The sequence below is a fragment of the Macrobrachium nipponense genome, chromosome 24 (assembly GCF_015104395.2).
Source record: "Macrobrachium nipponense isolate FS-2020 chromosome 24, ASM1510439v2, whole genome shotgun sequence".
In the NCBI taxonomy this organism is placed as follows: Eukaryota; Metazoa; Arthropoda; class Malacostraca; order Decapoda; family Palaemonidae; genus Macrobrachium; species Macrobrachium nipponense.
In genome coordinates this window covers 29784966-30054304 of record NC_061091.1, presented here as the reverse complement: position 1 = coordinate 30054304, position 269339 = coordinate 29784966, and the positions used below count along the sequence as shown (strand labels likewise).

Sequence of the window (269339 nt, the reverse complement as noted above, 5' to 3'; positions counted from 1 at the left end):
GAACAAACTTCAATAATAATAATATATGAAGGGAATGTATATGACTTAATATACAAAACCCGTAACCATTGTAAATAAGATGTATCCCTAGCATAAAAATAAGGGGATCACTCAAAGAGATCAATACATACAATCGATTGTGAGTGCCCCTAGCAAAAAAATAAGGGACACCCACCATATCACCATAAGAGCAGCTAAGACCCAAGGTAAACGTAGATGAACATGACAGGCATAGACGAACTGTTGGTGAGACAGGTAGAAAGGAGGACTGGATCTTCTACTAAAGATTAAGCAGAGTCGGGTAAACTATGTTACCCGCCGCAACTGCTTGAAATTTCAGAGCTTCCAAGGACTTTAAGTAATGACGCTTAAATACTGTCGGCGATTTCCATCCAGTATATTTTTTCAACTCATCGAAATTCATATGTTGGAAATAGTTAATTGAGGTGGCTACTGCCCTGACATCATGTGCTTTTGGGAAAGAGTCAGGATTGGCTTGCTTAATAAAGTACAGGATCTGCTGCCTGATGCCTTTAATAGATAAAGTACCACCTTTTTCTCTCTTAAAGAGAGGACCCGATGAGATGAGGAGGTCCTGGACAGAAAGGCTCGTAAGATCGATACTGGGCAAAGAGATATATTCTTGTGGAAGGGGTACCACCTTCGGCCCATCCGTTCCCACCTCATCAAAGGATCTTCATTCTTTGCTATAAACTACGTTCCGGAGAAAGTAGCACTTCCAGCTTCCCTGTGGGAAGAAATTTAATATGATCCCCCCCCCCCTGGATCTCTGGATATGCTGACAGTTCTGAAATTCTAGCTCCTGAGGCCAAGCTTAATAAAAATAGAGTTTTTCTTAAGAGCATTATAAATGAACAGTGTCATTATCAGTTTCAGAAGCCAGCTTTAGAACATCATTTAAGAACCATGATACTGACGTAGGCCTTACAGAAGGTCTAAGTCTAGCACAAGCCTTGGGAATAGACGAGAAGTAGGAGTCTGTCAAGTCTATGTTGAAACCAAATTGAAAATCTTTTTCAAGGCTGACTTGTTTGTCGTAATGGTGCTAGCTGCTAAGCCTTTTTCAAATAAAGATCTGAAAAAGGATATAGCTGAATTGATTGTCATGATTCTAATATCTGATTCTCTCAGGAAGGTTGCTAACTTTTTGGATGACAGAAGCGTCATACTGTCTCAAAGTTGAATCCCCTTTTTATCAGATTCCAAGAAGAGAATATTTTGAGGGTCAATATTCGCATCTCTTTTCGCTGCAACTTCATGAAATCCATAAAGTTAGGGTTTTGAGAATTCCTGAGGAAGCGAACAACAGTCTTCGTTTGCACTGGACTGGGAGAGCCTGGGACTGGGAATTCGAAGAGGGCGAAGACCCAGTTCCAGAATTAGAGGGTACCAATTGCTCTTCGGCCAGTCTGGGGCTACTAGAGCCCCTTGACTTGCCCTTGAATGTCCTGAGTTTGTTCAGTACCTTCATGAGAAGATTCACTGGAGGGAAGACACAAATCTTCTCCCAGTTGTTCCAGTCTAGGGCCAGGGCGTCCGTGGCATAGGCCAGAGGTCCAGGTTGGGGGCCACATAACATGGGAGTTTGTGGTTCGCTTGGGATGACGAGAGATCCACTTGTAGGCCTGGAACTCTCTGAAGAATCCATTGGAACGAACTGCTGTCCAGTGACCATTCCGACTCTAGAGGTACTGATCGGGATAGAGCATCTGCTATGACGTTTCTCACTCCAGCTATATGGGTGGAGGAGAGGTGCCAACTGAACTTGTCCGCCAGGGAGAAGATGGCTACCATGACATGATTTAGATGACGTGCTTTGGAGCCTCCCCTGTTTATACAATGGGACTACCACTGCGCTGTCTAAGACTAGCTTTATGTGAGAAGTACTTCGGCGGACGTAACCTTTTTAGAGTCAAGAACACTGCCATTGCTTCCAGTACGTTTATGTGGAACTGACGGAACTGAGTGACCAAGTTCCCTGAACTTTCTTGAACTGAGAATATCCTCCCCAACCGCTTAACGAAGCGTCTGTGTGGATGTGTAATCCCCGGAGGAGGAAACTGAAGGGCACTGATATCGATAAGTTCTTGACTTTTGCCCACGGGCGTAGTCGATTCCGTAGAATCTGAGGGACTGAGGATAATTTGTCCCTGGACCTGACATTTGCTCGTGAGCGCCAGATTCTGGTTAGGTCTTTCAGTTTGGCTTTCATCAAGATGTTTGTCACTGATGCAAACTGGAGTGAACCAGGATCCTTTCCTGGGTTCTTCTTGACGCAAGTTTGTGACTCAGAAATTGCTTTTACTGACTTCGCTATTTCTTTCCTCTTGGCTGATGGAATCGACAGAGTATGGGGAGGATAGATTCCATTGAATGCCCGTGCCACTGAAAGTTTGACTCTGGAGTGAGTCTTGACTTGGTCCTGTTTATCTTGAAGCCTAGATATTCCAGGAACTGAATCACTTTCAGTGTTGCTTTGTGGCATTCCTCGACTGTTGGAGCCCAGATTAACCAATCGTCGAGATACGCTACCTACCATAACCCCTTGCGATCTTAGTTTGTTGAACTACCCCACTTCCGCCAAACTTCGTGAAACCCCCAACGGGTGCTACGTTGAGCGGCCCGAAAGGAACTACCTTGAAGGAGAATGCCTGATCTCCTATCTTGAAGCCCAGATACGGACGGAAGTGCCTTGCAATAGGGATATGATAGTAAGCGTCTGTAAGATCGATAGAGGTGGTGACGGCCCCACGGGAAAGTAAGGTCCGTACCTGCGAGATCGTGAGCATCTTGAACTTGTCGCAGCGAATGGCTAAGTTTAAGCGTGACAATCTAAGATTACCCTTCTTTTTTGTGAGCCTTTCTTTGGAACGCTGAACAAGCGCTCTTGAAACTTTAACCTGTTGACTCTCGCTATAGCTCCTTTCTGAAGGAGGTCCTCCGCATACTCCGTCAATTCTTTGGATGGAAGTTGGCGGAAAGGTCTGGATGGGGGCGGTTTCGCTACCAACTCCAACCCAGGCCTTTTGACACAATGCTTTGCGCCCACTTGCTGAAATTCCACCGGTGGCGGAAGTGAAACAGCCTCCCTCCTACCTGAAAGTCCTCATTGGTGTTGGTAGCCTCCGCGGCCTCCCCTGAAATGCTTTTCTCTATTAAAGGACCCTCCCGATCCTCTCTGACGAAAGGATCGCTTACCTCTGCTCCCTTACCCGAGCGGTCATACTTCTGGGAAGCCTGGCCCTCGAAGACTTGATTGAAGGCTGGGGAGAGAGCGTAAGAGGTGGAGGGTTGAGGCTGGGGGGAAATGACATAGATAGGCTGCGATTGAGCCTTGGAGGTGAAGGTTGGGCTGCTTGCACCAACGGGACAGCTGGAACAGGCTGGGTAAAGTGTGGCTGTTTCTTTTGGTAAGGCTGGAAACGTCTGGGTTCTTCTGAGCCTTACCTCTGACAACTTGATCTTGGCGTCTCTTGGCCGTAAGGACCCCAACGACTCTTTAAGGCTTTGGTTTAAGCCTTGTAAGGCCTTCTGCCTGGACCTCCTTCACCATCGCATCTGGGAAGAGGTCTGCTCCCCAGATGTTCGATGCAAGCAACTTATTCGGTTCATGCCGAATCGTTGCTTCTTGGAGGACATGTTTCCTACAGTTTGTTCTAGCCGTGGCGAACTCGAACATATCAGACTGCACCGTTTGAGTCAGTGACTTTGGTGATCAGCTTAAAAAGTGGCTCAGAACCATAGGAAATGGTAGCCAGCCTCGGTCATGGCCATGGTATTGATAGACCTGGCCAACCTAGACTTGGCATCAATTCTGCCTGAATGAGGCTATCTGGAAGTCTAGGCAGCTTCTCACCAAACTGCTCCATAGCACAGTCTGGTTTGAGTTTGCCGCAGAAAAAGTGTTGGGCAGATCTTCCCACAACTCACCGGCTGAGGGAAGTAAAGGAGACGTAGGGTCCGCTTCTTTCAGCTGAGCGACGAATCCCCTTCTGGGCTGCTGGAATGGTAACCGTAGCAATCTTTGTCAAGAAAGGGAGCGGGGTACTCTCTTCCATTGTAAAGATTGTGAAAGGACTCTTAAACGGCTGTATTTTCGTGTTCGAACAGTCCATGTCCTCTAAACACCTGAGCCATTCTCTTTGAGCCTGGTCTCGTGAATAGAGGACTGTCTCTTTAGGTACCTTATCGTCTCGAGTCATGGCAGAGGTGGTGAGCCTGGCGTAGCCGATGAACGGAGGCTGAGGTCTTCCGGGGGGTAGAACTCGAAGTCTTCAATCCTCCGAGTTCCACATTCCGGGATAGAAATAAGCCCGTCCTGGAAGGGGCGTATGACGCTACTCTCCAAGGATTGTTCATACTGAACGGAGGTAGAGAGTTCATCGGAGGCAATTGCCGCTCCCCCTGTGCTGAAGGGTGGGGGAGAAGCTAGGCGGAGCTTTGGCTCAGTCCGGCGATAATGTTGTCCTGGGAGTTGATCCTATCGACAACCGGGAGAACATCTGTTCCATACTGGTTTTTAGAGACCCCACCAGATCGCCCACTTGTTGCAACAGGCCAGCGTTGGGATCCAAAGCCGGAGCTGCTGCGGAGTGGACGGGTGGCTCTGAACCGGAACCAAAGGTAGTGGAACGGTTGACTCCGCTGGAGTGTGTGATCTCTCCCTGGAGGATCTACTCCTAGAGGATTTGGAGCCGGACCCGGAAGCTTTAGACCTCTCTGCTCCGGGGTTTTTAGCCGGAGACTTACGAGATGATGATGACGCCGACGCCGTCTTTTTAGACGACGACGACGTCTTAGTCAAGGTTTTCACTGCTTGTCCTTTGACCTTAGGTCTAACGAAGCATCAGGAGAAGTATAAAGTTCTGTACCTGTAAAGCCTTGGAAGGATGGAGAGTTTGCAGGGGTAGAGAGTCCAGTGGCACCCAAGGGCATCCCTTGGGCGTCCAACATACTCACCTCGACCAACAGGTCGTCTACACTCCATGGGTTCAATGTTTAGATCTAACGTCGCGACTTCCGAGGAGATGTCCTGGCCTGGATCCGTCAACGAGGCAGCGAGCTGTTTGTTTGGAATAAACGCAATAGTCGGGGCCCCTCCGCTGGGTCACGTAGCCCGTTGACTTGCCTCCGGGAAGATCAGGACCGCCAACCTCTTCTCGAGAATGTAGGGCATACCCTTGGCGGCGTTCTTCCCAAAACCACCGACCCAGGCCCGCAGGGTTGCCAGTGCGGTGTCCTTCACAGCCGGAGCCTGGAAGAGAGGGTATTTATTAGTTTTTAAGATTAAACTTAAAACTAAAACTAAATGAAAAGCTTAAACATTGAAAAATTATAGGGGATGCGAAATCCCCTGTATTTTTATCTTAAGTTTAAGAAAGATTAGAATTTTTTAAAACTTAAGAACTCTAACGAAGTAGGGACTGGCTAACGGAGTTGGAAATACTTACCCCGTCTAAGAGCTGGCTCACCAGATCATAACGATGGTGCATGTCTCGTGATACCAGACTTGGAGGTCCCCGTGCGGAGTCGCGCATGGAGCATGGGACCGGCAAACTTCATGTCCACAGGGGTCTTGAAGCATGGCGGTGCATCCCGGATGCTCACAGTTGGTGGTCTGTAAGTGAAAAGACACATGAGCATCTTAAAGGCTATCACTTACAGGCTAAAGGACAGAAGAACTCCGCTGCATGCCGGAGCTCGGAAAAAAAATTTGAGCATAACCCCTCCCTTACCGCCTGAATAGGCTATAACCCCGGAGAGATCCGGTGAGGCAGACAAGGGAGGGGGGATGGTTTAAGGTAGCTTAAGATAAACTTACTTAGTTTAACATAACTAATTCTTAAACCTATAAAAATCGAACGTACCGGACTAAGTCCAGTGCGTGGCGGAGCGTGTCGCGACCTCAGCGCGACGGAGGGGTTAGTAGAGACCAACTGTATGCCTCAGTCCATCCTGCGGGGTGAACTAGCACCTTTCCACTTGGATGCCGGAGCTCCGGTAGAAAAGGAGCCCCAGTAAGGTGGGAAAGGGCGAGAGGGCATACAGACTCGCGCTAGCAACGGAGCGACGGAGAAGCGACGGAGGGGGGAAAGGCCAGTCCCCCCCCCCTAGCCATCCGGCCGGGACCGAGAAGCTGGAGAGGTCGAGTCCAGTCTGGGCTCTGTCCCGTCCCTCTACTCCCTCCGCCTGGGGGAGAGGGAGGCAGGCTCGGGTATGCGGAGCGAGCGTGGGCAGACCAACCCTCCCCCCGGCCCTATGGAAGAGCGGGAGGAGGGAAGATGGACTGGACAGGCGTCTGGCTGCTCCGTGATCACGTAGTGGACCACGGGGCGGTAAAACAACAAAACAATGAAACGATAAGGCCTAGAATACACAACCGGCTGATCAGAGAGAAGCTATAAGGAAGCAACCGAACTGAAGAGCGGTAGCGCATGGGCCCTATGGGCCATAACCTAGGGCTAGATGAAGCCAGACGGCCTACACTAACAAAAACATAATAAATTAAATAAAACATTGAAAGAAGAAAACAAAATAGTAGGAGAAAAAATCCAGGAGTGTACGACTAACCCGAAAGAAAGTCTACCACTCAAAGCTAGCCGTGGCCGATACTAAGAGCCGTGGCTAGGGTCTGGATAGAAGAAGCCTACGTAAGGTAAAAAGACATGCATGCATGACATAACCGCGTAGACTGTACCCTAAAACAAATAGGATGACTAAAAATAGAGCGTACTAAAGTAAGGAAGGTTCTGGGTATGGAAGACCAAGAACGAACCCGCCACGAGGCAGAACCATGCTGCCATGCTTCCGACCTAGAGTTCGTATTTATACCTAAAAAACGGCAAATACTGACTCAAGGACGGAAAAAACCAAATAGCAATAAACATTGAGTACTTAACTTAGCTGCTGCGATGGCTGCACGCTCCATGATGAGTAAATCCAAAAATAAGGGCACAAAAACACAGAGCAAAAAAGGGCACGTGTATACAGTGTGCGCTAACTGAAAAGGATGGCCACCAGAGGCGCAGCAGTCGGCAGCATGGGATGGAGTAGTAGTAGTTGCTGCCCACTCTGTGGGTCGGCTCCCCTCTTGTGGGGATTTTGTAGTGGGAGATTTCTATTGGCAAGCGGCTCGTGGTAGTGGTCTCACTCGCCATAGTGTTCATACCGACACCCTCTTGGAGGGTGAGCGAGTCAGTTGTACTGACCTTTTTCTTTATTTATTTATTCTCTGGTATGTGTTAGTACATTTACCCTAGAAATAATAGATTAAAGGATATTTCGCGCAGCGACACGAGCTGAGCCCAGAAATGCTGCATTTCAAAGGACAGAATCAAGGGAGGATTTAGGGTGTGCAGGGCCCTAGGCCAGGGGCCTTAGGGGACCCTCTCATTTATGGGCTAGCAATGAGAGCTCTTAGGGGGGTGGGGGAATAGGTTTCCTGTATTTATTTTCTAATTAAGCCCCTCTAGATGGTTATTATTATTAATTTTTATATATTTTTAAATAGTCTATAGTATATATTTTTTTTTGCTGAGGTGCGAGGCCCTCACAGGCGAGAGGCCCTAGGCCGTAGCCTGCTAAACCCCCCCCCCCCCCCCCCCACCCCCCCTCCTTTAACCAAAATCCGCCACTGGACAGAATGTCTATATAAAGATAACGATAATTATTATTATTCAGAAGATAATTCCTTATTTATGTGGAATAAGCCTATGAGAGCCATTGACATGAAATTCAAGCTTCCAAGGAACATGGTGCTAAGTGTGATTTCACTAGTTTTGAACATCAATTTTGCCTGCCCTTTTTTTTCTTCTTTTTGTAGTGACAGTAAATGACGTCGGCAATTTCTCAATTTTGTTGTTCATGTCTGTATTACAGGTTTAAAATAGCTTCATCCGTAATTTAATAAAACACAGAGAGAGAGAGAGAGAGAGAGAGAGAGAGAGAGAGAGAGAGAGAGAGAGAGAGAGAGAGAGAGACTGTTGCCTGGGTTAGGTTGTTGTTGTTACACTGACACATATCCATTAGCAAAAGCCAATAATAATTGTGTATTGAGAATAATGTTCATTTTAATAAAACCCTTGTTTTACTGTATCTAATCATATTACATGTATTATTACCATATTATCGAATTATAATACGAAGAGAGTGATCTGCAATTTGCATTCTAGTTTTGTTTACGTTCCTAAAATATCAGCTGATTTCATTTTACCAACATGATCAGTGTCTTTAGATGTCAAATGGAACTTAATTTACGAAAGAAAACTGGGTTTAAGAATTGCAGCTACTTTTTTTATAAATGTAATACGTATATTAAAAAAAAAGTCTACTTGTGTTTTTTGTACGTTTCAGACAGTTTTTTTGCCTGCCAAAACATTTTGCAGTTGCTCAAGTTCTTTTGCCTGCCAAAACATTTTCCAGTTGCTCAAGTTCTTTTGCCTGCCAAAACATTTTCCAGTTGCTCATTATTCGTAATTCCCAGACGTGCTTGACTTACGAGAGTTACAATGCTCATAATTCATAGTTCCCAGTCATGCTGGACTTTGAGCCTTGTTTACTAAGGGGCAATATTTTCTTGGTAGTATTTTGTAATCAAATTACGTAAAGGCTTTTGCGATATTGATAGTTATCCTTAATATCAGGATTCTTTCCAATTTAAAGGAATACATTTATGAGGATCTACTTCCAATGGGTATTACTCCGCCGATAATGATGTCACATTATAAAGCACAAAGCACCTAGAAAAGTGCCCCTATTTTACAAGGATATTTTATGAGAAAAAATTTAATGTCATAACACATACTGAAAGATATTTTAAAGTTATTTTGTATACAGTATTCCAGTAGACACTGTATGATGGTTTGTTTACATCTGTTTACGGCTGCTCACAGCCACTAGCTAATGACTCAACTTGGGAGATTTTTTTGAAGTTTATGATAACAGACATAATTTGGCTTATTTTTAATATTTTATTAATTTCCTGTAAGAATTAGACTTGATTTTCAATGTTTTATTATTAGCAGCAAATATTATGCCTACCGCTTACAGTACATACTACGCACCTAGCCTAGACTATGGCGCTCAGTCAACCATTGTGATATGGCCGAATTGGGCATACGTAGGGCAGTTATTTTACTACAGTATATATTTAAAAATGAAAAAAAGTGCATTAAATGGTATGTTATTTAACACTGAACTTATTTAATTGTAATTTATGTGTATTTATGGGTAATGTTTCGTATAAAAAGGGAAGGTTAGGGTAATAGCTAGTGGTCAAGAACAGCTTAATCCATTTTCAGTTATTTCTTATGGGGAAAAACTCATTCAGATCTCTTAACAAAATCGCATCTCGTCACTTCTTCTGGAACGAATTAACATCAAGGCCCGGGGCTCTACTGTATATATATACAGGCAGTCCGCTACTTATGACGGCTGTGGCTTACGACGTTCCGAGTTGTTCCGACACGGCATACAAACCTTCGGTCCTTTTACAATAGGAAGGTACTAGCGGCAGCTGGATAGGTCGTAAGCTTTCGAACAAGGGGTTCGGTAGTTAACTGCTTGTCCGACAGGCGCGCGCGCGCGACTGGGAGGTAAACAAATCACTTTTGCTTTCGGCCTCACAGCGAGTGGACGTGTGTGTTCGACGCTCTCTGCCCGCTTCTCGTCGTTTGCTTTCCTTGAGTATATGGTTGTGTTTGTGTATGAATCATCATTGTAAGTACAATCATTTCCTCTTTATTCATCCAATTGTGGTTTATTTGATCAATCATGGAATCTCCATGCCTCGCTACCCCCCGGAGATTGTGCCCGGGTACCGAAGGGCGTAAATGCGGTAAGTTCCGCTTGTTCCCTGAAATTGATCCACATATTTTGTGCGCTCGGTGTCGGGGACGCGAATGCACCCGAGCCGAGCCCTGGGAACCAGACCTCTGAGCCAGCTCAGCGTCAGGTTCACGGCACGGAGCGGAAGACTGGTGACAGCCGCTCACGTGACTCTCACCAGACCAGTCTCGCTCTCGCGGTCGAGCAGCTGGCTACCCGGGCGACGTGACGGTCCACTACCGGCCACGGGCTGAGGCTGGGAAGAGGTCCCCCCGTTCGCCGGCACCAGCCACGGCTGGTACCAGCGACGTGACGCGCCGTGAGGATACGCACCGGTCTCACCGTGACAGTGGAGCTCGCCGGTCGCCTGACCGTCACTCTCACAGAGAGCGATTGGGTACGGCGACCAGCACCAGCTCTTCTGACACACGAGACCGGGGCCGCTGTTCTCGGTCCAGCCACTTCTCCACAGCGAGACGGCTCGACCAGGCCTGCAGCTCGATCGCCACCGCGGGTTGACGATCGCCTGCAGTCTTCCAAGCCCACTGGTTCTGCCGGCGAGCGAGGAGGGAGCGTTAGGTCTGCCTCTCCCATACCTTCAACCTCCTCGGGTTACACCGGGAGGGGCGAGGTGTTGAGGAGTGATCGTGAGGGGTGCGCCCCTCAGGATCCCACCACGACGTCCTACGTACCAGGCACGGTTCTCGGACCGGCCAGGTCGTATGCACAAGTGGCTGGAGGAGACCGAGAGGGGTCTGTCGCTGTTCCCCCCCTCGAGGGGGGAGGGTCTCGGGAGATGCTCCTGTTCGAGGGACTGGATGGTCCTACTCCGCAGGATGCAGTCACTCCTGAGATTCAGAGGAACTTTGCCGAGGTAATTGCGCTGATTCGTCAGCACAACGACCTCGCGGAAGGATCGCCGCTCCCACCATCCGAGCCCACGTCCCGGCTCGAGTCGTTCTGGGGCCCGAAGAGGGAACCCAGACCGACGGTGGGTTTGCCGCGTTCTGAGCTTGCCGACTCAGTGCTGGACCAGGTAGAATCTCTTGTCTCCGGGCAAGACGGTTCTCTCAAGTCTGGCAGGTCGAGCAAGCTGCTTCCACCTCCTCTGCTGCGACAGCGGCGTTTTTACGTGCCATCTGAGGACCCGATGCCGCCCAAAACAGTGAACCCGGAGTTAGCCAGGCTGACTCCGGGTGTGTCTCTGCAGCAGCTCCTGTCCGAGAACCTATGGTTCTCGCAGCAAGAGGCACTCGGCCTGGAATCCACTGCCATGGCAGCTTTCCAGGCCGTCTCCTGGTTAGATCTGTGGTCCCTCACAGTATCTAAGGTCGCAGCCAACTCCGGGGGAATTTCTCCCGAAGATGACTCGGCCTTTAGGAGACTTTGCCAGTCTGGGGGAAGAGCCATCTCCTTCCTTGCCCACCAGACGGTGAACCTGTGGGCCAACCTGGTTCTCCGACGTAGGGACGCTGTCCTTACTCGAGTTTCCAGGGCGGCTGGGCGTGAAGCGGCATTGGGACTCCGCAACGGACCTTTACGGAGTTCCACGTCTCTCTTCCCAGGAGAGATGGTGGACGCTGCGGTGGACAGACGGCGCACTGACGACAGTGACCGTCTGGTTCACCAGGCAGTCTCGAAGGCTTCTGGGCAGCCTCGGACTGCGGCCAAGCCAAAGAGCTCGGCTAGCGCTTCCACGGTGGCTAAGACGGTAGTCGCGTCGAAGCCCCGGGGAAAGACTGTCTTCTTCGACTTCTACAAAGGGGAGCCGTAACCAGCCCTCCTCCCAGCCCTCCTTCTCCCGAGGAGGCTCTGGGAAGAAGTCGAAGAAAGGGGGGAAACGCTAGGGACGGCGTTCCCCCTCACCTGCTGCCGGAAGTGGGGGGGTGCCTGGCCAGCCATTGGGCAACTTGGCAGCGCTACCGGCGCCGCAGACCCATGGATGGTAGATTGTCCTTCGGGAGGGATATCTATTACCCTTCGAATCTCGGCCACCCCTCACCTCCAACCCGGTCCAACAGCAGTCGTACGTTCCAGGGTCATCGAAGGACGTAGCATTGAGACAGGAGATCAAGATCATGCTGAGCAAGAGAGCTGTAGAAATCGTCACGGATCAGTCACCGGGCTTTTACAGTCGACTCTTCCTGGTGGAAAAGTCTACGGGAGGCTGGCGCCCGGTGATAGATCTCTCTCCTCTGAACCGGTTTGTTCGCCAGACCCGGTTCACGATGGAGACGGCACGTTCCGTGCTCGACTCCATCAGGGAGAACGATTTCATGCTTTCAGTGGACTTGAAGGATGCGTATTTCCAAATACCCATTCATCAGTCCTCCAGAAAGTACCTCCGCTTCATCCTCGACGGGACGGTGTACCAGTTCAGGGCACTTTGCTTCGGTCTCTCAACCGCCCCACAGGCGTTCACGCGAGTGTTCACTCTGGTGTCTGCTTGGGCCCATTCGCACGGGATACGTCTGATGAGGTATCTCGACGATTGGTTAGTCCTGGCGAGCTCCCGCTCGCAGTTGCTACAGGACAGGGATCGACTGCTCGAGTTCTGTCGCGATCTGGGGATCGTTGTGAACTTCGAAAAGTCCGATCTCGAGCCCAAGCAGAGGATGAAGTACCTGGGTATGCTGATCGACACGGTAGCAGGGCGAGTCTTCCCCGCAGACTCGCGGATCAGCAGATTCAGGGAGGCAGCCAACCAGTTCCTGTCTCGGCAGGAACAGGTAGCTCAGCGATGGCAAGTCGTGATCGGAACAGACCTGTCGTCACTCGAGAAGTTAGTCCCTCACGGGCGTCTTCACCTGCGGTCTCTTCAGTGGAGACTAAAGGAGAGTTGGTCACAGGCGACGGATCCCCCAAGCTTTCCAGTGTCACTGACACCGGAGGTGAGGCAGGACCTAGCCTGGTGGCTGGACGACAGGAACCTCTTAAGAGGAGTGCCTCTGCGCACTCCCCCCCCGGACATGCAGCTGTTCTCAGACGCATCGACCGAGGGATGGGGCGCACACCTGGAGGAGTTGCTGACTTCAGGAGTGTGGGACGAGAACGACAAGCACCTTCACATCAATGTACTGGAACTCAAGGCGGCGTTTCTCGCTCTCCAAGAGTTCCAGGACCGCTTGATGGGACACTCAGTGGTGTTGATGTGCGACAACACCACGGTAGTGGCCTACGTCAACAAACGGGGGCCTAGTGTCTCTCCCGTTGTACCAGTTGACTCGGCAGGTGCACGAGTGGGCCGAGGCACACTCAATAGAGCTGTCGGCACGCTACATTCCAGGGAAGAGGAATGTAGTAGCAGACACGCTCAGCCGTCGGGATCAGGTGATAGGGACCGAGTGGTCTCTACACCAGGACGTGGCGGAAAGGCTCTTCGACCTGTGGGGGCGACCAGTTGTGGATCTGTTCGCCACCCGGCACAACAGAAAGCTTCAGGTTTTCTTCTCAGCCGTGCCGGACCCATGGGCAGCTGCAGAGGACGCTCTTCAACACCCGTGGGACAACCTCTTCGTCTATGCCTTTCCCCCGTTCAGCCTGATTCGCAAGGTGATCAGTCGAGCACTGGTCACCCCGAATCTCAGGATGATCCTGGTGGCTCCCAAATGGCCACAGGCCATTTGGTATCCGGACCTGCTGGCTCTTCTCGCAGGAGAACCGAGAGAGATTCCCCCTTGGCACAACCTTCTCGCCCAGCCACACGTCGAGCGGTACCACCGAGCAGTCCAGTCCCTACGACTTCACGGCTGGCTGTTATCCACCATCTCTTGCGAACGAGAGGCTTTTCTCGTAGCGCAGCAACAGAGATGGCTGGAAACGTCCGTCAGTCCTCTGCAGCTGTGTACCAGGGGAAGTGGGCCGTCTTCTGTGGTTGGTGTCGTAGACGGGGTTCTATCTCCTCTCAGAGCCACTCTTCAGGCAGGTAGCGGATTTCCTCGTGTTTCTTCGCCGAGAGAAGCTCCTCTCAGTCCCCACAGTCAAAGGATACAGAGCCCGCCCTGGCTCTCGTCCTGAAACTGAGGGGATTGGACATCTCGAACTCGTTCGAGATCTCCTTGCTTATGAGGAGCTTCGAAAGGTCTTGCCCACCCAGGGAACTCAGGCCCCCTGCATGGGATGTGACTCTCGTCCTTAGGAGTTTGACTCGAACACCATTCGAGCCACTCCGAGAGTCGTCAGACAGGGATCTGACCCTCAAGACCCTCTTCTTGCTGGCCCTGGCATCGGCGAAGAGAGTAGGGGAACTTCATGGTCTTTCCTATGATGTACGACACTCCAGGGGATGGGGATCTGTGACGCTCGATTTCGTCCCGAACTTCGTTGCGAAGACTCAGAAACCGTCGATCCCTGACGACAGGTTCGAGTCCTTCACGATTCCCTCCCTAATGGACTTCACCGATAATGATGCGGATGAGATGCTGCTTTGTCCTGTGAGGGCGCTACGGCACTATCTGAAGAAAACTCGACACCTCAGGCCTGAGTGTCGACGCCTCTTCGTTAGCACCGGGGCCCGGGTAACCAAGAAAGAAGTATCCAAGAACACTCTTTCATTCTGGCTGCGTGAGGTCATCAGGAGGGCGTATGAGGCTGATGGTAGTGACGACATCCGTACGTCCCGTCCAAGAGCTCACGAAGTCAGAAGTATTGGCCCCTCGTTGGCGTTTCGTAAGAACTTCTCCGTGGCGCAGGTCCTGAAGGCAGGGGTCTGGTCTAACCAGACTACCTTTACGTCCTTCTACCTTCGGGATATTGCCCACAGGTCCTTGGATACCTTTTCCTTGGGACCCGTGGTGGCTGCTCAACAAGTTGTGTAGCTAACCCAGACCCTCGCAGGCTGAAACAGCATCGAGTCCTGGTGTGACTGTGTGGATGGATGTGTGAGTGAGTGAGTGACTGGCTCCCTCTTCCCATCTTTTCCTCCTCCTCTACCTGTGGGCAGAGGGCCACGGTCGTCACTACGCTGGATGAGGACGAGATGCAGGTGAGCTATATGACAGAGCCCCATCCTATCCCTTTCACTAGGGATAGGAGCAGAATATCCACCACTTCCTCCTACAAGGGGGGGGAAGTGGATGCCTACAAGAGTCAAACCTATGACTTTATATTTGCTCCTGTACAGGAACAAGTTCTTACATTGCTGGTACGAAGAGATAAGCTTGCCTCTCTCTTAGTACTCGGTCCAGAGGTCTGACCATTGATCCTGCGGTGCACACCCCGATCAATCGGACAGAGGCTTGGATCCCTCCCTCGCTCTTACGACCAGGGAGACTTCCAAGGTTGGGCGAACACCAGTCTGTTCACAAAAGACTCAGATTCCTCCCACCAAGAAGTGAGTCTTCCTATTGTAAAAGGACCGAAGGTTTGTATGCCGTGTCGGAACAAATGACAATTTGTCCAAAATTGCATTTTTCCTAACTATACAAACCTGAGGTCCTTTTACACATAGCCCCACCTCATGCCACCCCTCACTCTGCAGTTTTTGCTTGGGCCAAAAGCAAAAGTGATTTGTTTACCTCCCAGTCGCGCGCGCGCGCCTGTCAGACAAGCAGTTAACTACCGAACCCCTTGTTCGAAAGCTTACGACCTATCCAGCTGCCGCTAGTACCTTCCTATTGTAAAAGGACCTCAGGTTTGTATAGTTAGGAAAAATGCAATTTTGGACAAATTGTCATTTTGCTACGCTTTTCAATTACATTCATCAGAAATTATTTCCAGGCCTACAACACATGATCTAGGGTTACATTGCCGATCCGACGGAAGAAATATGACTCTAAAAAGGCAAAATACTGTACATACTTGAGTAATAATCAACTGCATGTAATGTTCAACCCATTTTTATTGCATATATTAGGACTTTTGCGTATGTCCCTTATAATGTTGTGTTTTGATTCTGGCAGTAAACCTAGCCTATGTTAGCAGTTGCTACTGGAGCCTAGTCTTTGATTCTGACATCTAAACCTAAGAAGCTAAAAGCTTAGAATATGCCAATAGAATGTGTAAATAATCAGTATGTACCCATTTCAAATAATTATTAATTAACCGTTATTAACTAGATTAAACAAACACTAAAAAAAAAGGCTTCCAACCTTTTGTTTACATTCATGGTTTCATCAACACTATGAGTAGCCAACGATCACCAAGCAATATTTTTACCTAGCACACAGTATTGTAATCATAAATTTTCATTGTCTCTCTTCAACTACTGAAACTTCCAAACAGTATAATAACCATTCATTTCTATTCTTTATTGTATCTTTACTTAATTAATGGAGATAGCGACAGCTATAATGAAACATATAATGACATTGTAACAGAAGAATTCTAGAAAATATTTGCTGGCTTTGATGATAGCAGTCTTTGATGAATTTTATGATATTTAATTCACAATTTTTTTTTTTCATTTAATGTATTGCGTGACTTAAGTTTTTCATTTTACAGCATCCTTTTACCAATAGAATAAAAAAATACACGATTCTTTATGAATCGTGAATGAAGAAGTTATCAGCTGATGAAATACAAATGACGGCAGCTAGTAGATTTATTTATTAAACTCAGAAAGGATTTCATATCTTTTGGTTTCCAAAGGAAAACAGAATATGGAAAGTATTTTTTCATTTTTCAGGCAACAGTGGCTGCTTTTGCAGCCAGCGAGGGTCACGCCCATCCTCGAGTGGTAGAGCTGCCAAAAACTGATGAAGGATTGGGGTTTAATGTTATGGGAGGCCGGGAGCAGAATTCCCCAATCTACATTTCCAGGATCATTCCAGGTGGAGTAGCAGATCGCCACGGTGGTCTGAAGAGAGGAGATCAGCTTCTGTCAGTCAATGGTGTTGTGAGTATATGACGCAATCAGTGCATTTTTTTTATAAAGAAGGAGTTACTTATTCTCAGCTGCTTGTGCATTGTATGCATTGTTCAGGTTCCTTGCAGCGTCTCTCTGGCCCCTAGCTGTAACCCCTCTCATTCTTTTATTTGATCCTTTTTCCTATTCTCCTCTATCTGATTTTCTGCCCACTCCTAACAATTGTTTCATAGTACAACTGCAAAGTTTTCCTCCTGGTACATCTTAAAAACCTTTTTACTCTCAATTTCCCTTTCATCGCTAGATGGCCTTCCAAGGCTCAGTCCCTGTAATGGGGTACTGCTGTCGGTGCACCTCACACGGTGTACTGTAGGCATTATTTAAGGTTCTTTGTAGCATCTTTTTGGCCCCTTACTTCAACCCCTTTTATTTCTTTTACTTTTACCTCCATTTTTATTCTCTTTCTACCATCTTACTTTCCACCTTTATCTAACAGTTATTTGTTCCTACACAATATGCAAACCCTCAGTCCTTTACTATAGGAATTACTTAAGGCAAAGCCTGGACATGGCTGCTAAAATCTTAAAACAAGTCCGGTCTTTGGGAGTCTCTCCCGACTGAATGTAAACATTCCAATTTGCTTTCGGTTGTTGATGTGGATAGATGTGTTCATCACTGCTCTCTGCCAGACTGTTTCAGCTGATTCTTTTCAATCCCGGTGGAATTTTTCCCCATTGTTTTTTTCTTTGATATATGTGTATGTTTTGTTCTGTGTGTTTGTTGGTATATAATGTAAACCCAAGAATCACTATTGCTAAAGAATCCTGCCCCCATTAGGCAGTGCCCACAGTTGCAGGGTAGGAAATACAGTTAAATTTGTGCATCTCCTGACGTTGATCCCCATCCCCTTTGTTCATTTTGCCGAAAGCGTGATGTAATCTAGAAGATCATTGTGCAGTGTTGTGATTAGTCCCTTGCGTAGTGGGGGAAGTTTGCTGGGAGGAGAAGGTATCATAGGAAGACTCCTAAATCCATGGTCGGGGGTAAAATGCAACCCATGCTGTAATCACCACCACTACCCATACTTGTTTGCTTGCACCATCCGACCAATGTGTCCCCTACTGTGGTGATGAGGACTAGGGCACATCTGCCAACTCGTCACCTTCTGACTCCTGTAACCGCAGTGCCATCCCCCTTTGGGTTCTTGGTGGCACCTCTGCCCACCTGTGGTTACTGCTTCTCCTCTGTCACCCCTCATGGTGGCAGAGGTGACCCCGCCTGCTATTTCTGCTCTGGCTCATGGACCTGCTCTCGTTCCCATTCCTGGACCTGCTGAGTTGTCTACCGTCCCTTGGGGGTCTTTGACATCTTTCCTGAGGAACCTGACAAAGAAGAGATTGAAGAAGAAGAAGAGGCCTAGGAAGGTTTTGTCGTCTTTGTCTGCCGCCTCCTCACCTCCTTCTTCGAAGGCTTCCTGGCCTAAGAAGAGGAAGTTAGTTTCTCTTCCTTGTAAGAAGTCTTGCCGTGAGACTTCAAAGTGTCTGCTTCCCTCCCCTGGGAAGGAAGCAGTTGGTTCTCTGGTTGGCTCACCTGTTCCTTTGGGAGTGGGAACCATGATGCTGTCCCCAGGGTCTAGCATCTCAGGAGCCCCAGAGTTCGAGCCTAGCTTTGTTCTCTTGTCTCTGGTTCCAAGAGCACTGCTCATGGAACAAGGTCCGTGTTGGAGACTTGCTTGTGAGCTTCTTCGAATGTACAACCCCTCAAGGGGGGTTGTACATCCTCAGTCAATAATGGGGAGTCCTCTCCCACATCATGACAGTGGTGCAGGGCGAGAGAAGGGGCCGAGCCATAGCTGACCCACCTGCAAAAGTTAAGCCTGGCTCTGCATCATGTGCCAAGGTAAATGTCGCTGTCCTTTGGGACAAGACATCCAGAGAAACTAGGAGGGTCCTCTGCACGAAACCAAGACCCAATGCATGTTGCTGGTAATGAGATTGCTTAAGCATATTGCAGAAACACAAATTTTCTTCGGTAATCATTGGCTGGAATTCGTGCACGAATTTCCGTTTTGTTCATGAAACTTACCTGTCAGATATATATATAGCTGTATTTTCTGAAGTCTGACAGAATTTAAAAAACTTCCGACACACGCAGTGGTCGGCCAGGTGGTTAGTACTCATTCCCGCCGCTGGGAGGCGGGTATCAGGAACCATTCCCATTTTCTGTTCATAATTTTTCTGTCGCCGGTGCTGAAAACACCTGTTTTCAGTACCTCCGGCTTAGGATTTTGGAAACTTCATTGCCGCTAAGTATCCTAATTGTCTTTTAATTTATTTACTTGGATTTGTGGCTAGGCATACGCTATCTTAAATTGATTTGAATTTGATTCATTTTTGCATAAGATATCTGAATCTAGTTAGGCTAGTTTCAGAGGGTGTTGTCTGCAAAGATAGGGTGTGGCTACCGAAAGCTTCGGTAGATCCGCACTTGGTATGCACGAGGGGTATGGGTCTTGCTTCTTTCTTGAGATTTGTCATGTAAGGAGTGTGAGACTTTGTCTAATTCCGTAAGGAAGACGTAAATTCCGTAAGGAAAAAGTATGATTCGTATGTACGCAATTAATCAGTAAACATGTCTAATTCCGTAAGGAAAAAGTATGATTCGTATGTACGCAATTAATCAGTAAACAAAAGTCAGGGTAGTGAACCTGCTAACCTTCCTGTAGACTTTATTTTGCCTAACCCTATAGTATGGCCTACGGGTTATGAATATGTCTGCGAGAGGTGATCGCTCTCCTTCATTGTTGTGAAGAGTGCTACTTCTGTTATTGTTACTCCTAACCCTGTAATGTTGCCTTCGGGCCCTAAAACAGTGTCAGTAGAGGTTATTGCCCTTTCTCTTATACTCTTTCGATTCGTAACTTAGAATCGAAAGTGCTTGCTTTAGAGAGCAATAGTGAAGTGGCTAAGTGCAGTGACAGTGCCCCTTGTGTAGTGGAGGGTGCGTCAGATCGGCCTTATAACGCCTCTAGGTCTAGACCTCTGTCGGACTCCCAGGACCACAGGGAGAGGGCATGTCGAAAGCCGAAGGAGGGTTACGAGGAACCCCCACCGATCTGGCGTGCCTTCGGCAGTTTCTGATGAAAATCCCCAGACTGCCAAAGTGCGTGCACGTGCACGAATCCTGAAGGATTGCTTCTCGTCCTCCGAGGCGTCCTCCCCGCGCAAGGGTTGGAGCTCTCGGAAGGACTCGCGCCCTCTAAGAAGCTTTATAGAAGAGGACGCTTCACGTCCCCTCTCTCTCGTTTTGCGTTTCAGTGAGAAGTAAGAAGGCGAACGTCGCCTGATCACGTGTACGTCTTTCCACCGAGAAATATGAAAAAGAAGGCAGTTTCTCTCGCTTGTTTTGACGCCTGTCAGGAGCGTGGACGCCGAGCGCGCGCCAGCACACGCCAGGTTTGTCTCCTGGCTGAACGTTTCTGTTGAACTCTTCAAGCTCTTGTTTAAGATTTGAGCCTCAAGAATGTGAAGTAAGCAGTGCTTCGGAGGAAGCTTAAAGTGAACAGACAACTTTGTCTTCGAAACCCAGCAAGACCTCGGGTTTCGTGAATTCAAGAGGTCTCTGTCAATATTATATTGCTTTTCGCAAAGGTGGATGGAGTTAAGGAAAGCTCAAGGGAAGATCTCGTTTTCTCTACCGCAGTCAAGACTTGCGATAAGGCAGTTACGGGTTATGTAAAGGCTCGACGTCCTGCACGTCAGGACTCTCGGCAACGTTCAGTAGGATTCTTGCAAAGGCACTCATCAAAAGGACGCTCTTCAGGAAAGCGCAAGACAGGACTTCCTTTGCCATACTGCCAATAAATTTTAAGCTTTAGCAGGCATTAGTTGTGATACGGGAGAGGAAGCTGGTTGGAGAGTTTCTTCCTCTTCCCAGGATAATTTTGCAAGCTTTTTAGCCCATCTGAAAGGGTTTTTCAGATGATAGGTTTTGTTAGTTTCTAGTCGGGACTACGCTGCCGAATTGAACATCGTCGTTCTACCTGCCGTAAGCCCAGTCTCTTAACAGGATTCTTGCCCCTTCCTCATTTGAGACGGGAATAAAATGCTCGACTTCCTGGATTACGTTTTGTCAATTCAGTGACTTTCCCCCATTGACAATATACTATCGTTTTGTCAAGTAAGTGGGTATCCCCTCATTGACAGAATATCTCTTTGTCCCGTAAATGGGTTAGTTTCTCATTGACAACATCTCATTAACTTGATATTGCGTAAGCGAATAAGCTCTTATTGACAAGATTCGGAAGAGCTCTCATTCGTCATTCGCAGACTCGTACAAGAAATAGACTTGTAGACTACGTCAATGAACGCTTATGTCCAATAAAACATAAGAAGCTTGAGCTGTCTGCTTCGATTCTCTAAGTTTTGTTCATGAAACTTGCCTGTCAGATATGTATGTAGCTGTATTTCCGAATTCAGCTATATATATGTCTGCCAGGTAAGTATGAACAAACTTTATTGTGATATATCATATTTTGCCTTGCGTTATTTTACTACTGGTTGGTTCAAGTCATATACGCTTGCTGTAGTTACCTCTTCGGATGGCAACCGAGAGGTCTGTTGTCTATTATTTTAAGGACATTTAATCGTTACTCCCTGCAGCCTTCCAGGAGTTTCCGATTTATCTTTTACCGTTGTATGGTAGTGTTCTGACGACACAAACCCATCTATATATTTAGCGTTTTCTGTTTCGCTTAAATATACCAGCTTGAGAGTCTCTGCTCAAAAAATAACGGACCTATTTCTTCGTAGAATAGGGTAGCTGGCAACCCAGACATAAAGTTAAGAGACGACGTTCGTAAGCTGCTGGCTGCTGCTGTGTCTGTCCTCCAGTCCAACCGAGCCAGTAACAGATCGTGCGCTGTCATGCACGATAGGTTACGTCTCTCTCTCCTGCGGGATTGACTGACTAACCGTATCTCTGTGCTGGCGGTTACGTCTCTCCTGCGGGATTGACTGACTAACTGTATCTCTGTCCTACAATCACGGACTTTAGCCTAAGATTGAGGGGATTTCTTACGTGAATGAATAAAAGTTGCATTCGTTTTGCCTTACTATGTTCAACAGAGTTATCTCTTAATCCTTTCGGTGCTCGTTACCGCACGGTATAGAACTACGAGTCTACCGCAACATTACACTTTTATATGCTCTCCTGCTTAGGCAAAGCGCAGCCTTATTAGGGAAGTAAGCATACTCGGGGAGGGAATGGATGAGCTTGCTGGGGACCATTTCCTTCCTGAAGAAGTTTGTTTCCCCGAATAGACTGCAATTCAGACCTCCACAGTTTTTTTCCTACCGGGAAACTGAAATATTATTCAAAATCTAGGAATGATTCTGAACATCTCTCAGTGCGTCTATCACCTGAGGTGATAGAAAGAAGGTGCCGGACATCTGGATAGGGTTTCAGATGTCCTGGATCTTAATCTGAAAGAAGTAAAAGCAATTCGGTCGTCCCTCCAGTCCTCGAAACGAGTTTTTGGAACCAGTGGTCCAGATCAACTCTGATATTCCACAGCTCTCTCATATCTTAAGAAGTATCTTCTCTCGGTCCCTGTTCGAGTTTACGAGAAAGAGCCTATTATAACAACAGGCGTAGAATGTAACGATCCTCTAGAGGTTCGTTACAGGATTGCAAAAGTCCGTACAAATCGTCTCGATCGACGGCAGCAACCATTGACTTCCGAGTGGAATCTTTCTTTAGAAGTAAGTTGAGAGTTGTGGAGACTTTAGGGACGCCCTTTCATTCTTCTCTTCGATATGTTGAGGACGAAGAGAGCTTCTTCTTCTCTGCTCCCTTATTCTCGATCCGGGATCGGTACCATTAAACGCCATCCTATGATATTGAACGGGGATGGATGTTTAGTCTCTTTTCCCCTTTTTCAATCGCTTAGGAAATGTAATAAGAGGATTTATGACGTCACAGGGAGCGACAATGACGCTGATCGCCCCATGTTGGCCTTCAGGATCCTGGATTCACAGAGGTCACATCCTTCCTAGTTCACTTTCCAAGGACCTTTCCGAGAGAGTCGGTCTACTCTAACTCGAAAGGTACCTATAACCTCTCCGCTCTGAGTCTGACTACGTTCAGACTATCGAGATGTTGACAGGAATAAGATTACCGTCTTCCATTTCCGTCTGAAGAATGGGATAAGCTGGCAGTCACAACTATTAAAGAATACGCAAATATGTTGTTGACGGCTTTTGGGCTCAGAGATTTGCGTCTGTCAAACAACAAAGCCCTTCACGATCTTTGAGTTCTGTGGAATCTCGAAACTCGCTCACCATCTACTTTTTGTCTCACTTGTTTTCTCGGAGTCAGACACTCGTGCGAGATCAGGCGACATATAGTAGCCCTGAGTTTCTTGTTGACGAAGTCGGTTGCGTTTATACACCCCCGATGATCGTGTAACATGAGACCAGGTTGGACTGTCAGGCATTCTTCCTTCGGGACTGAATCGCCTTTTTGCTTCTCGCTCCTTTCTCCTGGCACCAGAAGCTCGAGTCAGGAGTTGATTCGCTGACGACGTTGGGTTGCGTTGATACACCCCTCAAGGTTTGCTTAGATTGAATCGCCCAGGCAGTGCAGACACTCATCCTTCAGCGAAGAATAGTGCCTTATGGTCTTCAGGGTACAGCCTTGCTGTCCTTGATTCGTCTGACTGGTCAACTGGTCGGTCACCTGACTTTAGTACAGACGGACTGACTGTGCATGTCCAGATCGAAGCTTTCAATATGGAACTTAGACGTAGTCTGAAGTTCTTGATGTCAAAGCATTCGAACCTCTCCTACCTGTTAACTTCTTGCATGTGATCAGGAAGGCCTTCTTCTAACCACCCTAGATACGACAAAGAGGATTAGTGAGATTTTAAGCCATCGTCACAAGTTTTGGCTTTAGAGAACACAAGGCGGTGTTCTCTCTAAGCCTTCCGTTGTGGCCTAAGAATGGAAACCCGTTTTGTCCTTGGGCCAGGAGCTTGGAAGCAAGGATGGCACAAGTTAGTGGGCAGGAGCCAGAGAGAGTCCTGTGCCCTGTCGGGTCTCTCAAATTTTATCTACATAAAATTCAAGAAAGTCGAAGTCATTCGGGCAATCTGCAGTGTTCCGAAAAAGACCAGACTTGCCCATATCGAAGAACACCCTGGCTTTAGTGTTAAGGAGTTCTTTCAAAACTGCTCCTTCATTGTGTTTGCACAAAGATTTTAAATCTTTTTATCTGAATGCTCACGAGGTGAGGGCGCGGCCTCGGAAGCATTTCAACAGAGCATGGCACTCAGCAACATCCTGAGTACCATGTTTTAGCGAAGCAACTCTGTGTTCACTTCACACTCCCTGCAAGATGTGAAGATGGCATATGAGATCTGCTGCTCGCTAGGGCCATACGTGTCTGCAGACACAATCTTGGGGGCAAGAAGTACCACTCATCCTATCCTGTAGAAAATGGTTAGGAAGAGCTCTTAATTTAGTTGTTGAGTCGCCGACAACGGCGACTTCTTAACTCTTAAGCCTTAGTTAACACACCTTAACTTTGGCTAGGTTGGTCAGGTGGTGATATTATATTTTATTATAATATTTATTATTTATTTTATATTTTATTTTACTTTCTTAGCCCTCATGGTATGGTCAATATGGTCTAGTCACATTGTGGTCACGCCCCCGTTGACAAATCATCTGGAGTGCACCAGCTTTATAGGTCTCTACCTCGCTGGCAACTCTAGTAAAGCAGAAGCAGACTTGGGTGACAGTAATCACGAAGTCAGCTATGCTAACAGGTGGAACCAAGATGTAAATCATCTGCACGCATTTGTTTCCCAAAATCCTTCTATTCTGTCCCTTCCCACCTCCAGCGGTGGGATTCAGCTATATATATATCTGACAGGTAAGTTTCATGAACAAAATGATATTGTTATGATACAATAAAGTTTGTTCATACTTACCTGGCAGATATATATAATCAAGTACCCACCCACCTCCCCTCAGGGGATAGTGGAAATAAAAATTATGAATAGAAAATGGGAATGGGTACTAACCACCTGGCCGACCACTGCGTGTGTCGGAAGATTTTTAAATTCTGTCGGACTTCAGAAAATACAGCTATATATATATCTGCCAGGTAAGTATGAACAAACTTTATTGTATCATAACAATATCATATTTGGGTCACATTATCATGGATGACCTAAAAGGTACGGCAGACATAGAACAAAGGCTCCTTAAACTTTGTGGAACTGGCAACATGATTGCAAGGAGGTTTGCCTTCAGCTAGTGAGACATGAAACTGCTGCTCTTCCGCTCGTATTGCTACAGTATCTATGGGTGTTCCCTCTTGATGAACTACTATAGCCAAGAAACCATAAGACATATTACTGTTGTGCACAATGACATTTTGAGACACCTCACAAACACTCCTCGTTGCCGTTCTGCCACACAAATGTTCACAGAAAACTTCCTGGGCAACTTAAAAATCATTGTATAGCAAACAATATTAAGTCTGATAACCTGAGTGAGAAACAGCAGCAATTTGGTCATACAAAATATCCTAAGCTGTGAGGCTAGATGATCTAAATTGTGGGAAAGACGGAGGAAATGAGGCATTTGTTCCCTAAATGACTTAATCTCTGTCTTTGGAAAGTGTCATCTACAGAATCTGTCATTATTATTATATTTCTATGGTTACTGTTATTACTGGTATTTTACTTTTTCATTATTACTATGAATACAGGCAGTTCCCGGTTATCGGTGGGGGTTCCATTCTCGGATGGGTGCTGATAAGCGAAAACTGCCATTAACTGAAGCTCGGCTATTTACGGCGCTTAATGGCACCATAACTCTATTATTGGCACCTTATGGCACCGATAACTGAAACTCAGCCTGTTGTGGCACCAATAACTGAAACTCAGCCCGTTGTGGCACCAATAACTGAAACTCTGCCTGTTATGGCACCATAAATTGCTTGTCAAGCGCCATAAAACGGGATTGCCATTAACTGAGTCTGCCAATAACCAAGGACTGCCTTTATTGTCAGTTTAGAGTTCTTCTACATTCAATTTTTGTATTTAGTAGCCATCTGGACTTGACTACTGTAACCACCTAAGGTCTCTAGCTGGAATTTAATTATATGTAATCTGTTCAATAAGTATTATAACTTTTAATGCTTTTTTTTTAACTATTCTCAATTTTATTACAGGCAGTCCCGGTTATTGGTGGGGTTCCATTCTTGGGTGTCCCGATAAGGGAAAACTGCCATTAACCGAAACTCAGCGATTAATGGCACCATAATGGCGCTTTTGGTGCCGATAACCAGTTATTGGTGCCATAAGCACCCTTATGGTATCATAAGACGCCTTATGGCGCCAATAACTGGAACTCGGCCCGTTATGGTGCCATAAATCACTGATTTTATGGTGCTAGACAAGCCCCATAAACCCGGATCGCCGATAACAGTCTGCTGATAACTGGGGACTGCGTGTACTGTTATTACCATTATGATTATGTGATCTTTTATACTGCTTCAGCAACTGTGTGGATATTGCTGATAATTTTTTATCGTGTTATCTCATATATCTAGATTGTGTATGTTACTGTCTGTACTTTGTATATTCCATGTTTAAGGCCTTGAGCTGAAAATGAAAATTTTTATTATAAATTTATTCATGGTATTACTACAAAGTATATTAAGTGTTGAGAACAAGTGTGTTCCAAAGATCTTACATGCTCAGAATGCCAAGGGATGGGTGAACAACAATGGAAAATTTCCAGTTTCATTCAGAGAAGTTGGATAAGGATAAGAAGAGGAAAGCAGCTCTTACCCAAGAGTAGATCTAGTCTAGAGACTATATTCCTTTCCTGGCAGAGGTAGAGGATAGCAATATTTCTTCTCCTCTTGTTGCCTCTGGTTTCTCCCATTCTTAGATCCCCAATGTCTTTACCACAGACTCCTTTACCAGGTTCCCATGCTTCTGATCCTAACATTATTCCCAGGTTTGAATCTAGGTTTGACAGGAAGTGTGAATTTCTAGCTTATTGTCATGGAGATAGCTTTAACTTTTAAGAGCTTTTGTTGATAAATGAAGAGTGACAATGCAGTGCAAAGTGTGAGTGATGTGCCCTTCTATTGAGCCTGTTGTACACTCCCAGGCTGCAACAGAGCACCATTGGAAAGGCATCTCAGACAGTGCTGTGCATGTGTTTTTGGACACAGACGTGTCTTCTCCAGACAAGAAGCGCCAGCAGCAGCAGTGTTGTTTCCTCGTGACCTCTGAAGAGTCATTCTGCAGTTGCTGACATCTCAGAGACCTCCACTTGTCAAGAGGCATAGGGAGTATATTTTTGGTCCCAAACCTTCTTGCAGCTTCACAGTCCCACTTTCTGATACTCCTTCAGTGCATTTTTGTCGCTCTTCATGGAACAGTCCAGAATCTCTCAGATATTTTCAATTGGCCAGTTTTAGTGCCAAAGTCGGGTGGGGTGAGTGAGTGTTGCGAGCTAGCGACCAGAGGGGAGGCGGGAGGGGTGAGAGTGCCTCTAGGGGAGCGCCTCGGGCCTCAGTCACCATCGATGCATGACGAGGGGAGGATGTATGGTGGGGGCTCCCGAGAAAACAGGCGCTAGAGTTCAAATGTCCTGAAGAAAGCTTGGCAAGGACACTAATATAATGCAACACAACACTATAGCACACTGTCACTCTAATCCTGCACTGCACAAGCATGTATCACTCTTGGAGACACTGTATCATTCTTGGAGACACTGTAGTAAACTGTCGTTGATATCTTGAGTCACTGTAAGGAATCCAATGTGCGAGACGAGAAGAAAGCGGCAATGGCGGTCGTCTTCTTGGAGTCCATAACGTGCGGTTACTCACTGCGCCATGTGTGGGATGCTGCCACATACATCCATGTGAGAAATGGAATGAAGGGGTGACAAATTAAATCCATAGGTTCTTTAAAATCTTGTAATGAAGATAAACAGACATAAAGACGACAGTAGCGGGAAGCAGGTCCGCGCTTGTCACTACAATGACCACTGGACAGTGACTGACTATGCATATGGCGGGAAATAAAGGCAGTGTTGACACATCTAATTACAATGTTGCCACGATGCATAATGAAATAGTGGTCTCACAGTATGTGCAATGGGAAATATACATGGAAACATAAATATAATTCTATAGAATAATACAAAGCAATGTACAAAATGTTCATAAACTGTACGTAATTAATATACAGCATAACATTAAATATCTATACAAGACCCTCTTCACAGGTGGACTCGCACCTCCAAGCACCAGTCACTGGCTAGGAGCTTGGCTCCAGCTATAACGCCACAGTATCCCGCTCTTCCTCATTTAGCACCAACTTCTGCTCACTTACTGCCAGTTGTGGGACACTTGGCGCCAGATGTGGAATGTTCGCTGCCAGTTTTGGAGCACTCGGCGCCACTGTCGCCTCTTCATTTGTCAGTTCAAGAGGGTCCAGTTGTTGCACTTCTCTGTCGTCAACTTCAAGACCTAATGGGAGTTTTAAGAAAGAAATTCTCTGTTTCCAGGAATGAAGAAGCTTCCATGTCACCTATTTCATCTGATGAAGAAGCCAAACAAGACTCAACCCATCTTCTCCTCATTGAGTCTAATTTATGTCTTTCTAGCCAATTTTCCAGATTTCTTTGAGCCTGCTCCTCCAAATTTTTTTTTGGGGGGAGGGGGGGGGTGGAGGGAATCCAGACCTTGGTCCAATCTTCATACCTGCCCTGGACCATAAGAAGACCTCTGTCAAGTCAAGCAAGTGAGTATTATGTCCTTTGCTCCCGTGTTGTAGTAAGGTTTCACCTCTTCTGGGAGGAGTGCAGCCGAAGAGGGGCAGAAACTTGGGTCATCCAAGTTTTGCAAAGGGGTTACGCCATCCCTTTAAAGACAATCCTTCCATGTCCAAGTCGCCAATCACCTAGGCAGTTTACTTGGTAGGATCTGAAGAGTTTTTGGCCCTTTCTCGAGAAGTTGAGTCCTTGATCCGAAAAAGGGTAATAGAAGAGGTAATAGACCATTTCATGGAAAGATTTTACAACACTCTTTGTAGTCCCCTAGTCATCACGAGGCTGGAGGCCTGTTTTGGGCTTCAGTGCCTTGAATCTTTTTGTTATGAAGACAGCCTTTCTTATGGAAACAAACTGCTCAGTCATGTCATCTCTCCACCAGGGCAACTGAATGGTCACCCTGGATTTGCAGGATGCATATTTTCATGTCTGTATCCATCCAGCATGTAGAAAGTTCCTTCAGTTTTATGTTTCAAGGCAAAGTTTTCCAGTTTTGGGATCTGTTCTTCATCCTATCCACAGGTCTTCACTCGGGTGATTTTGCAACTGAGCAAACGGCTTCACCTCCTTGGGATCAACATATCCCTTGTCTCGGATGACTGGCTTCTCTGCTACCCATAGAAGCAACCGTGTGCAGAGGACTTGAAGAAGACTCTTTGCTTAACTCAGCAGTAGGGCATTTTTATACATTCAACTTCCCTGCCAGATATATACTTAGCTATAGACTCCGTCGTCTCCGACAGAATTTCAAATTTCGCGGCACACGCTACCGGTAGGTCAGGTGATCTACCGCCCTGCCCTGGGTGGCAGGACTAGGAACCATTCCCGTTTTCTAATCAGAATTCTTCTGTCGCCCGGGCCATCAACATTGTTGTTGGTTCCTCTCGATTGGTTTTTCTTTTTTCACCGGCAATTGATCTTCTTGACCGACTTTTGGTGACGTATCTGGATTGTTGGATTGGCATACGCTTTTGTGGACTGTTTTGTGGACTTGATTTTGGATTTTTCTTTTAAAATGTCTGACTCTGGAATGGTTGTGAGACGTTGTGTGAATGTAGGCTGTAAGGTGAGGTTGCCGAAAGCTTCGGTAGACCCTCACACGGTATGCAAGGGTTGCAGGGAGTATGAATGTTCTTTTACTAATACTTGCAAGGAATGTGAGAATTTGAGTGAGAACGAATGGAAGAATCTAACTAATTATTTAAAAAAGTTAGAGAGAGAAAGAGTGAGGAAGGCTTCTTATAGAAGTTTGAGTAGTTCTAGATCTGAACTAATTCCTAGCTTGGGATCTTCCCCAAGGGTAAGTATTGCTACTTCTCCTTCCATTGCAGCCCCTTCACCGATTGCAGAACCTGTAGATTCAGCGAAAGAACTGGCGGATCTAAAAGCAGCCTTCAAGGTGATGGAAAACAAAATGGCTGCCATACAAGGTAAGGCTAGTGATATGAGTGTCCCCAGTGTAGTGGAGGGGGCATCTGGTCGGCTCAGCAACGCTCCTAGGTCTAGACCTCTTCCAAGCTCACATGCCCAGAGGAGAAGGAATGTCGAAAACCGAAAGGAGGTTGTGGAGAATCCCCACCGATCAGGTGTCCCTTCGGCGGTTTCTGTGACACCCCAGACTGCCAAGGATCGCTATTGTAAAAGCGTCCTGCGTGAGTGTTTTTCGTCGTCGGGATCTTCATCTCCGAGACGTGATTGGAGGGATTCTGATCGATCTCGGCCACTCAAGAGTAGCTGGAAGGCTCCGGATATTGATTCGAGCCCAGAAAACTTCCCTGAGGAGTCTCCTTCGGGAGTGAAGAAGGCAAGAAGAGCCATTCTTTCAACCAGAGTGAGAAGGAGGCAGGAGGTGGAGGCTATGGACTCCTCCCCTCCTCCTTCCCCTCCTCCCGAAGAGGATAAAGAGGAGGTTACGAAGAGATTCATGATGGCGATGCAAGAGCAGATCTCGTCTTTTGTAGGAGTTCTGTCAAAGGAACCTCCTAGAAGGAAAGACTCTTCCCTTCCGATCAAAAGATCCTCCAGGCGTATGGAGGTATCTGCCGCCAGGATCGATACTCCTACTCGAGGTGAGGTGTCCTGTACGAACCTGGATGAACCTTTCAGACGTCTGGCACCGGCCAGGAGTGAGGAGTCACCCAGGAGGCAGGAGCCAAGAGCCAGGAGTGAGGAGTCAACCAGGAGGCAGGAGCCAAGAGCCAGGAGTGTGGAGGCATCCAGGCAGGAGGCAGGAGCCAGGAGGCAAGAGCCAGGAGGCAAGAGGCAGGAGTCAGGAGTCAGGAGGCAGGAGCAGGAGCCAGGAGCCAAGAGGCAGGAGTCAGGAGGCAGGAGCCAGGAGTCCGGAGTCAGGAGGCAGGAGTCCGGAGGCAGGAGTCAGGAGCCAGGAGGCAGGAGTCAGGAGGCAGGAGTCAGGAGGCAAGAGTCAAGAGCCAGGAGGCAGGAGTCGGAGACTCGTTCCTGGAATTTATGACTCTTCTTCAAATATGAGTTCCTCTCCTTCAGATCGTAGGAGGTCTTGGAAGGACTCTCCCTCCAAACGTGAACTTTCTCCTTCTTCTGACCGAGGTTTAGAAGATTTGTCTGATGACGAACCGCCTGCAAATGAGGGACTCTCGACTTATAAGGTCTTAGCCTCATTATTGCTGCAAGAGTTTGGAGACTCTCTTAGTCCGGCGGCTCCTCCTTCTCCTCGTTCTCTCTTTTCGAGCTCGGCTACGGCAAAATCTTCGGCCTTTCTGAAAATGAAGCCTGCAATTTCAATGAAGAAGGCACTCCATTCTTTAGATTCTTGGATGGACAAGAAGAAGGAGTTAGGAAAGACGGTATTCTGCATGCCTCCTTCCAAACTACATGGAAAGAGAGGTATTTGGTATGGAACAGGAGAGACTATGGGTCTTTCTCTGCCCGCCTCTGCAGATGCGGACTTTTCCAATTTAGTGGAGGCCTCTAGACGTCACTCCTTAGGATCGGTCAGAGCGACGTGGAACACTTCGGAGTTGAACCACTTTCTAAAGGGACTTTTTGTCACTTTAGAGGTGTTCAACTTTCTGGATTGGTCACTCGGAGTTCTGGCCAACAAGTCTAAAGATCCGGAGTTTCTTAAGAACCCAGAGATTCTCCATAGCGTCCTGTCTTGCATGGACAAGGCAGTACAGGACGGTTCGGGAGAAGTGGCGTCCCTTTTTGGTGCTGGTCTCCTGAAAAAGAGATCAGTTTATGGATCCCTTTATCAAAAGGGGTTTCTCCGAGCCAGAGGAGCCTTTATTGTTCGCCCCTCTATCGGACCATCTGTTTCCTTCTCAGTTAGTGAAGGATATATCTCGCTCGCTAACTGAGAAGGCGACACAAGACCTACTAACACAAACGTCCAAGAAAGGACGCCCTGTAGTATCGGCGATTAAGAAGGACTCTCGTCCTCCTCAGCAGCCCTTTCGTGGAGGTACAGCGGCTCGTCCCCCTGCCAGAAAGAAGAGCTCTGACAAGAGAGGAAGGTCTTCCTTTAGGCCTTTCAAAAGATCCAAATGACTTGTTACTCCTCCAAGCACCAGTGGGAGCCAGACTCCTGAACTTTGCAGGAGTATGGGCAAAAAGGGGAGCCGACCCTTGGTCAGTGTCGGTCCTAAAGAAGGGATATGTAATCCCCTTCGAGAACAGCCCTCCCCTAACATCTACGCCTTCGGGCGGAAACTATCAGCGAGGTACAGAGACCCTGTAATGAGAAAAACTCTCCTACAAATGGTGGAACAAATGTGGGAAAAGGAGGCCATCGAACTTGTGCAGGATCCACACTCCCCAGGATTTTACAATCGCCTTTTTCTAGTACAAAAGGCATCGGGGGGGTGGAGACCAGTTCTGGACGTAAGCGCTCTGAATCGCTATGTTCAGAAAAAGAAGTTTCGCATGGAAACGTCCGCTTCAGTAATGTCGGCTCTTCGTCCAGGAGATTGGATGGTCTCTCTGGACTCGCAAGACGCATATTTCCACGTTCCAATTCACCATTTGTCAAAGAAATATCTTCGTTTTGTAATAGGAGACAAGATTTTTCAATTCAGGGCTCTGTGCTTCGGTCTGTCTACAGCTCCGCAAGTATTCACCAACCTGATGGCGAATGTGGCAAGATGGCTTCACCTAGAGGGAATAAACATCTCCCTTTACTTGGACGACTGGCTGATCAGGGCCAAGTCGGAGATTCAGTGCTTGGAGGACTTATCAGTAACAAGGAACATGATAGATTCGCTGGGATTGCTCGTCAACCTCGAGAAGTCACAGCTGATCCCCAGCCAGAACTTGGTCTATCTGGGGATTCAGATGGATTCTCGGGGTTTTCGAGTATATCCTTCGCGAGAAAGAATCACTCGAGGTTTGTCGAGAATCTCGAGCTTCTTAGAGAGAAAGAACAGTTCAGCGAGGGATTATCTGAGCCTTTTAGGGACCCTGTCCTCACTAGAAAAGTTCTTCTCTCTGGGGAGGCTTCACCTTCGCCCTCTTCAGTTTTTCCTGAAAGAGGTGTGGAGTTGGAAGACGGGACAACTCTCGGACATCTTCCAACTTCCACAAGAGGTAAGAGATCATTTGAAGTGGTGGATCCCTCCTCTTCAAAAGAACGAGGGCGTATCGCTTGCCCTGCGGAACCCAGACCAAGTGTTATATACCGACGCTTCGGAGTCGGGATGGGGAGCGACGCTAGGAGCAAGGGAGGTGTCAGGCACCTGGACAAAGGAACAGGTGTCCTGGCACATCAATTGCAAGGAACTAGTGGCCATACACCTAGCCTTAAAGTTCTTCGAAGAGATAGTCAGAGGCGGGGTGATACAGATAAACTCGGACAACACCACGGCTCTGGCTTACATACGCAAGCAAGGAGGCACGCACTCTTTCTCCCTCTATCAGTTAACAAGACACCTGTTAACCTGGACGGAAGAAAGAGGCATAACTCTCCTCACAAGGTTTGTTCAAGGGATCAAGAATGTGAGAGCGGACAGACTGAGCAGGAGGAATCAGGTCCTTCCCACAGAATGGACTCTACACGAAGAAGTGTGTCGAAGTCTTTGGTCCTTGTGGGGGAGACCTCACATAGACCTGTTTGCGACGTTCCTCTCCAAAAGAATAGAGATATTTTGCTCTCTAGTGGAAGATCCGAGAGCCTTCGCAATAGACGCGTTTTCTCCTGGATTGGTCGGGTGTGGACGCATACGCCTTTCCCCCGTTCAAGATCCTGGGGGAAGTGCTCAGGAAGTTCGTAGCTTCGAAGAGCACGAAGTTGACGCTAATAGCCCCATTTTGGCCGGCCCAGGAATGGTTCACGGAGGTATTGGAGTGGATAGTGGACTTCCCCAGATCGCTTCCAAACAGACCAGATCTACTCAGACAACCCCACTTCGAGAGGTTTCATCACAACCTCCCAGGTCTCGCTCTGACTGCCTTTCGACTATCGAAAGACTTGTCAGAGCGAGGGGCTTTTCTCGCAAGGCTGCGGGCTCTATCGCTAGAGCCCGCAGAGCTTCGACGAGAAGAGTATACCAATCAAAGTGGGGAAGTCTTTAGGAGGTGGTGTAAGGGTCAGAAGCTGTCCTCCTCCAGTACCTCTATAGTGAATATTGCCGATTTCCTCCTCTTTCTGAGAGAGGAATCACACCTGTCTCAACAATAAAGGGATACAGAAGCATGCTGTCTTCAGTATTTAGGAATCGAGGCCTAGACATTGCAAGCAACAAAGATCTACACGATCTAATTAGATCTTTTGAGACTTCAAAGGCAGCTACTCCTAGAACACCTAGTTGGAATCTGACGTGGTCCTGAAATTCCTTTCATCGGATAAATTCGAGCCTTTACATCTGGCTTCCTTCCGCGACGTCACTAGGAAATGCTTGTTCCTGGTGGCTCTCGCTACAGCCAAGAGGACGAGCGAATTGCACGCTCTGGATTCCATGGTGGGGTTCAAAGGAGATGCTGCCATCTGTTCTTTCCAGACAATGTTTCTGGCAAAGAACGAAAACCCGTCAAAACCGTGGCCCAGAAGTTTTGAGGTAAAAGGCCTATCTAACCTCGTAGGCAGAGAGATAGAGAGGTCTCTCTGTCCAGTGAGAGCTCTTAAATATTATTTAGAGAGGAAGAGACAGATGGGAGCTTGTCAACAAGGTCTTTGGTGTGCGGTGAAGAACCCCAAAAGACTCATGTCCAAGAACGCCTTGGCTTTCTTTGTGAGAAGCGTTATTACGGACGCTCACAAGAACTGCTCGGAGGAATCCTTCGGTCTTCTAAAGGTCAAGACCCATGAGGTGAGGGCAGTAGCAACGTCTTTGGCGTTCCAAAAGAATATGTCTCTAAAAAATATCATTGAGACTACATATTGGAGGTGCAATTCAGTGTTTGCATCTCATTATCTGAAGGATGTGAGAGTGACCTATGAGAAGTGCTTCTCGCTAGGTCCTTTTGTATCAGCAGATACAGTGCTGGGTCTTGGAGCAAAGACTGATCCTTAATTTTGTGTTTTTATCGTACATAAACCCTCTTGTCAGATATGTGCTTGGTTTTCTATTAGCAAGCTCACTGATGTCGCACGGGAGCATAGTGTCATTGCTGGTAGGGGATCAAGGGTATGTATGGCTAGTAGGGGAGTACAAAATTTTTTTTTTGTATATTTTGTAATTGAAAGTGTAATTTATGTTTCGAGTTTTTTGGTGTTTGTAAGGAGTTCGGGGGGGATAACTCCTTACAATCTTTAGAACTAACATGGATGTTAGGATCAGGTGATCGGGATCGGTTTTGTGCTCCTTGAACAAGGTGTATGTCATGTTAGTGGAATAGCACCCAATGACAAAGGCCTTTAGGAGGCTCTGCCGAGTAAGTGGATAAGACCCCATTGGCAGACCCACAAGAACTCTTAGCCATAGATCAATATCTCGCTGAGGCTCTTGAGGCTAAGCAGACTCCAAGGCAGTAGCCGCGAAGTCTTCAGCCTAATAAGGTAGGAACCAAGGTTTATTAATACCTACAACATATGTTGTTTACCTGTCTATTTCAGTAGTTAGCTGTCTCTTACCCACCACCAATGGGTGCTAATCAGCTAAGTATATATCTGGCAGGGAAGTTGAATGTATAAAAATGATATTGTCATGTTACAATAAAGTTTTATACATACTTACCTGACAGATATATACGATTAATGGCCCACCCAGCCTCCCCGCAGGAGACAGGTGGAAGAGAAGAATTCTGATTAGAAAACGGGAATGGTTCCTAGTCCTGCCACCCAGGGCAGGGCGGTAGATCACCTGACCTACCGGTAGCGTGTGCCGCGAAATTTGAAATTCTGTCGGAGACGACGGAGTCTATAGCTAAGTATATATCTGTCAGGTAAGTATGTATAAAACTTTATTGTAACATGACAATATCATTTTAATAAATGTTCAGAAGTTGCAATGACACCTCAATGGATTCTGTTTTCGGGAATAACACTGGACATTCAAGCTTTTCAGGTTTTTCTCTTACATAAAAGAGTCAAGCCTTGTCTCCAAACAGTTTGAGAGTTCCTCACCCTCTAGACCTGATGAGCTCTTCAGTGGATAAGCTTATTGGGGACCCTGGCCTCAGTGGAGCAGTTGTGAAATTGGGCAGACTTCACATGAGGCCCCTACAATATACAATATACGCATCTTGAGAGCGAACTGGTGTCAGAAGACCCAGTCAGTCTGTAGTCTTCTTGATAATGGCAAAAATAAAAGATCTCCATTGGTGGTCATCAGAAGAAAAACTGCAAGAAGGAATTTCTCTTCTTCCCCTGAACTCCAACCTAGAGTTTTATTCTGACACGTCAGACCTAGGTTTGGGAGCTCTGTTAGGAAATTGCAAAGTCTCGGGGAAGTAGACGTTGGAACAATGATCTCTTCACATCAATATCAAGGAATTGGTGGCAGTTTACTTGGGCCTTCAGGCTTTTACTCCACTAGTCTCGGGTAAAATAGTGGTGATATATACGACCAACACTACAACCCTGTCGCATGTACGGAAGCAAGGGGACACTCTTCTCTCTACGAGGTAGCCAGGAGCCACCACCTCCCGGGCAGAGTAGAATCAGGTAAAACTCTTTCCTCATTTCATGCAGGGGAAAATGGTTGACGAATTAAGTTGTTCCTGTCAATCTCTACTGACGGAATGGACCCTGGACTCCAAAGCGTGCCTTGACCTAAGGAATTTATGGGGCAAACCTTCCATAGATCGCTTCACTACATCTAGAAACAATTACCGATCTCTTCACTACATCAAGTAACAATTGCCTTCCTCTCTTTTGTGCCTTCCACTAGGGATTGTCCGCTTTGGTCCTGACAGGATTCAGACTGTCAGGAGCCTTGTCAGAGCAAAAGGATTTTTGCAGAAATATGCAGAAGCTATTGCTAGATGCAGATGAATGTCTACTAGCAAGCTCTATCAGTTGAAATAGACAATTTTCAGAAGCTGTTACAGCAAAAATCATATCTCTTCTGAGACAACTGTAAGTCAACCAGCAGACTTTTTACATTTTTTAATATGGTCTTCAAGCATAGAGGTCTAGATCTATCCTCCAACCTGGATATAAATGACCTTATTAGATCTTTTAAAACTTTTAGCTGGAAAAATCTGATATATGTAGTTGTTGCCTGGAACCTGGATGTGGTGTTGAAGTGGCTCTCGACCCCCTTTGAACTCTTACACTCAGCTTATTTCCAGAACCTCACAAGAAAGACTTATTTTAGTAACATTAGCCACAATGAAATACGTTAGTGAGATTCAAGTATGCTTTTAATCCCTGGCCTTGTTCATTCATTATCAAGAATTTAGTGGACATCCTCAGACCAAAGGAAGTGGAAGATTAGAGGGCCATCAGACAATCTTTGGTGTTCTGTGAGGGACCCTTCATGGTCGCTTTCTAAGAATGCTCTTCCTTTTTTCTTGAAACCTAATTACCAAAGCCCATTCTCAAGTTCAAGAGGACACATCCACTCCTAAGAGTTGAGGCGCTTGAAGTTCAAGCAGTCGCCTCTTCTTTAGCCTTTTGCTATAGTATGTCAGATTCGATTCTGTAATCTACTTTCTGGAAGTCCAAATTGATATTCGCCTTGTTATTTTTAGGTCGTCGAGACGACGTTTGAAAATTGTAGTACGGTAGGGCCTTCGTCCGTGACTGGCATAGTGTTAGGGGAGGCATAAGGGCTGACTGTCCCTCTACCATCTCCTTGCCTTGTATTAATTTGTTTGAGTGTTTTGGGAAGCATGGGGATGTACCCGGAGTATCCTCCAGTTCTTAATTTAGTGGTGAGGGTTGTGGTGATTTTTATCTAGTCTAGGTTACAGCATTGGTTTTTCTGGTCCACACCCAGGGCAAGGGGATATTTTACTCTCTTTTTCAGCCATTGGTGTACTTCCATGGCTATTAAATTCCCACAAATATAGAGGCGGTTCCTGGCTGAAACTGCCACACCTTCTACAGGTTAAATGAGTGCTAATCAGAGGCAGTAATCACCTGCAGCAGCAGCTCTTACCAGGTAACGTACAATGATCATTGTTACAATGCTAGCAATGTGTCTATTTCAGTCATTATCTTTCTTTTAATGTTTTGTAGTAGCTGTTGTCCATGATTCCCACCTCCTTTCAATGTGGAATCAGCTATGTAATTCTTGTAAGCCACTTATGTAAAAATGATATTTTTGTGATAAAATAAGGTTTTACATATACTTACCAAGCAATTACATAATTGGTGCCCACCCTCCCGCCCCACAGATGGACATGATGGCTCAAGTAAATTCGAGTTCTCTGCTATTTTGTACCTAATGATCCCAAAAGTGGGCAGATTCTGATCACCTACACAAGCGATGACATTGGCACAGCAAATTTTTTATTTTGGACTGCCAAGGTAGGAAGCTTTCAGCTATGTAATTGCTTAGTGAGTATATGTAAAACCTTTTTCATAAAAATATCATATTAAGGAATTCAAGATTACTTGACTAGTGATATCAAAGTTCTGTAACATGATTGTATAATTTGTCTTGCCTGGAACAAACCTATCATATAAATTATTTTTATATTTGTTGTAGAGTAAAATTTACATAGAGGCAGTCTCCGGTTATCGGGGGGGGGGTTCCGTTCCCGGGTGTGTGCCGATAAGGGAACCGAACCATTAACCGAAACTTTATGGAGCCATAATGGTGCTTATGGCGCCAGTAACCGGTTATTTGTGCCATAAGCACACTTATGGCGCCGATAAGTGGAACTCAGCCCGTTATAGTGCCATAAATCACAGATTTTATGGCGCTAATCAAGCACCATAAAATTGGATTGCCAATAACCGGGGACTGCCTGTATTTCAATGTGCAAGAAGTTTATGGAAGTACAATATAGTATGAATAACAGTGGGGAATGTGTATCACTGAATTAATGTTGAGGTTACACGATTAATGATAATATCAGAGTCCCATGGAAAAATAATCTCTTGTCTTGCATTACAGAGTGTTGAGGGAGAGAACCACGAGCGTGCTGTTGAACTACTGAAGGCTGCGAGTGGATCCGTGAAGCTGGTCGTTCGCTACACCCCAAGAGTTCTGGAGGAGATGGAAATGCGCTTCGACAAACAGCGGGCGTCACGTAGGCGAACTTCCCAGTTACAGTAGAGACCCCCTAGTGGAGGACTGGCGAGTGCTGGTGTCAGTCGTTCGAGAGATGGGGGAACAGGCAGACAGCTAGCCAGGTTGATGGTTGACAGTTGTAGAACTAGTCAAAAGTCACTGTTTTAGATTAGACACACTGTCTTGCCACTGGATTACCGATAGAATTGTCGTGAGGTTTGCCGTTTCTTTTTTAGATGGGAGTTTTTTTTCAGTGATCTGTGTTCTTTTGTCTGTCCCTCCTACCAGATCTGGTGTTCTAAAGATTACCACTACAGTTGTTTAAAATCATTGCTCATTGTAAATCCCGTCTCATTGATATTTGTCTGGTTAAATTTCATTCAGTATGCAGTATAATCTAGGAATACATTTCATTTCATTATTTGATTTTTCATCACGATCAGTAGTAAGTCTTCATTTGGTAGTTCATGAAACCTCTGCCTTTAATGGCTTCTTTGAAAGTTCTAAATTTTCTTTATGCTTAATAGATTATGGAATTAAGTATTGGTCAGTCTAGGTGGTAGAATACGGTTTTGTTTGTTTTTTATGTTATCTTGTCGCAGGCAAATATCCAAGATGAATGTGTAGTTGACCTGTTTGGTACATTATTAGCTATATCAATCTTTGGTTCCTTTTACATCATGAATGTTAAATAATTGGGGATGTACAATAATAGGTATCAACCTTCTTGAAATTTTAGTGGTTAGGGATGTGTGACTCAAGGGTTGAATGAAGTAACTCTTAGGTATTTTGCTTGTATTTTTCATGCCTTTGTGCAACATCAAGAAAATCATATTGCAATACACCCCCTGAACACCTGAACTAGCCCTGGTCACTTACCAGCCCGAACCATCATTTATTAAAAATTTACCAAATCTTTGGTTAAAATAAACGATCAGTGTTGCCAATCTCCTGGCAAACACCCTCGTTACCTAGTTACCAGCCCACCGCTAGTAGCCCTGCCTCACGGGCCGGTCACACCTGCCCTCTCACGTCAATCCACTTATCGTTCGCGGTGGAGTACAGATGTATCCACAGCGAACTCCTTTTTGGTCTTGCCCGCTTCATTTGCACCTTTGATTTGATTGAATTTGGTGACGAATTACGCATCCCTTTGGATTACGGTTGGATTGCTCTTAATACCTTGTCATTAGACATTGATTCTGCAAAGGAAGAAACAACACAGGCTACGACAACGACTACTGCATCCTCGGCCACGACATCACAGAAAACGACGAGCGGGAGTTCAACAACGTATCGTCTTTGCCAACAATGCAAGAAAAGGATGAGTACCCTATGACACGATAGTCATTCCTTATGCGTAAATTGTAGGCCTGTTCAATATAATGTAAAGACCAGATGTTTGGAATGTCAGGAGTGGTCTTTGGACCAGATGTTAGGGTATCTCAAACATAGGAAAGGTCTCGTATTAAGAAGTAACTGTAGGCAGGAAGAGACTAACGTAGATCAAGATAAAGACTTAGAGACAGTGCTCTTTAAGAGACTTGAGAGTACGCTGACATCGAGTATGACATCTGTTACCGATTTTATGTCAAGATTATGTGAGGATAGATCGAGCAATAGGGATACTGAAATTACTAATCGTTCTGTTCCAGCTCCCCTGCCTGTTCCAGAATCAGCCCTAACCGGTGCTGGGGGTTATGGGGATCCGCAAGCCCACGGGCAGGATCCGCCGTCCCCCCTGGCGCGGAGCAGGCAGTGTTGGCAGCAGATTCCCCTTCCCTCGATGACATCTCTGTTACCGATTTTTTTTTAGGTAAAGATTATGTGAGGATAGATCGAGCATAGGGATACTGAAATTACTAATCGTTCTTTTCCAGCTCCCCATGCCTGTTCCAGAATCAGCCCTAACCGGTGCTGGGGGTTATGGGGATCCGCAAGCCCACGGGCAGGATCCGCCGTCCCCCCTGGCGCGGAGCAGGCAGTGTTGGCAGCAGATTCCCCTTCCCTCGATGTGTAAGTTCAGGATGATAAAAACTTAGGTCAGATATAGACGAGTAGAGATAATAGGCTACATAGTGTTTAGTTTAGGAAGAGAAGTGCAGGCTTCTTCGGGTCGGTTTTCTATTAAAAGTAGTAGTTTTTAGAGGCACAGTGTCCTTAGAGCATCTTTAGGCTTTTCCTGCTTCGAGTTCCTTGCATCAGAAGCTTTTAGGCCAGGGTTGGTCTTTCAGATATGCTCCTCTGTCTTTAAGGTTACTTTCTCTACGTATACGATACGATAATTGTTAATATCAACTAATTCTCCGTTCAATGCATATTGACTTACGATATTCAGTATGAAGAGAAATCGAATAAAATTAACTACGGTTAGCCTAGTGTTCACGATGATATACGTATGCATATTCAGTAGCCTAGCCTAACCTAAAGTATTCGCTGTACAACTATCGGTAGTTATTTTTATTTTGGCTAACGCTGTAGGCTTAAGGCAATCTTGACTTCGGATAATTCAATACAGGTGTAATTAAAAACGAACGAGAATCCGATCTGAGGATAATTAATATGAATGTAAACTCGAACAGAATGAGATCGGATTCTGTCGACTAAAGCATTATAATTGTATTATGTGTATCATCCATATTGGCGTAGTATAAACACTAAACTCGGCAGTCATTCACGCTGGAATCAGCGGATGACGAATACGGGTTTGCGTCGCCGTATCCATCTCATTCTCTCCTGATTGACTAAAATGACTAACGTAACAACACTCTCACTTATGCCAAGTTTGTACAAACGTCTTAAAGGAGACGTGTCTTCAACTATGTTGACATTTAATATAGTCAATGAGGTATCTATCTTGGGGCATATAAACAGATGTCAGATATAAGGAATTTGTATGCATGACGTCCCTTCATACGTTTAACAAACTATTGCCGTCAGTATTTACATTGAGCTGATGTCAATTACAGTTACAAATTATTACCAGTCGTATTATCAAATTACAATGACAACTGAAATTTAATATTAGGCCTAATAAAGTTAATTTAATTGCCTTTATATATTATTTTATTACTTTTCAATTAAATTATAATTACACTAGCTTGTCGTCAAACAGCACTATTGTAAGGAGGTGTGGTTTAGACAGACAAGGATGCCGGCTAGTCTATTTTTTTTCTCCTTGGCTTCAGATTCAACCATATCACTTGGTCTCGGCTAATGTTTTTGTCCTTAGTTAGCATATTAATGAATATCTGGATACTTAACTTATGTAACGAAGTCATACTGTTCGTCTTACGATGTAATTTAAGACCAAAATTTGACTGATACGTCTCATCGGAAGCTAGTTTTTCCCTCGGGTTAGATGGCGTTAAATTTAGGATTCCGTTCGTTTTTCACTCGTTTTCATAGGTATTACGAACCTTACACTTTATATACGTTATTAATCCTTTGTCTGTGTGAAAACAACAGTAATGAGCTCTTTCATGCTATTAGTTTCTTTTACCACGGCTGCGTTGGAATTCATACATAAGCTCGGGACTTCTGTCCAGGTTGCTGATGAACGTAATTTTGCCTTATTAGCTTCAGCTGCATTTATAACATGAATACAGTAATTACCGTCCCACGCGGATGAATACAATAACGGATGTTGCTATCGGATTCGATTAGTGTCACACGCTGATCAATACAATAAAGTGATGTTGTTATAGGAGTTCGATCGCATTAGCAACAAGTTCTCGTTCTTCGGTTGTTCATAGCTGTACGGAGTTAAACGATTATTATCGTTAAGATAATACCCTTTTAACTTGCTGCAATTTGCGGAGGTGGAGATATTAGACGATCGTAATTTCTCTCTCTCTCTCTCTCTCTCTCTTCCCTGATTTTATCTCTCTCTCTCTCTTTTCCCTGATTTTATATTCTCTCTTTATCCTAGACGATTGTGTTTCTCTCTTCTCTCTCTCTCTCTCTCTCACTTTTCTGATTTCATATTCTCTCCATATTCTCTCATCCTATTTCCACGCTCTCCTAACACTGGACTCATTGTGCACAGAGGTTTTTCTTCCTTTCACACCTTTTCAAACTTTCTCAATTTCCCTTCAGCGCTGACTGACCTCATACGTCCCAATACTCGGCCTTTGGCCTAAATTCTATTTTTAAACCCAACAATCTTGCTGTCTGAGTTAGTATTAGAGTAGGGGAGCGATATTCGGAATAGTATAAGGTATTCATGATATGATATATCACAAGAGGATTTTAAGTATTAGGAAAGATAGGAAAGAACATGTCTGGGTCTATCTGAGGGTATTCTTCCAAGTGCCAACCAGGCAGAGTACAGACAGGCAGGTACAACACTACAAGAGAGGAACATCATACGATCGACGACACCGTTGTCTCCTCGTACATGAGAGGGCCTAAGGCACATGGGAGGTCTTCAGTTTCCCTCCATACATGAGAGGCCGAGAGCCACATGGGAGGTCTTCAGATTCCCTCCATACATGAGAGGCCGAGAGGCCACATGGGAGGTCTTCAGATCCCTCCAATACATGAGAGGCCGAGAGCCACATGGGAGGTCTTCAGTTTTTCCTCTACTCAGGTGAGGCACATAGCCAGCTGAGAGGAAAACAGGTTTGTATCCCTTCCGCACTCAATGAGTTTTGACCTTAGGGTAGAGGTGCAGGAGTTTTTCCCTCCACATATGGCAGGCCTAGAAGGCCACACATGGGAGATTAGCTTGGACGAGTGACAAATGAACTTGAGACTGACTCGCGTACTCAATTATATTGACTGACAACTAGTACAGTGGAGGGCCGGGCAGATTTGATTCCCACCTCCAAATTAATGTTGTTAATCGGGCTAGTTCAGGTGTTCAGGGGTGTATTGCAATATGAAGTTTTATTGTAAAACTAATATTGTAATACCTACCTGAACACCTGAATGATTCCCACCCTCCTCCCCTCTCATACAGAGTTATTGAGTTATGATTGACGTGAGAGGGCAGGTGTGACCGGCCCGTGAGGCAGGGCTACTAGCGGTGGGCTGGTAACTAGGTAACGAGGGTGTTTGCCAGGAGATTGGCAACACTGATCGTTTGTATTTTAACCAAAGATTTGGTAAATTTTTAATAAAATGATGGTTCGGGCCTGGTAAGTGACCAGGGCTAGTTCAGGTGTTCAGGTAGGTATTACAATATTAGTTTTACAATAAAAACTTCATTTTCTTAGGTTATACAGATTTGAAATAGATTTTAGACCAAGAGAAACTTTTTTGCTATGTTCAGAGTTTTAGGTGTAGCCACTTTAAAGGCCATTGAAAAATACAGACCTGTCATTTACACTAGCCCACAATGGTTTCTTTGTGAAACAAACACTTCATTCCTGTATCAAAAGAAGAAGATTGTATGCTGGCCGGATAAATGCAGTTTTACTTAAGCCCCCTTCCTTCATGAGGAGGTGCAGTGCATTATTACCCTAAAAACAATTTATCTTGTTGTTACTAGTGTATATTTATATTTTTATGCATATATTTATTTATCTCTAGCTTCTTTGATAACTGATCTCTTCTTTCTAGATTTCCTGTTATCTTCTGTAAATTCTTTCAAATGAACACTGTATTCTTTGGAAGCATGAATTTAAAAGTTGGTGGCCTGAGTAGTCTTGTTCCATATGAATAGGGGTTTGTCTTCTCAGCAATAATAAATAATAGTGAAATGCAATCATTATTTGGCAAAACTTATAGCAGTCAGAGATGGATTCTGGTTTTGAAAACTAAATGATTTCCTTACACATAAATGGGGACTATCTTACACATGAGAGAAATGCTGATGATTATTTACATGATTGGAGAATGCTAAGGTTGTGACATTAAAATTAAAAAAAAACATTATTTGATAACTAGAATTGCAGAACTTGTCATAAAAATTATAATTCTTGCATACTTGGGACTCAGGATCCAAAGCAGGGCCAAAGTATGATAGCTGTCATCAAGGACAGGAGATACCATGTAGCTGTCATCAAGGACAGGAGACGCCATGTAGCTGTCATCAAGGACAGGAGATGCCATGTAGCTGTCATCAAGGACAGGAGACACCATGTAGCTGTCATCAAGGACAGGAGACGACATGTTTAGGATTTGTAAAGAAGACTAGCATGGTCTAAATGTAAATGACAGGGTTGTTGTGAAACTACTGCATTACAATTTTTGTATAAGAAGTTTTAGTTTTTATTATTTTCAGGAGAAGAAGCATAGTTTAAAATTTGAAAACATCAAAACCTGATTGAAGAAAAGATAAGGGTTTACTAGCATACTGAATGGAGTCAGTTTTTTTATTTATTACCATAATCTTTAAACACCTCGAACAATTTCTCCTTCACCACTGAAATAATTTTGCTCTTTTTCTATTTAACTTTTGTCGGTGCACTATCGTGATCCATAGATTGTTTGGTCATGTATGCAGTCATCCAAAAACAGTTAAATTTTATTTTTCCACAGTTGAGTATTATTCATTTGAGAGGCCTTGGAATGTTCTGTGGGATAGCAAAGAAGGACTCGCAGATTCACATGAACCTATTAATTTGGCATTTAATATGGTTAAGCTAGAGGAATTGTATCTTACTTATGGGGTGCTTAAAGACAAAATTCCTTGATAAATTGGACTTAGATTTGACTTGTGTCCTGGTTAGACACCACTTATTTTAGTAAATTACAAATGGAAGAATTGAATTTCATGTGAAAGTAGCCAAAGTTCCTGATCCCAGGACATCGGTAGATGAGCAATTGAGAACAAAAGGGATGGCTTCTTTGAAGTTATATGGAACTTCACATTGAATTATGATATTTTTTGGACCCTTATGTTGCATTTTTTACAGCAGTTCACTAAGTTTTATAATGGAAGTAACACTAATATAGAAGCTATAGCAAGTTTGGAGACAATTTGCAGAAGCTTCAAAGGACTTTATTATTAAGATGCAGGAAACAATAAAGTAAAACTTTTTTCAAAGACTAAAGCTTGGTAGTTATTTATTTAATGTTAGAATGGACTTAGAGGCCATGGAAGTTATTTGAAATTCAGAGGAGAGGGTTAGGAATGGAGGGAATCATGGAGAATTATTCATAGGATTTTTTTATGATACTGAAGATGAGGATAGATTTAAACTTTCAGGGAGTTTTGCTCGATAGATTTTACTTGATGCAAAGTGGAAAAGGTAGTCTCTTGTTGAGTGTCTACTGCTAAGATGACAAAAGTATTCTGTTGTTGAGCATCTACTGCTAAGATAACAGTTGGCTTGGCTGGTGAGCACTACCACATTGATCCTATGGTTCCAGGCAGCTAAGAACTTCACTTTTGTTAAACCTGCTGACAACAGTCTGTATTCTTAGTCATAGCTGTTCTTATATCGAATTATTTTTAACTATGTATATCTAGTTATGCAAATAATTCCTGTTACAGTTTTTTCTTAATGAAAATTGAATCAAGTTCCTTATACAGAAATTGTCTCTGGCAGACTGGGTTTTTTACCACCTTGATTTGTCATATTTGCTAAGTAAACGTTTATTTATCAGATTTGACAACCAAACGAGAGTTAAGTATTTGAATGCAATGTCTGGTTAAACTAATTGATCATAATTATGATTTTCTGTTTAATATATTTGACTACTCATTTATGCATAAGGTTGTTTACTCATTTATGCATATTAATGGTTGTTTATCCTTCTTTCTGTTTTTCCCTGTAAGGGTTGGTGTCAGTGCATCTCGTATGGTGCACTTTAGGCATTACTTGAAGTTCTCTACAGCATCTCTTTGGTGCCTAGCTGCAGCCCCATTCATTCCTTTTACTGTACCCCATTCATATTCTCTTCCATCTTTCCACCCTTTCCTAACAGTTGTTTCATACTGCAACTGTGAGGTTTTCCTCCTGTTAAACCTTTAATAATTATAATGATAAAACCTTTTTACTCCGTTTCCCTCTCAGCACTGAATGGCCTCATCATAGATCCCAGCGCTTGGTCCTTGGCCTAAATTTTATATTCCATTCCCATTGCTTCCCAACTACACTCACTTCTTGCAACTGCAGCCCAGACTACATGAAAAGTGAGGATCTTATTGTCTGGGACCAAAGGATCCATGAGCACATATGATGCTGATATCCAGCTAGCAGATGATCTTCTACTTATTTTAATGCTGGTGTGAAGTGTCTGGTATTCATGAAGACCAAGAATATGGGTTAATGTGTATGATGGCTTTACTGTATTGGATAATTTCATTTTAATTTTCAAAATTGCATTATCCTCCACCTTAAATATTTATATGTTCAGACATAGAAAACAGTTCTGTAAATAGCCAACGTGTTGCAAAGTTCGGTAAAAATCTGGCCAGCTTAGTCGATTTCTTCCGAAAGTACTGTCAGTTAAGCGATCAATTAAAAACTTCCTTTTTGATTTATCATTTTAAGCCGAGGTAAAACTATGTTGTGTAATGCACTTGTGCATGCATGTGCTTGTAAGAGTAAGGTGTGACTAGCACTGCTTTTGCTTTGTGGAAATATTTTCACTCTACACTTGTTACGGTATGTTCTGTAAGTAAACCAAGATTTTTTTTATTTATGATGGGAGATTTGTATACAGTGTCTTTTAGATATAAATATTCTGCTCTTTGCTCAGGATTTGTACTGAAAAATTTTGTATTTTGAGGACTGATTAAAATTAAGAGTAGCTAATAATTAGGCTGTGCCCACATAACATAGACTGTCCTTAATGTACTTCATTTATCAATAACCAGATTTTTTCTTTATGGGGATTTTTGCCATCAGTGTACCTCACTCTGCACTGTAGGCATTACTCAAAGCTCTTTGCAGCATCCTTTCAGCCCCTAGCTGCAACCCCTTTCATCCCTTTTGCTTTACCTCTATTCATATTCTCTTTCTTCCATCTTACTTTTCACCCTCTGTTAACAATTTTTGCAGTACTATTTCAGTGCTGAATGACCTCATAGTTCCCAGCATATGACCTATGGCCTAAGTTTTATATCTATCAGATATCACAAGTATTAGATTCCACAAGCATTTCACATTGTCACTATTAGAAATACATAGTAACTCGTATGATTTGCTGTTGGGCACCACATTGTTGGTTTATTTTAGGATTTTCATAAAATTTCCTAATTATTCTTCATGCGTTTTAGGTTGTAATGCTAAGTTAATACCATAAGTAGTTTTTTGCTGATAACTGCTTAATGATGCTATGTCCCTATACTTACACAGGATTGTTTTATATGTAAACTAACCTGATGAATTCAGTTCCCGCATGGATTACTTGTACTTAACAGCTTATTAACTCGAGGAAACCACCCATGATCCAAGTTTAATTAACAAAGCAGAAAATTAATTTTCACTGATAATTTTTAGCAGGACAGACTTGCATTACATCATTAGGTAACAAGCATAGGTTCTCACACATTTCTATCATCAGCAGGTTGTCTTGTTTGAGTTGCTGTCTATTTTGTTTTCCTCATTCAAGATTTTTATTCTGATAAGTTCAATTTCTGTCCTGATTTGTGGCATAGACTTATTTGTTATGCATACAATATAAATTCCTGACATTACGGTTTATGTTAGTCCATGTACCTTATCTGCGTACATGGATCATGTGATGTGGAGGTGATGTTTAAGGGCCATCCTCAGCAATTATGAGGATATTTCTCCATGTACTGAGGACCTAATTGCTCTTGAGATGGTCTGCCAAAGCTTGTCAGTCCTTGACAGAGAGATGCTTTATGGTCATTTCTTAATGGTGACACATGTTGGCAGCATATAGAGAGTGCAGAAGAGACAGTTAAGAATGCACTTTTTTCTTTGTGCTTTTTTATTCTTTTGATCTCACTCACTCAGCCTAAATCAGGTAAAAGCTGTGTACTCTCTTAATCAACTCTGCTACTTGTGGTGGTTGGGAACCATGTTGGATGAAATAAGTCACACATTTTAAACTTTTCCTTGTTTGTGTTGTATCATTCATGCTTTTAACCAAGGGCTAAGTCCTAGGAGGAAGGCCCTGAAAACACTGGTTCACTGATGATTTTTTTATGGAATCTTGTGACACTACACAAAACAGTAAAGACATCATGATGTATAAAAATATGCTTGTGACACTACACAAAACAGTAAAGACATCATGATGTATAAAAATATGCTGTCTTGTAACCTAACAGGAAACTGGGTCAGTGACACTGACAGGTTACTAAAGATGTGGTTTCAGTCAGTGTTATGCAAACAAATGCCAGGCTTTTTGAAGCTTATTTATGAGTGTTCATTCTGAAGTAGTTCAGCCAGATCACCATGTTTTTTAGTCTAAAAGAATGTTACTAGAGCTCTGTTCTGTAATAGAGGAAGTCAGATCAAGGTGGAGTTAGTTGTTGAACAACTAGGTTTTTAGTATTTTGTTTTTGATATTTTATTTTATAAGCGACCAATGTAGGTGCGCAGCTCAGTTTCTGTCTGAAAACAGTCACTCTTTGGTAAGCTGCTTTGTTTCAGTCTAAAAAGATGGGCTCTATTTGTCATGCTGTTTTATTTTTCTACTGAAAGTGATTTTGAGGTGTATTTTCAGATTTCATAGTTGTTCTCTTGTTGAACAAAGGCAGTGTTCTTTTTCACGAATTGCCAACTCCAGTTTTTTTATTCCTGGTCTTGAATTCCTGTTATCATGAGCTGTTCATGACATGACAGTTTCTGATTGTTTTGTATTAGCCTGGTTAGTAAATCTAAGTTGATTACAGTCGACCTCCAAAAACTAACGTTAAATTGTTAATAAGCAACCAAAATACCGTTAATAAGCAACCAAAATACCGTTAATAAGCAACCAAAATACCGTATGAAACTGCAATTTCTCGCTAAATACCCGCCATGCCTCTTTTACTTAGATTAACCCTTTTTGTTTTAAAGAGAAAATTGCACTGAAGAGTTGTGTAAAATGTAGGTGAAAATAACAAAAGGAAATACATTATAAAACAACAGAACAACTTCATTTTCAAGTCATTATGAAAGCGTGTATGAAAAAAAATTTGTATTAATTTGTTTTAAAAAATTTAATTTTGTTCATGAAACTTACCTGTCAGATATATATATAGCTGTATTCTCTGAAGTCCGACAGAATTTCTAAAACTTACGACACACGTAGTGGGAGTTAGGGTGGTTAGTACCCATTCCCGCCGCTGGGAGGCGGGTATCAGGAACCATTCCCATTTTCTATCAGATTTCTTCTGTCGCCGGTGTCGTAAACACCTGTTTACACACCTCCGCCTCAGGATTTTGGAAAACTTTTCATATTGCTTGAGTATCCTCTTGACTTTTTGGTTTTTTGATTGGATCGATAGCTTGGCATACGTGATTTGGACTGTTATTGATTTTGGCTTAGATTTTTCCCTTAAAAATGTCTGGATGTAGTTCTGCTAGCGCCAGGGTGTGCTCGAAAGTGGAATGCAAGGTTAGGCTTCCAAAAGCCTTGGTTGATCCTCACACATTGTGTAAAGGGTGTAGGGGGCAAGAGTGTAGATTTGATTTGCGCTGTAATGAGTGTGAAAGCTTAGATGATTTGCAATGGAAGACGTATGAATCCTACGTTAAGAAGTTAGAACGTGATAGGATTAGGAGGTCTTCCTCCAGGAGTAAGTCGGGTAGCAGACAGGGTATTAATGTATCCCCTTCTAACCCTCCTTTAGAATTTGTGTCTCCTAACCCTGTAGTGTTGCCTTCGGGCCCTCAAGTGGTGTCTGCGGAGGGTAATGCCCTTTCGCTTATTCTAGATTCATTGAAGACGCTTGAATCTAAAGTGCTTGCCCTTGAAAACAGGCAAAATAAGTGCAGTGATAGTGCCCCTAGTGAAGTGGAGGGGGCGTCAGATCGGCCCTATAGCGCCTCTAGGCTGGTACCTCTGCCGGACTCCCAGGACTCAGGGAGAGGGCATGTCGAAGGCTGAAGGAGGGTTACGGGGAACCCCCACCGATCTGGCGTCCCTTCAGCAGTTCCTGTGGACGCTTCCCAGGCTGCTAAGGAGCGTGGCTCGAGCACGTATCCTTAATGGATTGTTTCTCGTCTTCCGACGCGTCCTCCCCAGCGCAAGGGGTGGGAATCTCGATCGGATTCGCGACCTCTGAAGAGGACTCTTCAAGAGCTGGACGCTTCACGTCATGCTATGTCTGAGTGGCATTCTTCTCCGGAAAGCGTAGCCTTTCCGCCCCAGAAGAAGTATAGGACGTCATCCGACGATGACGCCCTCGAGCGCCCCAGTCGCTCTAGAGCCAAGGCTGTTCTGGGAGAAGGAAGGAAGGCGTCCCCTCGCCCCTCTCCTTCTCGCAAGCGCAGCTCGTCTCCGCGTAAGGAGACATCTCAGACGGAGATCATCATTGCGATGCAGCGGCAACTGGACGCTTTACTGAAACAGAAGGAGACGGTCCCGCGTCGAAGGAAAGACGATAGACTGCCTATCAAGAGATCTAAGCAGTCTTCTCCAATGGCTCCTTTTTCGTCCCCGTCTTCTGATATTTCGCCCTCTAGACGTCGTTTTGCTCCCCAGGGTTCATCTAGAGGTGACGTTAGACGCCAAGTTAGAGAGAGTTCTCTGCATGCTCCTCTCCCTTCCCGTAGAGAGGACGCTCGGCGTTCCGACTTCGACGCTTCTGCTGACGACGATTTGCGTTCTGCACCTCTTCGACATGTCAGTGTTGACGCTCAACGTTATGTTAGTCGGGCAGTGGATCAAGTTTCTTTGCTGGACGTTCGGAAGGACGCTTCGCGGGACGGTAGAAGAGTCTCTTTGATGGACGCTCCGTTGGACTCTTCGCTGGACGCTCGGTTGGACGCTGATTTGGACGCTCGAGAGAACGCTACATTGGACGCTCAGATGGACGCTCGTAGACGTTCTAGTAAGACCTCTGTGGACGCGAATGTGGAAGTTCGCTGTCACTCGGATGTGGTTCCCGAGCCTTTGGCACGTTCGCCTCTAAAAGGTACTCCTGATCCTGTTACTGTTAAGGATCCGTTACCCTCGTCTTCTTTTCATCGTTCAGATAGGAGACTTGGAGCTAAAGGACTTCTGCCTCTTCCTTCGGACTTGCACTCAGGTAGGGAAGAAGGAGAACTTAGCGGTTCTTCGGAGGATGTTGATGATGATCAACCTGCTACGTCTGCCTCGTCAGATTATCAAGTTTTGGCACGACTACTTCGTGATTCGTTTGGCGATACTTTTCAGCCAGCTGCTCCTCCTTCTCCTCCTTCTCAGTTTTCGTCGTCGAAGACAAGTAAGTCTCCAGGTTTCGTGAAGATGAAGACGTCGTTATCTACGAAAAGAGCTTTCCGGAAGGTAAACGCCTGGATGGAGTCTAGGAAAGCAAAAGGAAGAACTACTTTCGCCCTGCCTCCGTCTAGACTTAGCGGTAAGGCAGGGATGTGGTATGAGACAGGCGAGGAATTAGGATTGAAGGTTCCTACGTCGGCTCAAGGTGATTTTGCCAGCGTGGTGGATGCCTCAAGGAGGGCCCTTTTAGCATCGGCTAAGGTTTCTTGGACGACTTCCGAACTGGACCATCTTTTGAAGGGACTATTTAGGTCCTTAGAAGTTTTCAACTTTTTAGACTGGTGTCTTGGAGCCTTAGACAACCAATCTCGTAAGCCAGACTCGATCAGCTTGGGGGAGCTGTCCAGTGTATTGTCATGCATGGACAAGGCCGTCAGGGATGGCTCAGAGGAGTTAGCCTCTCATTTTTCAGCAGGGGTTCTTAAGAAAAGGTCGCTTTATTGCAACTTCGCGGCTAAGTCTGTCTCTCCCGCTCAGAGGACAGAACTTTGTATGCTCCCTTCTCGAGTCATCTCTTCCCCCAAGCTATGGTGAAGGATCTGGCAGTGAGTCTGCAGGAGAAAGCCACACAAGACCTGTTGGCTCAGTCTTCGAGACGTCCGGCTGGCCCTTCAACATCGTCTGGAACGCAACAGTTTAGAAAGCAGAAGCCCTTTCGTGGAGGGACTTCCGCTAGATCGTCTCCTCGAGGAAGAAGCCTTCCTAGAGGTAGAGCCCCTTCCAAGTCTAGGGGTAAGAAGTGAGAGATCGTGCCTTCAGTCACCGGTAGGAGCCAGGCTGCAGTTGTTTGCAGAAGCCTGGAGAGTAAGAGAGGCAGACACCTGGTCTCTCGACGTCATAGAGAAGGGTTACAAGATCCCTTTCATAAAGCCGCCCCCCGACCCCGTTGTACTTCCTACTCCCAGGGACTTGTCCCCACGTATCCGCTAACAAAGCGAAAGATTCTTTTCGACCTGCTCGAGCAGATGCTCGAGAAAAGAGCAGTGGAACAGGTTTTAGACCTGGCAACGCCAGGATTTTACAACAGATTGTTTCTTGTACCGAAAAAATCGGGAGGGTGGCGGCCCGTCTTGGATGTAAGTCGTCTAAACCTCTTTATAGAGAAGCAGAGGTTCAAGATGGAGACACCTCAGTCAGTTCTGGGGGCCTTAAGACCTGGAGATTGGATGGTATCACTCGACCTCCAGGACGCCTACTTTCACGTCCGATACATCCCCAATCGATGAAGTACCTTCGGTTCGTATTGAAAGGGAAGGTCTTTCAATTCAGGGCTCTTTGTTTCGGACTGAGTACGGCCCCTTTTATCTTCACCATCTTAATGAAGAACGTGGCGAGGTGGCTCCATCTTTCCAACATCAGAATCTCGCTCTATCTAGACGACTGGCTCATACGAGCCTCCTCACAGACCCGGTTCCTGAAGGATTTGAAGACGACTCTGTCTTTAGCTGCGTCCCTGGGACTTCTGGTGAACTTCGAGAAGTCACATCTGACCCCAACACAGTCCATCGTGTATCTGGGGATTCAGATGGATTCAGTGGCTTTTCGGGCTTTTCCGTCCCAGGAACGTCAGCAACAAGGCATAGAAAAAGTGTCAGCCTTTCTAGGGAAAGATTCATGCTCGGTGAGGGAATGGATGAGTCTGCTGGGGACCATTTCCTCGCTGGAGAAGTTTGTTTCCCTGGGGAGGCTACACCTCCGACCTCTTCAGTTCTTTCTGTCGGACTGCTGGACAGAAAAGGACAACTTCGACATGAAGTTAAACATCTCGGAAGAGGTGAAGAACCATCTAAGATGGTGGCTCGATCCGTGGAAGCTGTCAGAGGGCGTATCCCTCAAGCTTCAGAACCCCGACCTAGTGTTGTTCTCCGACGCGTCATCCACGGGGTGGGGAGCAACTCTAGGGGGGGGAGGAAGTGTCAGGTACCTGGAGAGGGGAAGGTAGGTAACCTGGCATATCAACTTCAAAGAGCTGGCAGGGGTTCAATTAGCGCTCCAGTTCTTCCAGAACAAAGTCTCCCGTCGTGTGGTTCAGATCAACTCGGACAACACCACAGCCCTGGCATACTTGAAGAAACAAGGAGGAACACACTCTCGCTCCCTGTTTTCTCTAGCAAAAGAGATCCTGCTTTGGGCGAAGGAGAGAGAAGTCACAATATTGACAAGATTCATTGCCGGAGTCGAGAACGTCCGGGCAGATCTCCTCAGTCGACAAGGACAGTGATTGCCGACAGAGTGGACTCTCAATCAAGAAGTATGCCAGGAACTGTGGGGTCTTTGGGGATGCCCCTTAGTGGACATCTTCGCAACATCAAGGACGGCGAGACTTCCTCTGTATTGCTCCCCGGTTCTCGATCCGGGAGCAGTAGCAGTAGACGCCCTTCTATGGGATTGGACGGGCCTGGATCTCTACGCTTTTCCCCCCTTCAAGATCCTGGGGGAGGTGATGAGAAAATTTGCAGCATCGGAGGGGACGAGGTTGACCTTAATCGCCCCCTTTTGGCCCGCAGCGATCTGGTTCACAGAGGTGATGTTCTACCTAGTGGATTATCCGAGATCTCTTCCGTTAAGGAGAGATCTACTCAAACAGCCCCACTTCGAGAGGTACCACAAAAACCTCTCCGCTCTGAGTCTGACTGCGTTCAGACTATCCAAAAGTTGGCCAGAGCGAGAGGTTTTTCGAAATCAGTGGCTAAAGCTATCGCCACCGCGAGGAGACCATCATCAATCGCGGTTTACCAATCGAAGTGGGCAGCCTTTAGAAGTTGGTGTAAGAGAAAAGGAGTTTCCTCTACCACTACCTCTGTGAGCCAGATCGCCGACTTCTTGCTTTATCTGAAACAAGATCTAAAGTTGGCAGTGTCAACTATTAAAGGCTACAGAAGCGTTCTATCTGTAGTCTTTCGCCGTAGAGGTCTTGACCTCGCTAACAATAAGGATCTCCATGATCTATTGAGATCTTTCGAGACGACCAAGGTACCACTACCGAAGCTACCTTCGTGGAACCTGGATGTGGTCCTAAAATATTTGATGTCAAATCGTTTTGAACCTCTTTCATCTTCGTCTCTACGAGATTTGACGAAGAAAACTGTATTCCTAACTGCTCTGGCGACGGCGAAGAGAGTTAGCGAAATACAGGCTATCAGCAAACACGTCGGTTTCAAAGGGCATAATGCAGTCTGCTCTTTGAATATGTCGTTTCTGGCCAAAAACGAAAACCCTTCCAATCCGTGGCCTAGAACATTCGATATCAAGGGTATGGCAGAGATCATTGGTCAAGAGCCAGAAAGAGTCCTGTGTCCTGTTAGGGCTCTTAGAGAGTATATTCGTAGAACGAAGGATTGCCGAGGTTCTGCAGAGAACTTATGGTGTTCGGTCAAGAGACCAAACATGCCCATGTCCAAGAAGCACTGGCATTCTTTTAAGAAACACCATTAAAGAGGCGCACGCTTCTTGCAAAGACAGTGACTTGAAGATACTTAAAGTTAACGCGCACGAAGTAAGGGCTATTTCGACCTCAATAGCCTTCAGAAAAACATGGCTCTTAAAGACATTTTAAGTGCTACTTTTTGGAGGAGTAACTCAGTGTTCGCCTCGCACTACCTACGGGAGGTGAGAACGACCTATGAAAGCTGTTACTCTCTCGGACCATACGTCGCCGCAGACACTATTTTGGGGGCAGGAGGTAGCACTCATCCTTTCCCATAGAAAAGGGTAGGTGAGTTTTTTAATATTTGTATGTTTATGGTTGTAGGGTCGGCTGCCGAGTACAGTCGTCCCTTCCTTTAGCCTTTGGTATATGGGAGTTTGTTGTTAGGCTAACTTAGGTGGTGGTTTTTGCCTCGTTGCCCTCGGAAGTATGGTCATGGTCTAGTCACATTGTGGTCCCGTCCCCGTTGACAGATCATCTAGAGCGCACCAACTACATAGGTCACTACCTTGTTGGTAACTCTAGTGAAGCAGAAGCAGGCTTGGGTGACAGTAATCACGAAGTCAGCTATGCTAACAGGTAAGGAACCAAGATGTCAATCATATACATTTATATGTTTTCTAAAATCCTTTTTTCTGTCTCTCCCACCGCCAAAGGTGGGATTCAGCTATATATATATCTGACAGGTAAGTTTCATGAACAAAATGATATTGTTAAGATACAATAAAGTTTGTTCATACTTACCTGGCAGATATATATAATTTTAGTACCCACCCACCTCCCCTCAGGAGACAGTGGAGATAGAAATCTGATAGAAAATGGGAATGGTTCCTGATACCCGCCTCCCAGCGGCGGGAATGGGTACTAACCACCCTAACTCCCACTACGTGTGTCGTAAGTTTTAGAAATTCTGTCGGACTTCAGAGAATACAGCTATATATATATCTGCCAGGTAAGTATGAACAAACTTTATTGTATCTTAACAATATCATTTTTATGAGAAATATTTTTGTTTCCCAATTTGTGACAATTTAGATTTTGAAGAAAGGTTTTTAATGTTAACGTTTTCATATACTACTGTACAATATTGTGCTGCAAAATTTACATAAGTTGTTCATGGGTTGGGTTATAAGATTTTTGCCTTAGCAGCTAACCCATTTAATGCTTCTACTTCTACTACTGAATTTTTTTATGTTGTTTGTGTCAGCTTTGAGGAGAAATAGGAAGTTGGTTAATTGTATTATATGATAATCACATTGAGATTCAGCTGTTTAGAATTTGCAATTGCACAAATTGCTGGGCACATTGGAAACATGCTGTGATAATTGCAGTTATGAAATATATTACACTTTTTCTGATGTATTACATGTTGCTGCAGTTTTTAATTAAAAAGCACCTAGATTTTTTTTATCACTCGATGCTTCGTAACAATCAATACAAAAGAATTGTAACTTCTTGCTTTGCGCACTGCCAAAATGCCAATTTACATATATTGCACAAAGCTATACTTGAAGACTTATGGTCAAATTTATGAAATCATTTAGTAAATTATTGTACATGTCATTTTTAAGAGTAAAGTTCTTATTATTTAAAATTGTAATTAATGATACAAGCCTAAATTCCATGACTTGCTAAGCAAGCTTCTATTGGATAGAGAGTTGTACTTATTTGTGTAGTAACATTATAAAGTGTTCTGAAAACTTCTGTACTCTTGCATTGAAACATTTTTTTTACATGGGCTGTTCATGTGTATGTTTGTCTTCTCTTCGCAGGTGGGAACCAGTGGAACTAATCATCCTACGGAGGCAGGAATTTGCAAAGACACCAAAGATGTACCCTTCTTGTTGCTTCGTGATAGATGTCATTCCTCAGTGTGTGTAGCAAGGACCCTCTATTACTGACGATGTTTCACTCGATGTTCAAAGTTATGCAGAGAAATTTTGGTATTTATTATGTACCCTCTTGTAGATTATTCTATCATAGTATTGTCCTTTAGTTATAGTATCATATTTCTTTTCAGTTATTGTGTATGAGTACTTAAATTACTTTGCAAGACATAGGTGTACGTAGGAATTTAATTTTACGGGTGTATCAAAGTTATGAAGGTAATAGCAACACCTTAAATATGTTAATTACAAAATTGTTAACGTAACGCAACCTGAGTTTGGTTATAGATTATTTATAATTTTTAAGATACCAGCTTTCATAACTATGGTTTTTTTTTTCTTGGTGACAATCTTTCCATAAATAGGTGCCTAGTTATGGTAGTATTTATTCAGTTAGATGTGTTCTGTGTAAACATTCCTCTTCACTACCTATAGAATAATATTGTTTCCAAAGAAAGGGTTATATAGGTAAGATTTTAAACAAGTACATGTAAAGATTTCTTGATTATGAAGGAGTTTTCTATTCACATTCATCTTATTTTAGGATGAAAGGCAACTCTTATATTCAGTAACTTATAGTTTGTATCTGTTATTTATGAGTATTTTACCTGACCCTTGTGTTGAGAAACATTATTCAACTATCACAGACATGACTTCTCCCAGTTAAGTGTAAGACATTTGCCATATGTGCAGATTATTGTTGTTTCTCTGACTGTATTAATTAGGTAGATTTCGGTACCTTCTTGAAATTGAGTAGCTAATGTTTCAGAAGCCTATTGTGGTTTATACAGTAGCAATACATACAGGAACGAATCTTTAGAATCCTGAGCCAAGACCCCAAGTGAAAGTATGTGTTTGTTAACAAGCTTTCAAACTAGCAGTTGATTACGTTTCAGTACTTATGTTATACAATTTTTTTTTTATCAATTTGGAAAGTGTTTAGCAGATGAGAGTGAGGTACATGACCATATTATTTATGTAAATAAAAAAAATATGAAAAATGCAATTAGCACATAAGTCGGATAAAAATGCATATGTTTATTTTACTGGACCTATTGGAGAGGTGACAGAAAGAGTTTATAAAGAATTGCAACCAGCATTTTTTAGTTTGTTCCGGGTAATACATACTTTTTGTAATGAAAGAGGCACCAGACAAACTTGTATATAGTGGGGTTGGGTTTTTCGTAAGCCCCTCTAGTTTGTGCTTGATGCCGTGATATAGTATCCTTTTTTGGCCTTGCTGCTAAATCTGGTTAAGTCCAGTGTCTAGTCTAATAACCTTACTTGATTTAGAATTCTCGTCTTAAAAAGGCAGCTATAGTTAGAGGAGCAATAAATAAAATGGTGTAAACAGTGGGCGAGGGACATACTACCTTAAAATTAATTAGATTCAGTGATGTGGTTTATTTAGGCTATGCCATCATGGGATATGACATTAGAGCTTCAAACTAGTTTCACCATAACCTAACACTTAGTAACTGTCAATTTGGAGATCCACAAAATCAGATTTTTGAATGACATCACAGTAAAATGTGGAATAAAGGAAGAAAATCTAGACTAGTAACATTGCTGATAGTAGTAGTCAAGAAATGAAGATAGACTAGTCTACTGTTGGACCATAGCAAACAACAGTCACAAGCAAATGGTGCTAAGAGGAAGCAAATAGAAGAGCTTAAAGGACGAGCATAAACAACCACATGAAATTGGCTTCATAGCATGAGAAACTTTACAAACATTAGAGTTTAGGTCAAGTTAACTAAAGTTTGAGCTCTGGCGTATTACAGCTGTGGTATTGTTTTGACAGGTTTTATTAATGAATTGGGAGTTCATAAATTTTTGACATTGTGTTAATGTAACAAGTTGTACATTTCAGATGTTTACGTTACACATCACATAAATTTAGTCTTAATTTGGTAATGAATGTAGAATGGTAATAAAAAGGTAATTGTTTAAAATATTCTCTCTCATTTGGAAAACTTGCAAACTTGCAGTTTTTATGACGTCGGCAAGTACTGTACATTCAGTCAAGTAGAGGAAAAATTCTTGGTAAACCAGAATTCTGATGCTGGTTAAATGCTACGATATATAACAAGTGATGTTACAATAAAAAGAAGAGAGGGAGAGCTTTTAATGACTTGAATTTAATTGTACTTTTCTTGTTTCCTAAATGTGTTTTATAATGTAAGGGTTGAATAAAAACTTTATCATCAGTATTGCTTTTTATTTTATGCATGATTGTAATTGTATATGAATTGAGAAATAGGAGGGAATGTATCAGTGAAAAATAGCCATTTTTATCGTGGGCAAGATGGCGGGGAATAAAATTCTCTGTATTGAATGTACTGGATTGTGGTACCTAAGTCATTATTATTTTGGGTCAGCAAGCCTCGAGTCCTGTAGAGGGTAGTGTCATCAGTGCACCATAAGCAGAGTTCTTTGCAGTATTCCTTTATGGTAAACGGGACAACTACACTTTTTTGAACAAGCAGGGAAGCAGGATATTAGAACCTTTACTTCACCTACCTGTCATGATCTTCAAATCTTGACTCTTGTCCCAAGGAGGAACAAAGCAAGTTGCTGACAGCTTCAGCAAGATGGGTAAGTTCTTCCCTCAGAATTGTGAAGTGGCTTTAACATCAAGGTTTATATCATGTATATATATTGGTTCTTATTTGACATTGGCCATTTCTGTCTTCACAGTTTTTCTTCATAGGTTTCAGATATATTGCTCAAGTTGAAGCATTTTTATAGATATGGAATTAATGAAAAGAAAATTTACCTTAAACTTTAGTGTAATGGAAACTGGTTGTTCTATTTTTATTTTGAAACATTTTATTTATAATTTGGTGTCAAATAATTGATTTGAACATAATAGAAGAAAAAAAGATTAGCTCCTACACGATTACAAACCCTCGGTCCTTTACATAAGGAATTACTTTCGGAGTAGCTGGAATTATGGCCGTTAAATTCTTGAACAAGGTGGTTAGGCAGTAACTACCCAGCCTGCCCGGATGTAAACACACTACTTTGCTTTCGGCCATCTTCTGATGAAGACGTGTGTTTGTGAGCTCTTGCTGACTGGCCGTTGATCATTTTCCTAGTGGGATCTTTCTTTTTGTTTTTAAATAAATATGTATATACAGTGTTTGATATTAATATTAAATTATATTCAATTAATATGCAAACCCACTTTTTGCAATAGCCTTTATAGCCACCTTTCTACTTTGTGTTAAGAGTCGGTGGCAAAGGTATGCCAACATCTTTAATTATTTACATACTTTTGCCCTTTAACGTGAGGACAAAATATGTACTTGACATGAGGACGATACATGTATTTAACGTGAGTGATATTGATCCTCGAGATATGTATTCATCCGAATTTACGCTAACGCTTTGGGAATTACCGAGGGGAACTTCAGAGGTTTGTCCTTTGTTTTGCTTTTTCTGGTAATTTCTCTTCTCCTTCATCCTTTCACTTACTATCGGATGAAGGTAGAAGAGGGGGCGTGTGGTGTTGGTGTTTGGGGGATCTCCTCTCACTTCGGAGGGCGGTACCCTTGGATGCGAGAGGGGTATCCTTATTACTTTAAATCATTTTGTCTTTATTTTACAGACTAACAGTGGTGAAGTGGTGAATGTGTTTACAGCAGTATTGGTTGGATAGCTCTTCGTATTGGTTATCATAACCTTGGCAATGTACCTGTGACTCGTAGCATGTTGTGATACTGATCCTCGAGTGTGTGTACTGATCCCCTGCTCGTAATCATATTCATTTACCACTACTACCCTGGAGTTATGCCACTGGACGAAGCTTCGCCGCTACCCTGTGATGTTTAATATTCCTGATGGTAGAAGTCTCGCAGAATTTGGAGGGATCGAAGAGGAAGAGAGCTCATCAAGTGTCGTCATCCTCCTCTTCGAAATCATCATATTTCATCAGTCTCCACCCCTTCGACTCCTAAGGCTCTTTGCCGTAGAAGGAGAAGGTTATCTCCCCCCAAGAAGTCTTGTCACTGGACTTCTAAGGGTCTGTCTCCTCAATTGAGGAGGCGGTTGGGTCTTCCGCTGCCTCTCCCGTTCCCTAAGAAGCGGGAACCGTCACGCTGTCCCCAGGGTCTAGCGTGTTGGGAGCTGTGGAAGCGCAAACTTCGGTTCGCAATTCTGATGCTAGTCTTAGAGGTTCTGCCCCTAAGACTAGTTCTGTCAGGCAATTGTTCGCGAGTGCACATAATCTTCGGATTCGCTTGCATCCAGAGTTGTTGACGCTGAGTTCGCTCCCCGTCATGACTTGGGCACGGGGTGGAAGAAAGGAGCTTGTCGCTCAGATGACTTGCGCCTTGCCGGGGATTGCTCTCGTGGTGATTGCTCGGTTCCCAGGGTTGACATGACAGTCCCGTAGGACCGTCCACACAGAGATCGGTGGAGGCTCCATCCAATCCTCTTAAGAGGTTTCGGCCTCAACGAGGACTTGGATGAGTCAGGGGACGGTATCGGCTCTCTCCAGTCAGGTGAACGCTCAGCCCCACCTGACGACGGTCACGTTTGCGCGACGAACCGGTCTCGGTTGTGGCAGATGCTTCGCCTGCCATGCGAGAGTTTCGTAACCCTCCTCAGGGAAGCGTTCTTTCCACTGCTGCTCTGTCAGGTCCTCCCTCCCAGTTTGCGCTGGGGCCAGCTGCTTCAACAGCCGCCACAGCCCCGTCCTCGATGGGAGAACCTCCTGCCGTCCTGAGGAAGTTGGCGAAGAAGAAAAGGAAGGTGTCGTCGTTGTCTTCTTCGTCGCCTTCTGCCCCCCTATTCCCCTTCGACTTCCAAGGCCCCCTAGCCGAGTAAGAAGAGGGTGGCCTCACCCCACCTCAAGAAGTCTCGCACAGGGACTTCTAAGGGTCTGTCTCGCTCCAGTGAGATGGGTGGGTCTTCTGCTGGTCTTCCCGTTCCTCTGGGAATGGGGGCCCATCTCTCCTTCCTGAGGGAAGAAGACGGGGACCGTGGAGGTACCAGCCACCACTGGTACCTCCGCTCCCAGCTCAGCCGCTCGCTCGCTCGCGTCACCAAGTGAACGGTAGCCCAGCCAAGGTCCTGACGGCTGAGTATGCTCACTGTCAGGACCCAGGCATGGAGCGGAAGGATGGTAAGAGTCGCTTAGGTGACTCTTGCCAGACCGGCAATCGCTCGTTGCAGTGATCGTCCGGTACTCAGGGTTGATGTGACGGTCCCACAAGACTGTTCACATGGCGAGGCTGGGAAGAGGTCCCCACGGTCTCCAGGAACAGCTTCGGCTGCTTCTGAGACCGTGGCGAGTCGTGAGGACGGTGCTCGCTCTCAGTGTTAGTGGACGCTACCAGTCACCCGACCGTCGCTCCCATCGGGACCGGACGACTCGCATGGCTGGTAGCAGCTCCCCTGACGTACAAGACTGATGCTACCGTCCTCGTTACAGCGCTTCTCTGCAAGGAGACCGCTGGTCCAGACCTGCAGCTCGATCACCACCGCGGGTTGGCGATTGCCTGCAGTCCTCCCAGTCTACCGGTTCTGCTGGTAGGCAGGGTAGGAGTGTTAGGTCTCCCTCACCTATCCCTTCAACCTCCTTGGGCTACACTGGGAGGAGCAAGGCGAACAGGAGTGACCGTGAGGAGTGTGCTCCTTACGGTCTGGCCACGAAAGCCTATAAGCTTGGTTCAGTCTTGGGACCGAACAGATCATACGTTCAAGTGGTTGGAGGAGATCATGGGGGGGGGTTGGCGAGGACGATGACACTTTCCTAGTCACGCGGAATGACCATCACCACTGTTCACGTGACGGTCCCACTGGACCACGCTCGCAAAGACCAATGTGGGTTCCCCCTTTGGTCCTCTTGAGAGGTTTCAGCCTCGACAAGGGCTGGGATGCGTTGGAGGATGGTATCAGCTCCCTCCTGTCAGGTGCACTCTCAACCCCACCCAGACAACGGTCACGGTGACTGATCAGTCTCGGTGGCAGCAGACATTTCGCCTGCAGTATGAGTTTCATAACCCTCCTCGGGAAAAACTTTTTCTGCAGACGGTAACGTTTTCCTAGACTCTCGGAACGACCATCACCGCAGGTTGATGGCTGCCTGTGACTAGCTTCTCCGGCTGCTAGTTCTGCTGGCAAGGCGAGCGAGTGTGTCCAGTCTTCTTCCCCCATTCCCTCTCTTCCTATGGCTACACTGGGAGGGGCGAGGTGAATGGGAGAGATCCTGCAGAATACCCTCTGTAGGATTCACTGTCGGGGGACTGTATTCCTGGAGGGACCTTCGGGTCCTACCGGACGTACGTCCACGTCGTTTAGGAAGGATCTTGCCCATTTCTTCTGATTTCTACGGGAATCGAGGAGGACCACCACCCGATGAAAGTGATGAATTCGGGGGTTTCGCCAAGCGCTTAAAATTCTTCGGACGTTTTAGCACTCTCTGAGTAATTTTGTCTTCTATGATCTGCAAACACTTGGGCGAGACCATGGTCCAGAGTGGGTGAGATGAGAATTCCTGATAATTGTTACTACAATAATCTGGGATCTTGCCAAATGCTCGAATTCCATGGAATTTCTGGCATCTCAGAGTGTTTTGGTTTTCCTGTAATTTCCAAACACAGTGTCGAGACAGACATTCCCGGTAATTGTTATTACGAACTCGGGAGTCTTGCTAAGCCATTAAATTTCTGGAATTTCTAGCGTTCGAAGGAAGTGCTGCTGCTGAAGGAAGAGTGTCTCGGGAGGGGCTCGGCCTGGATGGACCTGACGATCTGTTGCCTCAGTACTCGGTCACCCCAGGATACAGAGAACAACAGGCAATAACAGTCAATCCTCCTCTCTTTTTTTTTCTCTTTACTTCTTGGTTATACTAGAATGAAACTAGGAAATAAGAGGAATTCGATGGAGTTTACTCCTCGGAATTCAAACCTGAGAGACTATGTTTTTGGTTCAATCCTAGGATCTTACCGAACATACGTCAATCCGTTCAGGATGGATAGCACTTTGAGTTTGAATGCCTCTCCAGTGCTGATGTTTTGGGAACATCCAGTTCGGCTTGAACTAGTCATCTTCGGTATCCTTTTATCACTGTAGAAGTCTCCCTTCGGGAAAACTTCACCTTCGCTCTCTTCATTAAAGAATGAAGGAGGTCTGCTTCCAGTCCTTATTCTTGTTCCTCGAATGAAAGAGAATTTAGGCTGGAGGTTGATGTACAGGAACCTACAAAATATACTACGTATATTTCTCTCGCAACATGCTTCTGTTATTAGTTGAATTGTCTGAGTAGTAGGCACATAACTGTAGTTAACTCTACGGGTATGTGACCGAGACAAATTGTATCTTCTCTTAATTGACCCACAACTCGGGACTGCCTTGCAGGCCTCCCAAGAGTTACTGGTTTTGATTTTGAGATACCAGTGGTATTGTTTACAAGCAGCACCACAGCATTTGCATTCTCTGAATAGGAGGGTTTTCTCCCCTCCCATTTCGGTTAAAATGCAAATGCTCAAGTGTATCTATTTTGCGCTCGATGGTTCTATCCGAACGCATTCCTTCATGGAATGGAATACGTACCTGGCAACTCAGGATGACAAGTTTAGCGAGAGCTAGCAGTGTACGGTGCTGCCAGCCAGTACGGCTTGCTCTCTCTGAGATATTTCGGTTGTAATTGTCTCTGTCGAGGATTGACTACCGATTCGAATCTCTGCCTGGCAATCACAGACTTAGGTCTCTGGTTGACTGGAATTCTCGCATACGTGTATGACCATCTCTCCTGCATCGCCTTTTGCCGTTGCAAGAATTTTCAGACAGAGATATCTCACTAGAGAAGTAAACAAAAATGAAATGACAGAAAAAAATAAGGAAAACAAAGAACAAGATAAAAGTATGGATGCAGAGATACTCATTGATACTACATATGAGGCAATAAAGCAGCATACCTACGAAGAAATAAATTACGATATGACAACAGAAAAGCAAATCCCGAAGAGGCTCTACCCAGATCTATACAATGACGGGAAAGAGGAAAAAATAGACAAGAAAGACAAAATCTGCAACCTTTTGAAAAGAGGGAATTGCAGATTTGGAGAAAGATGTTACTACAAACATCCTAAGATATGTCAAAACTATGAAATATATGGTAAATGTGCATACTTAGATGGATATGGGGATGAATGCAGAGATCTGCATCCAAAAATATGTAAAAACCTAAAAGAAGGAAAAGGATGTAAGTTCGACAAAAAATGCAAATATATGCACCCTGTAGCCATGAATCATAATCAAATAAATAACCAACCAAGTAATAAAATCCAAAATAAGAAAGAAACAAATAAAGAGAGAAATCAAGAATATCAGGTAAAAGAGAAAAAGCAAACCACCAATGAGATATGCAGAGGTGTAGCAAAAAATTTCAAAGCATCAGCTCCGAAATTCTACTCAAGAGATAATAACTGTATTTATTATGCAAGAGGATATTGCAGAAACGGAGAAAATTGCAGATTCAGACACAAAATGAATAATTATGATGAAGGAAGATCAAATATTATGGAAAAGTTGGATTTTTTAATGTCAGAATTTCTGGAAATGAAAAAAAGAACAACATACCAGAACAGGAAAGAGACATGGGAAAATCCTTATTACTACCAGTATTAAATGAAGGAGAAAACACGCAAACCATCATAGTGATGAATGCGCAGGGTTTAGTTACGAGTAACTCAAAAAGAAAAATAGAGTACTTAGAAGAACTAACCCAAAATGAAAAGAAAATAGATATAATGAATATAAGTGAAACCTGGTATTCCCAAGAGACTGGGAATGATGATCAAATAAAAGGGTTCCAAACTTATAGATCAGATAGAAAAAATAGGAATCAAGGGGGAACCGCAATATATGGGAAAGACAAAAAACAAGGAAAAATATATGAGAAATATAGTAGCTCAGAATGTGAACTAATAGCGGTAGAATTTGAATCTGAAAAATTGATGAACATAGTTCAATATTATTAGACCATCCTAATACTAAAGAGTTTGACTTAATAATTGAAAAATTGGATGATATATGTAGAAATCACAAGGACTGGACTATTCTCCTATCTGGTGACTTCAACTTTCCTTTCGTAGAATGGAAAGAACGAATAGGAGATTGTGGTTGTACTTATACATATAAAAAAGAGAGTAATAGTAGTGCAGAAGATAAGAGGCAATTTGAAAAGCTATTAGATATGCTACTAGAATACAACATTCAACAAATAAATCACCTGCCAACAAGAAAGGAAAATACTTTAGACCTAGTATTTGTGAACGAGATGAATTATGTTAAAGAAATAATAGTTTATAATGCGAGTATTTCAGACCATAATGTCATAGAATTAACAGTTCATTCCAAAGCAAGTGAAAATAGAGATAAGCAAGAAAGGAAAAAGTGGGAAGGATATGGAAAATACAACTTCTACAGTAAAAATATAAAATGGTCAGAAATTAATGAAGAATTAAACAAAGATTGGGATAACATTTTCGTAAGTGATGACATAAGGGTAAATACGGAGATATATATATATTGGAGAAAATAGTGGAAAAAATATATACCGAAGAAGAAAAGTAAACATCATTCATGCATACCAAGAGACAGAAGGATCTTGTTCCAGAAAATCAGAAAGTGGAAAAAAGGTCTTGCAAAAGAAAAAAATGCATGGAAAGTTATAGAACTAAAAAGTAAGATAGAAAATGCAGAACAAAAAGATTATACAATCAAAAGAAAATGAAAAACGGGACTTGGAAGAAAAAACCCTATTAAATATCAAGCAAAACCCCAAACTATTATACTCATATGCGAAGAAGATGAATAAAAGAAGAATAGAAATAGGCCCTCTGAGAATTGAAGGGAGATTAATAACGAATGAAAAAAAGGAAATTTGCAACATACTGGCAGAACGATATAAGAGAGAATTCACCCCTAGAATAGATAATGAAGATAATGATATAGAAGTAAGGGATGAAAATAGTGAATATTTAGCTGACATAGATATTAATGAAGCTGATATTGTGCAGGCTATTAATGAAATTAAAAATGGAGCTGCTGCAGGGCCTGATGGAATTCCTGCTATTTTGTTAAAGAAAGTAGTTCATTCTATCGCAAAGCCACTTGCAATATTATTAAGACAAAGTGTAGATACAGGCAAGATTTATGATGAGCACAAATTAAGCATATACTACCCCTACTTTCAAAAGTGGATCAAGACTAGAGGCAAGTAATTATAGGCCTGTGAGTCTAACATCACATATTATGAAAGTGTATGAAAGGGTAATGAAGAAAAATATTATGAAACATTTAATAAAAAATAATTTGTTTAATAAAGGACAACATGGTTTCGTACCCGGAAAAAGTACACAAACCCAACTGTTAGTCCACCGTGAGAACATATTCAAAAATATGAAAAGCGGAAATGAAACAGATGTGGTTTATTTAGACTTTGCAAAAGCTTTTGATAAAGTAGACCATAATATATTAGCGAAGAAAATTAGAAAACACAATATCGTGGATAAAGTAGGAAGATGGTTAAAAGAATTTTTACACAACAGAAAACAGATAGTTATTGCAAACGACGAGAAATCGGATGAAGCCAAGGTAATATCCGGTGTGCCGCAAGGTACGGTGTTAGCTGCAATACTGTTTGTTATTATGATTGAAGACATAGACAATAATGTTAAGGATTCGGTAGTGAGTAGTTTCGCAGATGACACAAGAATAAGTAGAGAAATTACTTGTGATGAAGATAGGAACGCTCTACAAAGAGACCTTAACAAAGTATATGATTGGGCAGAGGTAAATAGGATGGTATTTAACTCTGATAAATTTGAATCAATAAATTATGGAGACAGAGAAAGAAAGCTATATGCATATAAGGGACCTAATAATGAGACCATCACAAAGAAGGAAGCAGTTAAAGACCTTGGTGTGATGATGAATAGGAACATGTTATGCAATGATCAAATAGCAACTCTGTTGGCAAAATGTAAAGCAAAAATGGGAATGTTGTTACGGCACTTCAAAACAAGAAAAGCTGAACACATGATTATGCTTTATAAAACATATGTTCGTAGTCCACTTGAATATTGCAATATGATATGGTACCCACACTATCAAAAGGATATTGCACAAATAGAGAGTGTACAAAGGTCCTTTACAGCTAGAATAGAAGAAGTTAAGGACCTAGACTACTGGGAAAGACTACAATTCTTAAAATTATATAGTCTAGAAAGGAGAAGAGAGCGCTACATGATAATTCAGGCATGGAAACAGATAGAAGGAATAGCAGAAAATATCATGGAACTAAAAATATCAGAAAGAGCAAGCAGAGGTAGATTAATAGTGCCCAAAACTATACCAGGAAAAATAAGGAAAGCACACAGGACATTAATCCACTACGCACCAGCATCGATAATGCAGCGTCTATTCAATGCGTTGCCAGCTCATCTGAGGAATATATCAGGAGTGAGCGTAGATGTGTTTAAGAATAAGCTCGACAAATATCTAAACTGCATCCCAGACCATCCAAGATTGGAAGATGCAAAATATACCGGAAGATGTACTAGCAACTCTCTGGTAGACATTAGAGGTGCCTCACACTGAGGGACCTGGGGCAACCCGAACAAGATGTAAGGTCTGTAAGGTAAGATCATCTTTCTGTTTATTCTACAGATAATTCGTAAGGTGTTCAATTATTCTTTGTTTACCCCGAATTGTAAATGAATAATGGAAGACTGCCTGTTCCCCACCCTGCCAGCTTTGCTTCCAAGGTAAATTGAAATGTCCTCTGTCCTCCCTGATTCAGCCCACCAGAAGCAGTACTTCAGGCAGTACAATCCCTGTGTTTTCATTACTGAAAGACGCTCCGCTTTCATTGCAAACTGACTTTCGCACTGAACAGCAACGAAATAGTGGTTTAGCTTTTTCAGTCCTCTGTAAAACAACAGGGATGAAAGTTGTCTTCACTGGTTGGTGTCATTAACGGGACTTTTTCCATGTTCAGAATCTTGAGAGTTTACTTCTCATGATTCAACTGTAAAGACGTAGGTCCGCATTCACCTTAGTCATTCACTATCATATAATATTGTTTCTCCTTAGTTGAGATTCAACTACTATGAGAACTTCTGTCTTGCCATCAGGGATCTCGGTCTCTAGAAGGCAATTGATTATCGTCTGATGGGCGCATGCCTTGGAGAACCATCATCTCGTCTCCCAACATCGGTGGCGAACAAGATAGACGACTTGTATGGTTGTTCTCGGCATAACCCTTCAAAAGGCAGGTGTCATGTCGTGACTACGTCTTGGATGCACAATGGCTCACCGCTCACAGCTCGCCGCTCACTGAGTGCAGTCAGTCAGCAGCTGTTGAAGAGTCCTAGACCGTCTTTAGCAATGCTGTGGACTTTGTATTGGTTGATCCAGATCAGTCATTGCTTTGTCCTATTGGCGTGTTGCTGTACCCATAAAGGATCGACACCCACCATGGAGTGTCAGTGTCTTTATCCGCTGTGGACTGCCATTGCAGAAGTGTCCGATGACACATCTTTCTCCGAGTATACGAGACCATGAGAGACTTTTCTGCAGTTGGATAGTCCAGTGGATGGATACTTGTCATCACTCCGAAGTATATGTTGGACAGGAAGATAGATAAGGTCTCTGCGACCATATTTATCTTTTACTTCAGGCCTGCCCACAGGTCCATGGAACCTCATTTCCTTGGACCAGTGGTGGATACTTGCAGGTTGTGTGTGCTTACCCGGCTCCTTCAAGAGGGCAAGTTGCATCTCGTCTATGGTGTGCAGTTCTAGAGGTAAGAAGGATGCGAGAGTGACTGGCCTCTCCACCTTCCCCACCTCATCCTTCCACTCCTCTTCCTTCGGGTTGAGGATAGGACTCGAACTAACACTGGCTGGTCGGACGATTGATGCAGTAAGCTTACACATGGAGCTTCCTTTCTATGTTTCTTATCAGAATCATAGAAGAAATCCCGCTCCTTCCTCTAGCAAGGGGAGGAAGGAGACTTGCAAAAATGCAAACCTTTCCCAGAACTTTGCGTTAATGCCTCCGACTCTAATTCTTCACAGCCCATTTTCGGATGAGTTATGATTCCTCACTCATTTCAAAAAGGCCCAGAAGTCTGACTCTTGATCGTGCAGCTTCTATACTCCGATCAAGTTGTCAGGGGCAGGGCGCTCCTCGCTCTTACGACCAGGAGGAGTAGCCTAGGTGTGTAGAACTCCAGTCAGTTCTAGAGGCTCACTCATATTCCTCCCACCAATCAGTGAGTCTTCCTTATGTAAAGGACTGAGGGTTTGTATATCTTGTAGGAACAAATCACAGTTTTTGAAAGTAAATTGTATTTTTCCTAACTATGCAAACCTGAGGTCCTTTACATATATGCCCACCTCATGCCACCCCTCAATCTGAACCTGGGCTGAAAGGCAAAATGGAGTGTTTACATCTGGGCAGGCTGGCCTACCTGCCTGCCACATGGTAGTTACTGCCTAACCACCTTGTTCAAGAATTTAACAGCCATAATTCCACCTACGACGAAAGTAATTCCTTATGTAAAGGACCTCAGGTGTGTATAGTTAGGAAAAATACAATTTACTTTCAAAAATTGTGATTTTATGAGTAATTCAGTCCTATCCTTTTTACAGGGCATTTAGATACAACGTTGGGAAACTGAGGATTTAGTAAACTGAATCACAGAAATGTCATAAAATAGCTACCAAGTGCGACATGTTAACATTGTCTCTGGACAAAGAAAAAATGGCAGATATGATGCAGATGGCTCAAGATACAACTTTATCCATTATTAAGTGATTATTTATGATGTACGTACAGAGAACATAGGCAGCTACTTAGGTACACGTGATGAACAGTAGGTTACTGAGAAAAGTACTACATATCCATACTTCAAAAGAAAAATACATGTTTTTACGTATATAGCGGCCTTGAGAGAGGCTAGATACGTAAACGGAAGTAATTTAGGGATTTCAAGAGGGAATTGCTTTAACTTACCATAAGCTGAAAGTTATTATTAATTTCTTTAGAGGGAAGGTCGCCAGAAAACTCAGCTCGTTACTTAACAACTATTTATTTACTAAAAGGCCCGTGCTGGGCTGGAGAAAAGGTAAATGATGGCTCCATTGAGCTGTTATAGCTGGTTTTCATACACTTGGGGTTAATGCACACTTGCGGGCAGAGAGACGGCACGTGACTCATGGAATCTGGAAAAGAATCCCAGATTAAACAAGATAAAAGGAAAAATGACTTCTTGCTTTGATTAATTAATTCTCTAATACTGGGGAGAAGGAACTTTTAAGGTTCACTGAAGTATGCAATGACTCCATTGGTCTGGGACGATCACACAAGGGGAAGCATGCGGCCATGAGGCAGTGAGAGGGAGCAAAGGGATGAATTCCTTTTGTTGCTAGAAATTGAATTGGGAGAATGAGGATCAAAATTATAATAGGTGATAAGGGACTGGCAATATGTTGCTTCACAAGACGTACCTGGATGTCGTGTTCAGTGGCTCTTTGTAGAAAAGCATGGCCCCCTTTGTCTGAGGCCTGGGTCATCGGCGCGCCACTCACACCCTGGGTAGGCCTAACAGGAAGGCAGGTAATTTGACCTCTGTCCGAGATCACGTCTCACAGCCGACTGAGACAGAATTCAGTTGGGTTGCTTGGGGGTTGGAGGTCAGCTTAACCCCCCACGATCAAGGCAAATCCTGGAAAACAAGCATACAGCCAGCAGAGGGGTCACAGGAAAGAGAGCTTAAGGTATAGGTCTAAGAAGTACCAATCTGCCTACACCCTTCCCTTTTGAGATACGTCCCTACAGCTGATAAAAGACTCTTTTCCCCCAACTGGGGAACTTCCTATCTCTAGCTGGCGGGTTTTGGGTTTCCCGCGTTTACTAAAAATCAGCTGATATTCTAAAGAAATGGCTGCCGTTTTCCAAATCAAATTATTTAATTGATTGCGGGGTAGACGAACGATCTATAAACGTCACAATGTACATATCAGGTATTGTTATTGCAATTCTCTTATGTACAGAAAAATGATGTAAGGTCTGTAGAAGTGTTTACAATTTTCAGGTAATGGTTGTGGTGTACAGTGTTTGTTCCGATACGTAATACAAACCCTCGGTCCTTTAACAATAGGAAGGTAACTAGCGGCAGCTGGGACGGTCGTAAGCTTCGAACAAGGGGAGAACGGTAGTTAACTGCTTGTCCGATCGTGCGCGCGCCCGCGCGCCCGAGAGGTGAAGAATCACTTTTGCTTTCGGCCGCGGGTGTGAAGGACGTGTTCGTCATCGCTCTCTGCCCGCTTCATCGTCGTATGCTTTGTTTATATTGGGTTTTCTACTAATGGTTTGTTTGACTTGAAAATGAAACTGTAAGTACACTGTTTTCATTTTCATTACTTAATTATGAATCAACATGGAGCTATCGCCGTAGAGACGGCGATTTCCGCTCTTTTCATGAATTGAACCCTTGAATTGTGTCTCGGTGCCGAGGGCGGGCGCACTCGCGCCGAGTCATGTATTTTGGGCGAAAGTGTGTAATTGAAAGATGTAAGTACTCTTTTTCATTATATTTTTGCCCTGTGCGTTCGTTGCCGAGAGCTTGATTGCGCTCGGCAAGAGCCTCTTATTTTGTATGAATAGAATGCAATGAAAGTGGATTCGCAATGCAGTTTTCTTTTCATTTTCATTTATTAATTGCATCAAATGTAATTTTGGATCAGTTTCCGCTCTTACCCGGGAATTAATCCTTACGATTTATTGCTGTGAAAGTGAAAATAGCAAGTGCAGTATTGTTCATTTTCATATATATTTATGTTAGCATCATATTATTATGGATCAAGTTTCCGCTCTTACCGGGAATTGATTTTTCCCCCTTTAAGTTCTATGAAGTGAATCGCAAGTGCAGTATTCTGTTTCATTTTCATATTACTTTTCACTGCTGTGCGGGGTAGGGGAAGCGAAGGTCTGCCATGGAAGTCGTCGGAAAAGCTCTCCCGCGACTACCCTTGGTATCCGATTCTTCGTCTTCTTTCCTGCCCCCCCCCGCTCAGCTTCCTCGTATTTTGTTTTTGGGGTCTTCCTTCCGTTCGGGGTGGGGCATGTCTCCCCCCCCCCGTGCGTGAGGGAACCCCTCTTACTAATCTGTCTGTGCTACCGCAGGTGCTACATCCGTGGGAGACGACCTTGGACAGGTATGGGCCACTGCGGCTGCAGGGCGTGCCTAGCATCCACGATCTGCTGCAGCGTCTAGCGAGGTCTGGGGCGGTGACCTTGGAGTGGTCTCCACTACAACCTTCACGGCCGCTTATGCTGCTTCCCCCCGCTGGTCTACACTCCCCATGCTGTGTCGGTGACGCCGTCTGCCGCTTCTAGGCCGTCGCCGCCGTACCGAGGAGGGTATGCCGCCGCCCACCTGTGTTTTCTTCGTGTTGCCTGCCCCAGACTTCCGCTGTTCCAGCAGCTCGCCCCAACCCTGGACCGGCCGCCAGTACCACGCTGGCTGCCGATGATTCTACGAGGCGATGGCTGGGCCTGCCGTACCTGTCGCTGATGTGGTTCCCGCTACTGGCTTGGCTGTCCCTTCTGTGTTTACCGCTGCCGCTGTTCCTGCCGCTCCTGAGCTGGTTGCTGTTCCTGTCGCTCCTGGTTCCTGGCGCCTGTCCATGCTGGTCCTGCCCATGGTGTGTCTTCCCCAGTCCCAGGTCCTTCCGGACAGGTGCAGTCGGGCCGTGTTGCTTCGGCAATAGGCCCGACTCCGGCCTGGATGGAGGACCTGACGACTGTCCTGCGTGAGCTGACTAAGAAGAGGAAGGTGTCATCTTCGTCTTCGTCTGTTGCTGCCTCTTCCCCTTCGACTTCTAAGGCCCATAAGCCGAAGAAGAAGAAGGCTGCCTCCCCCCCCTAAGAAGTCGCCTTCGGGAACTTCTAAGGGCCCGTCCCACCTCGGTGGGACGGGGGGTCCTTCTGCTGGTCCTCCTGCTCCTTCGGGAGCGGGGCCCGTCTCCCCTTCCGTAAGGAAGAGATAGACGGGGACCAGAGGAGTATCGGTTAGCTCTGGTACTTCCTCGCCTGGTGCTAGCGGCGATGCCGCTACGCCAGGTTCCGGCTCGGTCTCTCGTTCGCGGGAGATCCCGAGTGTACTCTCTCCCTCGGGAGACCGTGCAGCCAAAGTTTCGGCGCCAGAGTTCGCTCGGCGCCAAGACCACGGCACGGAGCAGAAGGCTGGCGAGAACCGCTCAGGTGACTCTCGCCAGGCCAGCGGCCGCTCTCGCAGCGACCAGCTGGTAACCGGGTTTTGTTATTCCCCCTAAGAAGACTCCTTCGGGAACTTCGAAGGGCTCGTCACACTCCGGTGTGACGGGGGGGTTCTTCTGCTGGTCCTCCTGTTCCTTCGGGAACGGGGCCCGTCTCCCCTTCTGAGAAGAAGAAGAAGACGGGGACCAAGGGTGTGCTGGCTACCGCTGGTACACCCTCGCCTGGTCTTGGCAGCTCTGCTGCTAAGCCAGGTACCGGCTCGGTTTCTCGTCCGCGAGAAGTTCCGAGTGTACGATCTCCTTCGGGTGACCGTGCAGCCAAAGTTAAGACGCCTGAGTTCGCTCAGCGTCATGACCGAGGCACGGAGCAGAAGACTGTCGAGAGCCGCTCAGGTGACTCTCGCCAGGCCAGCGGCCGCTCTCGCAGCGACCAGCCGGTACCTCGGGAGCACGTGACGGTCTCTGACCGGCCACGGGTTGAGGCTGGGAAGAGGTCCCCCCAGGTCCCCTCGACCGACGGTACCAGCCTCGGCTGGTACCAGCGGTTTGACGTGCCGCGAGGACGCTCACCGGTCTCACGGCGAAAGCGAGCTCTGCAGGTCACCTGACCACCGCTCCCACAGGGACCGGGCGGATACGGTGACCAGCAGCAGCTCATCTGACGCACGGGACCAGGGTCGACGTGCTCAGTCGAGCCGCTCGCCACAGGTGAGCGGCACGGCCAGGCCTGCAGATCGATCCCCACCGCGGGTTGGTGATCGGCTGCAGCCCCCCACGTACGCTGGTCCTGCCAGCGAGCGGGGGGGAGCGTCAGGTCTGTCTCTCCACTACCTTCAACTTCCTCGGGCTACACCGGGAAGAGCGAGGTAGCTAGGAGGGATCGTGAGAGGTGCGCCGCTCACGATCCCGTCACGACGCCGCACGTGCCACGTGGTCTTAGGACCAACCAGGACGTACGCGCAAGTGATTGGAGGCGACCGTCAGGGGGGGAGGGGTAGCGTCAGTTCTGTCTCTCCGATACCTTCAACTTCCTCGGCATACGCCAGGAAGAGCGAGGTATATAGGAGTGATCGTGAGAGATGCGCCGCTCACGATCCCGTCACGACGCCGCACGTGCCAGGTTGGTCTTAGGACCAACCAGGACGTACGCGCAAGTGATTGGAGGCAACCGTCAGGGATCTGTTGCTGGTCCTTCTTCTGAAGGAGGAGGGTCCTGGGAGCTGCTCTTGTTGGAGGGACTGGACGGTCCTACTCCTCAAGACGCTGTAACTTCCGAGATTCAGAGTAACTTTACCCAGGTTATTGCACTGATTCGTCAGCACAACGACCTGGGGGAAGGATCGCCGCTCCCACCAGCAGAGCCCATGTCTCTGCTCGAGTCGTTTTGGGGCCCGAGAGGGAACCCAAACCGACGGTGGGTTTGCCGCGATCGGAGCTTGCCGATTCTGTCTTGAACCAGACAGAGTCTCTCGTCTCCGGACAAGAAGGCTCTCTCAGTTCTGGCCGGTCGATCAAGCTACTTCCACCTCCTCTACTGCGACAGCGGCGTTTCTACGTGTCTTCGGACACCGTATTTAAATACTCCTTCGGTCCTCCTGAGAGGTTTCGACCTCGACGAGGACTGGAATGAGTCGGAGGACGGTATCGGCTCTCTCCTGTCAGGTGTCGATCAGCCCCACCCAGACGACGTTCACAGTGGCGGCAGACCCTTACCTACAGTGAGAGTTCGTAACCCTCCTCGGGAAAACGTTTTCTCCTGACGATACGTTTTCCCAGACTCTGAGAGACCATCGCCGCAAGGCGATGGCTGCTCCTACTCTTCTCCAACTGCTAGTTCCACTGGGAAGGCGAGCGAGTATCCAATTCCTCCCCCATTCCCTCTCTCCTTACGGCTACGAGGGAAAGGGGAAGGATCCTACAGAGATTTCTCTGTAGGATCCCACGTTGGGGACTGCGCTACCAGGGGGGACCTTCGGGTCCTACCTGACGTAAGCCCCGGTCGTTGAGGAGGGATCCTGCCCATTCGTTTTCTACGGGAATCGAGAGGACCACCAGCCGATATCGTTTGACGAATTCGGTGGGGTTTCGCAGACTGCTTTATAATTCTAACGGAATTTGTCTAGCGCATTCAGAGTGTTAGAGTTTCTTACGATCTCCAAACACTTAGGCGAGACCACGGTCCAAAGTGAGCGAGACGAGAATCCCCGATATGTTACACGATAATGGGAACCTCTTGCCTATGCTCGAATTCCTGGAATTTCTAGCATTAGGAAGAAGACTGCTGCTGAAAGAAGACTATCTCACAGTAGGCGACCAACCTGGAATAGAGAAGAACGGACGGGAATATCCAGTTTGGCTTGAACTATCGTCTTAGTATTCTGTTCACCATTGAAGCTTTCCTTCGAGGAAGACTTCTTCACTCTCTTTGATAGAGACCGAAGGTGGTCGATCTCCAATCCTTATTTTGTTTTCTTGAAGGAAAGAATTTAGGATGGAGATCGTTGTTCAGAATCCTACAAATATACTACGTATATTAACCTCGCGACATGATTCTGCTAAGCAGTTGAATGGTCCGAGGGGTAGGCGCATATCCTGGTTATTCACGGATTGCGACTTAGACGAAAAGTATTCTAATTGAACTGCAACTCGGGTTGCCTGCAACCTCCCAGGAGTTTCCAGTTTCAATTTTATATACTTATGGTGTTGTCACAACAACACCATTTAAGCTTTTATATTTACCGAAATTCGTTTCGCATAAATATAATTGCTCGAGCATATCTTTTTATGCTCGGTGGTTCTAGCCGAACGCATTCCTTCGTGGAAAGGATTACTTGGCAACTCAGGATGACGAGTCAGTGACAGCTACTGCGTATTGAATTGCCCGAGGCATTTCAGTACCAGCTGCCGCTTTGAGATGGACGGTTGGTTATGTTTCTCACCTGCTTTGATTGAATACCAACCGTATCTCTGCCCAACAATCACGGACTTAAGTCTCTGATTAACGGGGATTCTCGCATACATGAATGACCATCTACTGCTGTGACGCTAGTATTCATCGTCTTCGGTATTGCGAGAATTTTAAACAGAGATATCTATTCGACTCTCATCTTTCTGTTTACCGCACGGTAACAGAATTCTGTAATAGTCTCTTGCTGCATCGTATCTCGATAATGCGAATGATTTTGCGGAATCTGAGTTTGTCCTCAAAATATCTTGTATTCGGAGGTGTGCAATTGTTCATTGTTCACCCCGGATTAGCAGATGTATTGAAAGACATCGCCTACTCCCACACCTGCCAGCTCTACTTCCAAACGTTCAGCCCATGAGAAGCAGTTCTTCAGGCGGCTCTCCCCTGTGTTTCATTACTGAAGAACGCCCCGCTTTCATTGCACAACGGACAGCAATGAAATGGCGGTTAGCGTTTTCAGTCATTTGTAAGCACAGGTTTAGAATCTTGAGATTCCTCTCGATTCAGCTGGAAGACGTAGGTTGCATTCATTGCCTACCTTCGTCTTCAACGTCACATAGTGTTGTTCTCCTTAAGCTGAGATTCAACGTCTATGAGATTTTCTTGCCATCAGGGACCTCGGTCTTTTGAAGGCAATTGACTTTCGCCTTTTGAGCTTATGCATTAAGAGAATCATCGCCGCGCCGTCCGGCATCGGTGACTAACAATATTTTATTTGTTTGGTCTCTCAGCATAACTCTTTAAAGGGCGAAGGTCACGTGACTTACCCGGATGCTTGGACAACTTGCCTCTACTGATTCCGAACCAGTCAGTCGGCAGCTGTCAGAGCGCCCGAGTCAGTTACGAACTATGCTGTGGACTTAGTTCGGTTGTTCCAGAGCAATCATTACTTCATCTTAATACTTGTCAGTATGAGTACTGTACATAACCAAAGTCGAGAAGAGGGATAGGTCATACGACTATTCCCTTCTTTTCGTCTTAGGTAACTGCATGACTTCTCTTGAGAAGTCAAGCACAAAGGGATGGGGATTTGTGACGCTCGATTTCGTACCGATCTTCGTAGCGAAGACTCAGAACCCTTCGGTAACAGACGATTGGTTCGAGTCCTTCACAATACCCTCCCTAATGGACTTCACCGCCTCCGATACGAAGGCTATGCTGCTTTGTCCTGTGAAGGCGCGACGGAGCTGTCTGAAGAAACTCGACACCCAGGATGAGTGTGGACGCCTCTTCATCATTCTCTCGCGTTCCGCAAGAACTTCTCCGTGGCGCAGGTAATGAAGGCAGGCGCCTGGTCCAACCGGACCGCATGCACCTCCTTCTACCTTCAGGATATTGCCCACAGTTCCTTGGATCTTTTTCCTTGGGAACCGTGGTGGTTGCTCAACACGTTGTGTAGTTAACCCAGACCCTCGCAGGCTGAACAGCATCGAGTCCTGGTGTGACCGTAAGATGGATGAGGAATGAGAGTGTGACTGGCTCCTCTTCCCATCTTTTTCTTTCCTCTACCTCGGGGTAGAGGGACACGGTCGTCACCCTGCTGGGTAAGGACGAGATGCAGGTGAGCTACTCAATAGAGCACCATCCTATCCCTTTCAGTAGGGATAGGAGTAAATATCCAACCACTTCCTCCCAACAAGGGGTGGGAGGAAGTGGATGCCAACTTGAGACAAACCCATCATTTTATGATTGTCTCTTGCAAACAGGAACAAGTTCTTGCTTGCTGGTACGAAGAGATACGCTTGCCTCTCTCTTAGTACTTGGCCCAGAGGTCTGACCATTGATCCTGCGGTGCACACCCCGATCAATCGGACAGAGGTTTGGATCCCTCCCTTGCTCTTTACGACCAGGGAGGCACTCCAGGGTTGGACGAACACCAGTCTGTTCACCAAAAAGACTCAGATTCCTCCCACCAAGAAGTGAGTCTTCCTATTGTTAAAGGACCGAGGGTTTGTATTACGTATCGGAACAAATGACAATTTGTCGAAAATTGCATTTTTCCTAACTATACAAACCTGAGGTCCTTTACATATAGTCCCACCTCATGCCACCCCTCACTCTGCAACTTTTTGCATGGGCCTAAAGCAAAAGTGATTCTTCACCTCTCGGGCGCGCGGGCGCGCGCACGATCGGACAAGCAGTTAACTACCGTTCTCCCCTTGTTCGAAGCTTACGACCGTCCCAGCTGCCGCTAGTTACCTTCCTATTGTTAAAGGACCTCAGGTTTGTATAGTTAGGAAAAATGCAATTTTCGACAAATTGTCATTTTTTGGTGGAAGCATTGTAAATGAAATATTGTATGAAGAGTGTGACTAACCGATGAAACACATGAGACTGTTAGAAGGGATGAATTTAAAGGACTGTTAGTCAAGGTAATTATATTTTGTTCCGATACGTAATACAAACCATCGGTCCTTTAACAATAGGAAGTAGCTAGTGGCAGCTGGAACGATCGTAAGCTTCGAACAAGGGGAGAACGGTAGTTAACTGCTTGTCCGACGCGCGACTGGGAGGTAAACTAATCACTTTTGCTTTCGGCCGCGGGTGTGAAGGACGTGTTCGTCATCGCTCTCTGCCCGCTTCATCGTCATATGCTTTGTTTATATTGTGTTTTCTACTAATGGTTTGTTTGACTTGAAAATGAAACTGTAAGTACACTGTTTTCATTTTCATTACTTAATTATGAACCAACATGGAGCTATCGCCGTGGAGGCGGCGATTTCCTCTCTTTTCATGAATTGAACCCTTGAATTGTGTCTCGGTGCCGAGGGCGGGCGCGCTCGCGCCGAGTCATGTATTTTGGGCGAAAGTGTGTAATTGAAAATGTAAGTACTCATTTCATTATATTTTTGCCCTGTGCGTTCATTGCCGAGAGCATGATTGCGCTCGGCACGAGCCTCTTTTTTTGTATGATAGATGCAATGAAAGTGGATTTGCAATTGCAGTATTCTTTTCATTTTCATTTATTTATTTGCATCAATTTTAATTTGGATCAATTTCCGCTCTTACCCGGGAATTGATCCTTGCGAATTATTTTCTGTGAAAGTGAAATCGCAAGTGCAGTATTCTGTTTCATTTTCATATATATTTTATGATAGCATCATATTATTATGGATCAAGTTTCCGCTCTTACCCGGGAATTGATCTTTTCCCCTTTAAGTTCTATGAAGTGAATCACAAGTGCAGTATTCTGTTTCATTTTCATATTACTTTTCACTGCTGTGCGGGGGTAGGGGAAGCGAAGGTCTGCCAGGAAGTCGTCGGAAGCTCTCCCGCGACTCCCTTGGTATCCGATTCTTCGTCTTCTTTCCTGCCCCCCACTCAGCTTCCTCGTTGTATTTTGTATTTGGGGTCTTCCTTGCGTTCGGGGAGGGGCATGTCTTCCCCCCGTGCGTGAGGGAACCCCTCTTACTAATCTATCTGTGCTACCGCAGGTGCTACATCCGTGGGAGACGACCTTGGACAGGTATGGACCACTGCAGCGGCAGGGCGTGCCTAGCATCCACGGGCTGCTGCAGCGTCTAGCGAGGTCTGGGACGGTCTCCACTACTACCTCCACGGCCGCTTATGCTGCTCCCCCCCGCCTGGTCTACACTCCCCATGCTGTGTCGGTGACGCCGTCTGCCGCTACTAGGGCCGGTTGCCGCCGTACCGAGGGGGGTATGCCGCCGCCGCCTGTGTTCTTCGTGTTGCCTGCCCCAGACTTCCGCTGTTCCAGCAGCTCGCCCCTGGACCGGCCGCCAGTACCCAGGTTCCCACTGGCTGCCGATGATTCTACGAGGCGATGGATGGGCCTGCCGTACCTGCCGCTGATGTGGTTCCCGCTGCTGGCTTGGCTGTCCCTTCTGGGTCTACCGCTGCCGCTGTTCCTGCCGCTCCTGAGCTGGTTGCTGTTCCTGTCGCTCCTGGTTCCTGAGCCTGTCCATGCTGGTCCTGCCCACGGTGTGTCTTCCCCAGTCCCAGGTCCTTCCGGACAGGTGCAGTCGGGCCATGTTGCTTCGGCAATAGCCCCGGCTCCGGCCTGGGTGGAGGAACTGACGACTGTCCTGCGTGAGCTGACGAGGAAGAGGAAGGTGTCATCTTCGTCTTCATCGTCTACTGCTGCCTCTTCCCCTTCGACTTCTAAGGCCCATAAGCCGAAGAAGAAGAAGGCTGCCTCCCCCCCTAAGAAGTCTCCTTCGGGAACTTCTAAGGGCCCGTCCCACCCTGGTGGGACGGGGGGTCCTTCTGCTGGTCCTCCTGCTCCTTCGGGAGCGAGGCCCGTCTCCCCTTCCGTAAGGAAGAGATAGACGGGGACCAGAGGAGTACCGGTTAGCACTGGTACTTCCTCGCCTGGTGCTAGCGGCGATGCCGCTACGCCAGGTTCCGGCTCGGTCTCTCGTTCGCGAGAGATCCAGAGTGTACGTTCTCCCTCGGGAGACCGTGCAGCCAAGTTTCGGCGCCAAGACGCGGCACGGAGCAGAAGGCTGGTGAGAGCCGCTCAGGTGACTCTCGCCTGGCCAGCGGCCGCTCTTGCAGCGACCAGCTGGTAACCCGGGTTTCCCCCCTAAGAAGGCTCCTTCGGGAACTTCTAAAGGCTCGTTCCACTCCTGTGGGACGGGGGGGTTCTTCTGCCGGTCCTCCTGCTCTTTCGGGAACAGGGCCCGTCTCCCCTTCCGCAAGGAAGAAGAAGACGGGGACCAGAGGCGTACCGACTACCACCGGTACTTCCTCGCCTGGTGTTTGCGGCGCTGCCGCTACGCCAGGTTCCGGCTCGGTCTCTCGTTCGCAAGAACTTCCGAGTATACGATCTCCCGCGGGAGAGCGTATAACCAAATTTTGGCGCCAGAGTTCGCTCGGCGCCAAGTACGTGGCACGGAGCAGAAGCTGGTGAGAGCCGCTCATGTGACTCTCGCCAGACCAGCGGCCGCTCTCGCAGCGACCAGCTGGTAACCCTGTTAGACGTGACTGTCTGACCAGCCACGAGCTGAGGCTGGGAAGAGGTTCCCCCCCCCCCCCCCCCCCCCACCCCCCCCCCCCACCCCCCCCCCCCCCCCCCCTCCCGATCGTTGGTGCCGGCCTCGGCTGGTACCAGCGGTATGACGCGCCGCGAGGACACGCACTGGTCTCACCACGACAGTGGTCTCTGCAGGTCTCCTGACCGCCGCTCCCACAGGGACCGGGCGGATAGGGGGACCAGCAGCAGCTCCTCTGCACACGAGATCGGGGCCGCTGTTCTCGGTCCAGCCGTTTCCCTGGGAAACGGCTCGACTAGGCCTGCAAGTTGGTGATCGCCTGCAGCCCTCCAAGCCCGCTGGTTCTACCAGCGAGCGAAAGAGGAGCGTCATGTCTTCCCCTCCCGTGACTGCAACTTCCTCGGTTTGCACCAGGAAGAGCAAGGCACAGCGGGGTGATCGTGAGGGGCATACCCCGCACGATCCCGTCACGACGCCGTAAGTACCAGGTACGATCTTCGGACCGACCAGGACGTACGCGCAAGTGGCAGGAGGAATGCGAGAGGGGTCTATCGCAGTTCCTCCTCCTTAAGGGGGAGGTTCTCGGAATGCTCTTGTTCGAGGGGCTTGACGGTCCTACTCTGCAAGATGCTATGACTTCCGAGATCCAGAGGAACTTTGTCGAGGTTATGGCGCTGATTCGTCAGCGCAACGACCTCGGGGAAGGATTGCCGCTCCCATCAGCAGAGCCCACGTCTCTGCTCGAGTAGTTTTGGGGCCCGAGAGGGAACCCAAACCGATGGTGGGTCTGCCGCGATCGGAGCTTGCCGATTCTGTCTTGAACCAGTCTCTCTCGTCTCCGGACAAGAAGGCTCTCTCAGTTCTGGCCGATCAAACAAGCTACTTCCACCTCCTCTACTGCGACAGCGGCGTTTCTACGTGTCTTCGGACACAGTATTTAAATACTCCTTCGGTCCTCCTGAGAGGTTTCGACCTCGACGAGGACTGGAATGAGTCGGAGGACGGTATCGGCTCTCTCCTGTCAGGTGTCGATCAGCCCCACCCAGACGACGTTCACAGTGGCGGCAGACCCTTACCTACAGTGAGAGTTAGTAACCCTCCTCGGGAAAACGTTTTCTCCTGACGATACGTTTTCCCAGACTCTGAGAGGCCATCACTGCAAGGCGATGGCTGCTCCTACTCTTCTCCAACTGCTAGTTCCACTGGGAAGGCGAGCGAGTATCCAATTCCTCCCCCATTCCCTCTTTCCTTACGGCTACAAGGGAAATGGGAGGGATCCTACAGAGATTTCTCTGTAGGATCCCACGTTCGGGACTGCGCTACCGGGGGACCTTCGGGTCCTACCTGACGTAAGTCCCGGTCGTTGAGGAGGGATCCTGCCCCATCCTCGATTTCTACGGGAATCGAGAGGACCACCAGCCGATATCGTTTGACGAATTCGGTGGGGGTTTCGGAGAGTGCTTAGAATTCTACGGAATTTCTAGCGCACTTAGAGTGTTCAAGTTTTTTACGATCTCCAAACACTTAGGCGAGACCACGGTCCAAAGTGAGCGTGACGAGAATTTCCGATAATTGTTACACGATAATCGGGAACCTCGCCTATGCTCGAATTCCTGGAATGTCTAGCATTGGGAAGAAGAATGCTGCTGAAGAAGAGTATCTCACAGTAGGGGACCAACCTGGAATAGAGAAGAACAGACGGGAACATCCAGTTTGGCTTGAACTATCGTCTTCGGTATTCTGTTCACCATTGAAGCTTTCCTTCGAGGAAGACTTCTCCTTCACTCTCTTTGATAGAGATCGAAGGTGGTCGATCTCCAATCCTTACTTTGTTTTCTTGAAGGAAAAGAATTTAGGATGGAGATCGTTGTTCAGAATCCTACAAATATGCTACGTATATTAACCTCGCTTCATGATTCTGCTAAGCAGTTGAATTGTCCGAGGGGTAGGCGCATATCCTAGTTACTCTACGGATTGCGACTTAGACGAGGAGTATTCTAATTGAACTGCAACTCGGGGTTGCCTGCAACCTCCCAGGAGTTTCCAGTTTCAATTTTATATACTTATGGGTTTGTCACGACAACACCATTTCAACTTTTATATTTACCGAAATTCGTTTCGCCTAAATATAATTGCTCGAGCATATCTTTTATGCTCGGTGGTTCTAGCCGAACGCATTCCTTCGTGGAATAATGGATTACCTGGCAACTCAGGATGACGAGTCAGCGAGAGCTCAGGCTCAGCTACTGCGTATTGAACTGCCTGATAGCAGCTCAATATCAGCTGGGCCTCCGAGATGCACGGTCAGTTATGTCTCTCTCTCCCCCTGCTTTGATTGACTACCGAACCGTATCTCTGCCCAACAATCATGGACTTAGGTCTCTGATTAACGGGGATTCTCGCAATAATGAAGGACCATCTACTGCTGTGACGCTCGATTCCATCGCCTTTGACATTGCGAGAATTTTCAACAGAGATATCTCTTGGACTCTTTCATCTTTCTGTTTACCGCACGGTAACAGAAGTATGTACTAGTCTCCCGCTGCATCGCACTGCGATAATGCGAATGATTTTGCAGACATCTGAGTTTGTCTTCAAAATATCTTGTATTCGTAGGTGTACAATTGTTCATTGTTCACCCCGAATTAACAGATGTGTCAGAAGACATCGCCTACTCTCCGACCTGACAGCTCTACTTCCAAATGTTCAGCCCATGAGAAGCAGTTCTTCTGGCGGCTCTCCCCTGTGTTTTCATTACTGAAGAACGCCCCGCTTTCATTGCAACTACGACTTCTCACCGGACAGCAATGAAATAGCGGTTAGCGTTTTCAGTCATTTGTAAGCACAGGTTATGAATCTTGAGAATCCTTCTCTCGATTCGTCTGTGAAGACGTAGGTTGCATTCAATGTCTACCTTCGTCTTCAACGGCACATAGTGTTGTTTCTCCTTAGCTGAGATTCAACAACTATGAGAATGTCTTGCCTTCAGGGACCTCGGTCTCTGGAAGGCAACTGACTTTCGCTTGTTGGGCACATGCCTTAAGAGAATCATCACCTCGCCGTCCGGCATTGGTGACAAACAAATACATTATTTGTTTGGTCTCTCGGCATAACCCTTTTAAAGGCAAAGGTCACGTGACTTACTCGGATGCTTGGACAACTTGCCTCACTTCCGATACCGAACCAGTCAGTTGGCAGCTGTCAGAGCGCCCGAGTCAGTTACGAACTACGCTGTGGGCTTAGTTCGGTTGTTACAGAGCAATCATTACTTCGTCTTAATAGCTTGTCACAGTACCCATACCATCGACACCCACCATGGAGTGTTGGTGTCCTATCCATTACCGAGAACTTCGCTGCATGGGGATAGGAGGATGCGAGACTCTTCGTGGCAAACGGACAGTCCAGTATGGGTACTGGACATCACCAAAGTCGAGAAGAGGGATAGGTCATGCGACTATTCCCTTCTTTTCCTCTGAGGAAACTGCATGACTTCTCCTGCGAAGTCAAGCATCCAGGGGATGGGGATCCGTGACGCTCGATTTCGTACCGAACTTCGTAGCAAAGACTCAGAACCCTTCGGTCCCTGACGATTGGTTCAAGTCGTTCACAATCCCCTCCCTAATGGACTTCACCGCCTTCGATGCGAAGGAAATGCTGCTTTGTCCACAAGAACTTCTCCGTGGCGCAGGTACTGAAGGCAGGGGTCTGGTCCAACCAGACCACATTCACCTCCTTCTACCTTCGGGATATTGCCCACAGGTCCTTGGATCTTTTTCCTTGGGACCCGTGGTGGCTGCTCAACACGTTGTGTAGCGAACCCAGACCCTCGCAGGCTGAACAGCATCGAGTCCTGGTGTGACCGTAAGAATGGATGAGTGAATGAGAGTGTGATTGGCTCCTCTTCCCATCTTTTTCGTGGGGGTAGACGAGATGCAGGTGAGCTACTCAACAGAGCCCCATCCTATCCCTTTCACTAGAGATAGGAGCATATATCCACCACTTCCTCCAACAAGGGGGAGGAAGTGGATGCCAGCTTGAGACAAACCCATACTTTATGTTGCCTCTTGCAAACAGGAACAAGTTCTTGCTTGCTGGTACAAAGAGATACGCCTGCCTCTCTCTTAGTACTCGGCCCAGAGGTCTGACCATTGATCCTGCGGTGCACACCCCGATCAATCGGACAGAGGCTTGGATCCCTCCCTCGCTCTTACGACCAGGGAGGCATTCCAGGGATGGACGAACACCAGTCTGTTCATCAAAAGACTCAGATTCCTCGCACCAAGAAGTGAGTCTTCCTATTGTTAAAGGACCGATGGTTTGTATTACGTATCGGAACAAATGACAATTTGTCGAAAATTGCATTTTTCCTAACTATACAAACCTGAGGTCCTTTACATATAGTCCCTCCTCATGCCACCCCTCACTCTGCGTATTTTGCATGGGCCAAAACCAAAAGTGATTTGTTTACCTCCCAGTTGCGCGGTGCGCGATTGTCGGACAAGCAGTTAACTACCGTTCTCCCCTTGTTCGAAGCTTACGACCGTTCCAGCTGCCACTAGCTACTTCCTATTGTTAAAGGACATCAGGTTTGTATAGTTAGGAAAAATGCAATTTTCGACAAATTGTCATATTTGAGTTGCATCTTTTTTCCAGTTTATTGAGAAGAAAAGGAAGGACTAATATGGTTTTTGATGTTTTAGAAAAGGGTAATTTTTCCCTGTTCCTTACTACAAACCCATGAACTTATAATTGTGGGAACTTTTGAGAGACAGTACTTCCAGTGTTGATAGTGAGAAACATTACTTATAGTATGTAGGCTGACCTGTAAAGGGAGCCTTGATACTATGCACCTATGGGACATATCACTAGAGGGCCTCTTTGTAGGTCTTGATGACAATCTCCTGACAAATACTATTTTCCAAGAACCATTGACCTGGGAGATGGATAGAGTGCTCTACATTCCTGGGTGGTCTAGAAGTTTATACCTTTCTTAGTTTCAACTTTATCAGACCTTTACTAATAAGTTAAAGATCACTTTGAGGCCGATAGTAAGAATCCTGTTGGATAGCGCCATTAGTGCACCTTGCCCGATGCTCAGACTGGTCTGATCTGTGCCTCAAATAATGTATTGAGCACTGTTCATACTTGGAACAAAACTTTGGTCTTAACAGTAGGATAAATCTGATGCCAGCTGGAAACCAGTCAGAAACAATGAAAAATTGTAATTGCAGGGAATCTGTGGCATTGGCATCCGATACATAGTTGAGGTGGAAGTGAGTCAGAGACTGCACAAGAATCTAGTGATGCATTAGTCTTTCTTCTACCGCCTTGGAGAGGAGACGTTCGCTTTGCTCTCCTTCCCAACCCAGTTTCTTTTTTTTTTTTTTTTTTTTTTTTTTTTTTTTTTTTTTTTTTTTTTTTTTTTTACCTAAGCCCATACAGTTGTTTCATATATGTACTATCTCGTATCCAGCCTAAGAAGTCCTGTGAGTATCAATGTATTTGTCCAGGCCTTCCAGGATTCCCATGTACACACTTCCCCTGGGACAGATGCAACTTGCGATAGATGTGTTTCCAAGCCTATTCCTACTACTTTGTCATCAGGTGTTTTATGTATAATGCTGCTTCATCTCTCTCTATGGGAGCATTTCCCCGTCAGGGAGAGAGGGGCCAGCTACATCTTGTTCCTACTGTCAGTTTTCTTCGGAACTCCAATTTATTGATTCTCTCTAGTTTGAAGTAACCATGGAGAATCTACAATGTCCTAGCCAGAGTTGATGCAGTTTCCTTTGCTTGAGAGAAGTCTGGAAGTTCGGGGACATGGTCCCAGCTCAGGCATTGTCGCCTTAATGCTAATGCTCTCACTTTCATGACTTAGCCACTTTAGTTCCAGATTTACACAGACATGTTTCCTCAAGAGATGGGTCGTCGTCTTTCTTTCATGGGTGTCTACCCTTCATGTACATGGGTGTGTTCCTTTGGAGATGATCATTGCCTTTCTACCTGGAGTCTCTCATTTGCCTTCAAGACATTCTTCTCTTTTTAAGTCTCATTCGCCTGCTAGGTCCAAGATTTCCTTGTCTGTTGTTCATGCCGGAGACGTGTTTTAGGTGATAGCCTTGATGATATTCACGTTTGCGGACGTGTTTCAACTGATGCCGAGATGCTCATTCCGGATGTGCTCCTTTCGCTATTCTTGTTCTCCTAAGAGTTCTTACTTTCGTTGTTTGCCTTCTAGTCAGTGGACGTGACTTGTCAAGGCACAGGTGTTGTTGTTCTCTTTCTCCCAGACAGTGTCACGTGTCACGTATCACGTGTCGTTTGTCATCGCACTTCCTTGTACATGACCTCACGGCCAGTGACGGACAAACTTATGTAACTTAAGACGGCCATAGATCACACCTGCTCCCCTATGTAATGCCTTTTGGTCGCGTAGATAACGTGGGGGTCTTCATCAGCCTTATACATACAAGGTGAGCCATCTGCTACTGTGATTGTGTCATTGAAGAGATTTCTCTCCACTCAGAATTTCTGTTTAGTATATAAAGATCTGGATATTTTTCAGAACAGGAAAATCTTTCTGCTTAGACTGGCAATGGGTTACAGGACTGACTTGTGATTAGTTCATCTGAAGGATGTGGACATCACTTTGCCCTGAAAATTCTCTTGTTCCGATACATAATACAAACCATCGGTCCTTTAACAATAGGAAGTAGCTAGCGGCAGCTGGAACGGTCGTAAGCTTCGAACAAGGGGAGAACGGTAGTTAACTGCTTGTCCGACAGCGCGACTGGGAGGTAAACAAATCACTTTTGCTTTCGGCCGCGGGTGTGAAGGACGTGTTCGTCATCGCTCTCTGCCTGCTTCATCGTCGTATGCTTTGTTTATATTGTGTTTTCTACTAATGGTTTGTTTGACTTGAAAATGAAACTGTAAGTACACTGTTTTCATTTTCATTACTTAATTATGAACCAACATGGAGCTATCGCCGTAGATGCGGCGATTTCCTCTCTTTTCATGAATTGAACCCTTGAATTATGTCTCGGTGCCAAGGGCGGGCGCGCTCGCGCCGAGTCATGTATTTTGGGCGAAAGTGTGTAATTGAAAAATGTAAGTACTTTTTTCATTATATTTTTGCCCTGTGCGTTCGTTACCGAGAGCGTGATTGCGCTCGGCACGAGCCTTTTATTTTGTATGATAAAATGCAATGAAAGTGGATTCGCAATACAGTATTCTTTTCATTTTCATTTATTTATTTGCATAATTTAATTTGGATCAATTTTCGCTCTTACCCGGGAATTGATCCTTACGATTATTTTCTGTGAAAGTGAAATCGCAAGTGCAGTATTCTGTTTCATTTTCATATATATTTTATGATAGCATCATATTATTTGGATCAAGTTTCCGTTCTTACCCGGGAATTGATCTTTTCCCCTTTAAGTTCTATGAAGTGAATCGCAAGGGCAGTATTCTGTTTCATTTTCATATTACTTTTCACTGCTGTGCGGGGGTAGGGGAAGCGAAGGTCTGCCAGGAAGTCGTCGGAAAGCTCTCCCGCGACTCCCTTGGTATCCGATTCTTCGTCTTCCTTCCTGCCCCCCGCTCAGCTTCTTCGTTGTATTTTGTATTTGGGGTCTCCTTGCGTTCGGGGTGGGACATGTCTTCCCCCCGTGCGTGAGGGAACCCCTCTTACTAATCTATCTATGCTACCGCAGGTGCTACATCCGTGGGAGACGACCTTGGACAGGTATGGACCACCGCGGTGGCAGGGCGTGCCTAGCATCCACGGGCTGCTGCAGCGTCTAGCGAGGTCTGGGGCGGTCTCCACTACTACCACGGCCGCTTATGCTGCTCCCCCCCCCCTCCTGGTCTACACTCCCCATGCTGTGTCGGTGACGCCGTCTGCCGCTACTAGGGCCGCCGCCGTACCGAGGGGGAGTTGCCGCCGCCGCCTGTTTTCTTCGTGTTGCCTGCCCCAGACTTCCGCTGTTCCAGCAGCTCGCCCCTGGACCGGCTGCCAGTACCCAGGTTCCGCTGGCTGCCGATGATTCTACGAGGCGATCGCTGGGCCTGCCGTACCTGCCGCTGATGTGATTCCCGCTGTTGGCTTGGCTGTCCCTTCTGGGTCTACCGCTGCCGCTGTTCCTGCCGCTCCTGAGCTGGTTGCTGTTCTTGTCGCTCCTGGTTCCTGAGCCTGTCCATGCTGGTCCTGCTCACGGTGTGTCTTCCCCAGTCCCAGGTCCTTCCGGACAGGTGCAGTCGGGCCGTGTTGCTTCGGCAATAGCCCCGGCTCCGGCCTGGATGGAGGACCTGACGACTGTCCTGCGTGAGCTGACGAGGAAGAGGAAGAAGAGGAAGGTGTCATCTTCGTCTTCATCGTCTGCTGCTGCCTCTTCCCCTTCGACTTCTAAGGCCCATAAGCCGAAGAAGAAGAAGGCTGCCTTCCCCCCTAAAAAGTCTCCTTCGGGAACTTCTAAGGGCCCGTCCCACCCCGGTGGGACGGGGGGTCCTTCTGCTGGTCCTCCTGCTCCTTCGGGAGCGGGGCCCGTCTCCCCTTCCGTAAGGAAGAGAGAGACGGGGACCAGAGGAGTATCGGTTAGCTCTGGTACTTCCTCGCCTGGTGCTAGCGGCGATGCCGCTACGCCAGGTTCCGGCTCGGTCTCTCGTTCGCGAGAGATCCCGAGTGTACGTTCTCCCTCGGGAGACCGTGCAGCCAAGTTTCGGCGCCAGAGTTCGCTCGGCGCCAAGACGCGGCACGGAGCAGAAGGCTGGTGAGAGCCGCTCAGGTGACTCTCGCCAGGCCAGCGGCCGCTCTTGTAGCGACCAGCTGGTAACCCGGGTTTTCCCCCCTAAGAAGGCTCCTTCGGGACCTTCTAAGGGCCCGTCTCACTCTTGCGATTTGAGGAGCTCTTCTGCTGGTCCTCCTGCTCCCTCGGGAACAGGGCCCGTCTCTTCTTCTACCAAGGAGAAGAAGACGGGGACCAGAGGAGTACCAGCTTCGGCTGGCACTTCCTCACCTGGTTCTAGCGGTTCTGCCGCTAAACCAGGATCCGCCTCGGCTTCTCGTTAGCGAGAAGTACCGAGTGGACGGTCTCCCGCGGGAGACCGTCCAGCCAAAGTCTTGATGCCCGAGCTCGCTCGCCGTCAAGACCGAAGCGCGGAGCAGAAGACTGGCGAGAGTCGTGCAGACGACTCTCGCCAGGCCAGTAGACGCTCTCGCAGCGACCAGCTGGCTGCTCGGGTTGACGTGACGGTCGCTGACCAGCCACGGGTTGAGGCGAGGAAGGTCACCTGACGCCGCTCCCATCGGGACCGGGCGGAGACGGTAACCAGCAACAGCTCGCCTGACGCTAGAGATCAGCGTCGACGTTCTCAGCCGAGCCTCTCGCCCCAGGCGAGCGGCAAGGCTAGGCCTGCTGCTCGATCGCCACCGCGGGTTGACAAGCACGCTGGTCCTGCCAGCGAGCTAGGGGGGAGCGTCAGGTCTGCCTCTCCTGTACCTTCAACCTCCTCGGGCTACACCGGGAGGAGCGAGGTACCTATGAGTGATCGCGAGAGGTGCGCCGCTCGCGATCCCGCTATGACGCCTTATGGACCAGGCACGGTTCTAGGACCGACCAGGACATACGCGCAAGTAGCTGGAGGCGACCGTCAGGGGTCTGCCGCTGTTCCTCCTTCTGAAGGAGGAGTATCTCGGGATCTGTTCTTGCTGGAGGGACTGGACGGTCCTACTCCGCAAGACGCGGTTACTCCCGAGATACAGAGGAATTTGCAGAAGTCATTAAGCTGATTCGTCAGCATAATGACCTTGCGGAAGGATTGCTGCTCCCACCAGCAGAGCCCACGTCTCTGCTCGAGTCGTTTTGGGGCCCGAGAGGGAACCCAAACCGACGGTGGGTCTGCCGCGATCGGGGCTTGCCGATTCTGTCTCGAACCAGAGTCTCTCGTCTCCGGACAAGAAGGCTCTCTCAGTTCTGGCCGATCAAACAAGCTACTTCCACCTCCTCTACTGCGACAGCGGCGTTTCTACATGTCTTCGGACACAGTATTTAAATACTCCTTCGGTCCTCCTGAGAGGTTTCGACCTCGACGAGGACTGGAATGAGTTGGAGGACGGTATCGGCTCTCTCCTGTCAGGTGTCGATCAGCCCCACCCAGACGACGTTCACAGTGGCGGCAGACCCTTACCTACAAAGAGAGTTCGTAACCCTCCGCGGGAAAACGTTTTCTCCTGACGATACGTTTTCCCAGACTCTGAGAGGCCATCGCCGCAAGGCGATGGCTGCTCCTACTCTTCTCCAACTGCTAGTTCCACTGGGAAGGCGAGCGAGTATCCAATTCCTCCCCCATTCCCTCTCTCCTTACGGCTACGAGGGAAAGGGGAGGGATCCTACAGAGATTTCTCTGTAGGATCCCACGTTCGGGACTGCGCTACCGGGGGGACCTTCGGGTCCTACCTGACGTAAGCCCCGGTCGTTGAGGAGGGATCCTGCCCCATTCTCGATTTCTACGGGAATCGAGAGGACCACCAGCCGATATCGTTTGACGAATTCGGTGGGGGTTTCGCAGACTGCTTAGAATTCTATGGAATTTCTAGCGCATTCAGAGTGTTCGAGTTTTTTACGATCTCCAAACACTTAGGTGAGACCACGGTCCAAAGTGAGCGAGACGAGAATCCCCGATATGTTACACGATAATCGGGAACCTCGCCTATGCTCGAATTCCTGGAATTTCTAGCATTGGGAAGAAGACTGCTGCTGAAAGAAACTATCTCACAGTAGGCGACCAACCTGGAATAGAGAAGATCGGACAGGAATATCCAGTTTGGCTTGAACTATCGTCTTAGTATTCTGTTCACCATTGAAGCTTTCCTTCGAGGAAGACTTCTCCTTCACTCTCTTTGATAGAGATCGAAGGTGGTCGATCTCCAATCCTTATTTTGTTTTCTTGAAGGAAAGAATTTAGGATGGAGATCGTTGTTCAGAATCCTACAAATATACTACGTATATTAACCTCGCGACATGATTCTACTAAGCAGTTGAATTGTCCGAGGGTAGGCGCATATCCTAGTTAATCTACGGATTGCGACTTAGAAGAGAAGTATTCTAATTGAACTGCAACTCGGGGTTGCCTGCAACCTCCCAGGAGTTTTCAGTTTCAATTTTATATACTTATGGTTTTGTCACGACAACACCATTTCAACTTTTATATTTACCGAAATTCGTTTCGCCTAAATATAATTGCTCGAGCATATCTTTTATGCTCGGTAGTTCTAGCCGAACGCATTCCTTCGTGGAATAATGGATTACCTGGCAACTCAGGATGACGAGTCAGCGAGAGCTCAGGCTCAGCTACTGCGTATTGAACTGCCTGATAGCAGCTCCGTATCAGCTGGGCCTCCGAGATGCACGGTCAGTTATGTCTCTCTCTCCCCTGCTTTGATTGACTACCGAACCGTATCTCTGCCCAACAATCATGGACTTAGGTCTCTGATTAACGGGGATTCTCGCAATAATGAAGGACCATCTACTGCTGTGACGCTAGATTCCATCGCCTTCGACATTGCGAGAATTTTCAACAGAGATATCTCTTGGACTCTTTCATCTTTCTGTTTACCGCACGGTAACAGAAGTCTGTACAAGTCTCCCGCTGCATCGCACTGCGATAATGCGAATGATTTTGCAGACATCTGAGTTTGTCTTCAAAATATCTCGTATTCGTAGGTGTACAATTGTTCATTGTTCAACCCGAATTACAAGATGTGTCAGAAGACATCGCCTACTCTCCGACCTGACAGCTCTACTTCCAAATGTTCAGCCCATGAGAAGCAGTTCTTCAGGCGGCTTTCTCCTGTGTTTTCATTACTGAAGAACGCCCCGCTTTCATTGCAACTACGACTTCTCACCGGACAGCAATGAAATAGCGGTTAGCGTTTTCAGTCATTTGTAAGCACAGGTTATGAATCTTGAGAATCCTTCTCTCGATTCGTCTGTGAAGACGTAGGTTGCATTCAATATCTACCTTCGTCTTCAACGGTACATAGTGTTGTTTCTCCTTAGCTGAGATTCAACAACCATGAGATGTTTTGCCTTCAGGGACCTCGGTCTCTAGAAGGCAATTGACTTTCGCCTGTTGGGCACATGCCTTAAGAGAATCATCACCTCGCTGTCCGGCATTGGTGACAAACAAATACATTACGTATTTGTTTGGTCTCTCGGCATAACCCTTTAAAGGCGAAGGTCACGTGACTTACTCGGATGCTTGGACAACTTGCCTCCTACCGAACGCAGTCAGTCGGCAGCTGTCACTGTCAGAGCGCCCGAGTCAGTTACGAACTACGCTGTTGACTTAGTTCGGTTGTTACAGAGCAATCATTACTTCGTTTTAATAGCTTGTCACAGTACCCATACCATCGACACCCACCATGGAGTGTCGGTGTCCTATCCACTACCGAGAACTTCGCTGCATGGGGATAGGAGGATGAAAGAGACTTCGTGGCAAACAGACAGACCAGTATGGGCACTGGACATCACCGAAGTAGAGAAGAGGGATAGGTCATGCGACTATTTCCTTCTTTTCCTCTGAGGAACTGCATGACTTCTCCTGCGAAGTCAAGCATCCAGGGGATGGGGATCCGTGACGCTCGATTTCGTACCGAAATTCGTAGCGAAGATTCAGAAACCTTTGGTCCCTGACGATTGGTTCGAGTCGTTCACAATCCCCTCCCTAATGGACTTCACCGCCTTCGATGCGAAGGAGATGCTGCCTTGTCCGCAAGAACTTCTCCGTGGCGCAGGTACTGAAGGCAGGGGTCTGGTCCAACCAGACCACATGCCCTTCCTTCTACCTTCGGGATATTGCCCACAGGGCCTTGGATCTTTTTCCTTGGGACCCGTGGTGGCTGCTCAACACGTTGTGTAGCGAACCCAGACCCTCGCAGGCTGAACAGCATCGAGTCCTGGTGTGACCGTAAGAATGGATGAGTGAATGAGAGTGTGACTGGCTCCTCTTCCCATCTTTTTCTTCCCCTCTACCTGTGGTTAGAGGGACAACGGTCATCACCCTGCTGATAAGGACAAGATGCAGGTGAGCTACTCAACAGAGCCCCATCCTATCCCTTTCACTAGATATGGAGCGTATATCCACCACTTCCTCCAACAAGGGGGAGGAAGTGGATGCCAGCTTGAGACAACCCATACTTTATGTTGCCTCTTGCAAACAGGAACAAGTTCTTGCTTGCTGGTACGAAGAGATACGCTTGCCTCTCTCTTAGTACTCGGCCCAGAGGTCTGACCATTGATCCTGCGGTGCACACCCCGATCAATCGGACAGAGGCTTGGATCCCTCCCTCGCTCTTACGACCAGGGAGGCATTCCAGGGATGGATGAACACCAGTCTGTTCATCAAAAGACTCAGATTCCTCCCACCAAGAAGTGAGTCTTCCTATTGTTAAAGGACCGATGGTTTGTATTACGTATCGGAACAAATGACAATTTGTCGAAAATTGCATTTTTCCTAACTATACAAACCTGAGGTCCTTTACATATAGTCCCTCCTCATGCCACCCCTCACTCTGCGTATTTTGCATGGGCCAAAAGCAAAAGTGATTTGTTTACCTCCCAGTTGCGCGGCGCGCGATTGTCGGACAAGCAGTTAACTACCGTTCTCCCCTTGTTCGAAGCTTACGACCGTTCCAGCTGCCGCTAGCTACTTCCTATTGTTAAAGGACCTCAGGTTTGTATAGTTAGGAAAAATGCAATTTTCGACAAATTGTCATTTTGTAGTTCAAGATCTTTGAGTGGTCTTGTTTGCCTAGGAAATTCGACCTCCTACGTGAGACCTTACTCTGGTACTGAGTAGTCTCACTCAACCTCCTTCGAGTCCATGCGTCAATAGTCTTACAGGAAACTGACTTTGGGAATAGTTTTCCTTCTGACCTAGCTCCCTTGGGATAGTTGAAGAGCTCCATGGTCAGTCTTATGACATAGACTCACAAGGGGCTGGGGTAAGTAGCTTTTGAATTTGCCCCAGAATTCGTGCCTAAGATCCAGAGTCCCACAGTTCACAATGGCAGAATTGCCTCCTTTTCCATTCCTTACAGTGTAGAATTTTGTTATCAGCAATCTTTAAAGAGTTTCTGCTTTGACCTGTCAAAGCACTGCAGTGTCATCTGGACTTGTCACTTAACCCTTTAACACCGACTGGACGTATTTTACGTCGACATACAAAAGTTTTTTTTTAAATTTGCGGAAAAATACTTATAGGCCTACCAGCCAAAAACTTTTAAATCATGCGCCTTGGGGGATACTGGGAGTTCACGGATCAAGGTGTTGTTTTGTTTACAATCGTTACGCAGGCGCGCAAGCGCGAATTTCTTTCTTGCCGCACTAAAAAGTATTGGTGACACATCTCAGAAATTATTTCGTCACTTTGACATAATTTTTGTACCATTTTAAATTAGCCGTTACATGGAGTATTATATATGAAAATGTGCGAATTTTTATTAAGAATTCAACAAAAAAATACTCATGATAGTAGCTTTTATCAGTTTTGAGATATTTTCATATAAATAACAATAAGTGCCAAAATTTCAACCTTCGGTCAACTTTGACTCTACCGAAAAGGTCGAAAAACGCAATTGTAAGCTAACACACTTATATTTTAGTAATATTCAATCATTTACCTTAATTTTGCAACAAATTGGAAGTCTCTACCACAATATTTCGATTTATGGTGAATTTATGAAAAAGCGTTTTCCTTACGTCCGTGCGGTAACTCTTCCAAAAAAAATCATACGTATGATTGTGGTAATGTTTGCTCCATTTTAAATTAGCTGTTACATAAAGTTTTATATTTGGAAATGTGTGCAATTTCATGCACAATACAACTAAAAACAACCCATGATTGTAGCTTTTATCAGTTTTGAAATATTTTCATATAAAAAATGATAAGTGACATTTTCAACCTTTGGTCAACTTTGACTCTACCAAAATGGTCAAAAAATGCAATTGTAAGCTAAAGCTCTTATATTCTAGTAATATTCAATCATTTACCTTAATTTTGCAACAAATTGGAAGTCTCTAACACAATATTTCGATTTATGGTGAATTTATGAAAAAAATAACATTTTCCTTACATCCACGCGGTAACTCTTCCGAAAAAATCATACGTGCGATTGTAGTAATGTTTGCACCATTTTAAATTAGCCGTTACATAAAGTTTTATGTATGAATATGTGCGCAATTTCATGTAGAATACATCTAAAAATAATTGAAGGTTGTAGCTTTTCTCATTTTCAAAATATTTGCATATAAATCACGATAAATAGAAAAAAAACCACGTTCGGTCAACTTTGACTCTACCGAAATGGTCGAAAAACGCAATTGTAAGCTAAAACTCTTACAGTCTAGTAATATTCAGTCATTTATCTTCATCTTGAAACAAATTCAAAGTCTCTAGCACAATATTTAGAATTATGGTGAATTTAAAAAAAAAACTTTCCTTCCCTCCGCGCACAGATTCTCCGCCGCAAATCTCCGAAATGCGAACGTCGCATTATCGGAATATTTGCTCCATTTCATATTAGGCATTTCATAGAGTATTATATATGAAAATGTGTGCAATTTCATGCAGAATAAAATAAAAAATATTTGAATGTTGAAGCTTTTCTAATTTCCTAAATAATTGCATATAAAAAATAAAATATACAAAAATTAGACATTTGGTCAAATTTAACTCGTCAGATATGGTCAAAAACTGCAATTTTAAGCTAATACTCTTACAGTATAGTAATATTCAATCATTTGTCTTCATTTTGAAACAAATTGGAAGTCTCTAGGACAATATTTAGATTTATGGTGAATTTTTGAAAAAAATATTTGTTTACGTCAGCACTTTACGAATTCATGCATCATTTTGTGATAATATTTTCTCTGTGTTGCTCTTATCGTTTTACAATGTGTTATATACCAAAATGATCGCAATTTAGTGTACATTACATCGAAAAAAAATAACTCGTTTCCTTTAACCGTTTTGCGCATAGCGCGATTTGAATACAATTATATATGAACTTTTGTTTTCGTGCTATCATATATCGCATTATTTATATATGATAACGATAATTTTTTTCATTTCTGATGGTTGTATGCTAAACTTCAGGCAATGACAAAAAAAAAGGAGCCAAAAATGAACTCTTAATCTTGAAAACTAAGCGCGCTGTGTTTTTTTGAAAAAAATATTTTTTCCGCTTCCGCGCTCACTCCGAGACCCCCTCGGCACATGGAAGACGATTTTTAATATACCCCTTCGGCGTTTAAGGGTTAAGAGGCCAGGTGTTGTAGGTGTCCCAGGTCAAGAAAAAGGTGTCCTACGATACCCTTTGTTTAACTACAAAAGGTGATTAGGGAACCCTACTCCTCATCGTCAAGTTCTATCACCAATAATGTGCATGCAGTATCCCATGACACCATAGGAATAGGTTCCTCCTGGGCATTTTAGAATAACTTGTCTGTTCATTGGATTTTGAATGCTGGTTCCTGACTGAATCAAACCACTTTCATTTTCTTCTACCTAAAGGATGTTGCCCACAGATCCTTGGAGACTTTTTCCTTGGGTCCAGTGGTGGCTGTTCAACAAGTGTAACTCATCCAGTGTCCCTGGCAGGACAGTTTGTATCTTGCCTAAGATGATTGTGTGGAGTAGGGAATGAGAGCAATGACTAACCTCGTTTCTTTCCCTTTACTCCTTTCTTCACACCTAAGACCAGTTTGAAGAATAGACACATCATACGCTGGAACTGGCTTGATGCTGGTGAGCGTTGCAGCCATACTGTTACAGCTCTTTTTATGTTCCATACACCATATAAATCTGCTTCTCAGTAGCTTCATCTCCTCTCTTCAGCAAAGGGAGTGAGGAGTGGTGACAAACCCATTTCTTGTGGCTAACGTGGTTTGTTGCTCAAACAGATATGCAGTGGAACCTCGGTTTTCATACGTAATACGTACTGGAACCTTCCACGAAAACTGAAACGTATGAAAACCGAAACAATAATTCCCATAAGGAATAATGTAAATAGAATTAATTTCTTCCAGACCCCCAAAATATTAACAAAAAATACATTTTACAGGGAATAAACAGTTTTAAACACAGAAAAGAATGAGAAATAAATATAAATGAATAATGAACATTTAACATCACTTACCTTTATGGAAGACTTCTTAGCGTATGGAAGACGGAGAGAATGGGAGAGGGAGGAGGAGAGGTTACTGTTTGGAAGGGGAATCCCCTTCCAGAAGGACTTCAGGTATCAGAACGCTTCCGGGGTTACTTCTCTACATCTTTTAGTGGCACTGTCTGATGTTACTTCCCCACTTCGTTTTTCACTGGCACTAGGACCAGCCAGAGAGTCACTGGACCCCTGTCAAATAAAAAAACTGTCCAGAGACATTTGTTTCTGACAAAGCATCTTCATTAAACATGTTAGCAACACGGATCAAGACGTCTTTGGGTGATGTTTCTCAACAAAATTTTGCACATCACTCCACTGTAAACATTTCTTTTATCACTGAAGTAGGCATAGTATCCCCTCTCTCTTCCTCCTCTGCTGCCTGTTGCTGTTCTTGCTGAAGGTCTTGTAGCTCCTCAGGGGTTAGCTCTTCCCTGTTGGCATCCACTAGCTCTTCCACGTCCTCGCCACTCACATCCAAGCCCATGGACTTCTTGAGGTAACACTCTGGCCACAATTTCCTCCATCCAGAGTTCATGGATCAGGAAGTCACTCCTTGCCAAAGCCTTGGCTAATAAGGCTTACGCAATTAAAAATGTTGAATTGATCCTTCCAGAACTTTCTTAAGTTCGAGATGATTTGCTGGTCCCAAGCCAAGAGGATGCGCAGGAGCATTGTCCATTACCAGGAGGCACTTGAGGGGTAATTGATTTTCTTGCAAATATTTTTTCACACTCCCCCACTGACTGTTTTTCGTTGATCCACACTAACAACAGCTTTTCAAAATCTTCCACTAGTTGTGATCTTTGCTTAGCGATGTGATCCCTTTCGCAACATCAGCTGCCTTTATTTCGTCTTTCTTAGCCAGGATAGAGCTGATTGTAGACACAAACTTGCCGTATATCCTAGCGAGATCAGCAACACGTCCCACTTCCGTACTTCGCTACAAGTTCTTTCTTATATTCAATTATATTCTTGACCTTTTTTACCGAAGGGGTGGCACTTGTTGTTTTCTTGAGCCCCATGATGACGCTTTGCAATGAGTTTATGGCAAAATCATTGCACGAAACACAAGGAATGTGCGGTGATGCGGGCTACTTTCGTCAAGATGCTTGTTGGATGAGAAACAAAGCTAGAATAGGTTACAGGAGAAAATGGGATGCTTTGTTTGGGCGCTTCATACGGGGCCTAGTCATGCACTGGCCCCCGGATGGAGCATTTCCTAGTGTACAAAAACTGAGGAACTGTACAATAACAGAAGTTTGTTCCGACACGGCATACAAACCTTCGGTCCTTTTACAATAGGAAGGTACTAGCGGCAGCTGGATAGGTCGTAAGCTTTCGAACAAGGGGTTCGGTAGTTAACTGCTTGTCCGACAGGCGCGCGCGCGCGACTGGGAGGTAAACAAATCACTTTTGCTTTCGGCCTGCTGGCGTGTGGACGTGTATCATCGCTCTCTGCCCGCTTCATCGTCGTTGCTTTCGCATGGTTGTGTTTTTCTTTTTCTATTTATCTAGTGAAACTGAATTGTAAGTACAATCATTTCATATTTATTTCCATTGAATTCAATTGTGAATTAAAGGATCTTGGTTTCTCCACGCCCTCCGTTTACCCGAGTGCCGGGACTGAAGGGCGTAAGTGAGGGAATTCATTTTCCCAGAAATGATCCTCGTATTGTGTATGCTCGGTGCCGAGGGCGGGAGAGCGCTCGCTCCGAGCGTATATTTTGGTTGGAAATGTGTAGATGAAAATCGTAAGTAAAGTGCTCTTTTCATTTATTTTTTTTGTTTTTTTTTGACCTGTATGCTCGTTGCCGAGCGAATGCGCTCGACACGAAAAACTTATTCTGTATGAAGTGGAATCGCAAGTACAGTATTCTTTTTCATTTTCATATATTTATTTTTGATTGTAGCAATACTCTTTTTGGATCAGTTTCCGAGCTTACCCGGAAATTGATCCTTTCCCCTTTTTATTTGAATGAAGTGAAATCGCAAGTGCAGTTCTTTTTCATTTTCATATTTTATTGAGATTGCATTGTTTACTTGGATCAATGTTTCCGCTATTGCCCGGGAATTGATCCTTCCCCTTTTTATTTGTATGAAGTGAAATCGCAAGCGCAGTATTCTTTTTCATTTTCATATATATTTTGATTGCATCAATTCATTATGGATCAAGGTTTCCATTCATAATCGGGAATGGATCCTTTTACCCTTGCGCTCGGTACCGAGGGCGCAAATGCGCTCGATCCGAGCCCTTATTCATTGTGAAGTGAATCGTAATGCAAGATTCTTTTTCATTTTATTCCTTTTATTATTGATTGCATCAATATTTATTTGGTTCAAGTTCCGCTCAGTCAGGGAATTGATCCTTATGCCCTTGCATTCGGGCCGAGGGCACGATTGCTCTCGGGCTCTTATATTATTGTTGGGTACATGGGTGCTGTGCGGGGGTGGGGAACGAGAACCCCCCCCCGCTCAGCTCCCACAGATGGCCCTTCCCCTTGGGGGGGGGGAGGTTATCGGCGTTCTTCTCCTCGCCCGATCCGTCGAGCGCGGGGGAGGGCGCTCGGTGCCGAGATGTACAATTGTATTCGGGGTCTTCCACTCATTCGGAGAGGGCTCACCCCCCCGCGCGAGGGGACTTCCCCCCCACTAATCGCTACTACTGTTATTTCCGCAGGTGCTACTGCCACGAGGGTGGACCTTGGTGAGGTATGGGCGTCCTTCCATTTGCAGGGCGTGCTAGTGTCCAGGGGCTGCGGTTCTATGTCTGGGCCTACTGCGGTCACCCATGGAGTGGTGACCACGCTCCAGGTGACGACGTCCCTCCTCACCTGGTGTACTCGCCTCACGTGGTAACAGTCTTGCCTACAGCGCTGTGAAGTGCCGTTCGCCGTACCGAGAGGCGGGGCGTAGCCGCCGCCGCTCGTGGTTGCCGCGCTGCAGCGACCACACTTCCGCTGCCCTAGAGCTCGCCCTGGACCTGCCGCCGGTACCAGGATGTTGCTGGCTGCTGCTCCACTTCCTGTGTTTCCGGTGCTGCCTGCCGTACCTGCCGATTCTGGGCTGACTGTCCATGCAGTTGCTGCGCTGGCTGTCCCTGCCGTTGCTGCGCTGGCTGTCCCTGCCGTTGCTGCGCTGGCTGTCCCTACCGATGCTGTGCTGGCTGTGCCTGCTGTTTCCTGAGATGCCCATACCTGCTGACGTCGTCCCTGTTCGTGGTGGTACTACCCCAGACTATGGTCTGTCTGTACAGGTGCGTCCGGGCCCTGTGGCTTCGGCTACAGCAGCCCCGGCTCCGCCCTGGAGGGCAGATCTTACGTCTGTCCTGAGGAAGCTGACGAAGAAGAGGAGGAAGGTGTCGTCGTCGTCGTCTTCATCTTCTTCATCGTCGTCGGCTGCCGCCTCTTCCCCTTCGACTTCTAAGGCTTCATAGCCGAGGAAGAAGAAGGTTGCCTCCTCCCTCCTAAGAAGTCTCCCTCGGGAGCTTCTCGGGACCCGTCTCACCTCGGTGGGACGGGAGGGTTCCTTCCGCTGGTCCTCCTGCTCCTTCGGGAGCGGGGCCCGTCTCTTCTTCCGCAAGGAAGAAGACTACGGGGACCAGAGGAGTACCGGCTAACACCGGTACTTCCTCGCCTGGTGTCAGTGGTTCTGCCACTGCATCAGGGTCCGTCTCGGCCTCTCGTTCGTGGGAGGTACCGAGTGTACGGTCGCCTACCAGCGACCGTGCAGCCAGGAACCAGACCTCGGAGCTCGCTCAGCGTCAGGTTCTCGGCACGGGGCGGAAGACTGGTGACAGCCGCTCACGCGACTCTCACCAGACCAGCTCTCGCTCTCGCGGCGACCAGCTGGCTACCCGGGGACGTGACGGTCCACGACCGGCCACGGGCTGAGGCTGGGAAGAGGTCCTCCCGTTCGCCGGTACCAGCCACGGCTGGAACCAGCGACGCGACGTGCCGTGAGGACAAGCACCGGTCTCACTGTGACAGTGGAGCCTGCAGGTCGCCTGACCGTCGCTCTCACAGAGAGCGATCGGGTACGGCAACCAGCACCAGCTCTTCTGACACTCGAGATCGGGGCCGCTGTGCTCAGTCCAGCCGTTCTCCACAGCGAGACGGTTCGACCAGGCCTGCAGCTCGATCGCCACCGCGGGTTGACGATCGCCTGCAGCCCTCCAAGCCTGCTGGTTCTGCCAGCGAGCGAGGAGGGAGCGTCAGGTCTGCCTCTCCCGTACCTTCAACCTCCTCGGGTTACACCGGGAGGAGCGAGGTATTGAGGAGTGATCGTGAGGGGTGCGCCCCTCATGATCCCACCACGACGCCCTACGTGCCAGGCACGGTTCTTGGACCGGCCAGGACGTATGCGCAAGTGGATGGAGAAGACCAAGAGGGCTGTCGCTGTTCCCCCTTCTTAGGAGGAAGGTTCTCGGAATATGCTCTTGTTCGAAGGGCTTAACGGTCCCACTCTGCAAGATGCTGTGACTTCGAGATCCAGAGGAACTTTGCCGAGGTTATGGCGCTGATTCGTCAGCACAACGACCTCGGGGAAGGATCGCCGCTCCCACCAGCAGAGCCCACGTCTCGGCTCGAGTCGTTTTGGGGCCCGAGAGGGAACCCAAACCGACGGTGGGTCTGCCGCGATCGGAGCTTGCCGACTGTGTTGAACCAGGTGTCTCGTCTCCGGACAAGAAGGCTCTCTCAGTTCTGGCCGGTCGAACAAGCTACTTCACCTCCTCTACTGCGACAGAGGCGTTTCTACGTGTCTTCGGACACCGTATTTGAATACCCCTTCCGGTCCTCCTGAGGTTTCGACCTCGACGAGGACTGGAATGAGTCGGAGGACGGTATCGGCTCTCTCCTGTCAGGTGTCGATCAGCCCCACCCAGGACGACGTTCACAGTGGCGGCAGACACTTACCTACAGTATGAGTTCGTAACCTCCTCGGGAAACGTTTTCTCCTGACGATACGTTTTCCCAGGCTCTGAGAGGCCATCGCCGTAAGGCGATGACTGCTCCTTTTCTTCTCCAACTGCTAGTTCCGCTGGGAAGGCGAGCCAGTATCCAATTCCTCCCCCATTCCCTCTCTCCTTACGGCTACGAGGGAAAGGGGAGGGATCCTACAGAGATTTCTCTGTAAGATCCCACGTTAGGGGCTGCGCTACCGGGGGGACCTTCGGGTCCTACCTGACGTAAGCCCCGGTCATTGAGGAGGGATCCTGCCCCTTTCTCGATTTCTACGGGAATCGAGAGGACCACCAGCCGATATCGTTTGACGAATTCGGTGGGGGGTTTCGCAGAGTGCTTAGAATTCTACGGAATTTCTAGCGCACTCAGAGTGTTCGAGTTTTTTACGATCTCCAAACACTTAGGCGAGACCACAGTCCAAAGTGAGCGAGAATCCCCGATAATTGTTACACGATAATCGGGAACCTCGCTTATGCTCGAATTCCTGTAATTTCTAGCATTTGGAAGAAGACTGCTGCGGAAAAGAAAGAGTATCTCACAAGTAGGCGATTAACCTGGAATAGAGAAGAACAGACGGGAACTTCCAGTTTGGCTTGAACTATCGTCTTCGGTATTCTGTTCACCATTGAAGCTTTCCTTTGGGAAAGACTTCTCCTTCACTCTCTTGACTAGAGAACGAAGGCGGTCGATCTCCAATCCTTATTCTCATTCCTCGAGAGGAAAAGAATTTAGGATGGAGGTCGTGGTACAGAACCTACAAATATACTACGTATATTACCCTCGCGACATGATTCTTTTAACAGTTGAATTGTCCGGGGGGTAGGCGCATACCGTAGTTAACTCTACGGTTTGTGACCGAGACGAATTGTATCTTAATTGAACTGCAACTCGGGGTTGCCTGCAACCTCCCAGCAGTTATCAGTTTCGATTTTAGATACTTGGTATTGTCATGACAACACCAAATCAGCTTTTGTATTTACCGAAATCCGTTTCGGTTAAATATAATTGCAGAGCGTATTCTTTATGCTCGATGGTTCTAGCCGAACGCATTCCTTCGTGGAATAATGGATTACCTGGCACTCAGGATGACGAGTCACCGAGAGCTACTGCGTATTGAACTGCCTGATAGCGGCTCAGTATCAGCTAGGTCTCGGAGATGAACGGTCGGTTACGTCTCTCTCTCCCCTGGTTTGATTGACTACCGAACCGTATCTCTGCCCAACAATCATGGACTTAGGTCTCTGATTAACGGGGATTCTCGCAATAATGAAGGACCATCTACTGCTGTGACGCTCGATTTCATCGCCTTCGACATTGCGAGAATTTTCAACAGAGATATCTCTTGGACTCTTTCATCTTTCTGTTTACCGCACGGTAACAGAGGTCTGTACTAGTCACCCGCTGCATCGCACCGCGATAATGCGAATGATTTTTGCAGACATCTGAGTTTGTCTTCAAAATATCTCGTATTCGTAGGTGTGCAATTATTCATGCTCGCCCCGAATTAACAGATATGTCAGAAGACATCGCCTACTCTCCGACCTGACAGCTCTACTTCCAAATGTTCAGCCCATGAGAAGCAGTTCTTCAGGCAGTATTTCCCTGTCTTCATTACTGAAAAGCGCTCCGCTTTTATTGCAACTACGATCCTCACCGGACAGCAATGAATAGCGGTTAGCGTTCTCAGTCTTTGTAGCACAGGTTCAGAATCTTGAGAATCCTTCTCTCGGTTCAGCTGTGAAGACGTAGGTTGCATTTTCTGTACACCTTCGTCTTCAACGACACATAGTGTTGTTTCTCCTTAGCCGAGAATCAACTATACTATGAGATATCTTGCCATCAGGGACCTCGGTCTCTAGAAGGCAATTGACTTTCGCCTGTTGGGCACATGCCTTAAGAGAGTCATCACCTTGCCTTCTGGCATCGGTGACGAACAAATTATTTGTTTAGTCTCTTGGCATAACCCTTTTAAGGCGAAGGTCACGTGACTTGCTCGGGTGCTTGGACAACTTGCCTCCTAACCGAACGCAGTCAGTCGGCAGCTGTCAGAGCGCCCAAGTCTGTTACGAACTTCGCTGTGGACTTAGTTCGGTTGTTCCATAACAGTCTTTTGGCTTCGTCCTAACGGCTTGTCACAGTACCCATACCATCGACACCCACCATTGAGTGTCGGTGTCCTATCCACTACCGAGAAGAACAACTTCGCTGCAGACGGATAGACCAGTATGGGTACAGGACATCACCGAAGTCGAGAAGAGGGATAGGTCATACGACCATTATCCCTTCTTTTCCTCTGAGGTAATTGCATGACTTTTCCTGCGAAGTCAAGCATCCAGGGGATGGGGATTCGTGACGCTCGATTTCGTACCGAATTCGTAGCGAAGACTCTGAACCCTTCGGTTCCTGACGATCGGTTAGAGTCCTTCACAATCCCCTCCCTAATGGACTTCACCGCCTTCGATGCGAAGGAGATGCTGCTTTGTCCTGTGAAAGCGCGACCGCGCTTTCTGAAGAAACTCGACATCCCAGGCTGAGTGTTGAAGACTCTTCGTCAGCACCAAGATGACCTAGAAGTACACTCCCTCGAGTTACACAAGAACTTCTCCGTGGCGCAGGTACTGAAGGCAGGGGTCTGGTACAACCAGACCACTGGCACCTCCTTCTACCTTTTGGATATTGCCCACAGGTCCTTGGATCGTTTTCCTTGGGACCCGTGGTGGCTGCTCAACACGTTGTGTAGCTAACCCAGACCCTAGCAGGCTGAACAGCATCGAGTCCTGGTGTGACTGTAAGAATAGATAAGTGAATGAGAGAGTGACTGGCTTCTCTTCCTATCTTTTTCTCCCCCTCTACCTGTGGGTGAGAGGGATACGGTCATCACCTTGCTGGATAAGGACGAGATGCCGGTGAGCTACTCGACAGAGCCCCATCCTATCCCTTTCACTAGGGATGGGAGCGAAATACCCCCACTTCCTCCTACAAGGGGGGGGAAGTGGATGCCAACAAGAGACAAACCATAACTTTATGTTGCCTCTTGCAAATAGGAACTTGTTCTTGTTTGCTGGTACGAAGAGATACGCTTGCCTCTCTCTTAGTACTTGGTCCAGAGGTCTGACCATTGATCCTGCGGTGCACACCCCGATCAATCGGACAGAGCTTGGATCCCTCCCTCGCTCTTACGACCAGGGAGGCATTCCAAGGTTGGGCGAACACCAGTCTGTTCACAAAAGACTCAGATTCCTCCCACCAAGAAGTGAGTCTTCCTATTGTAAAAGGACCGAAGGTTTGTATGCCGTGTCGGAACAAATGACAATTTGTCCAAAATTGCATTTTTCCTAACTATACAAACCTGAGGTCCTTTTACACATAGTCCCACCTCATGCCACCCCTCACTCTGCAGTTTTTGCTTGGGCCAAAAGCAAAAGTGATTTGTTTACCTCCCAGTCGCGCGCGCGCGCCTGTCGGACAAGCAGTTAACTACCGAACCCCTTGTTCGAAAGCTTACGACCTATCCAGCTGCCGCTAGTACCTTCCTATTGTAAAAGGACCTCAGGTTTGTATAGTTAGGAAAAATGCAATTTTGGACAAATTGTCATTTTTAGACAAAAAAGGCTACAAAAACCGGAACGTATGATATGGGAGGCATACGAAAACCAAAGTGGAACCTTGACATACGAAAGTCCCAACTTACAAAAAATTCAAGTTACGAAAGCAAAGACGAAGATTTTTTTGCCTCTGCATACGAAAATAATTCAGGTTATGAAAGGGTGTTACTGTAAAATCCCGAGATTCGCTCGGACCACCGAGAACAATTTTAAAACTCACGTGCCTCTAACTCTGTAGACTCGCCACCATCCTCCCACTCTCCCATTGGTTCCTGATGCTAGTCACCGCCGTAAGATCCTGCTCTCCTATTAGTCAGCATCTACCCCATCATGCGCTACGTTAAAGGCGTTGTTTGGCCACGTTGTCGTACCAGCGTTATCGTACGCACTTGGAATTCATTCGTTCACATATACGATTTCGTTTGTTAAGGTAAATTCGTGTTAGTGATTTCGCTATGTACTTTATCGTGTTGTGTGAGAACTTAATTAGTAACTTAATTACTTATGGTCATGGGTCCCAAGAAAGTTGCTGAAGTTCACAGAAAGAAGAGGATACTTTCTAAGGAAACAAAGATGGAGATAATCAAGAAGTATGAGGCTGGCATGCGGTTGAGTGTGATCGCTAAGGAATATGGCCGAAATCCATCGATGATAGACACCATCCTTAAGCAGAAGGAAGTCATCAAAGCAGCTACACCTTCCAAGGGTGTGACAATTTTGTCCAACAAGAGGAGCCACGTGCATGATGAGATGGAGAGGCTGCTTCTTGTATGGATAAAAGACAAAGAAATCGCTGGCGATACGATAACCGAGACAGCAATCTGCCACAAGGCCAGCGCTATTTTCGGCGATTTGATTGCCCAGGCCGAAGACGACGGAGAAGGGACATCGACGCCAACCCCAGACTTCAAGGCTTCTCGTGGGTGGTTTGAAAAATTCCGGAAACGGACTGGCATCCATTCGGTGATGCAGCATGGGGAGGCAGCCAGCTCGGACACGAAAGCGGCCGAAGCCTTTATTAAAATGTTCGACAAGATGACGATCAACAAAGGCTACAGTTTTCAGCAAGTCTTCAACTGTGACAAGACTGGCCTTTTTTTGGAAAAAAATGCCTTGTCGGACGTACATCACGGAAGAAGAGAAGAAGCTACCCGGGCATAAGCCTATGAAAGACAGGTTTACGCTCGCACTTTGTTCCAACGCCAGTGGGGATTGTAAGGTGAAGCCCCTACTTGTCTATCATTCAGAGACTCCTCGAGCCTTCGAGACTCACAAAGTGCTACAGGAGAAGCTTCCAGTGATGTGGAGGGCTAACGCGAAACCCTGGGTAACGAGAATTTTGTTCACCGAGTGGGTAAATCTGTGTTTCAGCCCGACAGTGAAGAAATTCTTGGAAGAGAAGTGCCTCCCTTTGAAATGTCTGCTGCTGTTGGACAATGCCCAGGCTCACCTTCCTTGCCTCGAGGAAAATATCCTAGCGGAGTATTCTTTCATCAAGGTTCTTTATCTTCCGCCTAACACCACCCCTCTCCTCCAGCCCATGGACCAGCAAGTGATATCGAACTTCAAGAAGCTGTATACGAAACATCTTTTCAAGAGATGTTTCAACATCACCGATACCACAGACCTCACCTTGTGTGAATTTTGGAAGGAGCATTTCGATATCGTGATATTCATCCAACTCATCGATCAAGCTTGGCAGGAGGTTTCGAGGCAAACCTTGAATTCTTTGTGGAGGAAACTCTGGCCTGATGCCGTATCAGCCAGAGACTGAGGAATTCGATGTGGACGAAGCTGATGCAGATATAGAAACAGTTGACGATCCTGAAACTGTTTCGCAACCAGATCTTGACGAGATTGTTGCACTCGGCAAGTCCATGGGGCTGGTCGTCGACGAGGACATCAATGACCTTCTCGAGGAGCACCAAGAGGAGCTTACAATGGATGACCTGAAGGAGTCAGAGGCCATGCAACATAACGTCGTTTAAGAAGAGTTCTCTAGCAGCGGCGAGGGGGAGGAGGAGGACCCTATGACAACAGCAGAAATTAAGGATGCTCTAGCTGCTTTTTATAAAGTGCAGTCATTTGTAGAAAAGAGACACCCCGAAAAGGCTTACACAGGTCGTATGCTGCGCAGTTCAGTGACGTTTGCCTGAGTCGTTTCAGGAACATTGTGAAAAGCAGGTAGAAGCAATCTTCCTTGGATAGTTATTTTTTAAAGAGGCCTTTAGTAGGAGTAAGCAAACAGGAAGATCCAAGTTGAAAGTGGTGATGAAATTGAAATTTTGTAAAAAACGTAAAGTATAAAAAAGTAAAAAAAATGTAAAAATCAAAAAAAGAAATTTAATTTTAAGTTTTTGTAATGTTAAGTGTTAATGTTTTCTGCCATTTGTTAATGTGTTTCGTAAAGTTTAGTGTTAATGTTTTCTTCCATTTTTTAATGTGTTTCATAAAGTTAAGTGTTCATGTTTTCTGCCATTTGTCCTCCTCTGTCACCCCTTTCAGAGATCGCCTCACTTGAAAGGTAAGGTTCCACATTTTACTACATATATGATGTAACATATGTACGCACAGTATTTCTTGTACCATGTACACTAATATACCCTTTATTTACAAGTATGTAGTACATATTAGTAGTACGTATATGTAGTTTAAATTAGGTATTGAATGGTCCAAATTGTTGTATTTCATTGTTTATTGGTCAATTTAGCTTTATTATAAAATTTACTGGAGTGTTTTTGTAGGGCTTGGAACGAATTAGGCAATTTAAATGTAAAATTTGTAGGCAATTTACATGTAAAATGTGGTTAAAGATACAAAAAAATCAGGTTACGAAGGCTGGTTCGGAACGGATTAATTTTGTATCTTGAGGCACTACTGTATAGTTCTTTTTGACTTTCATGTATGCAGTGAATCTGGACTTGTTTCATTGTATTGACTTTCATGTATGTAGTGAATCTAAACTTAAACATTGTATTTAAACCCAGTGGACTGTGTTTTAGAACTGTATATCTAACATCTCAGGATTGATGGTCCTCTTCTTTAGAATTATCATTTCTAAGAATGATCGGGTGTGCCGAACCTCCAATCGGTTCAGGCCTCACACCTCCCTCCAAGTGTGTCTATCCTACTGTTAAGACTTGTAATTAGGTTTGTTCTGTGTATGAACAAATTACAAATCTTTAGCTAATTTGTATTTTTCATAGCTAACAAACCTGAGGTCTCAACACTACTGCCCACCTCTAGCCACCCCCCGTTTCATCCTGGGTTGGAAAACTGACGTGTCACTGGATTCAAGCACAGTCTCTGACTCGCTTCTACCTCAACTACGTATCAGATGCCACTGATTCCTTGCATTTACAATTTTATGTTGTTTCTAATCGGTTGCCAGCTGGTGCCAAATATATCCTACTGTTAAGACCTCAGGTTTGTTTGCTATGAAAAATACAAATTAATTAAAAATTTGTCATTTTGTGGAGTGGCCTTGTGTCCTTTGTAGGAACACAATTCCTATTTTTCTTGTTTGCAAGTTGTAGACATAAAAAAATTTCACAACTTACAATGCTAATAACCTTACACTATGGACAAGTGAAGATAAAATGCTGCACTTCATAAATTGTAGATAAGCAATGCTAATGATGAATAGGTTTTTGTGGGTGAACAATCCCTCATGCATTAGTTTGATAAACTAAGCAGCAATCTGAAGACTGATCTTCAGCATTGATTATGTAAGCTGTAAGATATATCTTGTAACTATAATGAAATATAAAACTATAATGAAATATAAGCTTGACATTAATCTTTCATTATTTTGAGTAATATAAGCTTGACATTATTCTTTCATTATTTTGAGACAATCAACTGACTCATATTTTCTAACAAAAGGTTTGTATGTCAATGACCTTCACTGGCTGATTCCAACAATTTTTATTGATTTATTAAATTTTTTATCAAATTACAAACATTTTCTATTGATTTAGTACATATTTTACCAAATTACAAATATTTTCAAAGATAAATGGAACACATTAATAATTTGTCGTAGGATGATGTTTCTTTGCTTTTTTAACTTTATTCTTCAGAGAAGCAATGTCCACTTCAGAACTTCCCTTGGCATGTTGACCCAAATATTTTGGCTCTTCGGGTGGGATAAATGGCTTGGCTCTTTTCTCCTTGCGCCTGGCTCCAGGTTCATATTTCTCTTTGCCATCAAACTTCCTCTTCTTCCCTTTGCCCTTCTGGTCTTCGCAGACAAAGTATTTTCCCTCTGAAAGTGACTTGTCGAACTTTCTTTCAGTTGGTTCCGGTGGGAACGGAGTGTAAGGCTTCTTCTTCTCAAGATTCTTGGGCTTTTTACTTTGGACATTCCTGTGTGTTAACTTGGGCAAGAATCTGCTCCAGTCCTCTTTCTGTAAATTGAAAAATACAGCTTTAGCATCCCATACTACTAGACAAATTTCAATGGCATCAAGTTTAGGTCACTCTTAACAAACAAACCCCATTTTACTTAGCCCAATTTGCTTGCAGGCAAAGACAGAACATAATTAAACTGGCTGCTGCTACAGGGGAAACTAAATGCATGACACTTTAGAATTAGAAGGTTGAAAGGAGATTTTGGAGTGCTGTACACACAGGGCTATTCCCGTGTTGACAGCATGTCATGTCAGGTCTCAAAAGTCAGCTTGAGAGTAATGTAATACCATCCGGCAGACCCTCAGTGCACTCATCATCCAAAACAACTTAACACGACCTCCCTAAGAACGTCAGGTTTCTAATGAAAACAAATCTATGACTGATGGCTGAATCAGTAACTTTCATGTGTTTTAAGGAATTACAGTCTTTTATTTGTAAAACAAAAATAAATCACTAATGTAAAACATGTCAAGCTCTCAAGTCATATGTATGAGAAAACTTCTTGTGTTGGACAAAGAATTATTAGGTATTTTTCAGGTGTGAGAAAACACAACTGATCATGAAATTATCCCCTTTTTGTTCTAATGTTTGACACTACAATTCTGTTCATCCTAAGCTGGTGACCACAAAGATGATCGATCCCACAAGCTCTCCCAATGACAACGCTGCAGCTGCATCCATCCGCCTGCCCCATTTCACAAACCTGAAGCCTGGTTCTTTAGGGCACACACAATCTTTGGTCAAAACAGATCGCATCATCATCATAAAAAGCCCAACACTGTCCTCGAATTCCTAACCAATAATGTCTTCGAACAAATAGCAGTAGGTATCCAAGCCAGACACCACCGTTACATACAAGACTTTGAAGGCACAACAAAAGTCATCCTTCAGCATGCCCCCAGCCCTCAAAGCTAGAAAATTTGTAGATAATGTAGGAATGGTAACGGCTAGTAACAATCCCTGTAACAGACAGCAAACCAGAGACGATGCTGGACTTTGTGTGCGTAAACTCCTCCTGACAAAGTTGCCACATAAAAATGTCTGCAATTCCCAACGCATCCACCATGCCCCTCAAGAAATTTCTCAAAATGGTAAAAGGGGTTCATCTGGCCCAAACATCATCAGAGCCTACTCAACCACCTGTAACGGGAGCCACCACACAAACAGCCTCAAAGTGACAAAGAGACAGACAATGATCCAGATTTCCCTGCAGCTCCCAAAACTACAAGAGGGAAAACAAACCACTGCCAAATCAGAAAATAAAGCCCGACATGCGACATAAACAGAGGATCAAAATAAGAACTACAACCAAGGGAGCGAGGCTCGAAAATGTAAACAAGGTTGTATGCTTTAAAAAAACATCAGTATGGCCACAGCAGCCAAACTAACCATCAATGACAGCTAGACTGGTTGCCTCATAAGGGGGAACAAGTCTGCCTTTCGCTCTTCAGGAAAAGGCAAAAACACTTTACATGTTTCTATATCACCGATGAGATGTCTGAAACACAATTCCTCATCAAAATGGACACATGCAAGTCATTCGTCCCAGCTAACCCGAAAAGAACAGCTAAAACCGGCCCCCCACCACTCCATGTGTCTACCACCAACACCACCCCGCTAATAATTTATGGAACCAGAAGTATGAAAGTACCATTCATCACAGCAGACGTCACAGTTGCACTACTCAGAGCAGACTTCCTGAAGGCATACGACATGCTGGTAGATGTATCCAGACAACAGCTTATTCAGAGATGCCCTTTTAGCCTGCATCACTCCAAGGACAACAACAAACTCCACACTCCTACAAAACACTACATCAAACATCATATCGTCACCAATGGCCCCAGTACATGTACCCTTCAGACGACTGGCTCCAGACAACTAACTCATGCAAAACAAATAATCCACGATATGGAACAGGCAGGAATCTGCCAGAAAGCCTCTATCCCATGGGTATTTCCCCTCCACATGGTACCTAAAGCAGACAGTACAGTACATGGTGGCCCAGCAGTGATTACCAATACCTTAAGGTTAAAACAATACCAGACAGGTACCCCACCAAATATCACAGACAAAGCTAATCAGCTCAAAGGAGCAAAAATATTTAAAAAAATTTATCTTCTGAAGAGATACTACTAAATCCTGGTGGCAAAGGAGGCATAGAAAGAACAGCAATCTTCACTCCCTTTGAGATGTATACAGGCAGTCCCCAGTTATTGGCGGGGGTTCTGTTCTTGGCAAGGTGCTGATAAGGGAAAACTGCCATTAACTGAAACTCAGCGATTTATAGTGGTTAGATATGTTATGGCACCATAACTCTATTATCGGCACCTTATGGCGCCGATAACCGAAACTTGGCCTATTACCACCATAAAACCAGATCGCCATTAACCAAGTCTGCCAATAACCGGTGACTGCCTGTACTTTTAATTACAGCTGTTTTGGCCTTCAAAACGCTGCAGTACTTATCAATGGCTTATGAACAACATCCTCAGAGAGAATTACCCTGCTTCATCATTTATGTCAACGACATTCTTATCTTCAGCCCCAACTATAAACACCACATTAAGGACATAAAACAAGTCCTCAAGAAACAAAGAAAATGGACTAGTAGTCTTAACAAGATAAATGTGTGTGGGCAAAAAAACACAGTAGGTCCAAGCCGTTACAGAGTTCCCAAGGCCAAGAAACATTAAATCACTTGAATTCAAGAGTCTGGTGGCATGATCAATTATTATTACCATTGTTTTATACCCAACCTGGCTAAAATCATATCCTCTTTGTACAAATGTTTAAAAGGAAAACTCAAATCAATAGACTTATAATCAAGACATGGCTTTTCAAGTAGCCAAAAAAATCCCTTGGTTCAGCTGCAACACTAATATTTTCCCTCCCCCATAGGTCCCTTACACTGGCCACAGATGCAATTAACTCAGTGATATGCACGGTCCTCGAGCATGATACAGATGATGGCTGTCGCCCATTAGCATTCTTCAGCAAAGAAGCTATCTCCAGCAGAATAGAAATACTCTATGTTGGACAGAGAACTGCTGGCAGTCGACCGTGCCATCAGCTCTTGGTCCATGCCTTCACCAAAGAAAAAAAAATGGAGGAGATTGCTGGTCGGCCCAACAACTATAGGCAATCTCTGATTTTTTCTGCACCATCAGGTATCTGAAAGGTTCCTCCAACAATGTCGTAGATGCCCTTTCCAGAAATACCATTAATGCTGACAATATCAGGATATCATATCCCGAGATTGCAGCAGCCCAGAATGATGACACGGACCTATTGTGACTCTCATAGGGATTTCACAATAGGTGATGGAGAAACGACCACTGCATGTGAAACAGGTACCAGATGTCCTCACCCCAATCCATGGCAAGCCTTGAGGAGAAACGCTTAGTCTCACCCATGAGATGATATGATTGGGTTTGTGAAAGCAAAGCGGACAAGAAGTTACATTTTTTTTATTGAAAATACTGTCAAAGAACTAGAAAACTTAAAATTTAAGTGTTTTACAGATTATGTAATGGCTTTTAACAGTGATCATGCACTAGTAAGTATACTAGAAATAACTGGACAGAAAACTTAGTCTATCTATCAAAGTGCTGTGTCTTGGAATTGGCGGTCATTTGCCTCCACCTCTCTTGATCTCTAGCCACTTGTATTAGTTGATTTACAGTATAATCTCCATCCAAGTCTCCCACAAAGCTCTCCAAGTATTTTACTCTGTCTACCTCTCGCTCTCCTACCCTCTATCCTTCCAGTAAGGCACAAATGCTCTATCTTCTCACTTCTTATTATATGTCCAACAAAATTCATTTGTCTCTTGTCTCTTTGAAAACTTGTATTGGAATGAAAAGCTGCAGTTGAAATTAATGAAAAGCAGATTGAATAGTGAGTTGGAAGATCATCGATGAGACTAGGCTATGCAATGTCCATTTTATTTCATCTTTAACAGCAAAAAATGTGGGTGTTCAGTTTCAAAAACATTAGGTATGTTAACAATACAATACTGATGACCAAACTAAGCTGAAAAGCTGAACAGACTGTTACAAGGAGTAAAGGCAGCCAATGAGAAAAATTATGACTGATTCTTACAATGGTTGTCCTTGAGACTATCTGGTCCTTTGTACATAAAAATATTTCTGCTGCACTGAAAATAATCTAAAAATATTGACAGGCAGGTACTGAAGTGAACTTATACCTTATTAATAATTTGAAGTAAGAATTAATAATAATAAAATCTTTTACTCTATAGGTGCTTGAATCACCACTCGTCTATGTTCCAGTCATGAAAAAAGTACTGAAAAGCTAACTTTAACAGCAGGCAAGATCTTCAACACTAGATGGATCCCTTGTATCACTTGGTACTAGCATAATATGTCTACTGCTTGTACAGAACCTTGAGAGACTGGCTGGAAGATGATTGACTGAAATTGGAAAAACTGAGATATTTCTTTAGTTAGAAACTCATACATCACAAACATTAAGTATTCCACCAAATACACTATAGTTTAGTAGTGATAAGGGGTTTCCCACAACCACCTCCATAAAACAAAACATATTCATATTTAGTGAAGACAATTTACTGTTACAATTTATTACAATAATTATCTTTTACCAGGAAAGTCATATCAAAATTAAGTAACAGCATCTTCTTCCAAATGATACTAGTCATCAGCCCACAATCAGACTGTCCAACTTAAGAAACCTATATTTCAAAATGTTTATGGTAAAAGTATGGGTTTTCACCTCCGAAAACAAATACAACTTAGTAAAGATGTGAAACTAGTAGTGCAAGCAAATGAGGCACAACCATGAAGCTAATGTAACCAAGATGACAAAAGGCCCAAGTATGCACCACATATGGTTCTGTACGCTACTGTTTCATACCATTAACCTTTTAATCAATGAACTTCAGTACCTCTGGTGACTCCTGAAGACAGACTAAAAGAGGAGAGAAATACATAGTTTTGAAATACAGTAAATTAAAAACAGTATTTGTACTTACACTCAGCTGAGGATTTTTTGCCAGCTCTCTCTTAATCATTAAGCATTTCAGCAGATAGACGGGATGTATATTTTTCATTGTCTTTTTCACAACATCCATTACCTAGAATAAGAAAAATTAGTTTATAACACAATCTGCATTAAATTACAGTACAGATAAGACTTCAATTTCTTCTCGTATCTTTGTCAGTAATGTATGTGGTAGCATTATCAGATAATGAGAATTCTTTTTTGCCTCTGTTAAGTATGTGCATAATTATTTCCCATGGAAACAGACATCTATGAGAAATGCATCTAAATACGTATATGGAACTGAGAAATTTGACAGCAAGGCACATGTACTGCATATGGTGCTGCTGTTCAGCAAATCTGGTCACTCTCAGCAGAAAATTATTTTTTTAATTTTTGGCTTACATTTGCTACTCCATTATAGGGTCCTATGGCAGCTACGGTTGTTCCCTGGATGAGAATATAGCACTCTGTCAACAATTCGAGGGCCTTCAGAACAGTCCCGTTGGAACCAACAAGTCTCTGGCGACGTTTTGCAAATCTCTCCTTGTTGCGAACTATTCCTGATATCTAAAAAAAAGAACTTGCATTTAACAATATGAAAATTATTTTAAACTTCTTGTCATTATTAGTCATATATATATATTTTTTACTCTACACATTTATTATGGAGCAAGCAAAACCACATTACAGCAACAACTCAACTTATTTATCAATTACTGTATAATGATTATTTTTCCTCTATATGCTACCATTTTAATTGTGATACATTTTCAGCACTATCTCTTAAATTGAATGTGAAAAGAGCAGGATAGTTTAGGGTAAGAACTACTATGTGGAACTACTGTTAGCTTTATGATATCTATAAAATGTTGAAGAGCAGACTATAATATATGATCTTTGTTGCTCAAAAGACTGTGTTACTTATCAGAAAGGCAAGAAGACCCCCAAAGCATCTTGTAAGTTGAGGTGCTATCATAATTTAACCAGATCTTTAGTTATAAAAAAAATCATATTCTAACATAAATAGCAATAGCCTAGGTAGCATTACTTACCTGTGATAAATTTTCTCAAAATCTGATTAGCAAGATCATAAATATCACAATTTTTTTTAAAGTAAAATGTATTTTTCCTAACTTTACAAACCTGAGGTCCTTTAAATAGGAATTACTTTCGGCATAGCTGAAATACAGCCGTTAAATTCTTGAACAAGTTGGTTAGACAGGTGGGGAGACCTGCTTGTCTGGACATATACACTTCACTTTGCCTTTTGGCCCATGTTTCAGATTGGGGGTGGCATGAGGTGGGAAATTAGTGTAAAGGACATAAGGTTTGTATAGTTATGAAAAATAAATTTTTCTCAAAATCTGATTCCCAAGATCATAAATATAGCCGTTTTTTAAGGCATACAAACTTAAGGTCCTTCACAATAGGAATTACTTTTTGCGTAGCTGGAATACGGCCATTAAATTCTTGAACAAGGTGGTTAGGAGTACAGTAATACCTTGAGATACAAGCAGCCCAACATACGAATTTTTGGAGATAAGAGCTGCAACTCAGTCCATATTTTTGTCCAAGATACAAGCAGAATTCCGCAAAAATGATGCAAAAAACGAGTACAGTGCACAAGATCCGACTTGATTCTGTGGGTAACACGTGAGAATGAACGCGATGCTGTTTGCGCTGATGCTGGCGCGCTTTTTGTGTGCCCACATGGTGTCGAAGAAAGTGAGTATAAAGGAAAGTGGTGAGAAGAAGAGAATGATGTTGACAGAAGTAAAGCAAGAAATATTAGAAAAACATGAGAATGGTGTACGAGTGATTGAACTGGCAAGGCTGTACGACCACAGTACATCTACAATTTGTACCATCCTTAAACAAAAGGATGCCATTAAAAGTGCAACACCAGTGAAAGGAACTACAATTCTGTCCCAATTAAGGACAAATATCCATGAAGAAATGGAGAAACTTCTGCTGGTGTGGGTGAAAGAGAAGGAGCTGGCAGAAGATACAGTGACTGAGACTGTAACATGTGAAAAGGTGCATATTATTTACGCCAACTTGAAGAAAGTGCATTTCTTTTTTACTATGAATTTTTTTGGTTTCATTTCAAGTAAGGAAAGTGCAGTTTTAGTTTTATTTAAAGTAACGAAAATGCAATTTTCGTTTAAATTGTGTTAAGAGAGTGCTGTTTTACTTTACATGTCTCCAGTGCTTGTATCACTTCCTCCCTTCCTCCTCCTCCGCCATTCACCTCTTGTTAGCCGCACTCGTCTGTCTCCCAGGTAAGAATACAGTGATTATATATTGTATAATTGTTATGGGTATAGATAAGTGTGATTATATATTGTATAATTGTTATGGGTATTTTATGCATTGTTGAAATATGGTGGGTGTCCTATATATAGACAACATGTGGTAGATTCTAGAAGGTGTCTGTTGATGTATTTAAGTTGTGTTGTGACGTCATAGGCTGTGACGTCATAGACAAGATGGCGGCGGCGTCGGCAGGATGTAAACAATAACACGGGGGAGTAGAAAGCACGTGTTGGTGGTGTGTGGTTGGTAGGGGAGAGCTCTCTGTCTGGTAGGAGTTGTTTTTTGGGTCGTAAGTCTTGTGGTGCTGGTGTTTTAAGGTGATTTCTGGAGTGTACTGGAGTTGGAGAAAGCGTACAGGTGGGTAGATTATTCATTTTTATAGAGAAAGAAAGGAGTTAGGCTAGGCCAAAATTCAAACTGGTAGCAGAGCGTGGTTTGATCAAAGATGCCTGGATCCGACAGTGAACAAAGGGAGACTACTAGATGGAGAAGGGAATGTCCTAGGTTTTAGCGGATACAAGAATAATTACAAAGTATGGAAAGGTCAAGCCGAAGATTGGCTTATTGTTGTATGGAGAAGATACAAAATACCCGGCGATAGAAATGAGAATGAGCTTAAAAGGGAAAGCCCGAGAGCTAGTGGAAGCATTAGATTAAAGATAAACTTACTGGTACAGAGGGTCCAAAGTTAATCCTAGAGAAACTAGATAAAGCCTATCTAAAAGACTCGGTTAATGGAGAATTACGGTAGAATAAAAAGATACCTTCTAATAAAAGAGAATCTAGTGAAAATATGGCGGACTATTTAATTAGATACGAGAAGGCAGCATCTGAGTGTGAAAGAGCAATGGGGAAAAGGCGCGCTTGAAGGCGAAGTCAAGGGGTATCATGTAATAGAGCAAGCAAATCTCAACGGAAAATCAAAAACAAATGGTATTATCGGCTTGTGGGCAAGAAAGCTAGAGTACGGAACAGTGTCGCAAACAATGAAAAGACTATTGAGGGATTGAGGGACTAAAGAGGAACGGGAATGGTGGGGTTCGTCAGAAGGCAATGCCAGTTCTGGGAGAGGGAGGGAAACCAAAGATATCGGGGAAGATGGAACCGAGGAAGGGGTGGTAGAAATCCTATAAACAAAGAAGGGAAGGTAACAGTATGTGCAATATGCAGCTCAGAATGGCATTGGGGCTATTTAGGGATTGTCCTCAGAATTTTCATAATAGGAAGAAAAACTGAAACAAGACTAGAAGAAAATAAGGTAAAAACAGAAAATGGGACAGAAGAAGAAGAGGTTTATGTAGGAGAAGTTAATAAAATAGTGGAAGCATCATGGGAGGTGGTTGATGCAATTTTGGACACAGGGTGTAAATCACAGTTTGCGGGGAATTGTGACTAGCACGTATTGTCATGGATTTGAGTCAGGAAGAGTTGAGGAGAATGAGGACCACTAGGACAGAGTCTAATAAAGTGTTTAATTTTGGTGAGACATCTTATAAGTCCAGAGGAATAATAGAAATACTGTGATACTAAAAAACAGAAAGTTTTATTTGAAGACGGAAATTCTGCAAGGTGATTATACCCTGGCTGATAGGTAAGCAAACCATGAGTAAAATGGGTGTATGACCCTAAATTTGAAGAAAATTGTGTCATAGTAGAAGTATTAGGGGGAATGAAAGTAGAGTTAAGAGAAGACGAACAGGGTCATTTAAGAGTGCTATAAGGAGGAGGAAGGTAGAAGAATTATTACTGGAGGGTTGGAAGGGAAAGAATCCGAGGGAAATTAAGAACACAATGAAGAAATTACATTTACAGTTTGGTCATGGAAGTGGAGATAAAATATGGAAGCTAACAGAGGAAGCACAATGGAGTAATGGGTTAATCGAAAAAGAAAAAGAGGAAATAAGAAAGTTACTAACGGAAACTGATTAAAAAATTGTGAGGTTTGTAAAAAAATACAAAAGAAACCCCGCCAAACCGGTAGTAGGCTTTTCTTGGAGTAAAACGTTCAATGAAAGTCGGAGCGATGGATGTGGGAGAGATAGAAGAGAGAAAGTTCTTGGTAATAGTGGATATGGCAACGAGATATTGTCAGGCCTGTTGGATAAAAGATAAGAAACCAGAAACTATAATAAAGATACTTTTTGAGTGCTGGTTTGCTATATTTGGAGCACCCTCCAAAATATTGTCAGATAATGGGGGAGAATTTCAAAATGAAAAAGTAAGGAGGATGGCAGAAAAATGGAATATTAAAGTATTATCCAGCAGCATCAGAATCTCCGTGGAGCAACGGATTATGTGAAAAGACCGTAGGCATGATCAAGGGAAGTGTAAGGAAGATGATGGAGGAAGAGGAAGTAGATTGGTCCCTAGCTTTGAAATGGGTAGTGAGTGCTAGGAACTGTTTAATGAATAATGGAGGTTTCTCTCCCAACCAATTAGTATTTGGAAAAAACCCTTCACTGCTAACCTAATAGGAGAAGAAAGTTCTAGTCCTGCAAGCAGAGAAAAAGGGATGGAAAGAGGGTATGGTAAGGGACACACTGATGCAATGCAGGCCAGAGAAGCATTTATAAAAATGAGTCCTGTAATAAAATAAGAATAGCGCTACAAAAACATCAGAGAACATAAATTTGAAGAAGCAGTGGTAGGAGATGAGGTATTCTATAAAGAGGGAAAATGAAAATGATGGAGAGGACCTGCTCAGGAAAATAAGTGGGAGTATCGGGGAAAACAATAATAGTCAAACATGGGGGATTCTTTAAGAGAAGTAGCTAGGATACATGTGACAAGGATTCAACGACGATCACCAGATACAGAAGAGATATCGGCTAGAATAGATAAATCCCATGGGGTGAAAGGTAGGTCAGATGGCCCAAATGAAGGGAAAGTAGATTGGCTGGAAGGAGAGGAGATAATGGGTGAGAGAAGGAATGCAGACACAGAAGAGACTATAGAAAGAGAGGTGATAGAGGAAACAGTGGAAGATAACGGGCAAAGTGGGTCAATAGAAAGCGAGTTAATGGAAGAGATACCAAAATTCAAAAAGGGAAATAGAGTTAGGGCTATAAACAATGATACAGGACAAGTAGAAGAATGGACTATTTTAGGTCTTGCAGGAAAAAGATCAAGCCAAGCATGGGCTGATTCGTACAATATACGAGACTCACAGTCAGTGACAAAGGGTGGGTTAACTTGAGGGATTATAGTCAGGTAGAAAAAATTGAAGATGAAGAGGAGGTGTTGCTGGGATTTGAAAATAGAAGCATAATGGAAGCTAAAGAAAAAGAACTTCTAAGTTGGAGAGATAACCAGGTATATGAGGAGGTAAATGATGTTGGACAAAAAGCTATATCTACAAGATGGATAGTAACTGAAAAGATAAAAGGGGGGGAAAGGAGATGTAAAGCAAGATTGGTAGCTAGAGGGTTTGAAGAAGAAATGGCTGAGTGGGAAAAGGATGCTCCCACATGCAATGCTGAAATTTTAAAATTCTGTCTAACCATAATAAAGGTGAAAAATTGGAATTGTTATACATTGGATGTCAAACTGCATATTTACAAGGTGACGAGATACAAAGAGAAGTGGTACTTGAAGCCACCAAGGGAAGATGGTGGAGGGGATTATTGGGAAGTTTGAAGAAAACAGTCTATGGGCTCAAGGAATGCAGCAAAAGCCATGGTATTGGTAAAGTGGTGAAAGTAGTGCAAGGAGCTTCAAGGTGAGAGAAGTAGACTAGAACCTAATATATTCTTTTGGAAAAAGAACAATAAATTGGAAGGCATTTGTGTACACACGTAGAGATTTTTGCTACGGAGGAACTGAAGGATTCTTAAAGGAAACGATTGGGAGATTGAAAGGGAAATTGCAAGTAGGAGAACAAGAGAGTAAAAGGTTCAAGTATATAGGAGTAGTAATAGAGCAGAAGGAGAATAGATTTTCCCTTAATCAGTGGCAGTATATAAATTCCATAAGAGAACCAGAGGCTAGAGATATACGGGTAATAGAGTGCTAGAACAAAAAGAGTTAACAGAGTACAGATCAGTGGTAGGACAGCTCTGAACTTGGGTATCACTACACACGATGCCAGAAATATCATATGATATTAGCGAATTAAGTAAAGCATTTAAAGAAGGAACAACTCAGGATATGAAGAAACTTATTAAAATTGTGAGAAAAACTAAGAGCATGATGGGCGAAGTTACAATAAGTGAGAGGGAAGAAGAAAGGGTTTATTGGGAAGCCTATGCAGACGCTTCATTGGAAACATAGAAGATGGCATACTCAACTGGGTTATATTATTTCTTTGACAGATGGGAAGAGGAGAACGTCCCATATGGTGGAAGTCTAGGAAATCCAGGAGAGTGGCAAAATCCACCATTGAGGCTGAAGCCCTGAGTGTTGGGGAAGCTGTAGAAGGATTGATATATTTTCAAGCATTTGTGGGAAGAGGTAGTAGGAGGGAGAAATTTAGAAGCCTTGGTTAACACTGATGTTAAACACTAATGACCGCCATCAAATCGAGCCCACTTGGTGTAAGTATCAAGAGATTGAAAAATAGATATTGCTGCAATAAGGGAAACCATTGAATCCGGGGAAATAAAGGAGGTGAGATGGATAAAAGGAAAGGAGCAAGTGGCTGATGTATTAACTAAAGCAGGAGTTTCAGGGGAATGTATTAGAAATTATGTAGAGGGTAAAGAGTTGGAGGACGAAGGAAATTAAGAGGGGAATACTAGGTTAGGAAACAGTCGGAGGGGAGGGAGAAAGAGATAAGTGTGATTATATATTGTATAATTGTTATGGGTATAGATAAGTGTGATTATATATTGTATATTGTTAAATTGTATGGGTATTTTATGCATTGTTGAAATATGGTGGGTGTCCTATATATAGACAACATGTGGTAGATTCTAGAAGGTGTCTGTTGATGTATTTAAGTTGTGTTGTGCAGTCATAGGCTGTGACGTCATAGACAAGATGGCGGCGGCGTCGGCAGGATGTAAACATAACACGGGAGTAGAAAGCACGTGGTTGGTGTGTGTTGGTAGGGGAGAGCTCTCTGTCTGGTAGGAGTTGTTTTTTTTGGGTCGTAAGTCTTGTGTGCTGGTGTTTTAAGGTGATTTCTGGAGTGTACTGGAGTTGGAGAAAGCGTACAGGTGGGTAGATTATTCATTTTATAGAGAAAGAAAGGAGTTAGGCTAGGCCAAAATTCAAATACAGTACTACTAAATAACACCTTTTCTTTTATTTCATATATTTTGTTATGCATTGGTAAAGTATACATGTGTGTTTCTTAATTAAAAACATGTCTTTTTTTCATAATTTAGGATGGTTTGGGGATGTTTCATAGGGCTGGAATGGATTAAATCTCAGTATTTTTAGAAATAGGAGAAATTTGTTTTGACATACGAGTAAATTGACTTACGAGCTCGGTTACAGAACAAATTAAACTCATATCTCAAGGTATTACTGTAACAACCTTCCGGTAAGCGGGGAGACCCGCCTGCCTGGACATAAACATTCCACTTTGCCTTTCAGACCATGTTTCAGATTGAGGGGTGGCATGAGGTGGGCAATTAATGAAAAGGACCTCAGGTTTGTACAGCTAGAAAAAATACAATTAATTTTAAAAACTGCTATTTGTTTTGTTCTGACACAATATACAAACATTTGGTCTTTTACAGTAGGAAGACTCACTGTTTGAAGGGAGGAATCTGAGCAAGTCTCTAGAAATGACTGAAGTTCAGCACACCTGGGCAATTCCTCCTGGTCGAAAGAGCGAGGAAGAGTGCCCTGTCTCTGACGCATTGACTGGAGTATAAGAACTGCAAGATCAAAAGTTCAGACCTCCGGACCTTTTTGAAAAGAGCGAGGAATCGTAACTCATATGAAAGAGGCAGTGAAGAATACAGAGTTGTCAGCATCTCCTTCCTCCCGTTGCTAGAGGAAGGAGCAGGATTGCTTCTAGATTCTGATAAGAAAAGTAAAAAGGAAACGTGATGTCTAAGCTTACTGCATCAAACGCCCAACCAGCCAGTGTAAGTTTGAGTCCTATTCTCAACCCGAAGGAAGAGAAGTAGAAGGACGAGGAGGGGGAGGGAGGAGAGACCAGCCACTCTCACATCCTGCTTACCCCTAGAGCTGCACACCATAGGCGAGAGATGCAACTGGTCCTCTTGAAGCAACTGGGTAAGCAAACAACTTGTTGAGTATCCACAACAGATCCAAGAAAAATTTGTTCCATGGACCTGTGGACAACTATCAAAAGGAAGAAAGACAATGTGGTCCTCATGGGACTACATCTATCTTTCAGTCCAAAATATTCTTTGGAGTGTGATGAAAAGAACAAGCCACTGTCACTGTGAACTCTTGGGAAGAGTGTACAGGTGACGTAGCTATCTGCGGAAACAAATCTTGCGATCTTGCAGGACCAGAAGAAAGCCATGTCCTTAGACACTTCTCCATTGGCAAGACTGTAATGGAGAAAGGAAATTTGACATCCAATGAAGGGTGTCAAGTCTCCACAGGTCCTGCAACCCATCAATGATTGATCTGGATTAATAAATACAAAGTCCAAGGCTAGAGGATCATGAAGGATTTGACCTGTCAAAACAGATGCTGAATGATTCGACATCCGAGACAGAGTTGTGACATGAAAACCTGCCTTTTAAAAGATGATGTTGAAGACGATCCCTGTAACACCTCTATCCTCTTCGCCACTGCTAACGAGAGACGGGATGCAGTCTTGAAAAACAAAAACTCGGTCTGATGACTCGCAAGGGCTCACATGTCCCAAACAAGAGACAAACGCCGTCCAGAGAATTTCAACTGAGGAGAAACAATACTACTTATGTCAAAGACTAGAGAGAGTGTGTACGCACATCTTTCACAGTTGAATCGGAAAGAAGTTAACTTTCGTGTTTCTGACAGAGAAAGTCCCGTCAATGATGCCAACCAGAGAGGATGATTCTAATCCTTGAAATTTACAGAGGTCTGAAAGAGAACTTCAGCTATTTCATTGCTATTCAGCAAAAAGGTCTGTGCTTGCAATGAAGGCTGAATCTCTAGCTATGTAAAACACAGGTAAGTACCACCTGCCCGAACCGCTTCTTGACAATGCGGAGGTTGGTTAAGGTAATAAACTCTTCTCTTACCCTCAAAGTGGCACTGTCAGGGCAGGAGAAGTCTTCCAACATTTACTCCAATTCGGGGTGAACAACTAGTAGTTGAATGCTTTATGAATTAGGATACTAACTTACAGGTATGCGCCTATTACTCGGACAGTGCAAATGATAACAGACACGTGCAAATATACAAGTCTATTTGGAGGCTCCTGTTAATTGAGTGCCAGCCTAATTCTTCTTCATTTTAAGAGAGAAAAAAGAATAAGGACTTGAAACAGACCTTCTTCATTCTCTATTGAAGAGAGCAAAGGTAAAGCTGTCCCGAAGGGAGGCTTCTACAGCGATAATAGGACACCGAAGATGACTAGTTCATGTCGAACTGGCTGTTCCCACAACAGTTACACTGGAGAGGTGGCAGTCAAACTTCTCTGTGATATCTATCCTGAACAGATTGAACGTATGTTGAATTATGTTCGGTGAGATCCTAAGATCGAACCAGGAACATAGTCTATCGTATTCAAACTCTGGAGTAGACCATAGAGTTCCTTTTATTCTCTTGCTCATCCCTGTGTAACCCAGGATATAGAGGGAAAAAGAGAGGAGGATTGACTGTTCTTGCCCGCCCTTCTCAGAACTTGCGGTGATGATAGCAAAGCACAGATAAGGAAAAATGTATTCACCTCAGCAAAAAATGCTTCCTGAGGGGAGAGCAGAGGTTCTCACTCACCAAATGAAGCATTCCTTTCCTACAACTTGTTTGTTCGCGCAAACTCAAGCAATAGTTGAGTGGAGTTGAATGCTCCGAACTTTGGCGAGAACTTGCCATGTCTTGCTACACATCTGTCTTCTCCGTGATCCAACCTCACAAGGACTACACAGAGAACCTCCTCCTAATGACTTGTCCCGAGAACCAGCAACATCTACTTTGGCACCTGAAGAAGAGCCATTCCTGGCTTTAACAGGTGGGTTCGAGTCGCCAACGCAGCTTGGTCCCTTCTCTTGCCCTGCACCAGTCACGAAGGAGAGAAGACTCCCCATCACTGATTGTGGGTCTACGACCCCCTTTGGAGGTTGTACACTCGGAGACTCGCAAACGAGTACCCACACAGCTCTGGTTCCAGGAGCAGCACCCTTGGAACCAGGGACAGGAGAACGAACCTGGGGCTCCTGAGACATTAGACGCTGGGGGCAGGATCACGGTTCCCGCTCCCGAAGGAGCAGGTGAGCCGATGAGAAAGCCAACTGCTTCCCCCCATGGAAGTCTCGAGGAGAGGCTTCTTAGGGGGCGGAGAAGTTACCTTCCTCTTCTTAGGCTGGGAAGCCTTTGAAGAGGGAGGTGAGGAGGCGTCAGACAACAACGAAGACAAAGACAACGACCTCTTTCTGTAGAACTCAATAGTCTGACGAGATGACACCAGGAATGCAACACAGGAAAGGAGGATGCTATGCCATAGCAAGGAACCGCACTGGTCAAGAGAAGGGAGTTCATTCAGCGGAGCTGAGCACTTGACTGCAGAGCAGGTCTAGCCAAGCCAAGCTGAGTCAAGTGAGCTGAGCAGACCACCACCACATAATTATGAGTGGTAATCGTCAGCAAAGAACTATCACTTCTCAATTAACAGTTCTCCTTTGAGGCTGAAGCTCCAAGTAGAAGAATAAAGAGGGATTCTGTGTCAGCTGTCCTATGTTCAGAACCTAAGGTCCAAGAGGACAGGACTTGACCATTCCCCCACATGTACGTGCTCTGCATAAACCCAAACCAGACTGAAGAGCGAACTTCTCTGTACTGGTAAAGGCTTGTCTCGCTATCCAAGTGCTCGGCGAGTGCCAGAAATTCTTGATGAATTCCCTTGCTCAACGAGATTTGTGCATCTGGTAAGACAATCAGGCAAGCCTTGTCTCGCCCGCAAGACTTGCCCGGGTGCTTGGCAACATGATGAAGCCAAGCACTCAGTGAGACTCCCAAGTCTTATAAAACAAAAAAATGGGAGAGTCATGTCTCGCCCGAGTGCTCTTAAACAGATGAATTCAAGCACTTGAAAATTCCAGGAAGTCAAGCACTGAGGAAGCGCCAGCGAAACCAAGGAATCTAGGCGCTCAGCGAAACTCTTGATTCTTGTAATAACAAATATCGTGAAGAAGTCTCGCCCGGGTGTTTGGAAATCACAGAAAACCAAAACACTTGGAGAACACCAGAAATTCCAAGGAATTCAAGCGCTCGGTGTGACTCCTGAATTTCGTCAAAGGATCATCAGGAAGGGGTATAAACCCAGTCCTTTATGAGAACATTAAAGACTGGATCAAGAGTGCAATGCCACAGAATATGCACTTGAGGCTTCCAAAATGCAAGACCCCACAGGGGACTGCAAATTCGAATCCACCCAAAGGATAGAAAGAGTCAGGTGTTTGAACCCTCAAAATTGGAACACCAGGTGTCAAGACTGTGAGAAGTCTGTCATTGACAGAAAAACTTTCCTCAACGATGTGGGAGTATGTCCGGTGGGACCCTAAGGCCCCTCCAGGAACGTAGGCCTCTGACGCCAAATCCTGCTGAGAGCACTGCAGAATTCCTCCTATTCACCTCACCCACCCCAGTGTAAGCCAAGGAAGTAGAGAGAATAGGAGAGGAGGATTGGATGCTCTCATTCCTCCTCACAGCGGCACTGTCAAAAGGAATGAGTTGCGCCTTGTCACCAACAGTTGAACTGTACATACACTCAAGGGCCAATGTCACAGCATGCTAAGGAGTCACCGGTACAATTCCGAGGTTTAGGAGAGCCAACACGAAGAGATAGCCCACCATCTACTGCTGTAATCTACTATTGCTCACTGTTAGCCTGCAGAAAAAAGAAAATATGATTAAAAAGAAGGATACTACTCCTTTCGCACCAAAGGGCACTGTCCTCTGAAATGAGAGGGGACCCTAAACATCGATACCACATGGCCAACCCCCTTCCTTGTCCAATAAGCGAGCGAAGAGAACAAAGGAGGAGGAATACCAGGAGAGAAAAAGCATAGGGCGAACCTCCAAAGTTTCTTCCCGGTAATTTTCTCCTACAGCATATACTGTCACGCCTTTACGTTAAAAGTTCTTCCAAGCCTGATCATCTAAGTCCTGACATTTAGCCCAAGTTAAGTGTTTGCTACATTCCTGCTCCCTACACTTCAAGCACTTGGAGTGCAGATCATAACACAGCTTAGCCATTCTAGTTTTACAGCCTTCACTGCAAAACCTAACTGTTGACAAACTAGTCTGACATATTAATACTAGATCTTATTTAGCTAATTGAAAGCTAAAAAGCAGCTAACAAAAAACAACCACCAAAAGGGTACTTTACCAAATATGAAGATAAACCGCAACAGCAATGAAAAAACGACTGCAAGAACTATTGATGTTACTCCGTGGCCAGCAGAAAACAAATTGGTGACCGTTAGCTCAGCAGTACCAGACATTCCCAAAAGTGAGCAGGTCCCTTATCACATATACTACCATTGGCGGTCCAAATAATTTGAATTCTTGACTGCCAGGTAAGAAAGTTTACAGCTTTGTAATTGTTTGGTAAGTCACTTATGTGAAAAAGGAAATTGAGAGGAAAAAGGTTGGAAAGTTTTACAGGAGGAAAACCTTGTACTTACACTAGGAAATAACTGTAGAAGAGGGTGGTAGATGAAAGGCAACGGATATGAATGAAGGTACAGTAAAAGGAATGAAAGGGGTTGCAGCTACGAGTTGAAGGGACAGTGCAAAGAACCTTAAGTAAAGTCTACAGTTCACTGTATGAGGTCCAATAACGGCATTAACCCCCAGCGGGAATGAAGGAGAATTAGAACCAACCTTTCTGACCCCAGTGGAACACAAAATTACCTTTATCACTTCGTGAGTCATCCCTTCATCAAGAACTCTAATTGCATGCTCGAACGGTACTGATCTCTGCAAGAGCTGCATTATATCTCTGGCCTTAATTATCGCATAAGGGTCCCACGTCTTTCTTGTCGTCGTAACGGTCATAGTACCACCAACAAGATCCAGTTCTGCATTGATTCCTAATTCCTGGAAAAGAGATATTAAGCTTGAGTTAAATTTGTTAAGAGTAATGAGGTATAAACAGTAATTATATATGCTTAATAGCAATTCAAGTACTTAATGGTTTATAAACCAACTCCAAGAACATTTCATCCTTCACATCAGCTCAACTCAATTATTATTTTTATTATCACATATATATTATATATATATATATATTATATATATCTATATATATATATATATATATATATATATATATATATATATATATATATATATATATATATATATATATATATATATTATATATTTTCTTCTCTTTTTGGTCTATCACAGTCATCCTATTTGACTGGGTGGTTTTATAGTAAGGGGTTCCAGGTTGCATCCTGCCTCCTTAGGAATCTATCCTTTTTCTTACTATATGCACTGTTTCCAGGAGCACACTCTTCTGCATGAGTCTTGGAGCTACTTCAGCATCTAATTTTTCCAGGTTCCTTTTCAGGGATCTTAGGATCATGCCCAGTGTCCCTATTATTATGGATATAATTTCCCCTGGCATATCCCATATCCTTATTTCTATTTTCAGGTCTTAGTACTTTTCATTTTTGTCTCTTTCTTTTTCATCTACTCTAGTGTCCCATGGTATTGCGACATCAATGAGTGATACTTTCTTCTTGATTTTGCCAATCAATGTCACGTCTGGTCTATTCGCATGTATCACCCTATCTGTTCTGATACCATAGTCCCAGAGGATCTTTGCCTGATCGTTTTCTATCGCTCCCACAGATTCGTGCTTGTACCAATTACTACTGCAGGGTAGCCGGTGTTTCTTACATAGGCTCCAGTGGAGGGCTTTTGCTATTGAATCATGCCTCTTTTTGTACATATAGGTTTTGTGCAAGTGCCAGACATTCGCTTGCTATGTGGTTTATGGTCTCGTTTTTCACATTGCACTTCCTGCATACGGGTGAGATGTTATTTCCATCTATCGTTCTTTGGATATATCTGGTGCTTAGGGCCTGATTATTATTATTATTATTATTATTTTTTTTTTTTTTTTTTGTTTTTTTTTTTTTTTTTTTTTGTTTTTGCTCTATCACAGTCCTCCAATTCGACTGGGTGGTATTTATAGTGTGGGGGGTTCCGGGGTTGCATCCTGCCTCCTTAGAGTCCATCACTTTTCTTACTATGTGCCGTTTCTAGATCACACTCTTCTGCATGAGGCCCGAGCTACTTCAGCCTCTAGTTTTTCCAGATTCCTTTTCAGGGATCTTGGGATCGTGCCTAGTGCTCCTATGATTATGGGTACGATTTCCACTGGCATATCCCATATCCTTCTTATTTCTATTTTCAGATCTTGATACTTATCCATTTTTCCCTCTCTTTCTCTTCAACTCTGGTGTCCCATGGTATTGCGACATCAATGAGTGATACTTTCTTCTGACTTTGTCAATCAACGTCACGTCTGGTCTGTTTGCACGTATCACCCTATCCGTTCTGATACCATAGTCCCCAGAGGATCTTTGCCTGATCGTTTTCTATCACTCCTTCAGGTTGGTGCTCCCGTACCACTATTACTGCAAGGTAGCTGGTGTTTTCTTGGCACAGGCTCCAGTGGAGGGCCTTTTGTCCACTGAATCATGCCTCTTTTGTACTGGTTCTGTGCAAGTGCCGGGCATTCACTTGCTATGTGGTTTATGGTTTCATTTTTCGTATTGCACTTCTACATATGGGAGAGATGTTATTTCCGTCTATCATACTTTGAACATATCTGGTTCTTAGGGCCTGGTCTTGTGCCGCTGTTATCATTCCTTCAGTTTCCTTCTTTAGCTCTCCCCTCTGTAGCCAATTGCCAATTGTCATCGCTGGCTAGTTCTTTAGTCTGTCTCATGTATTGTCCGTGCATTGGTTTGTTGTGCCAGTCCTCTGTTCTTTCTGTCTTTCTCCTGTCTCTGTATATTTCTGGGTCTTCGTCTACTTTTATTAGTCCCTCTTCCCATGCACTCTTTAGCCACGGCTCGTCTTCACTGGTTTTCAGATATTGCCCAGCGCTCTGTTTTCGATGTTGACGCAGTCCTCTATACTTAGTAGTCCTCTCCCTCCTTCCTTTCGTGTTATGTATAGTCTGTCCGTATTTGCTCTTGGGTGTAGTGCTTTGTGTATTGTCATGTTTCCTGGTTTTCTGATCTATGCTGCGGAGTTCTGCCTTCGTCCATTCCACTATTCCTGCGCTGTATCTGATTACTGGCACTGCCCATGTGTTTATGGCTTTTATCATATTTCCTGGCGTTGAGTTTTGACTTGAGTATCGCCTTGATCTCTGCATATATTCTTTCCTGATCGTGTCCTTCATCTCTTGGTGTTTTATATCTCCTCCTTCTATTATTCCCAGGTATTTGTATCCTGTCTCATCTATGTGTTTGATGTTGCTCCCATCTGGTAGCTTTATCCCTTCAGTTCTCGTTACTTTGCCTTTTTGTATGTTGACTAAGGCGCATTTTTCTATTCCAAACTCCATCCTGATGTCCCCACCCCAGATACAATCCTTACAGTCTGGATTAGGGTATCTATTTCCTTGATGCTTTTACCATACAGCTTGATGTCGTCCATGAACATCAGATGGTTGATTTTGTTGCCTCTTTTCTTGAGTTGGTACCCGGCATCCATCTTCTGTAGTACTTTTGTCATGGGAATCATGGCTACTACGAAGAGTAGTGGGGACAGTGAGTCGCCCTGGAAGATCCCTCTCCTGATATTAACCTCTGCTAGTCTTATTCCTGAGCTTGTAAGTATTGTATTCCAGTTGCGCATTGTATTTTTGAGGAAGCTGATGGTATTTTCCTCTGCCCCATATATTTTCAGGCATTCTATTAGCCATGTGTGTGGTATCATGTCGAAGGCTTTCTTATAGTCTATCCATGCCATGCTTAGGTTGGTTTTCCTTCTTCTACTGTTCTTCATTACCATTTTGTCTATCAGGGAAGGCTGGTCTTTTGTGCCCCTACACTTCCTTCTGCAGCCTTTCTGTTGGTGGGGGATGGTGTTTGTCTCCTCTAGTAGTTGTATAGCCTTTCACTGATGATACCTGTTAGTAACTTCCACATTATTGGTAGGCAGGTGATAGGCCTGTAGTTACTGGCTATATTTCCCTTACTCTTGTCTTTTTGTACTAAGGATGTTCTTCCTGTGGTCATCCATTTGGGTGCTTGGTGATTTGAGATACAATGCTGGAGTTGTTCTGCTATTCGTGGGTGTAGGGCCTTGAAGTTTTTGAGCCAGTATCCATGGAGTTCATCGGGACCTGGGCTTTCCAGTTTGGCATTTTCTTTAGTTGGTGTCTGACTGTGTCTGTCGTGATGTCTGTGAAATCTTTGTTTTATTCTCCCTGTTTCTTCTTCCTTGACTTCCTGGAGCCATGTTGCATGTTTGTTGTGTGATACCGGATTGCTCCATATGTTTTCCCAGAGTCTCTTACTTGGTTCGGCTTCAGGAATTTCTGGGTTGCTGTCTTCCCCTCTTAGCTGGCTGTATAGTCTTTTCTGATTAGTTCCGAATAGTTTGTTCTGTTGGTATCCCTTATTCCTGTTCATGTACCGTTGGATCTTGTGTGCTTTGGCCTTAAGCCTCTGTTTTACATCTTCTATTGTGTTGTTTAGTCCCCTCTCTTGTACTTTGTATTTCTCGTTGAGTTCCTCCCTTGTTTTCTTGCTTCTTAGCCTTTTTCCTGCCATCTCTTTCAGTTTACTCAAGTTAGATCTCATCACCATGATTTGCTTTTCAGGCGCCTTTTCCAAGGAGGTTGCTGTTTTGGTTTCTGTTGGGTTGGTTGTGACGGTGGTGTTGGTGTTCGAATCCCCATCAGTTCTGCTACTAATCTTGCTCCTGCATATGTCAAGTTATTTGTTTCTGTGATACTGGTGGTGTGTATTATGCCCATTATTTCATTGACCTCACTTGTTTTCTCCCTTAATTTCTTGGTGTTGTAGGCTTTCATGGAGGGGATCTTTGTTCTCTCTGTATCTGGCTCCATCCAAGTGGTAAATTAATCCTTTTCTACCCATTCCGTCCTCTCTGTTACTTCGTCGGTGTGTTTCTTCGTGTGTCGTTGTTTGATACTCATCCTCCCTGTCGTCTTCTGTGGCATCGTCTCTCAGTTCGTCTTCGTGTAATTCGTTGTCGTATGACATTTCCCTTTTCCAGTTCTTCTCTTTCTGTTGGGGAGAGCCAGTTCTTTTTCTTTATGTTCCTTACTTGGTCTGCCAGCCTCTGCTCTGTTTGGGGGGTGTTATTCCTCTCATTCCAGATGTTGATCAATCTTCTTCTATATCCTCTCTCCGTCGGGTTGCTTCTGATGTAAGCATCTCCATATTTCCTTATTTTCTTCTCTTCTCTCCATTTCTTCCTTTTTGCCTCTGTAGCTCCAATCTCAGGCTGTTGCTTACTGTCGTTGTGGTGATCAGTTTGCTGGATGACGACCTCCAAGTACCTGACCGTCTTCCCCTACAATTGGGTTGAATACCTGGTTGCCGGACGAGGCTCCTCTGTTGCCAGAGGTTCCATTTACGTCGTTGTCGTTTATTCCTTCATTTCTTTCCATCATTGCCTGAGTTTTTGCTATTTTAACCCATAGCTGGACCCTACCCCTATCAGGGATAGCTACTCATTTACAGCTGAGTAGACTGAGGAAATTATGGTAAAGATCCTTTCCCAAGGAATCAACGCCGAGGAGAGCGGTCACCCATCCAACGACTGACCAGCCCCAATGTTGCTTAACTTGACTTAAGTCTATTGACGACCTAACCAACTCCTCCACGGCGCCACATTATTATTATTATTATTATTATTATTATTATTATTATTATTATTATTATTATTATTATTATTATTCAGTGTTCTTATGGAATAAGCTCACATGGACCACTGACTTGAAATTCAAGCTTCAAAAGAATATGTTCATCTGAAAGAAGTTGCAGACAGTAATAGGAAATACGTACAGAAAGAAGAGATATCAGTTATTAGAAAAGGAAATATAAATAACGGTAAATTAATAAATAAATAAATAGATACAAAAACAATAAGTGATTACAGAAAAAACTCAATATGGTATAAGACATACAAAATAATATACTTTATATGATACAAAAAATTTCCAACATTGTTAGTCAAGTTATCTCCCAATGGAATTTGAATTAAAATACATTTGCTTTACTCTTCCTGTCATTTGAACTTTCTGCTTACATAAAAGTGCTTCTTTGAGGTCTATAAGAACATCCAATGAAAGAACATGCAATATTCCCCACTAAAGACATCACTCACCAAAATGTAAAAAAATTACTTTAAAGTAAGTTTCCAACCATAACTCTAAACAGTTTAACACAGAAAAAAAAAAAAAAGAGTACAGTGTATTTTAATGTATACCAGCAATGGAATGGAATGTAAAATTAAGGTTAAAGGCCAAGCACTGGGGCCTATGAGGTCATTCACCCCTGAAAGAGTAAAAAGGTTTTAAAAAATACAAGAAATTCACTACCAAAGTTAAGATTAGTCATAAGAAATGGAATGCTATTGTTAAAGCACAATGAAAAATTCCAAGAACAAACTTGAGAGTGGTTTGTGCTGACAGACACTCAGAATAATTTTACGACAATTAAAGGACACTGTCTGGAAAATGAGCTGATCTATTGAAGGGTTTTCTTGCATTTTTTCACCAATTTACTTTACCTTAGGCAGACTCGGGCACTAGAACAGCATAATGTAGTTACTACTGTATATTCATTTACAGTTTGGAAATAATATTTTCATTAATATCAAATTTTTTGGAAGTTAAATGTATTTTTCCTAACTATACAAACCTGAGGTCCTTTGCGATAGGAATATGCTTACAGCAAACCTGGAACACGGCCATTAAAAATCTTCAACAAGGTGGTTAGGCAAACGAGATGCGGCCTTGAAAAACAAAACTCTGTCTGATGATTCTCACAAGGGCTCATGTGTCTTAAACATGAGTCAAAAGCGATCCAGAGGCCTGAGGTCCCTGCAGTGGCATGACAGAGAAGTTTCTCATCGGTAGTTGCAACCCAACTGAGGATAAACAATAGTACTACTTACGTGAAAGACTAGGGTGAATGTAGACCTATGCCTTTCACAACTGAATTGGAAAGAAGTTAATCTTCCTATTCTGACCAGAGAAAAAATCCTGTCAATGACACCAACCAGTGAAGACAGCTCTAATCCCTGAAATGTTACATAGGACTGAAAGAGAATTTCAGCTATTTCATTGCTGTTCGGGCAAGAAAGCCTGTGCTTGTAATGAAAGCTGGGAGTCTTTAGACGTGTAAACACTGAGATGTATGCCTGACGAACTGCTTCGTCACTGCGAAGGTTGGCTCAGGGAGGAACTCTATCAGGGTATGCAACAGGTGAAGTCTTCCGACATTCATTCCAATTTGGTGTGAACAACTATTAGTTGAACATTTTACAAATCAGGAAAATTTATATAGAAAACAAAATCTCCTGTATTTGTCTGAAAAATCATTCTGAATCATTGCAGTGGCCCATGAGTCAGTTGCAATGGACCAGAAGATTTACAGACTTCTGTTGATCTGTGGGGTAAACAGAAAGATGATAAAGAGTCTAACAAGACATATCTCTGATGATTCTCGCAATGGAATATACAGAGTACGAGATAGGAACCATAAGTGAGAATCAAAAGCCTTCCAGAGACTTTGTGTCTGTGATAGCTGGACAGAGGGGTTCAAACTAGCAGTTAACCCTCAACAGAGGAGAAACTATACTAAGACATATAATATCTCTGCGAGAAGGCAGTACTTGCACCTCACTCGACTCCGTAGGCTGAGTTGCTTGGTAGAGTTGCTTGATAGTACATTCCAGCTTCGAATACATTCGGCTTATAACAAACACTCAAGCACCTGCATGTTAACCGAAACAGGAGGGAATAAAACCCTCTTCTTCAGTGATAATGCAACCCCTGTGCTGTTGCTAAACAATACCACTGGATGTCTCAAAACCAAATCGGAAACTCTTGGGAGGCCTGAAAGGCTGTTCTGAGTTTTAGGTTAATTAAGATAAGGTACTTATCGTCTCGGTCACACACCAGAACTAATCTACGGGCATACACCAATTACTTGGACGGTGCAACTGATAACAGACATGTCACAAGGATAATATATGTTCAGGTATATTCATAGGCTCCTCTTGATTGAGTGTCAGCCTAATACTTTCCTCACTACAAAAGAGAAAAAGAATAAGGACTGGAAGCAGACTTCCTTCGGTCTCTAATGAAGAGAGCGAAGGTGAAGCTGTCCGAAGGGAGGCTTCTGCAGCAATAACAGGACACCAAAGACAAATAGTTTATACCAAACTGGTTGTTCCCAATGGGAACACTGAAGAGATAAAGTTTAACACTTCCTAGCAAAATCCATCCTGAACAGCTTGAGAGTATCTCCAGTGAGATCCTAAGACCGAACCAGGAATGTAAGCTCTCACAGCCAAACTCTGGGAAGAAGACTCTGTGGAGTTCATCTTATTCCCTCTCCCATCCCAGTGTAACCCAGGAAGTAGAGGGAATAGGAGAGGAGAATTGAATGTTTTCGCCCGCTCTTCTGTCAGAACCAGCAGAAGGGGGCAATAACGTGAGCGATCATCAACTTGCTGCGATGATAGCAATGGACAGGAAAACGTATTTGCCTCAGAAAAATATGATTCCTAAAGGGAGAGCAGCAATTCTCACTCACTAAAATGATATTGTTATGATACAATAAAGTTTGTTCATACTTACCTGGCAGATATATATATAGCTGTATTCTCCGAAGTCCGACAGAATTTCAAAACTCCCGGCAAACGCAGTGGGTCGGCCAGTGGTTAGTACCCATTCCCACCGCTGGGAGGCGGGTGTCAGGAACCATTCCATTTTCTATTCAGATTTTTAATGTCATTGTCCCCGAGGGGAGGCTGGGCGGGTACTTGATTATATATATCTGCCAGGTAAGTATGAACAAACTTTATTGTATCATAACAATATCATTTTGTTCATGACACTTACCTGTCAGATATATATATAGCTGATTCCCACCATTGGAGGTGGGGAGGGACAGAATAAAAGGATTTTGGGAAACATTTCACATGCAGATGATAGACATCTTGGTTCCTTACCTGTTAGCGTAGCTGACTTCGTGATTACTGTCACCCAAGTCTGCTTTTGCTTTACTAGAGTCTCCAGCAAGGACGTGACCTGTATAGCTGGTGAGATCTAGATGATCTGACAACGGGGGCGTGACCACAATGTGTCTAGACCATATTGACCATACTTTAAGGGCAGCGAAGCAAAGAAAAAACCACCACCTGACCTAGCCTAGCAAAGTTAGTCCCCAAAACTTTTAAGGCTAAAATAAAGGGAAGTCCGCCTCTAGCGGTCGACCCTACAACCAAAAAACCAACAACCATAAAATAAAAGCACACCTATCCAATTTTCTAAGGATAGGATTCGTGCCACTTCCCGTACCCGAAAACTGGGAATCTGCTGGATATTGTATGGTCCAAGCGAAAAGCAGTTCTCTATGTCACTTTCACATCCCTGAGGTAGTGTGAAGCGAACACAGAGTTGCTTCGCCAAAATGTAGTGCTCACAATATCGCTGAGCGCCATATTCTTCTGAAATGCCATCGAAGTTGCGACAGCTCTAACTTCATGAGCATTGACTTTCAGAATTTTCAAATCACTATCTGGGCAGGACGAATGGGCCTCCCTGATGGTGCTTCTCAAGAAGAACGCTAAGGCGTTCTTAGACATAGGTAAATCAGGTCTTTTCACAGAACACCAAAGATTGTCTGATTGACCTCTAATTTGTTTTGTTCTATCCAGATAGAATTTTAGAGCTCTGACAGGACACAGGACTCTTTCTGGCTCTCTGACCAACAATCCCTGTTAATCCCTTGATATCAAAGGTTTTTTAGCCCAGGGATTGGAAGGATTTTCGTTTTTTTTAGCTAAAAAGGAGGACTCAAGGAACAGACTGCATTGTGTCCCCTAAATCCAACATTTTTGCTAATTGCTTGAACCTCACTCACCCTCTTCGCAGTGGCTAGGGTGGTTAGAAAGAGGGCCTTCTTCGTTAAATCTTTCAGCGAAGCCTCGTGCAAAGGTTCAAAGGGACTCGCCATTAAAGATTTTAGAACTATGTCCCAAAGTTCCCACGAAGGTGTTTTAACCTGTGGAACCTTTGATGTTTGTTTCGAAGGATCTCAGAAGATCGTGAAGATCCCTATCATTCGTCAAATCTAGGCCTCTATGACGGAAGACTGTTGACAGCATACTCTTATATCCCCTAATTGTTGATACTGCCAACTTGTCTACATTCCTAAGATGTAACAGGAAATCGGCGATTTGGCTCACAGAGGTCTTGGAGGAGGAAATGCCCTCTTTCCTACACCATCTTCTAAAAACAGCCCACTTAGACTGGTAGACAGATTGAGAGGAAGCGTCTTCTCGCGGTGGCGATAGCTTTTGCCACCTCTCCTGAAACCCTCTCGCTCTTGCAGTTTCTTGATAGTCTGAATGCAGTCAGACTCAGAGCGAACGGGTTTTGGTGATATCTCTCGAAGTGGGGCTGTTTGAGAAGATCGGGTCTTACTGGTAGGATTCTTGGGAAGTCCACTAGTAGGGACATGACCTCTGTGAACCACTCGCTTGCTGGCCAGAATGGTGCGACCAGTGTCATCCTTGTTCCTTCCGACGCTGCTAACTTCCTTGTTACTTCTCCCAGAAGTTTGAACGGGGGAAAGGCGTATACATCCATCTCGTCCAGTCCCAAAGCATTGCGTCTACTGCTACTGCTTCCGGGTCGATGATCGGTGAACAGTAAAGAGGCAGTCTCTTCGTTTTCGAAGTCGCGAAGAGGTCCACTATTGGTCGTCCCCATAGTCTCCATAACTGTTGGCAGACTTCTATGTGCAGAGTCCATTCTGTTGAAATTAATTGATTTCGACGGCTTAAAATGTCTGCTCTGACATTCTGGACCCCTGAAACAAATCTTGTCAGGAGAGTTATGTTCCTCTCCTCTGACCATAACAGGATTTCTCTCGCTATCTTGTAGAGAGAACGAGTGTGTGTCCCCCCTGTTTCTTGATATAAGAAAGGGCCGTGGTGCTGTCCGCGTTGATCTGGACAACTCGGCCTATGACTCGTTCTTGAAAGGCTAGAAGTGCTAAGCGAATTGCCTCTAACTCCTTGAGGTTGATGTGCCAAGGCTTCTGTCTTTTCTCCAGAGGCCTGACACTTCCTCCTCCCAGAGTTGTTCCCAGCCTGTCATAGACGCGTCTGTAAATAACACAAGGTCGGGGCTCTGAAGACAGAGGGACACTCCTTTCGACATCTTGGTGGGATCGAGCCACCACTCTAGGTGTTTCTTGACCAACGGGGATATTCCAAATTCTCCTCTAAGTTTTGTCTGTCCTGCCAATTTTCTGTTAGAAAAAACTGTAGGGGCCTGAGATGTAGTCTCCCTAGAGAAACAAACTTCTCCAGCGAAGAAATGGTCCCCAGCAGACTCATCCATTCCTTCGCCGAGCATGTTTCCTTCTCCAGGAAGGCGGCTGACACTTTTTTCTAAGCCTTTCCGCTGACGTTCTAGCAACGGAAAAGCCCGAAAAGCCACTGAATCCATCTGAATCCCCAGATACACGATGGACTGTGTGGGGTCAGATGGGACTTCTCGTAATTGATCAGGAGGCCTAAAGATTTCGCCAACAGTAACGTAGTCTGAAGGTCCTCCAGACACTCTCGACGACGACCGTATGAGCCAGTCGTCCAGGTAAAGGGAGACTCGTATCTTCGAGGAGGTGAAGCCACTTTGCCACATTCCGCATGAGAAAAGTGAAAATCATGGGAGCTGTGCTCAGTCGAAGCATAGGAGCTCTGAACTGGAAGACCTGTCTAACTTAAAATGAACCTGAGAAAACTTCCTGGACTGGGGATGGATGGGGACATGGAAGTAAGCGTCTTGGAGATCTAATGACACCATCCAATCCCCTGGTCTCAAGGCCCCTAGGACCGATTGTGATGTTTCCATTTTGAAGCTTTCTTTCCTTCACGAAAAGGTTCAGACTGCTGACATCTAGGACAGGCCTCCATCCCCCAGACTGCTTCGGAACCAGGAATAACCTGTTGTAGAAGCCTGGGGAATCTGTCAAGAGCACTCGTTCTACAGCTCTTTTCTCGATCATTTGATCTAATAAATCCGAGTAGAATCTGTTGCTTCTGCGGCTGATAATCTGGTGACAGGTCTATAGCTTCATGCTCAACGAGGCATGGGAGAGAAGGGAATTTTTGTATCCCTTCTCTATAATCTTGAGGGGACCATGTTCCGTCCCCCTTGCTCTCCAAGCCTCTGCGAAGAGAGAAAGTCTCCTCCACCGGTGCCTGAAGGGCAAGGTTGTCACTTCTTTCCTCTTTGCTTTGGCGGGGGTTCTGCCTCTAGCAAAGCCCCTTCCTCGTGTAGCAGCTCTTGATGGTGCTTTGCCACGAAAGGCTTTAAAATTCTTCTTTGGTAACCTGAGGCCTACTCGAGAGTGATTTGTGTCGCAGGAAGTCTAGATGATTGCGACAGCAAATCCTGTGTTGCTTTCTCAGGTTCACAGATAAATCCTTTACCATGTTTTCAGGAAAAAGATGGGAAGAAAAGGGGGCAAGAATAATAACTCCGCTTTCTGCGTAGGGGAAACTGCTTTAGGCCGTAAACTGCAGAAAAAGCGCTCGTTTCTTTAATATTCCCGTAGTAAAGTGGGCAGCTAACTCATCCGAGCCACCCTTACTGCTTTGTCCATGCATGACAGGACGCTCGATAACTCTTCTAATGACATGATTCTGGCTCTTAGCTTGCAAACCTAAAGCTCCCCAAACACCAATCTAGGAAGTTGAATACTTCCAACGTCCTGTACAGTCCTTTTAGATGGTGATCTATTTCCGGCATAGTCCATGAAACCTTAGCCGAGGACAGGTAAGATCTTCTTGGTGCTTCGACCAGTTTGAGAGTCGCCTTGCGCAGACGACGGAAGTCTCAACCCTGTTTCTTCTCCGGTCTCATACCATATACCGGCTCTCCCGTTTAGCTTAGCTGGCGGAAGCGCAAAGGACGTCTTTCCTTTCGTCTTCCTTGATTCCATCCAATCATTCATCCTCTTCAACGCTCTTTTAGTAGAAAGTGAAGCAGCCATCCTAACAAAACCCGGAGCTTTTCTCGTCTTGGATGAGGATAGTTGCGATGGCGGCGAGAGAGGACTGGTGCTTGGAATTTTTCCGAAAACAATTCCTTCAGTAAGCGCGTTAACGTGCTATAATCGTAGACGCTTCTGAAGGCTCTTCCTCTTCTGCAAGATGCTTATCGTTAGAAGACTCTCCTTGATCTTGACGGTCCAAAGTTTCTTTCGCTAAACAAGAAGTGGTCTCCTTTGAGGCTCTGTTCGTAAGGGGGAGTTTCTATCCGCTGAAGGAATACGCCGAGACAATGCGCGAATGATCCGCCGTTGTCTTTGAAAACTTCAGACTCTCTTGTAAGCCTTGTCTTTCGAAGTCATTAAAGGCAAAGGTTCTTCAAAAGCCTCTTTGCGGGATTCCTGTCGATCTTCTCTCAGTTGAGTACGTTTCTCTTTCCGAGAATCCCGATAGTCGGGTGTCTATCGTCATCGCGAGCGCCCTTGCTAAGGGGAGCGAGACTTAGGACTCCACAGGAAGTCGTGCCAATGAAAGCTTCCGATCCCGCTGGACTCTAATGTCGCTACAAGACGCTTATCCATCAAAGAAGCGTCCTCAAAGCGTCCTGAAGCGGGACGTGCTCTAATGGACGTCGAGGCGTCTTTCAAACTTCGCTTAGGACGCTTAACCTGTATCGGGGCGTCCTCTCGAGCGTCCTGGTGAGTCTTACGATCTCTCTTAACGCGTTGCGAGTTCTCATATTCTAAAGCACGAGCCTTTCGTCGATATTCGTACAGTATTTCCCTTTCTTGAGGAGTAAGATCAGACACATAATCTAAACGTTGCTCTCTTTGAATCCTAGAGCCTTCTGGAACGTCCTGGATACTTTTGGCGTTGGTAGGCTCTCTTATGATAGAAGCGTCGAGTTGATGCAGAAGTCCGTCGAACGTCGACACGAGGCTTCTCTTGCTCGTTCTCAACCTCCTGACAAAAGCGAGGGCCGCTTTGTGCGACATCTAACGCTTTTGTCCCCCATCGCCACTTCTGGACACTCTCTCTCCGGAAACACTTGCGTGTTCTCGGTTGAGTCTGAAGGATCCCGAAGAAGACGACGCAGGAGAGGCTAAAGAGCGAGGGAGAAGCCGACAAAGGTTGTTTCGATCTTTTAACAGGAAGCCAAAGATCCATTTCTACGCCGATGAGGCTCCTCTTCTCCCCTTGCGAAGAAAGCCGACAATCGTTGACGCAATTGCCTACGAGTCTATTAGACGGTGAAGTTCCACGTTCCGGGAGAAGGACTCATCATATGCGAAGAAGGGAGCGAATTGGAGCCCTCTTCTTCCTTTGAACTCTAAGACGCTGATAGTTCTCAAAAGCGTCCTCATCAGAAGACGTCCTGCCTCTCTTCTTAGGCGTCAATTCTTCGAAGTGTTCGGGTGATGATGAAAGAACAGGACAAGAAGTAGGACGTGAAGCGTCCACTTCCTTAATACCTCTCCTAAGAGGACGAGAAAGACGCTGGGCCGCCTGTGCGACACCTAGTGTCAAACTCGTACTCCTCGTGAGAGGCCCTCTGAGAGTCCATCCCCGGTCAGGGGAGGACGCCTCAGAGGACGAAAAGCACTCCTTCAATATCCGTGCTCGATCACACGCTTCGGCAGCCTGGGAAGACGTCCACAGGATCTGCTGAAGGGACGCCAGACCGGTGGGAATTTCCCGTAGCCCTCCTTCGGTTTTCAACATGTCATTCCCTGAGTCCTGGGAGTCCGACAGAGGTCTATTCCTAGAGGCACTATGGGACCGATCTGACGCCCCCTCCACTACACTAGGGGCACTAATATTTTCCATACACTTACTTCACTGTGGTCTTCAATGCACTCACTTTCGATTCAGTGCACGAATCGACTCCATGATGGAAGAAAGGGCAATACCTTCCCGAAAGCAATAACTTCATTGCCCGAAGGCAAATACACAGGGTTAGATGTAACAACCTCTACAGGAAGGTTAGAATGCGAATTACTATCCTTACTCTTCACAGAAGCACTTCTGGAGGAAGATCTTCTGATTCTATCCCTTTCAAGCTTACGAACATACGAATCATAAGTCTTCCATTCATTTTCGGTCAACCTTTCACACTCTTTACACCTATCATTCATCAAACAAATATGATCTCTACATTTCGTGCATACTGTATGAGGATCCACCGAAGCTTTCGGTAGCCTCACCTTACACTCTAGCACAGTACACACTCTAAAACTAGTTGCAGAAGATCCAGACATATTAGAGAAATCCAAAACCAAATTCAAAGACAAACCACAATCGCGTATGCCACCAAGAGACAATCAAATACTCAAGTGAACAAAGAGTTTTCCAAAATCCTAGGCGGAGGTCTGTAAACAGTTGTTTACCGACCGGCGACAGAGAAAAATCTGAATAGAAAATGGGAATGGTTCCTGACACCCGCCTCCCAGCGGCGGGAATGGGTACTAACCACCTGGCCAACCACTGCGTTTGCCGGGAGTTTTGAAATTCTGTCGGACTTCGGAGAATACAGCTATATATATATCTGACAGGTAAGTGTCATGAACAAACAGCATTTTCATCCACCAACTGGTTTGTTCGCACAAACACAAGTGAGAGTTGAATGGAGTTTCGTGTGCCATTGGTTGGCGAGAATTTACAACGTCTTGCCACGCATTGTCTTCTCCAGGGTCAAAACCTCACAAAGAGGACTGCACAGAGAACCTCTTTTCCGACTTTGTATATCCTGTCTTGAAAGACAGATATCTAAAGAACTTATAACTAATGCTAGCAATGAAATGACTCACACCCTTCTCCTGTCCTGTGCCAGAATCTGGATGGTGAGCTGTCTCTCCGACACCGAATTTGGATGCACAAATCCCCACAGAGGCTTATACATTCAGAATGTCTCGAGAAAGAGCTCTCCCTGATGCAGTATTATACTCTGTTTTTTTCCATCTGTCCATCCGCCTGTGGTGGTTGCACATGGTAACACTGCGTCTCGGGCTTTAAATACCTACGCTATGTCTAAGTTTTAGGTAAATAAAAGGATATCTGTGTGTACATTTGCAACTGAAAAGTGCTTTAATAATTTACTATAGTATGTGAATTACACCGTTAACATTCGAAATAGGATGTTATTTAAAGCCCGGGACGCAGTGTTACCATGTACAAATACCACAGGCAGAGGGACAGATGGAAAAAAACACGGTTTAGTTCTAGAGATGGAATCTCTTGATCCAGTGGTAGGAAGGCGAACAAAGTCTACGCTCCTATAGCTTCCCGAAACACTACATCCAGGGGTAACTGTAACTAGTCCTAGCCCTGAAGGATTAGGATAGCCTATAGGAGAGCAAATTGCTACACACCCTTCGAAGTCCCACTGGTGGAGCTTCTTAAGGGCAGAGATTATACCTTCTTCTTAGACCAATTAAGAATAGGAGAAGGGGGGAAGAGGCAAAAGATGATGACCCCCCCCCCCTTTGGAACTTGAGTGTCTGACGAGATAACACCAGGACAGCACGCAGACATCGACACTGGCAAGGAGGGTGCTATGGCAAAGAACCGACCTGATCAAAAGCAGAGTTCGTTCGGCAGAGCCAAGCTCTCAACTCAGCCAACCCGGACAGGCCGAGCTGAGCAGATTACAACCACATAATTATGAGTGGTAATCATCAGCAAAGAACTATCTCGTCCTCCCAATTGACTATTCTCCTTCAAGGCTGAAGCCCCAATAAGAAGAATAAAAGAGGGATTCTGTCTGCTGTCCTACGTGTTCGGACCCTAAGGTCCAAGATACAAGGACAGGACTTGACAATGCACCAAGAAGGTGTTAGCATGCAGTTTCATGCTCTGCATAAGCCCAAACCAGACTGAAGAGCAAACTCTTCTGTACTGGTAGAGGCTCGTCTCGCTATACAAGCACACATAATAGTGAGTGCTCAGTGAGTGCCAGAATTCTTGATGAATTCATGCACTTGGTGAGATTCCTGATTCTCAAAAGGACGATCATTAGGAAAACTTGTCTCATCTGAGTGCTCAGATATTGCAAGAAACCAAGCACTTGGAAAGTGCGTTTCAGTAATTTCAAGGAATTCACACTTGGCGAGACTCCCGAGTCTAGCAAAAGCATCATTGGGAGTCTTCTCTCGCCCGAGTGCTCGGAAACAGATGAAACTCAGCACTCGACGAGCGCCTGAAAATTCCTAGCAAATCAAGCACTTGGCAAGACTCCCAACTCTCGTGACAATAATCATCGGCAATGCCTGTCTTGCTCGAGTGTTTGGAAATAACAGAAAACCAAACTCTCAAGAGTGCCACACATTCCAAGAAATTCAAGCTCTTAGGAAGACTCCAAAATCTTGTCAAGACGACCATTGGGAGAGATCCTTCTTCGACTTCTGTAAAAGTCAAGGAGGAACAGGCACAGAACCAGTCTTATATGCAAGCATTTAAGACTGGCTCAAGAGTGTGATTCAACAGAATACGCACTCAAGGCTTCTGAAACATGAGACCCCACAGGAGACTGCAAATTGGAATCCGCCCTTTTTAGCGGAAAAAGTCAGGGAGAACACTGTCTCCAGGTGTTCAAATCCTTAGAATCGGAACACCAGGTGGGAACCAGCCATGCATTGACAAGCACTCAAGGATTGCTAGCAGATATGCTAGGCAGGGAGGGGCGAAACTCATGAATACTTCGCCCATTCTTATCCTGTGCCTCAACTGGGACAGTTCGTCAATAGTTCTGGATGCTAGCATGTCGACAGAAGCGAAAGCACTTGGGACGACTCGCAAACGAGCGCCCGACATAATGCCTTTCTAGAGGTGAACCTCTAAGCAGGTGAAGGGAATGTAAGTCAAAGCCTAAACTTATGCAGCTCCCAAAACATAAGCCCAGGGGCAAGCAAACCGATTCCCGAACCCCTAGGTCAGAAAGAGCCGTCGAGAGAACCCATTGCCTCCTCGGTTTCCCTGCTTCTCCAGGTGTACGATTCCTCAGAATGGAAACACCAAGTGGGAATCAACCAAGCACTGACAAGCCCTCTAGGAATGCTCGACATGCTGGCAGAAAGGGATGATACACGCGAATATCTTGTCCCTTCTCTCGTCCTGTGCCTAAACTAAGACAGTGAGATGTCTCTCCGTCAACAGTTCTGGATGCTCGTGAATCAAAGAATGATGAACACTCGGAACAACTCGTGAACGAGCGCCCGACACAGAGAGGCGAACCTCTCAACAGGTGATGGGAATGCAAGCCAAAGCCTGCACTCCTGCTGCTCCGGAAATGCAAGTCCAGGGGTAAGTGAATCAGTTCCCATACCAGAAGGTTGGGAAGAGCCAATAAGAGATGCCATTGAGGAGGCAGCCCCTTGGGAAGAATGCTGCAGGAGGACTTCTTAGATTAGGAGAAATATCCTTCTTCTTCTTGGCCAGAGGAGGCCAGTCCGGATTCCAGGGCCTACTCGAGCTTCAGAAAAGGAAGGGAAGGGCAATAGAGGAGACATCCTTCCACAGGACTACTTCTACAGGATGAAGAACAGATATCATCAGAAGTAGAGTCAATAACCACAGGGCAGCTGCTGCTGTCCAGTGATAAAACTTCAGGATAATAGCCAGAATTTAAAATGATTTACAGCAGGGGAACCATACACACACTCGAGGGCCACAGCATGCCATTGTTTTGCAGGTACAGTCCCGAGGGTTAGGACAACCAACACGAAGAGATATCCAACCATCTACTGTTGTGATCAACTAAGGTCCTTTACAATAGTAATTAATTAGGGCGAAGCCTGGACAAAGCCGCTGAAATCTTAAAATGAGGCAGTTCGGCAGTTCGGTAGTTAACTACCGGTTCGGTCGTTGGGACTCTCCCACCTGAACGTGAGCATTCCAATCTGCTTCAGACTCAGGTAGCAGATTAAGGGGTGGCATGATGAGGCAGTCAGTGTAAAGGACCTCAGGTTAGTATAGTTAGGAAAAATACAATTTACTTTCAAAAATTGTGATTTGTTCCTTAACAATATAAACCCTCAGTCCGTTACAACAGGAAGACTTCCTGATTGGTGGGAGGAATCTGAGTATCTATGAACCAACTGGTATTCAGCCTACTTTAGATTTTCTTCCTGGTCGTAAGAGAAAGGAAGGAAATCCAGCCACTGACATCTGATCGGAGTTAGGAACTGCGAGATCAGAGTCAGTCTTCTGGGGTTACTCATAAGGAAGAAATATGCATCTCTCTTATGATAAAGCAAAGAACCATAGTGTCAGAGACAATAAGGCAAATACAAGTTATGGGCTTGTCTTATGCCAGAGCCCCTTCCCTGCCTTTTAAGAGAAGAGGATATTTGCTTCTCTGACCAGTCAAAGAAAATAGATAGATTACTCCAAGGAGTGTCTTACCTGTATCGGCCGCCCAGTCCAGCATGTAACGGTCCGTGTACTATCTGCCAGGAGGGAAAGAGTAGGATGAAAGAGATGAAAGGAGAGGCAGTCACTCTACAGTCACACTTATTCATCCTTATACAACAAGGCAAGATGCAACCTTGTCCAATTAGAGGAGCTGGGTAAGTTACACATCTTATTGAGGAGCTACCACTGGTCCCAAGGAAAAAAGTGTCCAAGGACCTGTGGGCAATATCCCAAAGGTTGTGAGAGGTGAAAGTGGCCTGGAGTGCCCAGACCCCTGCCATCAAAACCTGATGAACCAACAGGTTCTTAAAGAATGAGAGGGACAGGGCGATGCACCTGACCTTGTGAGCTCTTGGACGAAGTGTACCGGTGTCGTCTACGCCAGCAGCAGAGTATGCCTTCCTGATGGTCTCACAAAGCCAGAAAAATTGTGTTCTTAGACACCTCTTTCTTGGAACCTCCAGAGTGGATGAAGAGTGGTCTACACTCAGGCCAGAGGTGTCGAGTCTTCTTCAGATAGCACTGTAGTGCTATAACGGGGCAAAATAGTGTAATATTAGTGTAGGGAAAATAGGGTAGAAATAAAAAGAGAATAATAGAATAAGAGAAGAGAGTTGCATTAAGCAAAGGATGTGTTTGTCAGACTAGCGGCAATAACCCAAACAAATGGAGGTGTTTATCGGACTAGCGGCAATTAAAAAATGCATTTGGCTGCTCTACGATAAAGCTCCAGATTAACTTTTCACCTGCCAGTGGAAGCCAGACACTTCTGGCGACATCATTAATCATGCCCAGCAAAGGTGGTGTTGAAATTAATTACTGCCCAAAAGGGTGGTACAATAGGACGTCATCAGTAGCCACCAACCGATCAGGAATACCAGAAGGTGGTGGCTAAAAAGACTGCCTAATAAAAGGAGACATTTCTTTGGAGAAATGTTGACAGAAGGGGCCCGAAACAGAGAAGCCAGAGAGCATCCAGAGGGTGCAGTTCTGTGCCTTACCAGCTGTGGGTAACAAAGGCTTCATACATCGACACGTCGTCGTATTACTACACTTCGCCTCAAGAAGACTATAACAGAACCGTACAACCCTCAATACAAACTAAACTTGTATGTTCCAGAACTATATATATAATTTGTGTTAATGAAGTCAGGAAACAGCGCTGTGTCTTTCTAGCCTCCTGAGACATTTTTTAAGAGATTTACTACAAGAATCCAGAGTAGTAACTTCAATTTACAATTTATAAAAAGACCAAAGCAATAAAACTCAATACACTAGCATCTCGTCTGGATCACTACCAACGAAGTCACTCAGGGAGGGGATGGTAACACTTGAATCTGGAATCAGGGACTGAAGGATTCTGAGTCTTAGCTACGAAATCTGGGAGAAAATCGAGCATAACCGATCCCCATCCCCTTGAGTGTTCAACATCAAAAGAAAGACCATGAAGTTCTTCAACTCTCTTTGCAGATGCTTAGGGCTAGGCTAGCAGAAAAACGGTCTTGAGTGTCAGATCCCTGTCTGAGGACTCTTGAAGGGGCTTGTATGGTGCACAAGTCAGGCTCTGCAACACAAGAGTCACATCCCACTCAGGGGGCCTGAGATCCCTGGGTGGGCAAGACCTCTCAAAGCTCCTCATAAGTAACAATATCTCAAAAGAGGACGAGATATTCATACCTTTCAGCATTAAGACTAGGTCCAGCATGGCCCTATAGCCTTTTACAGCTGAAACTGAGAGGATCTTCTCTCGGCAAAGGATGACGAGGAAATCCATGACCTGCTGAAAAGTGGCTCTGACCGGAGAAATACCCCATCTATGACACCAACCACAGAAGACGGCCCACTTTCCCTGGTATACTACTGCAGAGGACTTTCTGAGGTATCCTGCCATCTCTGTTGCTGCTCAGCGAGAAAAGTCTCTTGCTTGCAAGAGATGGTGGATAACCTACAGCCGTGAAGACACAGGGAAGGCACTGCCTGATGGTACCATTCTACGTGCGATTGACACATCAAGTTGTGCCATGGGGGAATCTCTCTTGGTGCCTCAGAGAAAAGAGCCAAAGGTCGGGATACTAAAAGAGGCCATTTGGGTGCCACCAGAATCATCCGAAGATTCGAGGTGGTCAACACTGTTGATCACCATACAAAATGACTGGACATCCCCATAGGCTGAACAGCCTTTCTGCCATGTCCTGGTGAAGGGACCACTCAGTCCCTATCACTTGATTCTGGCAGCTGAGCTTGTCTGTCACCACATTCCCCTTGCCTGGAATGTATCTGGCTGACAGCTCTATTCGTGCATCTGCAAAGTCAACTGATGAAGCTCAAGAGAAGCGAGTACACCTTGCTTGTTGACACATGCCACTACTGTGGTACTGTAACTCATCAATACCACCAAATGTCCCATCACACGATCATAAAACTCTTGGAGAGGCAGGAAGGCTGCCTTGAGTTTCAGGATGTTGATCAAACTTCTCAAGATTTATCATGTTCCCTAGTTCCTGACAAAACTCAAGGAGTCGATCTCTGTCCTCTAGCAACTGCAAGTGAGAGAGACAAGACTGTTCACTTGGGTTAGCACACTGTCAGCCAAAGCTTAACACAGCAGCCCTATTGAAAGCTTCGGTTCCTTCTTAGGTCCTCGCAAGGATTCGAGACGAGAGGGGCAGTCACCTGATTAGGAGGCCATGGTCGCTTCCCCAAGACTGTTGTAGTGACGAATCAGCACTACGATCTCAGCAAAGGTCCTCTGTATTTCAGGGGTGTCTGAGTTTCTGGGCAAAGGGCCCTCCAGCTCTTCGAGAGACCGTCCTCTCAATCTACTCTTCCATAAGGGGAGAACCTCGCCAGACCTCCTGAATCCTTCCTCAATGACATAGGCATATGTCCGGTGGGATCCTAAAACCCCACCAAGAACACAGGCCCCTAAAGCCGAATCCTGCAAAGAGCACTCTACAGGATTCCTTCTATTCACCTCGCCCCTCCTAGTGTAGCTGTCAGAAGAAATAAACCATGCCCTGTCACCAACTCGCGATGATTGATGGCAGAGGCGTGGGTCTACGAGTGTGATTGCTTTGGTGAGACAACTTTCCCAAGGAGGGAGAGGTTCTCGGTGAGCTGTAGCAGTGACACTGGTAACACCTTCACAGCTACCAGTCTAGCAAGAACATGCAACATCCTCACAACACATCCCAGTCCTCTTCGAGGCTGAAACCTTGTGTGATGAGGACTGTGCAGGGGACCTCCTCCTAGCCTCTCTAGATGTCTCGTCCCAAAGGATAGCAACATCAACCCCGGCATCTGATGAAGAGCCAGGCTCTTGGCTTTCACAAGTGGGTTCGAGCAACAGCTCAGTCCCTTCTCTCGCCCTGCGCCACTGTCATGATGGGGGGAGGATTCCCCATCATTGGCTGTGGATGTGCGACCCCCCTTGAGGGGTTGTACATGCGAAGAATCTCGCAAGCGAGTCTGCAACACAGACCTTGTGCCATGAGCAGCACCCTTGGAACCAGGGACAGAAGAACGAACTTTGGTTCAAACTCCCGAGGCTCCAGAGACGCTAGACCCTGGGGACAGCATCACAGTTCCCACTCGCAAAGGAGTTGGTGAGCCAGCAAGAGAGCCAACTGCTTCCTTCCCGAGGGTAGGAGGCAGGCCCTTAGAAGTCTCAAGGAGAGACTTCTTAGGAAGAGGAGAAGCTACTTTCCTCTTCTTGGGTTGGGAAGCCTTCGAAGAGGGAGGCGGCAGACAATGATGACGAAGGTGAAGACAACAACACCTTCTTAGACCTCTTATTTGTCAGCCTCTGTAGGAAAGACGTCAAGGGCACCCAAGGGTTGGCAGACGACTCAGCAGGTCCAGGAACCAGAGAAGGGCCAGGTACAGGAGCAGGCATAGCTACAGCAGCGTGAACAGCAGGCAGTCACCTTTGCCAGCAAAAGGGCTGAAAGAGGATGAGCAGAAACCACATGTACAGGCAGAGGTGCCACCCTGAACAGAGAAGGGGGTTAAGTTAAGTATATTTTAGTTTAACCAGACCACTGAGCTGATTAACAGCTCTCTTAAGGCTGGCCCAAAGGATTAGATATTGTTAAGTGGCTAGGAACCAATTGATTACCTAGTAATGGTTCCTACAGCTTATTGTGGAATCTGAACCCATTAAATCAAGAAATCAGTTTCTAATCACCAGAAACAAATTCCCCTCATTCCCTGTTGGCACAGCGGGGAATCGAACTTGGGACTACCGAACTGGTAGGCGAGCACATAAACCACTCGTCCAACAAGGAACCCCAGGAGGGCGTGGTACTGCGGACACAGGAGCTGTAAGATGACAAGCTGGCAGATGTGCCTTAGTCCCCATCACCACAGCAGAAGACACATTGGTCGGATGGAGCGACCAGACTAGGTGGGGCAGCATGTAATAGCAAAGCTGAGTCACCGTAGGGGTAGTGGTGGTGACTACAGAGTGGATTGTGGCAATGCTGTCTCTGGTACTATTCAGGTGCGCCAGCAAACCTTGTGCAAAAGGTGGCCCAAACAGATCCAGCGAAGCCCACGACTGATCCAGACCTGACATCTCACCTGCAGAAGAAAGATTTCGGGTTAATGAGGGGGGTGATCCCTTCTCATTCCAAAGGTGTACCTTCGAAGCAAGAAGAGGCCCCCAGAGGAGAGTTGCCCCGGTCCATAGCCTCAGCTTCCCTTTTGGGAGAAGAAGCAGAAGCAGTGACTTCCACCAAAGAAGAAGCAATGAACAGAGGATGATTACCAGGAGAGAGGTAGGAAGACAAAAGGTTAGCTACCACGGGAGTGGTGGGGGGGGGTGTTACCACTGGTCACGGATTTAGGAATCTTCCTATGATACCTTCTCCTCCCAGCAAACTTCCCCCAGTGCACCATGGACCAACCACAACACTCCGCACAACGACTTTCCAGATTACACTTACACCCTTGACAAGATGAACAGAGGGCGTGAGAATCAACATCAAGAGAAGTACGTATCATACTGCACTTTTTACTCTGCACCCCCGAACACCAACTACTGGGGGTAGGATTCTTAAGCGACTGTGATTCTTGGGTTTGCATATTAATTCCACAAACACAGAATACAACACATATATCCAAAAGAGAACAACATGAAAAAATCCCACCGGGAATGAAAAGAAATCAACTGAAACAGTCAAGCAGAGAGCAGTGATGAACAGGTCTATCCACATCAATGGCCAAAAGCAAAATGGAATGTTTACATTCGGTCAGGAGAGACTCCCAACAACCGGACCAGTAGTTAACTACCAAACTGCCTTGTTTTAAGATTTCAGCAGCCATGTCCAGGCTTTGCCTTAAGTAATTCCCATTATATTATAATAATATAGGACCAAGGGTTTGTATATTGTGTAGGAACAAAACACGATTAATAACGGAGACTTCTCTCATACCAAAGGGCACTGCCCTCTGAAACAAGAAGAGATCCCCTAAAACCAACACCACACAAACTCCCATCCTCACCCAACAAGCAAGCGAAGAAGGTGAAGGGGAAGGAAGAATACCGCGAGAAAAAACAAAGGGCGAACCTCCGAAGTTTCCCCTGGTAATTTCTCTTAGAGTGTAAGCGTGAATGTCAAATATACATACTGTCATGCCCTTACTATTAAAGGGCGAGAGTAAGTGATAAGGGTGTACATACACCCTTGCTGCCGACCCCTATAAACACAAAAGGAAAGGCGGCTTGCAAGACTATCACAAAAAGTGGGTTTGAATATTAATTATTAATATCAAACACAGTATATTCAAAACATATTAAAACATAAAAGAATGATCCCACCGGGAAATCAAGATAAACGGCAGTCAGCAAGAGCTCATGAAACATATCTTCATCAGAAGTCAGCTGAAAGCAAAGTGGAACATTTAAATCCATGCAGGCAGGTCTCCCTGCCAACCGGAAAATAGTTACTGCGTAACCAACTCATTCAAGAGTTTTAAATGCCGTGTTCCAGCTTCGCCAAACCCATATTCCTATTGTAAAGGACCAAGAGTTTGTATATTGTGTAGAAACAATTGCACATTTCGGGCCATTGTGAAATAACAGATGTGATAAAACCAACCTGTTAACCAGTGATTTATCTTTTATCATACTAAAATAAGGTTATACTCACATCCATTTTCTTCTGCATAAGTGGCCAGCAGCTCTTCAAGTATTTTTCTCTGTATTTTGGGTACATAATTCGGAAAGACGTCTCCTCCGCCAGCGGATGCTTCATATCACCCTTCTTGAATTCTGGAACCTTCAGAGACCACGCATTGTCAACAACTTTTGGAAAGGCTTCTTCTTCTTCAGTGGGTTCCTCATCTTTCTTGTTCTTGGACATTTTGTACTGTATTATAATTCAGAATCTGAAACAGAAATATATCTAATTGTAAAACTATTATTCTTTCAGTCAAATATAAGAGTAAAACAATATACGTAAACAAATTCTTTTTATTATATACTGGGCTAAAATAGTATATAAAAGCAATCCAAGACATATGTCAATATAGATGAATTCTAGAACCTCCTGTTAACCTATCTTGATGCCGTGCCATGACATGGCCAAACAGTTTCACACCCCTTCGACTCCTAAAATGAATTCAAGCATAGGAAAACACCATGTGAGCAACTATTCTAAAGTTACTAAGAAAATTGTTTAAAACAAATTAAATAATAGTCATAAAGGCTATAAGCTCTAGACTGGGCTAACCGTGCACACAACACAAGGCTACCTGTAGGCAAATGACAACAATCATAGCAAAACAACTTCTGCGCATTAATGATATATATAGGCAGTCCCCAGTTATTGGCAGACTCAGTTAATGGTGATCTAGTTTTATAGGGCTTGTCTAGTGCCATAAAATTGGCGATTTATGGCACGTTAACAGACCAAGTTTCAGTTATTGTTGCCATAAGGGACCGATAATAGCATTATGGCGCCATAACTTACCTAATAGAAACACCATTAACTGGTTATCAGTACCATTAACCAAAACTTAGCACCATAAATTACCGAGTTTCGGTTAATGGCGGTTTTCACTTATCAGTACCCCACTGAGAACGGCATCCCCGCCGATAACCGGGGACTGCCTGTAAAAATTACATTTAACAAATCCAAGAATAGTTATATTGGCTACAGACTATACAATAGGCTAGCCTGGACTAACCCTACACCACCAGGCTAACTGTAGGCTATACCCTATAACTAAACTCACTGGACAGATTGGCGTTTATGAGTTACCGACATAAATTCCATGCATATTTGGCACAGAACTATTTAAATGAATTAAAATATGTATATTCAGTAAATTAAACAGACTACAAAAGGGTTTTGTTAGGTCTGATTTCCCATAGACTATGGTAGTCTAACCCAACTTAGGACCAGTCAAGTTCTTCGTCTTTCATGACATAGGCTAAATGATCGAGTAGCAACAGTTTGTCATTCCACCAGGCCGTGACAACTTCCAGAAAAACTACTTGAATGCGCTGCCATCACCATCAGTTAGAGTTGTGAACCTCTCTAAACAACACATCGTTACCTCTAAGCTCCTTTCAAAGTAAGTTTTTTCTCCTAAATTACGAAATAATGGCATATTTCCAATTAAACAGAGGTTAATGAAGATCTAGTCATGTGGAATGCTAACTTGCCAGGCATGACACTCTTGACATTTTTACTTAAAACTCCTTAAAAGTAGACGAGTGACGCCACCTCAATGTTTGCTGAGTTACTCGTGTAAACAAACAACCTATTTCCTGTGCTGATTATGCAAAAAATTTGTACCCATAAACACTAGTATAGTTTCCTTTACAACAATGGTAAACGTTGGTGGCCATCGGGACACATGCTTGAGAAACCATGTGAATTTTCAGGACGCCAGTGCACTAAATAATATTTAAAATTAGTTAAACACAAGAATAAGGTTATGAATTGCATATATGTATTATGTATTCATGATAATTCATTTGAAAATATTCATTGTTCTTGAAAAAGTAACAAGATTCCCAAGACAAATTTCAACGCTTTTGCTGTAAACATTAAGATGTACTTTTTTAGCTTTCGTATGGTTTTTTTTTATTTATTAACATATATTACATACAGTGTAATATATATTACATGCATAATGTAAGTTTTGTAAAAGATAATGGTGTTTTAAGTAATTATTTTGGATTTAAGACCTTCATTTCAATCATGTATTATGACATCATGAATTCTTGACTGCCCTACCAATGCTAGATAAATAGTAATACTGGCAACACTTATACAGTAATACCCCGGACTTATGCGAGGTTAGGTTCCAGACCCCCTCACGCAAAGGGAATTTTCAAGTAAGTTTGGCACGGTCTCTAAAAATGCTAATAAATGCATGCTTCTAGAGTCTGAACACTAAATATGACCCTAATCATGCTCCCTAAATATTAAGTTAACTTTAAAATGAAATTAAAGTTACTGTACAGTGGTCCCCCGGTATTCACGGGGGATGCGTACCAGAACCCCCACACGAATAGTTAGAACCGGCGAATAGTTGGAACCCTTATAAAAAAAATGCTTAAAATGGCCTGTTTTGTTAGTTAAAACTCAAGAAAAACGAACTAAAAAATTTTATACCTGGTTTTCTTAATACGTAGTTTTATCATAAAAAGTGCATTTTATGGTGAAATTGAAAAAAAAAAAAAACAGGAATTTGTGGATATTTCTAATAGAAATATACAACGAAAAGGTGAATTTCCCACGAATAATGGGGGGATATGTTCCAGAGAGAAATCTGCGAATGTGTGAGTCGGCGAATCCGGAGCACACAAATACAGGGGACCCACTGTAATTTCATTTCAAAGTTAGCTTAATACATTACCCTTACAAACGAAATAAATGATTGGTAAAAGTATAGGAAAGTGTGAAGATTACATACGTACAGCATTCCTCTCTTCTTTTCCCCTTCCAACCGACCAATCTATTTTTAGAAGTCTTCTCAATCACTTTTCAGAAATGATAGAAAAAATAATGAAAACAAAGAACAGGACAAAAATATCACTGCTGAGATACTCATAGATACAACATATGAGGCAATACAGCAGCATCCATATGAAGAAATAAATTACAACATGACAACACAAAATAAAATCCCAAAAAGGCTGTACCTAGATCTTCATACTGATGAGAAAGAGCAAGAAAAAAAGCAAAGAAAGACAGTCTGCACCCTTTGAAAAAGAGGGAATTGCAGATTCTGTGAAAGATATCACTACAAGCATCCCAAGGTATATCACAATTATGAGATTTATAACAAATGTGCATACCTGACGGCTATGAGGATGAATGCAGCGATCTACATCCAAATACGTATATGAAAAAACTTGAAAGAAGGAAAAGGATGTAAGCTCAACAAAAATTTAGATATATGCACCCTGTAGCCATGAATCAAATCAAATAAATATAATTAAAAAAAAATGAAGCAAATAAAGAAAGGAACAAAGAACATGAGGTGAAGGAAAAAAACAAGCCATCACCGCATTATGAAATGTCAGCATCGAGATTTCAAGCATCAGCACCCAGATACAGTGCAAGGAACAAGCACTGTAAATATGATGCCAGGGGATGGTGCAGATACGGAGATAAATGCAGATACACAAAATGAATAAATATGAAGATGGAAGATCAAATGTGTTGGAAAAGTTGGATTTTTTAATGTCAGAATTTCTGGAAATGAAGAAAAGAACACCATACCAGAACAGGAAAGAGACATGGGAAAATCCTTATTATTACCCATATTAAATGATGGGGATAACACGCAAACCAAAAATAGATATAATGAATATAAGTAAAACCTGGTATTCCCAAGAAACTGGTAATGATGATCAGATAAAGGGGTTCCAAACTTATAAATCTGCTAGAAAAAATAGGAATCAAGGGGGAGGCGCAATAACTGGGAGAGACATACTAAATCAAGGAAAAATATGCAAGAAATATAATAATTCAGAATATGAATTAATAGCAGTAGAATTTGAATCTGAAAAAATTAGTGAACATTGTAATATATAGACCCCTAATAGTACTAAAGAGTTTGACATAATAATAGAAAAATTGGATGGTATATGTAGAAATCACAAAGACTGGACTAAATATACTCCTATCCAGAGACTTTAACTTTCCTTTCGTAGATTGGAAAGAACGAATAAAAAAGAGAGTAATAGTAGTGCAGAAGATAAGAGGCAATTCAAAAAGCTATTAGATATGCTACTAGAATACAACATTCAACAAATAAATCACCTGTCAACAAGAAAGGATAATATTTTAGACCTAGTATTTGTGAAGGGGATGAAATATGTTAAAGAAATAATAGTGTACTATAATACGAGTATTTCAGACCATAATATCATAGAATTTACAGTCTATTCCAAAGCAAGTGAAAACAGCAATAAGCAAGAGATGAAAAAGTGGGAAGGATATGGAAAATACAGTTTCTATAGAAAGAATATAAAATGGTCAGAAATAAATGAAAAACTAAATAAAGACTGGGAACATATTCGTAAGTGATAATATACAGGTAAATACGGGTATATTATATAAAACATTAGAGAAAATAGTGGATAAGTACGTATATACCGAAGAAGAAAAGTAAACATCAGTCAGGCATACGAAGAGACAGAAGGATCTTGTTCCAGAAAATCAGAATGTGGAAAAAAGGTCTTGCAAAAGAAAAGAATGCATGGAATGTGATGGAACTAAAAAAATAAAAAGTAAGGCAGAAAATGCAGAAGAAATGATTATACAATCAAAAGAAAATGAAAAACGGGACTTAGAAGAAAAGACCCTAGAAAATATGCAGCAAAACTATTTTGCTCATATGCAAAAAAAGATGAATAAAAGAATAGAAATAGGCCCTCTAAAAAATGAAGGAAGATCAACAAATGATAAAAAAGGAAATATACAACATATCAGCAGAAAGATATAAGAGAGAATTTACCCCTACAATTGATAATGAAGATAATGATGCAGAAATTACTCACCCATAACAATTTTTCTTTTTTATGGATACCCTATTCGTTTCATATAACATTTACATTCATATATCTGATGTTATTCATTTACAAACATTTCAGTTTTTTAAATTACCATCCATATTTCAAGATGGCCTTTATGTTTCCTTTTGCATGATAACCTTTATTTTAGCTTTTGTTTAAAATTTGGTCCATGGACCAAAGCCCAGTAAACAACAACTCAACGGTTCGGAGTGAGAATATTTGAACTAAAAGTATTTGGAAAGAATGGAATAGGAAAAGGAAAAAAAAATGAAGAGTCGTCAACTTTGTCAACAGGAAATGATGAAGAATACTCAGCAGAGGACCTATAGGAGGCTTTATCATTGTGTCAGTAGAAGTTAGTAGGATTCTATTATTTTTATGTAAACTACATGTTTGTAAGCTGGTTTTTTCATATGAATCTGGGATTTTTTAGGCAGCTGATCTTGGGATTTCCTGAAAATCTCACTATCAGCCCTGCTAATTAATTGTTTCCGAGACATGATTAATAAATGCCCTAATTGCTAACTTCCTGTAAGCCTTGTGGCTAGCATGCACAGCGCAACATTACCTCTTGCCAGTACTACATAGTACCTACTTGTCAAGAATCTTTAAAATTATGGATAAGGCATGAAGTGCCATTCTGCCACCCCTTTAAACACTGCTAACATCCTGTAACCCTTGTGGCTAGCGTGCGCAGCGCAACATAACCTCTTGCCACCCCCTTAAACATTATGAACAAAGCCTAATATAAAAATATTATAAGATTTAGAGGAACATAATAATAATAACTATTCTTTAATGGTAATAATTTTCCATTTGCTATTTCCTGTAAGAACAGTATTTCTATCCATTTATATCTCACTTTGTTAACAGAAGAATGTGAGAGAGAGAAAGACAAAGAGATATGAACCTTCTCTAAGCAGACTGTGTAGCACCTTTATTGAAGTGTAAAGGCTGTATCACACACACACACAAACAGAGAGAGAGAGTTCTGAATGTGTGTTAGGGGCTGAGAGTCACTGTTCCTCCAGTTAGAGAAGGAGACTTTAGAGCATCTGGGAATTGTGTGCCAGACTGCAGGCAAGGCAGTGTGAGTGTTGTATTGACTGAGTCAAGAAAGGCATCAGTGCAGTGTAAAGAGAGAGAGAGAGAGAGAGAGAGAGAGAGAGAGAGAGAGAGAGAGAGAGAGAGAGAGAGAGAGAGAGCCTCATTACGGATTTTTCATTGAAAACATTGGTTGTTTGCATCCCCCATATGAAACGAAAAAATGAAGATGCATGTATTCACTGTTTAAGGTAAGTGCTTTTGTGATTTACTACTGTCATTGTTCAAACCTTATTCTTGGTGATTGTGGTGTTTTATATATATATTTTTTTAGTGTCGTTGAATTTAGTGTCGTTGAAATGCATATTTGGCCTGTGATGAGTGTTACCTTGGACAAAAGTTACTGCAAGTTGCTCTTTGCGGCTTTAGTGACGTCATTGTACCAATCTGTCCCCATTACAGTGCACCAATCACAGAGCTAGTCAAGTACGCAACCAACCTTGGTGGTAATTAAAAGTGATGTCATGCCTGCTTTTACCTTCAAAATTGATTTTTCCTACAGTTTTAGTGCTTTTTGATGTAGAGGTAGTCTTAAGTGATGAACTGTTATTTATGGCCAGGACTCTCTACTTAACCAATCACCCTGAGTACCCCATCTCCACTCAGCCGCTCCCTTTTGTGGAACATATTGTTCCCTCAGGGTTTGCGTATCCCTCGGGCTTTACCAGAACACAAACATGGCCACTTTATTTACGTTTGTTCTCCCACACCCAAAACCCCAAATTCCCTAAGTCCCCCTTCATTGTTGGGCAAAGATAATAAGTAAATAACAGTTGACAGCCCAAAGATAAGCACTAGGGTAAAGTATCGCAAGGCGTCCTGGCAACCACCTGTACAGTAGTGCAACCACTTTCCCATAAAATAACTTTAGCACTTCCAGTAACCTAAGTTAGACGTCAGTCATGAGCAAACGTCCGTGGAAGCAACACCTCAAGACCTCTACTTTCCTCTCGAAGTAAGTGTTTTCTCCCAAGTAAAAAATTAAGGCCATAATTTCTGACTAAACAGAGGTTAATGAAAGTCTAGCCATGTGCAGTGCTAAATTACCTCCATGATGCTTTACAAATTTTTATTTAAAACACCTAACATAGGGTAATGTATCGCTGTATAGGCACTTGCACAGACTAATGAGCCACTTTTTCACTCAATATTTAATTGGTGAAACAAAATGATATTGTTATGTTACAATAAAGTTTCATACATACTTACCTGGCAGATATATACATAGCTAAGACTCCGTCGTCCCCGACAGAAATTCAAATTTCGCGCCACTCGCTACAGGTAGGTCAGGTGATCTACCGGCCTGCCCTGGGCGGCAGGACTAGGAACCATCCCCGTTTTCTATCATATTTTCTCTCTTCCACCTGTCTCCTGCGGGGAGGCTGGGTGGGCCTTTAATTGTATATATCTGCCAGGTAAGTATGTATGAAACTTTATTGTAACATAACAATATCATTTTCATACAATCAACTTACCTGTCAGATATATACATAGCTGATTGGCACCCTTCGGTGGAGGGTAAGAGACAGCTACTATATGGAATAGACAGGTAAACAACATATGTTGTAGGTATAAATAAAACCTTGGTTCCTACCTGATAGGTGGTAGACTTCGTGGGTGTTTGCCCAGTAGTCTGCATCACCTCAAGAAACTTAGCGAGATATATGATCTATGGCCAAGAGTTCTTGTGGGTCTGCCGATGGGGTCTTACCCACTTACTCGGCAGAGCCTAAAAGGACTTTGTCAATGGGTGCTGATCCACTTATATGACAATACACCTTATGAAGGAGCACACAACCAATCCCGACCACCTGATCCTAACCATATGTTAGAACTAAGGATTGTTACGAGTTATCCCCGAACTCGTCACAACAACCGTAACTCAAAACCACTACGCACACATACATAATTTTCAAAAAAAATTATACTCAACTAATTGGATATGACAAGAATTCTCTTACTGAACAACATAGACGGCCGCCCGTGCTAGCCTAAGTCCTCCATTGTTCGGGAAGAGACTCTCGACCATATCCAAAAAGAAGAAAAGTATATACATTTAAGGATTGGTGTCGGCTCCCGTACCCAGAATCGTATCCGCCGATACGAAAGGACCTAGAGAAAAACACTTCTCATATGTCACACGCACGTCTTTCAAGTAATGAGATGCAAATACTGATTTGCATCTCCAAAATGTCGTATCTATGATGTTTTTAAGCGACATATTCTTATGAAACGAGAGAGACGTCGCTATAGCTCTCACTTCATGAGCTTTTACTCTCAACAGTTGTAACTGTTCGTCAGGACAGGCCTTATGAGCGTCTGTAATGACGTTTCTTACAAAGAATGCCAGCGCATTCTTGGACATCAGTCTTGTGGGGTCTTTTACGCGCACCAAAGACCTTGTCTAGAGCCTCCCATTTGATGCTTTCTCTGAAGGTAGAACTTCAGAGCTCTAACAGGGCATAGAGACCTCTCTGCTTCTCTGCCTACGAGACTCGACATGCCTTTTGACTTCGAATGACTTAGGCCAGGGATTCGTAGGATTCTCGTTTTTCGCTAAAAACAGGGTCTTAAACGAGCAAATCGCTGAGTCTCCCTTGAATCCTACTTTATCCTGCAGAGCATGCAATTCACTAATTCTCTTTGCCGTAGCTAAAGATAATAGGAATAGGCATTTTCGGGTAATGTCTCTAAACGATGCCCGATGAGGAGGTTCGAATCTTTCCGATGACAGATACTTTAGGACTACGTCTAGGTTCCAGTTCGGAGGTACTGGTTCCTTAGACTTTGAAGTCTCAAAAGACCTTATGAGATCGTGGAGATCTTTATTATCTGCCAGATCTAAACCTCTGTTCCTGAATACAGCCGAGAGCATACTTCTGTATCCCTTTATTGTGGATACGGCTAGATGAGATTTTACTCTCAGGAATAGCAGGAAATCAGCAATTTCCGCTATGAGGTAGTGGAGGAGGACAACTTCTTGGATCTACACCACCTTCTAAATACCTCCCACTTTGATTGGTATACTTTCGTAGTGGAGGTTCTGCGTGCTCTCGCGATCGCGCTTGCCACTTCGCGAGAAAAGCCTCTCGCTCTGACAAGTCTTTCGATAGTCGAGAGCGGGGAGGTTTTGGTGGTACCTCTTGAAGTGTGGTTGTCTGAGAAGATCCATCCTTCTTGGTAGGGATCTTGGAAAATCTACGATCCACTCTACCACCTCCGTGAACCATTCCTGGGCCGGCCAAAAGGGGGCTATTAACGTCATCCTCGTCTCTTTTGACGCCACAAACTTTCTCATTACTAACCCCAGGATTTTGAATGGGGGAAAAGCATATACGTCTACTCGAGACCAATTTAGCAGGAAGGCGTCTACCATAAGAGCTCTTGGATCTTCCACGACCGAGCAAAAAACTGGGAGCCTTTTTGAAATGAATGTTTGCGAAGAGATCCACATGAGGAGTTCCCCACAGAGACCAGAGATCGAGACACACTTCCTCGTGTAGTGTCCATTCTGTGTGAAGGACCTGGTCCTCCTGCTGAGCCTGTCCGCCCTCACATTCCTTACTCCCTGTACGAACCTTGTCAGCAGGGAGATGTTCCTGTGACGTTCCAAAGTAATAGGTCTCTCGTGAGCTCGTAAAGGAACGAGGAGTGCGTCCCTCCCTGTTTCCGAATGTAGGCAAGTGCGGTGGTGTTGTCCACGTTTACTTGCACTACCTTGTTTGACACCAGAGGTTCTAGGCTCTTCAAGGCCAGATGTACGGCGAAGAGCTCTTTGCAGTTTATGTGCCAAGACACCTGTGCTGGTTCCCAGGTGCCTGACACTTCCTCTGAGCCTAATGTCGCTCCCCAACCTCTCTCCGACGCGTCGGAGAACAACACTAGGTCTGGGTTCTGTGTTCTTAGAGAGATCCCTTTGTTCTCTTCCAGAGGGAGCAACCACCACTGTAGGTGTGACTTTATCTCCACTGGAATGGGAAAAACGTCCGACAGTTGACCGGTTTTCCAGCTCCAAGACCTCTTGAGGAAGAATTGAAGCGGACGTATATGAAGTCTTCCTAGAGGGAAGAATTGTTCTAGCGAGGAAAGCGTCCCCAGAAGGCTCAACCAATTCCCTCGCCGACGTTTGTTGCTTCTCTAAGAAGAGAGAGACTATCCGCAAACCTTTGCGATTCTCTCTTGCGAAGGAAAAACTCGAAAACCCCGAGAATCCATCCGAATCCCCAGATAGACTAGGTCTTGTCTGGGGGTCAGCTGAGACTTCTCGAGGTTCACAAGCAATCCCAACGCTTTGATTAAATCCAGAGTTAACTTTAGGTCCTCCAAGCACTGTCTCTCCGATCTGGCCCCCTGATGAGGCCAGTCGTCCAGATACATAGAGACATTCACTCCTTTGAGGTGAAGAAACCTCGCCACATTCTTCATCAGGCTTGTGAAGACCTGAGGAGCTGTGGACAGGCCGAAACACAAGGCTCTGAACTGAAAGATCCTTCCCCCCGTCATGAAACGGAGGTACTTCTTCGATGAAGGGTGGATCGGGACGTGAAAGTAGGCGTCCTGGAGATCTAAAGACACCATCCAATCTCCCTGTCGTAATGACGCCATGACTGAAGCAGAAGTCTCCATGGAGAACTTCTCCTTCTGAACAAATTTGTTCAGAGAGCTGACGTCCAGTACTGGTCTCCAGCCTCCCGAGGCTTTCGCTACCAGAAAAAGGCGATTGTAAAACCCCGGGGAGTGTTGATCCCGTACCAATTCTATCGCTCTCTTGTCCCACATTTGTTCCACCATCGATCGAAGAGTATCCCTCAGCACAGGATCCTTGTATTTGGCTGATAGTTAAGGGATTGACGTTAGGGGAGGAGTGTTCAGGAAAGGGATACGATATCCCCTCCTTAAGATCGCCAAAGATGACGCGTCTGCATTTATCAGTGTCCAGGCTTCCACAAAATCCCACCAGGGAGCCTGGGCACCTAATACTGGTGCTTGGAGGAGAGAATCTTCATTTTGCCTTCTTAAAGGGACGAAAAGCAGATCTACCTCTCTTCTCTGGAGCCTTCCTCCTTGTGGAAGGTCTGGAGGTCGGACCACCTCGAAAGGGCTGCACCGTTGTACTGGGTCCTTTCTTGTCCGATGCAGCAACAGGTTTCTTCTTTCTTGCTGACTGCGTCAACAGATCCTGAGTTGCCTTCTCAGTTAAAGAATGCGCAATGTCCTTTACTAACTGAGAAGGGAACAAAAAGTCAGATAGAGGCGCATATAGAAGTGCTGCTCTCTGAGCATGTGAGACTGCCTTTGTTAAGAAGGCGCCATATACAGTCCTTTTCTTTAAAAGACCTGCCCCAAACAAAGAGGAGATTTCAAAAGATCCATCCTGTACCGCCTTGTCAATACAAGACAATATGCATAACAGGGCTTCAGGTTCGATTCCTTCCGAATCATGGGCTTTCTTGGACATCACCCCAAGGGACCAATCTAAGAAGTTAAAAACTTCCAATACACGAAAGAGTCCCTTGAGGAGATGATCCAGTTCCGAAATTCCCCACGTAATCCGTGCAGAATTGAGACTTTGACGCCGTGAAGCGTCAACCAAAGTCGAAAAATCTGTTCGGTTGTAGAAGGGAGAGCAATACCCATATTCTCTCCCGTCTGATACCAAATGACTCTTTTCCCAGCTAATCTTGCTGGAGGCATGCAGAAGACTGTCTTCACTAAGTCTTTCTTAGACTTCATCCATGAGTCTAAGGAATGTAATGCTCTCTTCATCGATATGGTGGGTTTCATTTTGAGAAAAGACGAAGGCTTCTTCGTCTTAGCACTGGAAAAGAGCGAGCGCGGAGAAGGAGGAGCGGCAGGCGTCAACTCGTCTCCGTACTCCTCAAGAAGTAGGGTAGTCAACACCTTATAGTTAGACAGACCTTCTCTTCCACTATATTCGTCATCCGAGTTTTCCTCTAACTCGGTATCTACATGCGTCTCCGCTCTCCTTTCCGAACGTTCTTCTTCTTGAGGAGACAAACTCCTAATAGGAGAGGGGCTAAGGGAATGATAATCCTTCCTCTTTCCCGCTCTAATAGTCTTGGAAGGCGTCATAAGCTTCGGCTTCTCTAGAATTTTAGAAGCACGCTTCAAGCTTACATGACGCTTCCCGTTCGCCAAGCGTCATGGATGACGTCTTTTGCTGACGTCTCGATGACGCTTCGCGCTTGGAAGACGCTCCGCTCTCCAAAGGCGTCCTACTTGGCGTCATAATCTGGACGGAGGCGTCATCTGTTCTATGCTCCGTTTCCAATGACGCTTCGCGTCTAAAAGACGTCTTACGTCTCTCTGGCGTTACGAAACTCTCGTAAGCACCTGTTCTCGCTCTCGAACTATACGCTTCTGTAAGACGCTTAGCCGTTTCCCGTCTGTATGACGCTTCTCGTTGAACAGGTGAGAGAGGACGAGACTTCTTAATTGGAAGCGTCACGTCCCTTCCGACGTGGCGCTAAAACTCCCACTAGAGATGACAGTTGCTCTTGAACTGCATAATGATCTTTCTTGACGCTCTCCCACTCCTTGCATGACGTCTTTCGTCATCACTCGGGGGAGAGAAGGATTGTGGGTACTTCCGCGTACAACTTTGAGGTGACGCTGACGCCCCCTTCGCTTTCTTGCTAGAAGACGGAGCGTCATCTGAGAAACGCTCTGGACTAGAATCTATGTCAGGCTTCATATGACGCTTCAGCGGTCTCGACAAGTTCGATTCCTTCCACCCTCGTTTAGGTGAGGGAGAGGGAGAGGACGAGGAATGAGGGAAACACTCGCGAAAGGACGCTTTTTGTCTATAGCGCCCTTGAGCCGCCTGCCACGAAGCAGAGCTAGTGAAGGGACGTCTGACCGTTGGGGATTCAACCTCCTTAAGGCTTTCGACTTTCCTTCTCCTCTGGGCTTGTGTTGAGCTTGGAAGAGGTCTAGGCCTGGGAGCGTCGCAGGGACGATCAAACGCCCCCTCCACAACACTGGGCGAGAACTCACTTCACTGTAATGCTCACTTTCACTAGCCTTACCTTTGAAGTCGGCCATCTTGGACTTCATGTCTCTAATTGTAGCTTTCAGATTGGCGATTTCCGATGCCGAATCCGAAAAAGCACTCGAGAATGAGATACATAGGAGAATCTACATCAGTAGGATTAGAATTATCAGTGAAAGGCTCAATAGGCCTTGAACTCACACCTTTCAATCGTCTAATTCTATCCCTCTCTAACTTCTTCAAATAAGAAGTCAAAGTCTTCCACTCTTCTGCATTCAATCCCTCGCATTCCTTACAAGTATTAATAGCAGAACACTGAAACCCCCTACATTTACGGCATACAGTGTGAGGATCAACCGAAGCTTTCGGTATCCTCACCCTGCAGCCTACATTCACACACATTCTCACACTCACATTAGAATCAGACATACTGAGAAAAATCCAAAAGAGTTATTCCAAAAACAGTCCACTGTAGCGAATGCCAAAACACGATCCAAATACGTCACCAAAAAGCCGAAAAACGATGATCAAAGGATGAAAAATGAATCTAAGTCAGGAGGTAATAACAACAATGTTGATACCACCGGCGACAGAGAAAATATGATAGAAAACGGGGATGGTTCCTAGTCCTGCCGCCCAGGGCAGGCCGGTAGATCACCTGACCTACCTGTAGCGAGTGGCGCGAAATTTGAATTTCTGTCGGGGACGACGGAGTCTTAGCTATGTATATATCTGCCAGGTAAGTTGATTGTATGAAAATGACAATTCAATATTTAAGCATACCATTCAAAAGATTGAAGTTTTGTCAACAAAATGAGATATATGAAACTGCCATACATAATAAAATAAGCATGTGAGGTCTTTGTAAAATATGTTTTCAAGGCAGTTTTTTAATCCAATAAGGCGTGGTATCTCCTCACGGACCCCAGGCATACACTGGCGGACACGTCCTTCCCAGCCTTCCCAACGCTCATTTGAACAATTATTTGCGTATCTATGTAACGTTTATTGCTCTTACTCAATGTTGCAGTTGTAATCAGCATAATAAAACCAAATTTTTTTGCCTATATTAGTGAAAGTATGAGACGTCTTATTCCTGTGATCATGTTTTGAACTAAAATGCATTTTTACCTTGTCATCGGTGGTTTTATCCTTACTGCCATCACAAATGAAAGTCCACAGTGTTTATTTGATTGTAATTTACACATTTTGTTCTTAATTCACTAAAATTCAACTTAAAATACGTGAGTTTGTTCACGGCAGGAATAATTTTGTACATCTGACAGCCAGAATCCACGAGTCGACCAGACAACGGGTTAGTGAATTTCTTGTAACAAAAAAGGACTTTTTTGCAAGCACTTTTCATTTATTTAAGTCTATATTACTATTTTGACTTTAAAAAAATGATATTGTAATGATACAATTAAGTTTGTTCATACTTACCTGGCAGATATATATATAGCTGATAATTTCCGACGACCGACAGAATTTAAAACTTACGACACACGTAGTGGGAGTCAGGTGGTTAGTACCCATTCCCGCCGCTGGGAGGCGGGTATCAGGAACCATTCCCATTTTCTATTCATAATTTTTATTTCCACTGTCTCCTGAGGGGAGGTGGGCGGGTAATTAATTATATATATCTGCCAGGTAAGTATGAACAAACTTAATTGTATCATTACAATATCATTTTGTTCATGCAACTTACCTGTCAGATATATATATAGCTGAATCCCACCTTTGGTGGTGGGAGAGACAGAATAGAGGATTTAGGAAACACATATATGCAGATATTTGATACCTTGGTTCCTTACCTGTTAGCATAGCTGGCTTCGTGATTACTGCCACGCAAGTCTGCTTGTGCTACTAGAGTTGCCAGCAAGGTAGAGACCTATGAAGCTGGTGCACTCCAGATGATCTATCAACAGGGGCGAGACCACGACGTGACCTAGACCATGGGACCATACTAATGAGGGCAACGAGACAAAAAAAAATACCACCACCTGGCTTAGTTTACCAAAGGTATCCACTTAACTAAGCTAATGGAAGGGAGACCCGCCCCAGGCGGTCACCCCACAACCATAAAACACAAGTTAAAACCCCCCTAATCCCTAAAGGATAGGATGAGTGTTACCTCCTGCCCCCAAAACAGTGTCTGCAGCAATGTATGGTCCGAGGGAGAAGCAATTTTCGTATGTCACTTTCACCTCCCGCAGGTAGTGTGAAGCGAACACCGAATTGCTTCTCCAAAATGTGGCATTCAAAATATCTTTGAGCGCCATATTTTTGTGAAAAGCTACCGAAGTAGCAATAGCTCTCACCTCGTGAGCTTTCACTTTCAGAAGCTTCAAATCACTATCACTGCACTTATCATGAGCTTCTTTAATCGTACTTCTGATGAAGAACGCCAGTGCGTTTTTCGACATAGGAAGATCAGGCTTCCTCACTGAACACCACAAATTGTCAGACGAACCTCTGCAAGCTTTAGTTCTCTGCAGATAGAACTTTAGAGCCCTGACAGGACACAGGAATCTCTCACGTTCATTTCCCACTATTTCTGACAACCCTTTGATTTAAAGGCAAAGGTCCTCGGCCACGGGTTGGAAGGATTCTCGTTCTTTGCTAAGAACGCGGGACTTAAAGAACAAATCGCAGTTATTGTCTGAAAACCCATCTGCTTGCTAATGGCCTGGATTTCGCTAACCCTCTTCGCCGTCACCAGAGCGGTTAGGAAGATCGTTTTCTTCGTCAGATTCCTGATAGAAACTGAATGAAGCGGTTCGAAGTGATTCGACATCAAAAACTTGAGCACCACATCCAAGTTCCACGAGGGTACTTTAGGCTGGATGACCTTCTTAGTCTCGAAAGATCTAATGAGATCATGAATGTCTTTATTATTAGTCAAATCGAGTCCTCTGTGCCTGAAGACTACAGAAAGCATGCTCCTGTAGCCTTTAATAGTTGGAACAGCCAACTTCACTTCCTCTCTCAGATAAAGAAGGAAGTCAGCTATCTGGCTCACAGAGGTTGTGGTGGAGGAATGCCCTTCTTCCTGCACCAGGATCTGAAGACAGCCCACTTCGATTGGTACAGAGCGATTGAGGAGGGCCTCCTTGCGGTGGCAATCGCCTTCGCCACAGGTCTTGAAAAACCCCTCGCTCTGGCCAACTTCTTGATAGTCTGAACGCATTCAAGACTCAGAGCGGGGAGGTTTATTGGTGGTACCTCTCGAAGTGGGGCTGTCTGAGTAGATCTTTCCTTAAGGGCAGAGTCCCTCGGAAAGTCTACCATGAAGACATCACCTCTGTGAACCATTCGGCGTGCTGCCAAATGGGGCCGATGAGTGTCCATCCTCGCTCACTTCCGATGCCGCTACTTCCTCATCACTTCCCCGAGGATCTTGAGCGGGGTGAAAAGCGTATATGTCTAGACCCGACCAACTCCAAAGTAGGGCGTCTACTGCGACTGCTCCCGGGTCCAGAACTGGGGAGCAATAGAGCTGAAGTCTTTTCGTCCTGGAAGTTGCGAAGACATCACCTGCGGACAACCCCACAGGTCACCCACAGCGACTGGCAAACCTCTTGGTTAAGGGTCCACTCTGTCGGCAAAACTGTCCTCGTCGACTGAGAAGGTCCGCTCGAACATCTGTACTCCTGACACGAACCTTGTCAGGATAGTGACTTCTTGCGCTTTCGCCCATAAAAGGAGTTCCTTTGCGATGGCAAACAGGGAAGGCGAGTGAGTTCCCCCTTGATTTGTCTTAGGTATGCTGTGGTGTGTCCGAGTTGATCTGAATGACTTGCCGGATATTTCTTCCTGGAAGAACCTGAGCGCCAGGTAAATCGCTGACAGCTCTTTCAGATTGATGTGCCAGGGCACCTGTTCCCCTCTCCAGGTGCCCGACACTTCTTTCCCTCCCTAGTGTTCTGCTTCCCCAACCCGTGGACGACTCGTCGGAAAACAACACTAGGTCGGGGTTCCGAAGTTTGAGGGAGAGCCCTTCTGCGAGCTTCCGTGGATCTGACCACCAACTTAGGTGATCCTTCACCTCTCTCGTTAAAACACAAGATCGCCTCCAGATCTGTTTGTTCTTCCAACTGTGGGCTAGGAAGAATTGAAGAGGCTGAGGTGCAGCCTTCCCAGAGAAACAAAACTTCTCCAGTGAGGAAATGGTCCCCAGCAAACTCATCCATTCCCTCACCGAGCATGTTTCCTTCCCCAGAAAGGTCGCCACTTTTTCCAAGCATTGAAGTTGTCGCCCCTGGGACGGAAAAGCCCGAAAAGCCACTGAGTCCATCTGAATCCCCAGATAGACTAAAGATTGAGAAGGAGTCAAATGCGACTTTTCGAGGTTTACCAGAAGCCCCAAGGACTTCCCTAACGACATGGTCGTGTGCAGGTCCTCCAGACACCGGTCTCGCGATGAAGCTCGAATAAGCCAGTCGTCTAGGTAGAGAGAGATCCTTATATTCTCCAGATGAAGCAGCCTTGCCACGTTCTTCATCAGAATGGTGAAAACCATCGACGCTGTGGTCAGACCGAAGCAAAGTGCACCTGAATTGGAATACCTTCCCCTTCAGGACAAATCGCAGGTATTTCCTTGATTGGGGATGGATGGGGACGTGAAAATACGACGTCTTGGAGGTCTAGTGAGACCATCCAATCCCCCGGTCTCAAAGCTGACAGCACAGATTGAGGCGTCTCCATCTTGAATTTCTTCTTTATGACGAAGAGGTTTAGGCTGCTGACATCGAGGACGGGTCGCCACCCCCCCGAATGTTTCGGCACCAGAAACAGACGGTTGTAAAAGCCTGGAGATTCCAGGTCGAAGACCTGTTCCACCGCTTGCTTCTTGATCATTTGTTCCAGCAGATCGAAAAGCACTTTCTGTTTCTCTCCTCGATAAGAGGGAGACAAATCCTTTGGTGTTGAGGATAGCGGGGGTGACTTCAAGAACGGGATCCTGTAACCTTTCCTCACAACATCTAGCGACCAAGGGTTGGCATCTCTCTCTTCCCAGGCTTTCGCGAACAGAAGAAGCCTGGCTCCTACCGGCGTCTGAAGGACTTCCAAATCACTTCCTACTCTTTGACGGAGCAGGGGTTTTCCCTCTGGAAGAGCCTCTTCCTCGGGAGGCTGTTTTCGAGGAAGATCCAGCACGAAAGGGCTTCGGTTTCTTGGTAAACGAAACTCCAGAAGAGGAAGCAGCTGCTGGTCTTCTAGAAGACTGAGCCAGAAGATCTTGCGTTGCCTTCTCCTGAAGGCTCGATGCTATGTCCTTAACCATAGTCTGGGGGAAGAGATGGTCTGAAAACGGAGCAAAGAGCAAGTCTGCCTTTTGCGCTGGAGAGACGGATTTGGCTGTGAAGTTACAGAAGAGAGCTCTCTTCTTGAGAATCCCCGAGCTAAAGTGAGTAGCCAACTCCTCAGAACCATCCCTGACGGCCTTGTCCATACAAGAAAGTACACTGGACAGCTCCCCCAGACTAATAGTATCAGAACTCCTTGACCTGGCATCCAAAACTCCAAGACACCAGTCGAGAAAGTTGAAGACCTCTAGAGTCCTGAAGAGGCCTTTTAGATGGAAGTCGAACTCGTTATGGGTCCAAGTTGACTTTTGATGAAGACAGAAGGGCTCTTCTGGAGCGTCCACGATGCTCCCGAAATCACCCTGAGCAGAGGCTGGTAGTTTAACGCCTACGTCCTCTCCCGTCTCATACCACATGCCTCCTTTACCGCAGAGTCTTGATGGCGGTAAAGCCAAAGAGGACTTTCCTGACGCTTTCCTCTTCTCCATCCACTCATGGACTTTCCGGAACGCTTGCTTCGTGGAAAGCGACTTCTTCATTTTAACGAACCCCGATGCCTTCGATGCTTTAAAAGAAGAAAATTGAGAAGGGGGAGTACGAGGGGCTTCCGGTTGGAAAGTTTCTCCAAACTCCGACTGTAGAAGACGCATCAAAACTTTGATGTCCATTCGATGAGACAGGAGCTGGCTGCTGCTCTTCCTCTGCTTCGACTAAATTGTCGCTAACTCCTTCCTCAGAAACTGGAGAAGTAGGAGGAAACTCTGAAGAAAAATGACAAACAGGTAGGGTTCCTTCTTCCACCTGAACTTGCGTTGGTGAGGAACTGGCGTCCACCAGCGCGCGCTTGGCGTCCGAATCCACACGTTTGGCGCCGACAGGTGCGCGCTCGACATCTACTAAAACACGCCTGGCGTCCACTGGCGCACACCGAGCGTCCACTAGTGCACGCTTGGTGTCCCACTGGCGCGCGCGCCGAGCGGCCGCCAGCTGCGCGGCTACCGTCCACTGGTGCACGTTTATCAACAAACAGGTGCGCGTTTGGCGGCAACGGAAGCGCGCTCCACTTGCACAGAAGCGCGCTCAGCGTCCACCGCTCGCTTGCGAACATTCGAAGACTTGCGAGCGGGAGATATCTCATCCTGAGAGCGAGAAACGAACTTCTCACCTCCTCTAGAGAGCTGCTGGGGAGCAGAACGAACTCTAGAGGGAGACTCGAACGAAGAGAGAGGCGAGCGAGGAGAAAGAGAAGGTCTTGACTTCTTCACAGGAAGCTTCTCATCCTTTCTACGACGCGGGAAGAGACTCTCTAGAAGCAAGAACATCCTGAAGTTGCTGCTGCAGTGACTGAAGCATCCTGGTTGGTTGGCGAATCTTCCTGCTCCGGGGAGGGACTGATCCTGTGAGCAGGAGAGCGGCGAGGGGACGCCTCCCTCCTCCTCCCAGGTACGGCCTCCTCCCGAGCTCTACAGCGACTGTATCGCTCGCACGAACTACCCGGAATCCAAGGTCCGAAGACTCTCTACGCCTTTTCTGCGGCGGAAAAGCAGCGAACGCACTGTCAGGAGAAGATCGCAGATTCGGAGAACTAGGACGTGAAGCGTCAACAACACGCGCCGTCCTTTTCAGCGGACGGGAAGCACCGTGAGAACTCCACCCTTTACGTGGGGATGAAGCCTCCGATGACGAAAAAACACTCCTTGAGGAGACGTGCACGCTCCTGGCAGTCTGGGGATTTTCATCCAGTAACTGCCGAAGTCACGCCAGATCGGTGGGGGTTCCTTGTAACCCTCCTTCGGCTTTCGACATGCTCCCTCCCCAGGTCCTGGGAGTCAAGCAGAGGTCCAGGCCTAGAGGCGAAACGAGGGCCGATCTGACGCACCCTCCACTACACAAGGGGTATCACTGCACTTCTGCACATCACTTTTGCTCTCAAGAGCCAACACTTTCGATTCTAAATTTCGAATCGACTCCAAAATTAAGGACAAAGTATTACTCTCTACTGACACTGCTTCAGGGCCCGGAGGCAACACTACAGGGTTAGGAGCATTAACAGAAGGAGGGTTAACAGGAGAAATATTAATTTCTTGCACACCTGAAACACTCCTGGAGGAAGACCTCCTTAACCTATCCTTTTCAAGTTTCCTAAGATAGGTATCATACGCCTTCCACTCAGAATCTGTTAATCTTTCGCACTCCTTGCAACGGCTTTCATACACACATTCATGCTCCCTGCAACTCTTACATACCGTATGTGGGTCTACTGAAGCTTTCAGTAGCCTACCTCTACAATCAGTCCTAGAGCAAAATCTAGCGCTAACTGTACTAGACCCTGACATATTATCCAAGAGAAATCCAAACCAAAATCAAATCAATCCACTAATAGCGTGTGCCTAGCCACCGATCCAAGTCAATTAATCAAAAAAAGAACCAAAAGGGATACTCAAGTAGCAAAAAGTTTCCAAATCCAGACGGAGGTGCTGTAAACAGATGTTCACAACACCGGCGACAGAAAAATTATGAATAGAAAATGGGAATGGTTCCTGATACCCGCCTCCCAGTGGCGGGAATGGGTACTAACCACCTGACTCCCACTACGTGTGTCGTAAGTTTTAAATTCTGTCGGTCGTCGGAAATTATCAGCTATATATATATCTGACAGGTAAGTTGCATGAACAAAATGAAATTTACAAATGTATGGCTGAAATAATTTGTTTATAATTTTTAATAATTGTACAGCTGAAACAAATGTAATCTTTAATGCGTGCTAGGGATGCCAGTCATTGTTGCCAAAATCAACACTTTTAGTAACTGTTTCCATGAATTCAAGATGTCATAGTAATGCAATAATGATAAATTTGCTCTAATATTTATGTATATACAGTGGTACCTCGAGATACAAAATTAATCTGTTCCAAAGCGGCCTTCGTATCATGAGCTTTTCGTATCTTGGACCGCATTTTACATGTAAAATGGCTAATCCGTTCCAAGCCCTCCAAAAACACCCCAGTAAATTTCATAATAAAGCTAAATTGACCTATAAACAATGAAATACTACAACAATTTGGACCATTCAAATGTGGAAGCTTACCTTTCGAGTGAGGCTATTTCCGAAAGTGGCGACAGAGGAGGAGGACTAACGGCAGATACGTACGTACACTTAACTTTACGAAACACATAAAAAACATAAGGAAAACATAAACTAAACTTTACCAAACACATTAACAAAACTTTAACAGTTAACTTTACAAAAAGCTTAAAATAAAATAAAAAATTTTGTCTTTTTTTTTTTATTTTTACATTTTTTTTTTTACTTTTTATACTATACAGTAGTACCTCGAGATACGAAATTAATCCGTTCCAAGGCGCCCTTCGTATCATGAGGTTTTCGTATCTTGGACCACATTTTACATGTAAAATGACAATTTGTCCAAAATTGCATTTTTCCTAACTATACAAACCTGAGGTCCTTTTACAATAGGAAGGTACTAGCGGCAGCTGGATAGGTCGTAAGCTTTCGAACAAGGGGTTCGGTAGTTAACTGCTTGTCCGACAGGCGCGCGCGCGCGACTGGTAGGTAAACAAATCACTTTTGCTTTTGGCCCAAGCAAAAACTGCAGAGTGAGGGGTGGCATGAGGTGGGGCTATGTGTAAAAGGACCTCAGGGTTTGTATAGTTAGGAAAAATGCAATTTTGGACAAATTGTCATTTGTTCCGACACGGCATTACAACCTTCGGTCCTTTTACAATAGGAAGACTCACTTTCTTGGGTGGAATCTGAGTCTTTTGTGAACAGACTGGTGTTCGCCCAACCTTGGAAGCCTCCCTGGTCGTAAGAGCGAGGGAGGGATCCAAGCCTCTGCGTCCGATTGATCGGGGTGTGCACCGCAGGATCAATGGTCAGACCTCTGGACCAAGTACTAAGAGAGAGGCAAGCGTATCTCTTCGTACCAGCAAACAAGAACAAGTTCCTATTTGCAAGAGGCAACAACGTTATGGTTTGTCTCTTGTTGGCATCCACTTCCCCCCCCTTGTAGGAGGAAGTGGTGGATATTCGCTCCCATCCCTAGTGAAAGGGATAGGATGGGGCTGGTGTCGAGTAGCTCAACCGGCATCTCGTCCTTATCCAGCAATGGTGATGACCGTATCCCTCTACCCACAGGTAGAGGGGTAGAAAAGATAGGAAGAGAAGCCAGTCACTCTCTCATTCACTTATCTATTCTTACAGTACACAGGACTCGATGCTGTTCAGCCTGCTAGGGTCTGGGTTAGCTACACAACGTGTTGAGCAGCCACCACGGGTCCTAAGGAAAACGATCCAAGGACCTGTGGGCAATATCCAAAAGGTAGAAGGAGGTTGCCAGTGGTCTGGTTGTACCAGACCCCTGCCTTCAGCCTGCGCCACGGAGAAGTTCTTGTGTAACTCGAGGGAGTGACTTCTAGGTCATCTTGGTGCTGACGAAGAGTCTTCAACACTCCGCCTGGGATGTCGAGTTTCTTCAGAAAGTCGCGGTCGCGCTTTCACAGGACAAAGCAGCATCTCCTTCGCATCGAAGGCGGTGAAGTCCATTAGGGAGGGGACTGTGAAGGACTCTAACCGATCGTCAGGAACCGAAGGGTTCAGAGTCTTCGCTACGAATTCGGTACGAAATCGAGCGTCACGAATCCCCATCCCCTGGATGCTTGACTTCGCAGGCAAAGTCATGCAATTACCTCAGAGGAAAAGAAGGGAATTGTCGAATGACCTATCCCCCCTCTTCTCGACTTCGGTGATGTCCCTGTACCCATACTGGTCTATCCGTCTGCAGCGAAGTTGTTGTTCTCGGTAGTGGATAGGACACAAAGACACTCAATGTTGGGTGTCGATGGTATGGGTACTGTGACAAGCCGTTAGGACGAAGAAAAGATTGTTATGGAACAACCGAACTAAGTCCACAGCGAAGTTCGTAACAGACTTGGGCGCTCTGACAGCTGCCTACTGACTGCGTTCGGTAGGAGGCAAGTTGTCCAAGCACCCGAGCAAGTCACGTGACCTTCGCCTTAACAGGGTTTATGCCAAGAGACTAAACAAATAATTTTGTTCGTCACCGATGGGCCAGAAGCAAGGTGATGACTCTCTTAAGGCATGTGCCCAACAGGCGAAAGTCAATTGCCTTCTAGAGACCGAGGTCCTTGATGGCAAGATATCTCATAGTATAGTTGATTCTCGGGTAAGGAGAAACAACACTATGTGACGTTGAAGACGAAGGTGTACAGAAAATGCAACCTACGTCTTCACAGCTGAACCGAGAGTGCTTCTCATGGGCTGAACATTTGGAAGTAGAGCTGTCAGGTCGGAGAGTAGGCGATGTCTTCTGACATATCTGTTAATTCGGGGCGAGCAATGAAATTGCACACCTACGAATACGAGATATTTTGAAGACAAACTCAGATGTCTGCAAAAATCATTCGCATTATCGCAGTGCGATGCAGCGGTTGACTAGTACAGACTTCTGTTACCGTGCGGTAAACAGAAAGATGACAGAGTCCAAGAGATATCTCTGTTGAAAATTCTCGCAATGTCGAAGGCGATGAAATCGAGCGTCACAGCAGTAGATGGTCCTTCATTATTGCGAGAATCCCCGTTAATCAGAGACCTAAGTCCATGATTGTTGGGCAGAGATACGGTTCGGTAGTCAATCCAACCAGGGGAGAGAGAGACGTAACCGACCGTGCATCTCAGAGACCTAGCTGATACTGAGCCGCTATCAGGCAGTTCAATACGCAGTAGCTCTCGGTGACTCGTCATCCTGAGTTGCCAGGTAATCCATTATTCCACGAAGGAATGCGTTCGGCTAGAACCATCGAGCATAAAGAATACGCTCGAGCAATTATATTTAACCGAAACGGATTTCGGTAAATACAAAAGCTGATTTGGTGTTGTCATGACAATACCAAGTATCTAAAATCGAAACTGATAACTGCTGGGAGGTTGCAGGCAACCCCGAGTTGCAGTTCAATTAAGATACAATTCGTCTCGGTCACAAACCGTAGAGTTAACTACGGTATGCGCCTACCCCACGGACAATTCAACTGTTAAAGAATCATGTCGCGAGGGTAATATACGTAGTATATTTGTAGGTTCTGTACCACGACCTCCATCCTAAATTCTTTTCCCCTCGGGGAATGAGAATAAGGATTGGAGATCGACCGCCTTCGTTCTCTTATTCAAAAGAGTGAAGGAGAAGTCTTTCCAAAGGAAAGCTTCAATGGTGAACAGAATACCGAAGACGATAGTTTCAAGCCAAACTGGAAGTTCCCTGTCCGTTCTTCTCTATTCCAGGTTAAGCGCCTACTGTGAGATACTCTTCTTCAGCAGCGTCTTCTTCCAAAATGCTAGAAATTACAGGAATTCGAGCATAAGCGAGGTTCCCGATTATCGTGTAACAATTATCGGGGATTCTCGCTCACTTTGGACCGTGGTCTCGCCTGAGTGTTTGGAGATCGTAAAAAACTCGAACACTCTGAGTGCGCTAGAAATTCCGTAGAATTCTAAGCACTCTGCGAAACCCCCCACCGAATTCGTCAGACGATATCGGCTGGTGGTCCTCTCGATTTCCCGTAGAAATCGAGAAAGGGGCAGGATCCCTCCTCAATGACCGGGGCTTACGTCAGGTAGGTGGACCCGAAGGTCCCCCGGGTAGCGCAGCCCCTAACGTGGGATCTTACAGAGAAATCTCTGTAGGATCCCTCCCCTTTCCCTCGTAGCCGTAAGGAGAGAGGGAATGGGGGAGGAATTGGATACTGGCTCGCCTTCCCACGGATCTAGCAGTTGGAGAAGAAAAGGAGCAGCCATCGCCTTACGGCGATGGCCTCTCAGAGCCTGGGAAAACGTATCGTCAGGAGAAACGTTTTCCCTAGGAGGGTTACGAACTCATACTGTAGGTAAGTGTCTGCCGCCACGTGGAACGTCGTCTGGGTGGGGCTGATCGACACCTGACGTAGAGAGCCGATACCGCTCCGACTCATTCCAGTCCTCGTCGAGGTCGAAACCTCAGGAGGACCAAGAAGGGGTATTTAAATACGGTGTCCGAAGACACGTATAAACGCCTCTGTCGGCAGTAGAGGAGGTGAAGTAGCTTGTTCGACCGTCCAGAACTGAGAGAGCCTTCTTGTCCGGAGACGAGAGACTACCTGGTTTCAACACAGTCGGCAAGCTCCGATCGCGGCCGACCCCACCGTCGATTTGGGTTCCCTCTCGGGCCCCAAAACGACTCGAGCCGAGACGTGGCTCTGCTGGTGGGATCGGCGATCCTTCCCCGAGGTCATTGTGCTGACGAATCGCGCCGTAACCTCGGCAAAGTTCCTCTGGATCTCGGAAGTCACAGCATCTTGCAGAGTGGGGACCGTTAAGCCCTTCGAACAAGAGCATATTCCGAGAACCTTCCTCCTAAGTAGGGGAACAGCGACAGCCCTCTCGGTCTTCCCATTCCATCCACTTGCGCATACGCCCTGGCCGGTCCAGAACCGTGCCTGGCACGTAGGGCGTTGTGGTGGGATCATGAGGGGCGCACCCCTCACGATCACTCCTCAATACCTCGCTCCTCCCGGTGTAACCCGAGGTGGTTGAAGGTACGGGAGAGGCAGACCTGACGCTCCCTCGTTGCTCGCTGGCAGAACCAGCAGGCTTGGAGGGCTGCAGGCGATCGTCAACCCGCGGTGGCGATCGAGCTGCAGGCCTGGTCGAACCGTCTCGCTGTGGAGAACGGCTGGACTGAGCACAGCGGCCCCGATCTCGAGTCGTCAGAAGAGCTGGTGCTGGTTGCCGTACCCGATCGCTCTCTGTGAGAGCGACGGTCAGGCGACCTGCAGGCTCCACTGTCACAGTGAGACCGGTGCTTGTCCTCACGGCACGTCACGTCGCTGGTTTTCCAGCCGTGGCTGGCACCGGCGAACGGGAGGACCTCTTCCCAGCCTCAGCCCGTGGCCGGTCATGGACCGTCACGTCCCCGGGTAGCCAGCTGTTCGCCGCGAGAGCGAGAGCTGGTTCTGGTGAGAGTCGCGTGAGCGGCTGTCACAGTCTTCGCCCCGTGCCGTGAACCTGACGCTGAGCGGACTCAGAGGTCTGGTTCCTGGCTGCACGGTCGCTGGTAGGCGACCGTACACTCGGTACCTCCCGCGAACGAGAGGCCGAGACGGAGAGGACCCTGATGCAGTGGCAGCACCACTGACACCAGGCGAGGAAAGTACCGGTGTTAGCCGGTACCCCTCTGGTCCCCGTAGTCTTCTTCCTTGCGGAAGAAGAGACGGGCCCCGCTCCCGAAGGAGGCAGAGGACCAGCGGAAGGAACCCTCCCGGTCCCACCGAGGTGAGACGGGTCCCGAGAAAGCTCCCGAGGAAGCTCTTAGGATGGGAGGAGGCGACCTTCTTCTTCCTCGGCTGTAAAGCCTTAGAAGTCGAAGGGGAAGAGGCGGCGGCCGACGACGATGAAGAAGATGAAGACGACGACCACGACACCTTCCTCCTCTTCTTCGTCAGCTTTCCTCAGACAGACGTAAAAGTCTGCTATCCAGGGAGGAGCCGGGCTGCTGTAGCCGAAGCCACAGGGGCCCGGACGCACCTGTACAGACAGACCAAAGTCTGGGGTAGTACCACCACGAACAGGGACGACATCAGCAGGTATGGGCATCTCAGAACAGCAGGCACGGCCAGCACATCATCGGTAGGGACAGCCAGCGCAGCAACGGCAGGAACAGCCAGCGCAGCAACGGCAGGGACAGCCAGCGCAGCAACTGCATCCAGAATCGGCAGGTACGGCAGGCAGCACCGGAAACACAGGAAGTGGGAGCAGCAGCCAGCAACATCCTGGTACCGGCGGCAGGTCCAGGGGCGAGTTCTAGGGCACGAAGTGTGGTCGCTGCAGCGCGGGGGGCAAACCACGAGCGGGTCGGCGGCACGCCCCCCTCTCGGTACGCGAACGGCACTTCACAGCGGCTGTAGGCAAGACTGATACCACGTGAGGCGAGTACACCAGGTGAGGAGGGACGTCGTCACCTGGTTGCGTGGTCACCACTCCATGGGTGACCGCAGTAGGCCCAGACATAGAACCGCAGCCCCTGGACACCAGCACGCTCTGCAATTGGAAGGACGCCCATACCTCACCAAGGTCCACGCTCGTGGCAGTAGCACCTGCGGAAATAATAGTAGTAGCGATTAATTGTGGGGAAATCCCCTCGTGCGGGGTTGATCCCTCCCGAACGAGTGGAAGACCCCTAATACAATTGTACATCGGGCACCGAGCGCCCTCCCCCGCGCTCGACGGATCGGGCGAGGAGAGAAGAACGCCGATAACCTCCCCCCCCCCAAGGGGGAAGAGCCCATCTGTGGGTGAACTGAGCGGGGGGGGGTCTCGTTCCCCACCCACCCCCGCACAGTACCCATGTACGCAACAACAAAATAAGAGCCTTAGAGCAATCGTGCCATCGGCACGAATACAAGGCATAATGATCAATTCCTGACTGAGCGGAACTTTGAACCAAATAATATTAACGATGCAATCAATAATAAGGAACAAAAATGAAATGCATCTTGCAAACGATTCACTTCACAATGAATAAGGGCTCGGATCGAGCGCATTTGCGCCCTCGGTACCGAGCGCAAGGGTGAAAGGTTCCATTCCTTACCTTTATGGATCAAGGTTTCTGGAAACCTTGATCCATAATGAATTGATGCAATCAACAAATATATGAAAATGAAAAGACTACTGTGCTTGCGATTTCACTTCATACAAATAAAAAGGGGAAGGATCAATTCCCGTGAATAGCGGAACATTGATCCCAGTCAAACAAACTGCAATCTCAATAAAAAAAAAATGAAAATGAAAAAGAACTGCACTTGCGATTTCACTTCATTCAAAATAAAAAGGGGGAAGGATCAATCTCCGGGTAAGCTCGGAAACTGATCCAAAATGAGTATTGCTACAATAAAAAATAATATATGAAAATGAAAAAGAATACTGTACTTGCGATTCCACTTTCATACTGAATAAGTTTCCGTGCCGAGCGCATTCGTTCGGCAACGGGCATACAGGTCAAAAAAAATATAAATGAAAAGAGCACTTACTTACGATTTTCATCTACACATTTCCAACCCAATATACGCTCGGAGCGAGCGCTCCCGTCCCGCCCTCGGCACCGAGCATACACAATACGAGGATCATTCTGGGAAAATGAATTCCCGCAATTACCCGCCCTTCAGTTCCCCGGCCACCTCGGGTAATCGGAGGGCCTTTGTGAAGCCAAGATCCTTTAATTCACAATTGAATTCAATGAAATGATTGTACTTACAATTCAGTTTGTTCACTAGATACATAGAAAAAGAAAAACACAATCATGCGAAAGCAAAAAACGACGGATGAAGCAGGGTGGCAGAGAGCGATGATCACACGTCCACACGCCAGCAGGCCGAAAGCAAAGTGTGATTTGTTTACCTACCAGTCGCGCGCGCGCGCCTGTCGGACAAGCAGTTAACTACCGAACCCCTTGTTCGAAAGCTTACGACCTATCCAGCTGCCGCTAGTACCTTCCTATTGTAAAAGGACCGAAGGTTTGTATGCCGTCGGAACAAATGGCTAATCCGTTCCAAGCCCTCCAAAAACACAACAGTAAATTATATTTCTAGGCCTAAAACATGTTCTAGGGTTACGACGCCGATCCGACGGAAGAAATATGACTCCAAAAAGGCAAAATACTGTACATACTTGAGTAATATTCTACTGCAATGTAATATGCCTCAACCCCAGTTTTACTGCATATATTAGGACTTTAGCATATGTCCCTTAGCAATAAGCCTAGCCTATGTTAGCGGTTGCTACTGTAGCCTAGTCTATGATTCTGACATCTAAACCTAAGAGCTAAAAGCTAGAATATGCCAATAAAATGTATAAATCTCAGTCATGTACTCATTTCAAATAATTATTAATTAATCATTAACTATAATACACAAACAAACAAAAAATACCTTCCAATCGATTGTTTACATTCAGCTCTTACCCGTCTTACGAGTACCGAACGAACGCCAAGCAATCATTTTTCCTAGCACACAGTAAGCCATAAATTTTCATTAGTATCTCTCTTCAACTAATGAAACAACCAAACAGTATAATAACCATTCATTTCTATTCTTTATTCCATCTTTGCCTAATGGAGATACCGAGTTACTGACAGCTATAATGAAACATACATATACGTAACGTAATGTTAAAACAGAAGAAGAATTCTAAAAAATACGTATTTGTTGGCAGTCTGATTTATTTTATATTTTATGATATCTAATTCACAATTTTTTTTATTAAATGTATTGCAGTACTCATTTCAAATAATTATTAAGTAACCATTAACTATATTAAACAAAAAAAAAAAAGCTTCCAAACTTCTGTTTACATCCAGCACTTACAAGTATCGAACGATCGCCAAGCAATCACTTCACACAGTAAGCCATAAATTTTCATTATCTCTCTTCAACTACTGAAACTACCAAACAGTATAATAACCATTCATTTCTATTCTTTATTCTATCTTTACCTAATGTTTTTTTTTTATTAAATGTATTGCATGAATAAGTTTTTCAATTTACAGCATCCTTTTACCAATAGAATACTTAAAGTACAAGGGGTAGATGCTGACCAATAGGAGAGCAGGACCTTATGGGGTGATTAGCATCAGGAACCAATGGGAGAGCGGGAGGATGGTGGCGAGTTTACTCAGTAGGCGGCGCAGGAGTTTTAAAATTGTTCTCGGTGGTCTGGGCGAATCTCGGGACTTTACAGCAACAACCTTTCGTATCTTGAAAACTTTTCGTATGTAGAGCTGTAAAATGTTTCGTACTTGCTTTCGTATCTCGAGTTTTTCGTAAGTTGAGCCTTTCGTATGTCGAGGTACCACTGTGCGTTTTTTTTTTTTTTTTTTTTTTTTTTTTTTTTTTTTTTTTTTTTTTTTTTTTTTTTTTTTTTTGTTTTTTTTTTTTTTTTTTTTTTTTTTTTTTTTTTTTTTTTTTTTTTTTTTACAAAATTTCAACTTCTTCCACCACTTTCAACTTTATAATATTTTTTTGTATCACTTGGTTCTTCCTTTTTGCTTACTACAGCCTACTAAAGGCCTCTTTAAAAAATAACTATCCAAGGAAGATTGCTTCTGCCTACTTTTCACAATGTTCCTGAAACGACTCAGGCAAACGTCATCGAACTGTGCATGCATACGACCTGTGTATGCCTTTTTGGGGTGTCTCTTTTCTATAATTGACTGTACCTTATGAAAAGCAGATAGAGCATCCTTAATTTCTGCCGTTGTCATAGAGTCGTAGTCTTTCTCCTCTTGAACGAAGTTATGTTGCATGGCCTCCAACTCCTTCAGGTCATCCGTCGTAAGCTCCTCTTGGTGCTCCTCAAGAAGGTCACTGATATCGTCCTCGTCGACGACCAGCCCCATGGACTTGCTGAGTGCAACGATCTCGTCAAGATCTGGTTGCGAAACAGTTATAGGATCATCAACTGTTCCTGAACCTGCAGCACCAGCTTCGCCCACGTTGAATCCCTCGAAGTCTCGGGAGAATATGGCATCAGGCCAGAGTTTCCTCCACGAGGAATTCAAGGTTCGCCTCGAAACCTCCTGCCAAGCTTAGTCGATGAGTCGGATGCATATGATGATGTCGAAATGCTCCTTCCAAAATTCACACAAGGTGAGGTTTGTGGTATCGGTGATATTGAAACATCTCTTGAAAAGATGTTTACTACACAGCTTCTTGAAGTTCGTTATCACTTGCTGGTCCATGGGCTGGAGGAGAAGGGTGGTATTAGGCGGAAGATAAAGAACCTTGACGAAGGAATACTCCGCTAGGATATCTTCCTCAAGGCCAGGAGGGTGGGCAGGGGCATTGTCCAACACCAGCAGACATTTCAGAGGGAGGCGCTTCTCTTCCAAGAATTTCTTCACTGTCGGGCCGAAACACAGATTTACCCACTCCGTGAACAAAAGCCTCGTTACCCAGGCTTTCGCATTAGCCCTCCACATCACTGGAAGCTTCTCCTTAATCATTTTGTGGGCCTTGAAGGCTCGAGGAGTCTTGGAAAGATACACAAGTAGGGGCTTCACCTTGCAATCCCCACTGGCGTTCGAACAAAGTGCGAGCGTAAGCCTGTCTTTCATAGGCTTATGCCCGGGTAGCTTCTTCTCTTCCACCGTGATGTATATACGTCCGACGAGGCATTTTTTTCCAAAAAAGGCCAGTCTCACCACAGTTGAAGACTTGCTGAGAACTGTAGCCTTCCTTGATCATCATCTCATCGAACGTCTTTTTAAAGGCTTCGGCCGCTTTCGTGTCCGAGCTGGCCGCCTCCCCATGCCGCACCACCGAATGGATGCCAGTCCATTTACGCAATTTCTTGAACCACCCATGCAAAGCCTTGAAGTCTGGGGTTGGTGTTGATGTCCCTTCTCCTCCGTCGTCTTCGGCCTGGGCAATCAAATCGCCGAAAATAGCGCTGGCCTTGTGACAGATTTCAATTTCATCGTGCACGTGGGTCCTCTTGCTGGACAAAATAGTGACGCCCTTGGAAGGTGTAGCTGCTTTGATGACATCCTTCTGCTTAAGGATGGTGCCTATTGTTGACGAATCTGGTTACTTTTACAACAAATATTTTCAAATGAATTATCATAAATATATACGTAATAAACATTTGCAATTCATAACCTTATCCCGGTCTTTAACTGATTATTTAAACATTATCTACCACACTCTTCTTCTTTTTCCTACCGAACAAATGACATGTTTTCCCAGCCGGAGCCGATACACCTCGTCATTTAATTTTGTTGTGAATAAAGTGTCCCAGTGTCTATGGGAACAAGTGGTGTACGGACTTAGCACAGGAAATTGGAAATGGAAAGTTTATGGACACAAGTGACTCCGCAAAGACCGAGAAGGCGTCAATCTTCTACACGTAAGGTGATATAAGTAAAATTTCGAAAGCATCATGGAGGTAAGTTTGCACTGCGCATGGCTAGACTTTCATTAACTTCTGTTTAACTGGAAATTATGGCACTTTTTGTGACTTGAAAGATAACACTTACTTCGAGAGGAAAGAAAAAGTCTCGATCTGTTGTTTCCATGCTGGTTGGGTTATGACTGGTGTCTAACTCAGGATTCTGGAAGTGCTCAAGTTATTCTTTGGGAAAGTGTCCGTGCAGCGGTACATTGTCCGCCTGTCTGCACAGCAATGCATTACCCTATAGAAGATTGATGCCATCTCAATGTTTGCGGAGTCACTTGTGTTAACAAACTTCCCATTTCCTGCGCTAAATCCGCACACCACTTGTACTCATAGACGCTGATACACTTTCTTGACAACATTCTTATACGAAGAGGCGTTGCCTTGAACACATACGTATTTTATGAAGAGACTTCACATGGCTATTTTACTTCGTATGGCGGTTTCAAATATGGGGGAAACACCGCAGTGGAGCCATCATCATCACATGAATCAGCCTTAGTCACTCGATATTCAGTTGGTGAAACAAGAATACAATTACATCTTTAAGCATACCATTCAAAAGATTGAAGTTTCGTCAACATAATGTGATATATGAAAGTGCCACATGAACTAAAATAAGCATGTGAGCTCTTCGTAAAATATGTTTTCAAGGCAGTTTTGAAATCCAATATGGCGGCAACCACGTGAGGTGTCGTTCGTAAGCACAGCGAAGCCACCATCTTTCCCAGCCTTCCCAGCACTTATCTAAACAATGTTAGTGTATAGGTATATGTAACGTTAATTGATCTTACTCAAGATTGCAGTTGTAATCATCACAATAAAACAACATTTTGTTGCCTATATTAGTGAAAGTATGAAACTTCTTATTCCCAGGGTCATGGTTTCAACTGATATTCATTTTTGCCTTGTAATTGGTGGTTTTATCCTTACTACCAGCACAACTGAAATCCACAGTGCTGGTTCCTAAGCGCTCACTCCATAAACACAGTTACAGGCAGCACACGAGTACACGGTTTATGAGGTGCAAAGCTTTATGCCCTTAATCGTTTACTTTACTCACTATTTAGTTTAACTTTACTTTGTTACTTCAAAATGTTCATTTAATTCATGTCTATTATCCCTTTTTTGCAACCAAATTAACGATGAAAAATTACAGATATTTCCGATGTACATACGAGCAGACGACAGCAAAATGACTCAGCGTTGCCAATCTAGTGGAGTTTCACACATACTCCAATGTGTTTACAAACTGTTTCAATGAATGCTAGTTGTCATAGTAATGCAATAATGATAAAATTGCTCTAACATGTATATATAATACCAATAGATATGCTAATTTCACTTATTTCCCTGGTTTTGTGTAAGTCTTATACCCAGTTTGGAGGGTAAACACATACCAATTGGCAACACTGATAAACAATTGAAGAGCGCGAACAATGCCGTAGGTACCGTTTACAAGCAAAATTGTTGATATTTGAGTCAGGAATCTAGTTACTTTTTCAACACCGAATGTTTTCAAATTAATAATCATGAATATGTAAAAATATTTATGCAATTCATGACCTTATACTGCCGTTTAACTATTTATTTAAATAATTATCTCGTGCACGCTTCTTCTTCTTCTACCAAAAATCGTAGTTTTCTTAAAAAAGAAGTGGTTGGAAGTCGTCGTTTACGATTGTTGTGATGAAAGTGCCCCAGCGTCTATGGGTACAAGTGGCGTGTGAATTTAGCACAGGAAATGGGAAGTTTGTTGACACAAGCGACTCCGCAAACATCGAAATGGCGTCATTCTTCGAAATATTGGTAGTTGTAAGTGAATATTTTGAAAACGTCATGGAGGTAGTGTCCACTGCGTAGAGCCAGACTTTTCATTTCCCTCTGTTGAATCTTAAAATATGGCCTTAATTTCTAACTTTAGAGAAAATACTCCGAAAGGAGAGTAGAGGTCTCGAGCTCCGGCTCTCACCACCAACAACTCATGACTGATGACCATCTCCAGTGTCAGGACGTGTTAAAGTACTTTTTCGGAAGTGGTTTCAAACGCGGTGCAAAGTGGCTCAGCTAGTCCAATCGGTTGTTCCCCCTATATCTCATTTTGTTGACGAAACTTCAATCTTTTGAATGGTATGCTTAAATAGGGTAAAAAACCGCATGGTACAGGGGTGGACCATGTACGATCAATGTGTACAACCCCAAGAAAAGTACATTATAACGCGTCCTGACACCGGAGTAGAGGTCTTTAGCTCCATTTCTCACCAACAACAAGTCGCATCTGATGCCCATCTCCGATGTCAGGTCGCGTTATAATGTACTTTTTTTGGGGTTGTACACATTGATCATACATGGTCCACCCCTGTACCATGCAGTTTTTTACTCTATTCAATTCCATTGTTGTTTCAGCTATTCAATATAGTTAAAAAGTGGTATTTCTTCGGATCAATGGTCGCGAGTGGTATTTCTTCGGATCAATGGTCGCGCAGCGGTGTTTACCCTAGGTACTTCATCTTCATATAAGAAGGTAAAGAACAAAACTGTAGGAAAAATTAATTTCCACAGTAAAAGCAGATGCGCCATCATTACTTTGAAATACCGGTTTGCTTAAAGGTTTAATTTTGTTGCTGTTTCACCGATTAAATATCAAGTGAAAAGGTGAATTTAAAGCGACTGAATGTTTTGCTTCCTGGTTACTTACCCTAAAATCTAAATTTACATTACTGACATCTATTAAAATATATCATATAGATGGTAGATCTAGGGTACCTATCCGCGGCGGCCCAGACTATGGCAGTTGCGGTTTTTCTATGCAGTTTTACCTACTGAACAAAAATTTTAAGTAATATTTATTCGGACGACTGTAATTAACCCCCAGGGGCCAGTACTAAACACGGCGAGATACATTGAACGCCCCAGTGGTAGATGTCGTATCCGCGGTTACGTTTCTTGCAGGGTAATTCTAAAGAATACTTCTGCATGAACTGCAAGGAACGTAACCACAGATACGACATCCACTAGGGATTGGGGCGTCCTACGTATTTCGCAGTTTTTCGTTCTGGCCCCTGGGGGTTAATTACAGTCGTCCGAATAAATATTACTTTAAATTTTTGTTCAGTAAGTAAAATAACATAGGAAAACGTCAAATGCCATAGTCTAGGCCACCGCGGATTGCTTCTGTAGAAATACCCATATACTAGCTAGATCTATATTTACACAGATGAAATACTAGACTACAAATAGGCTACAGTTAAGTTAGGTCTGACGTCCTGTAGGGTTGGGTAGTCTGGCCTAACGTAGCCTGAAGCCCATTGGACAGATTTAGGCTAGGAGTTACTGACGTAAAATCTAAGACTAGAAGATATTATATATATATATATCTATCTAAACAGATTGAACAGAGTAACTTATGGTTAAGCTAGCTATACCTAGGTATCTGGAATCCCCGTAGGGTGCGGTATTCTAACCTAACGTAAGCATAGGCCTACTCCAGTTTTTCTATGGAATTACTATATTCAGACCTACCTGGTCTTATTTAAATCCCTTTTATGCATAGACTGGTCTTATATATTCACAATCATTAAATAAACTTTTAAAATATAAATTAAAATTTAAAATTATCGTCGACTTCTTTCCAGAACACGACTGAGGGCAACGCTGGAAGTATTAGTAGTAATTTCTGTCTTAATCCTTATGACGACACCTCCTTCTCGCTTTAGTTAGCATTCTTCTTCCTCGTTTTTTTTTTTTTTATTAGAGACTTTTCTGGTTTATTTTGATCTTACTGTGTTGTTAGATTTCTCGTGACTTAATTATTTCAGTTTCATTCGGTCATATAAGTATTATATACCTTTTCATAACGTTTTTGTAACATTTGTTTCAAAATAATATTAAACCGTCCATTGACATTTGAAGCTTTCATGTACTTTCATAGGATATGATAGACTGTGAAATCTAGATTTACTATTCTAATATGGTTTTATTCTTAAAATAACTTTCAATAAAATAAACTAACACATTTTACTGTCTCATTTGGCTGGGGAACGTTCGCTAAGCTTTATTCTATACTGAAGTTTATTAGAGTTTTAGTTTTATATCTGCGTTTGTCAATCATTTCTTCAAGGTTTGGCAATTCACCTTTCTTTCCTTCAACTGCCCTTCCTTATTCTTTCCCTTTTAAATGAGGCGGGAAGCAAAGATGGCAGATTGGTAGGGAAAAATACCGAATACTAGAGAAAGCAATTAAAAAGACTAAAAACACGAAAATTAAGGGAAATTTTGGCGTTGTTTGTATGGTGTTTTGTCGAAAAAACATCATTGTCAGTGTCAAACTACATTTTCAGTAGAGTAACTTAGAAACGGAGTTTATAGACTCCTGTTGTTAATTAATTATAAACTCAAAGAAACATGCTAATACGTAACTTTAAAACATTACATAAACAGAACAGTAATATTTAATAGAGAAACACCTTCACAAGATGCATGATCTAGTGTCAAGTTATTTATGATACTGCTTTTTAATTATGATACTCTCGGGAACTAATGAAATACGGTGTTAACTTTAAGAGCAAAAAAAAAAAAAAAAAAGACAAAAAAGTGTTTTGTTGGGGCATACACACAAAGCGCTATATGAAACAAAGCAGGAAAGGATAGGAGCAGATGCTGGTAGGACAGCACACAAACACACTATACAATTATATATATATTATTTATAATATAATTATAATATATAGATATATTATAATATATATATTAATTATATTTATATAATATACTTAAGAATGGTTGTTGTGAGTGGTAAGGTACAAGGTAGTAGGTAGGTATGGACATCTAGAAACCATGTATATTATATATAATGTGTGTGAGTGTAGGTAGGTAGTAGGTATGTATGAATTTATGAATGTATACTATACTATATGTATGCATGTGTGCAGCTTCACCATTACAGGGAAACAAAAGTAAAAAGGAAAGAAAAAAATCCACATCTGTTCAGTGGCGTTACCCAACAACAAAGCGTCAGGTCTCCTAAAGGAACCCGGATGAGCGGGGGCGTCCTCTGAAGGAGCTGATGAGATAAAACAGACCCCCAATTCTCTCTCTCTCTCTCTCTCTCTCTCTTCTCTCTCTATCTCTCTCTCTCTCCTCTCTTCTCTCCTCTTCCTTTACCAAGCTAGTCGTGTTTGTGAAGAATATTACATTCGATCAGAATTTTCTATATTATCGGAATTTTAAAGAAAAATCGCTTCTAAGTAGTTTGGAAAATACTGCATATTAATTTGAGAGAGAGAGAGAGAGAGGGGGGGGGGGCACAAGAAATGAACCTCAGTACAATAGAGAAGAAGCAGAAATACATTAAATTATTTAAATAACGTAATGGAGTTTCAGTAATATATATATATATATATATATATATATATTATAAATAAATAGTATATATAAATATATATAGATATAATATATCTAGATATATATAATATATATATTATATATATAAAATATATATATATATATATATATATATATATATATTATGCATATACATATACATATATGTATATATATATACATATATACACATTGTGTGTGTATTCATATGGAAGAAGCCCACAGGGGCTGCTGACCTGAAAGTCAAGCTTCCAAAGAATATGGTGTTCATTAGGAAGAAGCGACAAAAGGTACGGGGAAATACATAGAGAGATCACTAACCAGAAAAAATAATTAACAAATAATAAAATAAACAGATAAAAAGGTTCGTAGATTGTTAAGGGTACTACGAGGAGAACAGTTTTAGAGTAGTAATGTATTGCATCTTTGCTTGAACTTTTGAATTTCCAATTAGACCACAGCCTCAGGGAGAGAGACTATGGCCACAGTCCACCGGTGTGTGGAATGAAAGACCTCTGAATATGCCTAGTATGTTAAACAGTTGTTGATTTTAACAATTTTAATAATAATCGTCGCAAAATGTAACCGGGATGACATCCATAATCCTTTCAAGGTTGCGTGAAGTATCCATATATATTTTTTGACACAGAGCCTGGCAACCTGAATCTAAACATCTACGAAAACCTTACTCTGGCAACATTGCTTCAGGGGACAGACAAGTGCGTATAGGTCTTTCAAGCCAGTGAGTCAGACTCGGTCTCACAGCCTGGCAGTGTGACAGTGATAGAGGGTCATTCAAATAAACGTGGATTTCGTCTTCACAGAAATGACTGTTCAGTAAACAGTGAATTTCGTACCGTACTTTTTTTCAAGAACAAGACATTCGGGATTCAAGTAGGGTATTATTATTATTATTATTATTATTATTATTATTATTATTATTATTATTATTATATTATTATTATTATTATTATCCAAACAAAACCTTCTTTCAATTTTCTTCTGAAGATGGAAAAAGAAACCCCACAAGATTACTACGTACAACTTGTTTACTCGTAAGTATTTACATGGTATTTTACTTAAAACTCTATAAGTAGAATACCATGTAAAATACTTACAAGTAAACAAGTTATACTCAGCAATCTTGTGGGCTTCTTTTTCCCCTATTATTATTATTATTATTAATTTTTTTTATTCTTATTTAATTTATTATTATTTATCATTTATTTTTATTTTATTATTATTATTATTCACTATACTACTATCATTATATTATTTTATTATTATATTATTATTATATCTTATTATTATATATTTTATATTATTATTATTATTTATTATTTTCATCATACAAGGAGAACAAGCCCACCACAGGGGCCATATTGACTTAAAATTCAAGCTTCCTAAGAATATTATGTTGTTCATTAGAAAGAGAGAATTATGGATATGATTTAAAAGATATATTTGTCTTTAAGTTATTCTTACTGTTGAATGTTATAGGTCTTTTAATCTGTCTGAAATAAAGAAATACTAAAAAAAAAAAAATTAATACTCTTTATAGTATCGTTTACCAATTTGCTGCTTAATTTGGCAAAAAGTATTCAATATTAATGTCTCAACTGATATGAAACTTCTTTATATTATACTAGATGAATTTAATTTTACGTCCACAGGGAAAAAGATTGGTCCACAGAAACGGAGATTATTTAAAAGATAAGTGTTAACATTAAGAAATACGCCTAGTATCATGTCTTGAAATGCAGAAAAATTCCACAGTTATGTACGGGTACATATATTTGAAAATTAATCTCTACAGAGGGACTTCGGGAATCAGTTCCATTCCCATTTTTCAAGACTCGTACGGATTCCCGAAAACTTTCTCTAGAAATTTATTTGTAAATATATATGCATACATAACTGGACTTTTTTCTCGAATGTTAACGTTAGAATAACGAAGGTTATAAAAGCGCACGAATCAAAGCTCCCTTACTATAAATAACAGAGATTCTTGCTCATTTTAGCTGTGTGAAGTGATATAACCAACTGAAGAGAGAGATCGTAGCTACGTTAAGTATCTTTAACGGTTTCTCTAACAAAAAACACAACGTTAACGTTAATGAAATAGATGTTGTAATAGCGTATGCTTTAAAGATAGCTCTACAGACCTTGGTCATCAAGAATAGACGAACTTTGCGAATCTTTGGCTCTAAATTGACATAACCAATTGTAGAGAGAGAACAGCTAACCTTTAGTCCTCACCGTTCGACTGATGAACAGTCTCCCACAAGTACAAGCGACTATGCATTGCATCACGCCCCTAATACAGTTCAACTTGTATTTCAATATTTTACTTGCATTTTCATTTATTTATCAACTTTTCAATTTGTTTTTCCAGTAACTGATCTCCTCTTTCTGTATTTCCAATTACCATCTTCTTTCCAGTGAACACCAAAATATTCTTTGGAAGCTCCTTGAATATCAAGTCAATGGCCCCTGTGGTGGGCTTGATCCATATGACTAGGGTTCACCCTTGAATAATAATAATAACAATAATGATAATAATAATAATGTAAAGCACCTATAACGATCCCTCTTACTAAAACATAGAAGAAGAAGACGAGGAAGAAGAAGAGAAATAAATAACAACTATTCCATTCGTCCCAACAGATAACAAGCCTGAAGGAGACTGCGAGATGCGGTTGGTCTTATTATCATTGTCCTGCCTACTGTGGGTCGCCTCTTCTTCAGTGGCGCAGGAACTAGACCCGCCAGAAACGGAGGCCGAAGTGAAACCCAGAGAGAGAGGAAGAGGAAAGGGGAAGGGAAGGAACAGAGACATGAGACCTCTCATCAGACCAAGACAGGTAAAAAGGAAAATGTGGAAACGAAAAATGGGATAATATAAGTTAATTCTTCTATAAGGGGACCCTCTAGAGCAAAATTAGGACAGCTTCAAAAACCTCTGTTGCCAGTACTTTTCCTCAAGCTATATCTCCTCACCCTAATTTCTAGGTCTCTATCTATTAAAGTAAAGAGAGAGAGAGAGAGAGGAAAAAAAAGTAACTTCGGCGCACTCGAGTTTTCTGTACAGCTTATATTGCTGTATGAAACTCTCAGTCATAGCCCATGAAACTATAAGCCACGGTCCATGAACCTTTCAGCCACGACCAGGAGGTGGCCTGTGTTCTTAGCACATATAGCGGTGCCAGACGCACGATCATGGCTAACTTTAACCTTAATTAAATAAAATAAAAACTGCTGAGGCTAGAGGGCTGCAATTTGGTAAGTTTGATGCATGTAGGGTGGATGATCAACATATCAATTTGCAGCCCTCTAGCCTCAGTACTTTTTTAAGACCTGGCGGCGGACAGAAAAAGTGAGTATGGACAGACAAATTGCTATCTCAATAGTTTTCTTTTACAGAAATTAAGTAAATATTTCTATATAGGGTAAAATCAGGACATTGAATCGTAAATCTTTTTTTTTTTTTTTACATTTTTCCTCAAGCTCTCTCTCCCCAACCCCTCTGATTTCTAAGTCTCTATGACCTATTAAATAATGGTCTTTTTCCTTATACTTGTCCTTATATATGCTCTCAGACGCGCACACGTGCACTCATGCAAGTAAATAAGTACGCATTTATACCGGGTTGTTGTTCCAAATAATCATTTTTACTTGCCAATATTTCCGGGTTTTAAACTTGGTACTGAATGATATTTCCAGTATAAAGTAAGGTATATACATCGGAGATTATAAGTAGATACGTGGATTATGAGAGAGAGAGAGAGAGAGAGAGAGAGAGCCAGCATCTGTCTCTGTAATCACTGTGGCCTCTTCAACTCATAACGTGTTTCACAATGCTTTTCATGTTGTGTCTAGTCTTTATGTTTTCATGTTTGTTTGTTTTTTTCACACAAAAAATAATAATAGTTGTAGTAGTAACAAGGAGGAGGAGGAGGCAGGAGGCAACCCGGAACCCTACACTATAAATACCACCCAGTCGAATAGGATGACAGATATACATAAAAATCTATATAATGGCATTGTAAGTATGAACAAGTGTGGCTATTATGCTAATAATAATAATAATAAACATTTTAATTCTGAATAAGTGCAACTGTTTTAATAATAGTAATAACAGCATATAAAGTATGAATACGTGTGACTTATGCTAATAATAATAATAATAATAACATTTTAATTCTGAATAAGTGCAACTGTTTTCATAATTGTAATAACAGCATATAAAGTATGAATACGTGTGACTTATGCTAATAATAATAATAATAATAATAATAATAATAATAATAATAATAATAATAATAATAATAATAATAATAATAATGATAATAATAATTACGAATAAGTGCGACTGATTAATAATACTAAAAGCATTTAAAGTCTGAATAAGTGTGATTGACATGCTAATGTTTAAAACCATACGCTGCGTACAAATTTTGCATAAGTAATATGCGACCATTCAAGCCGAAATTTAGTCATTGATATTCTTACATAATAAACAAACATTCTCTTCATTAGGCATGAAGCCATTTTTAATGCCCTGTTTCCGGGATAATCTATGACCTAGATAATTTTTTTTATAGTTATTAGAGCCTTCTAGTTACGTTTTAATTTGTTCTGAAATTTGGAATCGACTAGGCAGTGAAATTTTCATTTTTAGGGGCTTTGTTAATACAGACAGATATAACTGCATCTCCGTGCAAATGATTTTAGTTTAGGATACAATACGAGGCAAGTTCTTTTACGCGAAGAAAAGAGAAGCTCTACAGATCTTGGAAAAGGGAGTATATCATAATTCAGTTATACAATAACGTCTCCAGAATATAGAGAACAAAGACTTGTATTGACACCCAACTGAATCGTACTGTAGAGAACGAGCCTTGTACTTGCCTACAAAATACAAAGATTCTTTACTGTCACCTAACTGAATCTGTGCCGTAGAGCCTTGTATGCATCATCTTACAGCAACTTTTGCAAGCAGCATCCAAGGTAATATCTGTAGAGAAGATAGGCAGCTTGAAATGATGACTGGATGGGGGAAAATAATTTAAAACACGTTTTAATAACAGAAAAATAACGAAAGAGGAACTTCTATCTAACTCGATAACAGAGAGATTTGTCCCGGATAGAACTAGATTGAGAAACAGACTTGTTCAAGTTAATCTATCTTAATCTGAGAGATTAAATAAGATATCTGGATGGCCGCAGCCTCTAAAACTGGAGGTTTAATCTTGGATAGAGCTCGATCAGGTGTTCTGAAGTGAGCTGACTTTGTTTATGATAATTCATCTTAATCCTAGGTCTTAACAAAGAGATCTGGATGGACACGGGTAAGAGATTTGGTTGAAGATGTTTTGATATGTCCGCACTAAACAGTATCATATTTCGAATGTCTTCGCTGCAAAGTTGAATGAACAAGCGTTTCAGAGAGAGAGAGAGAGAGAGAGAGAGAGAGAGAGAGAGAGAGAGAGAGAGTCAAGGCCTCTGCAAGTGAATGAGTGGAGGAAGAGTGAAGGGTCTTTGAAGGTCATTTAAGAGGAGAAAAGAATAACAAAAAGAAAAGAACGAGAAAAAGGGAATAAATAAAACACAGATGAACACGAAAAAAACCTTTTCTATCTGAGGAGAAAGAATTATTCGTTTTAAAGGAGCTGAAGAAGTATCATAGACTAGAATATTTCTCCTTTATATACATGAAAATAACGAGCATTCAAACAAATGACAATCAACCCTGTCTAGTGTGAGGGAAGAAGAAGTATATATGACAGTGTTTGGTGGGGATTATCAAGGCCAAATTTATATAGTTGGTTCATAGATCAAGTTATGAAAGTGTGGGGTGCTTAATATGGACCATTTGAATTTTCTATTGCATGTTGATAAAGGAATGAGAGAGAGAGAGAGAGAGAGAGAGAGAGAGAGAGAGAGAGAGAGAGAGAGAGAGAGAGAGAGATGATATTAAGCGCAGTGTTATATATATATATATATATATAGATATATATATATATATATATATATTTTATATATAATACATACATATATATATAATAATATATATATGTATGTATGTATGTATGTATATATGTATGTATATTTACATATATATATATATATATATATATATATATATATATATATATATATATATATATGTATAAAACACTGCGCTGAATATCATCTCTCTCTCTCTCTCTCTCTCTCTCATTCCTTTATCAAGATGCAATAGAAAATTCAAATGGTCCATGTATATGGAATGTCGTTCTATTTTCATACATTTATTAAAGAGCTGACGTTTCACATCGCTTGATGCATTTTCTAGGTTGAAAAGGCGATTAAAAACAATAAATACTTGTATACATAATGTGAAAGGTATATATAAAATATTTTTCTCAACTTATTTGTACCTAAAACAGAACAGTTAAAAAATGAACAAAAAGGGGAAAAGACAAGTAACAGGAAAGGAGCACAGAACACCTATCCACGTTGGTAGCGAAGGCTAAAATAACGTAAAGAATAACATAAATGAAAAGGACACCGGATTAATAAACAAAAACATTAAGCAATAAACAGTTGTGTTGACGATGATTGGTTGTTGAGTGTTGAGTGGACAGTTTGATCATTATGGATTGCAAAGTAGTGAGTTCCTCTTCACTCCGCACTTTTCCCACAATTCTGAAGTCGTTGGAGTCTATATGTTGTGTTGTACCTATTTGAGCCCGATTCCTTATGTTGGATTGATCAGGGCTCAATAGTTTGCTTCCAGTTCTGTAGCTAACCCCCTGATGAGAACAAATTCGAACATTTAGTAGCATCCTGGTGCATTCAATATATATTGTGCCCAGACTACATCTGGGACAGGTATACATTGGATGCAAACAGAGGACCGACTCTATCCTTAGAATGGAATAATGATCCAATAGTTCGTGGGTTCTTCGGGATCAGCTTCAGATTCAACGCTGGTAATTCCTTATTAAATAAACTATTAGATTTTCTCCTAAATCTATTGCCATGTAGAAAGGGGAATTTTGCATATAGACGTAATCCAGGGGAAAATGTAATAGTTTATTTAATAAGGAATTACCAGCGTTGAATCTGAAGCTGAACCAACGAACTATTGGATCCTTATTCCATTCTAAGGATAGAGTCGGTCCTCTGTTTGCATCCAATGTGATCTACAAGTATACCTGTCCCAGATGTCGTCTGCGCTTAATATATATTGAATGCACCAGGATGCTACTAAAAGTTCGAATTTGTTCTAATCAGGGGTTATCTACAGAACTGGAAGCAAACTATTGAGCCCTGATCAATCCAACATAAGGAATCGTGCTCAAATAGGTACAACACAATACGTATATAGACGCCAACGACTTCAGAATTGTAGGAAAAGTGCGGAGTGAAGAGGAACTCACTACATTGCAATCCATAATGATCAAACTGTCCATTCAACACTCAACAACCAATCATCGTCAACACAACTGTTTAATTCTTAACGTTATTCTAGCCTTCGCTATCAACGTGGGTAGGTGTTCTGTGCTCCTTTCCTGTTACTTGTCTTTTCCCCTTTTTGTTCATTTTTTAACTGTTCCGTTTTAGGTACAAATAAGTTGAGAAAAATATTTTATACATACCTTTCACATTATGTATACAAGTATTTATTGTTTTTTTTTTTTACCGCATTTTCAACCTAGAAAATGCACCAAGCGATGTGAAATGTCGGCTCTTAAATAAATGTATAAAAATAGAACGACATTCCATGAACTCCCCATCGTGTATCATCCGAGCTGCTGTTCCTGTCTTCTGATATATATATACTATATATATATATTATATTATATATAAATATATATATATATATATACGTATTATATATTTATATATATAAATATATATATGTATGATATATATATAATATATATATATTTCTATCTATATATTATATATATCTATTGTTATTATATATCATGTTATGTATACCTCGTATACCTGTCTAGTCTCTCCTCTACATAATTCTAATACAGTAACAATTACAAATTCCTTTTAAAGTAACACGTAAAAGTACAGTATTCTAAGTACAAACATTAGCAAACACAAACCCACACTGAAATTACCTCAAATAAAACATAAACAAGAATCCAGTAAAATTCTTGTACAGCGACAACTCACGGTATTGGTTATGTGATATTAAACTAACGCCACCTGATCTCCTTAAATCTTATGTATATATATATATATATATATATATATATATAGATATATATATATATAGATATCTATATATATATTATATATATATATATTACATATATATATAATATATATAATTTTATATATATAGATCGATAGATAGATATATAGATAGGTATATATATATATATATATATATATATATATATATATATATATATATATTATACATATAATAAATAAAAATACATAGATTATATATATACATATCCTGCTGTTTCCAAACATATGATAAAAAATCACTGGGTTTATTTACAGGAAGTTGTGAACGCCTCGAGTCTGACCCTGGCAAATATGGAGGCAGTGATTTCCTTTCAATTCACACAGCTAGTCACAGTGAGGTCAGTATGTTGCTATTATTATTATTATTATTATTCAGAAGATGAACACTTATTCATATGGGACAAGCCCACCACTGGGGGCCAATGACTTGAAATTCAAGCTTCCAAAGATTATTGGTGTTCATTTGAAATAAGTATTAGAAGGGAATAAGAAATACCGAAAAAAGATATAAATTAGAAAAAAAATACGCCTTAATATACTTTGTATAATAATAATAATAATAATAATAATAATAATAATAATAATAATAAATACTTAGGAAGCAGACCCTCTCTCAAGCATACTTTATTAAAATACAATGGCTACTTCAGCAGCGTTACACTTGTAGAGATCTTCTCTATTTTGCGAATAGCGGCTTTTTCAGTGCTACTTAAACAGGCTAGTAGAGCGCCTTATAGAGGTCATGGTAAAAAAATACAGGGTCAAAATAGGTGTAATATAATATTTGAATTTTACAGATAAACTATTGATACCATAGTCATCAAAGTCATTAACGATTTTCTCTCTCTCTCTCTCTCTCTCTCTTAAAGCGAGCTTTCGTCTGGAGCTGCCAGACATCCTCGGGCTGGGAAGCTGAGGGTGGACTGATCTTGGTGCGTTTGTTGTTGGAGTATTAAGCTGGCTTTATGCCAGCACGGGCTTTAGCTAATGTAGCAGCCCGTAGGTCATTTGAATTATTTTTTAGATGCATTGGTGATTTAAGGATATGAGGCGATCTTTTTATTTATGATTTCTATGGAAATGTGCCAGGAGTGGAATGGTATGGTTTTCAAAGGTGAAAGGAAAAGTGAATAGGCAAGGTTACAAACCCCTTTAAACCCTAAGGTACCCATTAGTAGAAGATAAAGATCGATAGTAGCGAGTCCTGGCGAGTCAGAGATAGCCAGTAATGAAATCGAAAAATTTATAGTCGTAGAAAAACGGAAAAAAAAGCGCAACTCTATGGAGTTCAAGTACCATATTTCACTTTACGAAAAAAAAAAGCAGGGAGCGTCGATCGTTTAGCAATAGGGAACGACGAAGGAAAAACGAAATATTATCAGTTTTAGAAACAGGATAACAAAAATAAGCGACAGCTTAGCGGTAGTTAGAGTGACAGTTGAAATATTCGGTCGTTAGACGTGAGGCGGCCGAAAAAACGGAGGGGAAAGGAGGAGGATTGTTTAGTAAAAGAAAAGCAGTTAATGCTATAAACAGCACTTTTCATGTAGCGGCGATCTTTATGTTTGAGATCTGTATCTAAAATCTTCTAACAGGAGGTCATCTGGGAGACTGATCTCTAGGTCCAACAGAGCGTGGACGAGCTCAGAGAAGCAGCTGATGACCACTGTCACTGTCGTTATTGGAGATGGCTCTATTTAAAAATGCCTCAAACTCCTCGTAGGTCAGCAGGAACTTCCTGATCTGATATTCTCCTACGAGGAAGTATTCGTTACCGACGTTTGCAGTTCTATTTTCTTGTTTGCAGGTCTGAGTTTCGCTGTTTTACTTAGCTACAAACTCCCCTGTTTGTGTTCCTGCTTCTTTAAACAAAACAGGAGCTACAGTCGGTGTCTCGGTCTGCATTTCTTCTTCAACTGCGTCTTCTGTCTGGGTTCCTGCTTCGGCACGAGCAGGAATCGACGTCTTTGGCGATGCAGAGGTTAGGGGGGTAACCTGAGGGTTGGGGGAGTAGGGGGAGGAGGTAGAGGGGCGGGAGTTTGGCGATACGGAGAGGATGAGGGGGTGGGGATGTAGTGCCGGGATGGAGGAGGTTGGGAGGAAGGTTCGTTCTAGGATCGAACCTTGGGTTGCTGGGAGGTTTCCTGGTCGGTGATGGTAGCCGAGGTCTTGCAGGTGGAGGAGGGATGCCCTTCGCCTTCCAAATCCTCTGCAGTCTGACTGGGCATCCCTTAAACCAAGCATGATGTTGCTGGCTGCAGTTAGGGCATCGGGCAACTGTGTGGCCCTTTTCCTTGTACTTTTTCAAGCACACTTCTGTTTCATGCTTTGCACTACACACTCCACAGATGTGTTCTGCTTTACACTCGTTCTTGTGATGTCCAAACCTCTGACACTTGAAGCATCTCAGAGGCTCTGGTACGAAGGCTTCGGTCTCATATGTGCCTAGAATTCCAAGGCTGACCCTGGCCGGAATTTGGCCCTTGAAAGTAGCTTCGATCTTGAGAGTCTCCTGTCCATCTTTGGCAGTACATCTCTTGGCTTCCATGATGTTGGGAACCTCGAGAACTCTATCGATCGTGATGTTTTATTTGGGACTTTTACAAATCATCCCCTTGTTAATTTTTGTAGCAGGATCAAGTAGCAGGCATAGGTTGTCCTTCTTGAGTAGTTCAACAGCTTTCTGGTCCTTGGGAGTAATTATAAACTCCCCCCTTAAATTTGGTCTAGCTGTTGAAGGTTTTGCAAGCAGGATATTTTTTCTCAAGGGCCCTGACTGCAGCATAAGAAGTCTGGCCCTCGATAACAACAGCTTTGAACTTGGGAAGTGCCGGAAATTCTGTAAAACTCGCCGTATTCGGTGCTGATGTCGTAGGGAGCTGGTTGTTGTCTGTCGAAATCGGTAAAATCTTCTTCTGTTTCTTCTTTCTTACGGTGGCGAAGCCTTGCTCGTCCTCCCAAGGGGGCGGGTCCTCCCTGGGAGTACCGGGCGAAAGGGGTCTCTTAGAGGCCATACTTTTCAAAATTATAGGTTGAAAAATGACGAGAGTTACGTAACGCGCCTGTGCACGAAAATACGTAACCTGATCTTGGTGCGGTGTCCGTCCTCCTTATATCTGTGGTTGACAGCAGGGGGTCTGCCCCATGCTTGTCTCCTATTGGCTGGTGGCGGTGAGTCTTGTTTTCATTGGCTGCCTGAGCCAGGTCTCAAGCCACTTTCTTCGGGCCGATGGTTGCGTTGCAGCATATCCTGCAGCCGCCTGGACCCCCTAAGCGGCGCGGGGTAACATTGATGGGCGTTGCGCTACGCTGTGGGACGTCACGGCTACTTTGATTTCCATCGGCTGCAGGAGTACCTCGTTCGGGGGCGTTGTCATCCATAGAGTTGTCATGATCGGTGGTGTTATTGTTGGTGGCAGGTCTTCTCATACTCGTAGGGAGGAGAAATTCTTCCTGCGTCGTATTCAGAGTAGGTTTTATTTGCTGGATGAGTAGCGCCTCCAGCAGGCGCAACCTGACAGGGGCATCAAAGGGGCCTTCCCGATGATATTCGTGTTCTTTATGATGACATCTCGGGAGATGGCCTCGTGATGTTTGGTGCGGGCGTGATTCTTTATAGCCCCCTCTTGGGCGTGGCACGAGAGTCTCTTCGACAGTCGCATAGTAGTCATACCTACGTAGGCGCCGCTGCATTCGCGGACTGGGCATGTATACTGGTACACTACATGCGTCTGCTTCAGGGGCACCGTGGAGGAACGGGTCTTCGCCAGGATGCAGCAACCCCGCAGATATGGACGTTATATTGACGACATCTTTGTGCAAGTCGACGCCGAGGATGAGGTACTCCTGCAGCCGATGGAAATCAAAGTAGCCGTGACGTCCCACAGCGTAGCGCAACGCCCATCAATGTTACAGCGCCGCTTAGGAGGTCCAGGCGGCTGCAGGATATGCTGCAACGCAACCATCGGCCCGAAGAAAGTGGCTTGAGACCTGGCTCAGGCAGCCAATGAAAACAAGACTCACCGCCACCATCCAATAGGAGACAAGCATGGGGCAGACCCCCTGCTGTCAACCACAGATATAAGGAGGACGGACACCGCACCAAGATCAGTCCACCCTCAGCTTCCCAGCCCGAGGATGTCTGGCAGCTCCAGACGAAAGCTTGCTTTAAGAAAGAGAGAGAGAGAGAGAGAGAGAGAGAGAGAGAGAGAGAAAATCGTTAATGACTTTGATGACTGTGGTATTATAGTTTATCTGTAAAATTCAAATATATACACCTATTTTGACCCTGTATTTTACCATGACCTCTATAGGCGCTCTACTAACCTGTTTAAGTAGCACTGAAAAAGCCGCTATTCGCAAAATAGAGAAGAATCTCTACAAGTGTAACGCTGCTGAAGTAGCCATTACTTTTAATAAAATAATAATACTAATAATGATAATAATAATAATAATAATAATAATAAATAATAATAATAATAATAATAATAATAATAATAATAATAATAATAATAATAATGTGGCGCCGTGGAGGAGTGGGTTAGGTCGTCAACAGACTTAAGTCAAGTTAAGCAACATAGTGGCTGGTCAGTCGTTGGATGGGTGACCGCTCTCCTCGGCGTTGATTCCTTGGGAAAGGATCTTTACCATAATTTCCTCAGTCTACTCAGCTGTAAATGAGTACCTATCCCTGATGGGGTAGGGTCCAGCTATGGGTTAAATAGCAAAACTCAGCAATGATGGAAAGAAATGAAGGAATAAACGACAACGACGTAAATGGAACCTCTGGCAACAAGAGGAGCTTCGTCCGGCAACCAGGTATTCAACCCCAATTGAAGGGGAAGGACGGTCAGGTACTTGGTAGGGTCGTCATCCAGCAACTGATCACGCCACAACGACAATAATCAAGACAGCCTGAGATTGGAGCTACAGAGGCAAAAGGAAGAAACTGGACAAGAGAAGAAAATAAGGAAATATGGAGATGCTACATCAGAAGCAACCCGACGGAGAGAGGATATAGAAGAAGATTGGTCAACATCTGGAATGAGAGGAATAACACCCCTCAAACAGAGCAGAGGCTGGCAGACCAAGTAAGGAACATAAAGAAAAAGAACTGGCTCTCCCCAACAGAAGAAATGAAGAACTGGAAAGGGAATGTCACACGACAACGAGTTACACGAAGACGAACTGAGAGACGATGCCACAGAAGACGACAGGGAGGATGAGGTATCAAACAACGACACACGAAGAAACACCGACGAAGTAACAGAGAGGACGGAATGGGTAGAAAAGATTAGACAATGGATGGAGCCAGATACAGAGAAAATAAAGATCCCCTCCATGAAAGCCTACAACACCAAGAAATTAAGGGAGAAAACAAGTGAGGTCAATGAAATAATGGGCATAACACACACCACCAGTATCACAGAAACAAATAACTTGACATACGCAGGAGCAAGATTAGTAGCAGAACTGATGGGGATTCGAACACCAACACCACCAGCACAACCAACCCAACAGAAAACCAAAACAGCAACCTCCTTGGAAAAGGCGCCTGGAAAAGCAAATCATGGTGATGAGATCTGACTTGAGTAAACTGAAAGAGATGGCAGAAAAAAGGCTAAGAAGCAAGAAAACAAGGGAGGAACTCAACGAGAAATACAAAGTACAAGAGAGGGGACTAAACAACACAACAGAAGATGTAAAAAACAGAGGCTTAAGGCAAAGCACATAAGATCCAACGGTACATGAACAGGAATAAGGGATACCAACAGAACAAACTATTCGCAACCAACCAGAAAAGACTATACAGCCCAACTAAGATGGGGAAGACAACCACCCAGAAATTCCTGAAGCCGAACCAAGTAAGAGACTCTGGGAAAACATATGGAGCAATCCGGTATCACACAACAAACATGCAACATGGCTCCAGGAAGTCAAGGAAGAAGAAACAGGGAGAAATTTAAAACAAAAGATTCACAGATATCACGACAGACACAGTCAGACACCAACTAAAAAGAAAAATGCCAAACTGGAAAGCCCCAGGTCCCGATGAAGTCCATGGATACTGGCTCAAAAACTTCAAGGCCCTACACCCACGAATAGCAGAACAACTCCAGCATTGTATCTCAAATCACCAAGCACCCAAATGGATGACCACAGGAAGAACATCCTTAGTACAAAAAGACAAGAGTAAGGGAAATATAGCCAGTAACTACAGGCCTATCACCTGTCTACCAATAATGTGGAAGTTACTAACAGGTATCATCAGTGAAAGGCTATACAACTACCTAGAGGAGACAAACACCATCCCCCACCAACAGAAAGGCTGCAGAAGGAAGTGTAGGGGCACAAAAGACCAGCTCCTGATAGACAAAATGGTAATGAAGAACAGTAGGAGAAGGAAAACCAACCTAAGCATGGCATGGATAGACTATAAGAAAGCCTTCGACATGATACCACACAGGAAAGAATATACCACACAGGAAAGAATATATGCAGAGACTCAAGGCGATACTCAAGTCAAAACTCAACGGCGGAAATATGATAAAAGCCATAAACACATGGGCAGTGCCAGTAATCAGATACAGCGCAGGAATAGTGGAATGGACGAAGGCAGAACTCCGCAGCATAGATCAGAAAACCAGGAAACATATGACAATACACAAAGCACTACACCCAAGAGCAAATACGGACAGACTATACATAACACGAAAGGAAGGAGGGAGAGGACTACTAAGTATAGAGGACTGCGTAAACATCGAGAACAGAGCACTGGGGCAATATCTGAAAACCAGTGAAGACGAGTGGCTAAAGAGTGCATGGGAAGAAGGACTGATAAAAGTAGACGAAGACCCAGAAATATACAGAGACAGGAGAAAGACAGACAGAACAGAGGACTGGCACAACAAACCAATGCACGGACAATACATGAGACAGACTAAAGAACTAGCCAGCGATGACAATTGGCAATGGCTACAGAGGGGAGAGCTAAAGAAGGAAACTGAAGGAATGATAACAGCGGCACAATATCAGGCCCTAAGAACCAGGTATGTTCAAAGAACGATAGACGGAAATAACATCTCTCCCATATGTAGGAAGTGCAATACGAAAAATGAAACCATAAACCACATAGCAAGTGAATGCCCAGCACTTGCACAGAACCAGTACAAAAAGAGGCATGATTCAGTAGCAAAAGCCCTCCACTGGAGCCTGTGCAAGAAACATCAGCTACCTTGCAGTAATAAGTGGTACGAGCACCAACCTGAAGGAGTGATAGAAAACGATCAGGCAAAGATCCTCTGGGACTATGGTATCAGAACGGATAGGGTGATACGTGCAAACAGACCAGACGTGACGTTGATTGACAAAGTCAAGAAGAAAGTATCACTCATTGATGTCGCAATACCATGGGACACCAGAGTTGAAGAGAAAGAGAGGGAAAAAATGGATAAGTATCAAGATCTGAAAATAGAAATAAGAAGGATATGGGATATACCAGTGGAAATCGTACCCATAATCATAGGAGCACTAGGCACGATCCCAAGATCCCTGAAAAGGAATCTAGAAAAACTAGAGGCTGAAGTAGCTCCAGGACTCATGCAGAAGAGTGTCATCCTAGAACGGCACACATAGTAAGAAAAGTGATGGACCTCCTAGGAGGCAGGATGCAACCCGGAACCCCACACTATAAAATACCACCCAGTCGAATTGGAGGACTGTGATAGAGCAAAAAAAAAAAAAAATAATAATAAATAAAATAATGATAATAATAATATTACTCTTATTGTTATTATTCAGAAGATGAGCCCTTATTAATATGGAACAAGCTCACCACAGAGCTCATCGACTTAAAATTGAAGCTTCCAAAGAATTTACAGTGTTCATTAGCAAGAAGTATCAGAGAGTGAAAGGAAATACAGAAAATAAGAGATAAGTTATTAGAAAAGAACAAACAGATCAACAAAATGAATAAATAGGCAAAAATGTAAGTAAACTATTAAAATTCAAGGAGAATCGTATCAGTGGAGTAATAAATTTTGTTTTCTTTTGGCAAAAAATTTTTTTTTTGCATAGGTTAATTTCCTTGTGACTGGAATTAATTATCCTGGATTCTTATAGTTGATAAGTGTTGGCTTCGCAGCTCGCTGGAAACCAAATTTTGAAATCTTGTTAATTCTCTTTTTTTTCAGTGAAATTCTATAGATTTAGCCATCTGATATACATGTATCAAAACACACGAATTTACCATACACTGGTATATAAGCTCCCGTGTGATCGAAAGTGAGGCCTAGGAGTCGACTGGAATTGGCAAGGATTCTTCGTGAGACCTGGAAATTCTAGTTTACAAGGAACAGTAAAAAAAAAAGTCTCCAGCGTCTTAACCTCTGGTGGCCTTATTTTTCCAGCTTGCGGCTTACAACACGCCATAGGAGTCGATAGGAATTGGCAGAAGGTTTCTTCCAGAGATCTGGAAAATCTATCCTGGAAGGCACATCCAAAAAGCCGCCAGAGAGATTTAATAGGATACACACCATCTTAACCTCTGGAATTTCCTCCTCTCTTTCCAGCCTAAGGAGCCGACTGGAATTGGCAAGGGGTGTTCCAAAGACCTGGAAATCCAGTCTGTTTTGCAGAAAACCCGCCAGAGAGAGTGAACAGGTTACGCACATCTTAACCTCTGGAATGTCCTGTTCTTTTTCCAGATTGCAGCCAGCGCTGCCGCAGCCTCTGGACTTCCAGGGATACCTGATGGAGTGTCTGGAGCAGCGGAATCTGAGATATCGAGGCGCCAGATGGACACCATCATCCTTCTGCTCCAGCGCCTCAGCGACCGACTGGCCTCTCTCGAGACGATACAGAATCAACGAGGAGAGAGACTGGATACAGTTCACTACAGGTAAGGTTCGTTGAAACTCTCTCTCTCTCTCTCTCTCTCTCTCTCTCTCTCTCTCTCTCTCTCTCTCTCACTGACGGTCAGAAAGAAAGTTTACTTGAATAGTTCCCTTCCGTTGAGATCTTAAGCAATAATTTTCTTGATTGAACGTAGCACACTTTAAAGGTTAAAGACCTGAAATGATCTGTTACCTGTTATTATTTCGCTTCCTTCATTAGCTGACAATCTTTCCCCATAGAGAAGTTGTATTATTTAGGTTTGAGAGTAAGTTTAATATCAAAATACAATAACAAAAAATTCAAATTCTCAAATCCTACATTATCTCTACATCAAGGACAATTAGATTTATCGGTTGATATATAAAATGGATCTAAAGCTTGAAAAAAGCTAATTGGTTTTAAGCGTCTTCACACTGAAGAGGGACCATGACGCTCAGAAACTATGAAATTTTCAAAATTATTTTTGTTCTATAATGTGTTTTTTTGCCTTCGGGTCTAAAAACGACAATCTTTTAGAATAAAACTATCAAGATCTATTACTTCTACACTAAGAATCATTAAAATTACTTGAACATCCATCAGAAGTAGTCAAACTTTTTAAAAAATGATCCATAATTGTAATTTTCTGTCATTCTCAAAGCAGTCTGAATACTGGGCGAAAAAAATCCCTTTCCTTTAAACTTGAAAAAAAAACCAATAAAATATATTACCTCAAAGTTCAGGATAATCAAAATCACTTGAATATCCATCAAAAGTACCAAAATTTCTTTTAAAAAACTGACCATTACTTCCCATTTTCTAAGTCTCGAAGCGCTCTGAATACAGCAGTCTAAAAAACAATGTCCTCTCGACTTTAAAAAGATAGCAATCAAAATATATTACCTTTACATCAACAATTCTTAAAAATCATTTGACCATCAATCAAACATACCCAAACTTTCCCAAGACTCACACGGCTGGAACTTCAAGCGGAAGAACGTAAGAGCCTACTGAACGAACTGAGCGCTTCGATACGGCACAGGATGGACACCACAGACACCGAGAGAGACCGCGTTGGCGAGTCTCTGGACGAGGTCAAGACTGGCATCAAGACTCTGGAACAGCAGGGCATTCAACTGAAAACCGTCGTGGACAGTATTTCTACCAAAGAAGGTCGGTTGCAAAGTTGCTCCTTTTCTTTTAAAAGTGTCCTTTTCTACCTTCAGATTTCATACTAAGTTTTGGCTGTAACTAAATGAAATGGAATGGAAGACGGAATTTAGGTCAAAGGCCAAGCAACTGAAAGTTAAGGAGCTTTGAAAGATGCGCTATGGAACAACTGTTAGGAGACGGTTGAGGAAAGTAAGATGGGAGAAAGAGAATATGAACGGAGGTGTAGTAAAAGGAATGCAAAGGGTTGCAGCTAAGGGCCGAAGGGATGCTGCAAAGAACCTCAGGTAATGTCTAAAGTGTACTGCACGAGGTGCACTGCTGGCACCATCCCCCTTACAGGGGCTACAACTAAGATGTGGCATAGTCTGTCTGTGCAGGTCCTGTCCTTCTTTATCTAAATCTTCAGCTGAAAGCCCTTAAGGACAGCGTTAACAAAATATAAAAACAACAGTTCCAGCATCAGATTTTATACTTAACTTTTGGCTAAAACTAAGATGTGGCATGCATTGCATAGTGCCGTTCCGTTCTTTCTTTCTTTCTGTAAAACTTCGTCTGAAAACCCTTAAGGACAAGAGAGTCGAGAGATTTTCAAACCAAGAGTTCTAGCATCAGATTACATACCGAGGTTTTGGCTGCAACTGAAATGTGGCATGGTCTGCTCAGTGCAAATTCTACCTTTCTTTAAATCTTCAGCTGAAAACCGTTCTTGGACAGAGTCAACATATTATAAAACTCAGGAAGGCTCCAAAGAGAAATCAGCCTGCATGGAGAAAGAGAGAGAGAGAGAGAGAGAGAGAGAGAGAGAGAGAGAGAGAGAGAGAGAGAGAGAGAGAGAGAGAGAGAGAGAAGTTTAAGAAAAGGTTATAAATAGATAAATATTAGGGAATAGAAAATGAAACTATTACACCTGAAACTCGGGAGAGGTCAGCAGCGGCACAGAGCAGGAATGGATTTGCTCTTCGCTTAAAAATATTCGGAGATCAGAAGATTCGACAACTGCACCGGGCAAACTATTACAAATTTTAGTTGCAACCAAAATAACAATCACCTAGTAAACAGAGTAGTACTAAACCTCTTATTTAATTATTATTTATCACCTTTTCCTATAACTTCTCTCTCTCTCGCATCTCCTGCGACTGATTTCCTTTTAGAGCCCTCTTAGGTTCATATAGCCTGCTAACTCTTTCCACAAGGAGTTTCAGCTGCATATTTTAAGGAGGAAATCTTTTCATAATGAAGTTTTAGCCTTAGAGAAGTGTTAGGTAAAAAAAGTAATAAGTACAGATAGTTTTTCCTGGTATGTCTTGGGTTTTATAACAAGAAAACTTCATATTACAAGCTCACTAAGATACTGCCAATGAGCCTAAGATAATGTAATTATCTTGATTCTTTTGCTAAGTTGTGCATCAGTTCATTATCAACAATGTAATTCCTACGCAGTCAGCTAAGTAATCTGTAATTACTGCATATCCCTGTAATCGTCTTTCACTACTTTATCAAAGTTTTTGTTACTACTTGCAAAAGAAATGGATATTTGTCTCCCATCTGAAAAGGACATTAGGCCTACGTTACCCCAACTAGACTTATTTCACGAAGACAGCGTCTCAAAAGGGCCTATCTTTATGTTGCCTTATTTTGAATACATTATTCAATTTCAATATTTCGTTATATCGAAGCTAGATAGTTGTTCATAATTTTATTAAGTTTTTGTCACGTTATCTGATACAGTAAAGGAACTAAGACTCATTTCACCAACAAAGCTTCTCAAAAGAGCATATCTTTCTGCTGTCTTTTTTCTTTCTTTTTTTTTTTACTATTCAATTTCAATATACCATTTCATCTAAACTGAAAACAGGTCGGGAGGACACAGGCCCCACGCCCAAATTGCAGGCAGCAATGGCCTCTCTGTACGGTCTACATTCGATGACACAGAACCTGAAGCAGGAAGTTGCTGAGATTTCACAAAATATGTCTGCACTTGCAAACATTACGAGGTACTTTAAGTTTCAAGGTTTTTAAGGACGTCATTTAGTTTATATTCTTGTTTTAATGGTTGGTTATTGCAAATGATAGTTTTTGATATTCTAAAATATGAGTTGCGTCAGTCTTCTTTTATATGTCAATTTCGTTCAATTCATTTCAAAGCAAAAACAGTTTCATGAATTATGTATCATATTAAGTAAGATGTTATCATTATTTGTAAAAAATAGAAAAGGAGCTCACAGAGGTAAAAATGTCTTTCACAGCTGTTTAATTACAATACATTTCTCGTTTATTTATCATACAGAAGTTTACGGAAAATTTAATCTACTAATTTACCTACAAGTTTTGTCATTTAAAGTTAAAAGTTAAAGTTTGTTGGTTTAAACCAAAAATGTTTATTATTTTGTATAATTTCATTTGAAAGAATGAATGTAAATTACGAATCACTTATTCATTTAAGTGAAAAATTGAATGGTTTAATGGAGAGTTCAGATATGAATTTGCTTTAGATCCTACTCAGCCTACATTTCTATTTGTTGTGATTCAAATCATCATTCAGTTCATCACTGTAAGATTTGTTGCCTACTCATCAAATCGGGTTTAAACAATATCATCAGATGATGATTACTCATAATATATGGTGTCATGATTTTCTTAAACTATCTCTAAGATTGTGTTAAAAATGCATTATTTTTCAACGACTCATTTAAATTTGGCTACAAAGACAAGCACCGTGGCACTTTCAGATAGTGAAAAAGAGGGAGTTGGAGTAGTTGGACAGTAAAATGAGGGATGGGGAGTGGGAATGAAGGTCAAGTAAGAGGCTGAAAAGTGGGTTGCATTTACACGCAACCTTAAATAAATCTTAAATTTGCACCTAGTGAGGTGCACTGATGGCATTACCCCTCCATGAGGATTACGGTTCAGTGTTTACGTTAGAAGTGCTTATATCATAATTAACTATAAGGCATCTCCTTGCACTGTTCATGTTGTATTAAGTGTACTTTACTTCCTTACAGCCAAATAAATCAGCTCCAGGAAGGATTGGTGACCAAGCAATATCTGAAACAAAGTCTGAATGAAATGAAGTCCCAACGTCAGTCACTCTCGTTCCCAGCCCAACAACCTCGGGCCAGACAGGGCCAGTCGAACAAGGGTAAGAAATTGTGGAACTACTTAAAATTTACTTTATGTTTCAATGGATAAGTTTCACGTTGTAAAGCTGTACTAGTTCGTTTTGCTCTGCAGTTATTATTCTGAACATTGAATTTACTTCAGGTTTTATAGAATAAGTTTCACTTTGGGAACTGCGTCAAGTCGTTTTGAATCTGTAATTTTATTCTGAAAACTGTATTTACTTCAAGTTTTACTGAGTAAGTTTCATGTTGGAAAGCTGTGCCAGTAGGTTTTGCTCAGCAATGTTATTCTGAAAATTGAATCTACTTCAGATTTTATTGAATAAGTTTCACTTTGGGAAACTACGTGAAGTCGTTTTGAATCTGTAATGTTATTCTGAAAACTGAATTTACTTCAAGTTTTACTGCAATGTTATTCTGAAAAGAATTTACTTCAGGTTCTATTGAATAAGTTTCACTTTGGGAAACTGTCAAGTCGTTTTAACTCTGTAATCTTATTCAGGGAAACTGAGGAGCTACACCGGATTTACTTCAGATTTTATTGAATGAGTTTCTCTTTTGGTTACTGTGTCAGTTCGTTTTAATTCCAAAATACTATTCAGAGAAAATGCGTGTACATCAATTGTCAGTTTTGCTAACCTAATTCTTTCATCGATTCTAATTAATTTATATTTTTATCGATTTATTGATTCATTTATCTTATTTTTTTAGCAACTGACCTCTTCTTTCTGTAATTCATATTACATATTGTTACTTCTTTCAAACGAACACCATATTCGTTGGAAGCTTGAATTTCGAGTCATTGGCCCTTGTGGGTTTGTTTCATACGAGCGGGGTTCATCTTCTCAATAATATTAATAATAACTAGCGGATGCTCGTTGTCACTCTCATTTACTAGTTTTTTCACCTGCTGTTCCCAAATTTTGTCTTGAATTTATAGAAAAACCTGCAGAGGCCATTTCGAAACGAAAATGACAAAGCTCGGCCAAAAATCTGCAACCTTTACTATATACCGCTGGGTCACTTTATGTTGAAAATTTCGGGCCAGTTAGGGCTTTCTGTCTCTGGAGAAATCCAGAATCTGTCCTCAGAATCATTCGCCCAGAATTCTTCCACCTTCTGGAGAAATGCCCATTCGATTAAAACATATTCCTGAAGACGTCTTCACAACTCCAGGATTCTTTGAACCACCTCCTGAACCATTATTGGAGAAACTCTTTTAAATTCCTAAAAGATTCCAGGGGGTCTTGTGAAGCTGTCTTCAGCTCCTGAACCGATTCCTGTCGGATCCGCTTCCCTTCAAGAACGTGGACTTCCCCTGAAGAAATCTTTTGAAGCCTCTCATCTCCAGGAAGGACCAGAAACCTTCGGAATTCTCAGAAGCCTTTTGAATTTCAACAGCGTAGGCTTACTCCGTTCCTGCACAGTACAAAAGAACAATTCTATGGAGAAGAAATCGGTGACAAAACCCTGGAGATATCTTTGCAATCATTTCGCTCAGAATTCTTCCACCTCCTGTATTTTTTAGGAGGTCTTTATGACTCCAGAATCCTTTGAAGCAGTCTTCAGCTCCTGAAGCAGTACTGGATTATAACATCTTAAATTCTAGACTCCAGGATTCGGTGAAGCTGTCTTCACCTCCTGAACGGATTCCTGTTGGATCCACATCGAAGCCTTTCATTGCCAGGAAGGACCAGAAGCCTCCGGTATTCCCAGAAGTCTCCAGGCAGAAAGACAGCCAAGGAAATTAATAATAATAATAATAATAATAATAATAATAATAATAATAATAATAATAATAATAATAATAATATAATAATAATAGTGTACTTGGGAAGCAGACTTTCTCTCAAGCATACTTTATTAAAAGTAATGGCTACTTCACTGTAACGCTGCTAAAGTAGCCATTACTTTTAATAAAATAATAATAATAATAATAATAATAATAATAATAATAATAATAATAATAACTAATACATAATAATAATAATAATAATAATAATAATAATAATAATAATAATTTCCTAGTGGATCTTGTCCAGATGTTTCTTGTCCTCCCCGGGGTGATGGTAGGGAATCAGCGATGCCGTTTTTTCCTCACAACTTGGCTTTTAGCAGTGTTACCATAAGCAGTTCTGATTTTTATTACGTTATTTATGATTTAATGGTTAGAATGCATATTTTCCGATGTAGAACTATTTTCCATGACGTAAAAAAACTACATGTCACTAGCTTAACATAAAGTATTTTTGACAAAGAAAAATAAAGGATTTCAATAAAATTCATTTCTATAAATAAGCAGGATATGTTTTATAACTTTATTTTCATAATAAAACATAAAAAAGGCAAAGTGAAGAATTTTATTCCTCAGTGGAAAAGCCACGGAGAGTTGCCAGATGTCACCAGAAAGTCAGACTAGTAGAAAATATTCCTCAAAACGGCAACCCTGTAGGGAATCTGGAAATTCTGAAGGTTTCTTGGAATTCCAGAGGCTTTTGGGGCTTCCAAAGGCTTCAAGATAATCTCCAGGTTCTGTAGCCTTTGGATTTCTTGCACAATACTAAAGAAGAGAGTTTATGGAGTAGAAATCAGAGATGAAAGGGTTAGGAGATTTCTTTGGAGGAATCCCATCTTTATGGAGATGAATTCCTGAGGCTTCTGGGGCTTTCAAAGGCTTCATGATTATCTCTAGGCTCTGAAGCCTTTGGAAATGCCCCTGGACTCTCCAGAAATGCTTCAAGAGCCAAAGAGTGCTTCAAAGGATGCTAGGGTCATGAAGACGTCTTCAAGAATTCCCAAAAGCCTTCCCTCATCGTCAGGAGATTATGGACTTATTCAGCAGTTCCAGAGTTGTTTATTGTCACTTTTGGATGCAAGTTCTTCATTCGAAACAAGGAAGGAAATAATCAAGCATAGCAGAAGACAGTGGCATGGAGGAATTGAAGAATTTATACGAAATCAAAGTATTTTATAAACTGATTGAGAGATGATGTTGGAAGTCTAGAATTACCACTTGGAGCATTTATTCTCTCAAAATAAGAAAGAAAAGGAATAAAGAAAAGAGGACGTTGGTGTGGAGGTAAACTGAAGAATGTTGACAAAGAAAAAAGTAGAGAACCTGAGGTGTTAGAAGCTGCTTGAAAGATTTTGGATTCACAGAATTACTTTTTGAAGATGCAAGGTAAAATCGAAGGGATGATCAATAAAGTAAGAGGGAGTCCCATAAAATTGTAGTGGTGACTTGTTAAAGAAAAGAAACTGCTTATATGTCAAAAAAAGAACTCTAGGTATTGGTTAACACAATGTCAAAATGATCTAAAACCTTCGGGATTTTTGTTGCAGAAATTTTGGAATCTTCAGTCTCTGGTTCCTGGAACAACGAGACACATGCCATTCATGCATGCCCATGCATGAATGGCATGTCTCTAAGGAAAATCGGCAAGGAAAATCTCTAGATGTTTCAAATCATTTTGAAGCTTTCAGAGAAAGCAACTGTCACATCTGAAAAGCTGTGTATAGGGCCCCCCCCCCCCCCCCATACACTGAACGACTGTCTGAATGATTGTCGTTATCGACCCACATACACACTATTCATTTGGTATGAACGATCTCCGCACCGATTTCAGTCTGAACAAATATTTTGTCTCGAGAAGATATGGCATCATCTCTAGAAGAGATTCGCGTGATAGTGTTATATCAGCAGACAAACCCATACATTGAACAATCTGTGTATGACAGACTTAAGTCGCAAGCCAGCAACCTGGTCACGAAGCTCCACCCACTTTTGCATTCAGACAAGCCCATACACGGTGTTTTTGCGAACGATACAGACAGTCGTTCAGATAATCGTTCAGTGTATGGGGGCCTAAACAGAAAGCAAACAGGATGGTAAAGGGACTTGGATACAAACGCAGATTGTTCAAAAGGAGAATATAAAGAAGCTAAGATAGAACTTCCTGAAAAAAAAACTGCATCATAACAATGAAAATTTCAGAAGAGGATGAGAAAACAAGAAAAAAAGGCCATCCTCATGATTGAGTCCAAATGTTGCCTACACAAGCCCTCTAACCAAGGCTCGTCAGTCTCTTGAGGGCAAACTTGAAGGAAAGGGTCCGACCCAGAGACTGCTTCCTGAGAGGAAGGCAGGTATCCTGCCAGGCTGAGGGAGTGGGTCTGGAGAGGGCCCAACAACTTCAAGGATAAGGACAAAAGCCCACAAGGCTTGTCAGTCTCTTGAGGAAGCCTTGAAAGGAAGGGTCAAACTTAGAGCCTGCTTCCTCAGAGGATGGCAGGTATCATGCCAAGCTAGGGAAGTGGGCCTGGAGATGGACCAAGAACTTTAAGGATAAGGTCCAATACCCTGCAAGCCTCGCCAGTCTCTTGAGGGCAGCCTTGAGGGGAAGGGTCCGACCCAGAGGCTGCTTCTTCAAAGGAAGGCAGGTGTCCTGCCAGGATGAGGAAGTAGGCCTGGAGAGGGTCCAGGAACTTCAAGATTGAAATCTAAAAGGCATCAAGGCTCGCCAGTCTGTTGAGGGCAGCCTTGAAGGGAAGGGTCCATCCCAGAGGCTGCTTCTTCAGAGGATGGCAGGTACCGCTCCAGACTGGGAAGCAGGTCTGTAGAGGACACAGGAACTTCAAGGATGAGGCCTAAAATTCCCCAAGGTTCACCAGTCTCTTGAAGGCAGGACTGAAAGGTAGGGTACGACCAAGAGGCTGCTTCATTGGAGTAAGGCAAGTATACTGCCAGGCTGGGGAGTGGACCTGGAGAGTAAACAAGAACTTCAAGGATGAGGCCCAAAAGCACCCAAGCCTCCCTAGTCTTTTGAGGGCAGCTATGAAATGAAGGGTCCGACCCAGAGGCTGTTTCCTTGGAGGAAGGCAGCTATCCTGCACGGCTGAAGAAGTTGTCCTGGGGAGGGCCCAAAAACTTCAAGTCAAAGATGGGGTACAGAAGCCAGCAAGACTCATCAGTCTCTTGGGGGCAGACTTGAAGGCAAAGGTCTAACCCAGAGGCTGCTTCCTGCCAGGCTGGAGAAGCAGACCTGGAGAGGGCACAGGAACCTCTAGGACGAGGCCCAAAAAAACCCCAAGACTCACCAATCTCTTGAGGGCAGCCTTAAAGGGAAGGGTCCAACCCAGAGGCTACTTCCTTAAAGGAAGGCAGGCATCCTGCCAGCCTGGGGAAGTGGATCTGATGAAGGCCAAAGGACTTCAAGGATGAGACCCAAAAGCCCCCAATGCTCTCCAGTCTCTTGATGCCAGTCTTGAAGGGGATAGTCCAACACTGGGGCTGCTTACTAAGGGGAAGGTAGGTATCTTGCCAGGCAGGAGAAGTGGGCATGTAGAGTGCCATGAACACCAAGAATGAGGCCTAAAAGTTCCCAAGGCTCACCAGTCACTTCAGAGTATCCTTAAAGAAAGGTCAGACCCAAACAATGCTTCCTTGAAGGAAGGTAGGTATCCTGTCAGGCTTGGGAAGTGGACCTAGAGAGGCCCCAAGAACTTTCAGGATGGGGCCCAAAAGCCGCAAGGCTCACCAGTCTCTTCAGGCAGCCTTGAATAGAAGGGTCCGACCCAGAGGCTGCTTCCTAGGCTGAAGGCAGGTATCCTCCCAGGCGGGGGAAGCAGTCCTGGAGAGGGCCCAAGAACTTCAAAGATGAGCTCAAAAGCACACAAGGCTTGCCAGTCTCTTGAGGGCAAGGGCCTGATTCAGAGACTGCTTCCTCAGAGGAATGCAATTACCCTGCTAGGCTGGTGAAGAGGGCCTGGAGAAGGCCCAAGAACTTCAAGGATGAGGACCAAAGGCCCCCTTGGATCACCAGTCTCTTGAGGGCATCCTTGACAGGAAGTTTCTTACCCAGAGGCTGCTTCCAGGGAGGAAGGCAGGTACCATGCCAGGCTGGGGAAGCAGTCATGGAGGGGGCACAAGAACTTCAAGGATGAGGTTAGCATTCAAAGGAAGGGCACAATCAAGAAACTGCTTCCTCAGAATAATGCAGGTACCATGTCAGGATGGGGAAAAGGGCCTGGAGATGTCTCAAGAACTTCAAGGATAAGGACCAAAATCCCACAAGGATTGCCAGGCTAGTGAGGCTAGCCTTGAAGGGAATGGTCAGACCCTGAGGCTACTTCCTTGAAAGAAGGAAGGTATGTTGCCACGCTGGGGAAGTGGTCCTGGAAAGGGCCAAGGAACTTCAAGTATGAGGCCTAAAAGCCCACAAAGCACACCAGTCTCTTGAGGCAGCCTTGAAGGGAAGGGTCCAAACCAGAGGCTGCTTCCAAGGAGGAAGGCAGGTATCCAGCCAGGCTAGGGAAGCGGTCCTGGAGTGGGCCCAAGAACTTCAAGGTTTGCCAATCTCTAGAGGACTAGCCTTGAGGAAAAGGGTACGACCCAGAAACTGCTTCCTCAGAGGAATGCAGGTACCCTGCCAGGCTGGTGAAGTGGGCCTGGAGACCGCCCAAGAACTTCAAGGATGAGGCCCAAAAGCCCACAAGGCTTTCTAGTCTTTTGAGGCAGGGATGAAGGGGAAGAATGAGACATAGAGGCTGCTTCCTAGGAGGAAGGAAGGCATTCAACCATGCTGGGGAAGCAATCATGGACAGGACCAAAGGACTTCAAGGATGAGGCCCCAAAGCCCCCAAGGTTCACCAGTCTCTTGAGGGGTAGCCTTGAAGGGAAGGGTCTGACCCAGAGACTGTTTCCTTGAGGAACACAGGTACCCTGCCAGGCTGGGAAATTGGGCCTGGAGAGGGCCCAAGAACTTCAAGGTTGAGGCCCAAAAGCACACAAGTCTTGCCAGTCTCTTGAGGCACCCTTGAAGAGAAGAGACAGTCACAGAGGCTGCTTCCTAGGAGGAAGGCAGGTACCCTGCCAGACAGGGAAACAGTCCTGGAGAGGGCCCAAGAACTTCAAAGATAAGGTGCAAAAGTCCCCAAGGTTAGCCAGTCTCTTGAGAGGTAGCCTTGAAGGGAAGGGTCATACACAGAGGCTGCTTCCTAGGAATAAGTCAGGCATCCTGCCAGGCAGGGGAAGTGGTCATGGAGAGGACCCAAGAACTTCAAGGATGAGGCCCGAAAGCCCCAAGGTCCACCAGTCTTTTAACGGGTAGCATTGAAGGGAAGGGTTTGACCCAGAGACTCTTTCCTCAGAGGAACACAGGTATCCTGCAAGGCAGGGGAAGCAGTCCTGGAGAGGGCCCAAGAACTTCAAGGTTGAAGCCCATAAGCTCCCTTGGATTGCCAGTCTCTTGAGGGGTAGCCTTGAAGAGAAGGGTCCAACGCAGAGCAGCGTTGCCATTTTTTCTTTACAACATTGGCTTTTAGCAGTGTTACCACATGCAGTTCTGATTTTCTGATTTTCAAAGAAATTGTAGTTTATGGTAGACTAGATTACTTTATATTGTTTTCCTTTTGACATTGTCCTGCCAAGATGGAGAAATGGGCCTGGAAAAGTCCAAAGAACTCCAAGGATGAGGACCAAAAGCCCCCAAGGATCACCAGTTCCCTGAGGGTAGCCTTGAAGGGAGAGGTCAGACCCAGAGGCTGCTTCATTGGAGGAAGGCAGGTATCATGCCTGGTTGGTGAAGGGGCTTTGGAGAGGGCCTAAGAACTTCAAGGATGAGACCCAAAAGCCCCCAAGGTTTGCCAATCTCTTAAAAGGCTCCCTTGAAGGAAGGGTCCAACCCAGGTGGCTGCATTCTAGGAGAAAGACAGGTATCCTGCCAGGCTTGGGAAGCAGTCCATGATAATGCCCAAGAACTTCAAGAATGAGGCCCAAAAGCCCCCAAGCACCAGTCTCGTGAAGGGCAGCCTTGAAGGGAAGGGTCTGACCCAGAGTCTCCCTCCTGGAAGGAAGGCAGGTATCTTGCCAGACTGGGGAAGCAGGCTTAGAGAGGGCCCAAGAACTTCAAGGATGAAGCCCAAAATCCCCTAGGACTTGCCAATTCCTTGAAGACAGCCTGAAAGGGAAGGGGCCAACCTAGAGTCTGTTTCCTGGGAGGAAAGCAAGTATCCTACCAGGCTGGGGAAGTGGGCCTGGTAAGGGTCCAGGAACTTCAAGGATGAGATCCAAAAGCCCTCAATACATGCCAGTCTCTTGAGGGCAGTCCTGAAGAGAAGATTCCGACGAAGAGGCTGATTCCTAGGAGGAAGGTAGGTATCCTGCAAGCTTGGGGAAGAGGTACAAAGAACTACAAGGATGAGACCTAAAATCCACCAAAGTTCACAAATTTCTTAAAGGTAGCCTTGAAGGGAAGGGTCCAATCCAGAGGCTACTTCGTTGGAGGAAGGCAGGTATCCTACCGTACTGGGGAAGCACGCCTGGAGAGGGCAGAAGAACTTCAAGGATGAGGCCGAAAATCCTCCAAAGCTTGCTGATCTCTCGAAGGCAGCTTTGAAGAAAATGGCCTGACACAGAGGCTACCTCCTCGAAGAAAGGCAGGTATCCTGCCAGGCTGGGGAAGTGGGCCTGGAGAAGACCCAAGTACTTCAAAGATGACACCCAAAACCCCAAGGCTCGCCAGTTTCTTGAGGACAGCCTTGAAAAGAGAGGTTCCAGCCCAGAGGCTGCTTCCTCAGAGGAAGGCATGTATCCTACCAGGCAGGGGAAGTGGACCTGGAGAGGGCCCAAAAACTTCAATAATGAGACCCAAAATCCTCCAAAGCTTGCCAGTCTTTTGAAGGCAGCCTTGGGAAGAGTATGACCCAGAGGTTGCTTCCTCAGAGGAAGAAAGATATCATGCAAGGATGCAGAGGGCCCAAGAACTTCAAGGATGAGACCCAAAAGCACCTAAGCCTTGCCAGTCTCTTGATGGCAGCCTTGAAGGGAAGCGTCAGTACCAGAGGCTCCTTCCAGGAATATATCATGCCAAGCTGGGGAAGTGGGCCTGGAGAGGGCTGAAGAATTTCAAGAATAAGAATCAAAAGCCCCAAAGGATCCCCAGGTTCCTGAGGGTAGCCTTAAAAGGAAGGGTCAGATCCAGAAGCTGCTTCCTTGGAGGAAGGCAGGTATTGTGCCCAGCTGGGGAATGGGGCCAGGACAGGGACCAAAAACTTCAAGGATGAGGACCAAAAACCCCCAAGGCTCACCAGTCCCTTGAGGGCAGCCTTGAAGGGAAGGGTCCTACCCAGAGGTTGCTTTCCTGGAGGAAGGCAGATATCATGCCAGGCTGGGGAAGTACGCCTGGAGAGGGACAAAGAACTTCATGGATGATGCCTAAACGCCCTCAAAGCTGCCCACTCTCTTCAGGGATCCTTTAAGGGAAGGGTCAGACCCAGAGGATGCTTCCTCTGAGGAGGGCAGGTATCTGCCAGGCTGAGGAACGGGTCTTGGAGATGGCTCAATGACTTCAAGGATGAGGCCCAAAAGACCCTGATAGTCGCCAGTAGTGTTGCCATTTCGAGGAATTTCGTCTACTAGTGTGGCTTTCTAGTGACATATGGCAACCTTCCGTGGATATTCTGACCATAGCCACAGCAATGAATAAAATTCTTCACTTTGCCTTTTCATGTTTTATTATGGAAATAAAGTTATCAAACATATCTTGCTCATTTATACATGTGAATTTTATTGAAATCCTTTATTTTTCTTCGTCAAAAATACTTTATGCTAAGGTAGTGATGTGTAGTTTATTTATGTCACGGAAAATAATTCTATGTTGGAAAATACTCAGTTTAACCATTAAATTTTCAGCATTCTAACCGTTAAATAATAACTAACGTAAAAAGAAGAATTGTGTATGATAACACTGCTAAAAGTCAATGTTGTGAAGAAAAAATGGCAACGTTGGTCGCCAGTCTCTTGAGGCAGCCTTGAAGGGAAGAGTCCGACCCAGAGGCTGCTTCCTCAATGGAAGCCAGTTATCCTGCCAGGCTGGGGAAACAGTACTGGAGAATTACCAAGAACTTCAAGGATGAGGCCCAATAGCCCCCAATATTCACTAGTCTCTTGAGGGTTAGCCTTGAAGGGAGGGGTCCGACCTAGGACCGCAGGTATCCTGCTCGGCTGGGGAGGCAGGCCTGGATAAGTCCCAAGAATTTCAAGGATAAGGCCCAAAAGCCCATAAGGTTCACCAGTCTCTTGAGGGGAGTATTGAAGGGAAAGTCCAGCACAGAGGCTCCTTCCTCATAGGAAGGCAGGTATCCTGCCATGCTGGGGAAACAGGCCTGGAGAGGGCATAAGAACTCCAAGGATGAGATCCAAAAGGCCCAAAGGTTTACTAGTCTTGAGGGCAGCATTGAAGGGAAGTGTCTGACTCACGGACTGCTTCCTCGGAGGAAGGCAGGCATCCTGCCAGCCTGAGGAAATGGACCTGGACAGGGCCCAAGAACTTCAAGGATAAGGCCCATAAGCCCTCAAGGCTCACCAGTTTCTATAAGGCAGCCCTGAAATAAGAGTCCAACACAAAGCCTACTTATTGGAGGAAGGCAGGTATCATGCCAGCCTGGGGAAGTGCGCCTGGAGAGGGCCAAAGTTCTTCAAGGAAGAGGCCAAAAATCCCTCCAAGCTCACAAATCTCTTTAAGATAGCCTTGGCGAACAGTTGTGGCCTGGAGAAGGCCCAAGAACTTCAAGGATGAGGTCCAAAAGCCCCTGGAACTTGTCCCTGCCATATTGTTAAAGAAACCAGTTCATTCTATTGCTAAGCCGCTCGCAATATTATTAAGACCAATTGTAGATACAGGTAAGATTTATGATGAACATAAATTAGCATATATTACACTTACTTTCAAAAGTGGATCAAGTAATTATAGGCCTGTGAGTCTAACATCACTATGAAAGTGTATGAAAGGGTAATGAAGAAAAATATTATGAAACATTTAATAAAAAATAATTTGTTTAATATAAGACAACATGGTTTTGCACCCGGAAAAAGTACATAAACCCAACTGTTAGCCCACCATGAGATATAAAAATATGATAAATGAAAAAGAAAGAGATGTGGTGTACTTAGACTTTGCAAAAGCTTTTGACAAGGTAGACCATAATATATTAGCAAAGAAAATTAGAAAACATAATATTGTGAACAAAGTAGGAAGGTGGATAAAAGAATTTTTAAAAAACAGAAAAAAGATAGTGATTGCAAACGATGAGAAATGGAACGAAGCTAAGGTAATATCCGGTGTGCCACAAGGTAGTGTTAGCTGCATTGCTGTTTGTTATTATGATTGCAGACATAGACAGTAATGTGAAGGACTTGGTAGTGAGTAGTTTTGCCGAAGACACAAGAATAAGTAGAGAAATTACTTGAGATGAAGATAGGAACTCGCTACAAAGAGACCTAAACAAAATATGTGATGAGGCAAATAGGACGGTATTTAAATCTGATAAATTTGAATGAATAAATTAAGGAGATAAAGAATATGCATATAGGGGACCTAATAACGAGACAATCACAAATAAGGAAGCAGTTAAAGACCTTGGTGTGATGTTGAAGAGGAACATGTTATGCAATGATCACATAGGAAAACTATTGGCAAAATGCAAAGCAAAAGTGGGAATATTGTTACAGCACTTCAAACTATGAAAAGCCAAACACATGATTATGCTTTATGAAATGTATGTACATAGTCCACTTGAATATTGCAATATGATATGGTACCATCACTACCAACAAGATATTGCACAAATAGAGAGTGTACAAAAGTCCTTTACAGCAAGAATAGAAGTTAAGGATCTTGACTACTGGGAAAGACTACAATTTTTAAAATTATATAGTCTAGAAGGGAAAAGAGAACGCTACATGATAATACAGGCATGAAAACAGATAGAAGGAATTACCGAAAACATCATGGAGCTAAAAATATCAGAAAGAGCAAGCTGAGGTAAATTAATAGTGCCCAAAACTATACCAGGAAAATTAGGGAAAGTACACAGGACATTAATCCACTACGCACCAGCATTGATAATGCAGCGTCTATTCAATGCATTGCCAGCTCATCTAAGGAACATATCAGAAGTGAGTGTATTTGTATTTAAGAATAAGGTCGACAAATATCTAAGCTGCATCCCAGACCATCCAAGACTGGAAGACACAAAATATACTGGAAGATGCATTAGCAATTCTCTGGTAGACATTAGAGGGGCCTCACACTGTGTGACCTGGGGCAACCCAAACGACCTGTAAGGTCTGTAAGGTAAGGTAAGGTAATGCAGCTTTGAAAGGAACGGCCTGACCCAGAGGTTACCTCCTTGCAGGAGGCCTGGTATTCTGCCAGGCTGGGGAAGTGGGCCAGGAGAAGGCCCAAGAACTTCAAAGATGAGACCCAAAACCCCTTAAGGATCGCCAGTTTCTTGAGGACAGCCTTGAAAGGAAAGGTTCTGAACCAAAGGCTGCTTCCTCAGAGGAAGGCATGTATCCTGCCAGGCAGGGGAAGTGATCCTGGAGAGGGCCCAAGAACTTCAAGGATGAGGCCCAAAAGCCCCCATGGATCACCAGTCTCTCAAAGGCAGCCTTGAAAGAAAGGATCTGACTAAGAAGCTGCCTCCACGCAGGAAGGCAAGTATCCTGCCAGGCTGAGAAAGTGGGCCTAGGGAGGGTCAAAGAATTTCAAGGATGAGGCCTAGAAGCCCCCAAGACTCGTCAGTCTCTTCAGGAAACCCTTGAAAGGAAGTGTCCAGGGAATGATCCAAATGAGAGGCTGCTTCCTATGAGGAAGCTAGATATCCTGCCAGGTTGGGGAACCTAGACTGGCAATGGCCCAAGAACTTCAAGTATAAGGCCCAAAAGCCGCCAAGGCTTACTAGTCTCTTGAGAACTCATTTGAAGGGAAGGGTCCAACCCAAAGGCTGGTTTCTAGGAGGAAGGCAGATATCCTGCCAGGCTTGTGAAGCAGTTCAGGATAATGCCCAAGAACTTCAAGGATGAGGCCAAAAGCAACAATGTTTCACCAGACTCTTGAGGTGCACCCTTGGAGTGAAGGGTCTGACCCAGAGTCTGCTTCCTGGGAGGCAGGAATGTATCTTGACAGACTGGGGAAGTGGGCCTGGAGCAGGCCCAAGAACTTCAAGGATGGGGCCCAAAAGCCACTAGGACTTGCTAATTCCTTGATGGCAACCTGGAAGGGAAGGGTCTGACCCAGAGTCTGTTTTCTGGGAGGAAGGCAGGTATCCTACCATGCTGGGGAAGTTGGCCTGGAGAGGGCTCAGTAACATCAAGGATAAGATCCAAAAGCCTCTAAGGTTCGCCAGTCTCTTGAGGACAGCCCTGAAGGGAAGATCCTGACTCAGAGGAAGGTCGGTATCCTGCCAGCTTGGGGAAGTGGGCTTGAAGAGGGCCCAAGAACATCAAGGATAAGGCCCAAATGCCCCCCAGGCTCACCAGTCTCTTAAAGGCAGCCTTGAATGGAACAGACCGACACAGAGGCTACTTTGTTGGAGGAAGGCAGTTATCCTACCAGGCTGGGGAAGTAGGCCTGGAGAGGGCAGAAGAACTTCAAGGATGAGGCCCAAAATCCCCCATAGCTCGCCAGTCTCTTGAAGGCAGCTTTGAAGGGAAGGGCCTGACCCAGAGGATACCTCCTTGAAGGGAGGCAGGAATCTTTCCATGACTTCAAAGATGAGACCCAAAAACCCCCAAACCTTGTCAGTTTCTTGAGGACAGCCTTGAAAGGAAAGGTTCTAACCCATAGGCTGCTTCCTCAGAGGAAGGCATGTATCTTACCAGGCAGGGGAAGTGGACCTGGAGAGGGTTAAAATCCCCCGAGCCCAACAGTCTCTTAAAGGCAACCTTGAAGGGAAGGGTATGACCCATAGGCTGCCTCCTAAGAGAAAGATAGGTATCCTGCATGCCTGAAGAAGTGGGCCTGGAGAGAGTCCAAGAACTTTAGGGATGAGGCCCAAAAGACCCTAAGGCTCGCCAATCTCTTGAGGGCAGCCTTGAAGGGAAGCGTCTGAACCATAGGCTGTTTCCTCGGAGGATGGTATATATCATGCCAGGCTGGGGAAGTGGGCCTAGAGAGGGACCAAGAATTTCAAGAATATGGACCAAAAGCCCCCAAGGATCTCCAGGCCCCTGAAGGTAGCCTTGAAGGGTAGGGTCAGATCCAGAAGCTGCTTTCTTGGAGGAAGGCAGGCATTGTGCTAAGCTGGGGAAGTGGGCCTGGAGATGGCCCAAGAACTTCAAGGATGAGGCCCAATAGCCACAACTGTTCGCCAGTCTTTTGAGGGTTAGCCTTGAAGGGAAGAGTCTGATCCAGAGAATGCTTCCTCACTGAAAGCCAGTTATCCTGTTAGGCTGAGAAGTCCAGTTATCCTGCCAGGATGGGAAGAGTGCCTGGAGAGACCCAAGAACTTCAATGATGAGGTCCAAAAAAGGGTCTGTCCCATTGGCAGCTTTCTCAGAGGACCACAGCCATACTGCTAGGGTGGGGGGACAGGCCTGGAGAATACCCAAGAATTTCAAGGATGAGGTCCAAAATCCCTTAAAGCTCACCAGTCTCTTGAAGACAGACTTGAAGGGAAGGCCCTGACCCAGTGGCTGCTTCCTCAGAGGAAGACAGGTATCTTGCCAGCCTGGGCGAGCGAACCTGGAAACAGCCCAAGAAATTCAAGGACAAGGCCCAAAAACCCCCAAGGCTCACCAGTCTCTTGAGGGCTCCCTTGAAGGGAAGGGTTCGTTCTAGAGGCTGCTTCCTCGGAGGAAGGCAGGTATTCCCCCAGCCTGGGGAAGCGGGCCTAGCAAGGGCCTAATAACTTCAAGGATGAGGCCCAAAACCCCCAAAGGATCACCAGTCTCTTGAAGGCAGCCTTGAAAGGAAAGGGTCTGACCCAGAGGCCGCTTCCTCAGACGAAGGCAGGTATTTTGCAAGGCTGGGGAAGCGGCCTGGAAAAGGCCCAAGAACTTCAAGGATGAGTCCCAAAATCCCCCAAAGCCCAACAGTCTCTTGGAGGCAGCCTTGAAGGGAATAGTTTGACCCAGATGTTGCTTTCTAGTAGTAAGGCAGGTATTTTACCAGGCTGGGGAAGTGGACTTGGAGAGGGGTAAAGAACTTCAAGAATGAAGCCAGGCTGGGGAAACGGGTCTGGAGAGGGCCCAAGAACTTCAAGGATGAGGTCAAAAAGCCCCCATGCCTCACTAGTCTCTTGAGGGCAGCCTTGAAGGGAAAGGTCTGACCCAGAGGCTGTTTCCCCAGAGGAAGGCAGGTTACCTGCCAGGCTGAGGAAGTGGGCCTGGTGTGACCCCAATGGTCTATATTATTCTATTTTTGTTTACCAGATGATTAAAATATTTTTTTGTATTTTTGTATTTTATTCTGCATCACTTACTTTGTATCAAAATTCTCCCATACCAAGAATTCATTCAAGGGAAAGTATATTTCGTATTATTGACATCAGCCTCTGTGTAGTACTTTGCACTGGTTCAGTTAACCAACCTTGGGAACTTGAGAGATTGTTTTTTCTCAGAATTCATTGATGAAGAGAGTAATTATTGTCTTTCCTGAGACCTCGGATAAGATATGAAGTTTTTGGAGGAAGCTAATTTTTTTGAAAACTTATAACGTTTTGTCAGTTTACGAGTATTTTTACCATTTTATCAATTTCTTGGAAATTTTGTATTTTATTCCCTTGAGGGCACATTATTTAATAATGGCAATGATGACCATAGGTACTGCAACATTGATTTGCACGTGGTCAAAGAGAATTTCTTAAGATGAAGGGCCCAGTTCACAACAGGCAGCTGCATTTAAACAGGGAGTCCTTCCATTGCCCTCTTGCCCCACGCAGCATAGCACACGCTTTTCGCTAGTAATAATAATAATGAAATAATAATAACATTCATAAGTCTAAATAATTAAAATTGTGATCTTTCTTTACTAATAAAATGCTGTTTCTTAATTTATGCTCTTCCTTTCTTGCTAAGAGCCTAGTAAGTTTGAAATAGATAAAAATTTGAACCAAACAGAGAACGAGAATGTCAAATGTAACAAAACTTTGCTTCTGTCCGAAATGCAGAGCCTGAGGACTGCTGGAAGATTCTGCAGAAAGGAAAGAAGAAGTCTGGAGTCTACAGAATTCAGCCCATATACTCAACAGTTCCTTTCTTTGTTTACTGTGACATGGAAACAGATGGGGGTGGATGGACTGTAAGTAACTGGGTCTTTAAAAAATTTTCAAATTCACTGTTATTCTCAATAACTGCCAATTTAAGAGCAAATCACACGGTGCACTGTAAGCATTACTTAAGGTTCTTTGCAGTGTCCCTTCGGCCCCTGGCTGCTACCCCTTCCATTCCTTGGACTGCATCTCTGTTCATATTCTCTTTCTTCCATCTTCTTTTCCACCTTATCCTAACAATTGTTTCACAGTGCAACTCCGAGGTTTTCCTCGTTAAACCTTTAAAGCCTTTTCGCTCTCAATTTCCCTTTCAGAGCTGAACGATCTCATGGGGCCCAGTGCATGGCCTTTGGCCTAAATCTTATGTTCAATTCCATTCCTAAGAGAGAAATGGTTTGACTTAGATCATTGGATAGGGTGCCTTGGCACTAAAGTGGAAAAGTGTCATAAACATTTAAAAAACTTATCACACGTATATCACAAATAAGTTGAAAACAAGTTGACAACTTATATTCAACCTGACTGTATGGAGGAGTTACGTAGTTTCATTTGACAACGTCTGTGTGTGTGTGTGTGTGAGAGAGAGAGAGAGAGAGAGAGAGAGAGAGAGGAGAGAGAGAGAGAGAGAGAGAGAGGGTAATTGGCGGTTGGATGGTTAATGACTGAATTGGCTGTTGGTGAGTTCTGGGTTGTCTGCTGGTGCTGTTGGAGTTTAGAGTTTTGTGTTTTGAGTCAGTTTTTGGGGAGTCTTTAGTCAGAAGCTGTGACAATCAGTAATGTTGGGAGCATTCTGTGGAAAGTGTGAGGGCATTGAAGTTATTTAAGTAGTGTGTTATTGGTTTGTTGCTGATTGTTGTTGGGTTTGATATTAGTTGCTTGGAGTTGCTGTGCCTGTGTTGGATTTGTTGTGCTTGTGAGTTTTGTGAATGGTCATGGTTGAAGGTTGTTGTTGTTTGGGGGGCTGTTGTGGTTTCTTGATATGGTTGGGAGTTGTTGAGGGTTGTTGTTAGTGAGCTGTTGTGATGGTTGTGTTGTTTTTTTGTGTTAGTGATTGTTTGTGCAGTGGTCCTTTGTTGTGGTTGAGTTCCTTGTTGTTTGCTGAGTTGTTGAGTTGTGGTTGAGTTCCTTGTTGTTTGTTGTGTTGTTGAGTTGTGGTTGTGTTCCTTGTTTGTTGTTGTGTTGTGGGGTTGTGGTCCTTGGGTGTTGTATTGTTGAGTTTTGGTCCTTGGTGGTTGTTGTTGTTGTGTTGTTGGGTTGTGGGTTGTGGTTCTTGATTTTTGTCATGTGGTTGGTGGTGTCTCAGTGACCTTGACCAGCAGACAGCACAGCATAGCCTGGAGTATCTGGAGTAGTTGGTAAGTACATGTGTTTTTTTTTTCTGGTGTGTCGGTATAAGTCAATTGTCCTGCGTGTATTCTGTAGTGTAAAGAAGAAAGTGTGACAGAGAGTGAGTTTGGCAGTTGGACTGATTAGGTTTAGTTGGGGGGGATTTGCCACTTGTTTTTTTTAGCTTGTGATCCCGCAACAACTGTGATATGTGTGCAACAAGTTGCCGAAATGTGTATCTATGACATTTTTCTGCAGTGTAGATGCACACTTAGGGAATATTAAGGTAATGCAGTTATTTAAAAGAATCCTTATAACTTCATCAAACTTCTACAGGTTATCCAACGGCGAGAAGATGGAGCTGTGGACTTCCTTCGTGAGTGGTCTGATTATAAATATGGTTTTGGTAACCTGGCAGGCGAATTTTGGCTTGGAAATGAACAGATTCACCTCCTTACGAACCAGCATGTAAGACAACTGCTTCTTTGTTTATAAAAACTAGAAATTTGAATTATCATTATTACTATCAATCAGGTGAACCCTATTCATACGGAACAAGCCCACAGCAGCCATTGACTTGACTTTCAAGCTTCCAAGACTATGTTGTTCATTAAATGACCTATTTTACACCCAAATCTAACTTAAACTACTCAGTGACATGGTGTTTGTTCTACAGGTCTCACAGCTGCGGATAGATGTAGCTGATTTTGATCAACTGGAAGCACATGCAGACTACTCCGCTTTTGCAATGGGCTCTGAACTAGAAGGATATTCTCTCAAGATGTTGGGGCAATATACTGGAGATGCAGGTAACTGTTAAATTAGGCTATAAGATCAAATAACTGTGAGGTGGTGAGGAAGTATAATAAGTCCTACTGCACAGAATTTTCCTTCACTTTTATGAGCTCCCTTTTGGGGGGGGGGGGATTTAGGTGAGATGTTTACATGACGTTTTGATAATTTTTTTTACTTAGTTTTCATAGGTACTCTTTTCATTGTTCAAGTAAACTTATCATTTTGTACATAAGTGTTTTTCTGATATTTCCATTAAGTTTCATTATGTTTGTTAAGTTGAATTTGGTGTCAGGAAAAGGAATGAAATTTAAACGACAGGACCATGTTTGAAAGTTCTGAACACATTGCTTCTAAATTTCAGTGTTTAAGCCTAGAACCAGTCACTAGCCAATGTCAGACATACCACATTGAATTTATGTACCCATTTCACTTATAAATCAAATCTGCTTCAGCAGGTTTGTCCCTGTGGTCTTTTGTTTCTGTATAAAACACTATAATTGTTCACAAGGTCAAGCAATAACTTGCAAAGTATCCTTGTTTTGTTATATTCTTGATATTCCAGTTGAGTTTAGGGTCATTTTATTGCAAATAACTCACATGCAGAGCTACAGTAAGGGAAAAACCACTACTATACTGATGAAATCTACTCTGGTTTAAAACAATGACAAGAGCTGTCATTACAGCTTTATCACTATCATTCGTTCTTAAAATTTAGTTTCTTTTGGACAAAAATGAAGCTTAAACTTTACTTCAAGGTAATTGAGTGATTTTTTTTTCAAGTACTACAAAGGTACCCATCAACTCTGTAGTTGTTTCAGTGTGAGATTAAGCTTAATTAATCCATTTACTGTGGAAATTGTACCGTTTTGTCACTCACATTATTAAATTAATGAAAACTGCCTTTCCAACACCAAGAGTTTGAGGAAGACATAAAGGATATGCTTGATTTGAAAGCACTCACTGGAAATGTATGTATTAAATATAGCATTCCCAAATTTGGGTTTCACCTTCAAGAAAAATCCACAAAATTCCCGAGAATCTTTTTCCCGAACAGGGGACTCCCTCAGATACCACGTGGGCAGGAGATTCAGCACCATAGACGTTGACAATGACGCATGGCCGGAGGCAAGTTGTGCAAGAGACCATGCTGGTGCTTGGTGGTACCGGGCATGTGACACGAGGTCAGTTAGTTTACTTGTGTTTGCATGACAAATGTCAAGTTGAATCATTTACCAGATATTTAACTGAACTTCCACCGACCTGAGAGTAGGCAACCTGTAATATTAGTCAACAAGCAACAAGAAGGGTTGTCTAGTGGTTTCCAAAGTGTCTGTTTGCGTGACTAATTTTACCTTTTCGAAAGCAAGTCTGAATGGTTAGGGTGCATCCACAGTACAGTAAAACATGTCATAATCACATGTTGGAAACATACTGCATACATATCACAAACAAGTTATAAAAAAGTCAATGACTGTAAGTGGAGAAAAGAATTTTTTAATTTGATCATGTTTAGAAGCGAGTGATTTATCTAGAGGTATTTTAGTTCTAGGGAGGTACTACCTTGAACTGAAAGCAATCAGTTGCCTCAGAAAAGCAACAAACTAGTTGAAAACTTGTCACATATACATCACAAACAAGTTGCAAACAAGTCAACAACAGCCAGTGAAGAACTAACCATAGATTTTCATCATTTTTGGCAATGAGTGATTTATCTAGTAGTATTATAGTGCAGATGGGGTAACTTCAATTGCAAGCAATCAGACACCTCTCAGAAAAGTACCAAACTATTTGCAAACAGATGTGTGTATGACTCACTCCATCAAACAAATTAAATGAAAATTCATAAAATAAATTTACACCCACAGCAACCTGAATGGACGCTACCTCCACGGACCGGTTCCCCCAGATCACGAATACACAGGACTTTACTGGTACGACTTCAGGGGTCCTCTGTACTCCCTCTGGCGCTCTAGAATGATGATAAGACGAGGTGGCAACGTAGGGGAGCCGATCTTCAAGGACCTCAAGCAATTACAGAAGAGCATGACCACACCAAGGTAAATCAGAGAACTTCAAATGCTCACTCTTCTTTTGAGAGTTTATCTACAATTTCTCTGCGAAAGTATTATCAGAGAAATCTTTAGCTTTCTAGACTGGTGTATCTACACAAGGTAGACCAGGGAACCTCTAATTCTCACTGTTTCTTTGACAGCTTCTTTATCCAGAATTTCTCAATTGAAGTATTTTCACAGAAGAAATATTTAGCTTTCCAGATTGGTGCTATATCTATTCAAGGTAAATTGGAAAACTTCTCATTTTCACTGTTACTTTAACAGTTTCTTTATCCACAATTTCTCTACAAAACATTCTAAAAATAATCTTTATTCATCTAGACTGGTGTTATATCTATACTGAATTTCTTCTGGAGTGACTTTCTAGGTATATTTATGATTTTAAGAAATTTTGGCTGCTAAGCCAAGTATTCTACTCAATATAAGAATCATTTCATGAAGAAATATATTAAAATTCTTACATCACAAACAAGCAACCTAGCGCCAAAGTAAGAATAAAGATAATGTGCATTTATAAAAACTTTTTTGATACGTAAAAACAAAAATAAACAGATCGTTTAACCACTAAACTTTAAGCCTGAATACGGAAAGGTCAGTTAATTATAAAACCAAAAATAAACAAACCATTTAATCGCTTTGCACTTTAAACCTATAAACTGACAGTCAATCAATGATATACATTTGAAGAAACCTTTCTGGCACACAAAAACCAAAAATAAACAGATCCCTTAATCACTTTAAACTTGAAACCTTTGAAAGGTGACATGCCATTCGAACTCTAAATTAATGCTTCCTTTCAATCAGCCCAAACATGACGGAGCCGAGGCCTACCAGAACACACGAGATCCCTGACCCCAGAGGACATCCTGACGAAGGCTTCTACAACCCAGAACATGATCCCTACGCTTCTTACGACTACCCTTATGACCCCTATGGGTAGACCCCCAGGCGCGTTCAACTGCTCGCTAGGGCACGCGAAAAACGTTACTGTGTAGTGACTAGTAGGGTAAGGTGAAATGCTTAGAAAGTCAAATGCATAAATAGGGAGATGAAAGTTTAGATAAAGGACGATTATTGTGGTTGGGTCCGTTTTGGAAATTTAATGCATTGGGTCAAGTTATGGGAGGATCTGTTCTTATTTAATTATCAAATTCCATTTTTTTCTGTCCTGTGCATGCATTTTTTTAAAATGAAATATGAGTTTGGAATCGACTATGTAAAAAAACTGGTAAATAAGACCAGATATGAATAATCCTTATACATATATATATATATATATAAAATATATATATATCTATAATAATATATATATATATATATATATATAATATCTATATATATATATATATATGTATAAGGATTATTCATATCTGGTCTTATTTACCAGTTTTTTTACATAGTCGATTCCAAACTCATATTTCATTTTAAAAAAATGCATGCACAGGACAGAAGGAATTTAATAATTAAATAAGAACAGGTCCATATATATATATATATATATATATATATATATATATATATATATATATATATATATATATATATATATATATATGTAATTTTTACAATTAAAAGGGTTTAATTGAAAACCGTAAAATCAATATTTTTTAAATTTAAATAATTATTCAATTAGAAAAACAGTAAAAGTGAAAGTTACATCAAATCCAAAAATACATTTGAAAATATATCAAAATCACGTTTTCTCATTCTAAATTCACGGATTAAACTCCAGAAGCAGTACAAGCAAAAATATCACTATAAAAATGTACTGAAATAAAGTATTCAAAATTGACTTTCCTTTATTCCTAAATCCTTCGACAAGATTTTACGAAATCTCGGCTGTCAAGCCAAGCACTGAGTCGGACCTTTCTAAGACCAATCATTTCTGAAGACAAAGAACACAGGGAGTTGGAGTGGTTGGACAGCAAGATATAAAGAGATCCAGGAAATATAGGAGATGAAGTACAAAGATCTAAATGTGGAACTGGGGGAAAAACCCCCACTGCTGCTCCAAGACGTAACAGTTAGAGGTGTTGGACAGCAAGATTGAAGAAAGGAAGCGGGAATGGAGGTGAAGTAAAAGGCTAAAAATATAGCGGTTGCAGCTAGCGGCTGAAAGAACGCTGAAAACATCCTTCAGTAAGACCTTAAGGTTATTTGGGTGTCTTTCCATGCTTTAAAAATAGCTTCTCTCTCTCTCTCTCTCTCTCTCTCTCTCTCTCTCTCTCTCTCTCTCTCTCTCTCTCTCTCTCTTCCAGTACAGAGCAATAAACCAACGACAGACCTTGTTATAAATCTCAAATTTTGTCCCAAGTCTTGTAAAAAAAAAAAAAATATCTTTCTCTCTCTCTTATAAATCTCTGATTTGCCCCGAAATCGAAAAATTATTACACCAGTATGAGGCATCTAGATCTCATAAGACGCCAGACACTACCAGAATAATATCATACCAGACATGACGGTTCCAAATGTATCCAAATGATTTTGTTGATTTCAGCGGAAATGGTAATTAGTGTACTGAGATAAGAACCCTTTATTTCACAGGAAATTAAGGCTCTTTGTAATGTTTATACTATAAGACAGTTCAGATAATTCAAATTAATGGAGCATGATGTATAATGCACACATACATACACATACACTAAAAATGTGAGAAATGTAAAGATAATTGGTATATTTATGAAAATGGATGAATTTCTAAAACGAAAATGAATTAAGAAATTGTTATTCTTTATGCATGCATGTATGTATGTATGTATGTATGTATGTATGAATGTTTGTATGTATATTGCTACGAAGGACACTTCTCCACAAGAAACCTCACCAGCCTTTAATAATTCTAACATAAGATATATAAAAATAAAACTCATTTCATTAGTTTTAAATAAAAGCGTGGCGGGTATAATTCGCCCCTATCACCAACTCTCTTCCTCTCTGGGTATGCCCTTAATTAATATATTACTTCCTCAATTCGAAGTAACTGCCAAAGAGCCTAATCCCCAGGTGCAACCTTCAAAGATGCAAATCCTCGTCGGAGACGGACAACTGGTAAAGGAGGAAAATAAAAAAGAAAGTGCCCGGCCCACAGCAGCTGAACATGTGCCCAGCTGCCATGACACCTGGAAGGTGACCCTATGTGCTTGACCCTGTAGAAAATGGAGCGGCCACAGATCGGCAGTTCTCCCTCAGAAACGCCCAAAGCTCAGAAGAGCCCAGAACTTAACCCTGGACACTCGTCGTCCATTTTGCCTGTCCCTTGTACTCCCCCCATGTGGTCGTCCTTTTCTAGACAGAACTCTGTAAGAGGCATCCCCTTCATTTGCCATGTCGGAAGAAGAAACTGTCATCCTGACGAATCTTGTAAGGAATGTCTCCGTTCCAGTTTTTGCAGCAACTGGAGCAGCTGGCACTCCCTTAACTTCCTTGAACTTAGCCACACCCAGTCAAAATCCAACATCGACGCACCAACTTTTGAGAAATCGATGGAAGAGAGGTCGAAGGCATAGAAGCCCCAAGTAAACATAAGAGAATTGATGAACTCTCCTTGCACTCGTGCTCTTGGCACAGTGCCTCACTTTTATCTTAAAGAGAACTTTGGCGCCTCTACCCAGAAGAGGATGCCAGACTTCTTCCTCTATTACTTCCTTTCTATCACTTTTTAAATCAATTCTTTTTGTACTGTTTCCCTCTACCTTCTAATTCTATCTTCTAACCTTAATTTTACGCCTTATCAAGGCACTATCCATTTATCCAAGCTCTGCATATGCAAAGTGCCTATTACCAGATATTCTGGTCCCATAAGTCTATCGACTTTCTGAAATACCACCACAGGCTTCTGAGCCATTATAAGATGTATCTGTCAGAGGGGTCGCACCCTCTGACTTCCTTTTAACACGCCCGCGGCATTATGACACGTACCCTCATGCCTTTGAGCTAAACGAAAGAATATTGTCATACAGATTGTAAATTTCCTTAACAGTTATTAGTTACTTAGCTTTACATCTCTCAGTTATTATTTTCACTTTTACTTTTCTTTGTACTTGAATAATCCAGTCCTTGACTCTATCATTCTTCTTTGTAACTGCAAGCCATAGGCTCCTGGTTATATAAATTTACGTAATGATACTTTGTATGAAAGTGAACTTTGCAAATAGTCAAGAATAAATTTAGTGTCTCAACTGATAGGGCACAGTCTTATCCAAATATCGTGGCATCACTAACACAAGTCCAAGAATACTTCTTCATAGTGCCTCTTCAGGGCAGACTAACTGCATGTCTTGATATTATACCACTAATTTATCATTAAGAATGCATAAAATATCAACTAGGATTCCATTACTAATTCACTACTAGCTTTATGTACTGATATGTACCATTGTTTGATATTCCGTATAAGTTGCTATAACGTCAATGCAAAACTTCTTTGATAGACATGTAACTTTTAGCAACAATACTTGTTCTGTGGCAACACAAATGTAATGATTATGTTACTTCTTATAACTGCATGATTCCCAGACTTATAGCTTTAGAATTTAGGGTACCAGAGGGAAGCAAGAGAGAAATAACTAACATTCTTTAAATGAGTTTGCTTACTAGTAATCATTCCCATCTACTCTAGGGTGTGAATGCTAACTCGGTTGGGGATGTGCTACGAAGAGACTTCTTCCCAAGCAACCTCACCAGCCATTAGCAATATATTCTAACATAAGAGATATAAAAATAAAAATCATTTTACTCATTTTTAGATTAAAGCACAGTAGGTATAATTCACCACTATCACCAACCCTCTCTCTTTCTCTCTCGGTATGCCCTTAATGCAGGGCCGTCCAACCCCATGCCCGTGGGACAAAAGTGGCCCGTCTGATTTTGAAAGTTGCCCGCGTGAGAAAAATAAGTCATAGAGATGTGTGTAAATTGTTAGCTTTATGCAAAATCAATGTACCTTTGTTTCAAGAAGAATTAATTGGAATGAAAACTAATTTTGCCCCACCAAGATGGGAAATTCGATTTTGGACGCAAATATCCTGCTCACATGACTACCCACACATTTCTGATTATGTGTCAAAACTATTGTCAATGTTTGGTTCAACTTGGCTCTGTGAGAACACATTTTCAGTCATGAAGATATTAAAGTCAACATTACGATCCTCAATTAGTGACGTAAATCTTGAGTCCAAATTAAGATGTGCTCTCACTGATTTTCACCCTGAATTTTTTTAAAATAATAAAGTTAAGCTATTATCAGAATTGCCACTAAATTTACCTTTGTTTGAATTAAATAGACTCTTGTTTGCCCTCTTTAAAATATATTTCTTTGAATTCCTCTGAAATAAGTCAATAAGTCCTTGTCATTTTCAAATTGATAATTTCTAAGTAATATATATATATATATATATATATATATATATACTATACACTATATATATATATACATACATATATATATATAATACATACATTATATATATATCTATATTATCATTACATATATATATATATATATTACATATTATATATATATATATATATACATACATATATATATATACATACTATATATATATATATTACCACTATATTATATAGATATATATATAATATATATATATATCATACATATATATATACTATACATACATATATATATATATACATACATATATATATATATATACATACATATATATATATATATATACACATATCTATATATATATATATATAATACATATATATATAGATATATATATATATATATATACATACATATATATATATATATACATCATATATGTATATAGATCAGACATATATATATAATATATATATATATATATATATATATTATATATATTTTATATATATAGACAGACACACACACACTTATATAGATAAACACACACATACACAGGTGGCCCACATGACTTTTTGTTTTTTCAAGAGTGGCCCTCAGACTAAACAACTTGGACGGCCCTGCCTTAATGCTTCCTCAATTCAAAGTAACTGCCAAAGATCTTTATCCCCAAGTGCAACCTTCAAAGATGCAAATCCTTGTCGGAAGCGGACAACTAGACAAAGGAGGAAAATAAAAGAGAAAGCCGTTGGCCCGCCACAGCTGAACAAGTACTCAGCCACCATGACACCTGGAAGGTGACCCTACATGCGTGATCCTGTAGAAAATGGAACAGGCATTTGACCCCCTCAGAAGTTATATAAGGGCCAAGGTCCGACAGTTCACTCTCAGAAGTGCTCAAATGGACAATTGTTGTCCATTCTGCCTGAACCTTGCACTCACCCCACGTACTCATCCTCGAACCAGTAGATTTTGTAAGGGACACCCCTTCATTTTCCTCCCTCCATTGCTGGCGCCTCATCAGAAGAGGAAACTGTCATTCTGACAAAGGTAACATACCAGAATAAGGTTTCTTTTAGTTAGTCATGATCCTGTTATTTCTCTACCTTTCCTTCCCATTCCATTGTGCAAATACCCACTGAGAATTTGTATTGAATTCTAGAGTGTTAACGTAGCTGTGTATTTATTTGTTGTAGAACTGAGTTGTCTTCGCATCTTCTATGCACTCAGTAGTTTAGTGATTATATATAAATTCAACTACTAAACTGGGATTCACGGCAAACTCAAATTGTCCACTTAACACATATAATTCACTAAAATGGATCAAAAGAAAATATACAACAGCTAACAATAGAGTCCCGTGGCACTACAAGTTACGGTACAAGTGACAAACTCAAAAGCAAAGTGCCACAAACTGCAGATATGTACATGAACCTCTCAGGGTTAAACTCATCAGTAAAAGGTGGGATGCTTGCAAGGGATTGGTACAGAAGGGAAATGCATGACACTCTTCACCCTAGGATCCGGGAATATTTGACTGGATATGGCACTGGCAATGGCAAAAGGGTGGCACCATTGACCTACAGGTGGCACACACAACAGGCACTCGAAGTTGGATCTGCAATGCAGGGAATATTGCAACATGCAAGTGGGATTACGAGTGAAGCAGATTTGGAATACACTAAGCAAAAGGAATACTTGAGCAAGCAAGTTGTTAATCAATAATGATATTTAACACTGAATTCATATCGCTGATAAGTTAACACTGGTATTCCAACACTTATGAAAATCATATGAACCAAAGGTCAAAGTCACAAAAATCTCTGAGGGAGATTGCAAGGGTTATGGATTTTGGAGAACAAGAGAACAGGTGGGAAATAAGTAAAAGTGATGTTGATGCTGAACTTAAACTTCCAATTGCTACACCTTTGCCCATGGACGAGACGTGTGAAGAATAGAGCAAATCTCCCGTTGCAGGGAACATCAGCAGAAGTGGCATTGCAATCAGTCCAAATTAAGGGAGAATAAGGTATGAGGTGGCAAGCTCATGTGGGCTAAGGTTCATCAGCACAGAAGTCCAGGGCAGTTATAGCAAAACCCAACCATCATAGGGACAGCATCACAGGGGAGCATCTGGGACAGACTCTCATGGAGTACCCTCTCAATCAACTAACTAGCTAGCATTATTATATTTCTTCAGGGATGCAAATCCTGGTTGATAGCTAGAAAGGAAACTGTAGACGGTCAACACAATAGTTTAACAGAAGGGGTTAACGATGGAGAAGTCACTAACACTTGAGAGACAAGGGCAAAAGGGGTGGAGAACCAAGTGTGGCTCAAGGTCAGGTAGCAAGGAGTTGGAGCTCAGGTGAGTAAGCAAGGTGTGAAGTTCTCAACAGCAATTTTTGCTAATGACTTAGAAATATTTCTCAAAAGATGTTAGGGTGTGATTGTGAATTATATCATTCTGAAGCTCGTGGGAAAAATCCTATAATGACTTCTGGGGCTTGTGTCTATTACGTGGTTCTCAGCACTCGTGGGAAAATAAGGGGATGAAAAGGGACTATTTCTCTTTTTAAACATCAAGGGACTTATCCCAAAAGATTCTTTACATCTTCATTTTTTCTTTATCCAACTCCCTGTTTAAGATTTAAGGAGAAGTATACCCAAACTTACGAAGTGATGTCTGTAACAATATATATATATATATATATATATATATATATGTGTGTATGTATATTTATATAGTGTATGTATGTATATATATCTATATATATATATATATATATATATATATAGATGAGATATATTTAATGCATAAGACTACTCCCAGTATAAACATTACTAAGTAACCGTTCGTTGTTGCATGTAAAATAATAAGAGAACAATAGTCTCACCATGAAGCAGTGGGTTTTAGAGTTATTTATAGCCCTTATCAGAACAATAATCATAATTATACTGAATGAATAATTTTGACAGATAATCACCAAATTATCAAGAAAGTACAGTAACAGAATGTCTTTTAGTTCACCCCACGAGAGTGACTAACCATTCAAATTGGCAGTGTTATAAATTCGCAAAAGTTTCTACCTGAAATAATAATTCGTTTACTTGGTAGAAACGTTGCATCGTATGACTGCATACCCTATTTCTGGCTACGTTAGTCATTCTTATAGCATCCAGCTTCCTTGTCGTATCCCGCGGTACCCACAAAGTACAGAAACGTTTCGCTTGGATGCGCGCCAACTGGCTGTGGTATGGGAGGAGGAGGAGTCGAAGGTATTGCAACAGTCCCTCCTCTCCCCGGCGACTCATGACTCGCCGAACATGGTGTAATATTTCCTCATCGATGACTCGTGACTCACTGAACCTGGTGGAATATACCATCCTCGTTGACTCATGACTCAGCAAACCTTGTGGAATATACCATCCTCGGTGCTCATGACTCAGCAAAGCAAACCTGGTGGAATATTCCCTCATCGAAGACTCATGATTCACCAAACCTGGTGGAATATACCATCTTCGGTGACTCATGACTCACTGAACCTGGTGGAATTTTCCTTCATCGATAACTCATGATTCACCAAACCTGGTAGAAAATTTCCTCATCGGTGACTCATGACTCACCGAGGGACCAAACATGGTCGAACAGTTCCTTATGGGTGACTTCCAACTCACCAAGGAGCCACAGTTGTAGAGATCTTCATTTTCAACTCTTGACTCACCGAGTAACCAAACACGGTGGGTCAGTCCCAAGTTGGTGACTCACCAGCAGGCCAAACAGAGTCACTCGTTGCCGCACCGATTGACCACAAGGAGGTACAGTCCCTCATTGTCAGTAACTCATGACTCACTGAGGAACAGAGCATGAAGAAGGAACAGTCAATCGTCAGGAACTCGTGAGTCGTGACTCACCAAGGAGCCAAACATGGGAGAACAGTATGTGACTCACGATTCATCGAGGAACCAACTCAATGCATTAGTCCATCGTCGGTGACTCACGACTCACTGATGAGTCAGACATAGTGGAACACCCAATGTCTGTGACTCAAGAATCACCGAAGAACTGAGTATGGTAACACGAGTCATGACTTACCGATGACCCAAACATGGTGGTCTTGGTACTATAGTAGATCCACTGTCCCTTACGAAGCTCCTGATTGGCTGTTACTAAGCCAATCACAATGCTGGGCCAATCAGGAGCGTCGTAAGGGACTGGCCTAGACATCAGATGCACGGTTTATGTGAATCTACTAAAGTCCCTCGGCCTCATGTGAGTTAGCAAGTCTCGAATTAACGGTAACATTTTGTTGGATATTTTGACTTCGTTTAATTGAAGAGAGAGAAAGAGAGTGAGTGAGAATATCATGTGTTATTCGTGACGAAAGCAAAGAGTGAAAGATTGTAACGAAATTACGAATGTTACAGTTTGTGATACTGACACACAATGGAGTTTATGTTAAAATTTCTCTCTCTCTCTCTATGTATATCTAGCTATCTCTCTAGTTATCTGCTGTTACTTCAATGACACCGATAAGGACTGAACATACTCAGTGCCATCACGTCTGTTATCACAGATACAATGGTTTAGCAATTAGCTTGCGTTAAAAGCACTCACTGATAAGACAGAGAAGAGAGAGAGAGAGAGAGAGAGAGAGAGAGAGAGAGAGAGAGAGAGAGAGAGAGAGAGAGAGAGAAAGGTATTCTTGAACTCAATAAACACTAGTTTTAAAAATTAAATAAGGAAGGAATTAACTGTTTTAACCAGCTGCACGAATCATATTTTTATTTAAAAACATTCTGGAGAGATAGAAGAGAGAGAGAATCATTGTTTAACGCAATAAACACTGGTTTTAACAATTAAATAAGTAAAGAATCAACTTTGTTCTTATTTAATTGTATATCAGTATTTTTAAAACATTCCAGAATTTTCAAAATTTATATTCCAGGTCTGAAGAGAATTATCTACGTTAATCCATATAATACAAAAGGCAATTTCTGTCTCTCTGTTTGTCTGTCTGTTTGTTATGCACGCCGAGACTAAGAAAGCTAGGGCTACCAAATTTTTACCATAGACTCCCCTCCCCCCAAAAAAAAGTTTTAGTCAAAATCCGAAATTCAAGGGCATTTTCTAAGGGGGCCTTAACCCCTTTTTTTCATACCCCCTCATTTTTTACAACGTTCGGAGTTGACAACAGACTCCGGATTTTTCACAACTTCTTTGGCTTGACAGGATCCCAAGTGATTTCATAATCTGCCCTGTAGGGGTTTTCATCACGAAGGAATGCCCCTTTTCATCCAGAGCAACGCCGGGTACAGCAGCTAGTTTAACATAATTAACTTTAACATCATAAGCTTATTTTTATTGTTTACTTTATAAAAACCAAAATGAACCGTTATATTTCTTTGTCTGAGTTCGATAAGTTATCAGGTAGGCGCATTTACATTCTCTCTCTCATACATATATATATATATATATATATAATATATATATATATATATATATATATATATATATATGTAAATATACATATTATAATAGATATCTATATATAATTATACATATATATTACTATACTAAAAATTATACAATATAAATATATACGATATAATAATATATACTTATATATACATATATATTTATATACATAGCATAATTATATCCATATATATATATACATATATCCATTATATATACATATATATAGATACATATATATATATATATATATATATATACATATATATATATACATATATATAATACTATATTTATACATATATATATTACATATATTATATAGCATATATATATATCTATAAATATAATATACATATATATATATACTATATATATCTATACGTATTACATTATATCATATAAAACATTATAATATCTCATATATCTTATATAACATATAAATATATATATATACATATATATATATATACATAGTATTACATAATATATATACATATTATACATAATATACATAATATATACATATAATATACATATATATAGACATATATATACATATATATTACATTCTTAATATACATATATAATAAATATCCATTACATATACATATACATTACATATACCTATACATATACATTAGTACATATTATATATATACTAATAGACTATACCATATATATATATCATATATATATATACATATAGATAAATATACATATATATAATATACTATATTATCCATTAATATATATCATATATATATATACATATATATACCATATACATATACATATACATATACATATACAATTACATAATACATATTATATAACATATATTATACATTATATATATATACTTATATATTATATAAAAGATATATATATACAAAATATATATTATAACATATATATATACATATATATAGTTATATACATATATATACCTATATACAATATATATACATATATATACATATATATATATAGAAAGTATATATATATATATATACCAAAAAATATATATACTATATACATATATATATATATTTTTAAAAAAAAAAAAAAAAAAAATATATATACATATATACTATATATATACATATATTACATATATAAAATCTATATAATACATATATATACATATAGATAAAACAATATATATATATACCTATATATACATATATACATATATATATATATACATATATATACATTATACATATATATACTATATCATATATATATATAAATACATTATTAATCTATATATAATATTATATATATATATTATATATATATATATATTATAAGGCAAAATGTTGAAAATTGTTAAAAAGTTGTTATTTAAGGGGCCGAAGGAAGCTGCAAACACGCTTCAGTGTCGCCTACAGTGCACCAAGTGACATGAACTGAAAGCACTAATCCCCTATGGACACATTGCTATTTGGCTAAGCGCCCAAAAGACAACTTGGTTCAGACAATTGCCAGAGATTTATCTCTTTTAGATAGAGTGGTTCGTGGTGGTAAGTTTCCATTTCCTAATAGTAAAACAGTTCTGACTTGGACCATCGGAGGATGGTCTCTTGTTTATCACTTTTTCATAAGTTGTATTTCAACAGAGTTCTTCCACATTCTGAAATGATCCCCGATCCCTTTATTTGCCGAGGGCAACCAGATTCGCTGAACAGCAGCGCCAATATGGAGTCAATGTTTAGCCTCGCGGTCGAACTTCTCAGTTCCAGAGGTCCTTTATTCTGCACACCGATGGACTCTGGAACAGCCTTCCTTGAGGATGTCGTACAGTTGGAAGTAAGAAGTTCAAACGAAGATGGAATGTACTACTAATTTATAATATTTTCTTGCATCTGATCACATTTTAAACTATTTATATTTTTTTTAATAAGTGGGATTTCTTCTTTATGTATTTCTCTTTACCTCTACTTACTTCTTACTAATGAACACCATATTCTTTTGAAGCTTGAATTTCAAGTCAATGCCCCATGGCTTGTTCCTTAAGAATAGGTTTCATCTTCTGAATAATAATAATAATAATAATAATAATAATAATAATAATAATAATAATAATAATAATAATAATAATAATAATAATAATAATAATAATGATAAGGCTACCAGATGGGAGCAACATCAAACACATAGATGAGACAGGATACAAATACCTGGGAATAATGGAAGGAGGGGATATAAAACACCAAGAGATGAAGGACACGATCAGGAAAGAATATATGCAGAGACTCAAGGCGATACTCAAGTCAAAACTCAACGCCGGAAATATGATAAAGCCATAAACACATGGGCAGTGCCAGTAATCAGATACAGCGCAGGAATAGTGGAATGGACGAAGGCAGAACTCCGCAGCATAGATCAGAAAACCAGGAAACATATGACAATACACAAAGCACTACACCCAAGAGCAAATACGGACAGACTATACATAACACGAAAGGAAGGAGGGAGAGGACTACTAAGTATAGAGGACTGTGTCAACATCGAGAACAGAGCACTGGGGCAATATCTGAAAACCAGTGAAGACGAGTGGCTAAAGAGTGCATGGGAAGAAGGACTAATAAAAGTAGACGAAGACCCAGAAATATACAGACAGAGGAGAATGACAGACAGAAAAGAGGACTGGCACAACAAACCAATGCACGGACAATACATGAGACAGACTAAAGAACTAGCCAGCGATGACACATGGCAATGGCTACAGAGGGGAGAGCTAAAGAAGGAAACTGAAGGAATGATAACAGCGGCACAAGATCAGGCCCTAAGAACCAGATATGTTCAAAGAACGATAGACGGAAATAACATCTCTCCCATATGTAGGAAGTGCAATACGAAAAATGAAACCATAAACCACATAGCAAGCGAATGCCCGGCACTTGCACAGAACCAGTACAAAAAGAGGCATGATTCAGTGGCAAAAGCCCTCCACTGGAGCCTGTGCAAGAAACATCAGCTACCTTGCAGTAATAAGTGGTACGAGCACCAACCTGAAGGAGTGATAGAAAACGATCACGCAAAGATCCTCTGGGACTATGGTATCAGAACAGATAGGGTGATACGTGCAAACAGACCAGACGTGACGTTGATTGACAAAGTCAAGAAGAAAGTATCACTCATTGATGTCGCAATACCATGGGACACCAGAGTTGAAGAGAAAGAGAGGGAAAAAATGGATAAGTATCAAGATCTGAAAATAGAAATAAGAAGGATATGGGATATGCCAGTGGAATAATCATAATCATAGGAGCACTAGGCACGATCCCAAGATCCCTGAAAAGGAATCTAGAAAAACTAGAGGCTGAAGTAGCTCCAGGACTCATGCAGAAGAGTGTGATCCTAGAAACGGCACACATAGTAAGGAGGCAGGATGCAACCCGGAACCCCACACTATAAATACCACCCAGTCGAATTGGAGGACTGTGATAGAGCAAAAAAAAAAAAAAATAATAATAACGTAGACTGTGTCCCGTCTTGTACAAAGTATATAATCCTAAACGTTTCTGTATGTCCTATGTGTGTGAGAGAGAGAGAGAGAGAGAGAGAGAGAGAGAGAGAGAGAGAGAGAGAGAGAGTAGAGAGAGAAGAGAGAGAGAGAGAGAGAGAGAGCTATATGAAGAACTCAAGGGATTTTGCTCCCAGTTACAAAAAGGAATAAGAAACAAGAGATAAGGAATAGAAGGAGGGATAAAGACTGATAAACAAAGAATTTCGAGAAACGGGGAAATCAGAATAATTAAGAAACAAGGCATGATCCGACCTCCAGCTTACTAGGGGCGTGCTAAAATCTATGGTCAAATAGAGCGTTTTATCACCAACGAAAATTAAAATAAATACGTTATATTCTATATAATAGAAATCATTGTTCTGTACTGTACTGTTTAACACGCACGTTATTTATTTTTTACATTTTCATTCTAATAAATAAATATCCTATCCTAAAATTCCTGTAGATCGTTAACGCAAAACACCTTTTTAGGCTTTTCTACCCCCCAACAAGAACAACAAAGTAGTTTGCAGGCTTACTCTCCAAGTAAGCGGTAAGGAGGAATAAAGACTGATAAACAAAGAATTTAGAGAAACAGAGAGACGTAAGAAATAAGGAACAAGGAGGAATAAAGACAAATAAACAAAGCATTTCGAGAAACAGGAAAAGAGAGAGAATTAAAATGCTTGCCAATTTCAAAGTAGACACGTTGCTGGAACTAGCACCCTGGCCCTGACGCCATTGCTGAAACGTTTTTAGACCTGTAGTACCACTCAAACTAAAGTACTGACAGACAAGATGTTGATTTCTGGAATAAACTAACTTATTTTACTTCACCTCCTGTCCCTTACAATGTGAGGGTCAACCAGGCCAAACGGGGAAGAGTATCTCGGTTAGTTTTAATGCCAAGGTTACTAAATGGAAGTGATTTCACAATTTCGTATTTTGTTAGATAATTCTGGAAAGCTGGTCTAGAGTTCTTGATACGTGACTGCAGTAGATCTTAAATTGTCGGTTCTTGAAGAGTTGTTTTGTTCTTGATACATGACTACAGTAAATATCACTGTCTATTCTTGGAGAGTTATTGAATCATACTGTTTATTCTTGGTATATTGGGCCATTAAATATCACTATTCTTAAGAGTTATTGAATCATACTGTTTTATGACAGACTAAATGGTCTTAATACGCTCGTCACATTAGAGATGAATTCTTTAGCACTGCACAGAATAATGAATCTGTCTCTTTGGTACAAACCCGGATTCGAAATGTGTTTCCTGGAAAATGTTGACGCAGAAGAGGACCAAAGGAATCTCTTCCCCCAAAAATAGTTTTGGAAGATAAAAACATAGTTTTGTAAAGTCTATGTTGTTCCTGTTTAGGTATAAAGATTCACAAGAAATTGCAACGTCAAAATAAAGGATATTTTGTCATATTTTAGCGAATGCCCAAATTTCCTTTTAAGATACAAACTACATTCTCTGAAAATATGTACGTATAACGATTGATTATGTTCATAAGATTTTACACTTATGACCGACTTAAATGGCCTTATTTATCAAGTTTAATCCCTGAATTGCTCTTATTAAAACTGTACTTTGCCCTTGAGTCAATTATTGTTCATTTTCTAAGTCATCTTAGTAATTATTAGCGGAATTGTCACTAACAGAAATATACTCCCACAAAAATTTTTTCCTGATAATCAACAGAAACATGATAAAATGTGTATCTTGTATAGCAGATATTCAAATCAATTTTTTTTATATATTGAAAAAATATATAAAAGTTCAATATCTTGTAATACTTAAGACTAATTATACAGTGCAATCACTTAATCGGTAATTCTTATTCAACATATTGTAACTTCCCAATATAGTTATCTGTAAGTATTTAAATTTTGTAATACTACCTGAGTACCATATCAGCCCTGATGAATGACGTTTGTCTAGTAATCAATAGGGTGGAAAAGGTATGTATAATACCACAGCCAATGCCATTCATTCAAGAGGCCTTTCCCCTATACGCATACCGCGTCCGAGCTGCCTGTTGTGCTGTGCTTTGTAAGCTATTTTTGCACAATAAATTGTTTTCTTCTTCCTGATAACGAGTTTGTTAATATGTACAGGCCCAAACCTGTTGCACGTGGGAATCTGGTACCTAGCTTGTGGGTCAGCTAAACTGATTGCCCTCAACGGAGGCAAACTACGACTTCCTCAAGAAAAAGAGAACTAAATCAACCTGACCGACTGCATCCCGGCCTCTGAGGAAGACGAATGATTGAGGATGGGCCTCAACTGCCATTACATCTCCCGACCGAGGTCCTTGGACAAACGCCTGGAAATCGAGCACCTTCTCGATCCGATACATAGGCACGAGGACCTTGGAAATCTCCACACGACCGATGATGCCCTTCAACCCTTTCTGTTGGCAGAGGCCCTCACCAACCGAGGAGAATGCAAGATTAGTATCACTGATAGATGCCTGTGGGATGCAGCTAAACAGCTAAAAGAGAGAGAGAGAGAGAGAGAGAGAGAGAGAGAGAGAGAGAGAGAGAGAGAGAGAGAGAGAGAGAGAGAGAGAGAGAGATCACCGTCCGGAGAGCTGACAAGACCGCGGCTTTGTCTTCATCAGCACCGATGAGTATTGTCAGAAGTTGGACGACATTCTGGCCGACACTACGAATTTCCTTATGTTTGCTATAGTAGATTCACATCAGCCGTGCATTTGATGTCCAGGCCGGTCTCTTACGACGCTCCTGATTGGCTGTTGATAAACCAATCACAGGGCTAGAAACTCTCAGTCACTCTCGAGAGTTCACATAGGCAGGATGTATGTTCCACCTCAGGAGAGATGGAACATACATCCTGCGTCGTAAGGGACTGGCCTAGACATCAAATGCACGGTTGATGTGAATCTACTATAGGAACCCTGTTGGCGAAATAAAAACGGAGGCAAATAGGATCAATGAGACCGTCAACCCCACCTCTATTATTTATCATTATTATTTAGATGATCCCTGGTTCATATCGAACAATCTCAAAGGAGCCACTATTATTATTTGAAAGTAATAAAAGAAGATAAGAGGAAATACAGAAAGAAGAGATAAGTTATTAGAAAAGAAAAAAAACTATTAAATTGATTAATAGATAAAAATGTCAGCAAATTATTAAAATACGAGGAGAATTGTTTTCTGGTAGTACTGCATTGATGTGGGTAATTTTATGGTTATGAAATTTGTAAGATATCAATTTCGCATGTAACTGATCTAAAACTGAGAGAAAATAATCTTTATACTTTTTTACATCTTTCACATATCTCTATAATATTTTGAGTCCGTTAAAAGGCTGTAAAATTTCTGCCGATGATGTTTTGGTTTACAAATCCTGTCCGAATCAGCTTTACATGTAACTAATCTGTTAAAATTTAGAGGAAATAATTTTTGCACTTTTCGAGTTCTGTCGCTCAACGACAGCAGAGTACTGAGGGACGCCTTTGACGCCGTTACCTAGTTCTCGATGAAGGCTCTCTACGACGTAACCTTGTCCCCTTCGAAGGTTCTTACGGCCTAACGCCTTCGTCTGCAGAGTTTCTCAACGACCTGTCGCTGCCCTCCGCTGATGCCTCTGTGACCTGGCGCCGTGCTGCGTAGGGGAGTATAACGAGCCAATACGTTTTGTATCCTCCGAAAAGTTCTTTAAACATGGTACCCGCTGAATTTTCTGAAGGGGATTCTTTAGGCCTAGTACCCTCCTCGGTAGAAGCCCCGGCGAGGGATGTAAATGCCTTTCCAGCAACGCCGGAGTTAAAAACACGAACGCAGTCACACGGACGAGAGGCCCTTTCGTTGCTCCTACTGCCACACCTCCTGCAGGAGCAAGAGTGACCTGACGGCTCACGAACGCGTGCACGTAGGGGACAACCCGTAAGTCTGTTCCGTCTGCAAATGCCCTTTTGCGAGGAAGTACGACCTGACGATACACGAACGGACTCACACGGGGAAAAAGCTGTTCTTTTGCCGTAAGAGTGACATTTTTTTTTTTTTTTTTAAAGAGAGATTTTTGGCATTATGCCAAGCACTGGGGCAACTAAGGCCATTCAGCACCGGAACGGAAATTGACAGTAAAAGGTTAGAAAGGTGTTACAGGAGGAAAACCTCGCAGTTGCACTATGAAACAATTGTTAGCAGAGGGTGGACATTAAGATGGAAGAAAGTGGATATATAAACGGAGCTACAGAAAAAGGAATGAAAGTAGTTGCAGGTAGGGGCCGAAGGGACGCTGCAAAGAACCTTAAGTAATGCCTACATTGCACCGAATGAGGTACACTGACGGCACTATCCCCCTACGTGGAAGTTTAACAAGTTGTTTGGTACTAAGAGGTGCAACCATAGACCACAGGCTGGGATCCATTGCACCCCCGATATAAATTGAAAATTAAGAAAAACATGAGCGAGAGAAGCCGTTCGTATGCGAAGAATGCGCCATTCGTGCACCACGAGGGGCAGAATGCAGATTCACGAACCCTTGCACACGGGAGAAGCCGTGCGCTTGTTATTTTTGTCCGTACAAATGTACGGCGAAGGGCGGGCTCAAGCTTCACGAACAGACCCCCCCAGGAGAAGAAACTGCTGGAGTACCGTACTTGCAATTTCTCCTGCACAGCCAAAAGGGACCTCAAGGTTCACGTCCGAGCCGACAACAAGCAGAAGAAACCTCTTCCCTGTAAATACTGCAATCTAAATTTTCCAACGAAGAACGAGTTAGATGTTCACATAAGAACGCTTACGGGAGAAAAATCCCTTCCTCTGCTCGAAATGTAACTTCACGTGCATCACCAAATGGAGTCTGACGGCGGACAAACGTACTCATAATACAGAGAAGGCTTATGGCTACTCTCAATGTTCTTTCACGGGCGTGACGAAATTTCATCTGGAAGCCCCCGAACTCAAGCACGCGAGGAAGCAGAGACACAAGCGCCCGAACTGCGCTCATGTCTGTAAGACAGCAAGGGAGCTAGAAAGACATAAATATGGTAATGGCAAAGACAAATACAAAGCGACGAGACAACATCGGCTTAGGGTTTGCAGTGGGCGAACTCGTGCAAGAAAAGTCGTCCTCACTGACAGTGAACATAGTAATCACACAGAGGAACTGAAGCCTGAACAGGATATCCTGCAGCTGAATTCCAAGGTCCACCTCGCAGGAAAGCATTCCCTTGACAGCTGATCCTTCCAAATTTGCTAGCATAGCTATCTTCTCTGCGCATGTCAGAGTTCACGAAGCGTAAGGCTTAGGTTTCGTACACGACTCCAAGGAGGTTGCATAAAAACTAGTCATTAAAAGTTGGGTTTTATGTTAATATTAGATTCTATGAACACTTATAGGTCTAGCCGTTACATCTGGTAACTCTGTCAGTATTAAATGTTATAACAGATTCACATCAACCGTGCATTTGACGTCTAGGCCAGTCCCTTACGACTCTCCTGATTGGTTGTTGATAAGCCAATTACAGAGCTGGAAACTCTGTCTCTTGAGAGAGTTCACATAGGCAGGATGTATGTCCAGCCCTGTGATTGGCTTATCAACAGACAATCAGGAACGTCGTAAGGGAAGGGCCTAGACGTCAAATGCACGGTTGTTGTGAATCTACTATTGTTGAAATAATGATAATATTTCATTTTCATATATAAACAGGCCAGTTTGTTAAAATACTACTCTATTAGCACCTATATATCTATATCGATATCGATATCGATATCGATATCGATATCGATATCGATATCGATATCTATATCGATATCTATATCGATATCTATATCGATATCTATATCGATATCTATATCGATATCTATATCGATATCTATATCGATATCTATATATATATATATATATATATATATCTATATATATATATATTGTGACGGCTTTATGGCCAAGGTTCAGAGAATATAAAGTTCTTCCATAGGTCACATAAAATAAAGGTTTAATTTCAAAACAGAACAAAAATTAGCACTTTAATATTTAATAATGAAACAAGTTTACATAATTACGTTAATACCTCTTACCGCATAAAACAAGAAACACTCAAACAATCCTGCACCTCACAAATAACAAAATAAATAAACCTTAATAAACTAAATTTTAAATATACGTTACGTTACCAGTTTCACAAAGGTTCACTCAAAATTTATATAACAGAACATTAATACATTACAAAAAACTGAAGAATAAGAAGACAGCTACTCCAATAGGACACTTATCACAGTAGAGGGCCAGGTGAGACTAACTATGCAGGAAATAGGTGGTCCGAAGAAAACTAAAAGAAGTCGGGGAAAACCAAAAGCACTCTGAAAACGGGACAACTAAAAATATAACTATGGATCTTAAAAACAGGTACAGGAATGAACTGTACATTTCCACAAAAAATGAAAATTAAGAGTTATTTACAAAATTGAGATGCCAATCTGGCGGATGGGTGACACCTCCCCCTTAGAGGACGAGCCCAACAGAGTGGCTCGTAGAAAAAGAGGCCAATAAGGCGAAGACGGACGATACTGTAGACTGGTTAAGGAGGGATCATGTTAAGGAGGCAGTCGCGATAAGGCATCTGCCATGATGTTCTCAGTTCCTCTGATGTGGCGGATCTGCAGAGGGAACTTCTGCAGATAGATGGACCAGCGTAGTAGACGTTGGTTGTGGGACTTCATTTTGTCGAGGAAGGTCAAGGGGTTGTGGTCGGTGAAGACTAGTACCTCAGCAGCACCTAGTAAGTAGCATTCATATTTTTGCAGGGCGAGTACCAAACTAAGTGCTTCCTTCTCAATGGTGCTGTAGGACTTTTGGTGATGCTTGAACTTAGTGGAGGTGTAGCTGACGGGGTGAAGTATACCGTCTGACTCTTGGAGTAGCACCCCTCCAGCTCCTGCATCACTAGCATAGAATCTCCTGTAGTATGAGGCTAACCCTAAGAATCTTTGCAAGGACTTTCTAGTGGTCAGAACAGGGTACTCTAGAACAGCTTCTACATTGGCAGTTTTTGGTCGAACATTACCATCCCCAACAATGTGGCCCAAGTAGGTAACAGTAGCTTTACAGAAGACAGATTTTTTAAGATTTATGGTTAATCCAGCCTCTTCCAACCTACGGAACAAACACTCTAGCCTATTCAAATGTTCTTCCCAAGTTTGTCCAGTGACTATTATATCATCAAGGTAACAATAAACACCCTCCAAATCTTGGATGATGAAGTTTACAAGGCGCTGAAAGGTAGATGGGGCGTTGGTAAGGCCAAAAGGCATGACCTCGTACTGAAAGAGTCCAAAGGGTGTAATGAAAGCAGATATTAACTTAGCTCTTTCAGTTAATCCTACCTGATAATAGCCCTTTAAGAGGTCTATCTTCGTTACAAACTTTGCTTGTCCTACTGAATCTATTAAATCATCAATGAGTGGCAAAGGGTAGGAATCTTTAATTGTGACATTGTTAATCTTTCTATAGTCTGTACAAAATCTGTAGCTACCGTCCTCTTTTGGAACTAGGATGCAAGGTGAAGCCCATGGTGATTTACTCGGTCTTGCTAGACCATGCCGGAGAAGATATTCGACTTCCTCCTTCATTTTGTTCTTCTCAGGACCCACACGATAGGACTGCTGACGAATGGGTGTTGTACCAGGAACCAGCTCGATGTCATGTAGCAGCAAATCACTTTTCCTGGGAAAATCATTAAAGAGTGTTGAATGGCTAGAGATCACATTCTTTAAGTCTTGCGACTGCCCAGGAGAGAGGTGGCTCAAGAACAGATCCAGGTTATTTAGAACCTCTGTATTGGTTTGTGGCATGGAGGAAGCAATAAGGTCTTCCAATGAATTTTCCTCTCCTGGTGTGTCTACCTTAAAATTAAGATTAACAACAGTCTCACTAGAACCATTTCCAGTTTCCCTAGAGTGATATGCCTTTAGTAAATTAACATGAATGATCTGAGTGGGCTTTCTACGATCTGGAGTTTTGATAATGTAGGTATTATTGTTTACATTTTTTATGATTGGATAGGGCCCACAAAACTTAGCTTTAAGAGGGGAACCAGGGACAGGAAGGTAGGCTAACACAAGGTCATTAGGTTTAAATTTTCTGACTTTACAAGCTTTATCATAGTTTCTCTTCATTAAGATCTGTTGATCCCTTAATTTCTCCCCAGCAATTTTCCTAACCTGCATTAATGTGCTTTTAAGTTTATTCATATATTGTTGAATGGTTTGGCTAGACTCAGAAGGAGTGTTCAACCATTCCTCTTTAATTACTGAAAGAGGGCCTCTAACTGACCTCCCAAACAACATCTCATAGGGTGAAAAACCAAGGGACTCGTGGGGAACTTCCCTGATAGCAAACAGAAGAAAATCAATGCCCTCATCCCACTCAAGTTGACTTTCAACACAAAATTTCCTGAGCATACTCTTGAAAGTTTGGTGCCAACGCTCGAGGGCACCCTGAGACTCTGGGTGATAGGCAGCAGACAAGGTTTGTTTGATATTTAGTTCTTTAAGTACCTGGACAAAAAGGTCACTGGTGAAATTTGAACCTCGATCACTTTGTATTTCCTTTGGGATACCGAAATTCGTGAAAACTTTAAGTAAAGAATTAGCAATGTTCTTAGCAGAAATGTTACGAAGAGGGATGGCAATAGGGTATCGGGTCGTAGGACATATTATAGTGAGCAAGTATTGATTACCTTTCTTGGTTTTTGGTAAAGGACCAACGTTATCTATAATTATCTTACTAAAAGGTTCATCAGGGACCAAGATCGGTTGTAAAGGTGCCTTGGGTATTACCTGGTTAGGTTTTCCTGATATCTGACATACATGACAAGTGCGAACAAATTTTGCTACATCCTTTTTCATATTGGGCCAAAAGAAACAATTCAAAATCTTACAATAGGTCTTATGAATTCCTAAATGTCCTCCATAAGCATCATGAGCTATTTCCATTACAGAATTCCTAACAGAAAGAGGTAGCACAATTTGTCGCTTTTCACTCCAGGTGTCTTCACTAGATCTCTTAGGGGGACGGTAAAACCTCATTAACAAATCAGATTCAAAGTAAAAACATGGGGATTTGTTAATCTCACTTCTAGAAACCGCTTGGTCATGAAGCTTACTTAAAGTGTTATCGTGCTTCTGAGCTTCAATAAGGTTATCTCTACTCATAACATTTCGTGCTTCGAAATTTACAGAAGTGACTTTAGATTCATCCGAACTAGATTTCTGGCTACGAGTGACAACACAAGAAGGATTTACAGAGCAATCGGGATCAGGTTCAAGGTTTTCACCTACAGGTTTTTCCATTACAATGACATTGGGAACTACCAAACGTCCTGCAAGGTCATTAGCCAATAATAAAGTTACACCTTTTACTGGAAATTCAATATCTCTTATGCCTACCAGCACGTTACCCTTCTTTATAGGACAATCAAGATGAACATTAGCAAGGGGAACTTTAGATATTTGTGAAAGGTCTTTCACGAGAACATGTTCATTAGTTACGTTAGCTTCAATATTTGGGAGAGCACTCCTCAAAAGTAAGCTTTGCGAAGCACCTGTGTCACGAAGTATCCTGACTTTATACTTATCCCCATCAGAGTTCAAAGCTACAGTTCCATTAAAAGTAAAATCATCAAATACATTTACAGGCTTTTCAGAATGGATATGGGAAACAGGCTTAATCTGACCATCTGTTTTACCTTTAACGTAAAGAAAAGGGTTAAATGGGTTCCGAAAAGGCAAGGAAGTTTTACATTTAGGATCTGGACAGTTTAATTGTGTGACCGTCCTTCTTACAATAACTACAACGTACATTAGACGCTTTTGCCGTATCAGTCAAGAGTTTCCAAATGTGTTTTTAACTGGAGATGGTTTTACATTCTGGTCGGTTCTCTTACTGTTGCCAAATTTATGTATTAAAGAGTAAGTGTCTGCTAGAGAAGCTGCCTTTAAAAAGTCTTTCTTCCCTATCCTCTAAATACATCATAATGTTCAAAGGAAGCTTTCGTTTAAACTCTTCAAGTACAATCAAATTCTCTAATTCAGCAAAAGTACTTACTGCAGCAGATTTTACCCATTTCCTAAACTCCCTTAATTTCTCTGAAGCGAATTCTACATAGGTTTGAGTTGTGAACTTAGTTTTGTTACGAAAGGTCTGACGATATCCCTCGACAGAGATTGAAAAAGCATCCAAAATTGCTTGTTTAACATTCTGGTAATCTGTAGTATTTTCGAGATGTCTACAAACTTTCGCAGCTTTCCCAGTTAATTTCGGCCTTAATAGCCAAACCCACTGATCGCGTGGCCAATCCAAATGCAAGGCAGTCTCTTCAAAAGTCTTAAAATAATCTTCAGGGTCATAATCTGTGAATGTGGGAACCAACTTAATGTTTTTTGCTAAATCAAAGTGTTTCTCCCGAGCTTCCAAAACCGAAATTTCATGTTCCTTATTCTCTCTAGAAAGCTTTGCTTTTTCCTGTTCAAATTTAAGTGCTAACGACGCTTCATAGTCTTGTTTTTCTTTCTCTCTCTCTGAAGCTAACTGAAGTCTAGCTTTCTCCATCTCGAATTCTAATTTAAGTTTAGACATTTCTCTCTCAGATTCTAACCTTTTCTCTTCGGCTTGTCTCTCCAACAATGCAAATTGTCTTTCTGATTCCAATTTCTGTGCCGCAAGTTTCTCGCGTTCAAGGGAAATGCGCTCATATTCTAACTGCTGCTCGTGAGCTAGTACTGCTGGTTCACGAGTTAAATACTGTCTAGCTTCATTGCCTAGTTTACCCACACGCATATAATGCTCAAGAATCTGATTGCGAATTTCATTCTTCCGCATGCTACTCCTAGTTGCAATTGATAAATGACTAGCTAACTCGAGAAGCTCTAGTTTCTTAGCATTTTGGATACTAGCTAACTCAGCAGAGGGATCCGCAGCAAACTTCTGAACGTTAAATTGAGCCATGGTTAAAGTTAAAGAAAACTTCCTTTAGTAAACAATTGAATTCCTGTTTTACAATTATAATAGACTAACACGTTCCTGCTGCCATTCAAGTAAATGCATTACAAACCACAATACAAAATTATCATGTTAGCGAGTTTATAGTTTCCCGACAAAATTACACAACAAGCATTACAAGTAATAAGATTATTTTAGGGTTTAGGGAAAAGGGACAGTCCCGATTCGAAAGCAAAAGGTAATAAAGAACACGAGGGAGTGAAAATAATTTTTACATTCCCGATTCAAGCTGATATGGAGGAACTAAGGAAATAACCCGTTGGTCCTAAACAAGCGTTATTTACTCCAAACAACTTGAATGACAACTTACAAACTTTGTACGTCGGCGCAGAAAAAAAAAATAATAAAGTAAATAAAGGTTTAAACGATTACTCACCTATCGTCTAAACTACGCGATCCTGGTATCGTCCAACCCAGGGGAAATGACTGCACAAGTCGTAGTTGTAATTATAAAAGGACAAAATATGGATAAGAGCTTCCGGATAGCTCTCGTGAGTCTCTTGAGTCGTTGACTCGGTGAGGGCGAAAATGAAAATATACTACTGCGTTAGCATTACCCAAAAGAGCAGAACAGTCTATAAACAATAATACGGAAAATGGTTTCACAGCGCGCACATATATATCATTAACCCTAATAACAGGTATTCAGAATGTTTACAATAAATCTTGAGTGAAACTAAAAATATTGAACACTATTTGCGGCGACAATTGTCTAACTGAATGAATCCCCAATACGGTAAACAAGATATATCCCGGACAGGCCCCCAATTTATGTGACGGCTTTATGGCCAAGGTTCAGAGAATATAAAGTTCTTCCATAGGTCACATAAAATAAAGGTTTAATTTCAAAACAGAACAAAAATTAGCACTTTAATATTTAATAATGAAACAAGTTTACATAATTACGGTAATACCTCTTACCGCATAAAACAAGAAACACTCAAACAATCCTGCACCGCACAAATAACAAAATAAATAAACCTTAATAAACTAAATTTTAAATATACGTTACGTTACCAGTTTCACAAAGGTTCACTCAAAATTTATATAACAGAACATTAATACATTACAAAAAACTGAAGAATAAGAAGACAGCTACTCCAATAGGACACTTATCACAGTAGAGGGCCAGGTGAGACTAACTATGCAGGAAATAGGTGGTCCGAAGAAAAAGGAAAAAAAACTAAAAGAAGTCGGGGAAAACCAAAAGCACTCTGAAAACGGGACAACTAAAAATATAACTAGGGATCTTAAAAACAGGTACAGGAATGAACTGTACATTTCCACAAAAAATGAAAATTAAGAGTTATTTACAAAATTGAGATGCCAATCTGGCGGATGGGTGACAATATATATATATATATATATATATATATATATATATATATATATATATATATATATATATATAAACCAGCCAAGAAGTATATGATTATTTGACTTCGAAGAGTTGAAGATTCTACTAAAAGTTTTACGCAATTACATCTATTACTTTTCTGTTCATGTACAGTATGTACAATCAAAAGCGTTCTACTAATAGCAAATTCAAAACGTAGAGAAACTATTATGACTTGAGGAACTGAGAAATATTAAACACGATTGGCTGTAAGATTTCGTTTATGTTCCTGTCTGCTATGTTTTCATTGGAGCATAACCAAGAAAATACGTATAGGTGAGTCTCTCTCTCTCTCCGTGTGTGTGTGTGTGTGTGTGTGTGTGTGTGTGTGTGTGTAACGAGTAAACTGGTAAAATAATAATGAATTCTGTGAATAACCGGAATTATTTTACTCGCATATAACGAATGGTCTACCTTATTCAACCCAATATATATATATATATATATATATATATATATATATATATATATATATATATTATACATATATATATACACACACTTATGTAACTTGCGATCTCACGTATCGTGCAACCCCCCCAAAAGAAATTATTGCATCATGAACCTCGTGTATCATGCGAGTTCCTAATATTTTGAGGGCGTCAATTCATAAGGTTGGTGCTTCTGCAAACTAATCAGTGACCCGAGTCATTTGGGTGTTTGCTGCTACTCGGATTATTTTTCTTTCGAATCCCAAGAACTGACTTTAGAACATCGCAAGATTAACAAAAAATCTCCCAAGATAATAAGTTAATTATACATATGCCAAGCCTTAAGAGTCCTCATAATTCTCTCTCTCTCTCTCTCTCTCTCTCTCTCTCAGGAAAAGATACTGCCAACTTGACCAATTTAACCTATTGGTATTAACACATATGCACACTGTTTGTGTGTGTGTGTCTGTGTTCAAAATGTTTTAAACGCGTGAAACACAGGTAATACAACTTTGGAAGACAATAAACAAACATATAAATTTTATTGTTGTCAGTCGCGTGGAGTATCAAGGGTGTGACCAGCAGATAAAGAAAAATGGTATATGTCTGGAGGCATTTCTCTTTTCTACAAATATCTTGATTTCTTCATATCGTAGGTAAAGAATAAATTGATAAGCAAGGAAATATGAAATAAAGCATAACAGAGTAAGTTTGACGAGTGAGAAAAAAAACTATCGTATACAGACAGGCCTCTCTCTCTCTCTCTCTCTCTCTCTCTGACAAAATAAAAGATTGGAGACGTTCTGAATACTGCTTGAATACCATATGGCAACACAGTTTTGGCCTGGCTCAAGTGTACAGTGACTATGACACAGACTTACAAGATATATATATATATATATATATATATATATATATATATATATATGTATATATTATATATATATATATATATATATATATATAATATATATATATATATATATATTATATATATATATATATATATATATATATATATCCACTGTTTCTATGGCATTAATCTAATACTTTTAAGTATCTATGTAATTATGCAATAATTATAAATATACATCTGCAATTACTGACAAAATGGTTAAGATGAGATATATTACAATAAAAAAAACTGTAAGAGAGAGAGAGAGAGAGAGCAGGGCGGAATATTGTTCATAAGAGAGAATTAGGATTAATTGTCTCCTAGAGAGATTCTGGCGTAGTCATGCAACTCTTAAGAAACTTAATGTTTGTAAACAAAGTTATCAAACGTTCTTGACATAAAATAACTTTTAAGATGATGCTGTAAAATGGTAGTACTATTACGAAGCAAGAAGTTGTATTTAAATATTGCGTCGGCGTCTGTGTGAGAAAGCGAGAGATTTAGGCACTGTAATAGAGCATAATATTATAAACTATCAAAAAAAGGCAGCGATTGATACTTTTTAAAATACTTTATTCTTCATCTACTTAATGTAACTTTATACTCTTTATTATTCTTTTTTAAAATGAGTTATATGAATGATTCCTTCATATTTCATAAGTCCCTGTTATACGTTAAAGAAGCTTACGTCTTTATATATTATATACTTTATAAATATAAATAAGTCTGACTCGTACGTCTGGCAAGCTTACCACTGCCATTCATAAACGCATTTCCGTTACTTTGTGATCTTCCGACTCTTAGAAGCATTTCCACTAAGAAAATTCAATAGGAAATAGTGAGATATGACCGGGCGAACGTGCCCGGTAAAATTATCTTTTTATATTACGAATAAGCAACTTGTAACACGTTCAAGGTCAGAGAGTGTCGTACCTGCTTGGTTTAAGTTTATTATTACAAACTGTTAATTCGTGTTGGTTTCAAGGCTAGTTTTAAATAAAATAATAATAATAATAACCTGCGATATTTTATCATTAAATCATGTTTATTTACTATAAGGAGTGATTAACGTCTGAACTCTGAAGAAAGTGGTCAGTTGGTATCAGAGGCCAGCCCCTAGCGTAAACAATGTCTACATAGGATTGAAGGGATGCTGGTTGCCTAGTCATCACGTGACAGCCACAGCGGCGGCCAAACCTTGCATTCGTACGTAGTATTACGTACTAAGTTGAGATTCAATGGATACCTCTAGCTCGAGCACCTGCGGGTGAGGTGGTATCTGGACAAAACGTTTCACTGCCTGAACGACATCGGCGACTCGGCTTAAAAGAACGGTCTCAAGACTCGGGTGTAGTAACTGTAGTTTTAAAGGCCAGTCTCGCCATCTATCGGAGGAACATTGGTTCGCAGGGTTAAGCAAGTGTTGTTTTGTTGTCACGGGAAACCACACCGTCTTTCATACTGAGGTAAGGTAAAGAACACTAGACTTGAAAGGAATATTTTTTAATGTATTTTTGTGGATGGTCAGAGAGTTGAACCACATCGGCAGATTGTAAACACTGTAATCTATATTAGATGTGTGTCTAGCAAGTAACTGCTGAACTGAAAGAAGAACGAATATGTAACCAGACAACAAAATTAGTGAATCTTGAAGAAAGTTGATAAGACGATTAAAATACTTTTAAAAAGAGTCACGGTAAATAACGAGGGATATCAGTGTCATTTGTAAAAACTGGACTCACAATACGAAAGAGAAAGATTTACTCTTATTACTTTAAATAAAGTAATAAGAGTAAATCTTTTAAAACTAGTAAAACTTTTAAAGGTAAATACAACTGCACCTAACATGAACCATGTAGTGTGGCCGCTAGTGTGTCTGTGTAGTGTGCACTGATGAGTCATGAACCTTAACAGGATTAATTATGATTTCATTCAGAAATTATTTATTAAATGGCCACTGCACATTATACGACAGGCCTACGGTAAATGGATAAAGTTGCCATTTGCGAGTTCAAGGGAATTATGATGATATTTCATATATTTTTCGCTTATTTGGGAAAAATGTCCGATTAAAGAAGAACACTCGACGTCTCTTTCTCTCTTCGTTGCTGGGAAATTTATATGGAGTGACTCAGACTCTAATCACAAGATCACTAAATGGCAACTGACGAATGCTTTGAACGACGCTAGTCTTAGAAGATAAATAAATATTCTAACTATATTTGCCGTCAAGCGCCTGAAGTTTCTTTATAATTTTGCGTTCAATTTACACGCGCGCGCGCACACACACACACACACACACACACACACACACACACACATATATATATATATATATATATATATATATATATATATATATATATATATATATATATGTGTGTGTGTGTGTGTGTGTGTGTGTGTGTGTAAATTGCCTTTCTCAGTTTGTTCAACATTTTGGATACTCTTGTCACTATGAAGTACATCACACACACACACAACACACACACACACACACACACACACACACACACACATATATATATATATATATATATATATATATATATATGTGTGTGTGTGTGTGTGTGTGTATGTACGTATGTACTTCGTAGTGACAAGAGTATCCAAAATGTTAAGAAACTGGGAAGGTAAAAGGGCATTGTGACAATCACAATTACAACCAAAAATGTGATCACTAGAATCTAATATATATATATATATATATATATATATATATATTATATATTAATATATATATATATATAGCCTATATAATAAACCGAAGGGGAATTTTTTAGTCGATAAGAAATTCGTCAGCTGACGGGCTCGATTCTTATCGACTAAGAAATTCCCCTTCGGTTTAACATATATGAATATATATTAATTCCGAGGAAGAGCGAATTAGATATTAAAGGACATATGTAGCTCGATGTATGTATATGAATCACGGTAATGTGATATGACACACGCACACACACACACACACACACACACACACACATATATATATATATATATATATATATATATATATATATATATATATATATATATATATATATACATGTAAATCAATTCTGTTAAAACAGGATACGTCTCAAGTATAAAAGGTCTATTAAAAATGTTTTAAATCTAAGGACTATATTTCGGTGGACTTACTTCCACCCTTGCTAAGGGTGGAAGTAAGTCCACCGAAATATAGTCAATGATAGAAAATTATAAATGGGTAATATCCATAGTTGCTGAAGAAGTATAGAATATAGTATTCATAACAAGGGTAATAACGTTAGGAATAGTAGTTAAAAAACATTAAAAATTATAAATAGTGAACAGGTTGCATATAATTAAATTCCAGGTGATTAAAGTAGTCAGGTCCAGAAAGATAAATACGAAAATTGAAAGTAGCAGAATTCTATACAGATAATATTCACGGTAATATTGAAAAATATAACAACAATCGAAGAAATATTATAATAATTATGACAGATTCTGCAGATGACACTTTGCAAAGACAGAGATTTAGTCACTTAGGGAACAAACGCCTTATTTTCCCCATCTTTCCCACAATTTAGGTCTTCTTGCCTCACAGCTTAGGATGCTTTGTATGAGCGAATTGCTGCTGTTTCTCACTCGGGTTATCAGACTGGACATTGTTCGCTTTACAATGATTTTTCAATTATTCAGGCGGTTTTCTGTGAACATCTGTGCGGCGGAATGGTGGCGAGGAGTGTTTGAGGCGTCTCAAAATGTCATTGTGAACAACAGTGATACGTCTCATGGTCTCTCGGGTACCGTTCGTCCAAAGGGAACACCCATATAGTATACTGTAGCAATACGAGCGGAAGAGCAGTAGTTTCATGTGTCGGTGATAGGTGTATCCGATTGGGAGTGAGTTCAGTTTGACATTCAGGACACCTGTGTACTTATTAAACGACGGGTATGGAGAGAGGATGCCCCCTTGCCGAAAGGCGTTTAGGAAGAGCTTCAGGAATAGTTTATTCAGTCAAATGTTTTCCTCACATTTACAAAACTTAGGAAAACAGGAGAGGCTGATGATAGGTAATAGTTCAGCAATTCTTTCAGGATGTAGATACAGGTGTCGGTTGAGTGGTTTGATTTAAAACCGAACTGGTTGTCAGTGGTGTGTGTAGAAAGGGGAGAAGTCTGACCAGAAGAACCGACTCAAGTATCTTCGACGCAATCGTAGTGATTGCAATCGACCGATAATTACCAGGGTCAGCGGCATCCTTAAGCTTGTTTTTTATTAATGGTATTATGTGAACTAAGAGTAGGAGGCTGGAATAAACTGGTGAATTATGCACGCATTGACTAGGGCAGTTAGCAAAATGTCAGTTATCGGGTGGCAGAATTTGAAAGCTGCAGGAAGACCATCGCAGCCGGGCGACTTATTATTAGGTAGGTTGTTTACGGCATCGCTGATGTTACTAGGCCCAATACGATCTGCGAAGTGAAATTGAATGTTATCAGTAAAGGAGTTTTTTTTACATCCCTTCGTGAGTCTTTATCGTTTATATGCAATTCAGGATAGTGCTGAAGTGATCGCCCCACATTCTTGCGATAACTTCGTCAGTCGTCACCGACGGCTTCTCATACTATGTTGTAGCTTTTTAGTTTAGCGATTTAGGGATTGAATGTCCTTCCAGAGACGAGGATAATCTCCGGATTCTAAATTTCTAAACATTGCATCAGCTCTTAGTTGCTTTTCATTTATTCTGCAGTGCTTAAGAGCAAATCTGAACTGCGCTCTTGGCTGTCTCATTAGCAGTGCAAAGTGTCCTTCGCTCGGGCTACAATTTTGCCTCCACAGTAAAAGCATTTCTCGTGAATATGTATACAGATCTTTAAGCAAGTCATTCCAGCCAGGTATTTTATGAGAGTTGCCTTGACAAAATCTAAAGGTATCCCTGCTGGAGACAAGCATAGCGGATATTATGACTGAATTGAATTCTTTCAGATCTTTCCTGTGGTGGTCATTTCTACTGAAAGAAGAGATCAGTTATTAAATAAGACAAAATAAATGAACAAATTATTAAACCTTCAGTCATTCATGAGCTGTAAATACCAATGTGATGTTAAACACTTTCTTTCTCCTTTCTTCCACCAGGATGACAGTCCAGGAAAATGAAGTTCCTCTCCTACAAAGGATTTCCAAGAAGAAACTCAAGAGGCAGAAAGCACAGGATAACCATCGTAAGTCTTATTTTTCTTATAATTCAAGGTGCCCTTATGCCGATACAGGCTCTTGATCTTGGGCAGATCATCAGTAAGAAAGTATCCAGTGATTGAACTTAGATGCCAGGAGTCTCTGGTAGGCCATTTGGTTCCAGAAAACTGTCATCTCTCCAGGGA

The 269339-nt window shown here is 43.2% G+C and overlaps 5 protein-coding genes and 1 long non-coding RNA gene across 6 annotated transcripts in view; 4 read left to right on the top strand and 2 right to left on the bottom strand.

The window, feature by feature from the left end:
- LOC135202636 (protein lin-7 homolog B-like) overlaps window positions 1-16693 on the top strand; it is a 34323-nt gene extending 17630 nt beyond the window's left edge. Inside the window, exon 2 of the mRNA XM_064232134.1 lies at window positions 16472-16693. Coding sequence (XP_064088204.1) covers window positions 16472-16693 — 222 coding nt within the window. The remainder of the gene's footprint in view (window positions 1-16471) is intronic.
- A 22299-nt stretch (window positions 16694-38992) lies between these two features.
- LOC135205545 (uncharacterized) lies at window positions 38993-59974 on the top strand. Its single transcript, XR_010312551.1, has 2 exons — window positions 38993-39129; window positions 57651-59974. It is a non-coding gene; the product is annotated as an uncharacterized LOC135205545 (long non-coding RNA).
- Window positions 59975-112694: 52720 nt separating this feature from the next.
- LOC135205544 (KRR1 small subunit processome component homolog) lies at window positions 112695-192471 on the bottom strand. The gene is made up of 6 exons (XM_064236303.1): window positions 192333-192471; window positions 156480-156717; window positions 131530-131715; window positions 118627-118791; window positions 118214-118315; window positions 112695-113192 (listed from the first exon to the last, which is right to left on the bottom strand). Exons 2-6 carry the CDS (start codon window positions 156690-156692, stop codon window positions 112812-112814), a joined length of 1047 nt encoding a protein of 348 aa, XP_064092373.1. The 5' UTR covers window positions 156693-156717; window positions 192333-192471; the 3' UTR covers window positions 112695-112811.
- Window positions 159504-237081, top strand: LOC135202625 (fibrinogen C domain-containing protein 1-B-like). The gene is made up of 13 exons (XM_064232125.1): window positions 159504-159604; window positions 196878-197056; window positions 202713-202795; window positions 211163-211356; window positions 212299-212504; window positions 214360-214498; window positions 215507-215643; window positions 231575-231705; window positions 233339-233470; window positions 233679-233811; window positions 234852-234978; window positions 235663-235854; window positions 236674-237081. The coding sequence occupies exons 1-13, from the start codon at window positions 159504-159506 to the stop codon at window positions 236807-236809; spliced, it is 1890 nt and encodes a 629-aa protein (XP_064088195.1). The 3' UTR covers window positions 236810-237081.
- A 19716-nt stretch (window positions 237082-256797) lies between these two features.
- LOC135202611 (uncharacterized) lies at window positions 256798-260064 on the bottom strand. The gene has a single exon (XM_064232116.1). It carries the CDS (start codon window positions 260062-260064, stop codon window positions 256798-256800), a length of 3267 nt encoding a protein of 1088 aa, XP_064088186.1.
- Window positions 260065-265111: 5047 nt separating this feature from the next.
- Window positions 265112-269339, top strand: part of LOC135205543 (transient receptor potential cation channel subfamily A member 1-like) — a 28745-nt gene continuing 24517 nt past the window's right edge. Inside the window, exons 1-2 of the mRNA XM_064236302.1 lie at window positions 265112-265450; window positions 269095-269180. Of these exons, the coding sequence (XP_064092372.1) occupies window positions 269096-269180 (85 nt within the window). The 5' untranslated portion in view covers window positions 265112-265450; window position 269095. The remainder of the gene's footprint in view (window positions 265451-269094; window positions 269181-269339) is intronic.

Coding starts and splice junctions, on each gene's coding strand:
- LOC135205544 (XM_064236303.1), bottom strand. CDS start 156,692: ATGTCCAAGAACAAGAAAGATGAGGAACCCACTGAAGAAGAAGAAGCC. Junction 131,716..156,479: donor TTATGCAGAAGAAAATGGAT/GTGAGTATAACC, acceptor TCTCTTTTCCAG/GAATTAGGAATCAATGCAGA. Junction 118,792..131,529: donor TGACTCACGAAGTGATAAAG/GTAATTTTGTGT, acceptor TCTTTTTTTTAG/ATATCAGGAATAGTTCGCAA.
- LOC135202625 (XM_064232125.1), top strand. CDS start 159,504: ATGAGAAAGAGCAAGAAAAAAAGCAAAGAAAGACAGTCTGCACCCTTT. Junction 212,505..214,359: donor CAGTATTTCTACCAAAGAAG/GTCGGTTGCAAA, acceptor AACTGAAAACAG/GTCGGGAGGACACAGGCCCC. Junction 231,706..233,338: donor CAGATGGGGGTGGATGGACT/GTAAGTAACTGG, acceptor AAACTTCTACAG/GTTATCCAACGGCGAGAAGA.
- LOC135202611 (XM_064232116.1), bottom strand. CDS start 260,064: ATGTACGTTGTAGTTATTGTAAGAAGGACGGTCACACAATTAAACTGT.